The sequence below is a fragment of the Megascapheus bottae genome, chromosome 19 (assembly GCF_031878675.1).
Source record: "Megascapheus bottae isolate mThoBot1 chromosome 19, mThoBot2.hap1, whole genome shotgun sequence".
Lineage (NCBI taxonomy): Eukaryota > Metazoa > Chordata > Mammalia > Rodentia > Geomyidae > Megascapheus > Megascapheus bottae.
In genome coordinates, this window is record NC_143527.1 from 14021647 (window position 1) to 14310004 (window position 288358).

Sequence of the window (288358 nt, forward strand, 5' to 3'; positions counted from 1 at the left end):
TGGACCTCTTCTCATTAACCTCCCCCTCACATCCTAGCACAGAGTTTTGTTGAGCTAGATTGCATCAGCTGGTCTGCCTTCAGAGTCCAGGAGGGCTTGACAGTGGGATGTTGAGAACAGCTTCATCTGCTTGATCTGGGTCAGAGGTCTAGGAAGGAAGGGGCTCTGAGCTACACTGGGTCCAAACAAGACCACAGCATTCCACAAACAAGCAAGGGACAATGAGGTTTCCATAGAGGGAGGGTGGTACTGTACCTCATGCTGTTCAAGGATGACTCCTAATGACAATCAAAGCCATCAGGTCCACTGACTGATTCCTTTTGTGCGAAATGGAGGAATTTCTACAGGTTTATTCTGTCTGCTCCCTCTAATAAGCATGAACTGCAGCATTCATTCCATTGCTGTCAATCTTAATGACTTTAAAGCTATCACCCTAAATTCTCCAAATATCTGTTATGTCTTACAGTTACTGTACACCATCTACCTTATTGTATCTGACTTGTAGGAGTTAAAACTGCTTTCTCCTAAAGGCAAAAGGCACATATTTCTTTTGTTTCCAGTCGATTTGAAGGTACTTTTCTTTTTTAAAAAAATGGGAATATGTTTATTTCTCTAACTTGGGACCCATTTCAGAAGAGCTCTATTGACAGAGAGAGTGAGCGAGAAGAATGAACACTCTGTGGAGCCCAGTGAACAACATCTAGTTGCTTATGTACTGATTAAAATAATCTGTTACTTGGAGGAATAAGGGGTTCCTGTCAGTTCTCCTTTGGTAATTAGTTTTATGCAGGTGTTCAAAACCTCCCATTTCATAGATCCATTGTGATGCCTTTGACTATTTGTGCTCATCTTTAAAGAATAATAGACTATAGAGAAGACTCTGGTGGATGGATTGTGTGTGTGTGTGTGTGTGTGTGTGTGTGTGTGTGTGTGTGTGTGTGTGTGTAATAAAGGATGCTGCATCCCTGAGATTGCTGGATTTCTGTATGAGTAACATTGACCTACCCTGCAACCTTTTGTCTGCCTATCTCTCGAGATTGGTTGTGGAGTGAGTGTTTGTTAGGATGCTAAGCTTCGTTGTGCTTCCTTTTTTGTGATTGTGAGCTTTGAATGATACTGTTTACTAAATTTGTAACAGGTTTTATGATCCCCGGATGCTGTAAATTGCTTGTTATTAACAATAATTGCCTACAGATTTTTCTAAACCATTTATATGAAGAATCTTTGCAATATGAGGTTAAATTATGATATGCTAACATTCAATCAATGTTGAACAGTAGGTTGCTTTGGTATACTGAGCTGCCACACTTTGGTGACTCAAAGCAAGTGCATTCCTCCTCATACTCACATTAATTACTTCTGGTTCAGTCTTGCTGCCAACATTAAGGAACTAAAATCTCCCTAACAGAAGACTTTCTCTAAGCTCCTATCATGCCATATTGATTTGAAAACCACAATATCACCCCTCCCTGAACCAGCAATGGACACATTCCTGTATGAGCTGTGTGCAGCTGTGGGGAGATTGTATCAGAATTCTTGTGAACAAAGAAAGCTCTGTGCTAAAATAAAGCTGAAAGGAATGGCATTCCATGAGGAAAATTGCAGGAATCTATCAAAAAGAACAGTTGTGCAAACTAAATTTTAACCAAGAACAATGTAAATAAACCCAACATGTGTAGGATATAGAAGCCAGAGAAACTGCAGAAACTTAAAATACCAGTGATCCAACCTATATAATAAGTATATTATACATACATATATTATTATTAATATATTAATAATATTATATATACATACTCTTTCTTGAAGTCCATATTTGATAAAAGCAAAATCAAGACAGGTCCCACTGGAAATGTGGCTAACACTAACAAACACTCTTTGTTATAAAATAACCAAATGTAAGAAGAATAAAAAGAAAAAAGTGAAAGAAAAGAAAAAGTGTGATATATAAAATAAGCACAGATCATGAGACATGAGAGAGAAGGAATGAGGAAGAAAGGAAGAAGGAGAAGAGGCATGAAAGAAAAAAGGGAGAGACGGAGGGAGAAAGGGAAGAAAGAAGGAAAGGAAGAAATGGAGGGAGAAAAGAAGGAAGAAAGAAAAAGAAAGAAAGAAAGAAAGAAAGAAAAAAGAAAGAAAGAAAGAAAAGGAGCAAGCAAGCAAGCAAAGAAGAAACTCCCAACTTGGCAGTGTATTAGCTGGTCCAAAGCTGTATCAGTGGTCCTGAGTGTGAGTCAAGAGGTCTGGGAGGTTGAAGGGTTGTAACACACTTTCTGGAAACATATAAGCACTCTGTGAGCTTATCTTACATGTTCTATGTTAGAATGTGTCATGCTAGCCAGGTGTGTTCCTCAGGCTTGGGGTCATGGAATGCCTGATAAATTGCAGCGTTATAAATGCAGGCTCAGGCAGTGTCTTCATTCTGATGACGTGTGAACATTACAGAAAAAATGCATCCCATGCTCAGGACCCAAACAATCTCAGGGCTATACCATGAAAATAAAACCCCATTTCATAACGCAGCATGTTAGCCAAAAATGTAGACTGATGGCATCATAAATAAAAAGATAAGTGATTTCAAACAAATATACACAGACAACTTCTTCACAAGAAAACTGTGGCAAGTAAGCACATTTTTTGAAAACAAGTATGTGGTATTTTATGTACCTTTTTCCAGTATAAACTGAGGAGTGATCATTTAAGAGTATTTAGTAAATATAGGGAAGCAAAAATAAAACTTGAAAGTCACCTGGCGTCTGTTGTTTTAAAGTAACCACTAATATTTTAAACTATATTTTAAATTATTAATTTATAAATTTATTTGTAAATATTTTATATTTTACAAGCAAATATGTTCTATCTTTTGATGGCTTAGTATGATTAGCATAAAAATTTGAACATTTGACTGTTATTAAATATTTTCATCAATTAGATCAACTTATATATAGATGGAATAATAATTAACAATTTAATTCTTAACAATTAAACTAGTTTATTTTTGTACTTGACATACTAGGGAATAGTCATAATTCAAACTTACAAGCACTAAATGTTTCATTTTGAACTTTAATTAGTAAATAGAAATGTCTACCATTCCTGGATATTTGAATTTCTTGAATGGGGTTTTATTTCTATCCTTTTTGATTTATTCCTTGGTCAGCTACATCTTATACCTTTGCTGAAAGGCTCTAATACTTTGTGTATATTCTAGGGTGTGGGGGAATGGAAGCTTTTGTGTTTTAGAAGTTGATAAGACCTCTTTTAGTAAAACAGAAAAATAAACTTACATCTGTCATTGCAATTTTTTTTTCATCAGGTTAATGTCCAGCTTTCTTATGGCCTCGTTTGCTCATGGAAGTTTAATTTTCTTATATATTCAAGTCTCAGGAACTTGGAAAGATTTACAAATGTAGGGCCTAAGTAAATAAATCTTCCTGATCAGGAAATTCTCTGCATAGTTTGGACCTGGGAGTGGTGTGTGTGTGTGTGTGTGTGTGTGTGTGTGTGTGTGTGTGTGTGTGTGCACACTTGAACACATGCACAGGTGGCCTGGATCTGAGGCTCATGGCTGAGAACATGCCTCACCCTCAATCTAGTCTGTCCCCTCTATCAGATGGACAAGGCTGGAAAAGTTCTAAGGAAGGGTGGAAGGCCAGCTTGGCCTCTCTCAACTGCTGAAAACACAGACAACCTTGGGAAGGGCTCAGTTAGAAAGAGTTGCTTAAAAGAAAATGGAAGGAAGAATTTTTAGGAGTCGGAACAGCTGTGAGGAACTCATTTTCTGTGTGAGCACCAATGGAGAGGCTTGCCTGGTCTGCTGAACAACATTTCTATAACAGTGGAAAATTCATTTCATTTCATTATCGGAACTGTTCACGCACCCCGGTTTGGATCAGAGAACAGCTTCTTAAGCCCCCGGGAAGCTCATTTACCCCTGCTGAGGCCCCAGCTCCCTCTCTTATGGGAAGGTAGAGATGGCTCGTTTACAAATCCTAGCAGATACATATGTATAGATACACTATGTGTGTGTGTGCATGTGCGTGCACGTGTGTGCATTTGCCTTTGCATTCCCTGCCCCCCACCCACCGCCTGTGTCTATGTACACATGTGCCTGCGCCTGTGATTTGTACTGGAAAAGAATGAACATGCCCCCAAATCTTTTATCTCCATCCACGTTAACATCCAGCCTCTGTTTTATTTTGGGTCTACTTCCCAGGTTCTCTCCTGGCGAGCACCACTCTCTCTGCATTAGTAAGCAAGCAAGAGCCTGGCAGGTCATGCATATTGATTGGGACAAAGAACAGAGAGCATCCATTCTCTCCACAGCCAGCAATCAGGCAAGTTGGAATATTTTTGAAACCACAAACACTGATTGAGAAGACTTTTAAAGAATCCCAGATGGCATTTACAGGTTCAGAACAAAATTAATGGAGGAGGCAAATCCATACAATTTGCAGCCTTAAAAAAAATAAATAAAAGCTGTAAGATTTGTAGTTGTTCCTCGTCTGTGACATTTCTGGATTTAAAAACTATAATTGCAGAAGAGGAGCTGTGGCTCAAGTGGTAAAGCAATCGCCTTGGTGGATAAAGCTCAGTCCTGAGTTCAAGCCCAGGACTGGCAAGAAAGACAAACATTAAGTATGAATACAATTGAATCTATCAGGTCAAAGCAAGAGTCAAGAGGTCATTAGGCATGAGGAAGAGACTAAGTGACACTGAGACATGGGAAGAGGCTACTTAATTGGAGTAGAGAAATGTGGTAAACGGAGGGACACACAGATACAAGTAATAAAAGACATGGTAAGTTGGAGCAACTGGGCTATCTGGAAATCTCAACTGCATGGAATTATGGCTGACAAAACAGATCGCCTGGCATTCTAAACAGTGAGAGAAATGTAGACAGAGGGATCCCTGGTTACAGTGAGAGAGCGCAGACATAACTTGAGAGAAGATTCAGATCCCTGTCAGGAATGAGCCATAATTCTTCCTTTGATTTGGACACTCAAAGGCAGGTCATCAAGGCATGTGTCTGTGACAGAAAAACCAACCAGCTTCTCATCAGAAGTGTCTCCCAGATTGGGTGACAATCCCGTGGCTGACACAGTGAGGTCTAGGTCTATAGAAGGGTCTGTATGAGACTTGTGGGGGCGGCTCACTATGCTTCTATGACTAAATAGGAAATTAATCGATCTGGGAGTGGTTAAGTCTGCGAAATGAAAGAATGCACTGGGTTAAGGCCAAATCCTCACTATTATGTCATACTCCACTGAAATAATAGTATTTAATTTTTTTAGTCCCTGGCAGATTGTGTGTGTGTGTGTGTGTGTGTGTATATGTGTGTGTGTGTGTGTGTGTGTGTGTGTTTTAAATTAGATTTTTACGTAAGCTGATGGACTAGTCACAGTGGAGCGAAAGGAAGTTAGGAATTTGTAGGCAAGGTAAGAAGTAGCAGGGTCGGGTCCAGCTCAGCAGGTGCTGAAGAATTCTCCCCTGAATACTGTTGCACATTAAGGACCATAGTATGCTGAGGTCGAATTCCTATCTACTCCTACCCGTCATGACTGCAGAGTGACGCTAGGATTCTGGAACAGAGTTATCCCAGGAAAATCAGAGGAACTGCCGACATGGAGGCCAGGAAGGGGTGGATACTTCTTTGTAGGATAAGTGACAAGGTCAGATTGATAGATGGCAACCGCTTGGACAGAATTGTCAGCTTTCATTCTGTGAAATGTTTTGTGTGCATTGTCTTATTACAGAAGTTCTATAAGACAGCAAGTACTTTTCTCATCATCTCTGATAAACGAAGGATCTGTGCCGTCAGGACTGGTGGCTCCTATCTATAATCCTAGCTACTTGGGAGGCTAGGAACAAGAGAGGATTGTGGTTTGGATGCCACTCAGGAAGAAAAGTTTGCAAGACTCATTCGCAGCTTCTAGCTGGCTACAGTGACACAAGCCTGTTCTCCTCAGCTATGCATGGAAGTGGTGGTGCTCCTGTGATTCTCAGAAATGACTGGGAGATGAAAGTAGATGCATTGCAGCTTGGGCACGTGCCTGGTTGGAAAGGGAGTCCTTATTCTAAACTGATATATGCAAAACAGGGTGGATGGTGTGGCTCAGCAAGGTGGATGGTGTCAGCTTAGCCAACATGAGGCTCTGAGTTCAAAGCTCAATAGTGCAAAACCTAACCAAACCCAAATTCAAACCTATGTCAGTATGAAATCTTCCCCAAGGTCACGTGGTTGGATGCTATAACTAGGTACCATGCAGAGCCGTCTGACTTGAAAGTGCACAGGACTAGTGATTGTAGATCACTATTTCTTGCTGGATATGATTTATTCTCTGTGCTTTCATGCTCAGGGGGATTGATTCACTGCTGTATGAAGGGACATTCAATATCTTGCCAATGGTAATGGCATTTGATTTGAATCTTCAACCAATTCACCCTTTGCCCGTGTGAAATTACTAAGATAGCTACATGAACATTTCTTTTAATGTTCTTTTTTTAAAAAGAGTACATTTTTAAGCATGGAAATAATGCATTTAAATGTGCACTATAAGAGGTGCATTTGTTTATAATCGACCAAGAAAATTGCAAATGCAAAAGTACAAATAGTTTTAGACACAGCAATTTTTGCACTTATAGCACTTATTATTGCCTGAAATACACATTTTAGTGTATATGTACCGAGAAACGTGTTTTCAAATGTTGAATGGTAATGGAGACATATAAAAAAATCCTCATTAATTGCAAATATGTCCAGATTACTACCTATTTGTAGAATTTGAATAATTTCTACCAAATTTCAAGGAGTAGCATAGAACAGTTCATACATATGTAGTTTATGTGAGGTGTGGTATAAATATATAATTCATGTAATTTATGCAAGATGAGAAGTATATGGACAAAATAATAGTAAGACAGTCTTCCAAAGATAAACATCTTTATTTTATGTGTTTGAACAATGGAACGTTTTGCTTTTTCTGAATAAAGGTGAAGAGGAAAGAAAGAAATGTAAAATGGCAGGAAGAAAGCAGGAGTAGAATTAATGATGGGAGTTGGGCGAATAACATTTATTTATCCACATGACAAATAAAAATGAATGATTTTTTGGCAGAAATATTTCATTAAGGTAGGACTGTGCCTTTTTTTACTCATTTATATTAGGTTTAAATGCCAGAAAAATATTATTATTTTGCCTACTCTCATTTATTAAAACCATTTCTAAAGTGTAGTTCCCAGACATCCATCTGTCATATCAGGAAATAAGCTAATTTTCTCTTTGTTTTCTTGTGTTTTTTAAATCAAATATGCCAGAAGAAATTAGATAAAACTAATGTAATGCAGTTAATTACATATTTTCTTGTAGACATCTTAGAAAAACATCGAAAAGCAAAGGGGAAATAACTTATATCTCAGCTACCCAAATTAAAATAATTTTATGAATTTGCATCCTTTAATTGTTTCTCCTATCATTTCTTATGGGTTTAAACGAACTTTTTCTTGCAAATTATTAAACTATTCAGAGTTCAACAATTGTTGCGCGCATTTTTCTTCTTCTCCACCCCTAGAATTAAAAAGAAGCAACAAAATGTTTTTAGGAACCCTTGGTTTGTGCATCTTGCTCTGAGTCCAATAGAAATAATGTTTTAGTTTAAACGGAGTTAATTTCAACCTTGCATCCCTCATTGCGTTTGATGTATCCAACCATATGTGCGACAGAGCAGAGACTGCATACACTATTCCCAAGTCTCTCTCCCAAGTGCATTGTAATGATGATGAAACCATGAAAGTATCATCAATGAAGAAATCCCACAATTCAGTGAGTGTCGGTGCAGAATAAATCTAATGAACTGAGTGTCTCAGCAGGTATCCGTTGGTTCCCAAATTCAGACAAGACCTGGGCAGAGTTTCTTCCCTAGAGACAACATTTTAATATGTCTGATTTGATTCTATCAGTTAAGTGTAACTAAGCTCAGCTTAGTTGAGTCTATTAAGTTAGATTAAGGTGCTCTCCTCACTATAATATTTTACCCGAAAAGGATGAGAAAATACAGTCTACATAGTCCAAATGAAGGAGAAAATCTGATCATTCGCTGTGAAATCTGAGTTGTATCCAAACAGTGCAGGCATCTAAACATTCATTTCCACGTTCTACCTCACTTTCAGTTGGAACTATGTGACCCATTGCAAGAGGACTTGAGGTATTAGATGCTATGATGAGAATAGTAGGTCACTAAGTAATAGGTCAGTTCTGATTTCTTTGTCTCCAGCTGAACCATGAGAAAAATTACATTTGGAGATGAGGAGTTTATATTAATTAAGTAATGTAGTTTACAGATTTGAATTTAACACACTTAAATGACTCATCTATGTTTATTTAGATGTTAATATCTGGTACCTTGGTGAAAGGGTTGCCAACTCTAGACAGGAAGAAATGCTGGAAGGTTTAGTAGCTTTGGCAGTTATTCCACAAAGATAACCAATTTTTTCTTAGGAAGCTGGTCTAGCTTGAAATATATACTTAATATATATATACTTAACATACTTAATATATTATATATATTATCTATCTATCTATATCTTGAGAATTTGCTGAAATCTTTATCATCTCAGAGACTATAGAACGAATCATTTTCTCTTGGTAGCTGGACGATGTAATGTAGCGTCTTTGTATGTTTCTCTAGATTCCTTCACCTACTTGCAGATAATGAGATGAGATCAGGTGTGGTCATGTGGCTTGGCTATAGCACTTGTAGCTAATCAGAAAACTAGATTTTGCTGACTTCTACTTTCTTTGCTTTAGTTATCTCATAATGTCAACACTTTAAATGGACACACACACGCACACATACACATTTAGGGATTGCACAGACAGATTAACTTCTTAAGGGCTTTATCATTGCCTTGGAACACAGACACATACAAAAAAATGGATGGTGGTTCTTTCTGTCCTTGGCCAATAGTAAATTATTTGACTTCCTTTTGAGAGGACCCTTCCCTCTGGCCTCAACTAAATTAAGTGCTGTTTATTCTTTGTTATAGTTTTGCTTATATAATCCTTTTTTAGTAAGTATTACTGGTTTCTTGGTAATTAATGAAACAGGATAGTTTCTCAGATAGTTTCTTCCTCTAGTAATTCTCTGTGATTTCACTTCCCTTACATTCATTCCTAGTTCCTTGTACTCACTTTATGGTTTGGACAAGATTCAGTAAAATTTTCCATACTGGAACAGATAATAAATATCTTAGGTTTTACTTGCTAAGTAATTGTAGTGTCTGTTGTAACTCTTCAATTCTTCCATTATGACACAGTTACAGTGTAGCTGATATGTATACAAATGGGAAAATCTGTATTCCAAGAACATTTTATTTGCATAAAGAGGCAGTAGAACAAATGTAGCCTTCAGGATGCAATTTGTTAAACTATGTTCTGGACTGTCCCCTGCCAGAATATACTTACTGATGACATTTTTGGCTCATTAAGAATTGAATAGTATTTATATTGAGTTACTTCAGTGATGAATCATAAGGAAAAACTAACAAGGATAGTATTTCTCAAACACTTGTTTCTGTTAAGTGTAGTACAAGATTTGTCTCATTTAATGCACCGAAAGGCCTTATGAGGTATATGATCGTTAAGCTTGATTGTTAATTGGATTAAGAATTTTTCACTGTATCTTTGAGTGATTGCCTAACATAGACCTTGGGGCCTCTGACATAATCAATACATGAATTCCTTGAATATGATGGCCTTATTGGGAGGTAGTTAAGAAAAAACTAGGAAGCAGAGCCCATTGGAGGTAGTTGGTCACAGGAAGTGTGTTCTTGGGACTGTATTTGCTCTCACTGCCTGTGACTTACTTCCTGTTCTCCATATTATGAACTCCTCTGAGCCACCCTGTCTACAATTACATGATTTCCTGAACCTTCTGAAACAAAGAGCCACAGAAATAACTCTTCTCCTTAAATTGTTTTTTCAGGCACTTTAGATGCATTGACACAAAACAAACATAGGATTCTTACATTATCGTAGCTTATAAATAAGGAAACAGGGATACAGAGAACTTAAAAATCTTTTTCAGGAATGCAGCTGAAAGGAATCCACATAGTGCCCCTCCCTATCACATGCTAGGAAGTACTGCTTAGTTATGACTACATGTGCTGGAGCGTATGACACCAGATGGGACCATCCAGACAGGTCTTTGCATTTATTTTGAATAGCTACAGCTAAAGAAGTGTTGGCAACTCCCACTGTTGGCCAGTCAGTCCTCATTGATGAGAAAGAGTCAAGTGTGACTACCTTAGAAAAGCATTTTAGCCAAGTTGCCTTATGATTATCCACAGAGATGTAAGGAAAACGCATAGCTGCTAGCAGAGAACATACTTTGTTCTCTGTAGTGTTGAACTCACGCCCTTGCCATCCATTGACAGGATAACTCAGGAAGCCTATCATATGACTTCTAGATTTAAGCATACATTTGGGGGTACAGAGCTGTGAATTGTATAATCTTCACTTTGCTTTGCAGGATATAAAGCATCAAGATGATGATGAAGTGTCCATATTAGACCTCAGTGTACCCTTGCCCCTGTCACCACAAATGCATCACTGAGAAAAAAATTTCACCTGTCTAGAAGAGCTTCCTCTTAAGTGAAATAGTTCAAGCACAGCCTGTTTATGGAAATGGCCTCAGACTTTTCAAGTCAATATTTTAATGCAAAAATGAATAAATGAATGAATGTTCCCAGTCATGTATTATTCATATAAAACATTTTTCATTGCTTAATATGTAACAGGCACTGGTTAGTAAGGAATAGACAGTTTATCATATAATTTAAAAACCAACAACCCTTGAAAAAACCTAATTATATATATAAATATATATATTTAAAGTTTATGAAGAAGACATGAAGAGTTAAACGATTGTTGAAAAGTATCTTAAAATCCTATTTAATTCCTCATCGAAGAATCATTGTTACTAATTTGATGTGTTTCTATTTTGTGATGTATACACTGTATATAGTTACTTAAAGGACTTAAAATCTAGCCTACATCCTTCTTGTGCTATTTGCCATTATAAAGTGACTTTTTTTAGTATTTAAATGTCATGAAAAAGTATCATTAGATGGAATTTAAATTTCACTTTATATTCTATTCCTGCCCTTAATATTAATATTTCCTGCCCTTAGGAATTCCTTGTCTGAATTATCTGCTACTCACTTAGCATCTTCATCAAAAAGTTTCTTAAGAAATGAGAACTCTTGAGACTTTTCCATTAAAATTGTTAAAAATAACAATTTCACAGATTTAATTTTGGTTATCTGGAAAAATTCACTTATGCAAAATTTATACTGGTAAAAAAATGAGCTGTTAATGAATGTAGATCAGGTCTTGTCCAAAAATGTCTAGCTACATGACAGACTATAGTCACTATTCCTTTAAATTCATGCAGACAGAGAGGCTGCAGGGTCAATAAAGCTGCCTTTTAAGAAGAAATCCAAAGGGCTATAGGTACAGAGGCCAAATAGAAACAGATTTGATTCTATGTTAGCATTAATTAAAATGAACAATCACAGCAATTAAGTTAACTAGAGACTTTTTTGTCATATTAGCATTCTTAGTCTTGCCATTCCTTTCCACTTAAAAATATATAGATTCACACACCTATATACACACTGCTACAAAATACACACACAACACACATCACAAAGATATACACACTGACAGCCAAACACTTATATTTCTGAGTAAATCACTTCTCCCTTTGTGTACATACAATTTCATCATAAGATTTAGTGACAGCTTTTTCTTTTTTATCTTGTCATATCTAACTTCAAGTATCATGTACATATGGTGAATTTTGGTGCAGAACCACGACCAGATTTTTCAAAAGCACCAATCAAAACATTTTGATCTTACACTTAATATAAGCAGTAAATCCTTTTACTTTACCTTTTTTGTAGCTTTTTTTTAAATGTAATTTTGGGGAAAGAGGTCCTCCCTGTATCAGGAACATCTTGAGTCTCTCTTTTTTCCTGTTTTCTTGAAAGTTTTACTTGAAATTCAGCTTAAATTCTGGGTCCAACTAAAATTAAATTGCATCCCTTAAGGAGATGCGATGGTTGCTACACATTCTGCTAGACTCAAAAAAATCTACAATTTTTTTTTTTTACTTTTAATACTGTTTTCCCAGTCTCTAATTTCCTGTGCAAGAAAACATTCTCTTAGACAATTACCCCTGTAATAGCCTTGTCAGAATCAATTTCAACTTTAGCTGTCTTAGAGAGTTCAGTACCAGTCTGTGATTCTTTTTCCCCCTACATGTTTTATTTTGCTGCAGAAGAAACCTGTCTATTTTTTTTCATTATGATTTCACATGCTCCCACGTATCAGTAAATACACATAGAAGATGCATATGTATTGTAGCACAATATTCAGTCTGTCTCCAACTTACAAGTGGGTTAAGCTCTAAAAATTCATCTTAGCAGTTAGTCATTTGAAGTCTGCTATACATTTCTGCAAAGAAAATTGTGGTATCACTAAAGAGAATATTCAGAAAAAAATTTAAAAAGTAAACCATAATGCATCAGTATAGACAACTTTAAGAAATATTTTAATGGGACCCAGCTCCCAGTGATACAGATAATTTCATCTTGAATTCTAGTAACAGATCATTAATGCATGTTGATAATTCAGTGGCTTCTCTGTGGGGGCCATAGGAAATGGTGGCGGGGTGGGGGTTTGAGTAGAGGGAGAAGTATGTGCACAAATAGTTCTGACTGCCAATCTCTCTCTTTTTTTTTTGCCAGTCCTGGGCTTGAGCTCAAGGCCTAAGCACTGTCCTTGGACTTCCTCAAGGCTAGAGCTTTACCGCTTGAGCCTCAGCACCACTTCCGGCTTTTTTCTGTGTATGTGGTACCGAGGAATCGAACCCAGGTCTTGGTGCATGCAAGGCAAGCACTCTACCACTAGGCCAAACTCTTGGCCTTGACAATATCTCTTCAGCATCTAAAGGAAAAGTATCTCTTCAGATTAGTCACGTCTCAGGGTCTGCAAAATGAGGAATAAAGGATATGAAGAAATGGAAATTGTAATCCTCAGTGTATTTATAAGTTGATAACTGATTGATAGCAGTTTTAGATTCCTTAGTTCTTTTTGTATTTATTTTGCCAGTCCTGGGGCTTGAACTCAGGGCCTGGGCACTGCCCTTGAGTTTTCTAAAGGCTAGCATCCAACCACTTGAGCCATAACACCACTTTCAGCTTTTTCTCTGTTTGTTATACCGAGCAATTGAACCCAAGGCTTCATGCATGCTAGGCAAGCACTCTACCAGTAGGCCACACTCCTGGCCCTAGATTCTATTTTATTTGCTACTGAAAACAAAGAGCAGACTTCATCACAGAAATGATATACAGTATGACCACGGTGATAACAAGGCTTTAGAAGTTGCTTTTGTAGATTTCTGTTGCATTTGTGAGAATTTCCTAAGCAGGAGTGATACAAGCTGGCTGTCCAATGGATAGAAAAAGGAAATATCACTAATCACTTTAGTGAGTACTTTACCACGGAGGGATAAAATGACTTCAGGGTACCCAAGCAATGAGACCTTTCTATTCTTGGGCCAGTATCATTTAATAGTGACCACTATTGGTTGTTGAGCTGTAATGAGGCTTCAGGACCTTTTCCTACAATGGTGCCCATCTTTTCTATTAAAATTATATGTTAAAAAAATCATTGTAATTTACATGGGCCAGAAGTTTGGCCTAGTTGTAGAGTGCTTGCCTAGCATGCACCAAGGCCCGGGTTTGATTCCTTGGTACCACATAAATAAAAAAAAAAAGCCAGAAGTTGTGCTGTGGCTCAAGTGTTAGAGCTCTAGCCTCAAGAAAAATCCAAGGACAGTGCTCAGGCCCTGAGCTCAAGCCCAGGACTGGCAAAAAAATAATCATTGTAATTTAGTGTCAATGTAGACAAGAAAAACTGCGTGATAGGATTAAGACATACAGAGAGAGAAGCACACCATCTATTTACTCATGATAAGAAAGAAGTCAGAAGTCATGAAAGAAGTCAGAAGCTAAAGTGCAAATGTGGTACAATTTCACTTGCATTCACAGGAAAGCAAATATAAAGAGATGGAAAATGGGTAAGTAGTTGTCTGGGACTGAAGGTGGACTAGGTGGCTAATTTTGGAGAAATAATGACCTGATCAAAATCAGTGTTATAAGAGATGCATAGATATTAAATGTCATTGAATTCTACCCTGAGATGTGTTTATGGCATGTAAATTATACCTTCAGCAAGCTGGTGTTTTTATTTAAGGGGAGAACATACAGGATAAAAAATAAATATATTTTGAATACTCTTTCTCTGGAGGTAAATATAATTGTTGGCATATTTTTTCTAATTAAAGGAAAAAGTAATTTAATAAGTAGAATATTTGTCAGATTTAAGATTTTTGTTGATTCTATTCCTTTCTCTCCAAAATTACTGGTATAAAAAACTACAAATTTGATTTTAATTGGTATGCAAATAATAGTTAGCTATTTGAAGTTAAATATTTCAATATTTAATAATATTAAGCCTAAAATATGATTTCTAAACTATTCATATAATCCATTCAAAAATTCAACTGCCAATTAGAACAACACGAAAGTAGTCTTACGATATCCAAATTTGACTATTTAAATCATGCCAGCATTGGTGGTGGGAATGTAAAATTCTTCAACCACCTGGAAAGCAGTATGGAAGTTCTTCAAAAACTCAATATAGAGCTCCTCTATAACCTAGCAATCCAACTCTTGGGAATTTACCCAAAAGACCAGAAACAAGATCACTCACACTAAAGCTACCAACACAACCATTTCATTGCAGTGTTATTTACAATAGCGAAGATATGGAACCAACCCAGATGCCCCTCAGTAGATGAATGAATCGAGAAAATGTGGTGTATAAACACAATAGAATTCTATGCTTCCATGAGAAAGAATGACATTGCCACACTTGTAAGGAAAGACTTACAAAAAATCTTGTATGTACATCTGATTTGGGGAAGGAAAAGGAAGGGGCGTAACAAGATGGTAAAATAGAAGACAGAGGGTGAGTCAATGCAACAGCCATACTCACTAGGTTGGAAATGAACTTTACAACTTGAGGGGAAGACATGGGAAGGGAAAATGGGAGACAAAAAAGGGAGGGGGTAACAATGGAAGACAAAATGTCCTCATTACCTTACTGATAAATCTATAACCCCTTTGACATCATCTTTACAGTAAAAAATATTTAGGAATAGGAAGAAATGTCCTTAATCCAACAGTCATATTCATGAATGTACATTGCAGTTTTACTTGTAATAGGCAATCACTGAAATAATCCAAATTTCCATTAGCAAACAAATGGATAAGCATATTTCAGTACAGCTACACAATGGAGCGATATTCAGTAACAATAACATATAACAGAAGTCAGCCGGCCTGGAGGTTTACACCTGCAATCCTATCTACTCAAGAGGCTGAGATCTGAGGATCTTGGTCCAAAGCCAGCCTGGACACAAAAGAACCCAAGACTCTTATCTCAAATTAATCACTAGAAAAGGGGAAGTGGGGCTGTGTTTAAAGGGGTAGGGTGGTAGCCTTGTGCTAAAGAGCTCAGGGACAATGCCCAGGCCCAGGGGTACGGCAGGAGCCTTGAGCTACAGGGCTCAGGGGACAGTGCCCAGGCCCAGGCCCAGGCCCGTGACCCACAAAAAAAAAAAAAAAAAAAAAGAATTAACTGGGTGTGGGTGACTCAGGCCTGTAATCCTAGCTAGTTAGGAGGCTGAGATCTGAGGATCATAGTTCAAAGCCAGCCCAGGCATGAAAGTCTGTGAGACTTTTATCTCCAATTAACCACCAGAAAACCAGAAGTGGTGCTGTGGCTCATAGTGGTAGAGGGCTAGCTGACTAGTTCAGGGACAGCACCCAGACCCTGAGTTCAAGAACCATGACCAAAAAACCCCCCAAAACCAAAAGAACAAAAAAGAATGAATTACCCGATGAAAAGGAATCAATTATAAAGTGATAGTCCTGAAGGGAAAAAGCCATATTCCAATAGTATATAATGTGTGATTTTCTTAATATAAATTGTAAACGTGTGGACCATTCTAGGGCGACAGAAAGTAGATCTGTTTGCCTGGGGATTGTGAGGTCGGACATGGTAGGAAGAGATGACAGACAGAGAGCTACATGGAAACTTTGGCGCTTTGAAATATGTATTCAAATATCAAGCCTTGTCAAGTCAAACTGCATGTGTTAAATTTTTCCAGTTTATTGTATGTTAGTTATACACCCATAAAACTGTTAAAATGCTAAAATACAATCATGATTATTTAATATCATTTAATATAAGCATCATATACTCATCTCCAAAGGTTTGGAGAAAAAGCCAATCAAACTGGACAGGTAAGTTCCATACAATTAATATTCCAGAAAAGGACCTACAATGGCAGGAGGTTAGACTTTCAAAGTCCTGTCTGATTAATCCACGACTTGTATATGTGTGTGCCAGTCCTAGGGTTTGAACTCATGGCCTAGGCACGATCCCTGAGCTTTTGTGCCCAGGGCTAGCAACTCACCACTTGAGCCATAGTTCCACTTCCAGCGTTTGGGTGGTTAGTTGGAGATAATAGTCTCACAGAGTTTCCTGCCCAGGCTGATTTCCAATCATGATTCTCACATCTCAGCTTCCTCAGGAGCTAGTATTACAAGAGTGAGCCACTGGCACCCAGCTTAACCCACTAAGTTTGAGGAACTATATAGATCATTTTTCTTTAACTAAAATAAAATTAAACAAGCTATTTGTTAGCCATAGTGAAGGAAATAATAAAGGTACAATGATCTCTCCGGGCTCCCTCCCTTCTTCTGCCACAGAGCCTCATCAGATCTTCTCAGATTCACAAGGGATGCCCTGCTTGTGGTGGAAGTTAAGTCCTTGGGGCCATTCAAGGTTCCTAAGCAGGGAACAAGCATCCCATGCCATTTCTTTCCGGAGAAATCACAACATTCTCACCTCCAGAATATTCTAGAGGCATCCTGTAATTTACCCATCTCTCTTTCTGATCTGTCAAATCCCAGTTGTTCCTTCTCATAGCTAGAGCTTCTCTCACCAGCAAAGCTGATGGTATTGAAAGAAATTAATTTGCATTTGTCCCATACTTCCTTGAGAGAATTTAATCAGTGTCCAACCTTTCCTCCATTCAATCCTTGCTAACCAGCACAGAATGAGAACAGGTTAACACTCCCCAAATAATCTAGCTCAAGTCATAGGATTGTCCTTCTTGCCAGTCTTTCCGGTGATAAAAACCCCTAGTCAATCCACTACAAGAAAGCCCCCAGAAAATTCAAGCCATCTCCCATTTCCCAATCCACCAAGGAAAGATGAACACTGAATTTTAACAAGTTTTCGTAAACACAAAATGGCTATACAAACTTGGACATGTCACAACTTGTCAGTCTTTGACTTGCCCAGCTGTAGAAATGAAAAGATTATACAGAGTGATCTCAAAGGTCTCATTCAATCCCATGCAGACACATATGTTCCCAGGCCTTAGTGGGTTTTTACAATCTGGTAGGAGTTGAAGACTAACCATCCTGAAAAAACAGCAAGCATTACTAGAAAAAATATAATTAGGTGTTCAATTATGTGGTGCAGATTCTGAGTGTTCTAAGAATTTAGCCCACAGTAGTTCCTGAGGCTGAGATACACACCAAATCTTCATGGAGCAGTGGTGGTTTGAGCTTGGACATAACATGACTTATCAGCATTGTGATTCCAAAAATCCATTGGGGCAGCAGCTAATTTTCAAGGCAGGAACTGTATCTTCTTAATTCTTGTACTTTCTCTCTCTGGAGCTCTCATCTACACCACTGGATCGAGCTCCAATTCCACTCTATCTTATCCTATTTACTGTGGGCTCATGCATGCTAGTTCAACTCTGCTGGAATTTTCCTTTGTCTGTGTTGAGAGTCACTGAGCCTGTGGTTCAACTCAGGACTCATTCATACTCTTTATGATAGAGCCCTCTCCAAAATCTCTCCAGAGAACTTAATGGAATTTGTACCCCAGCACGAGGAGTTTCAAAGGAGTTATCTAGGAAGCCTAGAGAGGAGAGTGGCAATGATGGCGGTGAGGATATTACATGAGCACCTCACAGGGCTACCTGTGTGAGTTGTGGGCTGACTGTAAGAACTGGATTTCAGGATTTGTGATTGTTTTATCTTTTCTATGTTCTTGTAATTACTCTACCATCTCGGTTGTATTTTTTAGAATTCCCCTTTGATTATATAATTAACACTGTATCATGTATCATGTTATTAGACATTTGTAACCCACTGATAACTGTCTCTACTCTTTCTTCCCCTCTCCCTCCCTTCTTCCTTCTTTCCTCCCTTCCTTCTTGCAGATCATGGGCTTGAACTTAGGGCCTGAACACTGTCTCTGAGCTTTTTTGCTTAAGACCAGCACTGTATCACTTGAGCCACAGACCCACTTCCAGCTGCATTGATGCTTAATTGAGATAAGGGTCTCATGGACCTTTCTGCCTCTGCTGACTTTGAACCATAATTCTTAGATCTCATCCTCTTGAGTAGCTATTACAGGTGTGAGCTACCAGCACCCAGCTTTCTACCCTTTGTTAGCCTTCAACATGAATTTGGCATAGAGTAATGACTTATAAAATTATATTTTTATCCATTTATTTGCCCCCCAAATTCCTTTTTGTTGCACAACTGAAATGTATTAAATCTTAGCTCTGAACCTTACAAGCAAATGGGGTGGGGGTGGGGAAGCTCATTGGGTGCTGAGGGTTACATAGAGCTTAGCTATGCTAAGGGCTTCTCTACAGCCATGGAAAAGTGAGACTCATCTGGATTGATAGTTCCAGTGGTCAACCATTTCTGATATACCAATGCTAGGAGCTATTTGCTCAGACTTTTCAGACTTCTCAGACTCATCTCCCTGCTACCTGGAGTCTTGCTAGCACTTCTGGCCTCTTATCAACTGATGAAGTTTAATAACATCTAGAACAAATGGGATGATCATTGTACATTTCCACCTAAAGGGGGAAGTATGGGGAAAATGATAGGTTTATAGAATTAATTAGAAATGAACTTTCTAAAGACTTTAGTACAATATAAGAATAAAACCTTCTAAATATTTCAGTACCATATAAGAACTTCATTTAGTCCTTGGAGAGAAAATGGGACCCATGGCTAGTTCTGAGCAAGAAGAAGATCATAATCTGTGTGGTATGAAGGACAAAGTGACAATGAGCAGTTTGGAGACAGTTGTAGAGATCCAGGCTCTATGCAGTAGCTCAGCCACCATGCTGTAAAGAGGTATGGGATAGGGAGGAACAGAAGGATTTTGTTGATGCACTTCATGTGGGAGTGGGAGAAAAAGACAGACATCAAGATTGACATTGTGGCTTTGGGACTGAGAGCTGGAGGAATAGAAGATGCCCTGACCTGAGATAGGAAAGCTGAAAGGTTTTGAAGAATGACTAAGAGTTCTATTTTGGATAGCTTAAACTCCTTATGTACCATAAACACATAGAAATGTTCTATATTAAATCATACTAGAACATTATGTAGTAGATGGTTGGGACTCTGTGGCAAAACAAGATTTTCCTTTCAAAGCAGATCATTGCACTCAGAAGAAGTTCACAGATTTCTGGTTTTCGAGGAGGGTGATAATTTACCAATGTCTGTTGGGTTTGGTTGAAAAAACAAGACTAGAGGAAATGAGTATAATCAGGGTACATTGTAAACATGTACAAAAGCATGATGATGAATCCCTATGTACAATTTAATATCCACCAACAGAAGCAAATAAAATAATAAAGGGAAAATTACACCTCTGTTTCATTGAACTAAAGTTTTACACACACAGATAATAGTTTCTCTTGGGACAGAGCCAGTAATCATTTCTGCAGCAGACATCTTGTTTAAAGACATAAATTACAGTAAGAATCATGGAAACTCTCAGAGTAACCAACCTCCTTGCCCCATTTTTCCTTATTTTAACTGCTAAGTGAAAGCAGAACTAGGGAGGCAGTAGTGTCTAATAGTGTACTTATGTTTTAACTTTTATTAATGTCATATAAATACAGGAGTTTTGTTGTTATCAGTTAGGATTTTTTAAATTTTACACATATTGCATTTACTTTTAATCACCTCCCAAATATTTTTCAAATAAATGTTATGAGCTTGGCATTATGCTATTTCCAGAGGCCCTGAGAATTTTTAAATGCTTTCTTCTCATTTTGTCTGGAGGCAGTGGCAAGGGGGCAAGACTGCAATGAATAGTCTGAAATACCCACTTCAAGTTAACTATAACATTGTAAGGCTTAGTGAATTGTTGGGTGATGCAACTGAATGTACCAGCTTTCCTTCTTTTCGAGCACAAATACTATGGACATTTTTTTGTGGACATTTTCTTGAGTTCTTAGAGTCAACTACTCCTCTCTGATATCCTACCAAGAAGTACTGGTCCAAAAATGATGGGAATGCAAATTCATGCAGCCTCTATGGAAATCAGTGTGGAGATTTCTCACCAAACTAAAACCACCTGATCCTGCTCTGCTGCACTGTCGGGCACGCATCCGAAGCAATGTAAGTCTGTAGATAGTAGAGACCTCTGAACACCTGTGTTTATTCACTATTCACAGCACCATTCATAATAACTAAGCAATGAAAGCAGCCAGGTGTCAAACAACTGACATATGGATAAAGAGAATTATATATGCAAATACATTTACATATATGTGCACGTTTAAAGGGGTGCTATTCAAACGTGAAGAAGCATGAGGTCTGTAATTTATAGGAAAATGGATAGAACTAGAGATCATCATGTTAAGTAGAATAACCTAGTCTCAGGTGGGAACTTATGGCTCTTGACTATAATCCTAGTTACTTGGGATACAAAGAGCAGATAGATTATGATTCTATGCTGGCCAAGGCAGAAAAATGCACAAGTTTCAATCTCAGTGGAAGAGGCTGGGTATAGTACCACTCCTTCCATTCCAACTGTAGTGGAATGTGTGAGGTGGGAGGGTGCAGGTCCAGGAATAGGTGTGTGATGTGGCAGGAAGCAAGATTCTATCTCGAGTAGCAACAAGTGTGGAAAAAAGGACTGGAGCCGTGGATCTGCAGTAGAGTGCCTGCCTAGTAAGCATGATGCATTGTACATAGACCCCAAAGCAGAAAGAAAGAGGGGAGAGAACAAAAGAGAGAGAGAAAGAGAGAGAGAGAGAGAGAGAGAGAGAGAGAGAGAGAGAGAGAGAGAGAGAGGAAGGAAGGGAAGGAAAATGGGAAACAAGAAAAAGAGAAGGGAGAAAGAGAGCAAAAGAAAGTAAGTCAAGCTCAGAAAGTTTGATCTCATGTGCAGAATGGAGACGTTTCATATGTTTATTAAGTAACATAGACTATGTTACTATGTTATATATACTTATTAGGACACACACACACACACATATACATATATATAAAACATGAATGCAGAAGGAAACTGTTTAAGGGAGGAGCCAGCATGAGTGGGAAGGGAAAAAGGAGAGGGTGACGACGGAGAATATGATTTAAGTATGTCATATGCTTATATGAAATCAGCATCATGAAAACCATTGAAACTGTATATAAAGGAAAAAGGGGGAGGGAGGAAAGAAAGCATTAGGAGGTAGAGATGATCATGTACATGTACAGAAAAAAATACCACAGTATAAGTAAGTAATATAAGAACACTTTTTAAGAAGGGCAGAGGCGCTGTTCTTTCTCTGAGATGACAGGTGAAAACGTGTGATTGAAATACTCACAGCTTCTGAGGGGTCCCTTCTAGGCACCATTATTTAGCTTTTAAACAGTAACCACTAGTTTGTATTGTGGTGAGGGGTGTTGCTTTGTCAGGCAGGGGTGATGGGGAGAGTGGCTTCTCAGAGACATCACCAGAGTGGCTGCCTTCTTCATTCCAGGAGAGGCAAAATGGGGGAATTGGTCCTCTCACTTGATTTCCTGCAAAAATTGCAAACATTTGGTAAAGGACATGAAATAAACCCACCCCCATACCACATTAGATAAAACGAGGTGTGTCTTCAATGTTCTGTTATGGCTAATTGAAGGATGAGGAGAACTCTGAAGACTATGGTCCCCATTCAGTCCTTAGCCACAAGTAGGGGACCAGGCGGTGGTAGGTTACCCAGCTGTCCTACCTTAGTCCTGCCTTTGTTTCTTTACTTGTAAAAAAAAAAAAAAAAAAGATGTTGCTGACAAAAATCACATAGATGATTAATCCAGGTCAAGAATTCAGCCCTGTGCATGGTGCAGAGCTGTTCAATAGCATTAGACATTTGATCTTCTGGTATTGGGTTTTGGTTTTACAATTCCAAGTCTGACCTGTCTGGAGCCTAGTGTGATCATGTGACAAGTAGAGGGTGACATCGTGAGCCTTATGGTTTCTGCTAAGTACATAAACAGGATCAGAGAACTTCACACGTAGATGTTTGATGAAGTGTCCACTAGGTGGCAACATGTTGTCATAGTTACCATCTTCTCTCAATTCGCGTCCAGGATCCAGAGATCACAGTCACCTCCTTAAGACACTAAAGAATTATTGCATATGAAAAACAAACTAAAAACCTAATCATAATCTGAAAAAAACTCTCCAATTAGTGAGTTCTTGTTTTAAAAAAACATATTTGTTATTCACATGTTAGAATTAATTTAGAACGCTTAAGTTGTGGAAAGCTAGAAACTCAGGGTTTAGCAAGGACAAAAATGTATTATTGTTCATTAAACAAATATTTAATGACTTACTGATTAGACTTCCAAGATTCGGTGATCCAACATGCTCCCACTCTGTACTCACACTCGCTTATAGAGTTCACCAGGCAGGAACACAGAGCCTGAGCAAACCGTTATACCAAGTAAAGCCGAGAGAGAGAGAGGGCAGGTTACTTCTGGAAATTTGAAATAAAAGAAGAAACGTTGGCTCATGTTTGTAATCCTAGCAACTCAAGAGATGTGGGCTCTGAAGATCATGGATTAAAGCTTGCCCTGACAGAGATGTCTGTGAGACTTTTACCTCGGCCTCACTGCCCATAAAGCTGAAAGTGGAGCTGCAGCTCAATTGGCAGAGCAAATAGCCCAGAGCAAAGATGCTAAGGGACAGGACCCAGGCCCTGAGTTCAAACTCCAATCTTGAAACACACAACACACACACACACACACACACACACACAGTTATCAAACAAACCACACATCCCATATGATTTAGTGTAACTAATTAATATTCTTTCAAATAATCATAACCATATTATACTGCTAGTTTTCTAGTACTCTGCTATGTTTCAGGCTAGCAGAGACTTTGCAAAAGGAATTGTCCTCATTTATCTGGAAGCACTGAAAAAGGAACTCAAGAATAGTGCCCAGGCTGAGTTCAAGCCTCAAGACTGGCAAATAAGGAAAAGGAAAAGTAGTTTCTCGTTGGACAGCTTCAGTTACCGATAGGGCCCATATCTTTCTCCTTAGGGGCAGCAGAGAGTTTGGCTCATCTCTGTAAGACCATGGCCCCAAGCATGGTTGTTTGACAGAAACATGACATGAGCCCTATATATAATACTTAAAAATTTTAGCCACTGCTTTAAAATAACTAAGAAAAAGATGAAATGAATTTTAAGTATATATTTTATGTAAGCCAACATATCCAAAGCACCACGAACTTTTTTGTAATCATATTTTTTTTCCATCGTGGGGCTTGAGCTCTAGGCCTGTGCACTGTCTCTAAGCATTTCAGCTCAAGGCTAGTTCTCTACCACTTACCTACAGCACCACTTCAAGTTTTCTGATGGTTAATTGGAGATAGAAGTCTCACAGACTTTGGTGTCTGGGCTGGCTTTGAACCACAATCCTCAGATCTCAGCCTACTGAGTAGCTAGGATTACAGGTGTGAGCCACCGGTACCTACCTTGTAATCATAATTTTAATAAAATTAATGAAAGCATGTGTATTTGGGATCTCATCTAAGTCTCTGGAATCTGGAACCTATTTATTTCACATGAACATCTCATTTTATCACAGCTATGTGGCAGAGTTCTTACATTTTGGAAATATTTCAATTATGAAGGTTGCAAATTGTTCTGTAACTTTATAGATGATAGCAGAGAAGAAATTCTTTATGAAACACATTACTCTATGGGACAGAAAAGAAATATGCACAGGTTGGTATGTCTTCATTATCCAGCAAGGTTCCATTAAGATCAGTGAGACCATTAACCTGTGAGTCCCCTGGGGTTTGGCTATTTTAATGGGGAAGTACTGGGATTTGAAAGCTAAACCCTGTAGTGATCAGATTTATGTTTGAGGTCCTGAGACATGGGTTAAATTTAACTCAGATCATTAAACAGATGAATTTTAGGCTAGGATTTTAGCTGTAAACAATCTGACAGGGTGATTGGCAGCCTCTCATTATAGAGGCGTAGTGATTAATTAACACAGAGCTTAATTAATTTTGTAAGGCAAGGAACAGTATTTCTTTGCAATGAAAATCAATATTTGAATACTTGGAGCCTCTGCTTGATGTTAATTTCACTCGAGGATTTAATTCACTTTAAATTCTCATTTCTTATGTTATATGCCTCTCCACTATTAAGGTAATTGGGAATATTTATGATATTCCAACCTCGAGTTATTTTTGGAATAAGGTGAAATGTAAATGACTGTATTCTTTTATTCTTGTTTTGATGTCAAAGGCCTGTTTATATTATTGTGTGGTTTAAGATACTAAACTCCATAGTAAGGAAAATATATATATATATATATATATATATATATATATATATATAAATGAGTTGCATAGCTCTGCCCCTGCCTCTGGAATTATGTTATTGGTGTAACTCAATGTTCATTTAAATTATCTTACCATGATTGTCACTGGCAAAATTTTCCTTAAATATTGGAGTGTGTTTGTGGGATTCTGAAGGAAATTTATACCCTGGGCATTTTACTTAGTGATAATCTTTACTCTGCACACAAGAATGAGAGGTTTCTTATAACTTGGAAAAGCAGTTTACAGTGAAGACCCAAAGAGAGCACAGATGTTAGAAATAGAGTGGGACTGCTTTCTGTGGCTGACAAGGAGCTCATGTTGCAGACTGAGCAGGATGTCAGTCACTTGAAACATGAAGTCCTGCTCTCAAAGAAGCCGAGGTAGATCGATGCCTTGCTTCTCTGAGGAAGACAGCTGTGAAGGAACAGGTCAGTTGCTTGGCACAGAGACACAGAGGGAGATGAGGCAAGGTGGGAGTGACTCATAAGAAAGCATCTGAGGACTGAATGTCCAGTAAGCACACAGGGGCAGTAGGATATCTTTTTTTTTAAGATTTTCCCTCCAATCAAAGAAAGATTTGCTAGAGCAAATTGCTGGTCCCTAGAAGGACAGAGAATAGAGAGCAGAATGTAAACAGTGCCTGATTGAAGAGTCCAGAAAGGACCTTGGGGCAAGAAATAGCTTCCAAAAGGAGTCAAGCATTTTGCCACACTTAACATTCAAGCATTCATACTCTCCTACTGTGGGAACTGTATTGTACTTGAGCTCTCAGAAAAAAAAATTCTTTCCATTGTAAGGAGTTATTCAGTTTTGAAGTCAGTATTATGCTTTTCTCTTTTGAAGGTAAATACCACTCTTTTCAATTCTCTTCAAGGTAATAGAGTAGTTGTCAATGGCTCTCAGCAATAAAATATCAAAGTATCAGAGAGTCCAAAGCCTAGAAAGAATCTGTGATATGGGAGGGAAAGAAGATGGTGGGGCATGGAGGGAGAGTTCAGGGTAGCAGACCCAGGGGAGCCCTGGCCCACTTCTGCTATCAGAGCCAGCTGAAATGGGATACTTTCCACACCACTAGCATCCAGGATCGCTTGACCCCATGGCACAGGTCTTGTGCATGTAGAAAGGGGCATCTCTTCTTCAGCAAAGTGACTTCTAATTGCCCTCTGTTTTCAGGGACAGGATGGAAACTAGACTTCTTTCCCAATTTGAAACAGATTCACTTGCTCAGATATCCTAAAATCATCCTTTGGAATTTCAGTAAATTATTGGTTTTTTTCTACTTCATCATCATGATAACATACATGCACAAGCTTTCAATAGTTACCCAAGAGTCGTTTTAATCAATGGTTCATAGGACTTCTAATCAAATCTGTCTTTATTCTTGGTATTATGAAAGAGACCAAAGAATAACCTCCATTAATCTGGATTGGAACTATTTTCTGTCTTTTTTTATGTTCTGTTCTAAACATTTCTTATTTATACTCATTCTCTAGATTATGCCATTCATATCCCATCCATTTTGTATTTCCCCATCGATTCAACAAACCTTTCTCTCCCTCCCTCCCCCCCCCCTCTCTCTCTCTCACACACACACACACACACACACACACACACACACACACACACACACACACACCCCATTTGGAGCTCTAGAGTCATATAGTCAACTGCCTAATTACTATCTCTCACCAATTAGACACCTAGAAGATATTTCAGATGTGAAAGTTTCAAAACAAAATGCTGGATTTCCCTCCTAAAATCTGCTCTTCCTTCTGTTATTCCAATTTTACAAATTAATGCATTTGACAAACATTACTTAACATATCTCATATGCCAGATTATTGCTTGTGATACATCAGCAAACACTAAGGGCTGGAGGCATAGATAAAAAGCAATACATTAAACTAAAGAACTGATCTACTAGGTTAGAGGGTAATTGATGAGTGCTTTGTAGAAAAGGAAAAAGAAAAAAGCAAGCTGGATTCTGAGGAGAGGAGAGCTGACAGCACTAAAGTTAGTCTAAAGATAAACTAAGAAGGTGGTGTTTGAACAAAGACTTAGAATTGGTGAAGGAGTTCAGCCTACTGGTAGCTAAAGAAACATTTCTGGAGGTCCTTTCATTTAACATCATACTATATGGCCTTATGTATCTAGGTTTTGTTCTATTGCAAATCTCTGCTAGGAGAGCCCAAGGTTTCTACTGATTATGACAAATGAGGGAAACCATTGAGCCTAAGTTCCTTTGAGCCTGGCTTACTTCACTTAATATGATTTTTTTCTAAGTCTTTCCATTTCCTAACAAATGGGACGATGTCATTCTTTCTGACAGCAGCATAGAATTCCATTGTGTATAAATACCACAACTTGTTGATCCACTCATCAACCGAGGGACATCTGAATTGGTTCCATATCTTCGCCATGGTAAAGAGTGCTACAATGAACATCGTTGCACTAGTGGACTTAGTATGTCCTTGTTTCTGGATGGCTGGGTAAATGCCAAGTAGTGGAATTGCTGGGTCATAGGGGAGTTCTATGTTTACTCTTTTGAGGAACTGCCACACTGCTTGTTATCCTTTATGTACTATGTGATCTCTCATCTCTTTTGCTGTCCCTTGGTTATCTCATATTGTTACAGTATCTCACTTTGTTATTTGATATATTTGATATATTTGTATTTGGTTATTTGAAATTGGATAGGGAAGGGGGTAAAACAAGATGAGTAGTGGGGGCAGAGGGGAGGGAAATGGGGACCAAGACATGAGAAAGGGTATCAATGTATGGGACTTAATGCACCTCCTATCTGGCGAATATAATGTAACCCTTGTATTAATTACAATAAAAATATATAGAAAAAAAGAAACATTTCTGGGCAGAAGAAACAACCAATAAAATTAGTAGAAGGAAAGAAAGCATATTCTGACATGCTCAAGGAATAACCAGGGAATCAGCTAAGTATTTGGAAGGGAGAAAGAGAGTAGATGTAAGATCAGAGAGTGAGTACAAGCCAAGGCTTTGTAGAATATTGCAACATTTTTTTTAAATTGGCACAAAATGGAGAACCATTCTAGAATGATCCTTTTCATACCCTCAGGGCACCACTGAGCTCTTCCAGGATAGGCTTTAAGGAGATGAGAATGACATGAGTGCATTCCTTAATAGTAATCTCCGTTATTAGGGCAAGAACCAATGGTGCAGCATCCCAGAATAATAGTAGAGGCTAGACATATTTTCATGGAGGAGTTTACATTATGGATATAGAGTAAAAAAATAGGAAATTGAATAGAAAGAATAAGAAGATGTCATCAAGATTTGAGGTAATTGCCCATGCTCCTCGATTGGAAGAATTGACATTGTGAAAATGGCAATCTTGCCAAAGGCTATCTACAAATTCAACACAATACCCATCAATATCCCAACATCATTCTTTAAAGAAATAGAAGAGGCAATCCAAAATTTCATATGGAATAATAAAAGACCCCGTATAGCAAAAACACTTCTTAGCAGAAAGAACAGTGCAGGAGGAATTTCAATACCAAACTTTAGACTATATTACAGAGCTATAGTGACCAAAACAGCTTGGTACTGGCACGAGAACAGGCCTAAAGACAAATGGAATAGAACTGGGAACTCAGATATTAACCCACAGACCTATGGCCACCTAATCTTTGATAAGGGAGCCAAAAAATAGAATGGAAGAAAGACAGTCTTTTCAACAAATGGTGCTGGCAGAACTGGTTAAGTACCTGCAGAAAACTGAAGTTGGATCCTTCTTTGTCACCCTGCACTAGAATTAACTCCAAATGGATCAAAGACCTGGAGGTAAAAGCTGACACACTGAAAACTTTACAAGAAGGAATAGGAGATATACTAAGTCTCCTTGGCACAGGTCAAAACTTTCTTAATAAGGACCAAGAAACACAACAAATCAGAGAAAGTCTGGATAAGTGAGTCTGCACTAAACTGCAGAGCTTCTGTATGGCAAAGGACATAGCTAGCAAATTAACTAAAAAGCCTACAGAGTGGGAGAAGATCTTCACTAACCATACAACAGACAAAGACCCCATATCTAAAATATATCAACACCTCAAAAAATTGAATCACTCCAAAACTAATTTCCAAAGAAACAACCATCCCATTAAAAGATGGGCCAAAGACTTAAAGAGCGTCTTCTCTGAAGAAGAAATGAGAATGGCCTATAGACACATGAAGAAATGCTCAATATCTGGCCATAAAAGAAATGGAAATCAAAACCATTCTAAGATCCCACCTCACTCCAGTTAGAATGGCCAGGATCAAGAAATCTAATAACAGCAGATGCTGGAGGGGATGTGGCCAGGAGGGATCACTACTACACTGTTGGTGGGAGTGCAAACTCGTTCAACCACTATGGAAAGCAGTATGGCAGTTCCTCAATAGACTAAATATAGAGCTCCCCTATGACCCAGCAATTCCACTACTTGGCATTTACCCAGTCGTCCAGAAACAAGGACATAATGAATCCACTCGCACAGTGATGTTCATTGCAGCACTATTTACCATAGCAAAGATATGGATCCAACCCAGATGTCCCTCAGTTGATGAGTGGATCAACAAGATGTGGTATTTATACACAATGGAATTCTATGCTGGTGTCAGAAAGAATGACATCGTCCCATTTGTAAGGAAATGGAAAGACTTAGAAAAAATCATATTAAGTGAAGAAAGCCAGACTCAAAGGAACATAGGCTCAGTGGTTTTACTCATTTGTCATAATCAGTAGAAACCTTGAGCTCTCCTGGCAGAGATTTACAATAGAACAAAACCTAAATACATATGGCCATATAGAATGACGCTACATGAAAGGACCTCCAGGATATAGAAACAAAAGCCATATAATGAGTGATTGTTGCCCTTAATGTACTATGTTATCTCTCTTCTCTTTTGCTGTCCCTTGGTTATCTCATATTGTTACAGTATTTCACCTTGTTATCTGATATATTGTATATATGCGTATTTGGTTATTTGAAGTGGGATAGGGAAGGGAGGAAAACAAGATGAGGGGCAGGGGTGGGGGGAGGGAAATGGGGACCAAGACATGAGAAAGGGTATCAATGTATGTGAAGTAATGCACCTTCTACCTGGTGAATATAATGTAACCCTTCTATTAATTACAATAAAAATATATATGAAAAAACCTCTAAATCCTAAACATACATACTCTCTCTCTCTCTCTCTCTCTCTCTCTCTCTCTCTCTCTCTCTCTCTCTCTCTCTCTCTCTCTCTATCTCGCACACACACACACACACACACACACACACATACAAGGCTTAAGGTAATTGGACTATGAAGTTGACACCTACTAACTTGTGGAGATTTCTAGTAGAGCAGATACATATAAAAGACCCAGAGTTCATTTTCAAGTGTAGCATAGAGATATATGAATTTGAGACACTGAACAGAAAATTAGAAATCCATGCCTGATCTCTGAAGAGAGGTCCTAGGTGAGAGATTCCTATGAAAAGTTCAGGACATGGTGAGAATCTGTGGATGGGACTGAGAGAAACTGCCAGTGAAGTAGGAGCAGTAAGAGAATGTGGTGGCGGGGACCCAAACAACATCCAGAGAGTAGAGAGACCACTGGGCCAGCACTGCAGGTTGTCAGGACTGAGATTGGACTGCTGGGCTGAGCCATGTGGCCTAATGGGTGTTTAGCTAGGGCAGCAAAGGTTTTCTTGGTATAATGGGAGAGATCTGATTACATTGTTTTAGGGAAGAGTTAAAAAAAGAGAAAATTAGAGATAAGTCATTTTAGGAAAAAAATATATATAATCAGTCCAGCTCTCATGCTTCCTTTAGCTTTCTTCTTGCTTTCATTCAGGGAATCAGCCCCAAATTACAAAGGAGAACAACATTATGATTCCAGTTCTTGCCAAGGTAGAAAGAACCAAGCTCCACAATAAAGAAACCCTATAAAGCTCAAACTTACTCAGCCCAAAGGACTTACTATCCCACTGCATATTTCGAAAGAGTACTTCTTGAAAGGACATCTAGTTTTGTGAAGAGATTAACAGTGTTTTTAAATAACAATGTTTAGGGTGAACTTACAGCTGGTTTATTTGAATTCATCTGTAACAATGGTTTGTTATGGTTAGCAGTTTTTCTGATTGACTGAGGCCACTACTCAACCAACAGGCATGTATTTTTGAATATCACCCTTGGTTAGGTCTTTGATTTCTATATTGTCATATGAAAGGTGTTTCCCAAAAAGATTTATGTATCTGGATAGACTTGTACATACAAGTAGACATTTCACATTGTTCCAGAATACATGCTGGGTGTTTTAGTCATGAGTAACATAACAGTAACAACTATACAACCACAAAGAGTTTCAGTCCCACAATGACTCTTTCCTTTCTGAGCAGAGATGAATAAGAAAAGGTCTGTTAGTCAAGGTTTCTCACATCTCATCCTTACTTGCATTGTTGTCGTATGGTCCAGCTGTACTGTTTTATTGAATAACTCTTCAGTAAGATGTTTGATAGAATGTATCCAGGCAGTACATAAAACCTCACATTTATCACTGACCTTGTCCACTTTTTCTGGGATATCACTTTAGCCAGCTCTGGTTGCTGTAATGAAATAATGTAGACTGATATTACATTGTTCTCATAGTTTTGGAGGCTGAGAAGTCCAAGGTCAAAGGTATCCACAGGGATGAAGCTTGGTGAAAGCTCCTTGAGGCTTGTAATAGCTGCATTCCCTGTATCCTCCAATGGTGGAGAGAGCCTCTATTGCTTATTAGAGGGACATGAATCCCATCACTGAGGACTCTGATTTAATTACTTTTTTTCAAATTCTACAACATTGTGAATTAGGGCTTCAATAGATAAAATCTGGTGGGAAACACATTTATTCCATGACAGAACAGGCAGCAATGAAATACAAAATATTTGTCCAAAGTAGTTGAGATGAAGCAGATCATTTAGTTCCGTGGACTACCCACTATCCCATCCATTCCATATCCCTGTGCCCCAACTTGTGCTCATGGAGAAATAGATTTTCTGCTCTAAGAAGGATTTTTACTAGAAAGAAAATTGGAAAAAAATCCCTGAAAGACTCAGGCTCAGAGAGAGGAACTGTGGTGAAACATGTCATTTGATATATGATGTAAAAATTAATGTTAATAAATTCTTTAAAGAAAAAAAATGCTCCAGGACAGCGCCTAGGCCCTGAGGTTAAGCTCTAAAATCAGAACAACAGCAAAAAAAAAATGAACTTGCAAATGCAAACATGAGCAATGGAAAGCAAAATAGCAAACAATCCCTCACAGCTGGATTTCTTCAATGTTTAAACCGGTAATGAACATCCACAGCAAACTCGATGCATCTACCAATGAGTAAAAACCACAGGATTAGTTTCCCCCAAATTATTTAAGGACCACCAATGTCACTTGGACAGCTTCATAATCTGCTCACTAATCTGTTGGGGAAAGAAATCACATTTCCTTGTGATAGGGGGGAACCAATATTGGAGATTTCCAGGGAAGATTCGGAAAAGACCATGGAGATAGGGAATTTGATCTGCATTCCCCAAATCTCTTAGAAGTGAAAGGGGTTGGGGGAAGTATTTATTTATTTATTTATTATTTTAAATTAAACAGTCTAAAAGCTTATAATCTTTCAAGAGATTGAAAAAGAATAGGGTGAAATATCCGTAAGTGGGACAATTTGAAAACCAAAAGGGACAGTACAGAATTGCCTAGTATTCATTGCAGAGAATTACATAGAATTCATTGTACATAAACCTGAAAGACACAACTTGAATCAAGCAATCAAGGTCAAAATCATCAGCTCCATAAACCTCCCTACCCCAAAGATGAGAAGGGAACATTTCATTTGTGTCTTCCTGCCCCCCAGCTCCCTAGTAATTTGTGATAATATGAGAAAAATGTCAGACAAATCAAGTGAGGGCTCTCCATAGGACTTCACTAGTGGACTTGACACCCACAATTGTGCAAATCTCCAAATGTCTAAGAGGAGACTAAGAAACAGTCGCAGATCTAGGGAGATAAGAAGATGTGATACTAACATGCCATCTCAACAGGATGCAGAAATAAAAATCACACCAGCTGTAAGATTAGTGAAATGTGCATAAAGTCTGGAGCTTTCTTAGTAGTGACAGCCCATGCTCATTTGCAGTTTCTACAAATACACCATGGGGTATGTAAGGTGTAGACAGAAGGGGATGGCTGGGGGATACTCTAAAGAGAATTCTTCCTACTATTTTTCCCAATTTTTTTCCATCTTGCAAATAATCTCAAAGTAAATTTTTACTAGAAATATCAAGAGGGGAGTCACTCTATCATTCCTGTTTCCTGCGTGGAGGGCAGGGAATGTTTCTACTCTTCTGTTCTCACTACTTTAACCCCGTTCGAGTAAAATAAACCCGTGCTAACACTTAAAAAAGAAAATCAAAAGGAAAACAGAAGTCCCTGAACTAATGGGTTGCAAATAGAACTTTCTTGAATGGCAGCGGCCACCACTCGTCTTTTGCACTCATCTCCACTGTCTGAAGTGTCATCTTGTGTAGCGTCACAGGCATGGCCAGAAGCCAGGCTCCTCCCCGGAGGCGCCCAGCACCCGCTGGACTCTGCCCCGGTCGCGCCCCGTGAGGCGGAGCCCAATCTGAGGACCTTGGCTGAACCTGCACCGCCCCTGAGCCAAGCCTGGCTACCGGGGTGGCCCGAGCACAAAAGGCAACAGCAGGCCTGGACCCCCGCGGTGAGCGCCCTGCAAGGCAAGGTAAGCCCTGAACAGGCCCGGTGCAGCGGACCCCTGGGGCGCGCCAGCCAGGTGGATGGGTATCCAGGGCCCCTTGAATGGGGTTTCCCAAGGGAACACCTCTCACCGAAGAAGACATTTCCTGGAAAGGGATCCTAATAAAGCTTGTATTGCTTCCCTGAAAAGCTCGAATTCCCCAGACTGAAAGTTAGTTTTTTTCCTTTGGGAAGAGTTGTTCCTCATTCCCCACCCCGTAAAGGAACCAATTTCTCCTTAGCACCGGATTCCTGATTATTTATTTAGGCAGTTGTAATCCAATCCCTGGGGATCTCAGACTGTTTATTTCAGGGGCCCTGGAGGGAAATGATGCCACTTTGAACTGTGGCATCCACGTCTCTGAATCCTTTAGCATCTGGCCTTCCTTGGTGTCCACTCAGGTGGGCTGGCAAACTAGGGCCATCTAAGCAGTTGAGTTGAGCATGCTAGGAATTTCAAGATGGGAGTTAGAGAGCCCCGGAGCAATATTGCTTTCACAGGGACTCAAGCATAGGTTTTAGACTGCTGATCACATGGCTGTGACTTTTCAGCTCCCCCCCCCCCCAGAAGGACAGGAAGAAATAAATGATCAAATACAAACATTAGAACATGCCACCAGCACCGAAGCTCTGTCAGTTCTACCTTTCTCTCAGAGCTGTTCTATTTGAGGACCCAAACATTCCCTTCCACGTAGAATATAAAGATTAGGTGAAGGAAAATTCAAATAAAAAAGGGAAAACCTGCATTTGTAACACGAAAAAGATGATCTGCCCTTCTGATTTTACCTCGTGCTATTAAATATTCAGCATGGAAGACTGGTTTTCCAGAAACTTGAGCTGGGCTGGAGTGTCAGGTGCTCGGGTGCACACAATTGGTGCTGTTGTTAAGGTGTCTGGCTGCGCCCTCCCCACTTCCCTGAGTGACAGGCCCCACGTGCACAGGAATCCCTGCTTCAGGCAGGCAAGATGCTTGTGGCTTCTCTACTGCTCGCAGAAGGAATGAGGACAGGTAGGTTATACTTGCTGTGGTAAACCTCATAAGATATTTTTACTTCTTGTAAGAATTACAAAATAACTCCTCCCCCTTTCCCAACTAAAAAGGGACTTAAGAAATTCACACAGACCTTAGTTTTTTAAATTATCAGTAGGCATGTTGTTCGTTGGTGAATTACTAAGAATGTACTTAATAATGTACTTGGGGTACAGTAGAGATTTTAGCCAAAGCTTTAAAAATGTAAGCAAGCTAGACTTCACCGAGAAAGAAAAGGACTGAGGATTCTGCAGAGAATAAGACAAGTCTTTAAAAATTGTGTTTCAGATCTTTTGCACTGAGATATTTTCGCCAACATTATATATCTGTTTAATGACTGAAGAAATGCATAATGGAGATTTATTTTCATTGTGAGCTTGGTAACATGTTTAAATAAATTGACTTTTTGAAAATGACCCCCAAATACAGACATCTTCATGAGTTTGGAAAACAAGTATGTTAGGGGTGATTATAGATGGAAGTTCCAAGTCAAAGACCTAACTCCAAGACTCTATTACGGTCAGGCGTGGACCATGCATTCCCAAATGTCAGATAGACACTAGCAAGTAGGAAGGTGAGTGAAAGGGGATTTATTACACTACTTGCATATGTGTTGGGAAATAGGAAAGGAATAATTTCAGCTTATCTTTGGTATATAGACACGAGCTCCCTGTTCATAGAGGAAGAACTAGAGCATGAGAACAAAGCATATGGTCCCAGGATCAGTGTAGATTGCTTAGTTGATCATAATTTCAGTTCTGGTTCTTTGAGGGGGTCTGGGAAAATTGTTATTGCTGTCATCAACTGAGAGGAACAATCTGGCCATAATAAGAAAGTCGTCGTTGTCTGTGTGGCTGCTTCAATTCTCCTGACAAGAGTCACAAGGTGCATCAGACCTGTTCTTTCTGGATTTCAAGGTGACTTCAAGGTGGCTCTAGGAGAGCACAGCTCAGAGCAAAGACAAAAATGAAGGAATGTAGGCCAAGCTTTTATCTATCCCACCTTTGAGTTACCATTTGTAGGCCCAATTTGGTGCTTTTCAGCAAAAGTAGGGTTTTTTTTTTTTTGTAATATGTGTATGTGCCTACAATTGTAGCCGACATTTGTGGGTTTGTGGGACTATCTAAACCTCCTCCCTTGGGCTAGATGTTGTGGAATGCCTGTTGTACAGAACACTGTGTTCCATGCTGGAGATGCACCGCTGTCTTGTCACACAGCCCTGGAGTCTTTCAGGACATTTCAATACCACAGATTAGAAACTGCATCAGTGATCATCCCCACAATTTTGGCTGTTACTACTAGACTTGTTTCAACTCCCATATTCCCTTATATGGATTTAAATAGTCAAATTTTAAAATGGTAAAAACACTTTTATGTTGTTCTGATTGGTAGTTTTATTTATTTATTTTTTGGTGTAGATTGTGTGAGGAATTTAGAAATTATATTTTAGGTTTTACATTATTAAATATTAAACTCCAAAGAGGTGTTGCTTACACACCAATTAGGTGAAAATGAAATTTGTAGTTGTTGTTATTGGCAATTTGGGGGAGAAAAGAAAAGGAAGAATGAAAATCTTAAGTCTGACAAAAATTTCTACCTATTAAATTATTTTTTTCTTTTAGCTAGAAAAAAATGCCAACAATTATACTTAGCCCCAGAGAAAAACTATCCAAAATATATTTACTTTGTGTACTGTTGGGGTTTTTTCCCTTAAAAATATACCAGCTTCTTGGTAGGCAGAATTTACATACCATACACATCTCAGTGTATAATTCAATGATGTTTAATAAAAATACAAATTTGTGCATTCATTATAATATCCTGATTTTGATCATGTCATTATTTCTCCAAAATTAACCACCAAATCTATATTCAGACCCAGACAAGTACTAATCTACTTTCTGTGTCTTTTTATTTGTTTTTCTGTGCATACAAGTGAAATTGTGCCATGTTTAATCTTTAGCATCTGACTTTACATACACAGAAGGTTTTGAGGTAGATTTAAATGGTAGTATCTCTCCCATTGGATTTTTTTTATTATTATTTTAAGTTCTATTTTCTTATGAAACAAGATACTTTCAAAAGCCCAAGGATCGGCCAGGGTTTGGCCTAGTGAAAGAGTTCTTGCCTAGCATGCATGAAGACCAGGGTTTGATTCCTCAGTACCATATATATAGAAAAAGCCAGAAGCAGTGCAGTGGCTCAAGTGATAGAGATCTAGCCTTGAGAAAGCCCAAGGACAGTGCTCAGGCCGAGTTCAGGCCACAGGACTGGCAAAATAATAAAAAAAAAATAAAAGCCTGAATAGTGCATTAAGCCTACATCTGTATTTGCTTAGTGTTTACTAAAAGCAGAGCTATTGCATGCTGATGAAAAACTAGCTTCTCAAGGCTGTGTTTTTCTTAAAGCATATATTAGTTGTACAAAGAGATTTTATTATGATATTTCTGTATATGCATATAATATTCTCCAATAAAATTCGCCACCTCTCTTATCCCTGTTTTGTGCTCTCTCTCTCCTTCTTAAAATGATTTTAATAGGTCTTATTGTGGTGTCTTCATACATGTGCTTAAAGTAACATAAAATAATGCATTGCACATTGTCTCAGTTAATTTACACATACCTATTTGAGGACTTGCATATCCTCATAGAAACTTTTTAGATGACAAGTTGAAGCCCTGGGAGGTGCCAGAGATGCTCAGCTTAGGTAAGGAGATAGAAAAGCATCTGGTATGCAGTGCCAGATGAATCCAAAACTCTTATTTTAAAGCCCAGGAAGCCATATTATCCACAGATAAGACTCCAGATCTTTCATTAGCAGTTCCTCAACTATTATTTGGTGACTTATTTTGCAATACCTGATTTCTATAGTACCCGAGGTTTCCAGATAACCTCCCAATGTCAGCTAATGGTTGAAACGTGGTTGGAAAGAGCTATACATTCATGGGAAAGAGTCCATTGACGTATGACCAATTTTGTGATTTGTCCCTCTTTGTGGGTTGGCCACGGAATTTGGGATTGACTAACTGTCCCAGCTGCTTTCCACAGTTTCAAATCACATTAGACAGAGTATTTCTTTACAAAGACATCTGGAGTCTGTCTGGATCCAGGGGATCCAGACATTTTATCATTTTTCTGTGCCTTCCTTGCATTGAATGGAGCATCCATCGGCAGGACAGTGTTGTAATGCATTCTGACAATACTATGTAAGGTTCATTGGTACATGTCACAGTGAATTATCAACAGTACATATCTGTACCTTGTGCTTTCACCAATATTTCAACCCTTTCCCTTCAGGAAAGTAGCTTTTGTTTCTTATCTAAGAACGTTCTATAGGGTTAGCCATATTGAGAATTGATGTATACATACAAATGAGTGGCCCATGGTTAAATAAAATTGACACTTCACTGCAAATAGAAGTGGAGTTGGTGTTTACCAGTATGTCTTCGGTGGTCTCTGGATCCTTTTCAGGTAAACTGCAGTCACCTGAGGTTTAGCCAGCTGACACTGGATGTCAGCATTGTGCTGTGCAATGCAGCTGCTGAAGAACAGGTGCATAATCCAATAAGCAGGACACAGCCTTTTTCTCCAAGGGCTTGGACATAGGTTAGATTCCCCTCCTCCACTCTAAACCATCCTTTGGTACTTCTGTTGTGACTTTTACAGTTGCATACTTAAGTCCACAGTATGATAGGAATCATGACAAAGAAACTGTCTTGTGCTCAGAACAGAGGGACTCTACAGTGAAAACTCAGACCTAGTGTTTAATCAAGGATGCTGGTTGAGAGCCAGTATCAATGGCCCAGTGACTTGACAGATAGCTCCTAGAACTGATGGCAGGGGAATAACTTGGTATGGAAATTGCAAAGATTCTTGGTGTCAGTAGTCCAGCAAGATCAGGCTTACAGGAGAGTAAATGAAGGCCCTCCTCTTGATGTCTCTGGCTATCCCCGCTCACCTCGGCACGCTGTGCAAGACTCTCCCTTTTCCTAACTGATAACTTGTTTTCACTTCTCCAGCTTCTCCAACACAGATGGCCAATCCCTAGGACCATTTCTAGAGGGCATCCTCACTTGTTGTAGTCTAGGCTAGTTGTTGTGTCCCAGCTAAAAGGACTGAGAAAGAATGAGCCAGCACTCATGCTGATTTCTCAGATTTGGACCTGGGAAGAAATATCAGAGGTTAGACAGGTAAACCAACCAATCACCATAAAGCTCTCCAGTCAGAACCACAGGAGTGGTTGAGGCTGATACTGGGCCATCTTCCAGGCTTTCTGGCTCCCTCTCTAGACCAATCATGTAGCATCTGACAGATTCTCAGAATTTGCTAGGGGCTTCCTGTCCTTCAACCCCACAGAAACCAGACAAAACTTCTTTTAAGGTGACAAATTGGAAATCTGTAAATATTTCAGTCTACTTTGTAGGGGAGAAAGAAAGGGAGAAGGAAAGAACCTTGTGATATTAAAAAAAAAAAAAAAGACAATGCTGCACTTGAGCCATGATTTTTTTTTTTTTTTTTTGCCAGTCCTGGGCTTTAGCTCAGGGCCTGAGTTCTGTCCTTGGACTTTCCTCAAGGCTAGAGCTCCACCACTTGAGCCTCAGCACCACTTCTGGCTTTTTTCAATGCATGTGGTACTAAGGAATCGAACCCAGGTCTTTGTGCATGCTAGGCAAACACTCAACCACTAGGCCAAATTCCTGGCCCTGACCCATGACATTTTTAAGCACTACTCTAGCAAATTCCAGCCTCTCTTTCACTTCTCTCTCTCCCAGAGCCTACTTCTAGTTAGTCACTATCTAGAATAGCCTTTATCTCACTTCCTTCTGTAGGCTTCCTTTAGTGCTCCCTTCCCAGACCAGCTTCCTTCACTGTTAGTCACTAGCTTTTCTTCTTTTGGTTGTACTGCTCTGATTTGCTTCAGGGATGCAATATAGGATGTCTCTCATTTTTATTTACTCTGCTCCCTTGGTCTTGTCCTATACTGAAGTCCACTGGAAACAAGGTCTTCAGAGGCTCTGCCTATCCAAAACCTAACACAGTGGTATTTGGTAAATATTTACTGTAAGAAAGGAGGCACCGGGGCTAAGAACAGACATGCCTTTGTTGAGATCTCAGGACCATAAACAGTCCTTGGGAAGGTTCCTGGGTTGGTCTAATTACATCTACAATGACCTTATTTTTTCTAGCCCCTTACCATGGTGTTCTTAGAGGACTGCTCTGAACACATTGCAATCTCCTTCTGAGACAGTGGCCTCATTCTCTCCAGTCACATTCAGGGATGAGCTACTGGAGCTTAGAACTCCAGACTATGAATCTGAAGGGAGATGACACAATTCAGCTTCTAACAAAGTGCCACATATGTTTAAGTCTAAAACTATCCTTATGTCATTAAATAGTGGGTTTAGTTATAGTTTCGTGGCTATCTAATGATGTGTTGGTTGATTACTGAGAATATAACTCACGATGTTACATATGCTTCACTTTATAGTTTGTAAATGATTCATTAGATATTCATATCATTGGTTAGGGAGGTTGACACATTATCGATGCATTAGCAATAAAGAAGCATTACTATGGATTTGTTAGTCTTAAAATCCCCTAAAGCAAATTTGCCTTTATGGCCCAGCTCAGATTGCAGACTATTTAAAAATATTACCTGGTTCTCCCCTGCAGGGAAGAAAACCATGCAGACTGCTTGTCAGCGTTAATTATGGATAATGGCCTCATATTTTATTTAATCATTTGACAAACATGTGTGAATCATTTATTATGTATTATATATGCCTAAGTGCTTGGCAAATATTAACTCGCAAACAACCCCATGTTGGTTATTTTTGTTAATAATTGATATTATCTGAATTTTACTGTGAATATAACTGAGACCCAGAGAAATTAAGGAACTTGCAAAGGGTGACACAGTTGATTTCCAACAGAAGGAAGCCATGAAACTAGGCTGGCCCCTTCTAAATCTTTTAGCTGTAGAACCTTCTTTCTTTGAAGAAAGCCTTATGGAATGATTCAGGATGTGGCAGAGCATAGAAGAGCTTTTGGGCTGAAATTAAGGGAAAATGACCCTCTGAAAAACTCCTGACTTAGGAAATACCTTCACTTGGCACAGTGCCACCCATATGTAAGCTGCCTTCAATCCATTCTAGCTTAAAACAAATAAAGTCCTCCTTCACTTTAATTAACCGATCAGTGCTTTATTTTAAAAAGTTTATCTGCCTAATCTATTTCTGGCGGAAGTAAAATGCTCACAGAGATTTTCCCCAGGACAGCCATATGGTGATTTGGACTTCATTGCCTTGGGTTTCTTTCTGCAAATCAGGAGTTTTGGGCACCAAAGTTTTTCTGAACCAGAATGAGATGTGGAATGTAATTTTATAAGGATACAGTTAGATGTAAAACTTTGTAACCAGATAGGTTTGATCTACCTGCTGTGCCTGGGCTGTTGTCTTCTGTGATTAGTAAGAAAATAAAGAATAGCAATATTGTAATCTATGGTCCTTCTGCAATGAGGCTTTAAAAATACCCTTAAAAAAAAACCCAACTCCGTGGTTATTAGCCCTGTCTTAACAGTATGTAAATTAAGACTAAGATTTTATGTAACCTGTTTAACCAGCAAAGGGAAAAAAGGTAAGGTTTTTGAGAGAAAAAAATGTTGGGAATATTTTGGTCGAGATTAAGGAAAACATTTTGGCATTAAGAATAAGTTACACACAAAGGTACAGTTTATTTTAGGATGTATGATACAAAGCCCAAGTGATTATCAAATTATGAAGGATTGTGTGAGTGCAGTGAGAATTTTCCAACGAGTGAGTCACTTCTAGGATGAAAATGCCTTTTCTCATTGTTAATGAATGCAATGCAGTACATACAAAAAGAGAGAGAAAAGAAAAGTAAATTTACCAGATGAGATCCTAGATCTAACAAGTGAAAGAAACACAGATTGATTTCGTCACTAGTCTAATTCCCCATGGCTTGAGCCAGTCATTTGCTAATCTAGTGATCAAAGAACTTTTCCTGGAAAGCACCAGACAGTACATAGCTTTGCTCGCTATGTACTTTCCCTGTCTCAATTGTCCAGCTCTGCTGTTTGTAGGGTCAAGATTGCAGGGGTCATATTACAGACATGGCATATGTGTGTTGGAGTACAACTTCATGAATGAACACTGAACTTGAACTTCATCTTCTTTCCATGGGTCATGGAATGTCATTAGTTTCTGAGCCATTCAAAGAAGCTAAGAGCACTCTAAGCTACAAGATTATCAAACTAGATGGAGGGTAAGCCTACCTGCCCTCCTAGTTTCTCAACATACTACTATTTTCTTGTCTGAAAGGGTGTTTTGTTTGCTTTGGGCATTTAAATGTGGTTTTGGTTCTAGTTTATAATCCTGAAAGAGACATCCAGGAACCAAAGGGGATTATTTCTTTCCACATGTTCGGCACAAGAGAACTCATGGAGTTGTTCTGCCAAGGCAAAGTCAGTGGAAACAAATCGAAGCTCTAGGTACCAAAAAGAGGATTTATAATGAAATGGAAAATTCTTGGCCTGCTGTGTCATTTTTGTTGAAGATTAAAGGATAAGTGTGAGATTCTGCCATGTCCCTAGAGGCTCTCTGAGTCTGGTGAATGTAAAAAGTATCTGTGTCTTTAGCATGGCTAGATTCTCTCTCTGCACACACACACACGCGCGCACACACACACACACACACACACACACACATGCAGGTTGATCCTTCCTTCCTTCCTTCCTTCCTGCCTGCCTGCCTTTCTTTTTTCATATATTTTATTGCAATTAATAGAAGGGTTACATTATATTCACCAGATAGAAGGTGCATTACTTCACAAACATTGATACCCTTTCTCATGTCTTGATCCCCATTTCCCTCCCCCCACCACCACCCCTCATCTTGTTTTCCCTCTTTCCCTATCTCAAATAACCAAATAAACATATATACAATAGATCAGATAACAAGGTAAAATACTGTAACAATATGAGATAACCATGGGACAGCAAAAGAGATGAGAGATAACAGTACTTTAAGGTCAACAATCACTCATTATATGGCTTTTGTCTCTATGTCCTGGAGGTCCTTTCATTTAGCTGGTATATTACATGGCCTTATGTATCTAGGTTTTGCTCTACTGTAAATCTCTGCTAGGAGAGCCCAAGGTTTCTACTTATTATGACAAATGAGTCCTTCCTGCCTCTCTTTCTCTCTCTCCCTCTCTTTCTCTCTTTCTCTCTCTCCCTCTCTTTCTCTCTTTCTTTCTCTCTCTCTCTCTTTCTTTCATTTTCTTTCTTTCTTTCTTTCTTTCTTTCTTTCTTTCTTTCTTTCTTTCATTCTTTCTTTCTCTCTTTCTTTCTGTGAAAGCCAACTTCAATGGGAAGGAAACAATCTTGAACTTGGTGTCAGAAAAGTCCAGGATTTGAATTTGGGCTCTTGTTAGCTTTGCTCTAATCTGGGTAAGTTAATATCATTATGGGAATTTTACCTTTCTCATCAATAAAGTGGGTTTAATACTTCTACTTTGTATGCCCTTTGCATTACAGTTTATTGCTTTTCAATTGTAAGATTTTCAAAAAATACCCCCCCAAAACAAAAAAGAGTATGGGCCCATTTGCTTACCATCCCACATCAAGTACCTGTATTTTGCTGAACTTAATTTTATCTTTATTCTCACTCTAATTTTTCTACCTACCATTTTAAAACAGCTCCTGATGTTCTATCATTTAATCTACAAGTACTGTAGTGTGAAAAATTAATCAGTCAATAGTCTTTCCTAACAGAAATTTGGAATTCCATTATCATAGCAAGCAAAATCACAGCAATTCTACACTATCAGCTTTTTAAAATGTCTTTATGTAATTGGTCTACTGAAGGCAGGATCTAGGAAGATTTGTGTAGTACATTGGACATAAGAGTCTTAAGACTGTTATGACAGTTTTTAGTTACACTAAGATCAACTAGTAAGGTCTTTCTGACTAATATGTTTGTCATGAAACTTTCACCTAATGTTTTTAACTTTTGGAGATGGTTGTTTCCTAGACCTATTCTTTCATAAAGGATTAAAATGTTACATTTTTGAAGTTTATCAATACATTTTAATTTAACTTTAGCAAATTTGCTCTTATTGGTTGAAATACAGTTCATATAGAAAGACAAACTTTTTTTTTAACCATTTATCGCTTTCCTTCTTCCCTCTCTCTTCCTTCCTTCCCTTCATTTTCTTATTTGCTATTTTTCTTGTAAAAATAGGACATTATGTATTATTCACCATGCTTTTTAAAATTGAATAATATAAACTAAAGACTCCACACATTAATTTATTCAACCAATCCCATTTTTGTGAGCATTTGTGTGTAAATGTGTATGTTTGTGTGTGTGTGTGTGTGTGTGTGTGTGTGTGTGTGTGTATGCCACCACTGGCACACATACACTGGCTTTAACTCATTGTGTGGGACTGTCCATGAACTTTAGTGTGCAAGGCTTGCACTTTACAACTTGAGCCACAGCTCTATATCCAGCTTTCTTTCTTTTGGTAGTTAATTGAAGTTAAGAATCTCACGGTCTTTTCTGCTTGGGCTGGCTTTGAACCATGATTCTTAGATTTCAGCCTCCTGAATAGCTAGGATTATAGGCATGAGACACTGGTGCCTGGTTTTAGACACCTGGAGTTTTCCAGTTTTTGGCTATTATGACAGTTCTTCAGTAGATAGCCTTAACCTTTATATACTATGTGTATATATATATATGTATATATACACACACATATGTGTATATATGCATATACACACATGTTTATGTATATGTGTATATGTATAGCATGTATATATTTATGTGCTATGTGTTTATATTGTATAATATATAGTCATATTATATTTATATACTATGCATACTACATGTATGTACACAAACAACATACAGTTTTATTATCATTGTATTTTAGTTCCACCCACATTTATCCAGTGTGTTAGAACATGAATTCACAATTCTGATACTTGAAATTTAATAATACTGAATAAAGAGAAATTTCACATTTTATCTTTTGGGTTATTTAATTTTATTTTTTTCTGTATTGAAATTTGAAATCAAGGCCTGTGCTTTCTGGGTTTGCTTGTTTGTTTGATACTGTATCACTCAATCAAAGCTACCATCTAATTTACAACTTTTAAGTAAGAATAGTTTTAGGTGGTATTGCTTTCACGCTAAATTGACTTATGAGTATAAACTGATACTGGTGATTCATAGCATGTTTCACAGTCATGGAATTTGAACTGGAAGCGTCTGTGCGGTATGTATCCTAACATTTCAGTCATGCCCCATTCCTTTGTGTCTCATTGGTTTTGAATGGAGTCTTGCATTTTTACCCCGATCAGCTTGGCTCCCCCTCTTTATCTTCCCACCTAACGAGGATGACAGGTGCATGCTTCCACATCCAACATTTTATTGGCAAGGAAGAGGTATTGAAAACCTTTTGCTGGGATCTGGCCTTCCAATCTCTGCCTCTTGTTAATGACTTAAATTTTTGTCCTGTATTTTTACAGTAATTATACCTGTATGTGATTATGCAATAAGCTGTTTTGCTTATTTTTCTAAAGCCAGAATTCACAATGACAACAGTAAAGGTGACCACAGAAGTTCCCCCAAGAAATATAATAGAAGATCATTCTGCTGTGTATGAGGCTACATCAGCACACATTACTGAAGAAACTGAATACGTGCGAAAGGTATGTATGAGTAATCATTTGCATGATATCAATGTTGGAGATAAATTCTGATATGAATTAATGGGTTTGTTTCCTTCTCTATGGTCACATTTTTCTTTTTAAACTGGATCTGAAACTTAAACACATGCTTGGCTATTGTTCTCCAAGGTCTGAAATTGACCCTGCACTTGAAATACAATGATGTCATTTAATGACTCTGTAAAGACTGGAGAATGGGCCAGGAGTGTTAGGAGCCACCTATCCCAGTACTTAATTTGTCCCCCACCATTTCTGGCTGGAACTCCCACTGGTTTGTAACCTTTCCAGTGGTTTCATGGGGGAAGATGCTGCATTCCCTACACGATATTTACATACCTCTTCCTTACTTTATCCCATGTCATTGTTCAGGGCAGCTATTGCCAATGGATGCAGGTTGGCACATTACCTCATTAAGCATCTGAATCTTTGGAGGGTAATAAGGGATAACAAAAGAAGGCATCCATAGTAACTATTCTTTAGAACAGATGGAGGAATTCTGTTATTGCTAATTCATAATTTGGTCAACTAATTAAATTATTTTTGTGTGTTTTTCAAATTCCATAGGTCATTAAGCCAGGGGCTTTATATATCATGCATAAATTTATATGATCTTTTCTAGTAATTATTCTGTGGTAAATTACTTAATAGTAATTATTTTCTAGTAATTAGTAGATAGTAATTATTTTGCAGTAATTACTAAATAGTAATTATTTTGTAGTGATTACTAGATAGTAATTGTTTTATAGTAATTACTAAACAGTAAATTGGTACTAAATTACTATATAGACAAAATTGAACTAAACGCATAGTATTAAGTACTAATTACTGAATAATAATTACATGGCATAATGATATTAATTTAAGTTATTGTATTTTAGGTTTGTCTGAAAAGAGATTGGACCAAATATTTATTTTTAGTGATCAAAACAATGTTAACATAAATATAATTTATGTTGGTGGAAGTTAGTTTAATCTGACATTAAATTATATGTATTGCTTTCTAGATAAATAGCATAATCTATAGATAATACTGACAAAAACAAAAACATTAACTATATTACCAAAAAAATTTTTTTTTCTCCTATAGATTCGAACTACTCTGGAAAAGATCCGAAATCAAATGTTTAAAGATGAAGTAGGACATAACAATACAAATCACAAACTAGAGGCAAAGGTAATGAGGCCAGCAACAAAAGTAGCATAAAACCTTGTTACTGTTCTTTAAATGATTTTTCTGGAAATTGTCATTCTTCGAAGGTTTGAAGGACAAGTGATAGAACCGTTGTGTGTAACTAAAGATGTTAACATCCCTATGTGTGAAATCATTAATGTGATTAGGCCGTAATGGATAGAACTCGCTTGGACAACAGAACTTAATTATCTGAAGCGCATGGGAAGATGACAGACCAGCCAGAACACGTTGCAGCCACACTTGTCAGTGACAGACAAGGCCGTGAACTTGCTAGGTTCTCTGGGCTATTGTAGTGGATAAGGGTTGAGGCTTTCTAGCTTGGTGTCACACAGTCCACGGGCACAATTATGAGCAGCTTCCCAGCTCTCCAGGGCAGGTTTGTACATACCTAAGGCTGAGCAAACTCCACTTTTCCTGTTCTGGATTGTGCCAGCCTCAGTCTCATCTGAGCCAAGTGTATCTTGTCAGAGTTTCTGTCTGGCTAGCCTCAGTGTACACTGGGACAAGGCCACAATACATAGAATACAGTCCTCTGTCGTTCTCAGCCCTTCCAATCTAACAATCTGGTATTTTTCTCAAATTTAGTCCTCTGGACCTAAAGAAAGTGTGTTAGGGAATGATAGAGAAGACAAACATGCAGTTACAGCCATGTTGAATTCTCTGCTGGGCCTCAGAGGAATGGAGGATGGAACACATCCTGGTTGGATGAGTGGACTCCATGGCTCTATCCCAGACCTCTTGATTCAGATTTCACCTCAGATCCATTACCCAGTAACTCCTGCATTCATTCATGTTTGAGAAGCACCAGATCTACCTTCTTTGTGGCCACAAACCACTGCCAATAATCTAACTTACCCAAGAGTCTTTCTATCCAATATTCCTCATTAAAATACAGCAGAAAACAATCTCTAGGCTGTATATGAGGAGAGAGAGTATGACCTGAGATGTGGAGCATAAAGTGAAAATGGGGTAGAGTTCTCATGAGGGAGCAGATCACCCAGCTGTACTGTATTCTGCAGCTTAGTTATGTGAAAGTAATATGTTGTAGTGGAAAGAATATAGGCATTGTTATAAAGTGATCTTGGATTCTAATTTGTGTACTAGCAGTTATACAGATCAACTTGGACTTGCTCAACTCTTTTTTTTGTGGGGGGGGGGCCTTGAACTCGGCCTGGGCACTGTCCCTGAGTGCTTCAGCTCAAGGCTACCACCTTACCCTTGAGCCACGTCACACTTCCCATTTTCTAGAGCTTAATTGGAGGTAAGAGTCTCAGGTCCTTTTAGCCCGGGCTGGCTTTGAACCTTGATCCTCAGATCTCAGCCTCCTGAGTAGCTAAGATTACAGGCGTGAGCCACTGCGCCCGGCTTGGACTTGTTCAACTCTTGTCTCCAATTTTGTCCTCTGTATAAAGGGTAGAATGTTACCCAATACTTTATAGAATTTAACAAAAAAAGACTTTTCTTCTAATTGCTACACATGCATAATAGAATAACTTTTCCATGATCTATACTCTGTCATGACTGTTCATGAGCTCCTACACTTACTTGATTCATTAGTTCAGGTCTGGTCCTTAGTTTCTGCATTCTTAAAATTGACGAGTGAAGCTGGACACTTGCTGATTTTGATTCCTGATGAGATGTATGCTCCAGGAATATTTTCAGTGAGCATGAGTTTACAAAGAGTCAATGGCATCAATAGGAAACATCATAGATAGAACTTGGGATATAATGTACTCTGCTCTTAGGTCAAGTCATACATTAGTCTCTAATACAAAAGTGCCAAAAAGTACTTATGGGCATGCTTTTAGGTAATTAAAAAAAACCCTCATCCCATGGCTATTATTTATCTCCTCAGGTATTCCTAATGATAAGTCTGTGAGTAACACAAATGTAAGGATCTTCATATTTTAATATAAGAATCTTCAAATTTGAGCAAATGTAGAGGGCAGCTGCTTCATCTAAAATTTCCATTGATATTTGAGATTTCAAAGATGTGTGTGTGTGTGTGTGTGTGTGTGTGTGCACGCACAAACATGAATTCTCTTTGGCATAGATAATATAGCATGCTTTGTTGACAAATTTCATAGAACAAAAGACTGATCATTCTGAGATGTTCATGTTGGTCCTTTTCAGCTCTGTGAAAACACTCAAAATGGACCCGATTCCAAAACAGACCCTTCTTGTGGCAGCTTGGACTTGCTCATGCAAAAAATGAGAGGGAAAGACCTGCAGCTCGTAGAGATGAACAAGGAGAACGAAGTCTTGAAAATCAAGGTACAGTCACTAGATAAAAGTTCCAACTTCATATTTCTGCTTAATGAGACAACAAATAGATGGTTAGCAGTTATGAATGCACACAAGCGGATATCTACACACAGTTGTAGGCCAACCTATATGCTCACACATGTCTGGATACATTTTCATATTTCAAAATATAAGCCTCACTGTTACATTTTGGAGACAATGTTCAGAACTGAAGAAATCCCACAGAAGTTCGCCGGGTTTGAAGTCTCAGTTTTGTATGATGAGTAAATTCTAGAGGGCCTGGATCACATTATGTCTCTAGTTAACAATGTTACATTAAATACTTACAAGCTTCTTTATAATAATAAAGATTTAAAGTCATTTGCATGTTTCATTAATATTAATTGCAGCCTTTAGAGTCAAACTTTCCTCATCTATTGTTGAATGCGTCCTATCTTCCTTGTATGACATTATTTTCTATTCATTTCTGCAATGACAGTTTTGGTAAGTCTTTTTCAGTCATTCTTGATTATTTCCTCAGGTTAATCCTTACATTTCTTAATGACAAATATTATTTCGCTTACATCTCTAAACTTGTCTACATTCACTACCCTACAAAATAAAGGCTTTCTCATTTTTTCACTTTCCTCCTAACAAATAACAAATTGTACCAAACTAGACTGTTTATGTTTTTAATTGAACATCAATTGTTCTGCTTTACGTGCTCTTTATTGGAAATATCAAACAGAAAGAATAACCTTTTTTTCCCTAGCTGGAAGCCTCCAGAGAGGCAGGAGCGGCGGCCTTGAGAAACATGGCACAGAAATTATTTGAGAACTACCAGATACAATCTGAAGATTCGAGGAAACAGCACCAGGACAGCAAACATTTCCTTCAGGTACCAGCTAGCCGTTTACCACTGAAGAACTGACCGCGCCCCTCACCAGCCCTGTCTCTTTGCTGGAGGACTTAGATGAGCAACAAGTCATGTCCAGTGGTTTCTCAAGCTTGGGCACAAGGCAGGGACCTGCTTTGCCAGCTCTACAGGTCACTGTGCTACTGTGTTGTCTGTCTGTCTTGCCCACAGTACTGTACCGCACAGGTGGGGGTAAGGGACCTGGCTGGTGTGGATGGCAGGAGACTGCGCTGGGCATCATGGGACCTGCAGGGAGAGACCAGGTGTTCATGTTTCTGCGGGCACGTTAGCCCTGGCCTGAATGGCCCAGCAGGACGGCTCATGTGTTATGAAGGCAGACATTCACATTTACTCTTTACCAAGGCATCTCGGGTTGTGTTGAATATATACTGTCATGCATGTGTCAGACAGAAGTCTGATGAGACACTCACTTCCAAGTGACACTTTTGTGCTGTCAGAGGGACCCTTCTCTCCTGTGGCCTTTCACCTTCCACTGTGAGCCTGGGAAGACATATCTAAACACTGTGTTTATGATACTTTCTGATTTAGTAAGGAAATATTTTTCTAATTGAACATAAGATCACATTTTATTGGCCTAGATTTTTTTTTGTTGTGAAACAGTGAAATCTTTCACTTTTCTTAAATGAATACCCCTATTCTCCCCTGGTTAAGAAAGTATGGTTATTGTAACCAGTGCATGCTTTCTTACTATTTATATATTATCAAGTCTCCATTGAATTCGTGTTGAGCTCATCATATTTAGTTTGAAGAAAACAGTACAATTAAGAGCAATTCTAAAGTGGGAAATGTGGAGACATGACACTGGGAGAGAGGTCAGGTAAGACAGCGAGGCTGGAGGAGCACATGAGGCTAATCAAGAAGCAGTGAACATAAAAGATGCACTAAGTTGTCACCTCCTTGTACAACCACTTGAAGATTCAAAATACTGAAAGACATATGAACAGCAAAAAAAAAAAAGAGAGGGGTCATTCTAGACAAACATGAGTTCCTTTCTTGGCTGGTTAGCAAATTCTATTGGGAGATAATCTGTGTCCATTTTAATAAAAATAAGACATTATTTGCCTTCCCCCCTGCCCCCAACCAAAGGTTAACAAGCTTGAGAAAGAACAGAAATGGAAACAACATGTTGAAGGTCTGAATCAAGTTGCTGAAAAACTTGAAGTAAAACACAATCAGATTACAGAACTGGAGAACCTCGTACAGAGGATGGAAAAGGTAAGCACCCCTAGAGAATGAGCTAGATTCTTCCTGATAGGAAAATGTTAGAAATGAACAGAAATCACACAGAAACAAATGGGCTGTGAAATCAAATAAACGACATGGAGTGAATGCACTCTGCATGATTCCCGTTCCCACGGGCATGCATCATGCCAGCTTCATTCTCAAACATTTGGTATGATCTGTGCTATGGTTACTAATGAATTTTTGTGATAGAAGTTGATTAGTTCTCTTGGTCATTATTTTTCTGTGAGCACTGTGGTGCTATTCTGGGTGTCACTTTCCATTTCTACTATGTCTTGGGTGAGGGCATACATGAGAGTAAAGCCGGGGGAACTAAACCTGTCTTCCAAGTGCAATAGTAGAGTGGATTCCTTTACTTGAACATTTGCCTATGGTAGAATCAATGGAGAATCTCTTTATTTTGGGTCATACTAGATACTTGGGTTTCAGAACAACCAATGGCTACAGTCTGAAAGGGCTCACAATTAAGAGAGACATTCAATGGACTAGAACTCGTAAAACATATTTAGAAAAGAATAATAGCAGAGGGGCCGGGAGTTTGGCTTAATGGTAGAGTGCTTACCTAGCATGCACAACGACCCGGGTTCGATTCCTCGGTACCCCACATACATAGCAAAAAGCCGGAAGTGGTGCTGAGGCTCAGGTGGTAGAGTGCTAGCCTTGAGAAAGTCCAAGGACAGTGCTCAAACCCTGAGCTCAAGCCCAGGACTGGCAAAAAAAAAAAGAATAATAGCAAAATAAAAAAAATTATTAAAAATTGCAGTCACCCTTTAAGTTACTCTATTCAGAATACATAAAGAAGGTGAAAAAATAAATTCACCCATGCTTGACTTACAATTTAGAATTCAAACAAAATAAGCAAAATGAATACGAAATGAATATCTTTGGAACTGAACAGAGAGTGGGTAAAATAGGAGCTTGTGGTAAATTTTGCCTGATATATTTTGATACTTATTGCATTAATTCTCCCAATTTACCTCTTTTCTTCTCAACCTTCGTTTATTTTTTTAGACTGTCTGCCTACTTTTAAGCCACTTAAGAAATATAATTTCAGGAGCATCATGTGCAGATATCCAAGCTTATTACCAAAAGAGAACATTGAATAGATACAAAATATTTTCTAAAAATATGATTTTTTTCTGGGGATTTATTGGGAATTGAACCCAAGGCCTTGTTTGATTGCTAGTCAAGTGCTCTTCTGCTGAGTTACAGCCCCAGCCTTATCTCTACTGTCAATTTGAAGCCATTTTTAACCTTAATACAATTCTTTGAGGAAATAAAAAATTAAAAAAGTACAAACTTAACAAGCTCAAATAGTGGCAATGGAAACCATATCTCTGTCTTGCCATGGGTCACCAAGCATTTCTCTCTAGCAAAATCACTGACCTATAATGCCCCAGGGCTGTTGGTTTCTCCCAGAATGCTACTTGATAATTATGCTGATATGGAAAAGCTGAACTATTTGGGTGGGGGCTTGCCAGTGCTCATCTTATCCTAAATAAACCATATTTAGGAGATGAAGACAGTCCCAGAATGAAAACAAAGTTGTTTAACCTAATGAGTAGATTAGACAGCTGGGAATTTAATTTATAATCGACATATCTTACTCCCAACAACACCAAGTCAGGTGAATGCTCACCTGTGAGTTCCTACACAGCACCAAAACCCAGTGGAAGAGAGTTCTCACTGCCTGGCAATGCTAGACAATTTCTACCAGACACAAGCTCCTCTTAGAGCTCTGGGATATGCTCATTTGACTGCTCGTTCAACTTATTTGAGGACCTACCATGTGCTGGAGAGAGATGGACAGAGTGTTTGTGAGCAAACGTGACACAGTCATTCTCTATGGAGATTATAATGCACATATCTGGATTATGTGGGGCCCAAGGAACTTCCCAGACCTCTTGTTTGGAGCTGTCTTAGACGTCCCTTGAGCAGGCTGGGTTCAGGGCAGAGAGACTGGCAGGCCATTTTTAGGGAGTGATAAGCATGGCAGGGCAACCCCTTAGCTTAAGCCTGTTGAGAAGCCTCTTGGGTAGACAGGATGTATCAAGTGAATGGATGGGCCCTAAGCTTTTGGCATCAGCAGGAGAAAGAAGTACAAACAGGAAGTGAAACTGAAAAACACCCATTGTCACAAAGGCTGACAAATACTTCCCTGAAGAAGGAGGGCCCTGGGAGAAGGATTCCTTTGAACAAGACTCTTTTCTAAGTAGCCATTAGTGGTCTGAGGTCTGGTAATGAACACATTACTTAAAACCTCCACCATCTGTCCCACTTTAATCAAGAATGCCGTGAGAACCAGTTCCGTGCACATGGTGCTCAGTTAGCAAAAACGTCCAGTAAGAGCATGTTCATATGGCATATGGTCCTTTTGCTAGCAGTGCAGTTCTGTGGCATCGTACTTTGTTTCCCACTGACACTGATTTAGCTCCATTAGAAGTTTAGAGTTCAAAGACACTTTGGAGACAAACTCCTTTCAGACAAGGATGGCATGAATAGGACATCATTCCATAATCCTCCAGCTGCTAGTTCATGGCATTTTCCCTCTGCTCTTCTCCTCTGTGAGACTGGATCATCTTCTCCTCTGTGAGAACTGTCTGTTCTCTTTGTAAGCTTATTACAAAAACTCATTCACCAAGAGTACATTCATTAGAAAGGATATCTATTAAATACAATTTCTCTATCCAGACAGATTCAAAATATATCATATAGGATGTGCTTCTTTGGTAATCCAGGTATCATCATAAGGTGCATCTGTGAGCTCCTCAGAAATTGTTTGCACATAACTAGTTTCAAGGAGTCAAGAAAAGTATATGATAAATATTGAGTAAGTCAACACAGTTTAAATAAATGCCAGATCAAATAGGATATGAAGCAATTGGTTATCTTAAATTATTACCAATTGTGGTCCAACTCTAGCCCAAAGAAGTAGTTTGGCCCCTATACACTATCTCTGATCACCTCAATGTTTCATTTTAATGATGTATAGTTAATAACAAGACTCTACAAGTATAGAATGAATATACATCAAATGCTTTGTCCAACCCATTCACTAAAACAGGAAACAAGACTGTGATGATGGATTAAATAAAGTACTGGAAGGAAACTGGTTACTTATTGTCATTTTGGAAAGAAGAAAGTATACAGACTAATATTGCCAAATTAAATGTAAAAAGTAGTTACTATTCTAAAGAGTAGTTCTTATTAATAATTGTACCATATCCTAACTATACCAGCCAGAAACCTATAAATGAGAATGGAGCTTCAGACACTCAGAGCTCTAATCAAATACTAACAGTAGTCAAACTAGGTCAAGTTGCAGTGGTTCACTCCTGAAACTTCTTAGAATGGGGAGATCTTGAAGACTCAGGTTCAAGGGAAGCCCAGACAAAAATTAGAGAGAACCCTACCCCCATCCTACTTTCTCAACCAACAGGTAATATGCCTACAATTCCAGCTCCCGGAGAGGTTCAACTAGAAGGAGTGTACCTTAAACCAGCCTTAAGCAAAAAGGCAAGACCCTGCCTGAAAAGTAGCTAAATAGCTGAACAAGAGATTGGTTTCAGATGATTCAGATGGTGCATGCACTAGTTTAAACCCCAAATTCAAACCCTAGTCTTAACAACGACAACAACAGAAGAGTAAAACTGAGGAAAACTCTCTGAAAGAATTAAATAATGTTCGGGTTAGATGATTAATGTGACTCAGTTTAGTGTGAAAATCACATACTACAGATGACTTTTAAGTTCAGTGAGTTTAAAACCCCAACTAGAATTTCTAAGTCAGATCAATGCATACTTAAAGTAGTGTATCTTCTGTTTCTGTTACATGGAACTGCTGATGTAATACCCATATTTGCCAGAGGAAATGATTCTAAGCAGCATTGTAAATGTTTTCAAAACAGTGAGTTCCATCCACAGTGCCAACACCAAACCCTGCTTATTTAGAGTCTGGTTCCTGTAAATTAGCTGTAGCCCTAACTCCAAATCCCTTCTGTGTCAGTCATGGGATTTGAACTCAGGGCCTGAGTACTATCTCTGAGGTTTTTTTTTTGCTTAGAACTAGTCCTCTACCACTTTTATCTACAGCTCCACTTCCAGTTTTCTGGTGGTTAATCGGAGACAAATGTCCCATGGACTTTCCAGCCTTGGCTGTCTTTGAACCATGATCCTCAGCTCTCAGCCTCCAGAGTAGCTAGGATTATAAGCATGAGCCACCGTATCCTGTTCACATCCCTTATTTTTTAGCTTGCCATCATGAAACACACAAGGAACATAGCCATCCATATGTGGGTTTTCATGAGCTTGTCTGTTTTTCCTTTGGGAGGAAAAGTTTGTTTTAATAATTAAAATCATGACATTTGAATGCTAATCGTTAGTGTCACAGTTCCACCCAGATCTTAATTAGGAAGTCATCGTGGCCTCATCCTTTATTAAAAATGCATGTACTACTTTCTGCCAGATGCCATGAGAGCAGGTAGAGGTGTCAAGATACATACAGTGGTGTCCCTGGGTATTAATAACTCTGTTACTATAGGAGCGGTAGGTGCCTCGGGACAGCTTGTGCTGAGGGGAGGGGGCTGGACTAATATTCATTTGGGGTAGACTGGAGGAGGTAGGTGGGAGAATCTGGGCTATGCTTACTCTTTCTCCCTTTCAGCGTGCATCTGAAACAGGCTGTCCAGGTAAGGGAAACATGAAGATGCTCTGGCCCTACCGTTGACTTATTTGTAAAGTACATAGGTTAAAATCTGACCAAGACTGATCGGGGAACATTGTAACAGCTGGTATGCCATGAGCTCTGTAGCTCAATTTGTATTTCTAAGATTGTAAAGAGCATCTTTATTTTTGGTGAACGCAAGTTTGCAAGAACGCCTTACTAAACACGTGTGTGCACTCATAAAAAAAACCCACAAAAGTAGTAAGCAGAAATCACACCTTATTTTCTCCTAGGAAAAGAGGACGTTACTAGAAAGAAAACTGTCACTGGAGAACAAGCTTCTGCAACTCAAATCCAATGCTTCCTATGCTAACAGGTTTGCAATCAACCTCTCTACCTTGCCTAGCGTTCCATCCTGGGTGAAAGCATGTTGACTACAAGGAGGGGGAGGGAGTATTTAAGAGTAATAGTCATGCACCTCCCATTCCTCACAAGACAGAAACCTACACATTAACATACAGCTTCAGAGAGGAAAGGTTCCAATCAAATGATCAGAGTTAGGAATTGGGGCTCGGTGGTGGTGGTGGTGAGGAGAGTTCACCCGAGTTCCCAGAGACTCAGTGGAAAGTTAATTCTGAACCACAAGTAAATCTGACACTGCTGTCGTGTGAACTTGATATCAAAGATGTTGGAGTTGCCTTCATCTTCATGGTGTATTTTTGTCAATGAGTTATTTCTAGAACCTTCCCCAAGTGAAATTGAGATAGTTCATGTTGCTCCTAACTCTACTGTTTCTCTGTGATGAAATTTATTTTAAATTTTTATTTATGTATAGTGAACTTGATGGGGTGGGGTCTTTGGAAGGATCATGTTAGGAAAAAATATGAAAAGGATTGTCACGCTTGAGCTGGTAGTTTTTCTTTTGGTTTGAGTTGGTGATCTATATTTTCTTCCCATAACTTTTTCATCTGATAGTCGCTTAATCCAGTCAGGCTGGGCAATGTGGGGTTTAGCTGTGAGACTTAGTTATTTAGGTATGAGAACTGTTTGTGAGGATGTGCATACATAATGTATGCTCTTGTGCCTTTATGGTTTTCACCTTCTTTTCCTCATCTCTTGATTTTCCTGAACCTTTCATTTATTTTCTTCCTTCTCCAAGGCCTTAGGAATCTTACCTTCCTCATATCTCTCCTTCTCCTCCTCCAGTGTATTACTGAGATAAGATAAACCTAAAGGCTGGAGTTTTTGAATGTTCAAGCCAGGGTCTAGTAGCTTATAATTCTAGCTAGATGTGAAGGACTGCAGTTCAAAGCCAGCCTAAGCAGAAATCTTCTCAAAACTCTATTTTCAGTTAGTCATCAAAAAAACCAAACAAACAAAAAAAAACAATGTTGGACTGGAAGCATGGCTCCAATGGTAGAAAGCCAGGCATGAATAAGAAAGGTGATGAATATGAGAACCTAAGTTCAAGCCTTAGTGCCAGCACAAAATAGGAAAACTACAAATCCATTGAATAAAAGTATAGAATAGTACCGGGTGTGGTGGCTCATGCCTGTAATCCTAGCTCCTCAGGAGGCTGAGATCTGAGAACCAAGGTTCAGCCAGCAGGGGTGTAAAAGAACCTGAGACTCTTATCTCCAATTAGCCTCTAGAAAAATGAGAAGTGGGGCTTCGCTCAAGGGTAGGGTGGTAGCCTTGAGCTGAAGAGCTCAGGGACAATGCCCAGGACAAATTCAATCTCCATGACCCCCCACCTACAAAAAAATGTATAGAACAGTAACCTTCAAAGGCAATGAGGAATTCTCCTAAATTCATGCCAAAATATGTGCCATAAGTTGTTTGGCCTGCATCTCCCGTATGTTTTTTTCTATTTAAAAATATTGGAAAAACCTGTAAAGTATGTCAAATATGAGGTATGCATAGAACATAGATACTACATATGGTTTAATGGATTCTTTTGAAGTATGTTGGTATCAGTAAATCAGAGGTCACTTCATGGGGTGACCTTGCATCTTGCAGTACCAAGTTTCTCCCAAGCATAAAGGACCCGCTACTCAGACCTGTATTGTTCAGATTTCCTGCTTTTCTTTATGTGCCCCTTACCATACCAGCCCCCCGTCTCATGTGCGTGCGTGCGTGCATGCGTGTGTGTGTGTGTGTGTGTGTGTGTGTGTGTGCGCGCGTGCGAGAGAGAGAGAGAGAGAGAGAGAGAGAGAGAGAGAGAGAGAGAGAGAGTGTCTTTCCATTCTGTCACGGGTGGATATTAATTGGTCTCCAGGTTTTGGCATGCACAGAGCCTCCATGAGTTTTTTTAATCTGTCTCCTAATGCACATTTTGGATATATACTTAGGGATGGGATTACAGCCCATCTGTTGATTTTAGTTGGAAATGCCAGGGATTCTTTTTCTTTCCTTCTTTATTTATTTTAAGGAAAGAACAATAGAGAAAGTCAATCAAATTTTAGTAAAACATGTGCAGCATGAACTATGGTTATATCTCACTTTGTTATCTTATATATTGGATATATTTGTATTTGGTTATTTGAAATTGGATAGGGAAGGGGGGAAAACAAGATGAGGGGTGGGAGTGGGGGGGAGGGAAATGGGGACCAAGACATGAGAAAGGGTATCAATGTATATGAATTAATGCACCTTCTATCTGGCAAATATAATGTAACCCTTCTATTAATTACAATAAAAATATATGAAAAAAACCAACAGGAAAGTTGCACAGGTTTTGTTGAGGGTAAGAAACAAAAGTAAGAAAAGTCTGTCCCCTTTATGTCCTCAGGTTAACAGACTGATCTCAAAAAGTAGCCAAGTCAGGAATTAAATCTCTGAAGATGCAGCTAGGAATTGCGAGTAACTTTGTAAGGTCATAGGACTTCCCATGCTTGATGATCCCTCATGCACCCGATTTCATCATTAATGGCAAAAAGAGAGAAATAAGCCAGAGCCGTATCATCAATTCACATTACACGAAGTTATCATTGGGAAAGTATGAATAATCCTCACTTAAACTTGGTTTATCTTTTCTCATTATAATTTATGCAACTAAAAATAATACACATATAATATGTATGAGATCCCTGGGTGCTATCTACATGAAATTAACGTGAATTTTGGTGGGTTCCAGGTCTGCCCACTGGCTAGAGGGTTTAGATGAGTGATTCCCCTTGACTCAGCTACTTGCTGAAGGAAGTCATGGATAGGTAGAAAGGAGCAATTTGGACTTGAACTGTTATCCATGCTAGCTCCTCTCAGAGTGGATCATAGGCTGTTCCTCACCCATGTTTCCACAGTAGTATAAGTGGGGGTCTAGGGTCTTAGCACCCAGGGCTCTGCAGCACAGGGTGTGTGAGGCTGGTCTGGCAGCACAGACAGGAGAAAGAGCTGTGGAATGCATGAATAAACATCTCTTTTCCTTTGCATGCTCAGTTGCCAGGATCTTCAGATGGAGATTTCCGTCCTCCAGGAACAGATCTCTCATTTGCAGTGTTTGATTCATTCCCAGCATCACAATCTACGCAGCATCATCCAGGAGGTCAGACTAAACCAATCGGTTTGCTCGGATAAATGATGTGTTTGTTCGAGGTGTGAAGACCAAGTGTGAATGATGGTGGCTTGTCTGGATCTCCAAAGCCTGCACTTCTTTCCCTGCAGATTTGACTTCTCGGTTCTTAGGCAACACGGCTTGGTTTTTATGCCTTCACTAGGTTATCACCCCAACACCATCAGGTTCTCACGAAGATTTTTGGGAAGCTGTACCTAATAACTTTTTTAGATATTTCAGTGAACATACATGGTTCATTGCTATTTAGCATATTTTGTAGCCCAGAAGATTTTATCTTTTCTAGTTTGGGTATGAAATTGTCCAGTTATCTGTTTTTAATGCCCTTATAAATAATACATTTCTGTAGGAGATGTTTAAGAATAGGAAAATTTTGATTTTTCACTAGGAACATTCCAGCAGGTGAAAAGGAAGAAATAAAATAGTGGAAACCAGACATTATATATGCCTCAAGGTGTGTGTGTGTGTGTGTGTGTGTGTGTGTGTGTGTGTGTAGGATGTGAACTTAAGACCTTGCACATGTTAGACAAGGAATCTACATACCCCAAGTGAGCCACACCTCACTTCTTTTTTAACCTTAGCATGTTAGTTTGTTTTCAAGATAGGGTCTCCTGTGTTTTGCTAATATGCACCCTCAGACTGATGTTTCTTCTGATCTCTACTTCCCAAGTATCTAGGATTATAGATGTGTAACATGGTGCATAGCTCAAGATATGGAATTAAAAATCAGACCTAATGATTTCACTACCTAATATTTGTTCCAAAAGGAGAATCCCCCAATAATTCCAATGTCTTCCTGGTATGAATGTACCACTTGTACTTGACCCACCATGGCTTCCCCAAAGGTCCAGAAAAGTTCAGTAGAAGGATTAAAAGACTAGGCAGAACCTTGGTGCTTCCCACGGCCTCATTTTACAAATGAGGAAAGGGAAACAGAGTATAGTTCACGACAGAGCTGCTGGTGGCAGAGTTGGCTTTCAAATCAAATCCACAGATGCCTTCTCTTCCCACACCTTCTGCCCCTCATCACCTGCCCTCTCTATTTCCTGTGGCTTTTGGTCATCTGCTTCTGAGTGAGCACGCTTTCAGCTCAGTGAACCTCAGCAATCTGGGCAGGGCCTTGTCCTACATCCCCAGAAGGTACAAGACAGGCAAGAGATAGCCAGGCCTCTTTCCATACCAGGTATTCCTGCAGAATCTGGTGTAAACAGGTTCTCTAGAGATTATAATGTGCAATTGCACTGCCTGAGTGCTTTTTGCCCAGGTGCCAATTTGTCCTGTGATTTTTCTGTAGCCTGCTGAGTTGGCTGTGGGGTTTCATGTTTTTATTTGATAAACATCTGACCTCAGAAATCCCTGCGATTTCTGAGTAAAAGTAACCATTCCCTGTGGCCTGACCAGAGTTTTCCAACTGTGTTTCTTAATTCTTAGATGGAAGGATTAAAGAACAATATAAAGGAACAAGATAAAAGAATTGAAAGTCTGAAAGAAAAAGTCAGTGTACTTGAAGCCCAGGTAAGAAGATAATCTGGTGAGTGTGTGTGTATGTTGTATGTGTGTGTGTGTGTGTGTGTATCTATGAGGCTGTATATGAATACATGCTTATGATTGTGCATGTGTGTTCATGTAACACTATGCCACACGTGTTTGTGTGAGTTTATGCATGCATATGTTCATACGTAGGTGTTTTGGAGAATGTATGCATCTAAGAAATTATAGATGTGAGATAATATAATAGTTATAAAATTGTAATAAGTGTGAAATTATTGTTAATTTACTATTAATCATATTGTATTACTAAGTTACTTATGGTAACATTATCTATTAAATAAATGCAAAGAAATTGTTAGAATTCTTTCATATTTTTCAGAATACTTGCCATATTAGTATCACAGACAATGACTAAAACTGTAATTACAGCCTGGTTAGGGCTACCACTGTGTAAACTCCATCCTCTCCAGATGGCCAGGCTTCTCCCCTTCCTGCCTGAAATAGCCTCATGTCTCCCCTTTCTTCAACCACATAGCTCCTGGCTTCCAAGCTTTGCCACATACATCACCTACTTCCAGAAGCCTGTTCTAAATACCTTGATTTTCCATGTGTTAAACCTTATACTTTTCAGTTTCCTGTGAGGAGAGTGCTAAGACATACTTCCACTGGTCCAGTCCATTTCTGGTTTCAGAGGCCCTCCAGCCCTATCTCACAAGAAGAACAACAAAGCTGCTGCTAGGATTGGAGCCTCTCAGAGGATGCCCAAGGGCTTTAGTTCTGCTTTTTGCTGTGCACCCATTTGTCTTTGTCACCTGGCTCATCTCTAACTGCCAGAAGCTGGACTCTGTTCCTGCTTTATCTCTTACTATCTTCATTTCCTGCCAGTGGGAGGTGAAGATGCTCTGATTCTCTGGGGAAACCTGCTCATCTTTCAGAACTTTCCTCAGAATAGACCAGAAAAGAACATCATAGTTGTGCCCTCAGGGCACAGTCACCATTTTGTCTCTGCTTGCCCAATCAGAACAACAAAAATCAAAGTATCTTAGAAGTGGATGTAAACATTTTTACATCTCAAGGTTCGTAGCTCCATTTCCCACTTCTGTCTTCATGAGGACCACTGTTCTCTTCTTATTCTGGAGAACTCACTGGATATCTCCTTTAGGTGCCCCATCTCCAGGGCAGCTGAGGCTGTTTGATTATAATAGATTACCCATAGCTCTGTACAACCCAAAATGCACTGGGACTCTTGGCTGAAAACTAGAGCTCCCTCATCTGCCAACGGATGGTCGATTCATTTCTGTCAGGAACCTCGGGTTCACAGCATCTTCAAGTCTCTTCCACCTCAGCAATGTTCTCCAAAGGTTCTCTTCACCTTCTTTTTTGCTTGGGGGACCTTTGACAAGTGTTATTTGATTTTAAAAATTGCTTATATATATTGCTATGTAATCTATCTACTTTATAATCTAGCTAGTTGATATATCTATTACATTTACATTGTTACATTTCTTTTGGATTATTTAATAGACCATAGATTATTCATTCATTCCATCACAGTTATGACAGAGAGATAAATAATTAGAAAATCACTTTTAAAATTACCCTCCAGAAGTGGTGCTGTGGCTCAAAGTGGTAAAGTGCTAACCTTGGAACGAAAGAACCCAGGGACAGCATCCAGGCTCTGAGTTCAAGTCCCATGACTGACCCGCCCCCCCCCCCAATAAAAGTAAAATTACCACCCATAAAGCATGGTTATACAATCTGTGTCGGGGGGGTGGGGAGTGTGTGTGTATACCTGTGTCTGTGTGTCTGTATGTCTGTGTATCTGTGTATGTGTGTGCTAGTACTGGGCATTGAATTTAGGGCCTTGTGCCCTTGCTTTGCTTTTTCACTCTGTGCTGGCATTCTACCACTTGAGCCACAGATCCACTTCTAGCTATTTGCTGGATCACTGGAAATTGGAGTCTCTTGGTTTCGTCTGCCAGACTAGCTTCAAACCTTGTTCTTCAGATCTCAGCTACCTGTGTAGCTAGGATTACAGATGCAAGTCTGTAATTGATATAAAAGTATATTTCTGTCAGGATTTGTTCCTGCTTTTATTAATTTGATTTTTGTACAAATCGCATAATTAATTCTTCAAGTGTTTATTGAGTGCATACTACTATTCAAACCCTAAATACAGACTAAAATGAGCCCCAAATTCTAGAATTTACTGATTAATTGATATATTTTGGGCACTCATATATTCTAGACTCAATTCTTGCTTAGAGACTATCACAATGATGTATTGATCTATTTTGGCTCCAAAATGTACTTAAATTATTATGCATTTATAATTCAATTTAATTGAGGAGATTATTTTTGATTTAACTTCTTTTTATAGTATTTCATTTTATTGTTATTCTGGGCTTTTAAACATATCAGCTTTTTAAAATTATGCAGACTGTATCCTTTTCTCATCCATACTAAAAACCATTTGCCTCATTTTTAGGCAAGTTACATACTTCCTTTTTATAATCTTCAAACCTACTCAAGAAATAGTTATTACTGATTGCATTTTGCAATGGATAAATGAGAAGTGAAGAAACGCATTTGAAATCACTCAGCTGGTAGGTCACAGACCCTTGAGTCAAGATTGCCTGGGGCCAATGGCTCACCTCTGTCATCCTAGCTACTGAGAAGACTGTGACCTGAGGATTGTGGTTCAAAGCCAGCACTGGAAAGAAATTCCTTGAGACTTTTATCTCCTATTAATCGCCAAAAAGCCAGACCTTCTTTTATGGCCTCAAGTGTTAGAGTATCACCCTTGAAAGGAAAAGCTAAAGGAATGCACCCAGGCCCTGAGTTCAGTCCCCAGTCTGGCAAATGCATACATACATACATACGTACATACACACATACATGCATGCTTGCATCCATCCGTACATACATACCTAAATGTCTTAATCTGCCGAATGAAACAATAGCATGGAAGTTGAAATAGATACAAGCAACCAAACATAATGATTATTTGAGAACTTGAGAAAGAGTTTATTCAACTAGTGTATTTGATATACAAAGAAACTAGGCACAGAGAGTTTTTAAAGAAATCCAAATCAAATCACTTAGCTAATGAGTGATTATTATGCTGAGATTGTTTTTAAACTGAGAACATATTCTCTGAACTGTTATTATTGTCCATTTCACTATCTCCTACAATTACAGCATCCTTACAGATGGTGCTTATTTCTTCCTTAACAAACAGACAAATTGTGCATGTATCATTTGCCTTTAGTACACAAATAGATAATATAAAACCTAGGGAGAAAAACCAAGGCTATGAGCTACAAAGAAGAGGTTATGTTATTTTTATGGGGTTTGTAATTGAGAGATTGTGCAAAAATGACAATTTTGTTCATATTAAGTGAAGTAAGCCAGACTCAAAGGAACATAGGCTTGACGGTTTCCCTCATTTGTCATAATTAGTATAAACCTTGGACTCTCCTAGCAGAGGTTTACAATAGGGAGAAACCTAGATATATATGGCCATATATAAAGCTAAATGATAGGACCTCCAAGATACAGAGACAAGAGCCATATAAGGTGTGACTGCTGTTCTGAATGTACTGTGTTATTTCTCATCTTACCTTGTTATCTGATATATTGTATATATGTTTATTTGAAGTAGGATAGGGAAGGGGGGAAAACAAGATGAGGGGAGGGATTGGGAGGAGGAAAATGGGGACAAAAACATGAGAAGGGGTAGCAATGATTGTTAAGACATGTACCTTTGACTGGCAAATATAATGTAACCTTTCTATTAATTACAATAAAAATGACCATTTTGTAATGAATGTAGTAGGTATCCTGATGAGATCCTTTAATATTAATTTATTTCCATATATTCATTATATATAAGTGTATATATAGAATATATATATATTTCTGTAAAATCAAACATAGAATGATCAGAATAGCAAGTTTTTGTTCTATGTGCCAATACTGGGGCTTGAAACCAGAGCCTGCGCATTGTCCCTTAGCTTTTTCACTGGCGTATGATATGCTGTCACGTGAGCACAGCCTCATTTCTCTCGTATTGATGGTTAACTGAAGATAAATCTCACAGACTGTCCTTCTCAGCCTGACTTGAACTGCATTCCTCAGATCTCAGTCTCCTGAGTAGCCAGGAGGACAGCCATGAACCACATATACATATTTAATCCTTTGCTGTATTTCATATGTTCAACTATGTGTTTCTTTGGGGATATTTAGTGACTCTTAACTGGATTTTCCTCATTTTCTAACAGAATTGTTTCAGCAAATTTTGTACAAAGGCATGAGACAGTGGTGTGTGCAGCAGAAATATGAATCTCTGTGTTAATCTGCTAACAATTTGTGTGTTAGCTACCTGAGCTTACACTTTCTTCTTGTTAATTTTAGAACAAAGAGCTAAAAAGCAAGGTGGCACTTTGGCCTGAAACTGCTAGGAGAAAAGCGTCTAAAGCTGTCTCTACAAGGTAAAGTGTCTTTTCCCCATAAGCTCTGTGAACAAGGTTGATGTGAAATCCACTTGAAAAAACTCCAATGTTTGTATTCATCGGCTTATTACCTGTCTATTGGTTCCTGTTCAAAACTGGATTCATCTCTCTTTAAAACTCTTTACACCAATATTTCACTTTGATAATAATATATATAATTACAGACCAGACATGAAACCACTCATAATAGTTTCAAGTCCTTTAAAATCTCTTTGGGCCTCCAGATGCTGAGTTTTCAACTTCTTGGCCACTAGCATTACAACTTCTAAATAAGAAAAAGGAGATTTAGTTTGGTTCTGGCTCATGCCTGCAATCCTAGCTGCCCCAAATGCTAAGATCTGAGGATCTTAGTTCAAAGCCAGCCCAAGCAGGAAAGTCTTGAGACTTTCAAGTGATTTTATTGACCAGTTTTCTAAGCTGCCCTTAACAGTTTAAGTTATAGTCCAGGGCTTTAAAAATCATTTTTCTTGTCCCTATGACTTGCAAAAAAAAAAAAGCCAGATGGAGGGCATTTCAGGCTGACTTTATCCCTACTTGTGTGATCTTTTATAAAATCCCCGTGTTAAGGATATAAAGACAAACAGGTCAGATATTTGCAAATTTAAACATGGCTCACTGGCTGCCTGAAGAATATAATTGGCGGGCCAGGAGTTTGGCCTAGTGGTAGAGTGCTTGCCTAGCATGCACGAAGACCTGGGTTCAATTCCTTGGTACCACATACTTAGAAAAAAGCCAGAAGTGGTGCTGAGGCTCAAGTGGTAGAGCTCTAGCCTTGAGAAAAATCCAAGGACAATGCTCAGGCTCTGAGCTTAAGCCCAGGACTGGCAAAAAAAAAAAAAAAAGAATATAATTGGCAATAGGAGGCAGAGACAAGAGAATCTCAAGTTGGAGGTCAAGCCAGTCAAAGTTATTGAGAATTTATCTCAAAACAATATACAAATAAAATGGCTCAGGTCATGGAAGAGAGTCAAATACTTGCCTAGCCTCTATAAAGCTCTGGGTTCAATCCTCAGTAAAAGCAGTGATTAAAATGTCCCCCAAATATAGCTTTGTGCTATAGAACAGGTTTTTTTTTTTCATTTTTCTTTTTGCTGAAATGCTTTATTTTGACCGGGTGTGGTAGCTCACACCTGTAATCCTAGCTACTCAGGAGGCTGAGATCTGAGGATCAAGGTTCAAAGCCAGCCTGGGCAGAAAAGAACCTGAGACTCTTATCTCCAATTAACCTCTAGAAAACAAGAAGTGAGGCTTGGCTCAAAGGTAGGGCAGTAGCCTTGTGCTGAAGAGCTCAGGGACAACCCCCAGGCCCAGGGTAGGGGGGTAGGATGGTAGCCTTGAGCTGAAGAGCTCAGGGACAATGCACAGGCCGAGTTAAAACCCCATGACCCACAAAAAACACATGAGATGCTTGATTTTGTATTGAATACTGGGAGTGGTTAAGATTAGAACCTATATATTTATATAAATACATTTGTGCAGATAAAGATATATATGCCTATAAGTTTGTATATGTAGATACATGTATAGTTTGGATTTTAACTGTGTCAGAATAAAAGTTCAACCTATGAGAAACCCATAGAGTTAAAGCATCATGAGAAAACAAGTGTTTTCTCAACTCCAGTTTACTCTGGTGTATTTCTTCACTGAGTGAACAGGCAAACAGAAGTTCTGACTCTCTCTCTGCCCCTACCCCAACTCTTTGCCTTGCTAACCTAGCTGCATTTTCATAGGTTAAAAGCTACTTCCAACCTGGTTCTACTATATTTTATGGCAAAACTGACCTAGGTATATCCATTAATGTCCATCTCTTAGATCAAAGCATTTGGTTCAGGCATGGCAATATGGTAGATGTGGAGGTGGTTTGGGTGGTGGAACAGTCATTGAATCACTAAAATCTGATGGGCTGAAGTTTGATACTTATGTTTCCTGCAGTGAATTGAAGAACGAAGGCACTTCTCCCTATTTGATGTTGATTAGGCTACGGAAATGAACTGGCTGGATAACCATCGGATTGAGAGAGACTATATGGATCTTATTTATTCCTTTCATGTTAAAATGGCAACATGCCAGTGTTCATATGGACTATATTATACATCAAAACTCAGCAGGAAGACAACATTCCAGAATATCAAACAAATGTGTATTTGAGCGAAAGAATGCTTTCTTCAGAACTTACTAAACACGCGAAGAAGCCAGGTGCTTTCCCATAAGGAAAAGGCAATTCCATCTTTCACTTAAATAAAGAAAATCTGTATCTTATTTTTTGTTTTGTGATCAAGAAACATAAGGTTTTCATCTTCACTCTTTTGATATTGGTGTTTATGTGTATTAGAAACAATGTATTAGAAACATATATGAATATTCATATATATAAATAAGTGGCATATTGTAAGGTTAAATTTTAGATAACAAACAGTTGTTACCATATGTAAGTTCATCTTCCCTTAACCTGTCTGTTGTTAGTGGGAGGGTTGTTGTCTACTAAATTATGGGGATACACGCAGGAGATCCGTGAAACCTAATTTCCCACCCCAGAGTGTCTTCCGTATTTGAAAATCAGGATCTCCTTCCCCACTGTAAAATGCCATTGTTCATCAGTTGTTTGGTGGTAAAAATGAAAATTTTTGTTGGAGGCCAACATCACACATGTAAGGCAATCCTGAGTATGCTCTATCTTTGCAACAAATATTTTCTTGATGTTCATTAGTATAATCTAAGTAAAATTAATGTAGGCAAAAGATTGAATGTAATGGCTGTCAGTATGTACTTCCATAAAATAATGGCTTCTGTACGATTGAAAGGAACAGAATCTACTGTCCACATCCATGAAGAACCTCAGTTTCTGAGTTCAAATGGCATGTTCAGGGTTTGGTTTGGGGAAAACTGTGCCTAGAATTGGGAGCCTGTTTTCATTACAAATAGAATGTGTGATTACTACAAGTAAAACCAAACTCTGACTGGTAGAAATGCGATCAAACAGAAAGGACTCCACTTCATTGAAGTGAGACCTGAGTCACCCCAAGGAAGGATTTCCTTTATGCCTTCGGGCATCACATTTTCTAAGGAAAGAGGATTTTCAATTCAGAATGTGAAATCTCAGTATTACCTAGAAAATATGTGAAGGTCTATACAATGAGGTAAAATAATGTATTTATAATCAGGCACAGTGGCTCATACCTGTAATCCTAGCTACTTAGGAGGCTGAGATCTAAGGATCAAGGTTCAAAGCCAGCCTGGGCACAAAAGAACCTGAGAGTCTTATCTCCAATTAACCTCTAGAAAAGTGGGAAGTGGGGCTTGGCTCAACGGTAGGATGGTAGCCTTGAGCTGAAGAGTTCAGGGATAGCACCCAGCCCCAGGGGTAGGGTAGTCTTGAGCTGAACAGTTCAGGGACAATCCCCAGGCCCAGGGGTAGGGTGGTAGCCTTGAGCTGAAGAGCTCAGGGACAGTGCCCAGGCCAAGTTCAAGCCCCATGACCCACCAAAAAAAATGTATTTGTACATTTATCCAAGCACTTTAACTCAAACTTGGTGTGTTTTGGGTGGTTCATAGTGTCTGACAAAATTCTTTTTTGTTGTTGTTGTTGTTGTTGTTGTTGTTCTTTGATGGTGGGACTGGGGTTTAAACTCTGGGTGTATTCACATTTTTTTTTTGCCAGTCCTGGGCTTGGGCTCAGGGCTTGTGCACTGTCCTTGGGCTAGAGCTCTACCACTTGAGCCTCAGCACCACTTCTGGCTTTTTGCTATGTATGTGGGGTACCGAGGAATTGAACCCGGGTCTTCGTGCATGCTAGGCAAGCACTCTACCACTAGGCCAAATTCCGGGCCCCTGTATTCACATTTTTGCTTTGGCTTTTTCTCTCAAGGATGCTGTTCAACTACTTGAGCTACTCCTGCAGTGGTTCCAACTTTTTGCTGGTTAATTAGAGATAAGAATCTTAGAGACTTTTCTGCCTGGTTTTGAATCTTTCTGCCTGGATTTGCTTTGAATCAGGACCTTCAGATCTCAGCTTTCCTTTATTATTTTTAAATATTTTATTATCATTAAGTAGCCATCCAAATACATTCTTATGTTTTTTTTTCTGAATATTGGTTGAGAAAGGTCTTGTTAAGTATTTTGCACTGGCTGGCCTACTATCCTACCAATCTCTAGTTCCCAAGTAACCTCGATTGCTGTCAAAACGCGCCGCACCTTACCCAGCCACTTGGTGTATTTTCGTTGTAGTTGTTTGTTTATTCCTAATTTTATTTTTTTGTTTTTTCCATATATTTTTTATTGTAATTAATATAAGGCTTACATTATATTCACCAGATCTGATATATTGTATATATGTTTATTTGGTTATTTGAAATAGGACAGGGAAAGGGGGAAAACAAGGTGAGGGAGGGTGAGGGTGGGGGGAGAGAAATGGGGACCAAAACATGAGAAAGGGTATCAATGTATGTGAAGTAATGCACCTTCTGTCTGGTGAATATGTTACTCAGCTTCCTTACTGGCTAGGATCATATATGGGAGACAGCAGCTCCAGCATTGCTTGCTAGTTTTTAAGGTATGGTTATTTAATAATGTCTAGGGCCTAATTATCCTATGCTGGAACTATTTTAAGCACTTTATTGATTTCTTTTATTTTCCCCTCACAGGGATGAGGAATATCCATCCTTCAGGCCATAGAAAACTTGAGAAATGCTTTGGTACGTGAAGGCACAGCCATAAAATTCTTTGTCATCTGCCCACATATGTCATCTGCTTGTACTGATGGGTTCGTATGGCCTGTAATAGTGTTCTGAATGTCTTAATAGTCCTTAGCAGAAGAAAGGGTCCCCACCCCCGAAAGCAGGTCACATTGTTATTTGGGTGTTACACTGGAAGAGATACTGAACTAGCTAAGGATTTTTCTCAGCTTCTCATGGTGAACAATGATCTGAACCTTTTGAGTTGGCTCATATTCATTCTGCCTGCTCACTTGGTGTTCTAAGATTTTTCCCCAGTTGTAAAAATGCTGCACTTTCTTGATAGCTCTCTGGATTATCCTGCAGCTGCTAGTCAGAAATACAATTTGTTGACGAAAATAAAAAAATTCTGAAATGAGTTCATGTGTCACCTGTTAGCTTACCACCACTAGAACTCTAAATACAGACTTCTCTGCTAATAATCTACTTGTTTTACTTTGTGTTTTTTTCATGACTTCATGCTGTATTGAGGCTTTCTTTGTAATATATTTTTAGGTTCATTTGTAAGGATGCTGGGATTATGAGTTTTGCTTGAAGCCTTTGCAGTATAGCAAGAAAATCCATCTTTCATTTGGGGATCATGTAATATCTTCTTCTTTGTTTCTTTTTCTTTTTTTTTTCAGTCTTGGGGTTTGAACTCTGGGCCTGGGCATTGTCATGAGCTCTTCAGCTCAGTGCTAGTGCTCTACTACCTTAAGCCACAGTGCCACTTCTGGTTTTCTGGCAGTTAATTGGAGATAAGAGTCTCAGGGACCTTTTGTGCCCCGGCTGACTTTGAATCGCCATTATCAGATCTCAGCTTCCTGAGTAGCTAGAATTATAGGTGTGAGCCACCGGTACCCGGTGATGTAACATTTTCTTATACCTCATTAATTACACTGGATTGTAATAAATCTAAGATTTGGGGATGCTTTTGCTTAGCTGGTGTTAATCATTTAAAGTCTTCCTATGAGGCTGAAAAAGCATCAGTACTTATTAAAAGAAATACATATACACTTTTCATATTTTCCCCTTTGAAATCCTTGCTTCATCTCTGACCCACAACTAAACACAAAATTCTCATTACTACCAAAGTAATTCCAGTGGATCCAGAACTGAAAAAAGTGCCACATTAAAGACTAATCTAACAATAACAAGCTCCTTCTTCTCTTCTTCCTAAACCTAAATTTGTACAATATCATTTTATTTAAATAAAGTCATGTGAAAAGAAGGGAAAGACAATACCAGGCTATATGTTATACGAGGACACCTCTGAGCTGCAAAGTCAGTTCTGGATGTCCGGGTTCCAGCCAGGGTTGTAGAGATAAAGAAGCAGGGGAAAATGAAAAGGTACCTCTACCATCATGTAGTATGAATTCTTGTAGGGATGGAATAAGGGGTGTGTCTCAATGGTGGATTGCTTGCTATCACACATGAGGCACTGGGTTTGATCCTTAGCACTAAAAACAAAAACAGAAACCATCAAACACCCCAAAACACTTTTACAGCAAAAATATACATTTCAGTGTTCTGAGGATTAGATAGTAACATCAGAGCAATTATCTGAATGGTTATGAAGAAAAATAAACTGACTACAAGGAGAGTTACGAAGGGTGACAGGGGTTTGGTTGCAAATTTAAATGGAATGCTAATTTAACAACTAGTAAGCTGAGCAGGTGTGGCTCAGGCCTATAATCCTAGTTACTCAGGAGGATGAGACCTGAAGATTGTGACTCAAAGCCAGTCCAGGCCGGAAAGTCTATGAGACTCTTTCTCCAATTAACCACCAGAAACCGGAAGTGTTCCAGAGTGGTAGTATACTAGCCTTGAGCAAAACAGCTCAGTGACACCAGTCAGACCCTGAGTTCAAGCCCCATAACTGACTTCCCCCCCAAAATTACAGATTGGTAATTGCTATACAAAATTAACTTAAAAGAAGACTTTCTTCTTCTAAAGTGACATTCAAATGAAAAGAAGGAAGGAAGGAGGATGGGGAGGAGATGAAGAAAGTGACAGAAAGAGTCACTGTTACTAGGTAAAAGAAAAAGCGAGGCAGATGGCAAATCATGCAGACACACAAACCCTAGGTGGGCAGACTGGAGAAGTTGTTCATCACAGCGTCTCAGGCATGGAGTTCCAATGAGTTCCAGTGTCATCTATGTCTTCTTGAATGCAATCATATTTCCCTTGCAGAAGTCATCTCTTTGATTTGCAAGTTTTTCTTCCCGTTTTTTCATTGTTAATTTCTCTAGGAGATGTAAAAATCAGTTTTTCCTGGAAAGGGAAAATGAGTGAAACTGCCCTCAAGTGGTCCATTTGACCTACCTGGTTACCCAAGGAGCCACTTAATGAACAGCTCTTGGACGTCAAGTGCTCCTTAGTCTGAGTAGGGAATTTGACATCTATAGGTAATGTGCCACTTGACTAGTGGGATTCCCAGTGGTAACTCTGGGTAACTTTTTCACCCACGAACAGCCCATAGAAGACTCTCCCTGGAGGATCAGTCACCCTGATTCCTGTCGGTATCTTGCAGCTTTTCTCATCTTCCCCCTCCTCTTCTTTCCTCTCCTCCTCCTTTCTTCTTTTGCTTTTCAGCCGTTTGATAAAAAACAGAATGTCTCATCTCAGGGACTAACGTTATCTTAGGATCCTTCTAAATGTCGAATTGCTATCTCAAAACCTTCCTAGAACCTACAAAGTGTCTGGCAGATCATTTTGCCTACTAAGCCACAATGCAAGTCACTTACACGAATTTCTAATAGAACAGAAACACTTGCATTCTTAGAGTAGCTCTTTCCCCCTCCACAAGCAACCATCCATATTAGAAGTGGAATTCTGCTTGATGAAATGATGATTAGCAAAGCACGCCTCAAAGCCAGCCTGGGCAGGAAAATCCATGAGACTCTTATCTCCAATTAATCACAGAAAAAAACCAAAGTGGAGGAGCACTAGCGTTGAGTGAAAGCAGCTCAAGGACAGAAAGAAAGAAATCTTGTCATTGAAGACAGTGAATGTCGAGATCCTTTCTGTCAGTGTCTGTCTGTCTGTCTGTCTGTCTGTCTGTCTGTCTGTCTGTCTGTCTCTCTGTCTGTCTGTCTGTGTCTCCCCAATATGAGACTATGCTGTGACTTTTAAAACTCCCATAAAGGCATTATAGTCATAGTCAAGCCCCTAGGACAATCCCGATGGCAAAAGATTGTGTGTGTGTGTGTGTGTGTGTGTGTGTGTGTGTGTGTGTGTGTGTGTAATAGCACTGCAGATATCGGGGAGGAACGTTGAAAAAAATGGAGCCAAGAATTTATTTGCATCTGCTGGAAGAGTTGTTTATCTTTAAATGAAAAGCTCATCATTATCTTGGCAGATCCCATCTAAGCAGCATATGGAAGAAGATCCACTCTGGAAACCAGGCAGCCTTTGCAAATGAACATTCCTAGAGGAAGCTCTGTGGCTGTGGTTTGGAATTGGTCTTAATTACCAGGCTTTTACCAATCTGTGACCCACAGAGAGCCTGCCACCTGTGCAGTGATTTGTTACGATGAATGCTTACAATATGTGGTAGTGCTCACATCCTGTAGAAAATCCCTAATTTTAATAAATGTACCATTCAAATTATTAGAAGATTTCACTAGCAAAGCTGTCTTTAAATAATTAATGAAAAACCTTAGGGACTAAAGTAAAAAATCACTTGACTTGAGTCCATAGCTATTCTTTTTTCTAGATCTGAATGGACTCTATTTTTATTGGGGTGCAAGTTCTTGTTACACCTACCACCCATTTGAATTCAGCACAGACATAAAGTTGCTTTTACAAGACCATTGATAAAAATTCACTTTTATTTGAAAATGTACAGAAACGGTGACTGAACTCAGCCATAGTATTTGCACCCAGACACCACAAAAAATAATTGAATACTATGATTTATGAAGCCACTAGAACTTTGGTAGAGAAAATAATGCCTGAGCAGTGTGTGTCAGGGGAACATAGAGTAAATTCTACATGTTCAATGTTTTAAGTTACACTCAGATCATTAGGCAAAATAGACATCCATATGGAAGACAGACAGAACAAGCATGCTTAGATTAAAAATGAGAATAATATTACTTAATGCTAAATTGTGGAGGTACAATGAAGCACTTCTGAGCTCTTATTAGAACTTTTTCTACTTGTGGCCTAGTAACCAAAGCAGGGTATTTTATTTTCCTTTATTTCAAATACAGCTAGACTCTTTAACAAAAAGGCCATAGACACAAAAGCAGAAGTTGGACCATGTGGTAATATATATTATACAGAATTCAATTTGTTTCCTTAAAAGAAATACAAGTTGATGTACAGATAGAAACAGAGCTCATATTTTTTAACAATGAGATACATTAAGCATCTGTAATCAAATATACTGATCCATTGGTAGTTTCCAAAATGTTTACTAAAACCACTAGTTTGATACTTTTGAACTTCTTTTTTTTTTTGCCAGTCCTGGGCTTGAGCTCAGGGCTTGAGCACTGTCCTTGGACTTTCTCAAGGCTAGAGCTCTACCACTTGAGCCTCAGCACCACTTCTGGCTTTTTTCTATGTATGTGGTACCAAGGAATCGAACCCGGGTCTTCGTGCATGCTAGGCAAGCACTTTAACCACTAGGCCAAACTCCCGGCCCACTTTTGAACTTCTTAATGTAACAAGTGGTTTAAATTCTGTGTATGTTCTACTCATGGTTAGCCTATGGTAATGACATATGTTTAGTAAAAGGAATATACATTGGAAGCCATGTTCTGTTACATATCCTCCTTTTAGTCTCACAGGAGCCCCATGAGGTACTCAAGGGTTATAAGTCTTGTGTAAGGATTTATAGAAGCTGCTAAGACAGTTAATAATATATTTCAGATGCCCAAGTGGTTCTTTCTAGATACTCTCTTTTCTAGAATATCAGGATTTCTATCAAAGAGCATTTGGAGCCAAAAACTATCTAGAAACTAAAACAAGGGTATATTTATATATGTGTATTTATAAATGATTCCCTCTCCAGACAGACAGGGCTTTGATGTGTCAACAGACATAAAGATAGCAATCACTGTTAACTGCAGGATCCATTTGGTTGAGGGTAGATGAGATGGCTTCTGCAGACTTTACTAATGAGGCTTACAGAGTGTCCATTGAAGGATAATAGTCATAACTCTCATAGCATCATGGAAAGGAAAAGAAGCAGTAAACTAAATGTAAGCAACTCAATCCAAAGATGAGTCCTTTGTATATAGTTTCTTTAACCAAATGATGGTACCCTTTTAAAAATAGACTGTCTGTATTGGTATGAATATTTGTATCTTTTATTAATGATCTTCTCTTCATATATGAGATTAGCAAATATCTCAGCCACAGACTGCTGGTATAAATGAATCTAAAGAAATGCTACCCCTCGAAAAATCATCAAGTGCAATTCTTGAGAGTATCATACTCATTATACAGAAAGTAGTCAAATATTTAGAACTATCCCAAATTTAGAGCCGGGAGTTTGGCCTAGTGATAGAGTGCTTGCCTAGCATGCATGAAGACCCGGGTTTGATTCCTTGGTACCACATACATAGAAAAACAGCTGGAAGTGGTGCTGAGGCTCAAGTGGTAGAGTGTTAAGCCTTGAGAAAGTCCAAGGACAGTGCTCAGGCCCTGAGCCCAAGCCCAGGACTGGCAAAAAAAAAAAAGAGCTATCCCAAATTTAAAGGACAAAAATGAATACTTGTTATTTAAAGTTTTATTAGCTTTGAAGCATTTGGGGCTTAACTGTTTTATTAGCACAATTCTGAGGGAATAAAATCTACTTGATACATACAAATGATGAAGACATACCTTCTGTAGGTGGAGTTATAAGAACTTGAAGCATTTTTTTCCTAGCTGAAGATCAAGCTTTGGCTTTCATTCCTGCTCTATGATTTAGTCAGTTTTTAACTCTTCTCTCCATGAATCCTGTTCATCAGTACCATTTTGGTAAGGCTGTATTAGAAATCTGTGTCTCCAACAGCAATTTTTATCAGTTCTATATTATAAGACAAGCAGCTTCATGGCTTTATAAGGCATTACGACACCTGAAATTATATTCTACATCCTTTTTCATGTTTAATATTTCAACACTCTCCCCAGAGATAACCTTGATTAAAGATCAAGGAGAAAAAAAAAGCTCATGGTGAATGTTTAGGCAATCTTTGGAAATATATATATATATATATGTATATATCATCATTAAAAATGATAAAAATAACTTTCCCCCAAATATGCAAACACACCAGACTTCTCTACAATATAAAACTTGGTAGTACAAACTGAAGGACAGACTCTCACTTTAGTTAATGTCAGCTCTCAGACTTTTTTTTAAATGTATTTAAACAAAACAGAGACTTGGAATATTATTTTGTTTGTAGTTTGAGTTTTAGAATGTAACTCTGAAACTGTTTCAATGGCTGACAATCTTTGCTCAAATGTTTGGTGAGACACACAAGGAAGAAATCATACAGATATCCTTTCTCAAGTGAGTGGAGATAGAGAGCAGTGTTTTGTGGGAACAAGCTTCTGAGTGATCTCCTTACACTGGTGATACACAGCAGTCAGTGCATGAATCTGCTTCACAACTTTGGTGACTCCCAGAAGATTCAATTTACAGCTAAACAATTTTGTATTTGTGACTGTTATTATTTTTTTTAATGTTGTTATGCCTTGTTTTCTGGTGAAGCTTCTCTTTCTTACACAGGGGAAAAGAATGGGCTGGTTAAAACCTGCAGAGTTCTTTTTTTTTTTCTATACAGATAGGGGACAGAAAACTCATGGTAGAGCCATTACACTGATATTACTATATAGAATGATCCATCTGGTTAAAAGTATCAGGTACAATTCTTATTTTAGATAACACTGTCTTTGACTTTTTTTGCAGCATGATAGCAAATATTTTGAAGCTCCTAGCAAATTGGCTAGAGTGGTAACTTAGTAACTTACAAGTTTAAAAAAAGTAAACTTCCAGAGAGACTCACAAGTTCAAATCCTAGGATCCAGAATTTTCACTGTGATTCATGACGTATGGCCAACATTGGACCCAAACAATTCTCCATTGTCTTGACTACTTTTAAAAATATGTTTTCAAAGGATCATTCTTTACTTCCACTAGAAGATAGCCTTATCACAGTTACAGCAGTCAAGTGAGGCCTCCACTGGGAGGGAAGGATCTCCCTATCCCAATCAGGCTTGTCCTCCTTTGCTGAAGATATCAGAAGAAGATTTCCTGTGATGGTGTCTGTTCAAGACCTTAACTTTAAGATGGAAGGAAATGAGCTTTGTTGCTAGAGACAAATTTGGTCAAAGACATGTGTGAGGCACTGCAGCAGGACGAAGTGCACATCTAATCTGTGTGAACCCTCCAGGAACGAATTCTATATCAGAAAAGAGTTCATGTAAAATTTAAATATTCCTTCTGAATATGAATGTATTTGGGACATTATCAGCCACAGGACACATCCTGGCTAAAACTCCGTGCTGTGGTGGAGAGAAAGAGACATGGAACTCTTAGATTGGTGTTTGCCGCAGCACCTCATCAGTTTGGAATTGTAAAGAGATTTATCGGGAGCTACTTCTCTAGAAGAATCACAGAAGGGATTTTTAACCATGGTTACACAGAATAGGAGACCAGATGTCAAATTGTACAGCCACAACATTTTTAGATCAAGTATTTATTTACAAGTAGAATAATATTTTAAGCTTCTTGTCAGTTATAAATTCCATTCCTCTTCAGATTCTAGTAACTGGTATTCTTACAGGCATAGTTCTGTAATTGTGCTGTCATCAACTTTTGCTATGTTCTACAACTATCAAATAACGATCTCAAAATAGATCCTGAAAATCACTCATTAGATAATTGGCAACGACAGGATCTTGTTACGTGTAAATCAATGCCATCACTGGAAAAATGAATAGAAAAATATATCCAAACAAATTACCTTTAACATTCAATATAGGCCAGGCATGCCTTATTAAGCACAGATAGGGAGCATCACAATTTGGAGCCAAAGAAATTGATAAAAAAAAAAACCCACATACACACACACAGCAGATCATCAAATTTTGACACAGTAATGGTGACAGCATTTCACCCACTTTCCTTCCAGTAGAAATACCTTAAATATGATCCAATGGGTTTCCATCTTTGTGGTACAACATTAAAATAGTGAAAAGTATTTGGGAAAAAAAAAACATAATTGAAGAGATTATCCAACTGTGACCAATCTAGGAAGCTGGCATGGTTGGTGCTCCACAAATGGGAGGGGCTGAGAGTTTACACTGAGAAGTACACTGGGGGCCAATCCCAGAAACGCTTCCAAATGTTTTCATTCCTGGCATATTTCTGGGACTAGCTTACCCTAAGAATGTTATAAACACTATTCCCCTTTGATTGGTGTTTTCCTGAAACTGGTTCAATACCAGATGGATGTTGGTAGAGAGAGAAAGAGGGCACTGGGCTTTTGGAGTTTCCATTGTTGTAATTAATATATACACCACATATGTAATGTATATACAAAATGTATGGAAAATTAGATATAAATGAAAATTTTATAGAAAGAGGAATCATTGTGTTAAAAAATGAAATGCTTACCATCAGCAGAGAAAACCTGAAGTACATTACCATTGTTACTTTGAAGTAGATGGGGACCATTGACTCGTGCCTGTAATCCTAGCTACTCAGAAGGTTATGTTTCCAAGCTAGCCCGGGTAGTAATTATCTCCAATTAATTATAGAAAAGACTGGAAGTGGCACTGTGACTCAAAAGGTAGAGCACTAGCTCTACCTGAACAAAGCTCAGGAGCTCAGGGACTATGCTTAAGCCCAGAGTTTAAGCTCCAGGAACAGCAAATATAAAATAAAAAAGGTATTTCAAGATGAATGGCTTGTGTATCTCAGAAACCAATACTAAAATCATTCATGAAATGACAGTTGTCACAATGATAACATTGTCCAATGAAGATATGTTCATGATAATTTTTAGAAAGAAAAAGGAAGGCAGCTTTATAAGAAAAAAAAATAAATAGATCACTTGTTATGTTGACATAAAATAAAGCTCTATCTTTGCCCAACCATCAAATATAGCTCAACAAGAGGCATTTCCCTTTGACAAAAATAAAAATATATTGTAGTAAAGAATGAGGTATTACCAATCTTTATAATGTTAAGATTCACAGTGACCACAAAATCCATAGATCATTATTCTAAAGCTGTTGGTTTGCAAAGTGATACACTGCATTTCTATAATTGGTTTAATAGCCAGAGATAAGTGTGAGTGGGGGAAAAATATGATTTAGACATTCCAGTACTTTTATAAAACAGAAGAAGGCCCATAACTACTAGCTACTTTTTTTTGTTTCAAGTCACTAGGAAGTTTACCTTTAAAACTTTTGAGGCTGTGCAAATTTTCTTGAATATCTTTTAAAGAGACATTTAAAAAGCATGGACGGTTTATTTTTCCTTGTGACTACTAATCAACATTTGCTAAGGAAAAACAAAATGTGAATCTGAATGCCCCCCAGATCAATTCCTAAATTTTGTTTGAAATGGGAATCTCTTAATAATGGAAACTCCCTTGACCCCAAATGCTGTTAGCTTTTAATTGGCTGGGGTGAAATTTGACCAAGTAACGCTTGCAAACATCTGTAAACTATCCAAATGTCATGTTCCCATGTTTTATTTTCCTTCCAGGCTATTTCTGTTATATTTTGTTATACACAGTCCTGTTCCTACCAATATGCCAATTATCAAAAATAAAAAATTGCATCATTACACAATCTTCCACATCCTTGTAAGAGCTTGACACTCACTCATTTATAACCTTATCAATAACTTAATCATTCCACTATAGTTTATTGTGTGGGCATTGTATTATTCTTAATGAATCACGTGGAATTCTTTATTGTGTATCCATTTTTAGCTAACATGTTTTCCCCAATGAATCATACACCGTGTAAGTAAGTCCAATAGTTTTTTAAAATGCTGTGTTCTCCCCTTAGTGACCCATATAAACTCACTGCTATTTCTTCTTGTGTCCTTTCATACAAACTTGGATTCTTTATTTAAAAAAAATAAACCTGAGAATCACCTTGAGAAATCTTTGATTTTTTTTTTGTTTCTGAATGGATTCAGAGGATCTGATCAATTTGTTTGACTCTTCTAGTTTCTTAAAATAAATGGCCTGTCAAGGAAAAAAAGACATACCCTTATGTATAGACTACTCCACAAAGATCTTGGGGGTTGCAATTGTTTGGGGGCAGTAAAATCTGGAAAAGGTTCTTGATTATCAGTCCCTAAATAGTCTAGCAGGCACATTTCCTTTCCACTGACTTTTCCCCATCCAGCTTTCCAGAATTTCCACCATTGACAGCGTCTGGGACTTGAGTTTTCTCCACACACTGCTCCATTCGCTTCATTATTAAGTCTAGAAGAGTTTCGACTGATTTCTCTACGTTCTGTCCAGTCGCTGCACTTGTTTCAAAATATGGTATGCTAGCATAGAAGAGGAAAAAAACGCATGTTTTCAAAAATGTACTTTTTCAATTTGGCAGATAAAATTGTATATATGTATCAAATATAGCCTGTTTGAAGATGCACATGCATCATGGAATGGATATATTTAGCTAATTAATAAATGCATTGCATCATCAGGTTATCCATTTTTGTTAATAGCAATCTATTTTCTTTGAGTTCTGCAGGAATTATAGTTTAGCATCTCTAAGCATAGTTATCATATTGTACATCAGAGTGCCTGAGTTTATTCTTGACAAATGCTGAACATGGATGCTAAGAGTTATTACATAAAATTTTACAGACCTGTAACAGGAAGAAATTAGAAAAAGATAAACAAGATGTATCAATGAATGACATAAAAAGCACACAGCAGGTGAGGACATGGTAAAGTCATGGTTTTTGTTGTTGTTTTGGTTAACAAATTAGAAGCAACCTTAATTTTTTCTCAGTGAATGAAAAATGGGTGGGTGACTCCCTAATAGTTGTAAATGGCTTTGGGGGACAAGGAGATTACTATAGGAAATCGGAAGTTGAAGGTTTGAATCTTATTAAAAAGAAAAAAGATAAAATGACAGGAAGAAAAAATATCTCTCAGTCAATGATTATTCATGTTTATTTCCCTTCTAATAAGTCATTTATAATAAGATTTAGAAACTGGACATGCATCAAAGAGAATATTGATATACATGTAAGCTGTATATATTTGGGATGTAAAATTCCAAGAAGACATAAAATTTGAAGCTCTGAATGAGAAATCTTTAGTAAAAAAAAAACCTGGCATATATAAATGTAGCTGCTTAAAAATAAAATTTAAAGTGATAAAGACAAATCATATACTGAAAATCAATTTACAATAAGCCCAGGCTGGTTTTCTCATAACCCTCAGTCCAGCTACATTGAGGGTACATTATGCATGAACAGCTTTATTCTTTAGACTCCCTTACAGAGACTATGAAGGCAGAAGCCCTATAGAGTTTAAGAACATAAGCATGGTCGTAGACTCCCTGGACTGAATTTACACTTGGTTTAAATATGGCCTTCTGGGAATTTAACATCTGGGTGGATGAGGCTTCATAAAAATAATTGGAGTATCTGGTGTCCGATACAAAGCTATGCAGTCTACGAGGTCAGAGTTCGCAGTGGACCCACTTACCTGTATTTCTCAGCCAGTTCCCGTGCTTGCCGCTCATTGACTTCCCTCTGGTCTAGCAGGTCTGCCTTGTTGCCGATTAATACTATATCTGGATTTTCACAGTAGGCATTTGCTTGCAGTTGGCCTTGGAGAGAAAACAGATGGAATCAGCAAGCCAGTGACAAACAAGGGATGGCAAATGACTGCTCATACTCCTGATTCCGAAAAGAATTGTTCGTGTGCAGTCTACTTGCTTGCTAGTAAAAATCAGCTAGTTTGCTTACTCTCCTCAGTCATAGCTTCTTCATTTATTAACTGAAGATGATGCATAACGAGCTATGGAATATGATGATGGCAAATAATAAGATACTTGAAAGACCTGAGTCAACACCTGTTTACCTGGGTCAGGAAATGCCCTCTGAGCTCCCCTACTACATCCTACTGTTGCTCAGATAGATAGAACTGGAGATAATAGACTTCAAAGTATGTAAGTTCTGCTTGTTCCATTAGGAGGCAGCTAGGTCTGTTAATTAAATTAATCAGTTAATTAATTGAGACAAGGTCTCACTATGTAGTCTAGGCTGGCCTCAAACTGGATCCTCCTAAGTTTTGAAATTCTAGGTGTGTGCCAACTCACTGGGAACCTAGACTTCTGGAATTGAGAGAGATGGTCTATGCGATCTATGGAAAGGAACATTTTTGAATAATTGCTTCTCATAGAAACAATGTCAAGGTAGGCATTTTGTTTCTATAGGAAATACTGTGTGTGTGTGTGTGTGTGTGTGTGTGTGTGTGTGTGTGAGAGAGAGAGAGAGAGAGAGAGAGAGAGAGAGAGAGAGAGAGAGAGAGAGAGAGAGAGAGATCGAGGCTGAATATCTTTCCATTCAAAATATCTGCACATTTAAACCATTTCTGATGGAAGTAAAATCCCTTGTGAACTGACTGACTCACATCCTGGGCCATCTGGTCCTATAGCTATGCTGTCTGGAGGGGGTTGATCCTCTGGTCTACTTAATCCATCTGTCCTCGTTATCAAGCACATCTCAGGTGTGTGCCCCCTGTGGGAAGATGTATTGGACAAGTAGACTTAATGACTATTCATTACAGAAATGAAGACTTTAAGTGTAGTTGCTATGGAAGGGACATAGCCATCTTCTCAAGAGGAGTGCCAGAGAAAGAATTAATTCCAAGTGGCCATAGGTAATCTATACAATGACCACCACTCTGAAGGTAACATAAGAAACAGCAAACTCTTGATTTTCCAGAGTTTACTATGTGCTGTATCTCACAAAGCAAACAAGCTGAGGGCTATTGAGTCCCCAGGCAGGCGATATACATTACTCGGCCCACTTACTCATCCAGTTTCTGACATTTAAGAAGCTCTGTTGATTGGTGAGGTCAAACATTAATAAGAAGCCCATGGCATCTCTGAAGAACGCGGTGGTGAGACTCCGGAACCTGCCAAGGAAGCACAGAGGGCCGTGCTGAGAATTAGTACGCTCACTAGGCTCACAATACAAACAATGCCATCGCTCACGTACAAGTATGGCCGGCCAATTTGGCTCATCCCACAATAGGAGAGCGAGAGGGAAGTCAACTGGTGAGGCAAGGAAGGTGACTTAGACAAAGAAATTTTGTTGTTGCTTTTTGAAATGACCACCTCCTGGTCATAGCATTGCCACACTGTATGTTTGTAACATCTGATCACAGACTTCAGTACATAGCCTCATGGGAGCTTCTTTTTCTTTTGCAGTCACAAGCATCCTGAGGTCCACAATTAAAATATAAGCTATTTTAAGGTCGGGTGCCCATGGCGCACGCCTGTAATCCTAGCTACCCAGGAGACTGAGATCTGAAGATCACAGTTTGAAGCTAGGGTAGGAAAGTCCTTGAGATTCTTTATCTCCAATTAAATACCAACAAAGTTGAAGTGGAACTGGGACTCACGTGGGCAAAAAAAGACCAATGACAAATACACACACACACACACACACACACACACACACACACACAGTTCGAACCCTAGGACAAACACACACACAGGAAGGAAGGAAGGAAGGAAAAAAGGAAGGAAGGAAAGAAGGAAGGAAGGAAGGGAGGGAGGGAGGGAGGGAGGGAGGGAGGGAGGGAGGAAGGAAGGGAGGAAGGGAGGAAGGGAGGAAGGAAGGAAGCAAGGAAGGAAGGAGAAGTCATTTTTAGAGCAGAGGTTTTAACTTCTACTTTTCAGCATTTCTTGTCTGTACCCAGAAGAAAACTTGGCACAAAGTAGCCTGAAAAATGAATGTGTGTGATCACATGAGGAAAACCACATCTTGGGATTCTCTTGATGGGAAAGACTTTGGTGAGCAAATTCTTTTCAAGACATTCTTTTGGAGAAAATTGAGCTTCAGTCTGGCCTGCAGGAAAAGGATGATATGTGAGTGTTTGGAGGAAGAGTAAGACAAAAGAGTGACTTGGTGACTGCAGAAACAAAGTGAGAATATGTGTGTCTATTGGAAGATAGTGAAGAAGTGAGATATTTCCTATGCAACGTGAAGACATTCCTTCCTGGACCGCTTCCTGCTTCCCTTCCCATCATCAGGGAGGCTGAAGAAATGCTAAGATCCCCTGGAACATGAGACACGTACACAGAGACCACAGAAGGCTTGGCAGTTGCCTGGGAGTTTTCCCAAGGGCACACATTTGAAATAGGACGGTATAGCACTTTCTATCCTGAATATCCTAATTTTTAGAACTCTGCTTATTTTGTAGCCCTTTATTTTGGTTTTCTCAGGGTTCTATTCCTGACCTCTCCTTTTATATGACGTATTACAGATCTTCACCTGCTTCCTTGGCTCAGTGATAATTTGCCTGTTGAGTAGCCCCACATTTGTAGATGTACACCTTTATGCTTTGTTTTGTTTTGCACTAGTGTGCCTAATTACTTGTCTGTTTCTACCTGGAAGAAACTCAGAAGCCTCCAAAGTCATACATCCAAATACAAAGTAGCCCCTCCTTCTTCTTCCCCTCTCCCCCATCCTTTGCTCCAACCAGACCTTTTCTCCCTTTACCAGCTGTGCACTAGCAACCTTCACATCTCGGCTCATTTCTATCCATCTACCCTATTTCTGTGTTAGTTGCAGACCCATTATCTCTTGCCTAGATGACTTCAATAGCTTTCTTACTGAGCTTCTTTCCTATGTCCAAGTGTGTTTGCCTCACCCAGCCTTCCTGTGGGGGGGAAATATATATATATATATATATATTGACCCCTAATAACATTCTAAGTATTATCATGGCTCTTAAAATAATACCTGCATTTCGTAGGAAGGATTCTAACCTCTGTAGGAATGGATCCTTGCTCAGCTGTCTATTCACCTTCCTCTCTTCACTGCCTACAGGCACACTGCTCCTCTGTTAGTTCTTAGGAGGGGAGAGGGGATCGTGGGGGGGACGAGAGTCTCACAAGCTGTGCTTCTGTGGACCTCTTCATATTAATGTGCCTTCTTCCTCCAACTCCTCCTCTAGATTTGACATCACTCGTAGTCCTCACTCCGGCGTCTCAGTGTGAACAGAATCACAGCAGAGGAAATTCTGCTTCCCCGAGGCATCCTCCTTACCGTCTCACTTCCTGACTTTTGTTCCCTTGTTAGTAATGTTTTAAGGCTACACTGCAGTTAATTATTGGTTCATCTTCCATCCTAGCCTCCAAGAGGAAAAGTGATGTGTGTTGAATTTGCTATCCGTTATATTTTCAAAGCACAGGACATGTCATGTACTTAAAAAGTACTTTTTGAAATGGAAGACAGTAAAACATAGAGACTAGTGAAAACTAGTTTTATAAATATTGATGATTTGAAGTACTTCAGGGAGAAATACAGTTTGGATACCAAAGACAGTGAAAAACAGATAATTTAACTATTATTCCCAAAGTAGAATTTCTTTTGTAGGGCATTAATTACTATTTAAGTAATCAAGACCAAGGAATTTCTTCCTTTTTTTTCTGGATATGCTTTTGTCATTGCCAGGAGTGCACAGAAATTACAGCTATTTTTATGGAATAGTTCTCTCTTTGGAAACTAGCTGTAGCCACAAAATTGTCTCTTAATTGTAACAGTGATATGGCTACAAAAATTATTTTGTTTTCTCTCTGTGTCCTCCCCCCTCTCTCTTTCTCTCTGTGTCGCAGTCTTTCTCTCTCTCGCTTCCTCCCTCCTCCTTTCTCCTTCCCTTGACCCCCATTTCCTCCCCCATCTTTCTGATTTGAGGACAATAATACATTATTTCCTTATTATTTCCAACAACACATCAGAAAATCAGTCACAAATGTTCTGTTGAAGTTATCTGATAGGGGCAATCACATTTCACATGGCTTGGATATTTATTTGTGGAGTGCACTTATTCCCTGTATCCATCAGCTGGGTATGCTTGTTTCCCCCCATGCCTCTCAAGGGGAAGAGAGATTGATCCCCCGGTCCTCCCACCCCTCCCCATCACATTCTGTCCAGTGAACAAGCAAGGGTGAGAAAAAGCTGGGAGCACAAAAAGAAAGCAGCCACCACACTGTTCTTTCTTGCCTACTTGGCACTAAGGCCCTGCCATGTATCTTTTAGGTTTATGGAAGGATTGTATGTTTCACTGATTGCCCCATATTACCTTACATGATCTGCACTGCCAGATGTCCTGAGGCCTAGGGCTGAGGTGTAAACCACTGTTTATCTTGTTGCTTAGCTACACCATGTACATATATCTAGATCTATCATAGATAGATCTAGATACATGGATGTATACATTATATAGATATAGATATGAAGAATTACAAATTCTGTATGCATATAGATGTATGTATATGCATGCAGAATTTCTAATTCTTCAGAGATAAATAACTCACATGTTACTCAGTCCTCCCCGTTCCCTCCAGTATCACAGCTGTCTTAAGGGGATAAATGAGAGAAGTCTGCCATCGTGCTAGGCTGACATAGCATGTGTGAGGACATATGGGAGCCACGTTTTCTTCTATTACTACTTCAAAAATGTATTAACTGGGTCTCTAAAACACACATCTTTGTGACAACAAAACTGACACATGAACAGAGACTCTTGTGTGGAAAGACTTAGAAGATCCAGCAGTGTTGAAGGGTGTGTGCAAATGGAATTCACAGTCAAAAGAGCTCACAGAGAGGGCGCCGCGCCTCTCCTGGCATTTACACTCACTGACAGTGAGAACATTTTGGATGCATTTCAAAACCAGAAGTGTTTACAAGCATAAGCATTTTCTGACATATGATATAGAACATGGAGGTATGTGCCTACTAAATGGCATCGCTGTTGATCTATTGTGGGTTTTTAACATTCAATTTAATATCAAAAAGCTTTATTAGCTTTGAGTCTTTAGCAATTAAAAAATCATAGACACCCAAGAAATACATCTTTGGAGAGCGATGGATTAAAACCCTGGCTTTAAGTAACTCATACTACTGCATACTAAGTATCTGTTACTTCAGACACGGCAGTAGAGATGAGCCAAGGGCTCTCCTAAATGCAGCCTACGGTTTTGTTAGGAGAAGATTACAAGTGAATGAATGCAGAGTAATTTGAGATTAAAAACAGACGTGCATTACTGCAAGTAATATACAAATGATTGTGTGACTTTAGGCTGATAGAATAAAGGGTCACAAGTACCCAGAATTTGTTTCAACTGGGGTGCTCAGACAGAGATCCTCAGGAGGGAGCACTGGAGCCCAGAGCAGTGAAGGCAATGTTGGGGAATCAAGATGGAAAAGGATGGCAGAGTGTGGGGGAGAGGGGGGCTTGCGAGTGAGCAAACCACCTAGCAGAAAAGGGCTGAGCACCCCTTCTTCAGCCTCCTCTTTAAATGTCACTTGTCATGACTAATTTCTCATCTTCAATCAAGAAAATCTGAAGCTATTTCTTACTAGATCTAGGATGTACCGAGGCAGATTTGCTTGAATACTGATTTCAGTTATCTGCCTCAGCCTCACAATATTAGATATGGTTAACAAGAAATCATTTATATATATTTTTATATGCTAGTCCCGGCACTTGAACTCTTACGCTCCTGTTCACTCTTGTTCTGCTTAACTGTTCAAGGCTGGTGCTCAGTTACTTGAGCCATGCCTCAATTTCTGGCATGGTTACTTGGAGGTAAGCGTCTTTCCGATTTGTCTGCCTGGGTTGTCTTTTGAATTGGAGCCCTTAGATCTCAGCCTTCTGAAGAGCTAGGATTGTAAGTGTGGGTCACCAGTGCATGCTTTACTTTTCATTTCTGATACAAATGTCTATTTCAAAATCAGGAATAGAGTTGCTTATCATTTTTTGAAGCTCATCGGTTAACACGCATTTCAAATAAGTTTTTCTAAACCATTTGTAGCTAGTAACAAAGGAAAGTCCAATTACCGCTCTTGTCCTGCTGTGTCCCATAGCTGAAGATGTACCTTAAATGCTTTCCCTGAAGAGCCATTTGGACTGTGTGCATTGTAAACCTGAAGACAAATGAACAAACAAATAAATAAAAAAAAACCACACGATCCTCTTCAGTTAATATTGCTCTGGATTTTGTCAACATTTGAATTCCTCGGGTTCACGCAGTATGTTTTTTTTCTTGATTACTATAATCAAAGTTCATAGTGCAGAATAAATATTTGCTCTATTTTTTTCCCACAAGCATCACACATATCTCACTTTTAAATGTCAAGCACAAGTATGGTTTTCAACACAAGCTAGGCATGCTGCAAACTTAAATTAGACACCTTCTGTCACTTCCTCACGGTGGTACAAACATCCGATTTATGATACAAGTTCTAAGTTCAAATACCAACTCCTCATTTAACCTCTCTGAGTCTGTTTCTTATCTGCAAATTGAAATTCATGATTCTTTCCTACCTCCCAGAGGTATTGAAAACTTCATTGAAATAACAGGTGGGAAATAAGTTTTTAAAAACCAAAATATGATTTACAAATACATGCATTTCTTTTCCTATGAAATGGACTTTCAAAATTACTTAGCTATAAACCCACAATTCTGAATGTTCCATAAAAATCAAATGAATAAAATGTACCCACGTAAGTTGACTCTTGCCATTTCAAGCCTTCCTTGCTTAGCTATTTCTTCGTTGTCTTTTTTAGATAAGTTTAGTGAAAATATTTTACAGGGACATTTTTGCAATGGCTTATACTTAGATTAGTAGGGACCTTGCAGAGTACAGAAGTCAGGACAATTCTGGAGTTGTTAGCAGCAAGTTTGCTAAAATGATTTTATAATGTCTTGGCTCTCTTAAATGGTATAGAGAAGACCTATAGTTTCCTAGGCAATGGCAATCTAGTGAAAAAATTTTCCCCCAAATCCTCAAAGAATGAGTAGATTTATGTCATCAACTGGAAGCTAAAGCCATCTTGGCAGTCAAGAAAACCTTGGTAGCATGAAATCTGGCCAAGCTTCTGTGCCTATGTTACCCATCTCACATGTCATAATATCCTCCTTCCTGTCATTAATGTCTAGCATGGGAGAAGGAAGTGGCTGTGATTCTCACTTAGACTCCTTCATCCTGGGAAATAGCATGGGTTAGTCTCACATTCTGTTCATACTAAGCCAGTGATTGATGGCTGAGGCTACACATAAATAAGACGGCAGCAAGAACTCACAAATCTCTTGTTCCAGCAATCTGCCAATCATACATTTTTTTAACCCCTTTGTCAAGAGTAAGGAAACGAACACTGGGCATTCTTGAGGAGTTTAACCCAAATCAAAGAGTTAATATTTCTGGATTCTGAGACACTCAAACTTTGAAAGATTCCCTAAGAATTCATGCAGTGGGGGAGTCAAATAGATCCTGAAATCATTTGTTTCAGTTGTCATGCATATTTTTGAAGACATGAATTCATGTCACTCAACATTTTTTTAATCAAAATGTTACTGATAGTGTAAACAGTAGTAAATAAGATTCCAAAGTTAGGTAAGTTCTATGTGACAAATGACAGACACTTTCCCAGCATAATAAACACAATTCTTAATTCTTATTTTACACTAGGGTATTTATAATAAGATTAAAAGTATGGTTAAAAACTTACCACACGTTTTTCCCGGAAATCTATCCCTACTGTAGTGATGAATTTGGGATTGAATTTATTATCCGTGTATCTGTAAAGAAATGTTGTCTTTCCCACCCCCGAATCTCCAAGAGCCAGCAGTTTGATCAGATAATCATAGTCCCCGTCTGTCATAGTGGTGGTCTTGGTAGGCCTGAGTGGGAGAGAAAGGATAAGCATATCAAGATTAAGGCTGATTTCCTTTGCCACTTCCAGTATAACATCTATTGAAGTTACAGAGTTTAGAAAAAAAATCAAATGTCTCTACTGTGCCAAATTTTGAATTAAGTTGATCAAAGCAGCTTCAGGGGTGTGGTTACATCTATCATTCCACTCACTGCAAATCTTTTGACATCGTGTCACTTGCTATGCAAAAATATGCAAAAATATCTATTGCCGCAGCAACTGTAGAACTTAAATGACAATGTCAGAGACTTTTGTTTTACCCTTGGTTTTGCTCCTTGGATTAGGACGACGTTGCTGAGAAGAGGAGGGGGTTCCACGAATAAAAACCCCAGTACAAGAAGTATAGAGAGTTGGGAGACACTAAAATCATGTGACTCATGGAGATGGAAGGACTTTTTGGTTTAAAATTTTAACAATTAGCATGACAACCATTAGAAACACTGATTTGAAATCAATTCAAAAACAATGCTAAGAAACAACAGAACCTCCATTCTCTGTAGTCAGATCTGTGTGACTGCATAGTAGTTCATTTTCTAAGCACAGAGAGAAAGGCAAAGCTGTTGGGAAGTAAGTTACAATTATTCTGCTAATATTTCTCCTTTCTGCAGAAACAGCACTTATCCTTTCTTCCAATGCACTGATCCTTCCTGATACAGATATATTTACTCTGTAAGCTTACAGTGACTATAAGAGGTCAGGATAAGCTTAGAGCTGATGCCCAGTACACTTTTAAGAATAGCAAAAGATGCATTTGAAAGACACTGAATGTTTTCACTGTTCAGTTTAGGAAAGCCATTTTCTGTTTGTTACAACTGTTTGTTTCACAGGTTGCAGAAATGAGTTTGTTTTATCCAATGTAGAATAAGGCCTGTGAAGATTTTTTTCTAGAATAGGAAACTTTATTCTCATTATTAGATAAAATAAGATTATTTCCACAACTTTGAAGATCCAGAAAAGGTTTCCTTCTTCATGATTTTTTCACTGATTCAAAGTAAACTTCAACTGTAGCCTATTCATATATAAGGACATCAGATGTGTCTGATAATATTCTACGAATAAGAAAATGATATAATGTTCATGAACATAAAGTGAAATTGAAACACTTTGACCTTATCAATTTAGGTAATGAAGCAGGGATGCTGACTCTAACAGGCGTCCTCTTGGCCACATGGTGGGTGATAGGGTATTGGGTTTCACTGGTGCCATCTTGTCTTCATGGTGGAGGCAGGAAAGTCCCACCTCAGGCATGAAGGATGTGCCTGAATTCTTAGACACACAGGTGGAGACTTGGACAAGGGGTTGCTGGACCTGCCTGTTTTGGGTCTCAACTCTCAAGCTCCCTGTGACCCAGCCCCCTGACATGTTATTTAGGCCCTAACCAGCTAAGGCACTGGGACACCATTCCCTGTGTCCTGTGTCTTGTGTCCTGTGTTGTATTTCCCCTTCTGTCACCATGGCATCCCACTGCATCTCTCCATCTGGTTTGTCTGGTTTTTCTTTCCTTTACAGTTTTCACAGCTCAGTTTCCTGACAGTGTTGAGTGTGTTTGCTGGGCTGCAGGTCTTTGTGACAGAGTCTGCCTGCATCGGCCAGCTTTGCAATAAAGACTCCCAATTAGATCTGTCAAAATGTGGCTTCTCGGTTTTCTTACCATACAATAATAGTAAGAGCCAAAGCTTTGAAGCTTTTAAGGTTTTATATCTTTGAGTAAAAAGAAATTGATCAAGGAGATTATGTTGTATTTCAAATTCTGTATAATTATTAATTAGTTGAGAGTTGCAACACATAAAAATTCTTAGATTTAGGGAGGAAAATGGGGATCAAGACATGTGAAAGGGTATCAATGTATGTGAATTAATGCACCCTCTGTCTGGCAAATATCATGTAACCCTTTTATTAATTACAATAAAAATATATTAAAAATAAAAAATAAAAAATTCTTAGATTTGAACCACATTCCTGCTAAATTCTAGCAGGACTGCTAACAAATGTCTCCTTCATTAGTGAATGTTTTTGGAGGTAGGGTATTCTAAGAACTGCCACTACATACTTCTTACCCTTAACTTTACCTCCCCAAGAATTCATTTTTACACTGAGAAGGAATTTCAGAGTGGGGTTTTGCTGACTGTGAATGTTCTCTTTTTCTTGCTAAATATTTAGTCAAAAGTATGATCATTGCTCAGGAATCAATGTGTAGCAGATAACTAGACTTTCTTAAGGAAAGTATACTTAATGACTGATTTGGAAATCTTGGAAAATATCTCCATTTTGTGACTGCCTAGTGTCTAGTGTCTAGTTCTAAGTCTGGCTGTCCTCTGAATATCTCACAGAGACTCTGTAGTTGAAGATTTTTCTTTTTCCAGTCCTTTGCCAAATGACTTGCCAGAAGAGATTGTTGACAAAGTGTATGATGCCCGCCTACAAGGACAGCCTATCATTGTTATCGCTTTGCCATCTCTCTTCCCCAACAAATTTGCTCATATGAAATTGTTCTTAAGGGTGGAAAATAAGATGATTAGGATGGGTGGGGGAGGGAAATGGAGACAAAAACATAAGAAGGGATATCAGTGTGGAAGAAGTAATGCACCTATATGAATGCACCTGTATGAATGTAACTGTAACCCCTCTATACATTATCCCAACAATAAAAAAGGATGGCAAACACTTATACGTTCATAACAAAATGTAATAAAATTGTTAATTCTCTCAGAAAAAAAGGAAGAGTTCACATTTATTCTAACCCAAATGAGAGTAACTAAAGCCAAATTCTTCCCTAGGCACATGCCTTCCTGGTGCAGGTAAAACGGAAGCCACTTGCTGTCCAAAGAGAAGATAAAGTTGGAGGATAATGTGGTTCCGTAAGGGGAAAAATGAAAAGGATGCATCAGATATTAAAGTTTTACTTAAAGTTAAGTAATATGTTTATAACAATATTGAGGAAGGTCTTGTCTTGAGACAGCCCAGTAAAATACCTTCCGTTCATGCCATTTAATGCAAAGATAAAAATAAAAACTCATGCCTTGTCATCCTAGTTACTTGAAAGATGGAGAACTGCAGGATCATAGTTTAAGGCCAGCCATGGCAAAACTATTTCCGAGAACCCTTCCCACATCAGAGCTAGGCATAATGATATGTCATCCAAGCTACAGAGAGGTTGAAAGCAGAACTGCACACAGGTTCAAGCTAAATAGTCCATGACAATCATCTCAGGGGAGGGAAACTGGATGTGATGGTGTGCATTCGGTAATGATGAAAGCCTAAAGCAGACTGACTGCAGCTTACACAGGTGCCAGAGCTCAGGAAAGGAGATCATATCTTAAAAATAACCAGTAAAAGAAAAAAAAGAACCAGGGAAGCAGGAGTGACTCAGAGGTAGAGGACCAGCCTAGCAAATGCAAGGCCTCACATTCAAACCTGAGTACCACCAAAGGAAAAGAAAGAAAGAAAGAAAATGAAAAAGATGCAATTGCTAATCAAGCTCCTGACAAGCATGAGTGTACTTAAAAGTTAAGCATGAACACAACACAATACAATATAATTTTGCAAGACAGAACATGACTGATAAATGAGTCAAATCATTACTCTGTTTTAAATTCAAACAACTGGCTTTTCTGAACAAAATAGTCAAAGAAGACTAAGAAGACCAACCAGTATATAATATATTATATATATATTTTACATATAAGACATATTATATATATTATGTCGCAAGGAGAAATCAGATAGGAAGGGAGAGATGTAGGAGGACTGTACTAGAGATTATTCCTACGTGTAGAATGAGACTATTAAATACTTGCCAATTATATGACCTGCCATGTATTCCTGACTGGCAGCCAATTATCCTCTGGTATTCATGAATAAGTCTGCCTAGGGCTGCCTCCTAGGCTAATATCTAATCAGGAATGAGCAATGCAAGCTACTGGGGATCAGTTTCACTGTGGTCTATACTACTTCTTTCTATAGACGTTGGGATGTGATACTCTGTGTCACCTGGCACTGTGGCAACCCTTTATTTAATGTCTTTAGTATTTTTTAACTTGATAGATTAAGTTGAGTGTGAAACAGTTCACCTTTAAGTTCCTTTTGAAAACTTAGCAGCTCTCCTCCCCCATCATCTCTGTCTGTCTGTCTGTCTGTCTGTCTGTCTGCTTTCTCTCTGTGTGTCTCTGTCTCTGTCTCGTCTCTGTCTCTCTCTCTGTCTCTCTTTCTCTCTGTCTCTCTTTCTGTCTCTCTCTCTCTCTCTCTCTCTCTCTCTCTCTCTCTCTCTCTCTCTCTCTTTCTCTCTCTCTCTCTCTCTCACACACACACACACACACACGTTTTGTATATTGTTTTAGTATTGTTTTAGTACTATGTGATTTTCTGAGCTCTAAAATCGTATGACCCAGATACTTTATCTTGAAAACAAGAGCACCACAAAGAAAAATAAAACATCAGCCAGAGTTCTTTTTTAAGCACTGGACTACCAAATGATCTGCGTACAAGTGCAATAGCTTTGCCTCTTCCTGACCCAAAGTCTGTGGCTTCATACATTCTCAGTTGTATGGATTTAAAAAGGAAGCACAGAAAATAAAAATGAGATCAACAAAGAAAATAAAAAAGAAGCAAAAAAAGATGTGATCACAATATTTCCCAAATATCCAGAGTCAGCTCTTACCACTGTTACAGAGCCACAAAGACTGAGAGATATGGTAACAACAATGCCAATCCCAGAACCCTTTGTGGAATGGAAAGACCTGGGAAAAGTAAGGACAAGGATTGAAACACATTGCACTCAGGAGGCTCTGCTAAAAAAAAGTCTTAAAGGTAGAAGAAATCCCCAGTCATCATGGGATTCATGGTTCAGATGAAGAGTCAGATGCAGAGAATACATAGGAACTTCAGGAATGACAATTTGTTTCTAATTAAGGAAAATTCAGTTTTGTTCACTATTACTAAGAAATCAGAAATGTGTCAGATAGGTACGATGGTAAAATAATTTTTATTTTGTGGGGAAAGAGAAGTTTCTTCATTACAGTGTCAGGAAGATATTCTAGAATATCTTAACTGATTCTTGCCCATAATTTCTTTCCAGAGTCCAGTCTACACTCTGCTCATTCACCATAAATATCATTAATGAAGAGACTTCATTTCTTTTTTCCTCTGCTGGAATCACAGAGTCTAGCTCAGTGGCCCACTACATATTTTTTGAAGTAATAAATATATTTAAGCCCTTTGAAGGCAATGTAAAATGTCGTGATGATTGAAATTAATCTCCAGAACAATTAATAGACATGATGTCCCTCCAAATTCATTCTTGATGAGTGACCTCTGTCGATTAAATAGTTACCCTGGTACTTTTCCAGACCTGGCTCTCATTTCTATTCTAAGCTGTACAAGAGGCTAGAAATATTCTCAGAATAAAATATTTATGTCTTCAGTAGAGCTATTTCAAATAATTGGAAAAATCAAAGCACTAAAGGACTCTATTTTTTTTGAAGATGACATGTTTCAGCAGAAAGACTATACAGAGTATTGGATTAGGTCAGGACTCAGAGAACAGGGCCCTTGCAGGAGAGGATTACTTTTCTAACAAACATGTCTTCTCTGTATGGCTCTGAGGAGCCATGATTTGCACTCAAGCAGAGACGCTATCAAGAGCTCAGAGATGCATCAATGACTTCTGGTCAGATGGGATTACCCAGGAAGACTTGTGATTTTTCATAATCCTCAGAGTAACAAACAAAATGCCATGCAAGCTAGGACCTTGTGACTTCAAATAATGAAGTTAACAGAACCAACTTGACATGCTTAATGCAGTTTGAAAAGTTTAGGCGGGGGAGGGAAATGGGGACCAAGACATGAGAAAGGGTATCAATGTTTGCAAAGTAATGCACCTTCTATCTGGTAAATATAATGTAACCCTTCTATTAATAACAATAAAATATATGGAAAAAATCATAAGCAAATAAATATTAGTGATATTGCTTTGTATTTGATGCCAATCATTTCAATAGAATAAAGGTATCAAGTGCAAGATAGACAGATGTTTGCTATTTCTGCCACAGTCTTTATTTAATTGGCTATGTAAGGGTACAGTAAGTATATTTTTAACTGTGAGATTCTCCTAGCAATTCCTTGACTGAATGATAGCTCTAGGGTGATTCCCATTCAGGGACCCTGAAATATTGCTTTTCTTAGCCACAGCTAGGTGCAGAAAGTTAAATAAAATTATGGATGGCAGAATGATCAGACCTTTGTACCCACGGAATAAAAGATATGGTTCTGGCCAGAGATAATATCATTATGTTTTTTATTTAATATATCTTATTATTTTTGTTATTCTTATTAGCAGCACTGGGTTTGAAGTTAGAGTCTCACTTGCTCAGTTTGTTAGTTTCAGCTGACACTTTACCATTTATGACACACTTCCAGCCCTTCTTTTTTCTAGTGAATTTGAAGCCTTGTAGAATTTTTGGCCCAAGCTTGCTTTGAACCATGTTCCTCTAGCTCTCAGAATCCTGAGTAGCTAAGGACATAGGATACAAAGAAAATTTAAAGACAGGTGACCTATACAGCAAGACACTTTGAAGACAAAAATAAATGAAAGAATCGGCTGGGAGTTTGGCCTAGTGGTAGAGTGCTTGTCTAGCATGCACAAAGACCCGGGTTCGATCCCTTGGTACCACATACATAGAAAAAGGTCTTGTACATAGAGGTGGTCCTGTGGCTCAAGTGGTAGATCAATAGCCTTGAGAAAAAAAAAAAACCAAGGACAGTGCTCAGGCCCTGAGCCCAAGCACAGGACTGGCAAAAAAAAAATTTAATCAATATTAAAAAAAATCAACACTATAGATTTGACTCCATCACTATACAAATCTAGCATTTTTATATAAATGATAGTTTGAGCATAAAGTTTAGTTTTAAATGTAAGGAGTACAGAATAATTGAAAGTAATGATTTAAAAAGAAAAACGCTGGAGGGTTTATAATTTCCAATTTCAACATATATAATATACAGTAAATGAATCAGTTCAAATCTAAATAAAGACATATAATAATCAAATAGAATTTATTCATAAATGCTTGGTTCTAATATTTATGATAAGGGTGGGTGATAAGTTACTTCAATAAGAAAAGAATAGCCTTTTAAACATAGATGTTAAAATATCATATAGAATATTTAACTCAAAATGGAACATGAAATAAAACGTGGAGCCAAGAATATGGAACTCAGAAGAAAACACTAGTTTTTCTGACTTTAGTTAGGGTGTGATTTTTCAGGTATAACATAAAAGTGACAAAAGAAACATGGAACTGACAAAAAAAGTGCAAGACAATCTTTATAGTTGAAAAGACACCATACAAATGATAATGCAGCCCTAAGACTTAGCAAAAAATATTCATGTTTTATGTATCTAATAAAGAACTTATATTCAGACTATACAAAGAACTCTGAGTACTCGGTAATAAAAAAGACAACATTTTTAAATGAGCAAAGAGTTTGAATAGATATTTCATCAAAGACTACCTATGAGTGTCCCAGAAACCAATGAAAAGATGCTCAAAGGGCAATAGAAAAGTACAGATCCAAGCCACAATGACGAACAACCTCACATCCGTGAGGAAGCTTCTAAAACAAGCACTAAAATGGCACTTTCCTATGCTGTTGGTGCAAATGAAATATGATGCATTCATTTTGAAAGTCAGTCTGGCAACCGCTTGAAAATCTAAGTGCAGACTTAATGTACAACCCAACCATTTCACCGTCAAGTCTGCACCCAAGTGAAATTGAAACACAGTCAGAGAAAGCTCATAGTAGCATGCTCCGAAAGTGGAATATTATCCAGCTAGAGAAATGAAAAAGTACATATACATCCTAGAGTGTAGCTAAATCTAGAAAACTATTGTCAAGTGAAAAAAAGCCAGAAACAAAAGCCTTATAGCTTATGAAATATCCAGAATGCATAAATCCACGGAGACAGAATATAAATTAGCATAGGCATGTTGGATACCTGGAAGCTATCAAACAGCATTGGAATGAAACTTGAGTTGCCTACATAATCCAGTGGGTCTCAGACCCGGCGGTCCATCCAGGTCCCCTGTGGACTTAGAAAATACAAACATCAGAGCTCCTCTAGAGCAGCAGAATCAGAATCTCTGCAGGCAGCCTCTTCTGGTGAGTTAACTCTTTCCCAAAAGTAGGACAAAACAGCAGCCAAGATGGAGCCATTTGCCTCCATCATCATTGTTCCCCTTGAGCCCCATCTCAAAACTATCTTAGAAGACTGAGATTCTGTAGTAATTTTCAGCAATCCATGAAAAGTAGAAACCAATTTAGAAAGCCCATTGTTTAAGGAAGGACTTCACTGATCTCCTGTGGTTCACTGTAGAGCAATTTCCTCTAATTGATTGTGATCCATCCGTAAGCCTGGGCACACAGGGAATGATGGATTCTTCTTATGCTGAAAATGACTACTACTCTCTAAATATGATGCTGAGCTAGAAAGAATTTTGCATTGTTCAATGTTCTGCTTTGTCTCACTAAAAACTGAGAGCAGCCTCTAGAACATTGTAATTTCACTCACTCAACTACAGATATTAAGCACATGTTTTAATTTAATAAACCAAGCTTCAAGAATTTCTTTTTGAAACCTTTTTCTATTTCACTTCAATTGCTTTCTGGTTTGTCTTTGGTAGCTGATGCCATGAGCTATTTTTTCTTTTAATAAAATCAAAGATTTTTGTTTGGTTTTGTTTTACTTTAATGCTTTCCTAGATCCTTTCAGGCAGGACGTTAGCTAAGGAGCCAGAAAAAATGTTGGGGGATAAAACCTCCTTAAAATTCTGTAAAGCCTACAGAGTGGGAGAAGATCTTCACTAACCATACAACGGACAAAGTCCTCATATCATAAAATATATGAATGGGGGCCAGGAGTTTGGCCTAGTGGTAGAGTGCTTGCCTAGCATGCACGAAGACCCGGGTTCGATTCCTCGGTACCACATACATAGAAAAAAGCTGGAAGTGATGCTGAGGCTCAAGTGGTAGAGTTCTAACCTTGAGAAAGTCCAAGGACAGTGCTCAGGCCCTGAGCTCAAGCCCAGGACTGGCAAAAAAAAGTAAAATATATGAACAGCTCAAAAAATTGAATCACTCCAAAACTAATCTCCAAAGAAACAACCATCCCATTAAAAGATGGGCCAAAGACCTAAAGAGAGTCTTCACTGAAGAGGAAATAAGAATGGCTTATGGACACATGAAGAAATGCTCGACATCTCTGGCGATAAAAGAAATGCAAATCCAAACTCTAAGATTCCATCTCACTCCAGTTAAAATGTCCAGGATCAAAAAATCTAATAACAGACGCTGGAGGGGATGTGGCCAGGAGGGATCACTACAATACTGTTGGTGGGGGTGCAAACTCATTCAACCACTATGGAAAGCAGTGTGGCAGTGCCTCAAAAGACTAAACATGGAGCTCCCCTATGACCCAGCAATTCCACTACTTGGCATTTACCCAATAGTACAGAAACAAGGACATACTAAATCCACTAGCACAGCAATGTTCATTGCAGCACTATTTACCATAGCAAAGATATGGAACCAACCCAGATGCCCCTCAGTTGATGAGTGGATCAACAAGATGTGGTATTTATACACAATGGAATTCTATACAATTCACTGGTTCTCCAACTTGGATGCTTTTAGAACTTACCTGTGTCCAGGCTATACTTTACCCCCAAGCCAAGTAAATGCTAAATCTAGATGGCAAGACAAAAGCATTTGTATTTATTTGTATTTCTAATGCATCCTCCCCCCAAATAATTCCATCATTGAGCAAGGGCTGGGAAACACCAGTCTAAGTCCTATCTCTAGTTTCAATCTAAGAGAGAGGACAGGATCACATTCCTGAAGATGCATTTTTTTTGTTAAGACAAACGCCCAAAGGAAGATGCTTCCTTACTCACCTGCTTTGATGGGCTAAACATCACCAGTCAAGAACTAATTTTTTGCCCTTCTCTTGTGAGGAAATTTCATATGATGCAGACAATTCCAACTTTCCTCAAGGAGCCATATGTGGTATATGAAAAGGTGTTCAGTTTATGTTTGCTTCTACACCTAAGCAATGCTTTCGTATAAAAGACATTAAAAGCGTATGTTTGGTTGTTTTTTTTTTTAAGTGTTAATTCATTTTGCTGTTCTTGAACTCAGACTTACATTAATGGACAAGCCATCTACTACTAAGTCATATCCCTAGGCCCAAACATTTTATTTTAAAATTAACAAAATAATTGTATATGTTGATTATAGATAACAGGTCATTTTGAAGTGATATATAATATTTAAAATAAGTATACAGGAGGAAGAAGAAATAGGGCTAATTAATGCATGGATACCCATCTCTTTCTGATGAGACTATTTTAAATCTACTCTCTTCATAGTTGTGGAGACTTGGTGACCTTGCTAGCTCTGGCAGCCTTCTTGTCCACAGATTTGATGACACCCACGGCAACAGTCTGCTGCATATCACGAACAGCAAAACGACCCAGAGGAGGATAGTCAGAGAAGCTCTCCACACACATGGGCTTGCCTCACAGTTGTGAAGGCTATGACACATTGTTATTAACCACAGACATTGGGCTAACCACTAATTCACTGTTTTCCTAACATTTAAAAAATCTGCCCTTTGTGTTTTGGAAAAAAATTAGGTTCATTGTGACATTTACAGCATTCATATAATGTACTTTAATCAAATTCATCTAGTCTGTATTACTCTTTCCTTATCCCTCCCTTTCCTCTCCCCTCCTATAAATCAGGCTTTGATGCATTTCACTATTTTATTTTCTTCTCTCTTTATCTCCCCCGCCCTCTCTCTCTCTGTCTCTCTCTCTGTCTCTCTCTCTGTCTCTCTCTCTGTCTCTCTCTCTCTCTCTGTCTCTCTCTCTCTCTCTCTCTCTCTCTCTCTCTCTCTCTCTCTCTCTCTCTCTCTCTCTCTCTCTCTCTTTCTCTCTCTTTCTTTCTTTTTTGTCAGTCATGGGGATTGAACTCAGGGCCTGGACACTGTCCCTTAGCTCTTTTGCTCAAGGCTAATGCTCTACCACTTTGGCCACAGCTCCACAGCTGGTTAATTGGAAATCAGTCTCATAGGGACTATTATGCCTTGAACCCCAATCCTCGGATCTCAGCCTCCTGATTACCTGTGATTACAGGTGTGAGCCACTGGCACCAGCTTCATCATATAATTTTCATATACACATAGAACACACTTCCATAGCAATCATCTCTTGTGATCTTCTCTTCTTCCTCTGTCCTCTCTCATATTTCCACCACCCACCTATCCTTCCCTATAGTCTAAATTTTGTAATAATCTTAAGATTATTTGTCAGAAATAAATTATTCTACTCTGCGACCAATATCGACTTAAGCATTCCCCCATATTTTTTGTCAGTTGTGGGGCTTGAACTCTGGGCCTAGGCACTGTCTCTGAGCTGACGGCTAGCACTCTATCGCTTGAGCCACAGTACCACTTCCAGTTTTCTGGGGGTTCATTGGAGATAAAGAGTCTCATGGACTTTCCTGCCCAGGTTAGAACTTCAATCCTCAGATCTCAGCCTCTGAGTAGTAGAATTACAGGCACTCCATATTCTTTAATAAGGTGATTTGTTAGGTTTTCATACATTTTTTCTAACAACTTTGCAAATTAGGTTCACTCTTAGCTGACAGTGCTCTGAGGAAGTCATATAAAGTTGTTATGCTTTGCTTCATTATCTGAAAAAAGGCACTATAATCACAGGAACTGAGATGTAAAGATGGCAAAATTAGAAAGAATTTATGAACTCAGGGGCATATATAAATGAAAACAAGCACTGCATCATTAATATTTCCTCATTTAGACACAATTCACTCATAGAGCTATGAAATTCCCAGAATAAAGAAAAAAATAAATCTTAACCTCTTTAGGAAGAAAATGTTTACTGGTCATTATTTTAGCTGAGTTCACTAGAATTTTATGCGTAATAACCTCTGGAAATGAAATTAGATCTACAGATAATGAAGTTAGTACAAAGAAAATACTTATTTGTCTCATAAGTGTTCTTTTTACCTTATGTGCACTCTTACTCTTACATTCATGGAAAATCTGTTTTGCGTGTTGTTCTGAAATATAGAGAGAGTGATATATTTATATATAAATAATTTGAAGTGGAATAGACACTAAAGAAGACTACTTTTGCACACATTCTGAACATTTACTTGCACAAGAAAGAAATTGTTTAATCTGACATGTCATTTTGAATGAAGTCTGGCTCAAAAAATCTGAGACTCCATGCCGAATAGGAGTTCTGAGGAGACAGAAAACATAAAAAGGAATGGACAGGGGTGGAGGAGCTGGGGGAGGCAGGCACAGTGGCTCATACTGTAATTCCAGTGACTTGGAATTAGGTAGACGAATTACGGTCAAGTCTAGCCCAGGGAAAATGTTAGAGAGACCCACCTATTTTGTCAAAGGAGAAGCAGGCATAGTGGTAAAAGTGTTTAATCCAAGTTATGTGGGAGGTAGAGATGGAAGGATCCAAGTCTGAAGCTGGCATCAAGAGGAAAGCTTTGAGACTCTACATGGAAAATCACTGAAGCAAAAGGGGTAGAGGTCTAGCTCCAGTAATGGAGGTGATCTAAGAGATGCAGTTTGATGGGCAAAGGAGAAAAGAGAGGTCTGGAATGAGGAGGTTCTCTCTGCCTGGTATCCACTGTGCATCCAGGGTCACCAGCTGTGGAAGAATTGGCAAAAGTATTCAGAGGATTTGGCTCATGAGGTCAGTTCCTCAGAGTTAACTGTGGAGCAATGAAAAGAGGAAGACATTACAGTTCGTATCCCTGGGCTCGGGGTATAATGCGACAGTTATTACCCACATGGTAAATCAAAAGCCCCAAACCCTTGATTTGGGATTTTTATTTGTAGTTGAGTGTGTCATATACCTGGCTGAATGTATGCACTCTATTCTTGTATTCCCAATAAATCAGTAGCCATACAAAAATACCTTGTTTGAGTCTGGTGCAGACAATGGCTCATGACTGTAACACAGCTCCTCTAAAGGCTGAGATCTAAGGATGGTGGTTTGAAGTCAGCCTGGACAGGAAAGTCTGTGAGAGGAAGAGGCTTGAGCTAAAACCTTAGAGATAGTGCTCGGGCCCTGAATGCAAGCCTGGACAAGCACACACGCTTACATGTGTAAACATCTTTTGAGCATGAGTCCAATATAACAAAGACACAGAATCATTTAATCAATGAATAATCCATCAACAAAAGCCACTTTGTGACCTAGAAAAAATGTCACTACTTTTCAACATCAAACAATGGTGCAGAAATCCCAAAGAACCACTGGTTTTATTTCTATTAACAAAGCACTAGATTATTTTAGCCACTTCAGGCCCTGTTGGAGCTCTGCTTATAAAATACAATACTCGACAGTGAGTAATTACAGTATTAAAGAAACGATTGTTTACTTCTTGGCAGTAACCTAATCAGTCTTAAACTCACCTAACATTTCCCAATATAAAACATTTATAATATGGCTTTTGTCAGCTTTTACCCCACAGATGTTCTGGTGGGAACTACCATCATTAACAGAAAGACAGTTACAGCTCTCACTAACTTCCATGCTGGTGGGTGTATTTTAAAGTTTAATCAGAATAGAGTTAAAAGGCAGCTTGTTTTTTCCTAACTCAGAGCCTGTTAAGGTTTTGACAACAAAGGGTTCTTAGCAAAGTAATGTGGTTTTTAGCTCTATCATACTCTGAACCTTTGGAGTTGGTAAGTATCTTGTTTTGGCTAATATTTTTTTAATTTCTTTTTTTAGTTTTTTCATATATTTTATAGTAATTAATAGAAGGGTTACATTATATTCACCAGATAGAAGGTGCATTACTTCACATACCTTGATACCCTTTCTCATGCCTTGGTCCCCATTTCCCTCCCCCCACCTCCGCCCCTCATCTTGCTTTCCTCCCTTCCCAATCTGACTTCAAATAACCAAATATGGATATATACAATATATCAGAGAACCAGGTGAAATACTGTAACAATATGAGATAACCAAGGGACAGCAAAAGAGATGAGAGGTAACATAGTACATTAAGGACAACAATCACTCATTACATGGCTTTTGTTTCTATATCCTGGAGGTCCTTACATATAGTGTCATACTATATGACCTTATGTATCTAGGTTTTGCTCTATTGTAAATCTCTGCTAGGAGAGACCAAGGTTTCTACTGATTATGACAAATGAGGGAAACCATTGAGCCTATGTTCCTTTGAGTCTGGCTTACTTCAATTAATATGATTTTTTTTCCTAAGTCTTTCCATTTCCTTACAAATGGGCGATGTTGTTCTTTCTGACAGCAGCATAGAATTCCACTGTGTATAAATACCACATCTTGTTGATCCACTCATCAACTGAGGGTCATCTGGGTTGATTCCATATCTTTGCTATGGTAAATAGTGCTGCAATGAACATCGTTGTGCTAGTGGATTTAGCATGTCCTTGTTTCTGGATGATTGGGTAAATGCCAAGTAGTGGAATTGCTGGGTCATAGGGGAGTTCCATGTTTAGTCTTTTGAGGAACTGCCATACTGCTTTCCATGGTTGAACGAGTTTGCACTTCCACAAACAGTGTAGTAGTGATCCCTCCTGGCCACATCCCCTCCAGCATCTGTTGTTATTAGATTTCTTGATCCTGGCCATTTTAACTGGAATGAGGTGGACTCTTAGAGTTGTTTTGATTTTTGACTAATAATTTTTGCCTTATAAAAATAATGAAGTACTCGAAAGCATCAGTAGTGTGATAGCAATGATGACAAAGTCTTACACCATTGGTGCTGGTTTAGTTATGCTTTGTAAATTGTCCTCACAAAGTAGCTTTGTCCTTTCTTATTGCCCAGTGTTGTAATGTCTAAGAAAAAAAAGTGCCTTTAAAATATCTGAGAAAATAACTTCTAGAGTCAGCTATTATAGGAAAAAAAGAAACACTAGATAAAAACTGGTCACCAAAACCCTGATTAGCCGTCATTTTTCAGATTTTCGGAACCCAGAGATCTATCTGGTCATCTTCAGGTACCACTGAAGTTTAAAGTATAGGTCAAGGCATCATTCATCTTGCTATCCCATTAAAAGTGAAATACCATTTAACTTTCAGGGAAAGAATGTGTTTGCCTGAAGAATTATAAGGGCTGATGTAGACATGAAAATCAGTTACTGTTCTAGCAGAGGAGAAAGGAAAATATAGCCATGTGAAGGATAAAGATTTCACTTAGCACTCAACCTTCTCTTCCATTGCCTCTGCCTTTCTGCTCCCCAACAAAGCCCCAACGGTCGTCCTTGTGTTGTGGTCTATAATCCCCCCTCCTCCCATTTTTCATGATGCCAAGTTCTTGAATAAACCTGATTTCCATCTCTCATCTCTCAGTACTGGCTTTCCAAGTGGCAGGACATAGAATCGGTGCTGCTAACACAAGTGTGCTAAAATTACACATTAAAAAACTTTCTTTCCTAGAATTTTCTTCAAATGGTCAAAGAGACCATTAAACAGAAATATGATGTCCTAATTTGATGGCTCATATGAGTGATAACAGCATCTTTATGACCGCATTCATTCTTCATAATCAATACCTATGTAGCTCACTCTTCTTAGTCAATAGAAAAATTAAACAAGATTAACAACAAAGACCAAAAAAAAGCAAGAAGCAAACATAAATCATAAGGGCTTACATTCTCATAAATGGAGGTTTGGTATGACAAACAGTTCTGAGAGCCACAGGATGATCTCAGTAGATGCAGAAAAGGCATTTGATAAGGTCCAATACCTCCTTATTATAAAAGCTCTGGAGAACTAGGATCCATAGAATATTCCTCAATAAAATAAAGGCTGTGCATAAAAATGTACAGCTAGGATTATACTTAATGGCAAAAAGTTAAAGCTATTTTCTTTAAAAATTAGGAACAATATAGTAATATTGTTCAATATAGTAATATAATTCCTAGCCAGAGCAATAAGGCAAGAAGCAAATATAAAGGGGATCCAAATACATGGAGTAGAACTTTTCCTCTTTGCAGATGACATGATTCTGTATTTTAAAAACTTGTGGATTCCACACCCAAGTTACTTGATCTGACTTGAGACTTTGGCAAAGTAACAGAGTATAAAATTAGCCCTCAAATATCAATGGCTTTCTTGCCTGCCAACAATGAAAAGACCAAGGCAGAACTCAAGAAAGCAACTCCTTTAGCAATTGCCTCAAAAAATAAACCCTTAGGAATTAATTTAACAAAGGAAGTAAAGGACCTCTACAACGAAAACTTTAAAAACCTGAAGAAGGAAATTAAAGCAGGAGCCAAGGAAGTGGAAAAACCTCCCATGCTCCTGGATTGGGAAGATTAACATCATGAAAATGGCAATCCTGCCAAGGGCTATCTACAAATTCACTGCAGTACCCATCAACATCCCAATATCACTCTTTAATGAAATAGAGGAAGCAATAAAAAAATTCATATGGAATAATATAAGACAGCATGTAGCAAAAAACAATCCTTATCACAAAAAATACAGCACTCAAGTAATATAAATATCAAACTTCAGGCTCTACTATAAAGCAATAGTAATAAAAACAGCTTGGTACTGGCACAAAAACAGGCCTGAGGACCAACAGAATAGAAGTGAAGTCACAGAAATTAACAAACCTATGTCCACCTAATCTTTGATAAGGGAGCAAAAAAAATAGCATGGAAGAAAGATATACTCTTCAACAAATGCGGCTGGCAGAATTGGTTAAGCACCTGTGGAAAACTAAAGTTGGATCCTTACATGTCACCCTGCACCAGAATTAATTCCAAATGGATCAAAGACTTTGAGGTAAAAGAGACACCCTGCAAACTTTACAGGAAGGAATGGGAGATACACTAGGGCTTTTGGCACAGGCCAAAACTTCCTTAATAAAGACCCAGAAACACAAAAATTTAAAGAAAGTTTGACAAATGGGACTACATTAAACTGCAGAGCTTTATATGGCAAAGGACATAGCTAGCAAGTTAAATAGAAAGCCCACAGAGTGGGAGAAGATCTTCGCTAACCATACATCAGAAAGGGACTCACATCTAAAATATATCTACAAGCTAAAAAAATTGAATCTTTCAAAGACAAGTCCTATTAAAAGGTGGATTAAAGACTTAAAGAGAGACTTCTGTGAAGAAGAAATAAGAATGGCCAATAGACACATGAAGAAATGCTCGACATCTCTGGCCATAAAAGAAATGCAAATCAAAACATCTTTGGAATTCACCTCACTCCAGTTAGAATGGCCATCATCAAGAAATCTAATAACAACAGATGCTGGTTGGGATACACAGCCAGAAGAGAATGCTACTACACTGTTGGTGGGAGTGTAAACTTGTTCAACCACTCTGGAAAGCAGTATGGTGATTCCTCAAAAGACTGAACGTAGAGCTCCCCTATGACCCAGCAATTCCACTCCTGGGAACCCAGATATTCATAAACAAGGACAAAGTAACAGTGATATTGCTTCTCATTTGTCCTGTTTATATCTACTGGATATATATATATACATATATACATACATATACGAGAAAGGTTATAACGAGTGTAGGTGTACAAACACCTGCACAGTCAGATATGTACTTGTGAATGCACACAGAGGAATACATGAACAGATGTGTGTACATGCACAAATGCACATGGCCATATCCAACTCTAGAAGAATGAATGCGTTTTCTGAAAGTCCGTTGTCTATCTACTTGGTCTTAGTAACATATACAATTATATTCAGTTCGCAACATGAATTTTATGAAACGTACATATTGAGAATTGCCCTGTCTATAACTTGAAGCAGGAATGTGATGTGTGCTTTTAATTCATCCCAAATGGAAAAGCTACTCTACATGTAAAGGTTGGGGCAGGGACTCTAGGAATCATTCCTAGGCTTCCTTACCTGGTAGTAAGAAGTATCATTTGCCATTGGGAAAGGACACAGGAAAGAGTTATCTGTACACAGAGTGAGAGGGAAGGTAGGGTACCATATTCTGCTGACCAAGTGGATGAACCTTGAAAAATTGCCCAAGTGGAGGCCTATTGAGGGTCAGCATGAAATGTGTCACTGGGGGCTTTAAAGAATCTGAAGACTCTGCCCTGCCAAAGTCCACTCTAATCCCTTCCTTTGATGAAAACTAGTGCAGAAAGCACATTAATGAAGACCGTCTACAGAAAAGAAACCTTGAGGAATGAGAAATATAATGGAGACTGGCAACAGATCAGGGCCTGTCTGAAAAACCCTTACAAAGCAACTATAAGATATCGGGTAGGAAACCAAATTAAAGACAAGAAAGTGAAGAGTGTATGTGTGCTCACACTCCAGTCCTAAGACATGACTTTAGGGTCCTTTCCCCGAGGTTTCTGCTCAAGGCTCATAGCTCCACTTCCAGGTCTTTTGGGTGGTTAATGGGAGATATGAATCCCAAGGACTTTCCTACTCAGGCTGGTTTTGAACTGTGATCCTCCTGAATAGCTAGGATTAAAGGCATAGCAACCCATGTCTGTGGGTCTTTATCATCATAATTCCACTTGACAACATGGCATAGCTTAGCTCCATTTAAAAAGCAAGCACATTGAACTCCCAGATTCACTCACCTACTTATCCACTTGCCCATCAGTCATCCAGCACCTAAGCTTCATTTAGCATTCAGATTTTACTGCACTCTCCTTATTTTCTTTCTATCAAGACAACTGTAAAATCCACAGGGCCCAGATCGCTTACCATTACAAGCCCAAATTGCATCTCCAAAGTCTGCCGCTGGTACTCACTTTCAATGCTGAAAGGGTTCTTATTTGGACCATTGCCTTGTCACTGCAACTGATAAGAGCCTATCCATTTGTCCTCAAGCCTCCAACTTTCTGTACTTCTCCCTTCCTCCCCACTTCACTGTCGCCATAACAAGCAGGGTGATCTTTGTAAGTATGTCAGAACACACTGCTTTCATGCTTGTTATTTCCCAATACAATCCCATCAAACTGAGAATAGGAGCTAAAGTTCTTTGTCAGCCTCACAAAGTGGCATGTGATCTGGCTCTGACAAATTCCCTGCTAATTTGTTCTTTTCTTTCTCTTTGTCTTTCTTTGCTTTTACAATGTTGTATTTGTATTACATATTTATTTATTAATTACTATTATTAATCATCCTTAAGTATTGGTATGAGGGGTTTCAATTCAACCTATCAGTTTGTCAGTATGCCACATCTCAATCCATGTCAACCTTTTCATCATTCTCTCCCATTTCTCCCAGCCCTACTTGTTCCCTCAGGTTACCTAATTTTTATTTTCATATATTTACATTGAGTATGAAGACTCCATTTACCTTCCCTTCCTTTCTTCTTCATTTATCTGCCTCTTTTGACTTCCTTCCCTGCTCATTTTGATACCTGCTATCCTCAAACTCCTTGAAAGATTCAAGGACTCCTTGACTCCTATCTTAGGACTTTTGTTCTTGCAGCACACCCCTCCCAAAAGCCCCCAGCCACATTCCTAGAGCTTTTTTTTTGTTGGTCAGTTGTGGAGCTTGAATTCAGGACCTCGGTACTGTCTCTGAGCTCTTCTCAAGGCTAACCCACTAACACTTGAACCACAGCTCTGTTTATAGCTGTTGTTAGTTGGAAATAAGAGTCTCAGATTTTCCTGCCTGACTTGGCTTCATATCACGATCCTCAGATCTCAGCCTCCTGAGTAGCTAGAATTATAGGTGTGAGCCACTGGCTTCCAGCACTGTCCTCTGTAGAACTGTTTATCTGTAGCTTTTCCTCTTCTCCCATTTTCCCAAGCTCTCTCCCTGTTAGGTTTTAGTTCTCAGCTAGAATGTTGCTTCTTCAGAGAGATCTTGGCAGGAATACATATCCACAAAAGGCTCCAGTTCACCATATTTCCATACTTCTATAGCCCCGCTCTTTAGCTGATAGCTCTCTAGCTGATAGCCCTGCTTTTTAGCTGATAGTTCACTCTTGTATAAAAAGGTAAACTCTTGGAAGGCAAAATCCCGTCTACCTTGCTCCTGTTGGAGTCTAGATCAAAATAGGCTTCAGAAAGGTTTAGAGAACACAGAGCTTGTGCTGTCAAATCTTATTGGAAGTGGCTGTGTCATTTAGATTATTGGTCCTAGACAATGTCAGGTTATGAAGAACACAAAACTTACGTGAGAAGAAGAAACATCTTTAACCTCAAAATTGCTTGTCTTATTGAATCCAAAGAAGAAACCCTCATTCTAAGAGTGCCAAGTATAAACTCCAACACAGTAAACATCTGTGTATAAAAGACTGATGAATGAGGATACAGTATGCAATCCCATCAACCGATGTTTTAAAAACAGCATAGTACTCAATACCCACTTTTGCATCCTTGCATTTCAGAACATTATCTACTGGGTTTGGAGGTGTGGCTCATTGGTAGAGTACTAGTCAATGAGTGAAAGAGCCAGGTATCAAGATTGGGTCCCTGTCTTATACCAAGAAAAAAAAAGAAAGAAGGAAGGAAGGAAGAGAAGGAGGGAGGGAGGGAGGGAGTAAAAAGGAAAAACAAGAAAAGATCATTGTCTAGTAAAAAATGCAAGCATGGATGGGTTGTAAAGATTTGGGGAAAAATATTAAATGTCCAGGATAATGTTATTTAAAAGGAATCCCACTTGCTCAAATCCTTGCTTTTGCTGTGTGTGAGGCTCTGAATGCAACAGCCCATCATATTGGGTAGCAAAGTTTGGAGACATAATACAACAACCTGTACTTCAAACAAGAGCCATGTTTGTTTAAAATGCCTTATAAAATTGGTTAGAATTTCAGAAGAATTTCAAGACAACATTACCAAACAAATCCAATTTCCACACTAGGCAAAAGACTAAGTTCATGTTACATTATCATTTTCACTTTGTACTTGTTCTTTTGACAGCTGATCAATTCATTTTTCAGTAAGGCTCTGAACTCGTCAGGTCTACCTGTGGACAGGTTGAATTCTAGAGGACTTAGGATGAGTTGGATAATTAATTCATCTAATTTACCATTCAACTCAACATATATAAAAACAAAGGTTATATTGACTTCCCCACATAATACAAAGTCAAAGTTACTTTCATAGGTAGATGAACAGACAGGTATCGATATAGATACAGAAATAGTGATGGCTGATTTCTAAGGCACCAGTTTCGGTAGACAGCTTTTCAGGGTATATTGTAAGAGCATCTGGAGCAGATAACAAGGCATATATGGTTTTCATGAAACAGACATTCCCAGGAGACCCAAAGGAATATGCAATAACTATATTACAGGGAGATGTCACCAAAGAGGGGATATATTTACCACTTCCTCTCCTTTGTGCTGATTAATAAAGCTTGTGAAACTCAATCAACTCCTACACAATCATCTAAAATAAGTCTTCCAATGCAAATTTGAAGGAGTAATGTTCCTGTGAATGGAGGCACAATACCTCTGTTGAATGCATAAGAAAGGAGTCAAAGAATGGGTTCAGCTGGGCGTATATCCACCCATGAAACCCCTGTGTGGGGAAGCAAAGGAGAAATTAGCATAACAGAGTAAAATCAATGGGGAGATGAAAAGAAATTTTTAAAAAGTATGTAGGTGGCATATGTGTGAGGGGCTGAGGTGAAGGTGGGAGAGGGAGTTCACAGGGAAGCTGTCTCTCCTTTCCCTTGACACTAAAGTTTCCCTTGTCATACATCGTAATCATTTGCATTGGAACTGGTCTCGACTCACATTTTTCTGAAGTCTTAGGTTCTAAAGCAACTGTAAATTCCTAACCTGGGAAAATCCTCTTATCAGTGTTATTTAATAGAGCCCATAACAATCAGTGCTTCAATTCATACACTGGAGTCCAAAGCTAGGTGCAGAAACATTTTAATAAAATAGAGCAAAGAGGGAACTATTAAAACATTCATACCATTATTATCATTAAAATATCCATAGTATGTTCATCACTGGATTCTGCATAAAAAAGCCTAAGGCAAAAAGCTATAGATATTGGGCCAGGAATTTGGCCTAGTGGTAGACTACTTGCCTAGCATGCGCAAAGACCCAGGTTCAATTCCTCAGTACCACATACATAGAAAAAAGCTAGAAGTGGTACTGTGGCTCAAGTGGTAGAGTTCTAGCCCTAAAAAGCCCAAGGACAGTGCTCAGGCCCTGAGTTCAGTCCCCATGACTGGAAAAAAAAGAGCTACAGATATTTAGCATATATTTGTATCGATATATACATAGATATTTATGTAAGTTACACATTAAGTGTTTATATATCATATGTAGCTCATATGATATATAAACCTATATATAAAGAATAAATACATAAATTTATGGATATATAAGTCTAATGTACTTTGTATCATATATGCCTGTAATATATCATATTGTATTTATTATGTATTATTTTAATATATTTTTCTTTGTAAAATGTTTATACATGTTTATATGTAAGTATGTTTATATTATGAGAGCAATCTAAAGACAAAAAAAATACAAGATGAAACTATTAGAATTGAGCTACCCACAGGCCTGATTCTGAAAAATATCACATGTCATTATAAGTTTATAAGATCAGTTGATCTTTCTACCAAAAGAGAACAGACCAGCAACATATCCAAGGAATCTCAGATGGTAAAGCACAGGAGATCAAGACACTTGTGGAAAATACTAAGCATCTTCAAATAATGAACAAAATTAACAAAACCTCAAGAAGTCAACCCTCTTTCTTTGTTTATCCTTGCAGCAAACTACCCTTACCACTTAACTTGTTGTGATCACAGCATTATCCTGTGGATTCTGGGCCTATTTCCAATTCCAAACTACTTTACTCACTGACATTGTGGTTTCATGGATTTTTTGGTTGCTGTTGTTTTTTTAAGCAAGTTCACAACTCTCCATAGACCATCAGACATCAAGACCTCTCTGTTCTCTGAAATTCCTGGAACTTAAAGTGTTTCTCTTGTCCTTATTGCTCATGTTGTGTTTAGTTCATGTCAGGATGTTTCTAGGTGAATTGAGATGGTCCATATGCAAAGAGTTTAAGATCCCACAGTAGTTCTGTACTCACTGATATTCAGTGCCCACAGTGAGAGTTCTGAACTTCCAACCCATCCAGACTACAGCCAAAGGTTAGTTTTCAAGGAGAACACCAACAATAGTCTCAAGAAACATGTACTGAACATAAACTCTATGCAAGAAATTTACAAAATTGCTGTAAATATACAAATTGGCCAAGCCAGTTTCTTCTCTCCTCCCCACATCTACACCTCAAGTTTACTGGGCAACATCACTGTCAGGCAAATAACCTTGAAACAGAAACTCCAGTGGTTTTGTGGTCTGTCTATATCATGCATGCCAAAACAAGTCCAAAATAAGTCTTTTCTTCTTCCTTTCCTCCCGTCCTTTTTAGCTTTCCTCCATTTCTCCTTCCTTCATTCTTTTCTTTGTTCCTTTCTTCCTAATAAATGCACAAGTACAAGTTACACTGTGTCAGAGAGCTATATTTATGAACTATAAGTATATATTCAAAATAAAACTGGGAGTCTGCTTTATAAAGGAATTCTATGTCAAATGCTTCTTTAGATGAGGAGCTATTTTTGTACTATGACTGACCCGAAATCATTACTTTTAGATTGAATACAAAATGAAATAATCTACAAGTTTTTTAATTGTTCAGAGATAAAGGTCTTAATTCAAAACATGACTGGTGGTTTATGTGTAGAGCGGGTGTCTTGCTAAATTACAAAGTATTTAACATGTTATATTCAGTTTCTAATGTGGGCCTGGCAGTAGTTAATTATTATTTGAAAAAATATGAGCAAATATTTGCCAGGGAGAAACAAAATGTCACTTAACTTACCAAACCAGTGCTTTTTTCATAGCTTCCTAGAGAAAGGAAGGTTTCTGTTGGAAATGGTTTGGGTCTATACATTCTAAATATACCCAACTGTTTTGGTCTTCTTCTAGGGCAGATAGCATGGGCAGAAAGTGAAGAAAGGTTTATTAATTGGACATCACTATTGAAAATTCGCACTGAGTGGAGGTCTTCAAAGCTAATCATCTTTAAAAAAATTGACAGCTATTATTACATTGAAACTTGATCCTCAGGCTCCTTAAATAACTGCTTGTCAGGAATTCTGACCAAGGTGGGTATAACATGATCATCAGTCCAGTCTCTATCCTGTCACAATCTCTCCAGCTGTGTGAAAACAAAAGCCCTGCAAGGCAAAGGCCTCTCCAGGGTTTTCTAGGGCTTTCTCCCATTACCCCTAGCGCCTTCTTCCCTGCAACTTTGTCATGGGGCAGTTGCATGAGTCAGACTTTTAAAAGTACAAAATAGAAATAACCTTTTGAAACTAGGCCTACCTGTGCTGCATTGCTCACAACCACTGCATTTGTTAGGGCAACCATCTTGGCATTGTATTGTCTATACTGTCACATGTCCTACTCACTCTCCTCCTGATCCTTATCAACGGGATCATCACCTTCAAAATCATATTCAGGACTACACGTAACAGTCCAAATCCATTTTGTCAAAGAACATGTCTGCAGTTGTGGAGTTTCCATAACTTTTAGCCATCCCTCGCCTGCATGGTATAGTTGAGCATCTTCATATATTTAATTTATTAGGTATTTTCTATAGTGAATTATATTCTGTAAAGTTCAGAATACAATGCAATCAGTCTGCAGAAAACTCATATTTCCAGTAAATTGCACCTCCATTTAATCATATTTGTTGCATCTAATTGAATCTACTTTTCCTAATTTAAAAAAATAGCAAATTACATTGTTAATATCTATTATAAACTATGATTGCTTAGATTGATTTTTTTCCCTTAGTCTTCAGAAGCCTTTATTTTATTTCCTTTCAGGCCTGTATCTTATTTTACCTTTTCTCCAGGTTATATATATTACATATATGTGTGTGTGTGTGTGTGTGTGTGTATGTCTAAGTTTGTAGTACATATGTATATACACACATAAACATATATGAATATATTGATATATATGATTGTATATATTTATGTAACATGTGATTAAATCTCATTAATTTCCCCTATTTTGATATTTTATTGACATGAAGACTAAGATTCAATATTTTAAAACTTGAAATGTTAATAATGAAGATTTATAATACAACCATAATATTATTTTTATAAATTCTTATAAGAGTTGGCTTAATAACCATACTTGCAGAAGCATGACAAGGTGAGCTCAAAAACTTGGGTGACAAAGCCATGTGGTTTCCAAGCCTGTACACCATCTGGTTTTCTCTCTACCTTTCTTTTCTTGAAATTTGAGCAACTGTTTGGTACCTTCTTCCCCATCTTCTCAGGAAATACTTTCCATCAGTGCTAGAATTAAGTCATACGTATAAATGGACATTGATATTTAAAAGAGGCAAGGACGTGGAGGGCAAGGTTCCGATTTATCTAACTTCATAATTCAAAAGCTATTTCTAATTAATGAAAGGTTCTTCACTGCTAGGGTAGAGGCTTCAGCCTTTCTTGTTTTTTTTTTTTTCAGGGTGGTTTAGGGACAGTAGCAAAGTTTGAACTCAGAGCCATATCCCATCCCTACTTGATTTAGTTTGTGTTCATGTAGGGTCTATCCCTTTTGCCCTAGGCCAGAGTCAGTCTGCAGTCCTTTTATTTCTGACAACTGGGCAGCTGGAATTAGAGGCCACCACGTTTGTCCCCAAGTTTTGTCACTTTTCTAGGCTCCACATGGGAGTTGCTAGTCCATGGATTAGTACAAATGCCCTCCCACAATGATTTTCGAATTTCCACATAGCAGCCTTTTTCAAACACAACTTCCACTCCCACGTGCCAGAGAATGGACTGTTCTGAACATCACAGTAATTTTATCTGGAGCTCTTTAGAATGTAAATCATAGCATAACATGCACCAGTACTGCTTCTTATGTCAGAGTCCCAGACATGCAGAGATTTTAGATTCCTACAGAAACAGCTTCACAGAAGGGGAAACAGCAGACATGTCTTGGGCTTTGCTACCACGGATTGAAAAGTGTGTTACAGACCCAATCCCATATGAATTACAAAACTATGATTACACTCATCGTTATTCTCTGCTCTGGGTTATAGATTATTCTTAGGATATAATGATGGAAGGCCTGTGGTACTTTCTTTAATCTGATAAGAAAAAAAAATGAAGATATGGTATTCAATTTTATGTCTTTCCTTCTATCATCTGAAAGCTCAAATCCAGGCCAGTTCAACTGAAGTAGCTATTAAAAGTTCTCTGGCTAAACTATTTTTAATCTCTCTGCTTCTGTACTATTCAGATCAGTGCTTTCTGGTTTTCACTCTTTCCTTAGGTATATGCCTGCATTGTTATTTCTAATTCTAAGCTGTGGCATGGGAGAAAGTACAGAAAATGTATTTGATTTGCAGTAGTTATGGTACTTAAAACAGCTATGCTCTATAAAGTTGCTCCAAACATGAAATTAACCAAGACTAGCCCCTGCTGTAAAAGAAATCTAAGGTCAGATCCTACATATCTGGTCATGATATTTTTGTCATGATTACAACATAAATTTGCTTTAGGCATTGTTGCTTAGAGACACTTGGTCTCACACATGGTTTATCCTTTTATCACTGAAATCAAAGAGTGAAGAGCATTCGAAAAGAAATTCACTCAAAATGAAGTTCATCTAACTCAAGTACTTCCTCTGCCAGGCTTGTCTCGGCCCTCTTGAGCAATGGAGAGTTACTTTTGTTTGTTTTAGTACTTCAGCTTGTCCACTGTAACACTTGGTTCATGCCTGCAGCCTGACTTTTTGCTGGTTATTTTGCTGGGATTTTCTGACCCTGATGGCTTCAAACAACACTCCTCCGGATCTCAGGTTTCTTGAGTACCTAAGATTTACAGGTACAGCTCACCAACACCACACTAAGTTTGGGCTCAATTGTTGGTAAAAACCTGAACCATCTCTCTTACCAACACCCCCTATGTAGACATGAGTGTAATGGTAAATGAAACAAAAACTGGTAAAAGAGAATATGGGGATTTGTAGGAAAGCAATCCACCTATTCAGGTTGTTGTGCCAACACACCAAAATGGATGTAAATGAAGACTAAGTTGATCATAACACAAATACTCAATTGAATTCAATCTAGCCTTCAGCTTCTGCCCTAATGAAACATCCTGAATCTTTCACTCAGGAAATTGTGATAATGATTACCTGGATCTCCAGAATATTTTAACTCCCAGCCATTTGTCATGGTGGATAGAGAATTCAATATCATGCAGGACAATTTGCCAATCAACATACAGTATGCAAAATGATTGTTCCAATCTTTACGCTCTTTTTTAAAATTAACTGCTTTAATCTTGGTTCACTGAAAGGAAGGGAAAATAAAAAAGATAGCTCCAATCCAAGCAAACATTACAGAATTTGATGAATTGTTTGGAAAAGGTTGTGCATTCACATCTTATGTCTAGAAGCACTTGATGTTTTAAAGTGTGAGAATCGAGTAAATGGAGCTGAAAAGTGACTGTGTCTGGTTTCTAAATAAGCCATTTTGAGCTAGCTGTGTTCCTTCATACAAGTTTGACATTGATCTTTTGACCCTGCTGACATGCAGCAGATATGCGCTCGTGGGCTTTCAAATGTCCCCTTTACTCTGAATGACCAGCAGGCTCCAGGGTAGCTGTTCAATGAGTGTAAAATCACCCCAGTGCCTGGAGAATTGGGGAAGGAAACAGAATGCCATATTTATCCCTGATTCTATTTTACAAACATTATGTATATTATTTCTATAATGAGTTAGGAATAGCTTCTTACTATAGCCTACTTTACTATTGCTAACACATTTTTTTAAAAAACAACCTTTGAGAACCTTTAACAATTGTCAACTCTACAGGATACACCTTTATTTTGATACCTTCCTGAATTTCATATATCACCATCAGCTAAACCCAGTCAAATTATATCTATTCCTATTATGTCTCCTCTTACTATTACTATTATGTCATTAGCACAGTTGTTTCAATACCCAGAGACAATATTACAAATGAATTTGAAGGTTATTTCTGCCGTTTTAGAAGTATGCATGTCTGGCCACCAAAAAGAAAAATAAGTGCATGAATTCAAAAACTTACAAACATTGGTAAATCCAATTCTTCTGTTAGAAACCTGGCAAAATTATTCATTGTGACAACCTTTTACTTAAGGATGTATGTATGTATGTATGTATGCATGCATGCATGCATTTATTTATTATCTGTTTGTGTGTTTATGTGTTGTATTTGGTAGTACTGGAGATGGAATTGAGGACCCTGGCCATATATTTGAATTATGCTTCCCGTTCTTTTTGCCTATGGCTAATTTTTCAGTTTTTTTAATCATTTCTGCTCTGATTGATGAACTTCTACCTATGCTTCCAAAGTAGCATGCCTGTGCTTCTGCTAGACATGTGCCTCTATGCCTGGCTTGTTTGTTGAGAATAGGGTCTCTAACTTTTTGTGGCCTCATGCCATAATCTTCCCAAACTCCATTTCATTCATACTTTGAATTGGAATTGGGAGCAACAATGACTGAACCCCAGATAAATATTCAATAGGCAGTACTGGGGTTTGAGCTTAATATCTTTTTCTTGACAGGCTCTGTATCATTACATGTCTCCAGCCCTTTTGTTTACTGATTGCATTTTAGATACACTCTCGCTTGCTGTTCAGGTATATGACTAGATTTCCTTTAGTCTATTTTCAGATTGCTATCACAGCTTGGATGGTAGGATGTAGGCTACCACACTGAGCTTAATAGATTCTCATCTGTGCTGGTTTGGAACCATAATCTTAGCCTCCCATATAGTTTAGGATGATAGGTACATTCCATTGAATCTTGCTATTGGTTAAGAAAGAGTCTCATAGACTTTTCTCTCTGGGCTGGTCTTGAATTATGACCCTCCTGCTCTCAGTCTCCCAAGTAGATAGGATTACAAGATCTGAGCCACAGGTTCCCAGGTCAAGAAAACTTTAAATAAGTAGTTTGTTCTTGAGAATGAAGGAAGACAGATGTAACCGAGCAGTAATGGGCATTTTAAAACATATTTTGGTGCCAGGCTCTGGTGGCTCATGTCTGTAATCCAAGCCACTTAAGGAGACTGAGTTCTGAGGATTGCTGGTTGAAAACTACTCCTGGTAGGAAAGTCACAAGACTCTTATCTCCAATTAACCATCAGAAAATGGGAAACGGATCTGTGGCTCAACATGATCATGTGCTAGCCTTGAGCACAAAGGTCAGGGACACATCTAGGACCTGAGTTCACCCCAAAGAAATAAAACCCAAATACTAAAACAACAACAACAACTAAGATATAGATACAGACATAGATATAGATGTATAGTTATATATTGCGGAGTCATTTTTATTTGGGGGGGTCATTTTTAGTAATTTCTAATTTGATACATACTTTTTATCCCATAACTTCTTATTGCATTTCTTTCTTTCCTTTTTTTTTGCCAGTCCTGGGGCTTAAACTCAAGGCCAGAGCACTATCCTTGGGCTTTCTCAAAGCTAGAGCTCTACCACTTGAGCCACAGCACCACTTTCAGGTTTTTCTATGCATGTGATACCAAGGAATTGAATCTGGCTCTTCATGCATACTAGACAAGCACTCTTATCACTAGGCCAAACTCCTGACCCTTGTCTTTCTTGAGATTGTCATTTCAGTTCTGATAGACTGGACAATTTTCTGACAATCAGTTTATGCTTAAAAATGAGATGAAATGAATTCTTATGTTCTTGCATGCATGCATATTTGCAGATATCTTTTCTGAAAATATATTTAATATCTCATGACCTTGAAATGAGATGTGAAATTATGCCAGCCCAATTGGATTAATTGCCCTAAAACTTTTCCAAACAAAACCCATGAAATCTCTCAGAATCCAGTTATGGTAGACGAGGCAAGAACCTGCTTCAGGATCCTGCCATGCATACGAGGCAGGCACTTTCACATCACGTCACTAAACAGTATGGTCTTGAAACTGATTAGCATTTGGAAATAAGTCAAGTAAGTCAAACACACATGGAAAACCAAGATGTGTGTGTGTGTATATGTGTGTATAATATATACAATGAATTGATAAAATGATAGTTACAGTATATAACATATCTATAACATAATAGAAATATATAATATATAACATTTTGTGTGTGTGTGTATGTGTGTATGTGTGTGTGTGTGTGTGTGTGTGTGTGTGTGTGTGTGCTCACGCACGCGCGTCAGTGCTGAGCTTGAGCTGAAGGCTTTGCATACTTACTTGTTTTTTTCTGCTCATAGCTGGTACCTTAACAATTGAGCCATGTCTCCAGCGGGCATTATGAGGAAGGTCAATTGGCATAATGAAGAAGGTAAGACTTGCAGGACTTTTCTGCCCAGGATGGCTTCCAAACAAGATTCTTAGATCTCAGCTTTCCAAGTAGCTGGGATCACAGACCTAAGCCACTAATTGAGCTAAAGTTTTGAAATGATAAAAAGTACTAGACAAACGCTCCCCACCAGGAACTAGACATTTACATAACTGGATATATCACAGATTGCCAGGCTAAGCATGTTATAAGATAGATGTGAGACATATCTTGCTCACTATGCCTGATAATTTATCCATTGGTTTTTAAGGGAAATTAAGTTATTATCTCTCTGTGATGTCTCTGTTTTGAAGACTTTGATTCTACATAATAAGTTGGTTTTCGCAGGCCTCCAGTTAAGAAATTGGACTGAAAATTATATTAATGTCAGTTTCTAAAGGTAACGCAGGACCAAAATTACACTCAAATTACTCAAAAATGACCAAAATACTACCAAGTAATCTTTTGCGAGTGTATAATCTGTGAAGTTTGTTATTGAGGATTCACAGTGGACACATATAGAGAATCTGCAATTAAATAATTGCATATAAATATTAGCCTCTTATGTTAGTCATTGGCTGGGTTGGTTTAGGGGGGGAAATGTCTAGCATGTTTGATAGAAAAATACACATAATCAGGTGCTACTGCATTCTGCAGAAGCACTAGAGAATCTGCCAGCTCACTGACCACGTCTGACCTATACACACCATGATTACCCAATAGATGGGAAACTGAGAACTCACTGCTTACTTGTTGTAGACAGTAATGGAAAATAAGGTTGAAATTCTATGTAAGGGTTACTTTTCATAGGATGGACTTCTGAGAGTTGACGAAATGAGACCAAAGACTTTTTCTACAAGAATGAGTATGCATTCAGAATTAGCACTCTTCATTTGTCTGGCCTTAGGTCTCTTGACACAGTGGAAATTTGAAGTGTAGGTTGATCTGGAAATTCCTGAACATTGTGGTGGAACCTGCTTTAGCTTTGACTGATGGAATTCTTTCTGTAGCATATCATTCCTTACCACTGTGTTTTGAAGCCTGGAACCTTTCAGATTTCAAATTAGGCATGCCTTTGGATTTTTGCTAAAGTAAACAAGAAAATACATTTATTGGGAAGAGTAATCTATGATCTGTTATGATTAATTACTATTGCAATCAATTAATTAGTTGCCAAAACTAATTTAAAAAGCTATTGATTTCCTAGCTTAGGAGCTATAAAATGACAGTAAGCAATACAGAAAAAATGACCAAAGAAAGCAAGCTAGCTTGAAGGTGAAGCTCCAAGAGAGATCATTTTGCTTGTATCTTGTATTAAAAAGAAAGTTCTTTGCTTCACCCTCCATGGATATGAAAGAGACTCAATGTGACAAGCTCACCTCAATGAAAAAACAAACCTGTAATAAGATTATCTGCCCAGACAGGCATTCGTGCGCTGCAGGGAATGAGTGGCCTTCAAAAATGTTTCATTATTTCCAATTAAGTAGAAGAAAGTGAGGATAAATCATTTCCCTAAACAGTCTGCAAAAAAAAAATCATCGTTGTTTCTCTCAACAAAGTTTGATGATAACAGCAGCTATTCCTCAGAACCTTCTGGATTTATTCATAAACGCTAGTGTAAATGTAGTTTTGGAAAGTCATTACTAGAATGCTTATCATACAATTATTCACTCCCTGATTTAATTCCTGTATTAGTTCAGTTCAGATCCAAGTAAACAGGGTAATCTTAAGGACATGTGAATTAAGGTTATGTTAGTTGCTGTTAAAGAGAGAGCAAAAATGAGAGAGAGAGCGAGAGAGAGAGCGAGAGAGAGAGCGAGAGAGCGAGAGAGCGAGAGAGCGAGAGAGCGAGAGAGAGAGAGAGAGAGCGAGAGAGCGAGAGAGCGAGAGAGAGAGAGAGAGAGAGAGAGAGAGAGAGAGAGAGAGAGAGAGAGAGAACTGGATGCCAATGACTCATGCTTGTAATCCTAGCTACTCAGGAGGCTGAGATCTGAGTAGCCCAGTTTAAAGTCAGCACAGGCAGAAAAGTCCATGAGACTCTTAGCTACAATTAATCACTAACATGCCAAAAGTGGAGCTGTGGCTCTAGTGGCAGACCACTAGACTGAGTACACAAAGTCAGGAACAGTGCCAAGGCTCTGAGTTCAAGCCCTATGACAGGCACACACACACACACACACACACACACACACACACACACACACACACAGAGGCACAGACACAGGATATTATTAAGCATTATTATTATTAATAATAATAATTAATAATAAGCATTATAATCAATCATTATTAATATTATTTCTGGAAGATGGCCAACAACCCCTTGCTCGCTGCTCAGTCAGTCTAGGAGGCTCGTCCTCTCTGTATCCACAGGACTTCTCCCTCCCTTCTCTCAGCTGACATGGATGTATCAAGACAAATCAGTCTGCCCTATAAAGGCAACCCTGGCAGCCCCTTGCCACCGGCACGCATGCAAGCTTTCACTTCTCCTTAGCATCTTGTTCATCTCTTGCCTACCAGCTCTGTAGGTAAACTCCAGAATTTTGGTCTGTTCTGTCCACATAGAATCCTGTGATTGACACTATTAAGAAATAATAGTTGAACTCACATATTTAATTTTTTTTTACTTTAAAGATGGAACTTATTAAAGATTTCTTTTGAGCATAATAGTGCATTCTCATTAAGGGTAGTATAGACAGATGTCCTTCATTTTAGTTAGAAAGTATGAATAATGAACTTGAAGGACCTGGAATAAAGTGGGTAATGCCCTCTAGCCCATGTGCAGGATTCATAGCCATGTTTGCTGTTATGCTTACGGCTAATGCTGCTTCCCATTTCCATTAATTAAATTGTATATATACCTAATCATGAATTAAAGTATCACTCCCTTTTGGGAGTGACAGACTCTTCACGGGAATATCTGGTTTGTCCTGTCTGTTTTTATTGCAACTGTTGTCATGCATCTCAACATTACCAGTGATTGCCCCAATGCTGAATCTGTGACTAGCCAGTCTTGACAAATCAACACAAGAAACTTACTATAACAAGAATATATTATAACAAGATAACATATTTCATAATGTGTAATGGAATATATAATAACATATTATAACAAGAAATAATTGGAAGGCAAATTTTATATGCCTATCAATCTTTCATATTGTTTTGTTGGTCATGGGCCTTGAACTCTGGGCATTGTCCCTGGGCTCTACAGCTCAAAGCTACCACCCTACCATTTACACTTCATATATTTTTGATCAGAGAAACCAATCCCTAATCAAAATATTCCAAAATAAAGGTGGAAAAGAGATGACATCTATGTTTCCAGAAGGATGATTAAATAAATGAACAACAATTCTGAAACTAAAAGACAGATTTAAATTCTAGGTGGAGAAATGTCACTTTTGTAGGGTTCACTTCCCGATCAGGTCAAATATACCTGTTCTAGAAGTGACCTATGACAAGGTAGAGCAGTGGCTGGCTCACATTTGATAGATTCCCTTTAATCCTGTTTGGCATGAGAACAGGCTCATCCAGTTTCCACTGAAATGTCTTGTTTTCCTTTCGAATGCAACGATGGTAACATCCTATGTGTGGCTACAGTCAGACCATAAGCAAGAAAGCCTGCTCACTATGAAATAACAGTAGCCGTCCTTCTGCCCATCGTAGGAATTATCTGTCACCTTCAGGAATGGCTAATCCCAAGGAGACAGAGGCTACCGTTAGCAAAGTGGAAACAAACCTTGTGGGGAGAGGTTACCAGCAGGTCTGATTCTCACTTGGAAGCACAGAATTGGACTTTGTAGTAGCTTGAATGTTCAGTAAGCTTGAGTTTGCATTATGGTAATGACACATCTTTTCTCATTGCCACATGAGAACTTCATAGCTAAACGCCATGAATATTCTATCTAAAATACCATGGAACGAGGGTGCATGCCACCAAAGACTGAGAACAAGACACTTCTCTGCAACAGAACTAACCCAAAAGTCACAGCTTCTATTGCAGAAAATATTGAACAATAATTTCCGTGGCTAATAACCCTGAAACTCCCTGTTTCTCCCTGAGAAAGAATCAGCCACACAATGGGCGTCTTAGAGGCTTAGAGCTAAGTCCTGACATAGGAAGTCTCTACACACATGATAGACAGGTCACAGGTGTGTCTGCTTTAACCAAACAGCTTTTTCCTTGGAAGGCGGGCTGTGCTTGCACTTCACCTGCCTCAATGGTTCCGGGAGGCTTTATTAGATAATATTGTATTGAGGAGGACAATCTTGCAAGGTGGCTTATTGGGAACACACACACACACACACACACACACACACACACGAAGAGGCAACACATCAGAATTCAAGGGTATCTGGGCAAAACCTCAGAGAAGTGAAATGCTTCTTAAGTCTCTGAACACCGCCTCCCCCCCTTCTCCCACCCCCAAGAAGCCCAGACTTGACCTGTCATTTTCCCCCCAGCCAGCTACGTTGTTCAGTCACTTCTCCCCTAGTGAAACTCCGCGCGCACTACCATCCTGCCTCTTCTTATGAATCCTTTTGCCTTCCGAGACACAGATGGAAGGAAGCTGGCATGGCTGTGCCCAGTTTTTGTTTTGTTTTGCTTTTTTATTTCAATCCCCCCCTTCCAGCTGTTGCATAGGCAAACACCAAAAGGAAGAGAACCGTCAGGAGTTTGGGGAGGGGGTGCAGGGGTCCTCCCCACGGGTTCCCGGGGGCCAGGGCTCTGCGGGGCGCTGCGCCTCCGGGCCTGCGCTCACCACCCGTCCCCCCCGCGCCCGGTCTTCCCCGACTCACCAGCCTGCAGCGGGGTTCCCTCGCCAGAAAGCTGGTGTCGGGTTTCAGAGACTTTCCTTCCCTTTCCTGCCTTTCCTTCCTCCCGCTTCCCGCCCGAGCCCAGGGATTCCGAGGCCCCTGCGCGCCCAGATCAGCTCGGCCAAGGGACCGTGCCTGGGCCGGGCCCCCTCCGATTCCAACCTGTGGCTCCGGATCGCCCCCGACGCCGCGCGGGTCCCCGGGCCGGGTCCTTGGGAATTGCGAGCGGCTGGGCGGGCAGCACCACCCGGGAGTCCGGCGAGACCCGGAGGCTGGCTCGGGAAGGTTTGTGTGAGAAGAAGGCGTGTCTGAGTCCCGACGCGGATGTGCCCGGCTCGCCCCGGGCCGGTCTCCCGGTGACTCACGGCTGCGGGGAGGAACTGCGCCCGGCTCCGGGACCTTCTCCACGCTGGGGCGCCCAGCCTGCGCCGCCCTCACTGCTTCCAGAGTTATCTACGTGCTATCTCTGTGTCTGTTATGCATCTATTGGTTCCTGCTTGTGGGTGGCACTGGGGCTTGAACTCAGAACCTGCATTCTATCCCTTCGCTTTGAACCACAGTTCCACGATTGGCTTTCTCTCTCTCTCTCTCTCTCTCTCTCTCTCTCTCTCTCTCTCTCTCTCTCTCTCTCTCTCTCTCTCTCTCTCTCTCTCTCTCTCTCTCTCTCTCTCTCTCTCTCTCTTTTGGCTAACTTGAGATAAAAGTTTCATATCACATTTATTCCTGCTCCACTGGCTTCCAACCTTGATCGTCATCTCTCCACCTCCCGATAACAACTGGGAGCCATTAGGGCTCAGCTTTCATTCTCCCGTCCACCCCATGCTTTCTATCATATCTCATTCAAAGAGCCCAGGGCAGGGATGCAGAGGCCACTTTCCAGGCATTGCTTGTCTGGGGGTGGGGGATTATGGACATATGGGGAAAGGGGGATCTTTGTAATTGCAAAGAGCAGGGAGTTGGAGTTGCAGGTGGAGAGCAGAGAAAGGTCAGTCAGAAAGAGACTGCATTTCCAAAGTGAGCGATGTGTTCATGAGAGTCACATTCTGCATATGACCAACCCCAGGGCCTTGTATTGTAGTAAGTGTTAAACAAAGTAATGAGCAAGTCATGGGACAAATATTTATTAAATACCTACTATATGACTGGCTCTAAACACTTCGGGGTGACCCACAAAGCACAGACCCTGGCTGGATCTAAAACCTGGGTACTGTGGTTTTAGGTGTCTTCTGATAGCCCTTCTCTGGACTCAGGTGAGAAGCCAAGTGGAATTGTAGCATTGCAATGGACCTTTCTTCTCTCTCTTTGTAAAATGATTGCTAACTAGTTGTACAAAGGGGTTTCATTTCAATATCAGTTTAGGAGTAGAATGTATCTTCTTGATCAATGTCACCCTTTCCCAAAGGGACATCTGTCCCAAACCCATCCAGCCCCTTCAGCTACCTAGTAGGAGAACTACTTTAAAATACCTGTGCTTGTGTTCATATTCTGAATGCACTGAAAAAGTTCAGTGACTCAATTTTGATGATCCCCAGGCTTACTGTGGGAGATACCATTGTCGCAAGGCAGTGGGGAAATCTGCCAGAGTTTCTTCAGGAAGAGGCAGAGAGACAGCAAAAACAAAAACACATACATGCATACATACATACACACACATACCTACACACATACATATATTCATACATAACAGAAAACACACAGAAACAATGTCAAAGTAATGAAGAGGAGTTTTAGGTAAAAAGCATTCATCCTCATTGATGTCTTTCCATGTTCTTGGGAAACCATAAAAGAGGGTTTATTTCTTGTGCCTCGGTGTTGTTATCAGGAAAATGGGCATAATAATAGTAACTCATAGGTTTATTGTGAGCAGTGACAATTTGTGTCAGTAAAATGTCTGGTAAAATATGGACACAGTTGGTCCTATAGATAGGCTGGCTGTAGTTACTGTTTTAACCATGTCTAATGCATTCCATTCTCTCAAACGATGTGTCCTGAATGTCATGTGTGTGGTGTCTTCCTTGTATTTATTGATGCTGTCTATGTATGCAAAACTTCTGGGTTCTGGGCCCAAACTGCAATAAAAGAAACCTTACCATCTCGATTCCATTCTGCATGAACACATTGATTTTAAATAATTCCTTCTGTTATATGATATTTCATTTGCTTTACCTACTTAATATGCAAGCTATACTTTAATCCTAATAGCCATTATGTCCTATGTGCAATTACGTTTATAAAAGCCCTACGTCTTCTCACTTGACATGTATAACACTGCTTTGAAATAGCCAAGACCTCTCTTATATTCATCCCTGTTTTGAGAAGGAGAAAACAGGATGAGAACACCCAATAGTTTCTCCAGAATCATGGAAGCCTGTCAAGTTGGAACTCAAATCTACTACTTCTGAACACAGAGGAAATCATTGTCATACCCTTTGCTGCCTCCCTAGTATTTCAGGGGAGGGGAAAGTGAGGGAAGGGGGGAACGATTGCTTCCAAAAAAACTTGGACACTCATATTCACTATTGTCTCTCCTTCTTCCTTCCTGAAGTAAGGGTGTCACTGACAGGGAAGGACCAGACCTTCAGAAACAACTCTGCTGGAGTGGCTTGCCACATGCAATCCTGTCCTTCCGGTTCTGAGGTTCAGAGCCATTAGTGGCTAACCTGACAGTGCTCCAGAGTGGTGGGTTCCCAGAAGGAGGTGGGAGTGAAGGACCAAGAGAAATGTGTTTCCCTTTCATGAAGGCCACGTGACCCAGGTAGAGTCAACTCAGAGGAAACTCAGTGAAATCAAGGCACAACATCATCTGATATGTACCTGGAGTTCACAAAGCCCGCATGAAATAGCTGTCATTTCTGTCTAATTCAGCCAAACAGCTCTGAAGTAAACGTATACATAAATGTACTTGGGAGACTTCTAGTTAATATGACAAATTGATCACGTCTTTCACCTCTCATTAAACTTCTTTCACACAAGAAAAACTGAACTTTAAAAGTCTTTGAAGCCAAGGAGGCAAATAAAAGGGAGAAGAAACACCAACAGATAATAAGTGAATTTACAATGAATCTTTTGAAGGACATAAATCAGCTGGAGGCTGGTACTCGACTGGAAAAAGCAGAGTTTACAGTACGCATCTACAGATGAACTGCAGTCAAGAAGTAAGCCAGTCATCTCTACAAAACCCCAAAAGCTCAAGCTTAGGAGGTGAAAATGCCTGCATAGAGTGTGAGGGCAAACACAGGGTTCTGCTAGACTCCTGAGCCAAACACTTCCTTCAGCCCTGCCAGATCTTCAACCAGCCACAAGTTCTTCCCTCTGCTCACATAGCCTCCAGGAGACTACAGCTTTATTTTCTGGTGAATTAAAAGCTAGAATAATTTGTGGTGGTGCAAGCACATGAACCAATATATACCATTTTACTGCTCTCAGAGAAAAGTGAAAGAAAAAAGTATATACAAGACCCCAAAATGTGGGGGGGGGGGAAGAAAATACTTTGAGATTGAAAATGTACTCAAAAATTTAAATAAAAAGATACATGAGAAAATTAAAGTCAGAGGATTTTGGACTATAACAAAAATCCATACAAAAGTTGATGGAAAAAAATATAATTATCAACAATCCTATTTGGAAAAAGATTAAAAAATAAAGAATACTTAAACATTTCCATAAGTGAAGATGAGAAGTTCTACTTGTTAAAAACAAGAGAATAAATTTTAATTAACTGATCAAATAGCTGAATAACTTAAAAACAAAGTAACATGCAAAGTTAATAAAAATATAAAAACTGCATTGGACTTCTCAAGACCAATAATAATGCAGGAGTTGTAGGCATGGCGCAGGTGGTAGAGCCCCAGTCAAGCAACAGAAAGTCTGAGTCTTGGTCTCAGAACAAAATTAATAATGATGATGATAATAATAATAACAGATCCAGATATTTGTTTGCATGCCTTTCTATTTCTAAGATAAATTCTTTTTGAACCTGGAATTTTATACCCAGATACACGTCAGCTACATGAATAAAAAACATTTTTATACTTTCAAGGACTCAAAACAACATTCTTCCTGTGTACTATTTCTAAGAAAAAGCTCTTCTGCCCCAAACAAGCTTACACTTCAAGAAAGAAAACGTGATGAAACTTAGAATACTCAAGTATCTTTTTCTTTCTTTCTTTCTTTCTTTCTTTTTTTTTTTTTTTGCCAGTCCTGGGCTTGGCGTCAGGGCATGAGCACTGTCCTTGGGTTCTTCTTCTCAAGTGTAGAGCTCCACCACTTGAGCCTCAGCACCATTTCTGGCTTTTTTCTATGTATGTGGTACTGAGGAATCAAACCCGGGTCTTCCTGCATGCCAGGCAAGCACTTTACCACTAGGCTAAACTCCCAGCCCTCAAGTATCTTTTTTTTTAATTTGCATTCAGGAGCAAAAAAACCCAAATAACAAAAAACAGCAAAAAGCACTGAGACTCCAGAATACATGAAGGTGCTGAGCAAAAGAAGCCTGCGATCCTCAGTGATTATCTACAAAGAAACCCATTTGAATGTGACAAGAGGAAGAAACAAACTTTTGTAAAACCACTGACACTATTCTGACATAGTTTTCAAGATCATCTGGAAGCAATTTTGGAAAATTTGCTGTTGGCATAACATGCACTATATACAATCTCAAAGAACTTTCTAACTCCTGGGGGAAAAATTTGTGAAAGAAAAGTATAAGATAGAGTGCTACTTCATTTGGATGTGGATATGAATAATGAGAATACTCATAACTGTAAATGGTAACAAAAGTATATATAGATAGATACATATGGAAGATGGAGACTGGAAAGACTTTGTGTATATATATATATATACATATATATATACATATATTTGTCAGCTAAGTCCTGAACATTGATAATAATATGACAAACAGCTAGACTTATGAAAACACAACAGAGTAAGGCATGATGGCTCATGCCTAGCTACTTAGGAGGCTGAGATCTGAGGATCAAGGTTCAAAGCCAGCCCACGCACAAAAGGACCTGAGACTCTTATCTCCACTTAACCTCTAAAAACTGGGAATTGGGGCTTGGCTCAAGGGGTAGGCAGTAGCCTTGAGCTGAAGAGCTCAGGGACAGCACCCTGGCTGAGGATCAAGCCCCATGACCCACAAAAAAAAAAAATACAACAAAGCTGGGCATGGTGGTACAATCTTGTAATCTTTCTTCCTCTAGGGGCAGAGGTAAAAAGATCTTGATTGGAAGCTGTCTAGGTAAAAATGTGAGATCCTATCTGAAAAACAAACTAAAAGCAAAAGGATTAGGGGATAACTTTTGTGTTTTACTTAGTAGACATGAGGCCCTTAATACAATGTCCAGTACCACCAAGCAAAGAAAAAACATATAAGAAAAAAAAGAACAGGATAAACTATTTAGAACAACAAGAAACAACTACATGATTCAAAGGTTTTTCTGTGAGGATTGGAGGGAATTGAAACTAGGGCTTAAGAAAAGGTTTTGGGTACTTGAATATTCTTTTATTCCATTATAAACTAGGAAATGTATTTTCTTAAGAAAATTACAGTTCATTTTGAAGTGCCTTCAACTGGGCATACAGAATCAAAAAGTTTTTTCAATGTCATTATACTTTAATAACAAGAGTTTTTACATAGCATAACCAATACACACCTGGGAAGGTAAATTTGGGATGTGAAATCAAGTCAGACTTAGGGATTTTACTTGATTTCTTTATTCAGCTACTTGTTAAGCAAATGTGCCTGGCACTCTGCTTGATGTGGATGCTAGGATGAGGGAAAGAAAAGCAGAAGAAAAACACTCGAAGAAAAAAAAGTAATTTCAAGCTTTGCTTTCCTCTGTCTCACCCTTGGTGGCCTAAGTTGCTTCCTGTGGTCACAGTCCTGCCTTTCAAACTGGGAAATCCTTCTTACAAGTTCCCTTGACTACACACTGTTCTGCCTTGAGATTCCCAGCTAACCTGTTCTGTGATGTCTAGGAAGGGTGGCTGAGCCTGCCAGGCCTGTATGGTGTGGGACCCCTGCCCCCCAGCCTGTGAAGCATCAGCTCATTTGGAGTCCATGCCATCACAAATGAAAATCAGCCACTCACCCATCACAGGCAACCCCACACAGCATGACTAACAAGTCACAGGACCAGACTCCAGCGCCATGCTAGGTTCTCCTGCTATCAAGGATGTGACTTCAAGAGATCACTTTGAAGGCATGCAGAGCTAGTTGAGCTGTAGGTACTAAACAAAACTGCTTCTGCAATTGTTGTCTACAGCATCTTCTCAAATCCCAGGACATAACCTTCCCACTTCAATCTCACTTTGCCTCAGTCTCTCAGAATGTGATATAAAGCTGCGTGGGGACTTTATATGGACATTCTTGTGATGTAGTTGAATTCTCCCTTTCCATGTTAAAGGAGCCTGCTGGGTTTATTAATATCTACCTTGTAGTGTTTACATGTGCTGTGACTTCTCAGGTCACAAAACCATTTGGGCATGCCAGGGTGTTCTACCTGTGAATGAAAGTATACTCTGTCTACAGACAGAATGTTGTAGCTGTACACATAATTACCATCACAATATTGTTTCATAGATTTCAACAGTAAATGTCAGATAAATAATTAAAGAACTATTGTACTAATAAACACTAAGCCTAATGCAATTTTTTCCAAGTCTTTCCATTTCCATATGAATGTGGTGATGTCATTCTTTCTGAAGCCAGAACCAAAGAAATATAGACTCCATGTTTTCCCTCATTTGTAATAATTAGCATATATCTAGAATTTTCCTAGCAGAGGACCACAATAACTCAATAGCTGCATATATTTGGCCACATAATATGATGCTAAGTGAAATGAACTCCAGGATATGGAAACAAGAGGTTTTTCTTTGTGATTGTTGTTTTTAATGTAGTCTGTGAAGTTGTTTCTGTTTTTCTTTCACTTATTTCCCCTATTGTTTAATCCTCTGTTGTCACTGTATCTGATTTTGGTACCTGATGTTTTATATATACATTTATTTCATTAAGGGAAGGGAAATGACAAAATGGTGAGACAAAGGACAAAGGGTGAAGCAATGTAACCGATACTCTCAAGACAATATGTTGGAAATGAACTTTACAACTTGGGGAGGGGTTTGGGCATAGCTAAAGAGAGAAAAATGTGGGATGGGGTAACAATGTTACCCCATGTTCTGTATGTAACTGCATCCCTTCTGTATACCACCCTGACAATGAAATTAGACCAAAAAAACTAAGCCTATTAGAATAAACAATCTATTTTCTGTCTAATGACTGCATCATCCATAACAATAAATGTAGTCATGTATCAGCATGTACAATTGTTAAGTATGAGTACAGACATGTACAGATTCTTATCTATTCTGTTTCATATATTTCATAGCCGAGATAGTACTATTTGGGAATAAAAAGCTTGTGAAAAATGTTTCAAAACACTGTCAGACTTTCAAAATAAATGTGATTTGCAATAAAAGGAATGTTTGTTTATTTTGCCAGTACTGGGGCTTGAACTAAGGGCCTGAGCACTGTCCTTGAGCTTTCTCAAGGCGAGCGCTCTACCACTTGAGCCACAGCCCCACTTTCAGTTTTTTCTGAGTTTATGATATTGAAAAATGGAACCCAGGGCTTCGTGCATGCTAGGCGAGCACTCTATCATTAGGTCACACTTCTGGCCACAAAAGGAATGTTTTTGAGGCACAATGGAATAAAGGTGAATATATTATTTTTTCCCAGTGAAAATTAGAGGAACTTCAGCCCCTCACAGTAGTCTGTGTGAAATTGTTATAATTAGGGGAAAGCACACTGACAATTCTCGGTCCCAGGATTTAATGTAAGAGAAGCAAAGCACAGAGTACCCTCAGCTCATTAGTGGCCAAACAGGACTTGTAGTAACCATTAAACATACACACACACACACACACACACACACACACACACACACATTATTGTTACCCTGTCTGCACTTTTTAAAGCACAGAAATAAGCTGGAGTGAATATATCCCTTGATTTTAATGGTTGGGTGTATTTTTGAAATGTGAAATGATTGCGTTGCTACTTTCTTGAGTTATTAATAATGTTTTGGTCATTCTTCTGACATTTCCCTGCCAAATTCTATTCTGTAAATCAGTTACATTGGTTTACCCATTAGCTATGCCTATTTTGGGTTTGTTTGTTTGTTTGTTTTTGGTCGTGGGTCTTGAATTCAGCCTGAGAACTGTCCCTGAGCTCTTCAGCTCAAGGCTACCACCCTACCCTTGAGCCAAGCCCCACTTCCTGTTTTCTAGCCGTTAACTGGAGATAAGAGTCACAGGTCCTTTTGTGCAGGGCTGGCTTTGAACCATGATCCTTAGATCCCAGCCTTCTGAGTAGCTAAGATTATAGGCCTGAGCCACTGCACCCAGCGGCTATGCCTATTTTTTAAGTAAAAGTTTTCTGGGGCTGGGAGTTTGGCCTAGTGGCAGAGTGCTTTGCCTAGCATGCACAAAGACCCGGATTCAATTCCTCGGTACCACATACATAGAAAAAAGCTGGAAGTGGTGCTGAGGCTCAAGTGGTACAGCTCTAACCTTGAGAAATATCCAAGGACATGCTCAGGTGCTGAGCTCAAGCCCAGAACTGGCAAAAAAAATTTTTTTTCTAATTCTCAATTGACACTATTTTTTTCCATTTGTTATATTAAAAGTGTAGTAAGAAAATAGATCATTTACAAATAAGATGTCTAAATATCCAGTAAAGATAAAAAGGTGATCACTTTCACTCCTCCAACAATGAAAATCAAACAAAAATAAGATTAATTCTAACACCATTATTTAGAATAAATTTATGATTTGTGACTGATATATTATCAAAAATTTATTCTACATTTTCAACAAGTTGCAAAACAAACAGAAGAAAGAATAACTATCATGGATTTCAACTTTAACACAAAAATAATTCTGAAAGAAAACCTAAATTGGTATTTCAGGATGCACTGAATATGTGTGATATGAGTTATTTCTCTTCATCTTCATACAAGACGAAGATGTTCTAATGTTATTCAGAATATATTTCATGGCATTTTTTTTCAGTGACTACCTAAATCTTGAACAGCATAAATGATGGCTGAGAAGTCATATTAACATAAGATTTAGGAAAGATTTGGTGCATCCCTTTTAAATAAAAAACACTGCTGATAACATTAAAATTTTAGCCCTCCTCCAGGATATAGAAACAAGAGCTTTATATTCTTGTTCTTAATGTACTATGTTATTTCTCTTCTCTTTTGTTGCCCTTTGGCTAAACTCATATTGTTATAGTATCTGACTTTTTTCCTGGCATATCTTCTCTTATTTGTTTACTTGAAATAAAAAAGGGAAGGGGGGAAAGCAAGATGAATGGGAGGGGGTGGAGGGAGGAAAATGGGGACAAAAACAAGAAGGGGTATCAGTGTGTGAGAAGTAATGCACCTACTACCTGGAAAAATATAACTGTAACATTACAATAAAAAATTCTCAACTACAGTTTATTAGGAATAAATAATCAAAAGCCTTCTATCCAAAATGTTTAGTTCATAGCTAGCATGGGATTTGGTACCTATTTTTTCATTTATTTGAGTCTTCTTAGAGCCCACTTTGCTATTGACAGCAGTCAATTTTTTTCTACAATGAAAACACAAGAATCATAGTAACAATTGAATACCCAGACTTTGAATAGATTCTTTACAAAAGATGCTATCTAAATGCCCAATCAAATGTAAACATGCTTATCCTTTCTACTCATCAGGAAATTAAAACTAAAGTAAGAAATAACTATGCATTTGCTGGAAAGGTTATAACAAAAAAAAGAATTAATGAATATCAAGCATTGTTGAAAACTTGGAGGAACTGAAACATTTACTCACTAATCCTAAGATTGGAATAGGCTTGACTATTTCAGAAGACAAATCCAGCAAAGATTTATCCAAGTTAGATGTACAGGCAGGTGAAATTTTTCAGTATGCTTACTAGAAATCTTTTGTAGGGATTATTTGTAATAAATGCAAGCTGAAAATACCTATGTTTATTAACATTATCTCATTCAATATTTTCCACTATAACCTATTCATGGTGTATAGTTTCAGGTAACTGAAAGAACTAGTTCAGTTAGTTCAGTATAGAAGTGTATCTTCTAAGAAGATGAATTTAGTTCCAGAATGTTAATATTTTCCCTTGGTGGTGGTTTTATTCTTGTCACACCTGTCTTTTGAAAATACACAATGCATTTTATTATATGCTTAACAATCCTTGTTATTTTACAATCTTCAGTAGGAGATGAAGAAGATACATCCTGTTGATTGTTAAATATTTATTTAAAAATTCCAAGTTATAGTTGGTCTGTTCTGAAGTATGGAGCTGAAACAAATGAAGTAGGGTCACTGTTTTGGATTGAACTAATTTGAATTTGTTACCATGTTGTGACTGCTAAAACCATGCACGCCTTCTCCTCTTCTATTTAATCTTCTTCCTCTATGTTAAATAAATAGTATTTCCATAATCTTCTTAGTGTTCAAACATGTACTAATGGAGGGTTTGAAAAAAAGAAGAGTTTTACTAAATAAATATGGATTACAAATCTATACCTCTTGCTGCTTTTTCACCTCAGTGAGAAAGTTGAATTAATGAGACAAAATAATTGACATATACCTTGCATGCTTTCAATATTTACTATCTGGCTCTTTGCAAGGAACTTTGCTAACCTACAATAGAAGATTTGGTTAGTGAAATAATTTCTCATTTATGAGTGTGGTCCCAACCCATTAAAATTTCTCTATTAAAGAACATTGAACTACATGAAAATATACTCATGGTATATATGAAATAGGCAGAGCATGGAACAGAGTCTATTTTTGACCATAAACGCATGGCACTACATTGTTTGTACAGAGTTGAACTAGCTCAGCTGTCAAAGCTGAGAAGCCCAAATTCCATTTCTGACCCTATCAATATTCCACTGTGGAGAAACAGAAATTCCTCTATCTTCTTCTTCCATTTCCTTTTTCATGACCTGAGTTTTTAAAACACAAATATATATCATCTCGTACCCGAAATACTGATTTCAGATAAATTGTCATAGTAACGGCTATCACTGATAGAGATTTAATGGAGAAAGGAAACACAGAGTTTTAACTGGATATACAGTACTTAGAAAGGCCTACTCTACTTTGATTTTCTCTTTTTACATCTGCTTCGTGTAGGCAGCAGAAGGTAAGAAACTTCTATATTATTATTTAATTTTCAGGAAGCAGATGGATTACAGAAAGGCATAAAGAAAACCCCTTCAATGGAAGCCATTTCCTAGCCATAGTTATAAACAGCAACCACAGAAAGAACCTCAGAAAAAAAAGGATAATAAAAGAAGGACAAGAACAAGGAATGAGCATATTCCTGTCATGACCACTGGTTTCTTCTCTGAACAATGCCACCGAAGGAGAAAACTACAGAGAATATCAATGATGCTTCTTTACTCACTCTAATTTCTATGCTGAGATAATCATTGGCACCACAAAGGTGGCAAATAGTTCTTAAATCATTAGTTTTATGTGTCACCATTACTTGGTGTAGATTGTATGCATGCATGTATATGTAAATACATATATGCATGTGTTTATTTTGTATTCCTTATATCAAAGTATAAATTTTTCTTTATTTTGTCATTAAAATATTAAGAATAGGAATGTTAATGCCCTTGTTATCTAATTTGGAGTCACAGAATTTCAAAATTCAAAAGCAGTTACTTAGGCTAGTGTTTCCAAACTCTCTTCCAAGGAACACAATACCTGTGAGGGCTTAATAATTCTGTGGGTATGGAAAGGTTCCATGGTGAGAATACTTTGAGAAATGTTGTGGCAGCTAGTGTATTTTAAAATTCATGATGCTGCTAACAAACCAAAGTTTGTTAATAGTAAACCCCTTAGTGTCATTAATCCTATCTCATTTACAGGAATTTGGCAATAAATTACCTTATTCACGGAATTCACAGAATTTTATTTCCCCTAAAATTATTTTCCCTGAATATCTGTAAATTTTCACCTACTTTAACTCACTCATTATAGAGAAGAGAAAAATATAATCACAAATTAAAGGAAGTAAAATTGGTGACTCATATCCTTGGCTCCTATTTTTGCCATTGATGTAGATATTCTAGATTCTGGAATCCTGTCAGATACCTGCTTATCTCTGTATCACTATCTATGCATACATGGAAATGATCTTTGCTAGCAACAAAGTAAAGATAGTTGAAATTTTCAAAAAATGAATCTTAATTAATGATCACCTTTAAGTGGGATCTTATATTATCTATTCATTTAAGCATATGCTCAATAAATGTGCAATCATTTTTATGTAAACAATGTATAATCGATTGCATCTATTTAACTGTTTTTAAGTAGCTTGACCTCCAACTACTTGGTCTTGCCAAAGGCATCAGCTCAGCTTTTCCTGCAATAATGCATAGTAATAAATCACTCCTAAATTCAATGGCTTAATCCAATATCTATTCTCTTGCTAACTTGTCTATCTATTGGCTGAACTTGGCTGGCTTATGCTGTGGTCTGGACTCTGGACTCTAGGCTTCAGGCCAAGTTCAAGTCTGTTTAATAATTTTTCATCCTGCTTATACCAGCTGTTCCCTCAAGCATGTGAACTGTTCATAACTCATTCTGGGACATGGCTAAAAAAGACAATAGCTCTTCAGTGTACACTTTAATGGTGTACTTCAGAATCAAACCACAGGATAAAATGAACAATGTCACTAAGGCTAATGCTCAATAATGTTATGGTTACTGAACATCACATACCACTGGCCAAAGCAGGCTTTACAAAATAGGAAATAATATCAAAGGTATAATTCTCCCTGGAAAGCAATAGGAACTGTCTTCTAAATAATCATATATTGCTTTCTACTAAAAGTTGGAATATTGGAAATTCATAATACTAATTTTAAGAAGCCTCTTTATAACTGGGAAAACTCCCCATCCCCCAAAAACTTACCATGGACTAATTACACAATTAACTGTCTTTTGATAAGGCTTTCTCATTTCTGAGCACAGCCAGGTATTTATTGACTATGACTACTTCTACATTTTCTCCTGTTATATAGATTAGTATTCATGTTAGTCCTGCTGCTATAGTAAGAAAGAGTCTTGAACTGTGCAAATCAACTTGAGAACTACAAGCTTTGTAAAGTATATGTGTGAAGCTGTGTACACAAGATAGTCATTTTACATTTTTGACTAGACATTGGAAATAGTAAGTTGATTTAAGTTGATTTAATATTGGTCAACAAAAACTGTCATCAATCAAACTCATTTCTTCTCATGTATTTGCTGATATGTTGGCTTTGTTTTAAAAGGTTGGTATATGACACCTTAGTTGTGGATGGATAATAAGAGATTTCTAATATTCTTCAGGGTCTCATACTATTTTTTTACTTCTATAGAAGTTAATATTTACACCTTCCTGCTCTTTAAAGTCTGCTTTGACTCTATGAATGGTTTGGGTTAAGGAAGCATGAGGGAGAGCAATGGAAGTCACTTTCAGGAAGAAACATTTACAATATGGGCCAGCTTGTATCTCAGCAGTCATGGATTCCTGGGTCATACTGAACCACAGCCACCTGGAATATTGCCTGGGTCCCTGGATGCTTCATGAATTGGAGAGAAACTACTCAGATCTCAGGGTTTCTTGCTACCACAGCATTCCTGAGTCTCCCCAGATGCTTACAAATAATACATAAAGGGCTAAGCAGTAAACAATCAATAAAAAGTAAATGTTTCAATTTCTGTGATGCCTAGCTAATGCTGTTTATATTTATACACTATCTTTACTTCTATTAGTATGGAAACATCTAGTTTCGGGCTAGTCTTTAAAAAATAAGTGGGGATAAAATTAAATAAGTGGGTATAAAATTAAAACTCCTGTTTTGTAAAAATAAAAGCAAGAATGGGGATAAGATAAAGATCTGCAACACCAAGACCAAATACAAACTCCTGTATTGCGAGACAGATAATAGCCCATAAAGTAATAAAGTAATGCCATAAGGTGTTGTCTGGATTCTTCCTTCCCTTCCCTCCATTATGATAGTTTCCAGATAGTCCTTTTGGTGGTACAGAAATATTCCATTTCAGAATTCCCCTGGAGTACATGTAAACACCAGCACCATGAGTATCCTGGTATGGACCCCAACGGAGGCTCAAGACGAAAGCCCCAGAACATGACCCCCAAGAAATGACACAAAGGTGTCATTGTTCACACATATTCAGCATCAACAAAATAGACTTGTTTCCAGAACTGACCGTCAACCGATACGTATACTGACAGCATAAAGAAATGGGCTGGATTTGTCTCAGCCTAAGGACTTGGTGATGGGGTTAAATTGCCATAGTCAGTCATGTGTAGCTTCAGATTCCTGAAGAGGTTTAGTTCTCAGGGAGAAATGGTGCAAACTTCTACAAAGCTTGTCCAACACTTCTGTCCCCTCCTAAGAGAATCATTTAGAGTGGGCATACTTTACATATCCTTAAAAATACATAGAACTGGCAGAAACAGCCTTGGAATCACAGTAGGCCTTGCCAGACACAGTACAATCCCTTCAACCTTTTCTTTTTTGACAGGAATCTTATAAATTCTGTTTTCTTTAAGTTCACACAGGCGAAGATAATCATATTCCTAACATGTTTCACAGGACCAAGTTGCAAGGGAGAAGCAATCCAAGTCTGAATGGTAAAATCATGATACCTTTCATTCCAGTAAACTCCTATAATAATAATAATAATTTCAGAATCATACACGCAACCATTCAAAAACATTAAGTGAAAAAGAAATAACAGTATGTGCGAATGTTATGAATATGTTTTTCATTTTTCCTTGGGGTAGCTGAAATCAAAGTGAACAGAAAATACCAGGAGATAAAGAGAAAGATCTGCTCTGTAATCAGACTTTTGGGCTGTCTATCCCCCAATAATGGCATACACAAAAGAGGACCCGGCTTCACCTCCATAAGGTAGGGGAACTGTGTAAAATAGACTCAAATACCTCTCTCGGCTTCTAGCCCTTGACCTAAGGCCCAGTACATTGTTTATCTGTCATCATATCTGAACAACTGACTCTCCACAGAACACAGGAAGTGGGCCAAAGAACAGAAAAGGGAAGCAGCGGCAAAGTATCTCATCTCTGAAGAAGTCCCCCACAGCCTGCAAGCAAACCAAGTGTACTGAACATATCACTCCCTGCTATCACAACAGTTAATGATGGGGCAGTTCAATCAGATGTGTAACGACATGGCTTCATATGCACATTGGCACAGCACCCCCAGCCCCACCCCCGCCTTATCTGTGTTGAGATTCTGGCCATTCTCTTCCCACCCCCTCTCTGCTGCAGGGACCCCTAAATCTACAGCTATACACACTGTTTCTCCTGCACAAGCTCATCTAAACATACATTTATGTCAAAATAATTAAGTAGGGTATCTTTGGCTGATTGTTTAAGAGAAAAGGGGTCCTCACGACAAATTATTTTATGAGTGTCTCAAACAAGCTGAAATACAGGATGCTCTTCTGGTGCCTAAAAAATGTACTCTATCTTCCTGAAATCATGCTGAATTTAGCCAGAGTTACTGATATGGGCAAGTTAACTTTACTTCTGCTGGATTTATGCTTGTGCATAAAGGAAAAGGGGGAAAGAAAATGTAAAAATATTATGTAACTTGGATGTTTGACTTTATACTTTCATATTCCAAGATGTACAGTAATCTGTGGTTTAAAAAATAGCTTTCTGGGAGAACTTTGAATTGAATACTGTTTGTCCTTTTATCATTTCTCTTTTTCATATAAACACAACTGTGGCTAGAAAAGGTGTTTTCAGAATTTGTTTATGCCATTGTTTTCCTCAAACATTATGTTCATAAAATTGAATTGATCATTTGAACTAAAAATTATATGAGAAACTACAAAGATGTAAAAAATCTGACAAGAAATTAGTAGCAGTAAGCAGTAAGATAGAATAAGTATAACAATGTCTTATAAAGAAGTACTTAAACCTTATGAATTTTTCCCTGAATTTTCCATTGGCTTTTCAAACTAAAGTTGAATAAGGGTAACTAAAACCATAAAAGTGAAATGAGATATAAGCATGTCTAATATGTCTGACTCAATTTATAAATAATAGTTTTGATACATTTAGTATGCTAAGTTATAATTTCTAAACAATCAAAAGAAGTGCTTTTCTGAAATGTTTTTATTTTCCAGTGTAAGATTCAACTTTTTGAAATCCCATCTGAAATTTTCATACTTTTATTTCATACAGTTAAAAATATTTGGTGAAATAGCAAAGATGTGGAACAAACCCAGATGTCCCTCAACTGATGAGTGGATCAACAAGATGTGGTATTTATACACAATGGAATTCTATGCTGCTGTCAGAAAGAACATCGCCCCATTTGTAAGGAAATGGAAAGTCTTAGAAAAAAATCATATTAATTGAAGTAAGCCAGACTCAAAGGAACATAGGCCCAATAGTCTCCCTCATTTGTCATAATCAGTAGAAACCTTGGGCTCTCCTAGCAGAGATTTACAATCGAACAAAACCTAGATGCATAAGGCCATATAGTATGACACTATATGTAAGGACCTCCAGGATATAGAAACAAAAGCCATATAATGAGTGATTGTAGTGCTTAATGTACTATGTTATCTCTCATCTCTTTTGCTGTCCCTTGGTTATCTCATATTGTTACAGTATTTCACCTGGTTCTCTGATATATTGTATATATCCATATTGGGTTATTTGAAGTCAGATTGGGAAGGGAGGAAATCAAGATAAGGGGCGGACGTGGGGGGAGGGAAATGGGGACCAAGGCATGTGAAAGGGTATCAAGGTATGTGAAGTAATGCACCTTCTATCAGGTGAATATAATGTAACCCTTCTATTAATTACAATAAAAAATATATGGAAAAAATATCTGGTGAAGGTCAACTTAACCTTCAGATGACCTTCAACCTTATTAGTGATTCATAACAATAATCTGCTCTCTGTTTTCAGAGCATGATAACACAGAATACCTTAAACTCACAAATCACCTATGCTAGGATGTTCAGGTCAATACCACAGAACTGAAATTTTTACAGTGAAGTCTTAAGCATACGAAGATCAAGACAAAAATATTCATGAATTCTTCAACTAAATAAGGCAAATCACCAGGATTTATGATTGTGAAAATGGTTTTTGTGCTTCAGAGTATGAAATATCTAGATGTTAAAATTTTTAGCTAATGTGATGACAATTTTCACTGGAAAGATCTACATTCTGTAAAGCACAGCAAAAGGAAATTATAAGGTTTTTTAAACACTGTATAATACTCTATGCAAAATAAATTAACTGGAAAGAAAAAAATAACTCAGAGCTATAAAAGCTTCCATAGTTAGAGCGCTTCTACCACTTAAGCCATATCTCTGCATGTCACTTTAGTTTATTGTGATCTAGAACTATTCTGAAGTAGTCCTTTGACCCTTACAGTCTTGACATTTTGGGAGACCTTCCCTTCTGTTTATTTTGTAGAGTGCCCTGATCCTCAATTTCATCGTATAATTCTTTATGATTAGATTCAACTACCTCTTCCTCGTAGTCCAACTTTTCTATCCATGGAAATCTCCTGGGCGAAATGTGGATTTCAATTTATTTGGGGTAGGATGAGCTCCATGGTTCTGTGTTTCCAATAATACCCCCTGATGATGTTAGTGCAACCTTATTTGTGTATATTAATTATGCAATTCAAGATATGAACACACAGGCCTATGATAAACACTGATCAATCTTACCACCTCTGTAACTGTCTTACACAATCCTTTTTTCTTTTATAATGTAAATGGTATTCCTTATTCAAATAAAGCAGTGTTATCATATTCACCTTCCCTCATTATCTTTTTCTTCCAGTTATCCCACCTTATTTACTCCCTGCCTGGAAATACATCCCTTTTTCTTCCCTGCCTTTCCCTTCACTTTCACTAACCCCACAGTCTCATGTAACTGTTTAGTATGGTCACTTCTACAAGTCCCAGTCCTTTTGAGGTTTTGATTTTGTGACCAAGAGCCCAAACTCCTGAGGTCTGGGACCCAGCAGCCCCCAACCCTGTCCTGATTAAATCTCACCTAAGTAAATGGTTGTATCATCTACTCAAGGGCCCAATCCAAAACCAACTCACACCCTCCCATTTACTTCTCTTGCTCAGCCACCACAGCCAGTGCAATGGCTCTAAGACATACCCCACATCCATTATTTCTGCTTGTCTCCACTGCTCATGATGTAGTTGTATACCATATGCCCAGCCAACCTTGCCACTACTACTTCAGTCATTTCCTAACTAGTTTACTTGCTTCCATTCTTGTCTTCCTATACCTAACAGCCCAAACCCACTAATGCTGACTGCACTGCAAACTTCCATGTCCTTTGTTCACAAGGACCTTTGGATTTGTTGCTTGCTGCTTTCCCCTCACTCTGACTATAGTGACCTGTTTTTCCTCTGGTCAGCCAAGATTTCCATACCTTCTGTCTTGGTTATGCTCATTCTTGAACCATATATCACTCATTTCTTCCCAGTGACTGAGACCTCTGATTCAAATCTGTCTCTTACGAGAACCTCCTGATAGTCTAGTTTGAAAGAGCACTTTCCCAAATTTCTCTACTGTCCACACTTCCTATGAGACATTGCTCTTACGCAGCACTGATGCTGTATAAGAGTATGTTATTTACTTTCTGGAATATGTGGTTTCTCTTTCTTCTTTATATTTACATTTAAATTGAAAGAGGATTGTTCTTTTCTTTCCTTTCTGGTATTGTAGCTCTGGTTCCAGAAACAAATACAAACACTCAATAAGTACTACCTGAGTAAGAGATTCAAAATAAATGAACACTGTTCCAAATCTAAATGCTATGCAAGCGAAGGACTATGTACAAGGAATTGGTAAAGCTATAATGCTGTACTGCCGACAATGTATTTTCACCACTGACATACAATTTTCAAACCAGCACCTACATTGTCGATATAGATTATGGGCTGTAGTGACACTGTGTGAAGCCTAGAACTTTACCCAATCTCTTGTAGATTTTATTGTTCACAAAAGCCTACTTCAAATTTCAGAAAATTATGCTAGTCCTGTTACACCTCATAATTTCTCCACATAAAGCATCCCAAAGTTCTACATGCCACCCAAGGAATAAAGTTTTCTTGGTTTCCAGGTGGCAGGTTGAGTCCACAGTCAAATTCTCATTAGTCTCATACTCCATTGAATGCCATAAGGAATTTAGAAACAATAAGATATCCACAGCAGTACAGTAAAACAGAGAAGATGGAAATCACCTAGCAAGAATATATATATATATATATATATATATATATATATATATTTGTAGGTTGTGGGCCTTGAACTCTGGGCCTAGACATTTTCCCTGAGCTCTTCAGCTCAAGGCTACCACCCTACCCCATGAGCCACAGAGCCTACTTCCAAGAATACTTTTTAATTGTTCAAGATGTACTTGCACAGAGAGACCTAATTTCACAGTAGTTGAGAGTCTATACATCCAACCAAGACAAAAAGGACACATCTTGAACATAAATGAAGAGAATTCTTGAACATCTCACAAAATATTGCATCTTGAACCATCACCCACCAGACAGAGTGCACACTGAACCAGCAGGAAAGGCCAACAGAATAATGGAAGGTATAGCAACAGCATCCCAAATATCAGCAAATATCTTCTTGAGCAAAGGCACAAAGGAAAGAAGACAATTCAGCACAGAAACAAAGCCCCAGTGTTCTCATTCAGTGAGAATTCTTTTCTTCCTCTGTAGGCAACAGTGGCTAGAAAGGAAAATGCCTTTCCTGTGATACTGTTAAAAAGAGGAGTGGGGAGCACAATGATTATTCAAAAACACTGAAGACAATCCTGAGAACTTAGCCACATCCCTGGTTTATTCTGGTGGCCAGCCTCCAGATAAAAATGAAGTTTGTAGTTTGGAAAACTGTGTAGTCATGCAACGTTGCAACAAGAAGGTTTGGGGTTGTCTGTGTTGCTCCCTTCTGGCCCTTGTATTCTGAGCACAGGCCATTGTTCTTTCTCCTTGTATTCCGACCCCCAAATCGGACCCATCCTCACATCTCCGCAGCTGTACACCACACTCAAAATCGCTGAGCTACTGGGAGGATGCCTTGAAGAGTGCAAAGGTAAGTCCCACCATTGTGAACTTGTCCAGGAGACACTGTGCTGGCTGAGAACATGTGTGGTTGTCACAGTACGTGGGAGAGGATATACTATTGCTGTCTACTGCGTAAAAGTCAGAGAGATGCTGACCAGCATCTAAAACTGCACGAGGCAGCCTTCCAATCCCCCCAAAATCAATGAGGTGAATCAAAGGTAAGTAGTTTGGGCCTTGAAAAATCCATGTTTCCAAGTCAAGAGACTATGCAATCATCAGTGAAGCACTGCCTGTGATAGGCTAGGCATTAGAGGACCTTAGGGGAAACCTGGGTACCTGCATGGCAAGTGCCCTGGTTTTTGACGACAAGGAAGGACTCTAGGCTGTCAATAGTCATTTGTGATGCTGTAAAGTCAGCTTTGCAATCATTTGTAAAAATGTTGAAAATCACTTTTATGAGGCTGAAAACCTAGTCAAATTCAAACACAAAACAAATGAAAAACTGAAGCCACCCCATGAGCCAAATAAAAAGGGTCAGTGGCTTGGCCACGCTACATAGACCATGGCTCACCATGGCAGATTTATTGTCTTATTTATAATATATGAGCTGATAGTAGACACAGGATAAAGAGAAGAGGCAGCCATTAGAAAGTGGACATTAAGCTAAATGAGAACCACAGAAAATGACTCCAACTGAGAAATGAATGCTCTTATTTAGAGCTGTACTTTGCATGGCATTGTTGGATGAGATGTGAGATGATGCGAGGATGATAATCAAGGCCCAAGGTTTTTATAATATCTCCAGTATATAATATTATTACAAAGAGCCATTGCACAAAATACTCCAGCAGAAGAGTGAACAAAAACACACAGCAGATTAATCTCAAAAAAGAAAAGTGCAAAATGCTGCATACAGAAATCAGAAGGATAGTCAAATAGAACCAAAATAAAATAAGATGGTCTTTTTTCATGAAATGATAAATAAAACAATGCCCAATACTGACCATCAGTGTAAATGCAAACTTTACAATCTAGAATTGGCATAAAATTCACATATACACATTCTTTCCCACATGAATTCCACATCTAAGGGATTATCTTAAAGAAAGAGTTGACTAAGTGAATACAGATAAACTATGATCTTGTTCATCATAATTTAGTTTATAATGGCAAATCACTGAAAATAACCCTAATATCCACTGATAAGAAATAACCCAAATATCCACTTGAATAAATTGTATTAAAATTTAGTGTAATGTTTTATAACTACCAAAGAGAATGAAGGAAGGACTATAAAGGAAGGTAGATCATTATCTTTTCATAAGTAAAGGAAAAGCCAAAGGACTGGAGCTATAGCTTAGTAGTAAATTGTGTTATTAACAATTGTGAGGGCCTAAGATTGCTCTCTAGCACTACATGAAAGAAAGACACAAATAAAGGGGGAGGAAATAGAGAGAAAGAGAGAAACAAGAGAAAAGGGTAGAAGGAAGGGAAAGAGGGGAAAAAGGAAGGAAGGAGGAAGGAAAGAAGGAAAGAAGGAAAGGAAAGATTTAATAGTTTATATTATAATTGGATTTGTTCAATTGTCTTTGGGGATAACAGTTATTCCACTTAAAATAATTTTTGTTACCTTTTGTAATATATATAACAAGTATACCTTTATTTTCTTATGAGAAAAAAATACTAACTACTCACTAAGTATTACTTTTGAAGTGAAATATTACTTTCCAGTTTGGTATAGTGGCCTATAATCCTAGACCTACTGGCTGAAGCAGGCAGATCCTAAGTTCAAGGACAGCCTGAATGCTTAATGAATTCAAGGAGAGCCTGGACTATATAGAAAGACCCTGTCTCAAAAAATGCATATTAGATTTTCAACCTTAAACACAGCACATATCGAACGTATGATTTTTACATATTAAACAAACTCTAGGGGGAAATTCATGTAGCATTTTCATACAAAGTTGTAGCTTGTTACCTACAAACCCAGTAAAACCAAACTTGTCATTATTATTTCCAGAATCTAGACAATTCCAGTAGACTTATTTGTCTATTTGCAGACATTTGTAGGGCTGCCAATATGTTTTGATGTTAAAAAATAGAAATATTAGCTATATTGCAACCAACAGGTGCTATGTTCACCTCCCTCTGTGACAAAAAAATTGTCTCCTGTGTTTCAGAATTTTCAGAAAGCAAGAAAGTAATGAATTGTGAGCCAGCTAGTCGGAGGAATGAGCTTTCACTAGAAACAGAAATGAGAAAGAGGGACAGAAAGAACAAAAAGAAAGAAACGATTACAGAATGGACCCGTGGTTCTCACATTAGAATTCACATAGGTATTTATGAAAGAAATCAATGTTCAGCTTCATCCTCGTCATAAAATTAGATTCTTTATGAAGCAGAAACAAAAATATTCAATCTTCAATACAACCAGTAGTCATTGAAAGGATAAGACATGATGACAGTGAGTTTATCATTGGAGGAAGAGAAGGAAATAAGTTGATTCAGAAATATCATTATGCAAGTAAAGGTAATTTTTAACAAATCTACAGAAATTAATAATGTGAACTCTTTTAGCTTTCCAGAGAAACCACAAATTATTCCTTAGCTGAGTCTATAGAGCAATCTGGGTTGAAAATGCCTAGACCACAAGGCTTTCTCTATTCAGTGCTTGCTTCTTATTAGATTCTAGACATAAGTTGCTAAAAAATAAAGATCGCTATTTGTATAGTCTGTTTCCATAAATAAGAAAAGGCTAATGTCTAATTAAATATTATGAATAAAAGGGAATATTTCCATGGTTTAAAAAAAAGCTGTGAATCTTTCTATAAGCAATTCCAAATTCTTTTTTTAATTGTTGGGGTAATGTATAAAAGGGTTACAGTTACATTCACCATTGATACTTCTTCTCATGTTTTTGTCCCCATTTCTCTCCCCCTACTCCCTCCCAATCATCTTGTTTTCCCCCTTCCCTTTCCTATTTCAAATAAATAAACATATATACAATGTACCAAGTAACAAAGTCAGATACAGTAACAATACGTGATTAACCAAAGAGCAAAAAAGAGAAGAGTAATCACATAGTACATTAAGATCACCAGTCACACAAGATAAAGCTCTTGTTTCCATATCCTAGAGATCCTTTCATTTAGTCTCATCCTATATGACTTTCTGTACCTAGGTTTTGAGCTGTTGTAATCCTCTGCTCTCAGTTCCCAATTCTTTAAAACCCGAATTCATGTAATGAATCACTGCTCACCTTTCTCTATCCATGACTCATTGCCCACAGTCTTTCTTTGTTTGCAAATTTAAATTCTTTTAATTCTTGCAGAGGTTTGATTCCCATTCCAGCTTGCCCAATTGAAGCACATTAATTTTTTTTTTTGCCAGTCCTGGGCTTGAGCTCAGGGCCTGAGCACTGTCCTTGGACTTTCTCAAGGCTAGAGCTCTACCACTTGAGCCCCAGCACCACTTCCAGCTTTTTCTATGTATGTGGTACCAAGGAATCGAACCCGGATCTTCGTGCATGCTAGGCAAGCACTTTAACCACTAGGCCAAGTTCCTGGCCCATGAAGCACATTAATTTCCAAAATGTTGTATTTCATAAATCACGTTGATAGATAAATAATAAAGCTCATAATTCGTGTATTTATAAACCCGAATCACCACCACACACCCATATGCGTAAGCACTACAAATATGCTCACTAAAAATCTGATATATGATATTTTACAGCTCCACACACACATGTAATCAGAGATCATAGTCATGTATCTACTTTATTCTCAGCTGTAAACTGGTTTCTCATATTCACTTTCAATTGCATTTAAGAATTCAAAATGTTCAATGTTCTTATCTAATGCACAGGAAAAAATGATTCTTCAGATTTTCATTGCTTACAGGAGCTATAACTGTATGCTCTCCATGTGAAAGAATCAGAGACATTAAGTCACATTGCAGATCCACAGTGTAGATAAAAGGCAACATACATGTTTCTGAAACATAGCAAAATTGCTTCACCTTCTCTTGGACTTTCCTGTACTTGCAAATCATGCTGTTGTCCATCTCTTCCAAGACCAACACCTTGTAGCACAGTTGTTATTAAAGCTACCACATGACTATGGACATCCACTGGGAGAACTTAGATGTTTCTGGCAATACTTCATCTGAATAGTAGATATGGTTTGAGAAGATACGAGTGAGAAAGATGGTTTCAAAAGTTTCCAGTTGTTTAAACTCTCTGGAAAAAATGTTTAGACTACAACTTATTATATTATTTCATTTATCCATTCAGTACTTTTATGAAGTTGGCATGACTAGAATCATAAAGCTAAGAATTCAATTAATAGTTCTGAATTTTAGGAATGCTAGTTAGACACCAGTTAGATTTGCATTTGTAAACATTAGAGAGGCATTAATAAACATAAAATTAGTAAAGGCTAGGCAGAACTTATTATACTGGAAATAAATTTGAGGATTAATATAAGCTCACATTCAACTATAGCTAAATATATATCTATATGAATGTGCATAAAAGCTTTAGTCATAACAAAAACTATGAATAACTAAAATGTCCACTAACAAATAAATGGAACAATTAATTGGGCAGGGTGGTTCATGCCAAGAGGCAGAGACCTTGAGGATTTTGATTCCAAGCTAGCCAGGCTTGGAATCTCCGAAATATCTCCAAAATAATCAGCAAAGATCTAGGCTGTAGTGCAAGCCAAGCAAGTGTGAGGTCTGGAGTTAAATCTCCCTAATGGCAAAGAAAGGGTAACAAATGGCATCCTCTCTATGAAGAAGCATTATTCAGCAAAAAGAAGAAACTAATCATCAAATACACATTACAATACAACCCAAATGTGGAGTATAAGGATACAACTGCCCTTATAGGGAAGCCCATCCTGTATTCTTCCTCCCGGGGATACAAGCCATTCTTTACAGATAGAAAACAAATCAGGATTTTCTTGGGAACATAGGCACAAGGGAACTTTTAGGGGTGAGGATTATGGCATTATCTTGATTGTGGTGATTGTTTCATGTGTGTAGATGTATTTCAAGGCTTACCAAATGGAGCGTTTCAAATTTTTGCTGTGTGATGTATGTATGATGATTATATAGCAAACAGCTCTGCTGCTGCAATTCACATGTAATTCCAATGTAAAACTAAATTGTACTTGGGGACTCCATGCACAATGAAATTATATATATGTATATATATGTCAGCCTCATAGTTATAGGATTTATTTTAGAGTGAAAGGTGAAATATTTTTCATTACTGCTGGGGGGGATATACATCCCATTGAGGAGCGCCAAGAAATACTTGAATCTTGATTCAGGCTTGTGACAGAGTGGCATCATGGCTCATCCCAAATCCTATAATGTTCACAGGAGGTGGGAGAACTAACCTTATTCTAATGCTCGGTTCTCACTCTAAAACGAGCATGGGGAATCTTGGAAACCTGCAACAAGAAACAGACTTGACTAGCACATTGAAGAACGGAAGACTTCTTGTTAAGAAATAATTTTTATATAGTCTCGATGATATTTAGGAACAGCAATTATTATGTGTACTAGCTAGCCACATAATTCAGAAAAGTCACCATTTGTGTGACATGGGTCGGGATTACTGGCCATTTCTATCACTGGACATGTTTCATTATTTCACACACAGTGAGCCACAGACACAAATATATGTGGGTGACTAGTCCAGAAACTGGATGTAAGATCGTAGCAAACAGACGACTATGATGTTCTCAACACTCTTTCCTGTATTTAAAGAAATCCACCATTATCCATACACAGCTGATCATTGTTACCCGAATATTTTTAATCCTTTTCTTTTTTTCCAAAACAAGTGAGGAATCAATATGTTTATGGGAGCTCTCATTAACACATAGAACTATTTGAACATTATTTTCTAATATCATGCCAAGCAAATACACATGTTAGTACACGACATCTGTCAAAACCATTTTCCTATCTTCAGAATAATAGTTCTCTACAGATAGGGCTCAAATCCCATTTCTTGAAAATGTCTAAAACTTTTCTATTTTTTTTACTCTTTAGGAGCTCATAGCAAAGTTGGATGGCATTTCATTTTTTTCTGCTTAATCATGTGCAAAAGTCATGCCTTTTAATAAAGTTACCAGAATTCATTTTGATGATTCTCAACTTTCTGTTTAATGAAAACACAGTCTTACTGAAATGTCATTGATAATGGCACAGAGAAAAATATGCAAATGTGTTCATTTAGCACCAAAAGTTTATAGAGAAGTTTTCTTAGGGTACAATGTGCAACAGTTAACATTAATGTAATATTTTCTGGATTCCAACTGTAACAATCCTTCTATATATGTTAACTAATTTAACTTTCATTATTACCTAAAGTACATGGTAATTTTATCACTGAATCAACCGAAAAATGATGTGTACAAAGTATGCGTTCAAGTATTTGGTCTAACTTCTCATATAGCTAATAAGTTAGTAAGGGTTTGAAGCCAAACAGGTTAGCCCCAAAGTCCTAACTCAATCCCATAGCCACCCTGCCTTTTAAGCAAAAAAGTTAATCAGTACCCAAACAACTACACATTTTTAGATGCACAATGGCAACATGGTAGACTTTTAGACTGTAGGTATTTCTGGTATACAGTATCCAGGATAAATCTGTAACTATTTCTTAATCTGTGTCATTACAGCTGCATGATCCTTTGAATCTATTACAACTCACTAATAGTATTGTTTTGTCCAAAAGACAACATAAGAACGTGATCTCTTCATATAAGACTTGATTTTTCTCACTCATTGGTATGTTTTAGATGTTTTGATATATTTGAAATTTCTCATAAGTGGAAAGTTGGGGGGAAAACAAGTGAAAAATAAATCACCGACTTCCTAACTCCACCAACACATGTCGTCAGTGGATGCTGGAACATTTTCCCTTGCTGACTCCCTTATAATCATTTGTTGAGTTTAAATACAAAGCATTAATGTTTATTGGAAAACAAGAAAATCTGTTTGAAGATAAGACAAACTTGTCTTTGAACAATAATGGATTCAAAGGAACATATATACACAGAAGGAAATGTTTTATCTTTTAGAAATTAGTGTGAGATGCCATGAGAGATAGAAGGAGTGCAGTCAATCCTAGCCAGGATCAAATTAACCTACAAAGATCCTATCTCAAAAACAAGGTGGCTAAGGTGGTGCATGCCTGGGGTTCATACTCTGAGGTACTAGATCCTGGTATGAAGCCAGTTTGGGTAAAAGGATAAGACACTATTGAAAAATAATCTAAAAACAGAGGACTGGAATGTACCTCAATTATTAGAGGGCTTGCCTAGCAAGTGGGAAGCACAGATTCACCTCTGGTACTGTTTTCAGCAAAGTTATTGGTTCAATAATACTCAAATTCCTTTTCAAATTCTTTCTATAATTTAAAATTAAGTAATTATCATTTAAACAGTATTTTATATACAACTTAATCAATATTGAACACTTTGCTTGAAAATATAGTGTGGTTTTCCTCCTTTTATGATTTTGATAGATTAAAAATTAGCATAGTTATGAAAGACCAGATAGATTTCGATTTCTCTTCCTTACGTTTTAAGTTCATTGTGTCTAGAGATTATTAATATGTAATTTAACATAGTTTGAATAAAACTAGTTTAATTGGTCTTGAAAAATAGCATAGTGTAAATTAAAGACACTAAGGAAATATAAAAATGAAAAGTTTAGGGGCCAGGAGTCTAGTCTAGCTCTAGAGTGCCTGCTTAGCATGCACGAAGACCCAGGTTCAATTCCCTGGCACCAAATACCTAGAAAAAGCTAGAAGTGGTGCTGAGGCTCAAGAGCTCTAGCCTTGAGAAAGCCCAGTGACAGTGCTCAGGTCCTGAATTCAAGCCAGGACTGGCAAAAAAAAAAAAGAGAAATGTTTACAAGTTTACATGACTTTTAGTCCACAGGAATGTGAAAGGTATTAGAAGATACTATCATAAATATGAATTCAATTTTTTTCATACCCTTTAACTAGTTAAGATAGATTTCTTCAATGGCAATGCTGGAATAAAAACAAGCTTTGCTTGCCAAGCAGATAAAATATCAGTCAGTCAAAAAAAAAAAAAGTCAGTCCCGTCCAATACCTAGAATAAACAGGTAGTAGTGGGAGGACCAATTCTATAGAAAATAGGATGTGTGGACCTCACAGGTCACAGCTTTGATAATGCTTGATGCACTGTGGAAAGGAGTACACATTCTATCCTACCTTGTTCCTTGAGATGTAACTGTGCAGCAACACAGATAGATGATGGTCAATTCTATAGCTTAATTCCAGATATAAAGTTGGCAAATGCTAACAGACTCAGAATCAAAACTTGTTCCTTCTCAAGCAGCAGTACTGGGCTCAATCCTTGACTTACTGGATCTTTAAATATAAATCATCTTGTGAAGTCTATTCCTTTTGCTTCCTTCTCATTTAATGTTCCCTCTAAACACATAACAAATTTGATTGGGTTAGATTTTTTGGTTTAATTACAGAGGATTAAAATTCAGAACTAAGAGAAAAAGGAAACTGTAGATAGAATTATAAGAAACATTTGAGAGTCCAAGTAGGAGGTTAAAATAAAATAAATAAATTATTCTGTCTGCTCTTCCCTAAATTTATCTTAAGAATTAGAAAGAGTGTCAGGGGTAATATTTGGTTTCCAGGGGTTTTATAGTCTCAGTGCTTTTAAATATATTAGATGATTTTGCCACACTTAATACTATGTACAATCATCAACTGCTCACAAAGTATTAAAATCCTGGGAGAGTTTAGATATCTCCACAACTATTCCTCTTTCTATGAAATTTGTCTAGTTCAAGCTTGTTGACTTCGAGTTTTTACATTCCAAGAAATGTGCCATTTCTTGCCATTGAATTGTTTTCTGGTCTCCTTGAGAAAAATCAAAGAACAAAAAAAATCCAAGAATAAGGAATACACACGTCAAACATATAGTAGGGTTAGATTTACACTCAAATTTCGCACTTTACCAGGATCCTACCGAGTAAAGTTCTGAGTAACAATGGGGCTCACAATGAGTCAAATATCATTGGGTCAACATTGTTTGAGTGGAAATGTTAACTAGAACTTTAACCAATTCCACAAATGTGGTAAGAATTGGCACTGCTGGAGACAAAGAAAACTGGACTCAAGTAGTGCATTGTATTTTAGTCTGTGGGTACTCGCCTTCACATCCATATGCAACAAAATAAAATATATTATTTACAAAATGAAAGAAGAAAGAACTGGTGTGAACAAATCCTTAGATACTACACAAAGAAATAAAAGTATTTAGTCTACAAAAATTTTCTACTACAATAATACTCAGATCTCTGAAAACGTTTTATTGCATAATATTTGTTGCTCTCATTGTAAATTTTCTTTCTTTATTTCATATCATTCCTCTATTTCTATGTGTATGAAATGTGCATGCACACACACACATGCCCGTGCGTGCACACACACACATACACACACAAGCAAGTCAAAATTTCTGTCTGCTAAGCAAGAAATAAGGTCTTATCGCCAAATAAAAAGCAAGCTAACAATGTGATCTTTTGCCTCTCTTCTTATTAAGGAAGTCTTAGGTGGACAGTGAGGTAGATGCCTTCCTTTTGCTTACCAAGAACTTATTTTCCTTTTGAAAATAAAAATATAACAGTTACACTCGGGAAGTTACTCTATCCATAGATGGATGATTCAGTGCAAAAGTCTCAAAGGCAATGAGATACAATTCCACAATATGGTTGTGCGAGCAGAAGATAAACCTGGAAGAGCTGACGCATATTTTGTACCTGTACAATACCAGCTGACTATCAATGAAGGCAATTTAGGAGAGCTGAGCTAAGACATGGAATGAGATGAGCCACCAGAACCAATGCGGCCTTACATGCAGGAAAGTCTACTTCTCTGCCTACCTAGCATCCTGCTTTTTGAGAACAGAAAACTTTCCCTGCAACAAGTTGATACCATCTAAAGAATACATTTGCTTTCTCATGAATTTTTTACTTAACGTAACTTTTCCAGTTCCATCCATTTCTCTGCAAATGTTATGACAGATGAGTAGAATTTAGTTGTATGAATAGACCACATTTCCTTGATCTATTCACCCAATGAATAGCAGAGAAAGACAAAGGAACTATTTTATTTCTCTCTTGTGAGGAAATTAGATCTAAATTATAACTATATAAGAAAAATATATAATTTCATCTGCATATATACACATATTAACTAAAGTATGGTACATGTAGGGGAGGTTTCTAATGATCTAACTTCTTTGAACAACTAACTTACAGTTTCCCAAAATGAATAACAAAAAACTGGAACATGCATTGTTGGGACAGTGGGGTAAGATCAAGGGGAAAGTAGCAGATGAGTAGAGAGGAATGGTGGGCAAATGCAGCTTTAATAGTCCATGTATATATGTGAAACCAAAACCAGATAACTGGAGGAATAGATGGGATTGGGGGAGATGGGGGAGAATGACAAAAGGGGTGGCACAGACACATTGAGTACAGGGAACATTATTCATTTCTGTTGATGTAGATAAATCTACTCAAATGGTGTTATTTAGTATCCAAACATTCTGTGATACATAACAAGGCCATCTCATTTTAGCTCAACAGCTTATTTCATTTCGTAGGAACAAATTTTCTTCAGTTGTAGTTAATATTCCTCAAATTCTTCATCTCTAGGTCGAGATGCTTTAGCAATGATCAAAACAATGAATTGAAGGCTTCATAGCCTTATTTAATTTCCTCAAACTCTTGTTATAGAGACATCTCATATAACATCAGTTCATACAATAGAGTTGACCATGGTTATAAAGTTTGTTAACTATGGAAAGACATGGTAGTTTATGGCATTTCTCATTGTACATTCCTTACAGTGTTCACTAGAAATTGAAAGTTGGGTCTGTGTTGTTCTGGGGGACGTGATTCCAGTTAAAGAGTTTCACCGACAAAGAAGGGGACCAAGACTGAGGAAAGAAAACATAGGTAGAGGATATGGCTGCTGCTGCTCTCCACAACTAAAGAATAGCAAAAAAATAGTTCAAAAAAAAAATCTTGGGAATGGAGTTTGTTTGAGGGGGGTAGAGTGAAGTGGGAAGAAAAGACTTCATCAAATCAGAATGAAGAAACTCTAGAACAGGAGGACAGGCAAAGGTGGTTACAGAGGGTTACAGTTACATAAGTAAGGTCATGAGTACATTTCTTTTTGAACAGTGTCACCCCACCTTCATTTTCTCCTGTTTTCCCCACCTCCACTTCCTACTCTATTCTATTCTGTTGTGGATATATACCTATTTTCATGATCCATTCATCTACTGAGAGGCATCTGGGTTGATTCCGTATCTTCACTATGGTGCATAATGCTGCGATGAATATGGTTGTGCTGGTCGCTTTGGTGTGGCCTTGTCTGTGGTTATGTTCATAAATACCCAGGAATAGAACTGCGGAGTCATAGGGAAGCTCTTTGTTTAGTCTTTTGTGGGCCTCAATATTTGTAATGACAAGATAAAAGTATTTTAGATTCCTTAATCTCATCTTAGTTATCTGCTGAAGAAGACACTTGAAACAATAGTTGCAGTAACTGGACCATAATGGAGCATACACATGCATTCACCATTCCCCATGCAATTAAGCAACACACACAGAACACTATTCACACCTCTAAATGACACAAATTTATTGAATATCTACCATGTCTTCAGCAGTGTTCTAAACCCATAGCCTACATCAGAGAATGAAACAAGTAAAACTCTAAATCTTCATGGCACAGATGATTACAAACAACATCCATATGCTATATACAAAATGGTGTGTAAGGCAAAGTTGCCAGAGAAACCACGAGAGGATAGTTATTTGGGGTGAATTTTTTTTTTATCATGCAGTGCTAGGAATCAAATACTGGGGACAATTACTCTAGCCCTGAGTGCATTCTTGTATAGAGTGCACAAACATTTAGATGTGACTATCTCTGTAGTCATAAAAAATTGGTTCAGGCTGGACATCAGTGGCTCATGCCTATAATCCTAACTACTTAGGAGGAGGAGATCTGAGGATCACAATTCAAAGCCAGCCTGGACAGATAAATCTGAGTTATTCCATCTCAAATTAAATAGCAAAAAGCCAGAAGTAGAGTTGTGGCTCAAGTAGCAGAACATCAGCATTTAGTGAAAAAGCTAAGGGATACCACCCAGGCCCTGAGTTTAAGCCCCAGGATCAGAACACACAAATGCCCGCACACACACACATGAGCGTGTACGTGTGCGCATGCACGCACACATGTACACACACACACACACACACACACACACACACACACAGTTGGTTCTGAGTCAGCATGACCAGGCTGATCCTGAGCTCCTGTCCATGTCTGTTTGTAACTGTGAGAGCCTGAACAGTCTGCCTGTTCTGAAGAGAGGGATCGATTGTTGACTCTTGGCACATACTTTGGTATCCCTTCTGTATCATGATGCCTGAAGTAGAAAAAATGGGGCCTGTGTCCAGAGAAAAGCATGGCTGGATGAGAAAGAGAAAAAATGGACTTTTCCCATCTGCCTGGCCTGACTTTCTTTGTTTCCATTAGGCAGCCTGATATCCCACAATAAGCTGCCATTCTGTTTACTGTCAGCTACTGTTAGAATGCCATACAATCATACAGCTTGACTGTAAGTCCTTGGCATGACCACTTGAGATCTAAAGTAGGATAATCACTATGCATGCTTCTACATAATTATACAAATAGATCCACAGGCTCTATGAGTAACATTTTATAGCTAATAGCAAAACTAATGCTTACCACATTCAAACTTCTCTTAAGAAAGGGCAAATGAGCTGCAAAAATAAAAAATCACAGTAAGAGAAGTACTAAAACACATCCTTCAAACTCTGGAGGAACTGAGATAATGCTAATCATCAGCTCAATGTGTTCCCAAAAGCATTTAAAAAGTTATCGTAAGAACCTATCAATATTATCTTGAACGATTCTTGTATACTCTGCTATCCAGTCAGCTGTACATTCTGTTCTCACACAAGGTCCCAAGGTGTTGTGTCTAGTTTAGATGTAGAGTAGGACTGAATCCTGCACAGTCTTTCTACTTTAAAATGCTGCCTTTACTATTATTTACCTGTTTAATAATGGTGATTTTCCAAAGCTGTACAAGTCAACATGACTCCTATACAGAACATGGGAGATGGATGCATAGCAGGGTTTCATAACCACACTGAAGGGTTTCTTAGAATTTGTCACACTTCATGATCATCAATAAATTTTTAAAAATCTTACTGAAATACCATACAGTTGAATGCCTTCTGATGTTGACACCAGAAGAAAAATAATAAGGGAAAGGGGGAGAAAGAGAAGGCTCCCAACCTATTGAAAACATATTGAATTGTTGCAATGAATAGTATCTTCTCTTGATAGTGACCTCTCTAAAGAGTCATGTAAGTTTCTTATAAAGCTTGCTTAACTCCTCTTCCTAGTATTATTTATAGCCAAATTATTTGGCTATACTACTAAACATTATCCTCATGGATTATAACATGTTCAGCACCTTTCCAAAATCAAATTTCAAATGCATTGCTAGACAAAAGCATTAAATGGAATGCCAGGCTGTCTCTAGACCTTTTTATATTCTCATAAACTTTATGGACTTCAGCATAACATCCTGTGCCTGCCATTTTTTTAAATAATGAATTTCAACTATTGGAATATTTATCTTGAAGATAATGAAAACTTAACAATTGCTGAGTCTAAGATTCAAGTGAAAATTTTTTTCTCATTAACTTGCTGAAATACTACTCTTTGTATCTGAGAATGAAATTTCACTATAATTGAATGCATTCAGGGTCTCTTAACTCCTTAAAATCTTAGAAGCCATACTATTCTAAAGAATTTATTGAATTTGTGCAAGTACTTTAATAGAAATAATTAAAACAGAAAAAGATGAATGCCTATTTTAGTTTCTTAAGTGCCATGAGTATGTAACATTTTAAACTTTTTTCTGAAAATCAATTTCCCTGTGAAGATGTACTATTTCAGAGATGTGTGAGTAACTTCTTTGTGTTCCTAAATAAACAAGTATATCCAAAAAAAAATCTTGATTGTAGTGTTTGCCTATTGTCTATGTAACTACCAACTAACTAATAAGGAAGTTTACCAACTGCAATGTGTTGTGTGTAATGCTTAGAGCATGTGTCCTTGGTGTGTGTGGATAGCAGAGTACAAACTCTTTCAGGGCAAGAAAAAGCAGATAGGCCAGAACCCAAATGGATCAGAATTGCAGAAGGAAAGTGTCTATATTTGGTATTCAAAGTTCAAGACTTAAGAATCAAATTCAATTTAATCTGTGTCAGCATCAATTGGTGAGGCAAGACTGGGTGCAGTGCAAAGACACCTATGAAGAAAGGCTGTGTGTGTGTGTGTGTGTGTGTGTGTGTGTGTGTGTTGTTGTTGTTGTTGTTGTTGTTGTTGTTGTTGTTAGGAAAGATAGACCGTAACTTATTAGCCACAAAGAATAATAGAAAGGATCATCAAAATGAGGGTCCTGCTAAGAATGAAAGTTGGCTGAGGTAGGCATGAAGATCAGGAATGGTTCCATTCTCTCTCATTGCCCTCTGTCCTTTTCCAGAAGTCAGGGAAACAGAAGAAAGGCCAGTGAACAGGTAACTTGCCCTTAAATGCAAATGGTAAATACAAAGCTTGCATTGTAATGTTTTCAACCAGGAAACAGCAGGGGGTAATTTAAGTATTTCAACTTCCTGTTTAATGGCTTGGTGGGCTCCCTGGACAGTTGAGCTCTCACTGGACCTTGAAGGTCAGATATAATGACTCGAATAACTTGAGAACTTTCCCCAGGTCATGTAGCTAGTGCTATAAGACTAAATAGGACACGGTTACCAAGCTGTTACCACAGCTACTCCCAATACACAGCTGTCTTCTTAGGAAGCCACATTGTTTATCTGGAGGTTTTCAAAGTCCAATGCTCATCTAGAAGGAGAATTGGCTGAACCATCGATTTCTGGCTTTCACCCCTAGTTTCTGATTCATTTGGTATTTCAAGCTTGTACCTCCTGCCCCTATCTTCATATATTAAAATATACCTTGGCATATGAGATATATGAGATAGAACCTTTAAAGAGGGGAATTAAAGTAAAATGAACACCTATAGATGGACCCTAGTTCAACATAAGTGGCTCCTTACTCCAACAGCAGATTGAGACACAGGAGTGCAGAAACAGGATGACAGGACATCCATCTGCAACCAGGGTGAGAGGTCTCAGAACATACCAGTTCAACTGGCTAACACTTTGATCTTGAACTTCCAGCCTCCACAACTGGGAGAAAATGAATTTCCCATTGTCTTGCTTCCCCAGCCTGTGGCCTGGAAGCCCCAGCAGAACAATTTGATCTGAGCTAGGCCTTGTGGGTGGTGAAGCTGTTGATTTTCCGAACTACACTCTGAGTGTGGAGGTTTCTACCCCTCAGTGCTAGGGTTCTCTCTGTGGTGTCAGGCTCTCCTCCTCCTCTCCTCTCCCCCCTCTCCACACTGAGAAACTCTCAGAAATCCTTTCTGCCATGGATGAAAGGTATTTCCTATTTTCCCCAAATCAATAATTTTTAATTCAGTTCAGTGCAGCAAGGAATAGAAAGAGGTATGTGGGAATAAGGCCTGGAAATCTCCCAGCAACATGACTTCTATCTTAAGGAAATATTATCACAAATTTTTAGAGAAAGGAGAAGGAATTGCTATATGAAATAATCTAGAAATACTTCAAGGGAGTCAAATGATACAAAGGAGAAACATGCACCCAAAGTAAAGAGAAAGGCATTGTAGATTAGTGGAAATCTTATGAAGAAAATAGAGAGGCAAAAATGTATAGACTAGCCTCACTGGCTACAGAAAGGTCAGGAGTGGAATAGGGTAAGAAGCTGAGAGATAGCCTGGGACATAAGTACTAATCATTTATGACTAGTAGCTTCCATCTGGGGACATTTACACACTACACTATGAACTCATGGAAGATGTAATCTTACCCCAGAACCAAGCACATTGTCTGGCACAAAGTGTGTACTCAATAAAATTTGGGTAGAGTGGAAGAAGGTAAAGCCCATGCTAGTTGGTTTATTGTGATGTTGCTTAAATTTGTTATCTTCATTATAGGTCCACAGAATTAATTAACTCATCTGAGAGGCAGAATTGGATCTAGAATTGTTTAATTCAAAGACCAGTTGCCTTCATCCCCACACCCAATGGCCTTTGGGCTAAGGAGTCTGCTTCCTCTATGGCTGGAAGTGGAGGAACAGTGGCAGGTCTGAGAGGAGACATTGGTGATCAGCAGAAGTTGGTGGTCATGCCAGAGAAAAGATGGTGAATGTGACTTTAAGGGCCTCAACAGGGGGTGTTGGCAGGTTGCCTAAGCACTACCCCTGGAAGCATGCCAGAGAAAGGAACACCACCAGAATACTTTTGAGGTAGAGGGAGGACAGGTTTTCAACAAGGTAGAATTTGTCAGGCTCAGTACCATTAAACTGAAGACTGTGCTAGAAAATTTACACATAAATGTATAGTTCTAAAAGGCTGTAAACTGTCATAGCTGATATTGGCAGCTGTGAGGACTTCTTTACTTGTGCACTGTGTTCTGTTTAAAGTTGACTGTAAATATGTTCCTTGTCTGACAGCATTGTCATTTCACATTTTTACAACAGTCAGTAAGTGAAAGTAAGAGCTAGACTGAGAACAAAAAAAAAAGAGAGAGGAGAGGGGAGAGATGGGGAGAGGAGCAGAGAGGAAAGGGAGGAGGAGAAGGAAAAAGAGGAGGAGGAGGAGGAGGAGGAAGAGGAGGAGGAGGAGGAGGAGGAGGAGAATGAGAAAAAGGGAGGAGAAGAAAGGAAGGGAGGGGTGGGGTAAGGGAAAAGAGAGCTCTCCAAAGAAATAGAGTCCAAAACCAAATAGCTCTTAATTAAATTTGTGCTGCAGCTTATTTTTAATTACATAGTAAACAGAATTTTTAAGTTTTCAATTTAAATTTATGCCTAAGAAGGTAAAACAAAAGTTAACATAATTCTCAACTTAGTCATCCTTAAGAACTTCAGCCAAGAGAATATGTAACCCCAGTTTGAGTTCAGGAACTTCATTTGCATTTCTTTTCTCCATTTACTTAAAATGAATGGTAACTTATCTCCACTTGTCTCTATGCATGCCTCCGCCCCAAAATTCCAGGTTTTATTTTTAAAATGTTCTGCACATGGGCAGAAAACACAGGCATACTGGGCTGCAGAAATACTGCTCTCTTATCTTATAAGAACCAGTTTTCCTTTCAGGTTATTCCTAGTAATGTGGCCTCCTTTGTAGGATCTGACTTATCTATGAGCTCATAGTTCTGTGTTTTGAACAAGTGTCTTTCTCTCCATTGACCATTTATCACTTGTGACCCTTTTCACTTGTCCAGGCTAAAGCCAAAATTCTCCAATGCTGTAATAATTTAATGTGTAAAAGTCATTCAACAGTGAGAGATTTCTCTTACCTTTTCCCCCAAATACAGAGAAATCCAGGATGCTTCCAAACACTGTTTTGGGATCCAACCAAGGATATTATGATCAGATTCATTTTTACACAAATCAATATGGTGAGTAATTATCAGGCAGTTGGAGGTAACCTGGCACTGGGGACACAAAGATGAATAAGACACTGCCATCTTTCCCTATCCAAGGGGCAGACACCTCCACTGATGAACACAGAACACTAGTGACGCAGACCACCAAGAAATCCTCACAGCCTCATGTAACACCCACCAGACTCTCTTATGCAACCACAAGGAGGCCATCTTTTTAGTTCATTGCTGGTTTTACAAACTGCCCCAAAGAATTATGATACCTCCCTTCTGGACTGCTCCACTACGATTCCTTCAACCACAGGGATGGAAGTTTCAGCAGACAGGATGAAGACCAGCCAAGATGGGCTTCACTGAGCTCTTTTGCCACCAAAACCCAATGTTCAAAAATTCTCTCACATTGCCCAGGACCCTACTGCTCACTAGGCTTCAGTGGTTGAATTTCACGATGTATGTGGAAGTACAGGACCTCTGCCTGAAGTCATCACTTGCCTGACTGTGTGCAACCATTATAAGGACTCAATGCCTTCTTTCCCAGGAGCCAACACCACAAGGGGATTTCTTTCTTGCTCAGAAATGGCCAGTTTTCTCTATTTCCTCTTGGTTTGCTAAAATATGACAGGCTAATTCAATTTGCAAACAAACATGATTTCTAGCAAGGAATTTACAGACATTCCGTGTTCTTTTTGGGCCACATATGGACACATACTTTTTCTAATTGAGCAGCATATAAATCTTGGACTCATTTCCTTAAGAAATATAATTACAGAAATTTAACTTTGGTATCTTTGATAGGAGAGCTCACTTGTGGAAATGACCACGAATCCCTCACACAATGACTTTTCATTCCAGGTCTGTCTGTAGGCATGTGATGTGGGATGCTGGCTCAGGCAGATAAATTGGACCATGCGTCAGGATCACATGAAGAAAGAGGATGAGGAAGACTAGGAGCTGGATGGAGGACTAAGATGGGTTTTCATGAGCCTTTTAGGAAGAAGAGACTATATGGCAAAGGACTGAGAATTAAGAAGGTGTAGATAGTATGGAGGAGATTTCAAGAAGTCCATTGATGGTGAGGAAGATGAAGATGAAGGGTTAGATAGTAGAAGTTCACTACCAAACATTTATTCTGGAGCCAAACTGTATCTGTGGATCCTGGCTCAAGGGCCAGAATGCCATCCTTGTTAATTGGAGAAAAATAATCACAAGTTTTTTCTGCACAGGTGTCCTTGAACCACAGTCCTCTGATCTCAGCCTTCTTAGTCCCTAGAATCATAGATATGAGCCACTGACGCTTGCTAACAGAGCCCTTTTCATATTTATTCAGTCAGCCAGTTTGAGCAAACATTTATTTCAAATCAAGCATGTAAGGTGACGTTCTGGATTCAGAATGCAGCACTGCACTAAACAGGAGGAGCCCTGAATCAAGTGAGAAGAAGCTGACAATATACAGATCACCAATGGCCATCCAAGTTATTGAAAATGTTATAAACAAGATGAGGAGATAGAGAGTGATGAAGGACACAAAGGGTACTATGTTAGTGTGTTGAGCAATTAAACAATGTTCCTTCATTGTAGAGCAGAGCTAGAAAAAAAAGAGAAGAAAATGAAGGAATGGTAATAGTTCTACAATTTAAAACATATCTGAAACTAGATTTGACATTGTATGTAAGAGAAGAAGCTGAGTATAAAATTCTATAATAACTTAAAAGATCTGGAGAGATTCTGTTCAGGAAGTTTTTACCTGTACCTATGAGTTCCAGTGTCTCTTCAACTCTATCGTGTAGAAGTTTCAAGGTTTCTTGTCTGACATTGAGGTCTTTGATCCATTTTGAGTTCATTCTTATGTATGGTGAAAGGCTAGAGTCAATTTTTAGTTTTCTGCATGTGGCTGCCCAGTTTTGCCAGCACCAATAATTGAATAGGCTATGTTTTTGGTTTATTTTAATAATTTTTATTGGAATTAATAGAAGGGTTACATTATATTCACCAGATAGAAGGTGCATAACTTCACAAACATTGATACCCTTTCTCATGTCATGGTCCTCATTTCCCTCCCACCCTGCCTCCACTTATCTTGATTCCCCCCTTCCCTATCCAATTTCAAATAATCAATTAAGCACATATAAAATATATCAGATAACAAGGTAAAATATTGTAACAATATGAGATAACCAAGGGATGGCAAAAGAGATGAGAGATAGCATAATACATTAAGGACAACAATCACTCATTATATGGCTTTTGTTTCCTTATCCTGGATGTCCTTTCCTTTAGTGTCATACTATTTGGCCTAATGTCTCTAAATTTTGTTCTATTGTAAATCTGTGCTAGGAGAGCCCAAGGTTTCTACTGATTATGACAAATGAGGGAGACTATTGGGCCTATGTTCATTTGAATCTGGCTTACTTCACTCAATATGATTTTTTCTAAGTTTCTCCATTGTATATTTTTGGCTCCTTTGTCAAATACAAATTGACTATAGGTATGTGGTTTTATTTCTGGATCTTCTATTCTGTTCCATTGATCTTCTGGTCTATTTTTGTGCCAATACCATGCTGTTTTTGTTATAATGGCTCTATAGTAGAGTTTGAAGTCTGGTAATACCACCTGCATTGTTCTATTTGCCTAGTATTGTTTTGGCTATTCTAGGTCTTTTCTTGTTCCATATGAGCCTTTGGATTATGTCTTCTATTTCAGTAAAGAATATCTTTGGGATTTTCATGGGGACTGTATTGAATTTGTATATCAATTTTGGCAGTATGGCTGTTTTCACTATATTGGTTCTCCCTACCCATGAGCATGGGATGTCTTTCCATTTCCTGGGGTCCTCTTTAATTTCTTTCATTAGGCTTTTATAGTTTTCATTAAATAATTCCTTTACATCTTTGCTTAAGTTAATTCCTAAGTATTTTATTCTGTTGGGTCCCAGGTCACAACAGATTGGAGAGACTCAATAAATGGGACTACCTAAAAATAAAAAGTTTCTGCACAGATGAAAGCATAGCTACTAAAATAGAAAGACAGCAACCATCTGGGAACAGATATCTACCAATAATACAACAGGCTTAATATCCAGCATCTATAGGGAACTCAAGAAACTAATCCCCCCAAACTCAACAAACCAATCACTAAATGGGCAAGAGAGCTAAAGAGAGACTTATCAAAAGAAGAGGTTAAAATGGCAGAAAAACATATGAGAAAATGCTCATCATCCATGGTCATAAAAGAAATGCAAGTAAAAACAACCCTAAGATACTACCTTACCCCAAGAAGAATGGCCAAGATTTTGAACTCAGACAATGACACATGCTGGCAGAATTGTGGGAAAAAAGGAACCCTACTGCACTGCTGGTGGGATTGTAAGCTAGTTCAGCCACTCTGGAAAGCAGTGTGGAGGTTCCTTAAAGAACTGAAAATTGACCTTCCCTACGATCAAGCCATACTACTCCTGAGCATTTATCCTGAACATCATAACCCAGGATATGATAAGGACACCTGCTCAGCTATGTTCATCTCTGCACTATTAACAATAGCCAGGGGATGGAAACAATCCAGATGCCCACTGCAGAGGAATGGATACAGAAAATGTGGTATATATACACAATAGAATTCTACATAGCCAACAGACAAGATAAAATAATGGCATTCACAGGGAAGTGGATGAATCTAGAGTGAATCATGTTAAATGAGACACGTCAAGACCAAAGGAACAAAAGGCACATGGTAACCTTAATATATGGCTATTAGATCCAAACAGTACAAGAGCAAGGACTCAATATTTGCGTACCCAATGCTATAGACAAAGTATTGGAAATATAAACACAACTATATAGACATAAAAATTTATGACTCTAGTGCTCGCTTCGGCAGCACATATACTAAAATTGGAACGATACAGAGTAGATTAGCATGGCCCCTGTGCAAGGATGACACACAAATTCATGAAGCATTCTATATTTTTTTAGAAACCTTGGGCTCTCCTAGCAGAGATTTGCAATAGAGCAAAACCTTGATACAAAAGGCCAAATAGTAGGACGCTAAATGAAAGGATCTCTAGGATAGAGAAACAAAAGCCATATAATGAATGATTATTGTCCTTAATGTACTATGTTGTCTCTCATCTCCTTTGCTGTCCCTTGGTTATCTCATATTGTTACAGTATCTCACTTTGTTACCTGATATATTGGATATATTTGTATTTGGTTATTTGAAATTGGATAGGGAAGGGGGGAAAACAAGATGAGGGGTGGGGGCGGGGGGGGAGGGAAATGGGGACCAAGACAGGTGGAAGGGAATCAATGTATGGGAATTAATGCACCTTCTATCTGGCAAATATCATGTAACCCTTCTATTAATTACAATAAAAATATATGGAAAAAAGAGCAATAAAAAATTTATGACTCTATAGACATAATGTTTTATTACATAGATTAACATGTATCTATGACATACAAACCCTCAGCCTAATTTTAATTATGTTCTAAAATCTAAGTGCCAGTGATTGTATATAGAGATTCCCTTCTTGAAAATTTGTTTGTTAAATACGTCATTTGAAATATGATGTAAAAATCAACAATAAATTCTTTAATTAAAAAAGTAATCTTCAACAAAAGATCTGGAGGGGAAGGATTTTAGCTTTTTAAATTCAGTGTAGGTAGTTTAATGCAAAGCTTCTCAATTCCAGAGAGAGAGGGGGGGGGAGAGAATTTGGATCCTAGAACCATTAAGATGAAAGGTCTCATCTTTTTTCAAATAGCTGTATGGAAATGTGGAATCAATCAATATGGATAAGCCTAGAGGGCAATACAGAACTAAGGATGAGTCACCAGGGCATTCTCTCTTCTCCAACAGAGGAGGAGAGCTCTTATTCCCAGGCTTCATTGCACATGCTGGGATGAATCAAGCATGCCACTTCGTTAGTCCCTCTTGGGTCTACCACAGTAAGGGAGGAAATGGTCCAAGAACCATTGGCATCTCACCCATAATACATTATGTTACTAAATATCTGGCATGACAGTTGGCTAAACCTCATCAATCGGTTGCCAAGTGTCATTTCACAAAACAGTCCCTATCCAGGACCTCTGTGTGACTACACTGATAATATTATCACTGGAGGTGAAGAGACACAGTCCTTAAAGAAACTCATCATTAGAAACAAACATGGCAGCTCACCAGAAAGCAGAGGATACTGAAGAAACCAAAGGGGAGCCTTTAGTATGTGTGTGTGTGTGTGTGTGTGTGTGTGTGTGTGTGTGTGTGTGTGTGAATACACAGGTGTGAATGAGAGTGAATACAAAAGGCTTTTACCCTGTGGAGGCACACAGATGATAATAGCTTTTTCTCTTAATGCCAAAATTAGTGGCTGGTTTTCCCAGCATCATAAATAAAACAAGTGTTTGTTCTTAACAATGATGTCTAAGACTGCTTTGGTTCAGCCTTTTCCTTTACATTGGGGGAGGGTAGAATGAGTGAAGTTTTTTTTTTGTTGTTGTTTTTTAGCCTGGCTTTATTACAAGTAGAAATGTCCATTGTTGCCTTGCCAAGTCTGAGATGAAATGTGATGCCTTGAAAAGAATGTGCATGACCTTTATCTTCCATCTTTGCAAGACTTTATTAGAACAATCTCAAATACAGCACACACACACACACACACACACACACACACCTGTCCGCTCTGCCTCCATGATGTCCACTTTACACTTCTAACCTAGATTTTTTGGCCTCAGCTCCAATTCATATCTATTATTAGGGACTTCAAAATGAAACATGGGCAAGGTTGGACTCCTGTCTTTCTTTTCATGAAAACATTTCCTGTACCCTGACTTCTTTATAAATGGCACAGACATGAATTTAGTTTTTATCTAGCTAAGATTGTGAGTCATTAGATTCCTCAATTTCCAAATAGGCATCACTGAACCCCATGGTAGTCCAAGCCGTCAGGTTGTATGCATGTGACAGGAGCGGCATGAGCAGAGATTTCTTCTGCTTTCTTTTATATGTAATGGTTACCTATCAATAATGACATGTTTAGACAATATTAATTTATTAATTTTATTTGCCAACTAACTGTCTTTTTAGTTTCCTATAAGCCACTGTCACTACCTTAGACTGGGCCTTGCACGTGGCATCGGAGAGTAGCAATCTCCACACACTGTCTTCCTCATTGAGTCTTACTGCTGTACTGGGTCACACACACACACACACACACACACACACACCTGATCCTGACTAACCAGTGTTGGAGATGATTAGTGACACAGGACATGGAACCTGAGCTACACTATGGGCTCATGTCTTCCAGACTTCATATGTAAAGTGATGCACTCCTAACCAGAACTCAAATCCAATTTTTCAGTTGGGTCAACTGATCCAATTTACATAAACTAATAAGAGCTAGAAACATTTTTCAAGGCATGATAAGGGATATAAATTATCTGATAGAAGAAAATCCTGCAAGGCTGCTACTAAATTGCAACATGACGGTTTTAGAAATGTTAAGTGATATAAAACAAACATCACTGAAAATCCAAAAAGAGATGCTGGTATATAATCAACAATATGAGGCCTAGGAGTTTTATAATTAGCAAGCAATGAGACTAGATCCTTGACCTATTTTATATACAAAAATAAATAAAGCATGGATTGGGAATGTAATTGTAACATATAAAGCCACACCAGATTATAAAAATGTTTAAACCGTCACAAAAGGAAAACAATCTTTTTAGTCACAACCTGATATTATAATCAAAAAGATACTATATAAAAATGAAATCTTGGGCCAGGAGTTTGGCCTAGTGGTAGAGTGCTTGCCTTTCCTACACAAAGACCTGGATTTGATTCCTTGGTATCAAATACATAGAAAAAAGCCGGAAGTAGTGCTGAGGCTCAAGTGGTAGAGCTCTAGCCTTGAGAAAGTCCAAGGACTTGAGCTCAGACCCTGAGCTCAAGCCCAGGACTGGCCAAAAAAGAAAAAAAGAAAGAAAGAAATCTTGCCAGGCGTAGGGCTCACACCGGTAATCCTAGCTACTTGGGAGGCTGAGATATGTAAGACTGCTGTTTGAGGCCAACCAGGAAAAAGCTTTGTAAGACACTCCCTGCCTCCATATCAAGTAATGGAAAAAAAAAGCTGAACAGAGTGGCCTGTACATTTGATCTCATCTACACAATGAGTACCAATAGGAGAATCACATTTAAAGCAACCACATCAGTACACAGAAGGGATGAGTAAATCAAATGTCCTACATTCACATTTTATAAGCATACAAAAATAAAAGTATGTCTGGAGAAACTGCCAAGACACAGGAGGCAAGGGAAACAAGACTCAAGAAATACCTGTAATTGCGAATTTTTGTGCAATGTCAATATCATCCTTGTCCATGTTCTTAGGTATTTGTTCTTATGACTGTGTGAGTCCTGAGAAGACATGAAAGTCAGATTAGATCGCTAAACTTGGTGATCTCAGGGAAGTAGTTTAGAGATAGAAGTAACAGAGGAAAAGTGCAAGAGTGCAATGGAACAGGGAAAACCTTCTTATAATTACTTTTGATTTATAGGAGAAGGTGCTTTATGCTATAGAGTAGAGTACATTTCCCCCTATTCCAATAAAATGCTGGTTTCTAATTCTACTTTTTTTTGGATTTACTATCATATCTACAAATCGTCACTTGAGGATGAACTCTCATTTGGCCTCCTCTAGGTCTTCACCCATCCAAAACAAGGACCCTTTCTTTCCTTGTATCTAGAATAGAAGTCTACCAGAAATTACTGTGAATGACTCTTGCTTTGCTGTCTTTCTTTAAGTCTCTTTCTTCAAAAAATCTTGGAGCCTACCTTTTAGTTGACCTTTTATCCCCAATTATCATTCTCTCTTCCTACTCACACCCGTAGTATATCCAGTCTCTGAAGTGGCTCGAGGTACAGTCTGATCACTTCTTCGAGGTTAAACCCATCCCATTGCATCCACAGGATAGGCAAAATTCAGCCATACGCTATACTACTACCAACATTCCCTCATCAGTGGCGACACTTCATGTACTTTTGAATGTATTATGGGAAACAGGAACAAAGTCTGAATTCACCTTGCCATCAGTTGTAGACCAAATAGATGGCATAAAACAAGTGTGTATTAAATAAGATACAAATTGAAGTTACTCTACATTGACTTTCTATGATTCAGTTATCCTCTAAACTACAAAAGTGATTGTCAAGATCTGTTCATGAATGTCTTGATACTAAGAGTACCTTCTTCTATTATTTTAGTTTCATTTGTATTGTATTTTTAAAGGGGCCATTAATCTGTCACTACTTACTAGTGGTTCTCTTGAAATACAAATGGCTAAATAACTCTAACAATGAAAATTCCCTTACAGATAATCTATTACCAGAGTACTGCCTGTGACCTCTGACCACTTTAGTTAGAGCAGCTGGGTAACTTGTAAAAAATCAATACAGTCCACCACACACAGGTATGAGCCACTGGGTAAACCTTGGGGGTGTGGAGTTATTTGCCCTTTCAGGTTATTTACCCAAGCAAAAACCTGCTTGGATGGAGCAAACATTTCATAGAGGAAATGGGGAAAATGGCTCATGGTTTCATTTCTTTTACTTAATATGTTAAAGGTGTTCATGGGGAGGGGTGGAATCTTTTGTTTCCTGGGTGGGAAAAATCTATAATAGATCAAAGTTTTCCTATCTTGGTCTGTTAGGGAGCTCAAATTTGGGTTAATTCACCAATTGAATAGTCTTCAAAATGTTCTGATCAGCCTCAGTCAAATGTCTACATGATTTGTCATTTGGCACAGTGACAGGAAGGGCCAAAAATGAACCCTTAGAAATTGTGTGTACTAGGTTATTAGAAAAGACATATTATGATACATTCATGAAGACTGAGATCTGTGCTTCACATGAAAAAGCAAATCCCCCAGGAGCATGGCTTTGTGGTAGAGTGCTCGCCTAGCATGTATGAAGCCCTAGGTTCCATTCCTCGGTACCACATACACAGAAAAAGCCAGAAGTGGTGCTGTGGTTCAAGTGGTAGAGCACTAGCCCTGAGAAAGCCCACAGACAGTGCCATGGCCTTGAATACAAGCCCCAGGACTGGAGAAAACAAAAAAGAAAAAGAAAAATATCCCCTAAACCTCTTTTTCTCCAATTTAGAATGAGTAACTGAAATGATATTCCAGAACTAACAAGTTGATTTACCATCTCTGGGGAACCAGCACACAAACTGACTGAAGAGAATGAAGCGTAAACTAGTATATATATATACATATACATATATACATATACACACAACACATCTATATATAATACACAACATATTGTGAATATATACTATATATTGTATATATGTTGAATATATGCATATATATACACACAATTACCATATATACTTCTACTAGTCTATGGACTGTGCCTGCATCTTCAGCCATATTTCATGGATTTCTTTGCAGATATAAAGAACAACCAAGTAAAGAATCTACATATGAAAATATAGACCTTAGCTGTAAAAGCCACTTAAGCATCATTTTATATATAGAAGTGGGGATACTCTCTTGACATTTTGGTATAACATTTTTGTGAAAACCTAGGAATATTAATGGCAAAACTAGAAATGGAACCAGACTAGATCTCCTAAATTCTTGGCTGGTTCTCATTGTTTCTGCCTTCCAGTTCCTACAGTGCCAGATAACCTCCATGGTCTAAATTTACAGCCATCTCTCTCCTTTCAAATATCAGTAGCAATCTCATTCTCAGGCCCATACTTACTTTGCTGTGTATTTTTTATTCCTATACATTCTTGCTTTTGATGATACTTGAATGTTCTATTATGCAGATAACAAGGTGTTAGATAAGACAAAGCCATGCTACCACTCCACACAACTTAAAAATCTGAAACTAACTAAATCTCAAGATTGCAGAGGTCTGCAATGAACAATTTTGGAGGTGTAACTTTGAAGTCATAAAGGACAAAATATTTGAGTGTTGAAATTAAATGAGTTTCCCCCTAGAAAAGAAATAGTGTTTACTAGTACATTAAATACAAAAGATCCAAGAAGTCCTGCTGTAAATAAATTGGTGTAACTCACATTATCCTTTCCCAAATATATTTGAAAATGGGAACTCTCTCCACATGTGTCTAAGAAAAGTTTCTGACAAAACTAATCATCCTCAGAGCACATGTTGCTGTATCGTGGTGAACAGGGGATGTGGGCAAGTATCTCACCATTCAAGACTTCCTTTTATTTAAAACTTTCCACAAAGAGTTTCTTGGCCTCATCTGACTGTGTGGTGAAATACTAAAGAAAGAATACCAAAGTAGTTGAAATAGTTGTGTCTGAGTTTGTGGATAGCTTGTGATGGATAGGCAGGATCTACAGAGTAAGTTAGGCAACCTGAAAACTCACAAGAAGCAGATGAAGGCATTAGGATTTAGATTCAAGCTCAACTGAGGCAATGTTTGATTTAAATTAGATGCTGGAGGATATATAGAAAGAAAAGTGCCTTACCCCTGGTGATCAATACATGTTTTGTTTTTTTAACAGATGAAGGACCTTCTGGATGGGAACCAACAGCAGTAATATGTTGCAGTTAAACAAAGCATAATATGTTGTTCAAGGAATGCAGAAAAATCCAGAGTACCTGGAGCATGGCCAAAGATGGCACTATGATGCAAGATGACAAAAAAAATAAGGATGAAGAGGCAGTGTACATACAGAACTTAAAATTCTTTGTTCTGATGACAACCACAGTATCATCTTGATGGTGTAGCTCTTTCCTTATGTATCTCTACAACCTTTCCCACAACCTGACTATGAACAAGCCATTTAAAAATAATGACCAATTACAAGAACAAGTCATTGAGCATGCCTGCAAGAAACACAGCAGAGAGCAACAGGGGATATCTGTTTGGAAAAAAATATGACATAGCAGTCATTTTCAAAATACATATGATTGGTGATGCTTGAGGAAGGTTGGGGTTAGGAGGTATTCCCCCAAATAGCGGACACTACTTAGAAAATGAAAGGTAGAGTTTACTGTAGTCCCCACTCTGAGACAGACAAGTAATGATGCATTTCAAGGAAGAGTCAATAAGTCTGAAGATGACTAATGAAGAAAACAATTTTAAAAAGATATTTAAAATTAAAATCAAATGAAAATCTGAAGAAAGCACCTTTAGTAGAACAAAGAGAAAATGGAATGTTGGGGATTGACTAGGGGATTAAGTATTGGGGTCTGATTGCAAATCCTCAGAGGGGCATATTCTGCCCCCAAGTGGTGGCACAGGAAGATAGAGAGGTTGCAAAGCACACATAGACCTGGCATTGTCTGAGTGAGATGTGCCTGTGGACATTATCACCCCCATTTGCAGATGGGAGAAGTGAGCAACATAAATGACAGGTGCTTGCTTCAACTGCACAAGTACAGCCAGAAGTCTGAAAGAGTTTGGTTATTATCATTTGATTTCAGGTTCCATGTTGTTTTTACAAAGTTACACTTGAGGAACTATAGGAGTCAATGAGGAAATCTGGCTAGGGACGGAGATAGGAAGTTTTCCTACAATGTTGGGAGAGGTGAAATAGCCAAATATTTATTCCAGAAGAGCTGAGCTCAGAGGGATGATTGACATCTGGATGTCTGGCTGGTACTCTGCTGTGTGAGTCAGAGAGGCTGTGAGAAGGGCAAGCTCTGACATCTACAGGAAGGAAGCCAAAGGATCCAGTAATCAAGCTTACTGGTAATTAGGCTACGAACATTGATGGTAGTGTACATATGGTAAATGCAGGGGAGGTTTGCAGTGGTATAACTCCTTCAAAGACTTTTATGGATGCCAGGAAGCTAAAAAGTATGTTGTAGGGAAGAGTAGTCGAGGGTGGGAGATAAATGGAGAGAAAGAGTGGGCAAATGCAGTCCTTATATTTAATGTATAGAAAAGACAACAGAATCAGGTAACTTCAGAGGATGGGAGGATTGGTGAGGTTGGAAGAATGGAGAAGAAAGTGGAAGGAGTGCTGTTGATCGGGTTGTGTGGTACTTACCCCTTTGGAAAACTACTTAAGATAATTTTCCAAAAAGTTAATCTTCATAAAAAATAAAATTTAAAAAACCTCCTATTTTTGTGAGTGCCTATTACATGAAAAAGAGAAGATGAAAGGGGGAGAGAGAGAGATTGAGAGACAGATCAACAGACATAAAGAGAGAAACAAAGTTTGATGGAAAGGAATATACATGTGACAGTGTGAAACTTCTGATGTCAGATGTAGCAAAGAAGGATGGCTTGATTGGAAATGACAAATGCCACAACAAGAAAATGACAGTCTGGAATGTTTTCCTTTCTTCCTCCAGACATCCCTCAGTCATGGTAGACTGGCTCTGGGATCCAGAGCAAACCCCTCAGGTGCTCAAATCCCTCACACAAAGTGGTATGGTATCTGCACAAAAACTACATGCATCTTTCCTTAGCCTTCAAATTATCTCTGGATCACTTATGTCTAACAAAATGTAAACACAATTTGCATAGTTGTTATATTCTTCTGGGACTAAAGACAAAGGAAGAATGGTCTGTACCTGACCAGTTCATCTATAACTTCTTCAGATCCTTTCAAACTCCAGTTGTCCGATTATCTCTGGATGCAGAACCCAAATGAGGGATCTGACTGTATACCATTGGAATGTGCTCATATGTTAATTATCAGAGAGGGCTGGAGTTATGGCTAAAGAGGTAGTGTCTGCCCTCTAGTACAGCCAAAGGAAGACATAGACCACAGAACTATGGGATGCATTGTGTGACTCAAATTATGTATAACGAGAAATACAGCCAGTGGGAATTCTTGACACTTTGAGTTCTCAGGGGTTTTGTCCCCACTCCCCCAATGGTTTGGAAATTAAAAAAAACATTGATTTTGAAAGAGAAGGAAGGGACTTTGTGGCAGCCTGAATCTGCTATGGACAGAAGATAATCTCACATCACAGTTTACAACCACACATAAACAGGGGCAGTCAATTTATTATTTTCTTTCCTTTCTAGATTTATTAAATCTAGAGCTAGATGTTTCCTTTATAAATTTATTTTCTGTTTCATATAGAGATATCTATGGTATCGGGTTTTGTTGCAATTCCAGCACAGTAAAAACCACATGCATAAGACAAGGACGGGTAAATATTCTGAATTTCTCATGCAAAACCACAGGACCCAAACAACTCTGTGTTCTGATTCATTCCTTCTCTTTAGGGAATGAAATTAATCTTCACCATCTAAGAGGACTTGCATCAAAAGAACTTAGGTATCAAACTCAGCTGGAAAAAGAAAATGAGTCTCAGAATAATATGGTAATGGTTGAAGGTACAATCTTTATTTACATCCCAAGTGATAGCCTCCAGGAGAGAGCATGTGTAAGGGGAATGTAGGAAGAAAAGTGCCATAAATTATCCCCATTATGATGTCAGATTCATAGGCAAATTTCTTGGTATTCAGTACAAAATAATGAATAAGAACACCTCATTTAAAACTATCTGTTAGGCTCAAAATGAGAGGAGAAAAGGCTGGAGAAAATAGACAAAGAAATGGCTCAACACTAGCACAGATTTAAAAGAGAAAAAGGACCTTTGGTCACAATCTGACATATTTATAATGGGTCTGAAACAATGCTAGAATTGTCTAGTGGGGTGGTTTGAAAGAAATTCATGGTGGAAACAAGGCCATGGCTGGAGGGAAGAGGGGAGCAGAGCCAGGATATCTGCTCGAGGTCCGAAATGGGAGTCAGTGTTGGTCTAGTGCCTCCTGCCTGTGTTCTAGGAGAGAGGAGAGGGAGTTTCTGTCAACAGTGTCAAAACACTGTTGCGAGATCTCAGGATAAGGACACCTAGCCAGCGTGGACTGAGTGAGTGACTTATATTTCTCATGAAGGTAGACATGCAGCTTACAGTGCGGGCTAAGAATTTCACTCTGAGTGTGAAGAAAAGCCATTGGAGGAGAGTGAGCAAGGAGCAATATGGATTACCATGTTGTTTGAGAATAGCACTTCGACTAAGAAGAATGGTCCTCAAAGCTCAAGGACAGGAAGGGAGAAGCCAATCAAAGCATTTCAGTAAAGGAGGTTGATGCAGGGTAGCATAGGGAGAAAGTGAGATTTGCACTAAAAATGAGGGGCTGGGGGGCGATGCTCTCGGGGGAGGACAGGCAGAGTCTGAGGGATGTCACCATGGGGATCCCATGTCTGAAAGGAGGTTTGAACGGAAACCCTGAGTTCATCTTGGAAGAAAGATGAAGGCAATAGTATTTGATTATTGGGAGAATATTCCACAGAAAATACACACCAAGATCCATTGCTGAGTCCATTGGAAAGGACTGGGCAAAGACAGTCCATAAACTATGGTAATAGAACTGGCCTTGTGTTGATGGGGCGCTATCATAGTGAAGCTATATGGAAACTGTTGAGTCTTCTGCCTCTTCAGCCTCATTTGAAATGAGGCCCCAAGGCCTTAAGTAGGTTACAGTGAGATGCAAAGCCATTAGTGGCCACTCAGGGACAGAACAGCCCATCTATTGCTGCTCTGGCATTTCATTCTACTCAGCTCTTTCCACTCACTAGGGTATTCCTACCTTTCTTTTCAGGAGGAGATGTTATGAGAGGAAATTGTTTGTCCATAGTGAAGCCAACAACTCATTGGTATCCAAAGGTGCTTCCTCAGCTCCACTCCTGTCCCTCTATGTTGGTTTGTGTTGGAGGCAAGTGAAGAGAGGAACCTCTGTCTATGGCTTTTATCACTTGAAACTCATGGAGCTCTGATGGCTGAGCCACTGTAAGGGCATTTTGTGTCTTTGACTTTTCCTCCCATAACATCAGAGTGAAAATTAGATGGGACCAGTGCCACCTGAGGCATCTGCATAATAAAAATACCAGAGTGGTGATCTCAAGAGGGCATTTGCCTCACAGTAGCTTAGAAAAGGGTTAAATATCAAAGAGCCCAACCAGGGAAACTGTCCACTTGTCATTTAACAGTGTCAGCAAATGTGTGGGTTCCACTGCGACAAAGGGGAAGAAACCTAGAAACTCATAAACCAATAACAAAACAAGCCCTGCTGCAGGAGGGTGTTTATAAATACAAGCAAGTGCTTCTTCCAGAGAGCAGAGCACAGGATGCTCAGTCAAGATGTGCAACCTTTTCTCTCAAACAATAATTTACAATAAAAATAATACATAATGATATCTTAATGCAGTTTGCAAAACAGATTTTTTTGAGCATGAGCACGCATCCAAAGAGAATGATTCTGTAAACAAGGAAACATGTCTTTGATCAAATCCCCTCAATAATGATAGAAAACTTTCCAAAAAAAGCAGTTGAGTGGGCAGGTATAAATATTTATTCTAAATACCAAGTGTGTGAGAGTGTGTATGGATGCTATGGGGATTAACTTTAGTGCTTTACAAAATACAAAATCTGTTGGATGTGAATATGTGACATGAATTTGCAGTGAAATAAATAATACTCCAATTCTCAAACATTGATGACCTACCCCAGGTATATTATTGTCCTTTCCATATTTCTCTTGTTTATTACTTTGAAAGTCGAAAGCTTGTGTGAACTTGCTTTTGTTAGAGAAAAGAATCTGAGTGGAGGAAAAGCTAAATAATAAAACAAATTATAAATAATGTATAAAACTGCAGCACTGTGGTTGACTCAAGGGCTAGCAACTACATTGCTGCTGCCATTAAAAAACAATCACCATTTTCCCAGGGATTTATAATCTGTTTAGCACTGGTATAAATACTTTAGATGCATTTACCTAATTTAATCCTCACAACAAACTTATGTACAGATGAAGAAATGGGAGAGTAGAGGAACTGTAAAAACTTACTCAGAGTGAAGCAATTACTAAGTAGCCAAGCCAACAAGTTAGAATAGATCTTAGAAAGTACTGCCTGGAGGAATGTACAGAGGACATCCAACTAAATGCTTATAAAACAGCAAGAAGAGGAGAAACCCCAGCTTGGCACTGAGCGTGCCTGGTGAGGCTGGCAAGATGCTAACAGTCTGCTCCATCCAGTCTCCACTCGGCTCTGTGATTCACAGAGCTCCTGGCTGCCTGACAACAGCATAGAAACTTCTAGACTGTCCACTGCCTTACTCAGCTGCGTATCTTGTCATGGGTAATGTTCAAGGTTAAAAACAAATGAAAACAAACAAACAAACAAACACTAGCACGATACCACTTGAGCCACAGCTCCACTTGTGGCTTCCTCCCCCCCCCCCAGTTAATTGGAGATAAGTGCTTCATGAACTGTCCTGCTGAGGCTGGCTTTGAACTATGATCCTCAGATCTCAGTCTCCAAATTAGCTAGGATTATAGGTCTGAACCACCAGTGTTAAGGGTTTTTTTTTCCTGCTTTTTTTGGAGATACATATTCCATTCCTCCACCACCAATCATCCTATTGGATCTGGTTTGATATTTTTGTAACTACTTTGATGAGGCAAAGCTGGCATTTCCTTTGTTATAACAATGATTCTCAATATCTCTTTATTATTTTATATTGATTGTACACAGGGTTTGCATTGCGATATTTCCATACATGAATATGACATACTTTTTTAAATTAAATTTGCCCTATTAATTTTCCCAATTCTTTCCATTCTTTTTCTTACAATTTTAGTGAATTTCCCTATCCTATTTTTTCACATATTTTTATTGTAATTAATAGAAGGGTTACATTATATTCACCAGATAGAAGGTGCATTAATCCACATACATTGATACCCTTTCTCATGTCTTGGTCCCCATTTCCCTCCCCCCCCCACTCCTACCCCTCATCTTGTTTCCTCCCCTTCCCTATCCAATTTCAAATAACCAAATACAAATATATCCAATATATCAGATAACAAAGTGAGATATTGTAACAATATGAGATAACCAAGGTACAGCAAAAGAGATGAGAGATAACATAGTAATTAAGGACAACAATCACTCATTATATGGCTTTTGTTTCTATATCCTAGAGGTCCTTAGAATGGAAGAAAGACAGCCTCTTCAACAAGTGGTGCTGGCAGAACTGGTTAAGCACATGCCGAAAACTAAATTTGGATCCTTCTTTGTCACCCTGCACTAGAATTAACTCCAAATGGATCAAAGACCTGGAGGTAAAAGCCAACACACTGAAAACTTTACAAAAAGAAATAGGAGATACACTAGGCCTCCTTGGCACAGGTCGAAACTTTCTTAATAAAGACCAAGAATCACAACAAATCCGAGAAAAGCTGGATAAGTGGGGCTGCATTAGACTGCAGAGCTTCTGTATGGCAAAGGACATAGCTAGTAAATTAATTGGGAAGCCTACAGAGTGGGAGAAGATCTTCACTAACCATATAACGGACAAAGGCCTCATATCTAAAATATATCAACACCTCAAAAAATTGAATCACTCCAAAACTAATCTCCAAAGAAACAACCATCCCATTAAAAGATGGGCCAAAGACTTAAAGAGAGTCTTCTCTGAAGAAGAAATAAAAATGGCCTATAGACACATGAAGAAATGCTCCACATCTCTGGTCATAAAAGAAATGTAAATCAAAACAACTCTAAGATTCCACCTCATTCCAGTTAGAATGGCCAGGATCAGGAAAACGAATAACAGATGCTGGAGCGGATGTGGCCAGGAGGGATCACTACTACACTGTTGGTGGGAGTGCAAACTCGTTCAACCACTATGGAAAGCAGTGTGGCAGTTCCTCAAAAGACTAAACATAGAGCTCCCCTATGACCCAGCAATTCCACTACTTGGCATTTACCCAACCATCCAGAAACAAGGACATACTAAATCCACTAGCACAGCAATGTTCATTGCAGCACTATTTACCATAGCAAAGATATGGAACCAACCCAGATGCCCCTTAGTTGATGAGTGGATCAACAAGATGTGGTATTTGTACACAATGGAATTCTATGCTGCTGTCAGAAAGAATGACATCACCCTATTTGCTAGGAAATGGAAAGAGTTAGAAAAAAATCATATTAAGTGAAGTAAGCCAGACTCAAAGGAACTTAGGCTCAATGGTTTCCCTCAGTTGTCACAATCAGTAGAAACCTTGGGCTCCCCTAGCAGAGAGTTGCAATAGAGCAAAACCTATCCTATTTTTTATACACATATACAAAATACGTGATCATATTGCCTTCAACCTTCTCCTTTTGTCCTCCCTGCTCCTGCTAATCCTTGCAAACAGCCCCATTTTATATTCATGGCATTTAAAAAATATTTAGATTCTACATAGGAGAGAAAATGTGCTATATATCTTTCTGAGTCTGACTTGTTTTGCCTAGCATAATGATCTCTGTAATGTCTACACAGTAGAATAGCCTGGGGAAGGGAAATGTTTAAAATGCATACAAGCCTGGATCCCAAGCACCAGCAATTAAATTGTAATCTCTAGAGGAAGGAAAATGCTTTCTATGTTCTTTTTTTTTTTAATTCCCAGGAGATTCTAGTGAGTAGCCAGAGCTCAGAGCCTAAGTTCTAAAGCTCAAATGAACTGAGATTCATGGTATAACAAGTTATGGCTAGGGATAGTAAAACACACACACACACACATACACACACAGTGTACTCTTTCTGTCTCAAAGGAGCCAGAAGTGGATATAGAAGAAGACATACTGGTACTATGTGAAGGACCAGATTGAATGATCACCTCTATGACTGGAACAATCACGACCTTATCCCAATCTAACAGTTTCAATTCAAGGATACGAGCCAGTGGAGGCCACCGTAGAGACATGCTTACTGCTACAGTTGTTACTTTGCAGCTTCTCCCAAGAAGGGATAGCTAGAATAAAGTTTTCATTTGAGGAACCATTTCCCTGGCTCAGCTCTCTCCAACTACTTTTCCCACACACTCAAACAGGTTCATTTCTTAATAGATCATCATTATATTATGCTTTGGGTATTTTCCTCCAATTCTCACATCTTCTTCTAGATTTACACACCAATTCAACCATAACGTGTAATCTGAGAAAGATACAGTCTGCATGTATCTTGCTGCTCTCAAGCTACGTCTCCTTTTCAACTTCACTTGTGAATTGTGGAGAGGTATTTCCATATTCTAGTGGGTTTGCACATTCATTGTGTCCCAAACTAAATGCACAACATTTTCCCCCAAGTCCTATATTCTTGGGACCTTCTTACTCCAATCTTTATTAATTTTCCATATTTATTTTCATACCTAAATCTCTGTTTACATGTCAAAGATGACACAAGCATCTCAAAATTAGTAAGACCAGACCAGTTTGATCTTCATACTAATTTTTCACCACAGTTTCTCAGTTAGCATCACCATCCACCACCCAGGCCACAACCCTGGGTTTCTTCCTTCATGTTTCTCCTCCACATGCTCTTCCATTTCAGCCAGTCTCTGTGTTTCTGATTTTCCACCTCCTTTATATTTCTCAGCCACTGTCATTGTCACTATTCTACCCTCCATCACAAACATCAAGATAGCCAGCCTTATAGAATGATAGTTCCCAAACCAATCAGATGCATAACAGACATAAAGAAAAATAAACCTGATTGGCCAGTTGATAGCCTTGTCACCAGTGAGGCAGGCAAAGACCTCCCTTTAGCTGCTCTTGATGCCCTTGTCGTCTGGTTGCTGCCATCCCTTCTGCTCACAACTTCTCCCAATCCAATGTTCAGGTTTCAGAAATAATCTGTCACTTTTTGTTTCTCTACAACCTGCTCTGTATTTTATGCCTTTGGCCCTCTAGCTTTTTTGTTACTGTTGTGGTTCACCTCCGGGCCTCACTATGACTCATATTTGTTTGGATCATGACAGAGAATTCTGTGGGTTCTGTTGAAAGTTCCGGGGAACTGAATCTTGTCTCTTCACCTCTTTGCTTTCAAAATAATCCACAGAATTTTCTATGCTAACAGTATTGTATTATAATTAGTCTTCATCGCTATTTATATGTTTTGGGTTCTTTGAATTCAATGAATGTACACGCATCCTTAGTACTAGACAGAGCCTGGCACTCAATGAAACATTATTGAATTACAAATGGATTCCTACAAGGTACTAAGTGCACATTGCATCTACCATATTTATTACTTTGTATTGTGTTTTCTTTGTCCTTCTCCCATATCTCCAACTACATAATTAACTCCAAAGAACTCATTAAAGTAAGGCTGGGTCTTAGTCATTTCTATTTCTGTGATATTCCTAACCATGAAAGATTATCAGTGATGACTGAAGGAAAGGAGGAAAAGGAAGTGAAAGACTCAATTCCTATATAATCATTCATTCAGTGCAACCCGAAAACCATAATTGTGAAAATATTGTTATGTTGTCCTTCACTTTTGTGTTCAAATATATGAAACAATGCCTAAAGATTTTGAGTCATATCTTTTCATAGTTGAATGTAGAAAAATGGTTTGTCCTATAATATTCCAGCATTGGATTATTATAAGATTCTAAATGTGATCATCATTTCCTTGGCTAAAAATTAAAGGAAATAGTCCTCTCCGGGTGTATAAATGGACAGAGACATAGGACAGAAACAATAAGGAAGATGGAATTCCCATTGTGCATAAATACACTAGGTATTATTTCTTGTTCTACCTCAATCACATTTCTACTGAAAGAATGGCACTAATTCATGCAAAATATCAAACATCAGTACATAGAGAACAGTAGGCATTTTAAAATGCATAAACGTGTAATTTGAAAGAGTAGATACTTTAAAAGCTCAATGCAAACAACCTGCACAATAAGAATTCAGTGGTAATGAGTGTAATAATCAATTATCGTTACTAACACTGTTATTGCTGAGGTGGAAAAAGAATACTGATATTTTTGTGGTATTATTGCAAAAGATTATGAATATTGGGACACTTGATTCTTCCTTCTGAATCACCTTTCCTCCCAACTGGATAAGTCACCGCAAATTTTAGGTGCATTTGGACTCTGACACACCCACTTAGGAGCTGGTTTGGGTCTTTTCTTGTGTATGATTTGCTTTTTTCATATAATCCACACTGTCTTTCTTCCCTCATTGCTGTTATGTGTAGTTGAAAGAGCCTCTCCCCAGAGCAACAAATCCTTATCCTGCCTGTCTCCTCAAAGGACTCTTATTCACAGTGTATACTCTTAGGCTAAAATAGCCACAAATACTGCCCTCTTTTCTCATCTTCAAGAAGAACAAACATAGAGACTTTAACTTCAATTTCATTTAGGAAATTAATTTGGAAATGTGTACATTTTTATTAATCAGAAATTACTTGTGATATATGCCACAAGGAAGCCCAAAGTGGTCTAAGGTGTGAAGGTGAGAACGATGGATCAGTTCTGGGAACTCCTGGCTCAGTGATTTCACACAGGAATCATTCTGCCTCTCCTATAGAGCATTCTACGTGTTAGCCCCTGGACCTGTATTTGTATGACACATCTCTTGCAGAAAAATATGTGAATTCTTATACTCAGATGAATTAATGTGGATAAATAATATAATTTTAAGTGGTACTGGATCAATCACAGACAAAGTCATAGAGACAGTCTTAACTGCTCAAGCCAGAAATCATAATTTCACAATCTAATGACCAACACTGGCTCTGAGATTCATGCGTATTTTGGAACATCATAATTATTTGGCAGGCGAGGTAGGAAAAGCAAAAAGGGGAGGTAGGTCATAAAAATCACCAAAGTACAAGAGCACAAAACTGAAATATGTGCTGACGATAGCATGGAACTAAGGGGCAGACATGCAATCACTGGCATAGACAATAAACATAGTATACTGGCTTCTTGGAGCTACTGCTATACAGAACCAGTTTCCCTTAGTCTAGACTGTAAAGTCCCATTTCAACCTGTAAGACTTGTTTTTCCTACTGTCTTCCCTAAACAAAACAAGGTCTAATCATTCTGTCTTAAGTTGTCTCCTTCGTAGGATGTGATCTGGATGCAAAATTTATGAGACTGTCCTACACTCTTTTGAGGACATAAGACCAATCATTGGTGTCCTGGGCCATGTCCAGTGTCTACAGAAAGAAATCAGAATGTTACTCATTCAAGCTGACAGCCTGCTCCTTGTGGCTGAACCCGGAGGACTTGATGTGTTCCCTGTCAGCCTCCAGCAACACTTAAAAGTGGAAGCCAGGCTGCCTCACACCCACCACTCAGCTGTCTTTGGGGTAACTGTTCCTAGAATTGCTTACTTCAAACTCTGAAAATGCAAATAAATTTAGTTGCAAAAGCAAAAACACAAATGAAGGTAAATCTATTGTGCAAACATCAAAGGAATTCTCAGTAAATACAGGAATGATCTGATGAATGATTTTACTTTCTAATATTTGTATCACTGGCCTTAACTTCTTCCTGTCTGTCCATTCTTGAAAATCCTTTGAAAGTGTTATCATAATGGTGATGTACAATGGGGATACAGTTACATAAGTCAGATAAAGAGTACATTTCCTCATGAACAATGTTAGCCTTTCCCTTGCTCTCTCTCCCAATCTCTCCCTATCTCCATCCACAAGTTGTATATAGTTCATCTACAACATTGCGTCTACGGAGTACCGCTGCTTCTTTTGTTTACCCTTTGACCCTCCATTTCTGTGCCTCCTTACCCTCCCAAAGCCAGGTAAAGAAGCAAACAAGACAAAATGAAAAGAAAAGCAGCAAAAAAGGAAAAAGAACCTCTTGTTTCCATTTCCTGGAGTGCATTATGATAAATATTATTTTATATGGTCAGATGCACATAGGTATTGAGCTTTTGTGTTCATCTCCTAAGAATATTCTCCTTTGGTCTCACTGTGTAGGGATGCTTAGAAAATTGGTTATGTTGGTTTTTAAAAAGCAGGCTAGGAAACTTATAAAGTAAGGAAGATGAAACTACTTACATACTTCATCTCTTTCAGCAGAGATAAATTGCATGCACAATAGAAGGTTCAACACTGTGTTCTACTTACCGTTATGCCTGGCAGAAAGGCACCTCACGTAGACTTTGGAGACAATATTCCAAGAGAGAGAGCCAATGTTCCTCCAGGGTTACAATTAATTTAGCTTTCTCAGCAATTGTTCTCCCAGCCATTTGTTCAAGTCATAACACTAAGGCTGCTCTCAATTTTGTTCAGGTTTTAGAGGAGAAAGACTTCACTCTCAAGGAAAGCCTACTGTGACTTGTATACTGAAATATACTTTCATTTAAGGCAATTCTTCAGGCAAATTCCAACTTCTCAAGATTGATTTTGTCCGAAGGAAGAATGTCAAAATTCCCAGAGCTTGTTTCCACAAGTCCTTAAACTCTAAATTATGTCTTCAAAAATGGCAAGAGCTTTGAGTTCTTACCTGCTGGAACATGCCTCTCAGAAAGAGAAAAGCCAAACTGTCAAGCCAGGGAGGGAGACAGTCTGTTATTTACTGTAGAACTTGCCCTAGGCAAGGATCTTATATGAGGCTGGAGAAATATTTAGATACTTATTGTGGATATTATGTAGTGCCCACAATACTCATCTGTACACATATTTTCAAAAGCTAAATGCACAATAATGTGTGTAATATACTCTTTTGTTATGCTTATGTGTAACTTTGTGTGAAACCTAATCACAAAGTTAGTATGCACAAACCTCAGTCTAAAGAGAGAAGGCTATTAGCTCTTATGGGTTGCTAATTGACCTGTTAAGCTGTCAGGAACAGGCCAGTGGGGAAATGGTGGCTGGGTAGTGGGTGGGTAGTGGGTAGTTGAATCTTCTAGGTATAGCCTTATTGCGACATCCCAGCCTTCCTTATTTGAATATTGAGATGTTCAACTGCTTTAAATATCCCATAGAAAGATGTGGAATCCTTTAGTAATGTTTAGCGCTTGGTCTTGCCTTTGGAAGTAATTGTGATTCCATTCAGCTCTTAGATTTTGTATACCAGAAACATTATTCCACATCCATGATCTCCAAAATACTTCTGAAGTAAGTGAGCCATGATTACATTATTATTATGACCCAGTCTAAATCTGGTTTGTTAATTATAAAGACCAAGACAGTTTTAATGTTTACTGCTCAAACCTGTTTTCTCCTGTTAATAGAATTGCAGCCAGGAAATGCATATATATGCATATGAATATATATGCATGTGTATACATTCATATATATATATTGCCTTCCATCCTATATATCACCAATTAAATATCATTTACTGAAATCCTATTATATTCAGATGTATCGGTAACCTTATGCCTTATAAAAGAGCTCACTCAAGTTGTGTGCCCAGCATGCATGCCTACAGCTGCCTGATTAGTAAGCTCTCAGTCTGCCCCACAGACCCTTATGCCCATGTCAGGGTCTGAGAGAAATGGAAGCACTAGTGATGTTCAAGCTATAGAAACATAAGTGGCTCCAGTAACTGAAAAAAAATCAAGACAGGAGCTTCTCATTTTCTTTCCTGTTCTCACATCCAGATGAATTATGCTGTATGACTGCCAAGAATAAAAGCAGGTCTAGAAGTGTAAAATAGAAAAATGACCTGGCTATTGAAATGTTTACCCAACAGAAGAATGAGAAGAACATCTTATATTTCCTTCCTACTACTGAGGCTGTGTAATTCTTTATATTTAGGTATCTGAGGGGTTATGAGGGCAATGTCAATAGTGTCAATATCCAGATGGCCAGGTAATAAAAGCGTAAGATGCAGTCACTGTGGTCGGAAGATTCGCACTGCCTCTGACTAGCAGAGTCATTCGAGTGGATCGAACATTAACAGTAGTAGCTGCAGTATGAATTCATCCGATTAGTTAATTTGGACCTTGTGCAAGCCATAAAAGATGAAAATGAGTAGATGGGACTATATCAAATGAAGACATTTTACTCCTAGAAAGACACATAAAAGATGAAAAGGCTAGCCACAGGATGAGAGAATATATTTGCAGTACATTTACCTGGCAAAGCATTTATGTCCAGAATATGTAGAATACTCTCAAACATTTATGTGAGCAAATGAAATGAACACACATTTCTCAAGATGTCATTTGTCTAATGAGTCCGTGGAAAGAAGATGGACATGATTTCCTTATCAGAGAGATGCCAATTGAAGTCCCCATGCAGCCCTCCCTCCAGGGGACCGATTTCAATAGCAAGTGCAACGTGGGTGAGGAGAACCAGCTCCACGCCACATGTGGTTCTCCAGAAGGAGATGAAATGCAAGAGCACTTTGGAAAGCCACGCCGCAGCCTCAGAGAGAGTGAAACGGACATTTAGGTTCCTTTACCATTTTGTTCATAGGGGGTCACTAAGATAAATAAATACATCAACATCAAGAGTTCAAGTGTGATCACATGAGCCAAGGACAGAGGAACGTACACACACCTCAGCAGGAGAATGGACGGATGAAGGATGGTTAATCTACACAATGGAATATTACTCATTGAAACAAATCCAAATAAAATTTCAGCTCTGGCTACCTGCAAGGCTTTGGGTGGATTGCAAAAACACAACACCAAATGAAAGCAGCCACAGATTAAAAACAAACGGTGTGACTCTAAGCATGTGCAATTCCATCGAAGGCGAATTAGCCTAGTAACATGTCCAAGGAAACCTGAAGTCAAGACTGACTGCAGAGGAACATTAAGGAATTCTGGGAGTGTGAAAATAAAATATGGTACCTTGATTGTGGCTGGGGTTACACAGAAGTATACATTTTATACTTCCCTTTTCCCTCTTGCTTGGCTTTTTTAAAAAAAAATACTGTTTTTGTGATCTAACACAGGATGGCCTTGAACTAACTTCTCAAGTGCCAGGACTGCGGGTATGAACCACTACACCAGTGAGCGAGGTGCTAGGATTACAGGCATACACTACCACAGCCAGTGATCAACATTTGAGCATTCACCGAGGCGTGCACTTAAAAACAGGTGAATTTTATTAGCATAAGCTGTACCTTCACAAAATTGTCTTTCAAAAGCATTCTCATCCAGATCAAAGTCCTACACTAGAATTAGACCAATAAAAGAATAAAATTAAAAATCTTATGTAGGGTTATGCTATAAAAAGTGGGTTAAAGTAGAGGTATGTACCATAAAATGTTTGATATTTCCAGTGCTTGGCTATGTAGGTGAGCAAACTATATTAAATGCATCTTCTTCTTCCTAGTTCTTGTATATAAAATATAAAGGATATCCTCAAAGTCTGTCTGCTATAAAATAAATAATTAGGTAATATGTGCAGAAAGACAAGATTGAGGGGCCGGGAGTTTGGCCTAGTGGTATAGTGCTTGCCTATATATAGTGCTTGCACGAAGACCCAAGTTTGATTTCTCAGTACCACATACATTGAAAAAGCTGGAAGTGGTGCTGTGGCTCAACTGGTTCTAGCCTTGAGAAGGCTCAAGGACAGTACTCAGGCTCTGAATTCAAGGCCCACGACTGGCAAAAAAAAAAAAAAGGACAAGACTGACTCACTAGAAAGGCATCTAAACTCAACCAAAGAAATCCAGCACCATAACAAAGCCCAGTCTCCATGGTACTTGCTATTTATTTTGCAGACTCTGTTATCTCTTTCTTTGACATTTGACACACATTTCTGCTACTGGCCCTACAATTCAAGTATGTATTTTCATTTTTCAACTTGGTCATATATTTCTAGAAGGTGAGAATTGGGTCTGAGATTGATTTGTAATGAATGAATTACTTGTACCAGTAATGTTCAATAAAAGACATATATATATATATATTACTGATGACCATATATTGAGATTCTCATCTTCAAAATTCTTACCACTCAATATTGGCCAAATTGCTTAGATGTAGATACATCTAAGTGAAATGAAAATGAAAGTTTCATTTCTTTAGGAGAATCATTCAGAGAATTCAATGTCTTTTTTTCTCTTTCCTTTAATACATTCATAAATTTAGGGCCATTCATTGACTCACTTGTTTAATCTCTTAAGAAATCTGCACTGAACATATTTTTGATGGACACCATGCTAAATTCTGGAAACAAAGAGATGGTTACATGCTCACATTCTAGAAAATATGTTACATTCAGAAACACATATTTGTGGTAGAGAAATATACACATCTTTAGAGATGGATGGAAAAGAAGATGATGGCGAGACAACGTGCCACATAATAAGACTCCTTAATAAGACTCTCCTTAATAAGACCGTGATCAGTCTCATTCATTAGATAATATAAAAGCCTGCAGTCAAACTTAATGTCATTTAGACATATGAATGTAAATGGACTATATCAGATGCTCTATATAAATAAAATGTTGTGGTTATTTTTCCAGGCCAAGGGATTAACTCTGTTTATTTGTTTAGGCACCAGAAGCTATGGCAAATGTCAATAAACCCATTCAAGGCTCGGCCATTATTTGCAGGAAAGAAATCTTTGTTTGTGTAAGAAAGCCCAAGTCATCAATGGTGAAGTAGTAAGTTATGACGTGGAAGATAACCTTAGTGGAAAGCCAAGGTGATGCTCGGCTTCCCTCAGACAGAAACATCGGTGTACTTATACATAACGTCTAGTTACTCAGCAATGTAACTGCCATTCTTGCTTGCCACTTGGAGTGAGTTTCTGTTCCACTCTGCTCTTTCTTTTCCATTTTTTCAAGAAACCCTGTGCTTTCAAGTCAACAACGTCTCCAATTGCTGGTGATTTCATTTCTACAGGTGACTGCCAGCCTATTACTGCCAAAATGAACTTGTTAGTCTACATGTTGTCATTATGTACGACTGTATACTGGCATTGCCCAATTGAAATCTCCCTTTTCACGCCACCTGATACACCAGGGCAGCTGTGTACATGAAGTTTCCTTCCTCAAGCTTCCTACCCCACTCACTCTAGCTCTCCTCCCCAATGTAGAAAATCCCAGGTTCTGCCCCAGCTCCCAATTTAAGTATCATTTTCTTAGAGATAAGTTTCTCAACTGCATCCCTCTGCACACGTATCCAAGTCTTATTCAACAGATTAAATTTATGAGTTCTCATAATACTTCTTCATTAAACTCAAAATATTTTTACTGCATTAGTTATGTGCATATTTTCTGGAGTTTTTTTACCAGTATGCCCTGCCCATATGGCCAAATCATCTTGTTTATGTAACAGACATGCAGTAACTAGTAATGGCCACATGTTTATTGAAATGATGGCCTTCCCAGCAGTAATAGAATTCAGGGAAATATTGCTTGCATTTTGGTAATAAGCTTTCCATGCAAACATAATTCTGTATTAAAAAATTAACTCAATTTTAATAACATCGTATTGAATAATATTCCATGTCTTATTTCATCAGGGTATGCTCTAGTTAACATACCACTCTACTACATCATAATTAAGATTAAAGAGTCTATCTGAACCAGAAACAGTACAAATTTTCTTAGGTGTGGTAGTTTCTTTGCCTCTTATTTTCTATTTTCTTTTCTTCAGTTTAATCAGACCATTCACAGGGTATCAATCAATATTCACATTTTGGTGTGTGTAAGAGAAAAATTGACAATAGATATTGAGCCCACTCACAGCAAACACTATTTGATACATAGTGGAACATACTTGTAATCCCAGAACTCAGGAGGCTAAGGCAAGATGATACAAAATCAAATCTAATCTGAGCTATAAAACATGACCCTATTTCAACTTCTCCTCAAAATAAGCAAGAAATAAAAGCAGAAGGCATGACTGAGTAACATTTTTTAGTATTTCAAATTTAAGTTCATATTTAAACAGGTAGCTATAAATAGCTAATATCTACCTTAAGGAACTGTGTCAATCTGAATTTTTTATTTTTAATTAAAAAGCCAAGAAAAGTACTTGTTAATACACAGAATTTTGTCCATATGATTTTGTTCCTAATGAAACAAATAACCTCAGAGGTATGTGACATGATAGATACTAAGAAGTTTTTAAATCTAACTCAGCAGTTTTACCCCAACATAACTATGCTTGATTGTCAACATACCTAATCATATCTGCTCCCCTAAATTATGTGACATTCTTTTCATAAGTATGCCTTTTAATTTGTCTGAGAAGTATGATCTGAAATATTTTAAGAAGATTTGATAGCCTACAATATATCTAAAATTAATATTGAGATTTTTTTCAGAAAGCACATAAGAGATTATAAACATTAGTCTTACAAAAGGAAAGCTAACCAAAATAATGAAGTTTCTTTTGTGGCTACATTTTATTAAATAGTCTTGTAAGGAAAAAACTTATAAAAACTGGAGGAAACAGGGCTAAGAATATGGCTTAGTGGTAGAGTGCTTGCCTCGCATGCATGAAGCCCTGAGTTCAATTTCTCAGTTTCACATACACAGAAAAAGCCAAAGTGATTCTGTGACTCAAGTGGTAGAGTGCTAGTTTTGAGAAAGCTCAAGGACAGTGCCCAGGTCCTGAGTTCAAGGCCCAGGATTGGCAAAAAAAACTGGATGAAATGCTCAGTCTTCTTTATACTATATTTGTAAGATACAATAGTAATGCAAATGTTTATTATATATATACACATATATAAAATATAATTACATATATATGCTATGTGTCAGTGACTCACACTTTTAATACTAGCTATTCAGGAGTCTAAGAACTAGAAGACTTGGGTTCAAAGGAACCTGAGCAGAAAAATTCAAAAGACTTCATCTCCAAAAACCCAGCAAATAGCATGGCTGAACATATGGTCAGGAGGTAGACAACCAGCTTAGCAATCAAGCTAAGCAAGCAAAGGGCTCTAAGATTAAACTCCAGTATCATAATATATACACTACATTATATATACACCTATATAATGCATATATGCTCCATATGTATGTATTCTATATAATATATATAGTATAGTACATATACACTATAATAAGTATAGTATATGTGTTACACACACATACGTATTATACACAGTATAAAACTGAGTAGCCCTATAGCAAAAGAGTAAGAGTTTAAAACTAAGATTTCTTATGGAAATAATTTTTTAGGCGAAATAAACTCAAAAACAAGAGAAATCTGATCTGTGATCTACACATTACACTAAAGATCTGTTGCTTTTTCCCCCTTCCTGTGTTGGAATTACCAGGTATTCTGCATAATCAGAATTATGTATGAATCATTAGGATTTGCTTTCTAACGTATCCTCTGAACCAAAATTTCACTTCTAGTAAACTTGGAAATACATCTTTTCCAAAAAAGAAAGAAACTAAATGATCACTTGTTACTACTTATTTAATTAGTGTATTGAACCACAGAGAGATTTGTTTATGAGCCAATATGGCAAAAGCTTAAACTGAAAGCCATTACATGAGTGTTGATTTAAAAATGACCCTCCTACATTTACATCACACCACTGAAATTATAGTTTGACAGTCAAATTTGAATTTTTGGAAGGTATGAAACCTAAGAATTCATATTTCAGCTATTGCACTGAAGTTCTGTTACCAACCAACCGTGGAGTTATATAGCTTCCTCTTTGTAGAGAGGTATTTGTGTGAGCATACATCTGGATATTTCATGACATTTTGCTCTTATGGTAAGGGGAAAAACTAAGAGAATCATAGTTGATATAATGTGATTGCAACAAAGTATAATTTGTTGGTATTTGAAACAGTCCTCAATTGACTATGAATTAAAATGTAGAGGAAAAGTCATAGAAGATGACACCTATATGTCCTTGATGATTACCTTTAAAATCTGATCTGCTATAAAGAATTTTTCCTATTTATTGACCTGTCTATTTATCTTCTGTCTAAGCATTATGTACTTTGCTTTTTGTTTTTGGGGTGTGTGTGTGTGTGTGTGTGTGTGTGTGTGTGTGTGTGTGTGCCTGTACTGTGACTTGATCTCAGACTCTGGGCACTGTCTCTTAGCTTTTTCTGCTCAAGGAGAGTGCTTTATTTGAACTATAGCTCCACTTCCGGCCTTTTGGTGGTTAATGAGAGAAGAGTCTCCTGGACTTTCTTGCCCAGACTGGCTTCTGATTGTGATCTCCAGATCTGTCTCCTGAGCGGCTTTCAAGTAGGACTCCATTCTGAGTCTTAAATTCTAGAAGAAACTTCATGTTCTTCAGTGCATATCCTATTCAACGAGGAAAACTGAGGGGGCTAGTGGGATTGGGATGGATGGGGAAGAACAGTGGATGCTTTGTACCCCAAACTCACGCACTGAACAGCCTCACCTCTTTGTACAACTACTTGAAGATAATAAACGGTATAATTTGAAAGAATCAAAGTTCTAAATAAAACCTACTCTTAAGAACATTTTCCACATTTTCATTGATTCCACTGAGTCTTTAGTTCAGCACATAATGAAGCTATTTGATACTTGGTTATAAGACCTGTGTAGTGATCTATATGGCATCAAATGGAAACGTAAAGCTAATATCATTCTATGTTGGATGAAATCAACAGGAATTTGGTTTTAATTTGAGAGCTGAGTCATTTTTCTGGACTTTAAATAAAAAGAGAGTGAGGGGAAGGTGTCACAATGTTCAAGAAGTAATGTACTCAATATCTTACAAAAAATGTAACTGTTACACCTCTGACAATAAAATAGAGACAGAGACAGAGAGAAGCTACACAACATTCATAGAGTTACATAGTTATATGGAACACTATATGAACACTGACTTGGAAACTGGTTTAATGATTACTTTTGCATTGGAAAATAATGAAAATTAATTACTGCTTCCAATCTGATTTCCCTATCTACTTGCAGAAGTGAGATGTTGTTTTCCAAAAAGAAAAAAAAATTCCAGCCTGAGGAATATTATATGGCAATACATTATTTTATGTATCTTCATTTGCATAGTAATGAATAATTAAAAGCATTGGTAATTTTAGTTACACTTAACACAGAATTAGGACTGTATTTATATAATAAATGCTACAGTGGAAAATTTCACACATCAAAAGTATAGCATAATGAAATGAACCTTAACTCTTTTTTTTAGCAGAGCTATAGGTATATGTTCAGAGGTTTGATTTCATTATAGCAGATATGAGGTATTTGAAAAATACAAAATTTTGAGCATTTAAAATATTTTCAGCTGGGCACAAGGTACTCTTACCTGTAATCCTAGCTACTTAGAGTCTAGGTTTGGGAAGACAACAGAAGATTCATGAAATGCCTGGATTAAGTGTGGTGGCATACACCACTATTCTAGTAGATAGATTGGGCCCTAGCAACTCACCTGGCAGGAAGCAAGACCTTGTCAAAAATGATCAGGGAAGCGGCTTAGCCATCAAGCATCAGGACCTGAGTTCAATCAAACCCCAGCATTGCCAACATTTAAACACAAAAAGGTTGATAAAATCCATCCATTAACGTTACTTGCAGGATTGTTGCCTTGCATGTGTCTTAGTTAACTTCTTTCCTTAACTGAATCTCCACGGTAGCATTTGCCTTAAAATTCCCCATGAATGGAGCCCCAATAAATCATCAGACCTGAGGTAATCATTAGACCTAACAATATGACAAACTCGCAAAGTTTTCAAAGGTGTTTTAATAACCAAAATTGATATTAACACCCTGAAAAAACCCTTCATGACTGATTGAATGTGTTTAAGGAAAATGTCCACTTTGCTCCATGATATCCTGTTCAAATTCATTGTTGAACAGGAGAATGAAATCTTAGCTTGCAAAATTGGGGGGGGGCGGATTAATGTTTCCACAGCAATTGACTCATGCTGTATTTACTGAATGTCATATTGTAAGAGAAAGTGGCTTTACACGGAGAGACAGAGCAGCTTAGAGCTCTCTGGCAGTCCACGTTTATGACAAGACTTCCACTGCAGCACAGCAATGATTAGGAGACTGGCTTAGGAGCTGAGAGAACAGAAAGCAGGCACCAAGCAAGCTGTCTACAGCGCCTGAGCAAAACCTCTTTGCCAGCCAAACTCTGTCTCTTGCAAACCCACAGGCTGGGAAAGAAAACACAGGCACTCAAGATGAGTTCTCCAGGCCCATCCTCAGAGGCTCCTGTCACTCTGGGGTTGCTCTTCCTTCCTTCGTGAATGAACCATGCAGGTGACATCTCACGTTGACCCTTCAGGTCCAAGGGACACAACACCCAGCAACAGTGCATTGCAGATCTGGGGACCCAGGTACTCACACCTCCAAATGGATCCAGACTGCAGCCTCTGGGAATATCTAGCCCATCTCTTTATGGTACTGTTGCTTCCATCAGCTGTGGAAATTAACATCAGATAACAGAGTAGCTTGGTTAAGTGCTGGACAAGCATCACGGAGCATTCGATTATGTGAACATGAACGGCACATTGATGGTGGAGAAAGCCTGAGTGATAATGGCTAGAAAATACCTGCTCAGGGGGGCCAGAAGGGGGACGTTGCTGCCCGCCGGTGCCCCTGCCTCTCTCTTCTTGTGTAACAGCAAAGGCGGCTCAGTCCCTTTGACAGGCTATGAAGCTCCGCTGCCTGTCGGCGTCGGGCGGTCCTAGTGCCTGCCCCAGGTTAGTGAGCCAGCTAGGTAACTCCAGACGCCCTCCCTGGCCCTTCCTGCGGCTGTCCTGGCTTGAAGCTGCCACCTGGGCTCACAGGGAGACCACCTGGGGAAGCCCAGGCCAGACTTGTTCTGGGAATAGGAGCATTACATACTTTTTCCACTGCCACCTAGAAGATGGTTGAAGACAAAAATGACACCTTGACTGTAAAATTAAATTAAAAATAAACATGAAAAAATAAAATAGAAATAAAACAATAATTACAGATGATCTTATCTCTTAAATCGGGCCAAGGCACAGGTCAGTGTTAGAGGCACAATGCTGACAGGGGAAAAAAAAGAAAAGAAAGAAAGAAACCTCATATACACACACACCATATTTACTGAAACTTGTTCATTTTGTTTCATTCTGGCCCCACACTGAATGTGAATGGGAAAGAGGGGGAGAAACAAAGAAGAGAAACTCTGATATATCTCTTTTTTTTTTAGTTATTTGAAAACAAGTTACTCAGAGTTTGAAATAGCTGCATGAAACCTATTCTTAAAGAATCCTTAAAAAATAATTTTTGGTTCTAAACAAAATATATACTACTGTACATTATTGTCGAGAAACCCTTAATTAAAAATATACAAAACAGATCTTCAGAAGGTTGTTCTCTTATAAAAAGGCCAAAGGTGGAAAATAATTAATTAATTAATTAATTAATTGAAGGCCAAAGGTGCAAGTCCAACTCACATAAGTGGCACTTTCCTATTTTCCTATTTTCTGTTTTTTTTTTAAAAAACCTTATGACATCACCTTTTGCACATGGCATTTATATTTTTTTAATTTACTTACCATCCAACTGCAATGTGAAAGAATCTGCTCTTTTAATTTTGGCAGGGTAATCCTGAGAAAAATCACACAGCACATAGTAGGTCTATGATTAACATCCATGAACACACTGAACTGCACAGTGAGTTGGGAAAATACAACATAGACTACTGGTGCAAACATTAATCTTTTGGCCAATTAATTTTGTGTACCTCTCTATTTTCATAAAGGATACATTTGCCTTTCAAAGAGCTCCTCAGGTTAGCCTGAGGTAAAGATATTAATGTGTGCATATAAAATTATTCATATATATGAACAAGTAACTTAAGTGAGGATTTTCTATGTTCTAGGCTCATCTGTATCTTGATGCTTGGGGCATGGCATGGACATGGATGATTAGATATCTTTTGCCCAGTGTATGCAGTGAAGACTTGGGTGGCAGGTGGCAGGATGATACAGAAACAACAGTCTGGAAAGGTGCTGGTCAGTTAGCATAGTACACGTAGGCAGAAGGACAGAAGGGGGACGGGGTCGAGAGGCAGGTACTGAAGACCGTGGTATCGGTGAGTAGTCACCAGGAAAGCATTCTCACCCACCAAGAGATGAGAGATGGCTGCTTTCCAGCAGGAAGCAAAGCTCCTCATGAGTCAGGCAATCAATGTCATTGGCAGCCAGTAACAAGGTATACAGGGAGGCTGAGGTCAGCAGTTCAGCAAGCGTACATAACAGTAAGGCAAACCATGGAGAAGACAAGGTGGGGTAGGCTCATAGGAAGAGCACTGACTCCAGGCCCAGGGTCAGACTGAGCCCTACAGAGTGATGCATCTGCTGACAGGAGGGCTTGAAATCCATCTCCAGCACTGATGGCACACACAGGTTAAAAAACCTGGGGGAAAGAAATGCAAGGACAGGGGACTCTGCTGCTTGGTAGAACCAGCTTGGCCCAGTGTAATTCTGCCTCTACTACAAATTTCTTGACTGAGCCTGGAGGATTAAGATTTAATTATCTATCTCTTGCCACTTCTTCCCAATGTAGCATGTTTCTGAAATAAGACCTTGTCTAAAAAAAATGTTTAAGCTGAATATTTAAAGTTATTGAAAAGAATTTACCCAGTATTCTAATAGGGAGAATATAATACATCTTAAGAAGTCTTGTGATTTACACTTGTTTGTTACTTTAGACACATCTCTAGACTGAATCAAATGAAGCACGTTTACAATGGCACAAGAAAAGGCCCTATCAGCTTCCTTCTATATAACAGACACTGATGCTGTGCCATCTGATAACAAGTGCTTTTCATCACAGAACCCAGAGAGCCCCTGGTAACAAAATGAATGGAATCCAGGAAATATGCCCAGGAAGGACAGATCCACAATACACTAACTGGACTGCAGGAGGTGACACACAGCTTGTCTGTGTACTGCCACACATCAGCCCACCTTGAGGGTCTTTTAGAAAGATGTTCTTTAAAAATCTATGAAATTGAAAATAAGAGAAGGCAAACATTGCCGGATTAGCCACTGTCAGTGGGTTTTTCACAATTCACATCGTAGCAAAGTTAGTCCTATCAGATGTAGAATTCTAAGAGAACTCCATTATTTATGAAAATAAATTATTAGCTGTCATAGAAAGAGGATACACAAGTAAACTTGGTGTGGTTATAGAGAAGCACTAATTAGTGTAGATACTTTCTGAATCACTTCTTCCTCCTCATTAGACTTCCTGTTAAAAGTGTTGATTTGTTCTGAATTCTTCAGAGTTTCATGATTGCAAAGCTACTACTGCATTACTCTCTGTTGATGGGGAAGCCTACTTTTGCCTTTGCAAGACATTGGAGCAGATGCTTAGATTCCCCCAAAATTATATTTCTGTTGTGCTGTGGTATATGGTATTCATACAGTGAAGGTTGATTAATTCTCACAGTTTAACTCAGGCTGGACAGTTTCAAAGGTTTCAAAGTTATTTTAAATTGTTGACAAATTGTCAATAATTTCTCTCCCATCTGTATTCAACATTGTTCCTGTCGCCAAGGACTTTGGCAGTTTAAAGAGATCATTTGCCGAAGAGTAGAGCATTGGGTGAGACAAGATGCTCTCGAATCATACATTCTGTCAGGGTGTTCCACTCCTGCATTCTGACAGAAGTAAGTGAGCTCACTTTGTCTCTCATTGTAAGAACCGTGAAAGGATGGATTCTACACTTGGTGACAAGAGGCGTGGGGAGTCACACCCAGCCCTCACCTGTGGCAGCCCATGCCACACCCAGAAAGCAGCTCAGTGGATTTCTCCCGTGGCCTTGCAGACAGAAGCAACCCTTCAACCTCTTAAAAGGTATTCTCCATCATGACATTGGACCACCAAGCATTGTTTTTACCTACTTGGTATATACACTGGCACTTTGGAGAGTTGGCACCTTTGCTCAAAACTATGATTCTGGGTCACTTTTTATAGTTTCAGATTTTTTATCTCATCTCTCTGCACTGAGTGAACATCTCAGGATTCAATCCTTCGGAACACTTGGGTGTTACCAACCTCCTTGTGATTGACACAGTCTTCACAGTCTTCTCCTTTCCTTTACTGCAGGTAGCATTTCCACAGGTTACACCCACAATGGAGCCTCTGACTGAAGGCTTTGTAATGTTGTCCTTAATGTACTATGTTATCTCTCATCTCCTTTGCTGTCCCTTGGGTATCTCATATTGTTATAGTATCTCACTTTGTTTTCTGATATATTGAATTTATTTGTATTTGGTTATTTGAAATTTGATAGGGAAGGGGGGAAAACAAAGTGGGGGGATAGGGGGGAGGGTAATGGGGACCAAGACATGTGAAAGGGTATCAATGTATGTGAATTAATGCACCTTCTATCTGGCAAATATCATGTAACCCTTTTATTAATTACAATAAAAAAAGAAAAAATGTTGCCAAATGTCCTTTAAAAGCAGTTTTCTGAATTTTCATTCCTATCTGTAATATGTGACAATTTAGTTCTTCTTCTGCCTATTGCTTGTTTAGATAAATGATTCCAGCAACAGGAAAAAAATCAGTCTTTTTCATTTGATCATTTTGGTGAATGTTTTATGATTATTTAAAGGACTTAACTTGAATGTTAAATGCAGATACGATGGCTCACGCATGGAATCCTCGCTACTCAGGAGGCTGAGATCTGAGGATCACAGTTCAGAGCCAGCCTGGGCACTAAAGTCTGTGAGACTCTTATCTCCAAATAACTACCAGAAAACCAGAAGTGGTGCTGTACCTCAAGACATAGGGCAGTAGCCTTGAACTGAAGAGCTCAGGCACAATACCTAGGCCCAGAGTCCAAGTCTCATGACTGACCTAAAACAAACAAAAAAGCAGATGTAACTGAACTCTTTACATAAGTTTAAAATCCTTTAAATATCCTCTTTTGTGAAGTATCTATTTAAACTGTTTAATAGCAAAATGAGGTTTCTGGCTGGGAGTTTGGCCTAGTGGTAGAATGCTTGTCTAGCATGCACGAAGACTTGGGTTTGATTCCTCACTACCACATACATAGAAAAAGCTGGAGGTGGTACTGTGGCTCAATTGGTAGAGCACTACCCTTGAGAAAACCCAAGGACAGCCAGTGTTCTGACAAACAAAAAAAAAAAGAAAAAGAAAAATGAGATTTCTATCATTTAAAATTGTTTCTATTTGTTTAAGTGTGCATGCATTAGATCTGTTATCATTCTGTGGGTTGGTTTTGAACATTCTGCTTAATTACTTTGTACCCAACCTGGAGGCCCATCTTTAATTTGTAAAACATATTACTTGAATATTATTTTTACTATTATTCATTTTTATCTGTTTTTCTTTTAGATTTAGTACTTTTAGTGCCTTCACTGAGAAATCTGCTTATTAATTCCAAGTTGATAAAGATGCTCTAGGGTTTTTGAAAGAGCAATAAAAATATGAATAATGTCTAAAAAGTCAGATGCAGTAAGAGTAATAAAAAAAACAACATCAGACTACTAGAAATGCCATTTTTAACTTTTTTAATTACCTTTAACTAGTTGTACAAAGGAGTTACAATTCAACGAGTACAATACATGTCGACCAGTGTCACCTCTACTGTCCTTCTCCCCTATCACATTGATCAGCTCACATTTCCTGGCTTCATTTTTGCACATATACATTAACCAGAAGAAATTTTCAGTGAAAACTTTCTTGGGACATGATATTGCTGAAAGTGGTCATTTCAGTCTCGTGATAATGAACTGCACACCATGTATAAATGACATGCTTTACTGCTTATTCATAACCACAGTGAATATGCATATGTAGAAAGCATAGGTGAGTTCACAAAATGAATAATTCCTTAAAGTCTCTTCAGGCTAATGCATATTGTCCTGAAAACTGAGAAGACAGGCTCGCCGTTACATAGAACACAAAAGAAGCCTCCAAAGAGAAGACACAACCTCAGGATCGAGCTGAAAGCAGTTCCTAGACTTGGCTGGTGTCAGGGCAAAGCTCCTTTTTTAAAATCTCATTTCTTTCCATCATAAACTTCCTCCTCATTTTCTTAGCTTACAAGCAGTAATATGAGAAAAGATGAACTTCAACAAAACAATCTTGCCTTGTTTATATTTTTTCCTTTTCTTCTTAATGTTTGCTGACATTTTATCTAGAATTTTACAGATTTATAAAGCTGAAGAAATTTTAAAGTTTTATCCTCTCCATCTTTCAAAAACACCCACATTATGTGAAATGCAGTCCTGTTTAAATGACAATTTGCCAAGCCATCAGCTATAGGGACCTGATCATCTGGCTCTCAATTTATTTTGATTAAATAAAATGTGAAGACTATAAACAGTACTTTGAAATCACTGTTGCAAGCTAGCAAAATTGTTTGATTTGATGTCAGTTTTATTTTCTAAAATTTCTTTTATTACTCCAACCTATTACATGATGATTATAAAGTGTCATAAAATTAAATATGTTCACTGTCTTATGGAAGAAAATGGCCATTATTCTCCTAAGGGTTTGGAAAGAAGTTATACTGACTTGCTTGATTTCTGTCTATAAATTTTTTGCATTTATTCCTCTTTAAAAAATATTTCAGCCTTCCTATTTGAGTGTTTGTCATTGAGACAGCTGCAGACATTCCTCATCTCTTTAGTATCTATACCTCTCTCCTGTATATTTTCAATTACCTCTTAATAAATCTATTTTTTCATGCTGCTTCTCATTAACCACCAGTGGATTCCCCTTTGGAAAATATTTTTATTAAAGAATTTATTAAAATTTATTTTTACATCATATTTCAAATGACACGTTTAACAAACAAGTATTCAAGAAGGGAATCTCTATACATAATCACTGGCAGTTAGATTTTAGAACATAATCAAAATTAGGCTAAGGGTTTATATGTCATAGATACATATTAATCTATGTAATAAAACATTATGTCTGTAGAGTCATAAGTTTTTATGTCTATGTAGTTGTGCTTATATTTCCAGTACCATGTCCATAGCATTGGGTACACAAATGTTGAGTCCTCACTTTTGTACTGTTTGGATCTAATAGCCACATATTAAGGATACCATGTGCCTTTTTTTAATTAAAGAATTTATTGTTGATTTTTACATCATATTTCAAATGACGTATTTAACAAACAAGTGTTCAAGAAGGGAATCTCTATATACAATCACTGGAACTTAGTTTTTAGAACTTAATCAAAATTAGGCTAAGGGTTTGTATGTCATAGATACATACTAGTTTATGAAATAAAACATTATGTCTATAGAGTCATAGGTTTTTATGTCTATATAGTTACGTTTATAGTTCCATTACCATGTCCATAGCATTGGCTATGCAAATATTGAGTCCTAGCTCTTGTACTGTTTGGATCTAATAGCCACATATTAAGGATACCATGTGCCATTTGTTCCTTTAGTCTTGACTTGTCTCGCTCAACATGATTAGCTCTAGATTCATCCACTTCCCTGCAAATGCCATTATTTTATCTTGTCTGTTGGCTGTGTAGAATTCCATTGAATATATATATATATGTATATATATACCACATTTTCTGTATCCATTCATCTGCAGTAGGGCATCTAGATTGTTTCCATCACCTGGCTATTGTGAGCAGTGCAGAGATATACATATCTTGGGTTATGATGTTCAGGGTAGTTGCCCAGAGGTGGTATGGCGGGATCGTAGGGAAGGCCGATTTTTGTTCTTTAAGAAAAGATATTTATCAATAATACGTCTGACAAATGCTTAATATCCAGTATCTACAGGGAACTCAAGAAACTAATCCCCCCAAAACCCAATAAACCATTCACTAAATGGGAAAGGGAACTAAAGAGAGACTTATCAAAAAAAGAGATGAAAATGGCAGAAAAGCATATGAGAAAATGTTCATCATCCATGGTCATAAAGGAAATGCAAATAAAAACAACCCTAAGATACCACCTTACCCCAAGAAGAATGGCCAAGATTTTGAACTCAGACAATGACAGATGCTGGAGAAAAAGGAACCCTTTTGCACTGCTAGTGGGATTGTAAACTAGTTCAGCCACTCGGGAAATAAAATTTTAAATGTTCTAATTTAGCATCTTAGGTCTGTAAAAAGACAACTCCTAAGATGTATAACATTTTTACCCAATCCCCGATGATGCTTCATACATCTAATCAGAAATGTCCTGATTATCTGCATCTTTAAAAACCAACCTCCTCTATCTACTGTGCCATTTATTAACCACTCTTGCTCATAGACAACAGTCTCAATGGCATAGTTTGTGTTTTTGAACTGTACCAAATTCTACCATCAATCCATTTGTCCACTCATTTAATGAATAGTATTTAAGAACCTACTATTACAAAGCATTAATCTGAGTCATAAATAAACCAAGACTGCACTCACAAATAGTTTTGTGTGGAGTTTACATTTTACTACTCTGGAAAAATAGAGAAGAAATATTTGTAAACATATATATATATTTCAGATGGCAGTGAGTAGTGTGGAAAATAAAGCAAAGTAAGAAGTAACAGCAAGCTGGGTGCCAGAGGCTCATGCCCATAATTCTACTCAAGAGGCTGAGATCTGAGATTTGCAGTTTGAAGCCAGCCTTGGCAGGAAAGTCCATGAAACTCTTACCTCAATAAGCCAGCAAAAAGCCAAAAGTGGAGCTGTGGCTGACGTGGTGAAGCACTAGCTTTGAGAACAGAAGCTCAGGGACAGCACCCAGACCTTGCATTCAAGACCCAGGAGCAGAACAACAACAAAAAGTAACTGCAAAGAAATGTGAGTTATTTTATAAATATTGACCCAGAGAAGACTTCCCTGGTGAAGTAATAATTGAAAAACAAATGCATTGGCTGCCTCTGAAAAGTATCACTGTATTTCCACAAAAGAGGAAGAAATGCTACACAAATATGTAGTATCATTTAAAAATACATATCTGTATACCTGTAAGGGAGAACATTTCCTACTAAATAAAGTAATACATAAAATAGAAGTTCATGTAAATGAAAGTCAAAATCCTGGGATAAATAACAATAGACCTGAGGCCCTGTTGGATTGATGTAAAAGTAGGATAAACCCTGGGATTTAGTTTTAGGGAAGAGGATAAACTGTTGGTGTTCCCCTGAACTCCAGTGGAAAGGGAAGTGGAAGGAGGGGTGGGGGAGCATGTGGAAAGGGTTGACATCCATCAAGACCCATGATATTCAAAACCTGCTTTGTTAAATGGCAACTCCTTTACACAACTTTTTAAAGATATAATAAATGACTTTAAAAAATCTCTTTCAGTTCTCAAGCCCAAAATGATCTAAGTGCATGAAGCTTTGAACTTTTAAGCCCCTCCCCCCAAAACAACTGGAGGAAGTATCTAAACATTTTTGCCCTATGCTCTTGAACAAATAGATGTACTGGATTTGGGAGGTTATCTACCTTCTGTTGCTACAGTTCTTTTCTCACTGTGATGAAAAGAACAAAGGCCAGGACATTTTTTACAAATCTAATTTTGGCAGAAATTTGATCTTAGGAAATGTAATCCATTATTTAATGCATAATGAGTAAATGAATGACATATTCCATCATGCTCACAAGGATTAAATATTGAAAAGGAGATAATACATATATGGATATTTTCAACTCAATTTATAGTCAAAGAAATAAGTAAGAAAACTCAGGAATGGAGCCAATCAACAAGGGAGTTTTGTGTTCTGAGCACAATGTTTTTCACTTGAGTATAGCATAAACGTTCCAAAATGAATGGCATTTATTTTTATATTTAAAATCAGTCTTTTATTTTTCTAGGATGCTTCTCCATTGGCAGATCTGTATGTCAAGTATCTAAAATGACCTGATTTAGACTTTGAAAGGAATTCTCAATATGATTCTTTTTGAAACTTGAGACTACTTTCTATTGGACCAGAATGTCTGAAAGTTAACCGTTTCTGAAATTGCATCATTAGCCATCATTGAAATGAGATTCTGAAGTAATTTGAGGGAATTTTTAGAAATCAGAGAATTAGAGGCATTTTTTAGTATCTCCTATGTATCTTCTTGCTTCTTTCATATTGGTACTGAGTCACTAGGCTTGCTCACATCCTGAATTAATTTCTTTTCATCTCTCTTCTATGCTGAAGCTATCCGTATAATTGTTAGGACGTCATTACTTCATCTCTATTTTTTTCAACTGACTGAACAGAGGGTGAATGACTGGGTTTGGAACCAAGTTTTTAGCCTGAATGTACTTTGAGCTCACAGTTGGAAAAGTACTAACTGATATGCCATGTTGTGATTGTAATTTTGCAGCCCCTGTCTCTGCAGCACGTTGCTTAGCTACTAAGTCATTCTCCTGGCATGATGATCTATACTCCTTTCAGGTTATTTCTCTTCTCATAAATCCTGTCATGCAGATCCATAGTATTGTAAAACTCTTGGTGAAGGTAATACATGGAGAAAGTTGTCCAATCATTTTTAGAACTGTTTGCTTTTAAAATTATATGCATGCTTCTTGTTTAATAGTTGTGTACTGCTACAAAATTTTTATTTGGATAAAATATAAGATGTCTAGGGGTCATTAGTGATGAGAGTGATGTTTTTAATATCACAGTAAAATCGAGAAATAAATCAACAATGACCAGTGATGGCAAGAAAGTGGTCTATGTGATTTGAAAGCTAGAGACAATACATACAAGAGGTGAAGGATTTCATTGTTGATAAATTTCATTTACCAGATAGATTTAAAATTTGGATTTGTTTAGCCAAATAAGAAGATACAGTTCAAAGTAAACTGATAGAAAAATTAGAGTCACTACACATTTCAATGAGCTGCAAACAAGGACAATTTCTAATAGAGTAATGTACATACAGTTAAGATCCTGTCAGTTTTAGGTGTAGTAATAAAATTAAACACAAATTATACTACTCAATATTTGAAGAAATGAAAATTAAGCCAATCTTAAATGTTAGTTAAGTTTAATATACTACATCTGTATTCTTTAGCTTATGCAGTAACATTCTTTAGGAGAACATTTTTTTGAGTTTCTGTGTTCATCCAAACAAATAGTAACGCAAAATTGAAATATATTTGGTTAATTAATCAACGATAAATAATTGTCTTGCATTAATTTGATTTTGTGGTAAAGATGAATTTAGTACCCAACATACATCTCATCTGCTTACATATTATTACTGTCTGTCTACTACTGCACTTCCCGAGGGATTAGGTTAATATCAAATGACCAGTTCTGACCAATAGACTAGGATCAATCATGTGTGATGTATATTACTTGTTGGACAGGACAGTTAATAACATTTCTGGGCCTTTCTATTCCTCCATTCTCCTTTCTATGCAAGATGAGGAAATTTCCAGGCGATCAGATTTTTTAAAAAAGCTTTTCAAAGGGACTTGGAGTTTGCCTAGTGATAGAGTGCATGAAGAACTGGGTTCAATTACTTGGTACCACATACATAGAAATAAAAGCCAAAAGTGATGATGTGGCTCACTTGGTAGAGCTCTAGCCTTGAGGAAGCCCAAGGACAGTGCTCAGGCCCTGAGTTCAAGACCCAGGACTGGCAAAGATAAACAACAACAACAAAAAAGCTTGTCTTCAAAAACATTAAAAAGAAGTCAGCTCTTGTATGATTATGACCGGTAGACCAAAACCAGCTGGCCTCTGTGTGACTTGAAACCTAAGACTATTTTTTCTAGTTTCATAATAGCTCACAAACGAAAAGCAACAGAACAGTATGACACGATGCATGACATGGAATGAAATTCAACATCCCTGTCAACGAATAGTTTCACTGAAAAACAGACGCTCCCATTTGTTTATGTATTGAGTATGACTGCTTTTGTGCAACCATGAAAACTGAGTCTTGTAACAAACTCCACCTGGTGAGCAACATCTGAAATGTTTGCCATGTGGCCCTTCATTGAACCTGTTGGAATCAATGCCTCTGTCTACCAGAACTACAAGAGATAGATCCCCACTCTCCACACCCTGTTTCACAAACTGATTCCTGCTCTCCTAACAATTACAGATAGGGCAAGCATTGAAGGTTAACCAATAATGAACAAATGACTTTTTCAAGGGAATTGGAGTTCAATTTTTAAATTAAGAGATTTGAGAAGATACAGACCAGGTGTTCCTAATTGCTGGAAATGAGCAACAAGATGAGTTGGGAGAAAATTTTGGCCATGGTACAACATATGCTAAAAAAGCAAGAATGAGGCTAAGAGTGTTGGCACGTGTGTATAATCCCAGCAGCTGGCACTTTGGAAAGCTGAGATATTAGGAGCAAAGTGTGAGACCATCCAGGAGGATAACAAAATCAGATGTCAATGTGAGAGCCAAGGAATTCCAAGAAGGATGAGAGTGAAAGCAGAACCCTTAGTTTGTTCCATATTCTTCCTTTGTTTCAGATGAGACATCCATATTTCTCCTTTCTCATAGTCTAAAAAATTCCTTTTCCTCTTTGTTGTCAAAACTCTTTTAGTAATTGATCGTTCTGCTGGCTTGGGCTAATGTGAATGGATTTCTATTGCTTGGAATAAAAAAGGCATTCACAAACACTGACCTCAAGAAACTTTAATTAAAATTTCCAGAAGTCTTCCATAAATATTTAATAGGGGAATGCTCCAGCAAAATGATTCAATCTGTCATGGAGGCAGAAACAATGTCCTATCTCAGTCTAGAGAACACTTGCAATGTCTTTCCATACATTCTACAAGGTGATTTTGTAAGTATATACCTTACTTTCTTTTAAGGCATATTAATTAGAGATCTCTTGGATATAATTCTGAAGGGCTTTGACAGAAGACTTTGTAAAGTAACTTGAGCAGAAAAACACCCAATTCTCAACCTCTTCCTTAATTAAAGGGAAGAATTTCTCATACATAACAGCAGAATTACTTAGCTTAAAGTTTATGAGTAACAAAATAACTCTAAGATTCCACCTCACTCCAGTTAGAATGGTCAGGATCAAGAAATCTAATAACAGATGCAGGGATGTGGCCAGGAGGGATCATTACTACACTGTTGGTGGGTGTGTAAACTCATTCAACCACTATGGAAAGCAGTATGCAGTTCCTCAAAAGACTAAACATAGAGCTGCCCTACGACCCAGCAATTCTACTCCTTGGCATTTACCCAAAAGTCCAAAAATAAGGACATGCTAAAGCCACTAGCACAAGGATGTTCATTGCAACACTATTTACCATAGCAAAGATATGGAACCAACCCAGCTGCCCCTCAGTAGATGATTGGATCAACAAGATGTGGTATTTATACACAATGGAATTCTATGCTGCCATCAGAAAGAACGACATCGCCCCATTTGCAAGAAAATGGAAAGACTTGGAAAAAAATCATATTATGAGAAGTAAGCCAGACTCAAACAAACATAGGCTTAATGGTTTCCCTCATTTGTAATAATTCGTACAAACCTTGGACTATCCTAGCAGAGGATTACAATAGTTCAAAACCTAGATACAGAAGAACGTATAGGATGAGGCTAAATGAAAGGACTCCACGATATGGAAATAAGAGCTATATAATGTGTGATTGTTGTTCTTAAGGCACTATGTTATTTCTCATCTCTTTTGTTGTCCCTTGGTTATTCTCATATTGTTACAGAATCTTACCTTGTTATCTGGTATAGTGTATGTATGATTATTTCTTTATTTGAAATAGTAAAGGGAAGTGGGGAACAAGAAGTCAGCTTATTCCTCAAATTTCCTTTACCAGTATAAGCAAAATGAAGATTTCCCTTTTCTTTAGAAGTCATAAGAGATTCCTAAAGGGGTCCACAGCTGAGAAACTTAAGTATAAAGACCATTATCATCAAGATCAATGATAGGGACATATGAAAAACTATTCGTGATATGAAATTACCTTCTGCTATTGTTCTGAATGGGCAGAGCCCATTATGTAGCAGCCTACTAGCTCTGCAGCCATCTGAGGCTGCTAGGATTGTAGCCTGTAGCAGGCAACACCTTCTTAGTGTGGCTCAGCAGCAGATAACGCCTACCAGTGTTGCAGCTTCTCTGCCAAAACTGTCTCTGTAATCTTTTCAAGTCCTTGTCTCAAAAATTCAACCAAGGGCATCCTGGAATAATGGAGAGAGATTGCTAAGAACTTCTCTCTGTACTGACTCCTAAGGGGCTGAGCTGCACTCTGATTGGTCACTCCTATGCAAATGAGGTACAGGAGTGACCAACCAGAGAACAGCAGCTGAGTCACTGTGGGTCTGCAGACCTGAAGCTCTAGTTCCCCAATTAAGTCTGTCTCCTGTATCCAGATCACCCTGTGCTGAAGGGAAGGGAGCACTCCATTCTCTGCTGCTGAGATTTTTGAGACAGTCTTGCATTTTCCATAGTCTGGTCTCCACTCACCAAACTAGCAAGGCCTTCCACTGCAAGAGGTTCTTCAGGGGACCTGGAGCACTACCTTGTCTACCAATTTTGTAACTTTTTAACTAACTTCACCTGTTTATTATTATAATGTATAGAGCACTGGATAAATTTCACTTGTCCTTTCTTGTTTCTTTAGTCTATCTGGGAGAGCCTATCCTTAAATTCCCTGAGGGCAGAGACTCTTCTATTTCTTTACAGGAGTTTCACTGTACTTAACTACGGTGGGAAACTATAAAATATTTATTGAATAAATTGCAAAAACAAGTGAGCTGGGAAATTATTTTCAAAATTCAAATGGTACTTTCTTTTCACCTATTTTTTCAATATTTATTTGTTTACTATTATTATTTTTATGGAGCTGGACATTGAACCGAGGGACTCCAAGTCCCCATCCTTCAGTGTGTCAGACATGGAGTAAGAGAGTCAATTAAAGTTAAAAGCAAAAATCCCCTCAGTGAGTCTATCCATGCTGAATTTGTCCTTATAATACGTCAAAATCAGTTACATTCTAAAAGCAACAGAATTATTTTGCCTAAAGCAAAACTTCTCTGGAAATGTGAAGAGATATTTCAGCAGCTAGATTTCTTTTTATTAGTTTCTGTGATTTTGTTGTTATGATTTGGAGATGGTTGAGTGTGTTAAGTGTGTTGGAATCTGGGTCTCCAACGTAATGGTAGCAAGGTGATAAAGCTTCTTCTAGCCATTCATGAAGCTGAGATCTGAGGGTCAAGGTTCAAAGCCAGCATGAGTAGGAAAGTCCCTGAAATTCTTATTTCCAATTAACTACCGAAAAGTTGAAAGTAGAGCCATGCCTCAAGTAATAGAGCACTACTCTGGATCCCAAAAGTTCAGAGACTGCCCAGGCCCCAAGTTCAAGACCCAAGACTGGCACACACACACAAAAAAGAGGGCTTCTTCACAGAGATTAAAGTAATCATTAGAGGACTGTAGTACCCAGAGGGTATGTAAAAAATAAAAGACTGACCTCTGCCCCTCCGTCTCTGTCAATCTCTCACCCTTGTTTTCCATGCTGTGACACAAAGAGGGGCCTTGGCCAAGGGGCATGATGTGTGGGCTTTCCAGACACCAGGACTGTGATCTAAATAAACCTCTTCTTTTTTTAGTCATACATCAACCAACTTCAGTGATTTTGTTACAGCAACAAGAAGCAGACTAAAACAACTGAATTTTTTCTAGGACCCCAGGGGTCTTCTTGTTGAATTATTTCCCTCAGAAATGCTACTGCTTGCCCCTTCTTGCTGAAATTCCTTTGACACCCCAATGCCTCGGACCTGCTTCCTTCCGAGCTTGGGCCTTTTCTGCTACTTCCCTCCCTATTTGGTTGCTAGGCAACCAGTCCTGGGAGGCAGTTGTACTGTGTGTGTGCTTTCTCTTAGATGGATGATTTATGTGTTTTTATTTAGCCACAATTTGAATTTAATTCTTCTTAATATTTTCAACTCTGGCTTTGAAGCTTAGGTTTTGACAAACTATTGTCATGCTCAAGGTCTGCGACTCTTCCTCTTGATTGTCTGACCACTTCTCTAGGAAACATTTTTATTATTAATATCATTGCTGAGGTGTATTAATTGTGGAAAGGGATTCATTGTGATGTTTCTGTGCATGGAAAGTATTTTAAACACATTTGTCCCTGTACTGCAGCTTTATTCTAGTCACTGCCTTTTGTTTACTTCTCGACATTGTACATCTACTTTCCAATGTCCATCCTCAGGAAACAACTGACGCGTGAACAGGGGCTTCAGTTCCTCAGAGATCATCACGTACTTGTGACAACAGATTTTATCTTCCTAGAGAGTTTTCTTCTCTTCAAATTCCCCTTTGTGTTCCAAGCCTGGGTCCTCAGAATTTCTTTTTCCTATTAATTGTACTTTGGAAACAGGTACAGCACCCCAAGTTTGATTGCGTTGAGGCTTCTGATGACCATGTGCTAGAGAGCAGTCCAGGAAACACCATGTCCATTCCCACAGCTGCTTCGAGTCTCATCTTTCCCAAGACTTCAGCTCTTGCTGCTCTGTTCATCTTATGTTTCTGGTAAGCTACTTCATACTCTTACTTTTACACTGTAGTATGAATTCAATAGAAGTGATTATTTTGACTTAAGGAAAGTGAGTTGCCTGCCAGTGACTCTCCCCTAAAATGAGTAGGATAATAGTTCAAGGCTACCATGAGCAAACACTGGAAACCCCTTCCTAAAGAAGAGGATAACTAGGCATGCTGGCTTCTGCCTCGAATCCCACTTTAAAATGGGGATGTGAACATTAAATTGTGGGCCAGGGTCAAGCCACCACTGGAGGGCAGGAGACTCTTAGTGGCCCTGGAGCATTGGGTCTGTGCTGTAAAGCAGACATCCTTCCTTGATGTCCTGTTGCCATCCAGAGCCCACCCGGGCTGCAGGAAACTCTCATCTCCCTCCCCTTGGCCATGAATGTCTTTCCCCTGAATTCAAATTTATGAACATATGATCATTTTACAAACTGAAAATGTACTACTTGTTCATCATTGCAAGTAAAGTACAGTTTTCAAAAGGCTGGGGTCAATTGTGAAAAGCACAGAACACGGATTGTTGAAGTGTTTGGATATATTTCTCAGGCATCTTGGCTCTTTCCCCTAACCCACCCCCAAAGTTATAAAGTCTGCACCTTCCAGCTGCACAGGCATCTGATCCAACAGAAGCACCACAGAGACACCTACTGGCTGTTTTTTCCTGCTTCTTGCTTGGCTTTCCCAAGATTGTGTCCCAAGGAGTTGTAAGCAAACAGCACCAGCAATAATATAGCCATGCAGACAATTATATAGCCCAATAACCTGGGACCATTAATGGAAAGTCTGAAGGGACTGGTATATCCACAGTCCAATATTCCCATCTCATGCACTCCACTGTTTTTTGTATAGTGTTCTGACAAGCAAGATGGCAAGAGCCAAGCCTGTAAAAATCCAGTAAGCAAAAAGGGGGAGGGCACAAACAAGTAAATTCACAAGTGTTGGCCACTTGACAACTCCACTCCATGGATGCTCACCCCAGCCTTTTGCAGGCATTATTTCATAGAGCTCGATAGTAGGCCTCACTTGTGAAAGAGCTAAGAATTAGAAATATGTCTTTGGACACTTTCCAGTACTCACTTCCAAACTGGAAGCCTACGACTTGTTTATAAGACAAAAAACAAAGTAAGAAGTCTTCAGAGGAATGGGTTGCATGGGCAGGATGGAACAAGGGCTCTCATTTTCCCTTTCTTCATATTAGCTTACATTTCCTAAGCCCACTTCTATTGTTCTAGAGTTTTTCAACTTTCATTCTGTATGTTTATGCCTCACAGACCTCTTTAGTGGCCTGGTTACTTTAGATTTGACTCTACTGTATGTTGAATCTCCAACAAAATTGTAAAAAACAATTAATAGCAAGATTCTGAGCTGGATGATATTTTATTGTATTTTGATTCAATTATAGAATAGATTTGAAACATATAATGTAATTCATGAATCTGAAGTCATGAGAGGTCTAGATGTTTGACACAGAATTAAGATCCATGACCCTTCCCCGCCCACCACACAAGGAAAAAGTTTTATGTGCGAACTAGAACCAGAAGCAAGACATATTATCTGTCTAGTAGAGTTCATTTAAAAATTTTCCCCATTAGATCAAAGACCTCACGGTAAAAGCAGATACACTGAAAACTTTACAAGAAAGAATAAAAGATACACTAGGTCTCCTTGGCACAGTTCAAAACTCTCTTAATAAGGACCAAGAATCACAACAAATCAGAGAAAGTCTGGATAAGTGGAACTGCATTAGACTGCAGAGCTTCTGTATGGCAAAGGACATAGCTAGCAACTTAACTAGAAAGCCTACAGAGTGGGAGAAGATCTTCACTAACCATACAATGGACAAAGGCCTCATATCTGAAATAAATCAACAACTCAAAAAATTGAATCACTCCAAAACTAACCTCCAAAGAAACAACCATCCCATTAAAAGATGGGCCAAAGACTTAAAGAGAGTCTTCTCTGAAGAAGAAATAAGAATGGCCTACAGATACATGAAGAAATGCTCCACATCTCTGGCCATTAAAGAAATGCAAATCAAAACAACTCTAAGATCTCACCTCACTCCAGTTAGAATGGCCATGATCAAGAAATCTAATAACAACAGATGATGGAGGGGATGTGGCCAGGAGGGATCACTACTACACCGTTGGTAGGAGTGCAAGCTCGTTCAACCACTCTGGAAAGCAGTGTGGCAGTGCCTCAAAAAACTAAACATAGAGCTCCCCTATGACCCAGCAATTCCACTACTTGGCATTTACCCAATTGTCCAGAAACAAGGACATACTAAATCCACTAGCACAACGATGTTCATTGCAGCACTATTTACCATAGCAAAGATAGGGAACCAACCCAGATGCCCCTCAGTTGATGAGTGGATCAACAAGATGTGGTATTTGTACACAATGGAATTCTATGCTGTTGTCAGAAAGAATGATATTGCCCCATTAGTAAGGAAATGGAAAGACTTGGAAAAAATGATATTAAGTGAATCAGTAAGTCAGACTCAAAGAACATAGGCTCAATGGTTTCCTTCATTTGTCATAACCAGTAGAAACCTTGGGCTCTCCTAGCAGAGATTTACAATAGAATGAAATCTAGATACATAAGGCCATATAGAATGACACTAAATGAAAGGACCTCCAGGATATAGAAACAAAAGCCATATAATGAGCGATTGTAGTCCTTAATGTACTATGCTATCTCTCATCTCTTTTGCTGTCCCTTGGTTATCTCATATTGTTACAGTATTTCATCTTGTTATCTGATATATTGTATGTATCCTTATTTGGTTATTTGCAATTGGATAGGGAAGGGGGGAAAACAAGATGAGGGGCAAGGGTGGGAGGAGGGAAATGGGGACCAAGACATGAGAAAGTGTATCAATGTTTGTGAAGTAATGCACCTTCTATCTGGTGAATATAATGTAACCCTTCTATTAATTACAATAAAAATATGTGGAAAAAAATTTTCCCCATTAGTACATAACAAAACTCATTAATATTGATTTATAGGTGAGCAACAATGACATAGACCAAAGAGAAGATACATTTCCTTTGGTTTATTGAAATTCATTTGCAAATGAATCACAAGGGAGGATTCCTATTGATCTACTTGATTATAAAACCAGCACATACTCCTTCTTATCATCTTGGAATTTTTTCAGGAAAAATACACCACCAAGAGCCAGGCTTCGGTGGCTCACGCCTGTCATCCTAGCTTCTCAAGAGGTTGAGACCTGAGGATTGTGGTTCAAAGCCAACCCAGGCACAAAAGTTGGAGATTCTTATCTCCAATTAACCACCAGATTACCGGGAGTGGTGCTGTGGCTCAAGAGCTAGAGTGCTAGCCTTGAGCTGAAGATCTCAGGGACACAGTGTCCAGGCCCAGAGTTCAAGCCCCTTGACCAATCCAAAAAAAAAAAAAAACAGAAAAAGAACAGAAAAGGGAAAACCACCACCAAGAGAGGACTGTGTATTGTCTGTGCTTATGTGTATATCTGAATGTACACACAAACACACAAGGGAAGGCACACCTAGCACTCATTGGTCATCCCCTTGAACCTTTTTTTTTCCTGGACTTTGTGCTTTGGATTTATAAGCTTGAGTTTAATTATGTTCTAAAATCTATGTGCCAGTGATTGCATATAGAGATTCCCTTCTTGAATACTTATTTGTTAAACATGACATTTTACTATTGATAAACAGGTGCTTCATTTTTTTCTAAATATGCTGTGTATTGACATAGTGCTTCTTCCTCATTGCCCATTTGAAAGGATGGAATTCTTCCATGCAAGCAAAGGGCAGGGTGCAGGAAGCTCCCTCTCTGGGTCTTTCCCTACTTCTCACTTGCATGTGAACTTCCTTGCTTATCTGTTATGTCTTCCATGTTTTCCCTCCAAGTCCTGCAAGTACCTCCATGTCTTTTGGAGATACCATAATCAATGGAGGGCGACTGGAGGTCAAGACCTCTGCTGAACATTTCATAGTTTTGTCTGCAGAGTTTATATGAGAAACTTTCAACTAATGATGCCTGTATCTCGAGATTCCCTGATGATCTCAGCTCATGCCCAGAGTAGCTCAGAGCTGCTCAAGGGACAGAGATGTTGCTGGCACCACTGTCATCTTCCCATTCAGCTAATTTAAATGTTTCTGTTTAAAATACCTATTCTCGTTTTGGGGAAAAAATGTAGATGGACAGGTATTTCTCCCTGGTTTTCCAAAATGCTCTCAAATAAATATTTTCTTCCAGTCTGTAGGGCCTTGGCCTAATGTTCACTGGATCTGGGCGATGCCTCCAGGAACAGGTGGAAGATGTGGCAAAGAGAAGGTCTCATGTCTAGGTTAAATGAGCAAAGCAGTGGAGGCCTTTGATGTTTTACTTTTTAATATTTTTTTCAAATGTGTTCTAGTAGGAATGCTTCTTTTCACATGAGTGGCTAATATCAAATACAAGTTGTTCTTTTGAAAGTACATTAATTTTCAGAAAGTCAGTCTAAACCTCATGATAAAAACGTTTCACTTTTACTATAGTTTTTATTTAGGTATCAGTGATGTTGTATCTTATCCTGTTTAACTTTACTACTTGGATTTTTTTATTACAATCATCCATTTATATGCATTCATTAAGGATAAAGAATATTTAAAACTTCTCTCACCTGTTAAAAGTAATTTCCCATTTTGTTATTGGTTTCAATTTATGTATTGTTTCTGTGTGAGAAGCAAAAGATGATTAGGCATTTTCATCTCCCATTACTTATAGCTCCAGGTTTTTCTATGAAATATACAATATGTAAGCATGGCACCATATTTTTATTATTATTATAGCATACCCTCTTCCTACATTCAAAAATGTTTGCTAAAAACCAGCATGTTATGTTATACCAGAAACAACTATCTACATATTTAAAATAAATATCTCTGATTCCTTCATCTTCTCTTTTGCTTGATTTTCTCTCATGTTCTTTTGCCCATCACGTCCCTAGAAATGGTAGATTCTGCCATCAATACATGGACTATATTGCCTATGTGTATCATGGGACAGTGAGGAGGCGAAGCATGGCCTTCTTAGTTCAGCTAAGCACACTCGTAGTGTTTATACATTGGTGAAATCATCCAACAACACATTTCTCAGAACATATCCTATTGTAAAGTTTCATGCCACTGGACTTAGTTCTTCCTTTGAATTCAAATGGAGATGTCTCCTAGTGGAGATGAATTCATGATCTAGTCTTAAATATAAAACAATAAAGAGAACCTAGAGTGGTGGGGCATACCTATAATTCGGGTACCCAGAAAGCTAAAGAAAGAGGATTGTGAGTTCAAGACCATAGACTATGTGTATAGAGTAGAATAAAATATTTGCTGTGTTCCAAGAGAAACCAGAAAAAGGGAGAATCGTTCAAAAAAGTGCTTTTTCAGATGGTCCATATACAAAAGCTGCCCCTGTGTGTGACCAATGAATTTTCAGGCCATTTTGGGGGCTGTGTCGTCGCCCATTTTCATGGCCTATTAAGCACACAATTGATTAGATTAAGCATGCAGCTATCCAAATGAGATTTGATGCCATCTGACTGTCCATGGCACAGGCTGGGTGAGGTGGCATCCCTGAGCTGTTGCTGAGGAGTCAAGATGGAAGAGAAAAAAAGGAAGTGCCCTAGAAATGACTCTCTGCCCAGGAGAACACGTGCCAGTGTGGAAGCAAAGGTTATTCAGATGGAAAAGTCACAGAACAAGGATTTTCCCTGATGATCTGTCCCACTTGCTTTTTGAGAAAATAGAAAGGAGGGATCTGCATCACTGAAGATAATTGACTAGTTTAAGTCGAATGTCTCTAGTAGCCCTAGAAGAGAATCAAAGGTGAAGCAGGTCCTTCAAGTCTTCATGAGAAGACCATCCTTCTCATTAAATTGGAAGTCGTGGCTTCTGATGCTATTTCCTGGTTCATCATCGAGAGCCTTGGTTTTACTCTTTTCTCCATGACTAGAGCGCAGCCCTAGTTCATGTAAAACACTGTAGTGAGCTACTCGCGACTGCCTGCAACTACACTCTCACATAGAGCAGGGGAATTGCTCCATAAAGAAATCATACAGGTCATCAGTAGCATCAGTATTTGCTAGGAAATTACTTTTCTTGGGAGGCTTGCTTTTTCCCAGGTACCCTAAGAGCCGCATCCTATTGTTGTTGCCACTTGACAAGTGAGACGGAGTTTAAAGAAAAACATGTTGGAAGTCATATAATATGCTATTGTCTGAGTGAACATTCAAGTTCAGATATGCGTGAATTCAAGCTTATTTATAATCAGGCTCAAGCACTGTGCTGTAAAAAAAGAAAACCCTTGAGGTATAGTACTATTGGAAGGTAGTAAGTGATACAAGAAGGGAGACATGTATGGACATTTAGAAGAAATGATGGCACCACTCTGGTGGATGTATTTTAAAACACGATTATGCATTAGACCATACTCTGCCAAGATGTTTTTTCTCTCTGCAGAAATGCTTTCAAGTGCAACTGGAGGACTATCCAAAGACAACCTAACATGAGTAAAACACACCCTTAAAGTGAAGAACTCAATGCTGCAAAACAAATGTCCTTGTCTTGGGACTCCAAATGCCAAGCCTGGGAAGTGGAAATTTTCCACAGAGGAGCAGAAAACTATTTCACCCTTGGCTAGCCATGGGTGGGGGCCAATCTGCGATCTCTTTTAGCCTTTTCACTGGGAAGATGAACTAGGCTGGAGTGACAGCCTAGCCACTGTGGCTGCAAGCACTGCTCTTCCAACCGTCCAAAATAATCTGTCAGGTTTCAGGCTTGCCCATACAGCACGGAAGTATGTAAAACAAAATTACCTAACCACCTATAGGTGAATGTTTCTGTGAAAAAAAATACATCATGTCATTTTAAGTCGACTTCTAAATGTAATATATTAAAAAATAAATTTTGAATTATTCAGAAAGGAATTACTTTTAAGTTTAGTTTCTGTCTCCCACAAGAGCTGTGGGCTTGTAATGTTGACCAGAGTTCAAGCCTTCCGTTTTCCTGTTCTGGAGATATTTCAGCTTGCATTGCTCGTAATTGACCTTGTACAACATAGAAAACAGATAAAATGGTCTCTAATTGCTTGTTCTACCATTTCTGAAGTCATTAGTCATACTGATTTAAGGTAGGCATTTGTGCCCGACCATCTCTCTCTGGCTTAACCTCTGATCTCTGTCAAGGCCACGTGTACCAGTCTTGCTCTATCTTGCACTGTTATCTTCTTTTGTTTCTTGAATCCATTTGGTGGTCTCAGATTCTCCTATGCCCTTCTGAGGCTCACAGGTTTCTTGCCCCTGCTTCTTTCTGTGTGTCTCCACAACCTGTGCAGGTGGGGCAGTTAGGAATAAAATACTCATCTATCTGCTGTTGGAACCAAATATGACTTCAACATGAATACTATTATTTTCCATTTAAAAGCTGCATTTCTATACAGTATTCACTTGTTGGGTACCATTTTGCAAATACAGACCCAGATGATTGAGCAGTCTTATTCTTTTATTTAACTTCTATAAAATGTATTGACATCAGAGCCCAAGTACTTCTGACACTTGGCTTTTGGAAAATGGAATCATCATCTTTATGACCCCCTGGTCCTTTCCCTTTTCTGTCTTGGCAGTCAAAATCAGAGGGAAAGAAGTGAGAAAAGATGATCATTTATGATTGAAATAAGTCGCTGTAATTGGACATGGGTATCTAAGACCAGTTTCTTGACTGGACAGGGAGCACTAGACTGCAAGGCCCATGGGAGAGGGGGCTATGAAACAGGGATTCATACGTAAGAGGTCTCCAATGTGAGGTGTGACTCTTTAAATCATGAAGGTTTGTGAAGTCCAATGTACTTTCCTGCATGCAGATTGCTAAACCCAGTGTCCAGAGATTTTGGTCCTGTAAATCTGCGGTTCACCCAGGAATGAGCATCATTTACTTGCATGCCAGTGTCCTAGGTGAGTTGTCCACACATGCTGCACAGACCACAGAGTAAGGAGTGGTGCAAAGGCAATGTCAGATTTGGAGCAGAGGACCAAGGTAGAGACAGAGAGGCCAGTAAACTACAATTCAAATAAAGGTGTATAAGGAAAGGAGGATGGAGGACTGAGGCTGGCAGCAAAGTTTCACACTTAGACTAGTGTGACAGGTCTGACTGCCCTATTCTGTGACTGTTAATTTCCAGCTATCCATGATAACTTCTTGGTAAGTTTACAGGCAGAATAGTTCCAGTATCTGAACTCCAATTACATAAGCAAAATTTCCTTTCATGGAACTTTATTTCAAGTCAACATTCTTATTTAGTGTTTCTTTAAAAAGAACACAGCTTTACTTTTCCAAGTCTTTCATTTGTGGCTCCCATTTTGTGCTTAATTTTAGACACAGGAAAGTTGCAAAGATAGTAGAACAGAGAATTTTCAAATACTCCTGACTCAGCTTGAAACAGAAAAAGGACATCAGTGGAAAAAATTAGAGGCTTTCCTTTTGAAATAACTTACCCTCTTTTCCTCCTCTTAATTTTTCAGTGCATGGTGGATTTCAATATACAGTATCATTGTATGTGTGACAGAGCGAGCAAGAGCGAGCGAGAGTGAGCGAGAGAGAGAGAGAGAGAGAGAGAGAGAGAGAGAGAGAGAGAGAGAGAGAGAGAGAGAGCGTGAAAGATGCACTTTGATCCTGCCTGTCCCTCAGTGGTCTTTCTTTCTCTCTTCTCCCACTAATGTTCAAAGACTGCTCCCTTTTACCTTCATGTCCAATTATTACTCTCATCATCATAAAAATTTCTAAGAAAGTCTTCAAGTAAGAATACCATACCAAGGGCCAGGAGTTTAGCCTGGTGGTAGAGTGCTTGCCTAGCATGCACAAAGACCCAGGTTCAATTCCTTGGTACCATATACATAGAAAAAAAAGCCAGAAGTGGTGCTATGGCTCAAGTGGTAGAGCTTTTGCCTTGAGAAAGCCCAAGGACAGTGCTCAGGCCTTGAGTTCAAGGACCAGAACTAGCAACAAAGAACGAAAAAGAATATTGTACCAAAGCCAGGTACCAGTGGCTCACATCTGTAATCCTAACTGCCCAGGAGACTGAGATCTGAGGATCACAGTACAGAGCCACCCTAGGCACAAAAGTCTGTGAGACTCATCTTCAGTTAACCACCAGAAAACCAGAAGAGGTGCTATGGCTCAAGGGGTAGGGTGGTAGCCTTGAGCTGAAGAGCTCAGGGACAGCGCCCAGGCCCAGAGTCCAAGTCCCATGACCCACCAAATATATAAACATATATATATATATACATATATATATAGTACCACTCTTGTTTGATGTCTATACATTTTAAAGTCTATCTAGTACTAACTGATGAAAAGCCACAGACATAACATTGAGGCTGGTTCTTCCCTTATCAGACATCTAATTGGATTTTTGCCTCCATTATAACAAATTTCTTTTCTTTTTATTGTAATTAGTAAAAGGGTTATATGATATTTGCCAGATAGAAGGTGCATTAATTCACATACATTGATATCCTTTCACATGTCTTGGTACCCATTTCCCTCCCCCCCCCACACCCGTCACCCGTCTTGGTTTTCCCCCCTTCCCTATCAAATTTCAAATAACCAAATACAAATAAATTCAATATATCAGATAACAATGTGAGATACTATAACAATATGAGATAACCAAGGGACAGCAAAGAAGATGAGAGACAACATAGTACATTAAGGACAACAATCATTCATTATATGGCTTTTGTTTCAATATCCTGGAGGTCCTTTCAATTAGCTCATATCTCCATTTTCCAAAGTGTTCATGGAAAATTATTAAGGATTTTGGTTCCTTTTGATACTTAGATGTAATCTTTGCATCAAAGCTTACTTTTATTATCATACTTTATTTTTAATTTGTGAGGGTGGTAAGAATTATGGTGAACTACTTTGGGTAGGTACCATGTTGTAACTACCCAAATATGTGGAATCATTCCATATATTTTATGTCTGAAATTATTGTTGAATTGATATATTTATCTCTCTGATTGTTATCATTTTTTAAATTAAAGAGCATGGAGGCAAAGAGAGGGGAAGTAATTGCCAAACACTGGTGCAGACGTGATAGTGATGACAGTAGATTCATCCTATGTAATCTCTCTCTCTCTCTCTCTCTCTCTCTCTCTCTCTCTCTCTCTCTCTCTCTCTCTCTCTCTCTCTCATACATACACACATACACACACACACACACACTAGGGGGGTTCAAAGAACTGATGAGAGAAAGTGAAAACCTGACAGATAAACTATCAGAGAGTGAAGATAAAAAAGCTCAACTCTTAATGGGAACAGTCTGCATGGCCTCCCCTTCTCATATCAATCTCCAAGCGTGACCACCATGACAGGTGGCATTTGAACCTTCTTTTTACTCTTTTTTGCCCATAATCAAAGTCTAAGTTGAATTATTCAATTGACTTAGCATTGGTCATTGGCCAGCAGCTATTTGAGTGATGGAATCCAGACTTACACAGAGTGTGGGGGCAACCCTATCATGACAAAGGAGGGAAGCATTCTGGAACCTCAGACCATGACAGAGTCAACACTTCATGTTATACTAGAGTTTTTTTGTGGGTTTTTTTTTGCCAGTCCTGGGAGCACTGTCCTTGGATTTTCTCGAGGCTAGGTCTCTACCACTTGAGCCATAGCACCACGTCTGGCTTTTTGCTACGTATGTGGTACCGAGGAATCGAACCCGGGTCTTCGTGCATGTTAGGCAAGCACTCTACCTCTAGGCCAAACTCCAGGCCCTATACTAGAGTTTTATGCTCATTCTTACCCACAAGTGTAATTCTGCAGTGTCTTTTTCAGAGATTAATAGTGCATAGTCATAATATTGCTTTTGTCTTTAGATCGTGTCATAGAAAGAAAAATTTAAAATTTCAAGAATTTTTTCAGATTTTTTAAATTTAGTCAGGAACTTCTTTAAATAAAATTGAAACTCATACTGATGTTGCCATTAAGAAAACATTTAAGAGCATGGGCTCTGACTATCAGGAGGTCTGGATTCAATCATTTTGACTCACCCTTTGCTAGCTATGTAATTATTAACAGACTGTATCTCCTTTTTATTCTGCCACATGGGAAAATTTGGGGGCACTAACTCACATGTTTCTGGAATTCATTAAAAACCAGAACATGTGAAATGATAACCCTTCTCCATAACACTTCAGTAATACCAATAAAATTATATTAAACAGGTCTCGATATATAACAAACATTTAATGATCGTTTCCTTCAGTCCTCCTTATCATCATCATCACCACCATCATCACCCAAAACTTGTTGGAGCATGCATAGTGAACTAGACAGCCATGTCTACAAGACGACACCATTTTGCTCTTCCATAGCTCTCATCATTACCATGTTCTTATCAGTTAAAGACAATGACCAGATCTTTCAAGATACAGAGCTCTCCCTTGGTTATCTCATGTTGTTACCTTGTTATCTTATATATTGTATATATGTTTATTTGAAATAGGATAGGGAAGGGGGGAAAACAAGATGAGGGGAGGGGTGGGGGAAGGGAAATGGGAACAAAAACATGAGAAGGGGTAGCAATGATTGTTAAGTAATGCACCTTCTATCTGGCGAATATAATGTAACCCTTCTATTAATTGCAGTAAAATATATATTAAAAGAATTAAAAAAGAAAAAAGAATGAAAAAAAGATAGAGTTCTTCACACTTCTGCATTTTCAATCATTCTCACATATTCCCTTCTTCAGCAAAGATATGTTTCCATCTAATTAAAACTACATGAACACATACTATTCCATAGGTGATGTTAACCAATAATCATGTATATTTTCTATGCCAATCTATAAAAATGACTTTTAAGACCAGGTATGATGGTTTATACCCAGCCAGCTACATGGGAGGCATAAGTAGGATGAACAGAGTCTGAGGATGGCCTCAGACTGAGAAAAAGCATAAGCTTTGATCTGAAAAATGAAACAAACAAGGACTTGGCATGTGGCTAAGATGGTAGAATCCCTGCCTAGCAAGTGCAAGTTCAAAACTCCAGTACCACCAATTAATTAATCAATTAATTAATCATTAACTAAACTAGAATTTTATTTAATGATGACAGATGATAAACTGGTGTTTTCTTGCAGAAAATAAGGAAGGACAATTTTTTAATAGAATTAGCATCATGAATGCTATGCTAAAATACCCTCAGCTATTTTCCTATAATATTTATTTGCAGTAAACCATATGCTCTCCAAGCTAAATAAATTTGTAAGAAATTAATTTTTATTAACTTATATATACTTAATGGTCCCATTAGCTCACTTCTCAGTAGCATCATTTAAATTTTTTGATTAACGAGAAATATGTGTTGTGGAGGAGTTTTTGAGGGCTTCAATTCTTTTCAATAAAAGAGAATGATTTGTAAGCTATGTAGGCAATCTTAAGTATTTCCTAGCAAATTAAAAATTGGTGATTTCATACAATAGTAGGCAATGCTAAATACACACACACACACACACACACACACACACACACACACACACACACACACACTTTGCTCAGGTTCTGGTTTTGTTTAAAGCAAACTAACCACTAGATGGCACTATACAACTGTCAAAATTTTTCGAATAGTGCCTCCATGACAGGTCAAAAGTAATATAAGAATCTTGACCCTGACACTTGTTCTGAACAAAAACATCTATCTCAAAGACTCTCCAGTGCATGCAAGGTGACAGATAAAGCATGACTGAGTAGATGTACTGGGTAAGTAGCTAGTTCTTAACACAGGATAAAATAAATGGGCCTTATGATTATATTGCCCTAATTTTTAGGATTCCAGTAAGATAGAGCTATCTGACAAAGACTCAGATTTTATGTGTTGATGGAATAACAGAGTTTGCCAAGCAAGAATAACAGAAAAATAATAATATAAAAAGAATTCCAGTAACAAATTCCACATCTTTTGAGCCCTCCATTAATGTCATTCATCTCAGTCAAGGGTCAGTGGGTGAAGACGATTAGGAAGCATTTGCCCATCTTTAAAATATCTGTCCTTCAACCCACTGTCTGTGGAAAGAATTGAACTTGTAACTAAATTCACAGGATTCCAGATGTTATCGCAAAACCCACACTTCATGAAGGGCTACAAGTTTCAGGTGATAGGCAGGCTATTTGCGTTTGCCTATAGGAACTGCTACATCATTTGGAAGCTGTTATACATTCAAACACAAACCACACAAACATCAGGGTGTATTGCAGGCAACAACACTTATGCCTTGCCCCTGTTCTCCTGCCCCGATAGGAAAACACAGTGGCAATGACATGAGTGGAACCAGTCATGTGTGCAGAGCGTCCCCAGCTGTAGGCAGGAAGACCCTCCAACACCATCTCTTCTTCCATCACCATATGGCTCTTCACCCTCTTTGGGTCTTTTCTGAGTTAACACCATCATTGCTGGACTCCTAGTGCGTGTGTGTGTGTGTGTGCATCACCCTGGATCTTCCATGACCTTCCCAAGGTATTTTCTGGAAGGCCTTTTACCTGGCTTTGGGCTACAGCAATCTACTCTCCTTTTTCCTACAGGAAGGAGAAGGAAGCCCATTGGGCTTGAATGGGTTTCAGAGTGGGGCAGTCTCCCTTGTGCTACCTGCATTTAGAGCTTTGGTTCCTGTATGGGAAGGAGGGAGATGGGGTAATTGGCTCCTATTGGCTTCTTACTCTGCAGTCTACGTAGAACATTGCCATAAAACCTGGGAAACTGCCTGCAGCTGCTCTGTAATCCGAACGTCTGAGCAGGTAAGAGCTTACATCTACCATATTCATCCTTGGTGCTTTCCTAAAAACCGTGGCTATAGGACAAAGTCCCATTCCATCTGATTTTTTTTTTTTGCCAGTCCCGGGGTTGAGCTCAGGGCCTGAGCACTGTCCTTGGACTTTCTCAAGGCTAGAGCTCTACCACTTGAGCCTCAGCACCACTTCCGGCTTTTTTCTATGTATGTGGTACCGAGGAATCGAACCCGGGTCTTCATGCATGCTAGGCAAGCACTTTAACCACTAGGCCAAACTCCCGGCCCTCCATCTGATTTTTAACCCAAAGTTACCTTTGTGATCCATCTCCCACCGAAGCTCCATACGTTTAGTGCAGATCTGACATTCCCAGCACTTCTCAAGGACAGCTCAAACTCAATATGTAGAAGATGGAATTTTCTCCCAACCTGCTCAGCTCCTTCCCGTCACAAACCCAGCAGCTATCTCTTGTCTTAATCTTGTGGACTTTACCACATCATTCCCCAGTACTGAAAAAAAAGAAATCTCCAAGTCAGTCCACTTCTCAATGTCCACGATTTGTACCACTGTCCATAGGGTCACAACTTATGTTTAGTTAACTCCAAACAGCCTTGATGCTAAAAGCTTCCTCCTAAACCTTCCCTATCTATCCCACTACCCTCAGCGCAATACTCAGATTATCTTGTTATTCTTCTGCCTGAAAATGTTTAATAATCTTTCATGGATTACAATTTAGATTTCAGTTAAAATGGACACTAAAATTGATAGCTTGATTCATGGTATCATTCCGCAATTACTTGTGGCTATCTAATCTTTGTCTACAAGGTCCTCGGTGTTGTTCCATTGGAGACTGACTGTTGACTCTCTTCCCTTGAAACAGAGCCAGAGGTAATGAATGCATCACCAATAATAATGGAGAAATGGTACTTTATGGCTTTTAAGACTAGGTCAGACAAGGCAAACTTTTCTTTGTGACTTGTGGGAATTCTTTGTATGTATCCTGAGCTGTGACAGGTTTGGCTTATCAAACAATGGAGAAACGGTTTTAAGTGAAGTTAGGGAAAAATGCATTTTTATCAGTTCTAGAAACCTGGGCTAAGTTACTCATTAACAGTGACTATGACATTTGATCTACAGTTATCACTTTGCCTCCATTTTATTCATCATTTTAATCTAACACCCATTCATAGAGTGGATATCCAAGCAGATATTTTTGCACCATTTTTTGATTACACAAACAACTTGGCATCTGTGTTGCATAGTCATGTTCCTGTAAATCGGAGCCTAAAGAGATAGCACAGATGTAATTCCATCCATTTTCTGCTTTGTCTGCCAGTGACATCACACGTTGGTTGCAGTCAGTGCTGCTAAATATTTTTGAAGTCATAACTAGATGACTGAATGTGAAAATAAGGCATATTGTAAGCAGTGGTTAGTAAGAATTTTTCTCTTCGCTTTCCACATTGTCATGTTACTGGTAGATAGGCTGTTCCAAATTGCCTTAGTTTGCGAGTGTGGTAAGTAAGGTGAGGATGTTGCTTCAGGTTCAGTGAAGAACTCTGAGCAATAGGAAGATAAAAACAGTGATGGAGGGAGGCAGAACTGCGTGTGTAGAAGTGCAGTGCACTGTGGGTGAGGAGCGCTGCGTGGAAATCATTAGGGTTTTCGCCGGTAGGACACAGTTACTAGGCTGTGAGAAGTCAAATCTTCCCTTTCTGTCCCTCCCCAAGCAAGTTGGCCATCTCTGGGTGTGGAAAGGTAACCACTTATGCATTTGATTTGATCCTCTGCCCTGTTTATTCCATTCTCATTGCCTTTCCCAAGCTAATCTTTATCCTTATGGGCTTCACAAGGATATAGGGTCATTATCTTAATCACTGACTAAGGGTGTCAGTCATGTGAAGATTTGGGGATGGTGACTCCTGACCTGGGGCATTTTCTTGTTTCTGCCATGTCTACATAACTCCTATATTATTATAATAATTATGTGTTCTTCTCTAATATGATTTTGTTCCCAACAATATTCTTTTATGTAGCATACACTAATTTATTTTGTTAAATTATTTGTTCTATTTATTTATTTTGGTGGTGATCTTAGGAATACCTGATTTTTCCCCCTTGACATAGACATTTTTATTCCCTAAGGGTAAAATTCCTAGAAATATAATCATTGCATCATGGAATGTTAGCAGTTTTACGTTGTCAAGATATCCAATGTGACATTTTAAAGTCATTGTGTTTTGCACTTGTCTCCCAAACACAAGACCCTGAGATCAGCACCTAGTACTAAAGTAAATAAGCAAAGAATAAATAAAATGGGTTTTATCCTTAGTAGATAACCTTGATTAAACTTTTTCCTGGTTTACACTGTAATTCCATGGGCTCTTAATGGTGACTTTAGACTCAAGGACAGAATTTCACAGCTTTTTAGGTGAATTTGTGTCACGAAAAACACTGAATTGCTGAGAAGTGATATAAATGAAAGGAGAAATTGTGCTGCTGAAGGTGGCTAGTTTCACACAGAGTAATGTCTTCAAGGTTCACCTGTGATCAAGCACCTTCATTCTTGTAGCCACAAAACACCACCAGGTAATGATATTCCATTGGCTGGGTATACATTTCGACTTCTCTCTACTCATTCGCTGGTGAACATTTGGGTCATTTCCATTCTAGCCCAGTCTGGAAAACATTGCTCTGAGCCATCAGAAGCACATATTTGAGAGGATACACGTTCTCATTTCCCTTGAGGGTTAGGAGTAGACTTTGTGGGTCAGATGATAACTGTTTAACCTTGTTAGGAGTTAGCAATCTCTTTTCCAGGCTATCTGTACCATTCTACAACACCACCAGCAAGTTAAGAGCTTTCTGATCTCAACACTGTCTTCCCATGAAGGTGAAGTGGAATTTTCCCTGCAGATGCATTTAAGAACTCATGGAAACGAGGTAAGTTTTTTTCTACTTGTAATGTAGGAAGATATTGGGATTTTGTCAGCTCATCAAGAAAAAGACTGTGCTTTTCCTAAATGCCTGAATTGCCAGCAGGATGCAGTTTAGATCCTGCAGTTTAGAATGTGGCTCAGATTCAGAAGAAGTAGGAATGCTTTCACCTCCCATTCAGTAACACTGGTTAAATAAATGCACAGGCTATTTTATGCAGTTAGTAGTTATTGTATGAGTTTTCATCATGGTGACAATATCAAACTATTCATCAAAGATGTAACTCTGACATTAAAACAAAAAAAGTCTAAATCTTGGTGCATAAACTATTCCTACACATAGGACCTAAATCCTGATGGGCCCTTGTGCCACTTTGGAAAAAGACTTTAACCAAGTGTCAGTAATGACTTTACAGCCTTTCAAAGGGGAAACTCAAATCGATCATCCTTTGTGCCAAGGCATTATAGGCCAATATAAAAGAAGATAGCTGTGCATTTTATAAATGGATATGAAAGTGATAAATTCATTTATCTAAAAACAATTACCTGTTCATGACTCCTAATGAGAGATCCCATTTGGTGAGCATTTGGCTAATAACTCAGCAGCTGTGGAACGTTAGTACTGATCCTAATTATTTCCAAGGAGATGTGAACTATGAGCTACAAGAACTGTAGGCAAAGAAATCGGTTTCTATATTCCCACCTACTTCAAATTAACCACAGAACGGGGGAGAAAACAATATTTACCTGTGGGCCACCTGTATTCTCAATGCAATGCTAAGTCCAGACCGTCAGTGGCAAACAGCTTAGAGAATGAAGCAATTAGGTGGATAATTAAAGAAAAAGCAATCATTTCCCCCTTTCATTTTTTCACCTCTTCATGTCTTCAATTATCAGAAAATTAACATGACATTTTTTTCTTCTAAAAAGTGAACTATGTGAGTAATTGCTTTAATTTTCTTCTTGCATTTTCTAGACTTTTTTTTTAATCAAGTGAGAATTCAGCTAGGAGGACTCCTTTACTCTTCTGAAGGGTTTGTTTAAGGGTTGGTTAAAAATCCATGATTAGCAGAGCGTATTGGGAATCATTATCTGCCTTGAAATCATTTGGAACTGGCGGTATAAACCTGTAGACACACAAATGTTTATGTATAGATCGTTGCCTACACCAAAAAAATTTTAACTGTGGAAAATAGATGTGTGACAATTAGGAAATTTTTAAGGGTGAATTATATACTAGATGATACTGTAGCAGAGTTTGAAATTTTTCTTTGATGCAATGTGATATTATGGTTACTTTTGAGGAACATGAGTGCTGCAATACTAAGGGCTCAAGGTCTGAGATTAAATTTTTTTAAGTAGAAATAAAGAAAATCAGAAATAAGGAAACCAAAAGATCGAGCAAAATAATGACAACAGGAATCTTGGTCAAAGAAAAAATCCATTTTGTTTCTGAAGGTTTGAATCTTTTCAAAATGAAATGAAATTTAGTGGCAGACTGGGAAAATATGCTTTTGCTACTTGTAAAACTCTAAGTATCCTTTAAATCATGCTTAAAATGTGTGGGAATAACATACCTACATATATACTTCCCTTTATTAATAACTATAGCATTTTGTCACTCTCTATCAAACTAACAATTGGTCAAACCCTATTCCTAATCAATATATTTTAAGTAATACTGGCTGAAAGTTAATATAGGCTTCAAGTTCAAGCAACCTATGTCTAAGGCAATTTTTAAGAAAGCTGATAATAATTTTTAAAAATCATTATAATTACTGTTAACTACATACTTATTGCATTCTGTCATGAGGCAAAATTTTCATATCCAGCACATCATTTTTACCTCACATTGGTGCAAAAAGCTGAACTTTCTGATTGCTTGGGCACTGGAACTCTGGTTGACCTCTGTGAAGTTGTTCTGAGGGCTTACTGGTACTAAATTTGAGCATAACTCCAAGGGTTCCATTTCTTTGGTGAGAGGTTCTATTTGTACAACTGAGAGACATTTGATGGAGCTGTGTGACTTTAACACTCAGGGAGTATGCCATGGACAGAGTATGCCATGGGGAACTAATTTGTTGGAGGGGAATGGAGTGACTCTATTAATGCACAGTGGTTATGTTTTCATGACAAGCAACAACTGAATAACCCTAAGGGAGTCAATCCATTGCTCCATCAGGGTGCTGGGCCAGAAGCACTACAGATCCTGCATTAGCCCCCAAACCTGCTGACTGATTTTTCAAATGGTCATTGTCCATGGGTGAGAGTAATTAACAGAAGTAAGCACAAGGTCCATTTCCCAGGAGGATGCTTATCTTTTCCGTCTACATAAAGCTATTGAAATGGGAAACCATCTAAATATTTGAGACTGTAATGAAGAACTGAATGGTTACACCATGTCTCACTTTCTTAGATGAGTGATAGGAGCTTAAGGTAATAAAATAAGAGTAACCATAAAGTAATTATGAGTAATAATCTTTCAGTCAGTGAATGACAAGAATATATTATGGAATGATCTTACTTATGGAAGGGAAAATATGTTTATTTATAGTTTTGAATGGTGAACTTTAGTTATTAAATTGGTATGACTATGTACCAAATGGAGAAAGAATGGTTTTTCATAGAAAAAAAATTTGTTTGAGAATGCCTTTAGTAATTCAGATAGTCTGTACTATGCACTTTAGGGGGAGGTACAAAATGAATCTAAACAAATCAGTTGATATGGACCATATGCCAAAATGTTTATACTTTTTTCCTCTGTATGAGTGGGTTTCAATAATCTTTCACTTATGAAATGGTAAGCCCTCTGTACAACACCTCAATAATAAAATCCTATAAAAATAAATAAATAAATCTTTTGCTATTTTCCAGTTAGTGATTTGCTTTCAAGACATTTGGGGATGGGATCCCCAATGACTGGGGATTGGCTGGGTGGGACACAGAGGGTGGGGTCAGAATCCCCACCTATGACTCTCTCGTTGCCATCCATGGAGACTGGGGGAGACAGAGCTGCAGCTCTTAATGGTTCTGGCGGCTGGTTGCAGCTGCGATTTCTGCATTTTCTGCATGAGCCCTGGGAATCATAGCAGAACACTCTCTAAGTGGCCCAGGGATACTTCAAATCCAGCATCCCATGCCCTGCGGAGACTTCATACCAGACACTGCTGCCCCAAATCACAGCGAACACAGCAGCAACTGTTCTGAGCACGGTGCCAACCACAACTCTGCTTTAAAAGACTTGCTTTGACCATGACAGCTTCTCATGACTCTGCCTACCCCTCCAGATGAACCTGCCTGTGACTGTTCTCTGTGCGGCCTCTGGGGGCCTTAATCTAATGGAGGAGCAGCTCTTCTTCCACTAGGGACAGCAAGAGCATGCTCCTGAGACTGGATACCTTGGCAGTACTGCTCACTCCCCTCAGGCAGACTGGCCTAGTCCCAAATAAAGCCTCCTCTGAGCTTCCCCTTGTGCAGGTTCATTTTCATCCTGGGTAGATTAGGCTGAGGTGGTAGATGGAAAAAGCAGGAGACTCCAGGCTGCCAGCTGCAGGCATGCCCCACTGGGCAAAGATAGGAGGGAGCTGAAGGGTTTTAGATGGTGATTAGGAGAGCAGATAGTGTGGTGAGCTAAGGCTGGGGAAATAAAGATCTATGGAGAAGCAAGACTGTGGATCAACTGCAAGCCCTGGCCACTGGAAGATGTCTAGAAAGCCATGAGGATTCAGTTCTGGCTATTGAGAAAATAGAACACTTAATGGCTATGAGTCCCAGCATCCCAAGCTTGAAGGCAGGAAATTAGCTGCTGAGTGCTGGACCATAAACTCATCATCACTAACGTTGATCTTTGTCTATCTGTGACTGTCCACCATTTCCATCTGAATAGAGTAAAAAAGAATCCTCCAACTGTTGCTGATACATTCCATTTTATTCTTGCTATTAGGAATATGTTACCAAGGCATAGATGTGTTAAAGATAACCTACAGCCAAAATTATTTATGTTGAGCCCAGATAACTTAATCTGTGCTGAGACTGATCAAGATTAGTTTAAGATTTACTGTCTCCCCAGTCACACAAAAGAGTATTATCTCCAAGGGAGATTATGTCATTTGTAAACTTGTCCTTTTTTTTGCCAGCCCTGTGCCTTGAACTTAGGGCCTGGGCACTGTCCTTGGTCTTTTCTCAAGGCTAGTGCTCTACCACTTGAGCCACAACACCATTTCTGGCTTTTTTTCTATGTATGTGGTACCAAGGAATCAAACCTGGGTCTTAGTGTATGCTAGACAAGTTCTCTCTACCACTGGGCTAAACTCCCAGCCCCTATAAGCTTGTCTTTTACAGAACTGAGCTATCAGTGTTTGCTCCTATGACACAGAGGGTTGGGTGCTGGGATTACAAGTGAATCCTGCTAGCCAGTGGGAGATAAGAGAACAGTTCTTTTTGGTTAAATAACCAAATACAAATAAATTCAATATATCAAATAACAAAGTGAGATACTGTAACAATATGAGATACCCAAGACGGGGCTGGGGGGTGGGGGGGTGAGGAGGTGGGGGGAGGGTAATGGGTACCAAGACATGTGAAAGGGTATCAATGTATGTGAATTAATGCACCTTCGATCTGACAAATATCATGTAACCCTTTTATTAATTACAATAAAAAATATTTTTAAAAAAGAGCACAGTTCTTTTTTCTTCACACAGAAGCACATCTCTGTGGAAGTTTGGGTGAGGATTACTGCTGAGCAAACATGATCATACTGAAGCAGAAACTGCTCGATCAGTAAGTTTTTCCTCTAATTGTCTCTGTGGTAATTGGGGATTACTAAAGATAGAAATGGACATCAAGGTATTACATAATTTGACAAGAGCTGCTTTCTGTTTTCTGGAAGCCCTTGAGTCCCTAGCAATGTTGGAAGGAGGAGATCAGCATATCCCCACGGAGATTATACATCTTCTGGGAAATGCTGAGACATCTCGAGAGGGCCAGCCACCATCCATGACCCATCTGAGAGGTCCCCATTTTTTGAGAGAGGAGCAGTACTAGGGTTCAAACTCAAGGCCTCACGTTTGTTAATCTTCCTTGTTTGGCATGTGCTGTATCACTTGAGCCACACTCTAATGCTGATTTTGCTGGTTCCTTTGTAGATGGAGACTCAAGGACCTTCTGCCTTTGCTATCATTGCAAGTGTGAGGCACTGGCGCCCAACTCTCATTTTCTATGGTTCCATCTCACAGTGGATGCTCTGTCCTTCCTCTGTATCTCCACCAGAGGTGGCTTTAACTTCCCTCGTTGTTTTGATGTTTTTCTGCTGCCATCTCTTAAACTTAACAAAATGATTTTAATGTTGAAAGAATTAATGAAGCAGTTGGTTAGTTTTCTTCTGTCAACTTTATTCTGCCAGAAAAAGGATTAACATCCAGACAAATAGATTACTCAGTCAAGGGGACATGTGGCTTTAGTCAACGTGTAGTCTAAAGTTTTATGACAGCAGTTTTCCATCTTCGGGACATGCTTCATAAAGAAGCCAATATGTTATTCTTTAAGGAAATACAAGAAGCAATCCAAAATTCCATGGAATAATAAAAGACTCCATATAGCAAAAATGATTCTTAGCAGAAAGAACAACGCTGGAGGAATATCAATACCAAACTTTAGACTCTATTACAGAGCTATAATCATAAAAACAACTTGGTACTGGCACAAGAACAGGCCTGAGGGCCAATTGCCAATTGAATAGAACTGAAGACACAGAAATCATCCCACAGACCTTTGGCGACCTAATCTTTAATACGGGAGCAAAAAAGATAGAATGGAAGAAAGACTTCTTCTGTAACAAGTGGTGCTGGCAAAACTGGTTAAGCAGTCACCCTGCACCAGGATTAACTCCAAATGGATCAAAGACCTGGAAGTAAAAGCAGATACCCTGAAAACTTTACAAGGAATAGGAGATACACTAGGTCCCCTTGGTACAGGTCGAAATTTTCTTAATAAAGACCCAGAAACACAACAAATTAAAGAAAATTTGGACAAATGGGACTACATTAAACTGCAGAGCTTCTGTATAACTAGCAAGTTAAATAGAAAGCCCACAGAGTAGAAGAAGATCTTCACTAACACTATAACATACAAAGGCCTCATATCTAAAATATATCTACAGCTAAAAAAATTGAATCTCTCCAAAACAAATCTTCAAAGAAACAAGCAACCCATTAAAATATGAGCCAAAGGCTTAAAAAGAGACTTCTCTGAAGAAGAAATAAAAATGGCCTATAGACACATGAAGAAATGCTCCATATCTCTGGACATGAAATGCAAATCAAAACAACTTTGAGATTCCACCTCACTCCAGTTAGAATGGCCAGGATCAAGAAAACTAATAACAACAGATGCTGGAGGAATGTGACCAGGAGGGATCACTACTACACTGTTGGTGGGAGTGCAAACTCATTCAACCACTATGGAAAGAAGTATGGAGATTCCTCGAAAGACTAAACATAGAGCTCCCCTATGATCCAACAATCCTACTCCTTGGCATTTACCCAAACATCCAGAAACAAGGACATACTAAAGCCACTAGCACAATGATGTTCATTATAGCACTATTTACCATAGCAAAGAAATGGAACCAACCCAGATGCCCCTCAATAGATGATTGGATGAAGAAGATGTGGTACTTGTACACAATGAAATTCTATGCTGCCATCAGAAAGAATGACATTGCCTCATTTGTAAGGAAATGGAAAGACTTGGAAAAAATTATATTAAGTGAAATAAGCCAGACCCAAAGGAACATAGGCTCAATGGTTTCCCTCATTTGTAATAATTAGTACACATCTAGGACTCTCCTAGCAGATTACAATAGCACAAAACCTAGCTACATAAGGTCATATAGGATGATACTAAATGAATGGATCTCTAGGATATGGGATCAAGAGCTTTATCTTGAGTGATTGTTATTTTTAATATACTATGTTATTTCTCTTCTCCTTTGTTGCCCTTTGGCTAATCTCATACTATTACTGTATCTGACTTTGTTTATTTGAAATAGGAAAAGGAAGGGGGAAAACAAGATGATTGGGAGGGGTTGGGGGAAGGGAAATGGGGACAAAAACATAAGAAGGGGTATCAATGTGTGAGAAGTAATGCACCTACTAACTGGTGAATGTAACTGTGACCCCAAATATATTACCTCAATAATAAAAAATAAAATAAAACACACACACACACACACACACACACACATACACAAAAGAAGTCAATGAAGGGTATAGATGAAAGGGAGGACAGAAGAAGAGTTGGAAAAATTAACTAGTAACCACATCTTACTACCACCCACTGATGATGGTTGAAAGACAGGTCCTGGGAAAGTCAGTAAAAAGATTGCCCCAAATTCAATTTCTGCTTTATAGTTGAATAATCACTGTTTACAAATTAGCTTCTCAAATCATATACACAAACATATTCTGGTTTGATCAAATCTTTTCTTTATGAACTCTCAGAAGTATGTTCAATGATCAAATTTAAAAGTTGTGTTGTCACATTAGCTATTCTGTTCATAATTGTGTGATTAGCAATTCTATTCATAATTGTGTTACTCAAAAATCTGATTCTCTTTTTTGTTTCCCTATGGATGTTTACAATTCAATGTGGCTGGCATGTTTATATGGTTTCTGAGTCGTGGGTGAATTCTCTTCTCCAGAGTGATCAGAGGAGCGGGGAATGAAGTCATACACATTAGAAGCTGATGCCTACAGAAACGACTCACCTCCTCACACAACCTTCAAAGCTTTATAACTGCCAACTTTAACACAACTTCTGTGATTTTCTAACCATTTCAACTCCATATAGATCAATAGTTGTAATCTATTCTGTACATAATCACATTCCATGAGAGAGAAAGCTATCCTGCAAAACACCCAAAACTAATGGTGTTGTGATTAACACATACCCCAACCAAGCCAAAGATGTCTTCATACACTGGAATCGATTCCACAATGCAGTTTGGGATTTAGATGATAGTGAGTACCCAAAAGTTTAAATAAAGAACATATGGCCACAAAACGTATAACAATGTACACCCATACTGTTTAATTGGAAAAAAGAACTGTTTGATTTTCACAGTCTAATGAGTAAAAAATGTTAAACCAAGATCATACAAATAAGTATGAAATTACAAGTCACACTAAATATTATGATAATAAAGTTAGGCTATTATAAAAGAATATAACTGACAGGACTTAGAATGGTGAGACCAGGAGAGGGTTTTTGAATAGTAAATAAGAACTATTCCGGTTAAGGTAGAGGGACTTCCTACTAACAGAGTCCCTGGGTAAGAAAGGAACAAAAGCATAGAAAGGAATCACGAAGGGAGGAACTAGAAACACTTGTGTTCAGTAGAGCTTGTTGAACTGCTCTTAATCCATTCAGTTATTAGCTAACTTGGCCCAGCTACTTCTTGGAATTTGGTCAAACAACTTGCATGGTTAGCTGGCCCAAGAAACATAATGAAAGGGTCAAATAGTTTTACCAAAGCTTTGTAAAGCCCAAGTGGTACCAGCATGTTGTGAGTGCAAGGAGCCTCCTTGTCCTTGCTTAATTCTCCAGGTATTTGTCTTAGAAGAGCAAAGACAGTGGATTCTTTTTGATTACAGATTATCCCCATTGCTTGTAGGACAGTCTTCCCTTTGCTCTGTTTACCACAGCCTGATCTATTTGTGTTGAGGGTTTCATGTTCTCTAGAGTAGATCACGAGTAGATGATGAATGAAGATTGTCCTTGAATAAAGTTAAAGCCTTCAGACAATGCGGAGTAAATTATATATTTCAGGGAGATTTTGCAAAGAATAATAAATACTGGCATTCTACATTGGCAGGTCCTGAAGTGTATGTCCCAGTGGATACTCCCCACATTGAAACTTTTTAGTAATCAATGATCCTCCTCTTTACCTGTTTTGATCTTTCCATAAAAACTTTGAAACTCCTCCACCGGCTTCCTGGAATCTAGAGGCTCCTTTACAGCAATAGCAAATTGACAGAAATGGCCTGCACAGAAGGGATGAGGTACATGGCTTCTGGATGCTAAGGAGCACTCCCCTGCCCTTTTGACAAAATTTTCACCAATGACATTTCAGTATTGATCCCCAGGAAAGAAGGTGGGAAGGGTGTGAAATTTCTGTCTACTTCCAAGAAGTCAAGGATGGAAGCTGATGAGTTTTGTTCTTACTATTTCATCTGATCAGAATTGGGGCTTCTTCCCACCCTGGAAGTCCCAGGATCCAGGGATGAGCTTAGTAAAATACATTGCTGGACCACCCCCCACTCCCACCACCGCCATTCCAGTTTAGATGGCCCCTGAGAATATCTATGACATATTTGGGAAGATCTGGACTTCCCAGCTTTGAGAATCACCAGTCAACAAGGACAAATTCCTTGAATTCTTTGCTGTGTAACTGGGCCCCTGATAACCTGCTTGTTTTTTTTTTTCTGGAAATGTCATTATTCATTTCTGACATTCTTGATGTGTGTTTCCTGCTTTGTCCCGCTTTCTTCCCAGACATTTCCTGCTCCTGAATTGTTCATCTTCTTCTTGGAGAACATGCTGAAGAATGTCTGGCTTTTTCCACCTGTAAGCAGTGGCAACTTGATGACTGTCTATCCAACCTGTTTCATTAGCTGCTAATTGTGGTATAGATTTTGGCTATTTAATTTCTGAGTGAATGCAATGACCAGCATAGACCCAGTTTTCATAAATAAGAACTTGATTGAAGTGAGTAGTTTTAGCAGTTAGGGAATATTTTAGAGACTATACGGCTTTTCAAATGACACTATAGAGAAAGCCATATATTCCCCTGTGTGCTCATGGATGCAATATAAAGAAGCAAGTGAATGAAACTGGAATGCATGAATGATGGTGTTTAATGAGATGTGCGATTAATGTCATAAGAGAAGTGACATGCTAGCAGGCATTAGGTAAGCTTGGACAGACTTCTGTAAAAACAATTCCTACTAGGGCTGGGAGCATAGCCTAGCAGTAAAGTGCTCACCTAGCATGCACAAAACCCTAGGTTCTATTTTGTTCTATTTCTTGAAAAATGATCACTCCTCACAGAACATACATTGTTAGTGGCAAGAACACAGACAAAAAGATCTCCTGACTCAGAAAATCCTAGGAGATGAGGAGCCCGTGGATGCAGATCTGTAGATAGCACAGTAATAGAACTTAGTCAATGAAATATGGGTGGGAAGAAAGAGCGGGACATAGGAAGTTGTCTGTGCACAATGCCATGCTCCTTCGGGTTGAGTGTTACGGCCTGAATGTGTATACACAGAAGAGCAGGCATAACCTAGGTTTAGAAGCAAGTGTCTTCCCCCTCTGTGTAGGCAGGAACCTCATAGAGATTCCCCTAGGATTTCCTGGAGGAAATAGGCTGTGGTTGTATTCTCTTAGCTATTCTGGAAGCTTTGCTTAGCTGTATGATACCGAAAACAAAGCCTTCCAATCCAAGTTCCTCCTCTTTCCTCTGAATTCTTACTGTATTGGAAATGGCCAAGAAGTTCCAGCAACCTGTGACTCAGGTGTGGAGTGATGGATAGAGTCCCAGGTGGCTATGCCTGGGGGCTCACCACACCCCAGGAGGAGCGGCCAGCCCCATTCTCTGTACCAGAATCCTTTGACTACTGAGTGACTTGTTTCACTATAGTCTGTGTTTGCTTTTGAGTTGCTACTAATGCCATAATCCAGTCATGGCTTGGTAGACTCTTGCTTTGAATGTTTTTTTTATTCACTCAGATGAATCAGATGGGGATTAATCACATGCCTGTAGATGATAAATGAGAAGGACAAAGACACCCCACCTCCTCAAAAGCAAGGGATGACCTAGTTAGGAGTCATGGGAAAGGGAGCTCAATATGGGGTATGGGCAATGAGAAATAACCATTATCAAACCGAGAGTTTAAGTCACAATGAGTCTGAAGAAGAAATAATTCTTTTAAATGAGCTGTCCTCAAAGAGTCATAGTACACGATGACTTAAGGGAAATTATACCACCTGAGAATGACACAGCAGTGATTTACTGAAAATATATCTCGCTGACATGTTTACTTGCATAAATTACAGCCTCAAGGATTAACGTGTGGTAATAAACCGTTAAAGACCACTTTGGAAGGCAAATGTATGGGCTTGTTCTACTCATAAGGCCAAAACCAAAGAGCCTGATGAGAGATCACCTTGATATTATGGCTACATAATAGGTGGACACAGCCCAGAGAAATAGGTGCTGTACAATGGGAAAATGTAGTCTCTTAGAGATATGTCAGGATAGAAATCAGGTCATTTTGGAATCATGTGCTGATTTTGTAACTAGAGGAAATCAAAACAGAAGGCTTATAGAAGAAGGAGAAGGGTCACTGAAAACAAAACTCAGTCTATGCCAAAGTTTGTCTTGGAGGAGTCCTCAGGCAAACTATGAGTAAGAAGAGATAAAAATTAAAATCATATGACTTTAGCAGTTACTGTCATATGGTAAGTACTAAATTTGTGGCACTATTCATCTCTACACATTTAATCCTTGTAACTACATGAATTAACTATTGATATTATTCCTTTATTACAAATGATTGGCCCAATCTAGATTTCTAGACCCAGGTCTAAAGTCTCAAGTCACATTAAATTAGGTCTGGCCAGTGAACCCAATACACTGAATGAAAAGTGAACAGTGGTGAAGGGCAGAGCAAAAGAGATTATAACATACATGGGCCTGCCATGGGAAGAGGAAAGATAATTTCAAGAGACACATTTTCTACCCAGAGACACATTTTATTTATAGTTAAGTAGGAGGAAGACTTTGGATCAAAGAGAAGAGTTGGATTATTAAATAATCCCTGTCTCCAATATTTTCTTGTGGTCATAGATGGCCTGGTGGCTCATGTTCTCAAGCCTGGTCAAGGGAGCTTTGTTACAAGAAGAGTCATTGATGCTTGGCAGGTAGTCATTGTCTCCTGTCCCATCCTTCCTATGTCCCAGCATGGCTGTAAAGTGACTGCAGGAAAGAATGACTCACATTAGAACTACCCTGTGGTCTGGCAACTCCATTCCTGGGCAATTATCCAAAAGACTGAGAATCAGGATACAGTAAAGACACCAGGTCAACCATGTTTGTTGCTGTACTCTTCAGCACAGCCCAGGTATAGAATCTTCCCAGATGCCCCTAAAAAGCAAATGGATCAAGAAAATTGAGCATATAAAAACAATGGTATTTCCTCAACTATTGTAGCATTTGCAAAAAAAAAATAGAAGTACTGCAGGGTGCAGTTACTCAAGCCTGTAATCCTAGCTACTCAGGAGGCTGAGATCTGAGGATCGAGGTTCAAAGCTAGTTAGGGCACAAAAGGACCTGGGATTCTTTTTTGTTTTGTTTCCTTTTTTCTGTTTTTTCATATATTTTATTGTGATTAATAGAAGGGTTACATTGTATTCACCAGAAAGAAGGTGTATTACTTCATATAGGACCTGAGATTCTTATCTCCAAATAACCACTAGAAAATGGGAAGTGGGGGTTGGCTCAAGGGTAGGGTGGTAGCCTTGAGCTGAAGAGTTCAGGAACAGTGCCCATAGGGTCAAGCCCTATGACCCACAAAAACAAAAAGAAAGAAAGAAAGAAAAAGAAAGAAAGAAGGAAAGAAAGAAAAAGAAGAAAGATAGAAAGAAAGAAAGAAAGAAAGAAAGAAAGAAAGAAAGAAAGAAAGAAAGAAAGAGAAAAGGAAAGAAATAGAAGTACCTGGGGTGGGGGGGGAACTGTGGTAAGAGAAGTAAGTCAGGCCCAGAGAGACAAAAGTTGCATGTTTTCTCTAAAATGTGGAAGCTAAAATTAGTTTATAAATTTGTAAGTAAATACTTTGGATGTATGCAAGTATACACAAATGTATTGACTAAAATATAGTAGATTTAAGGGAGAGCTTAAGCTATGTAATTCCTTAGAAAGACTAAGTCAAAGATCAGAAAAAAAAAACAACCTAGGAAATGGTTCCTTGGAAGAAGTGGATAAGGGACAGAGAGGTGGGGAGAAGGGAATGAAGAATGCAGTACATATCATACAGAGTTAAGAAAAGTGAGGGTTGGCATGGAATTGGGAGGGATTGATGAGAAGGTTGATTGATCAAGTAGTAAATGATCTTCATAACCAGCATGGTGGAATGGCAACTCCTTTGTACAACAAATTACAGATAAAAATATTCTCATCATGGGTAAGTATTCTTTATTTTTGTTACTTTTTTTTTAAAGATACAAAATTGAGGCTGGAATGCCTAGCTCTTTCTTTGCTACTAGTTAATTCAGGGCCTGCCTAAAAAGTTGATTCTTTCCAGCAAAAACAATTTTTTAAGTACTTGTCAATGGAGTATAAATGATGATAAGGTCATCCCTTCATTAGCAGAGTTCTTTACCTCTGTAAAGTAACTCAATACCTGTGATATTTGATTATCTCCAAAACAACTTTAAGTCTTCAATTTATAGATGAAAAATTGATGACCAAGAAGTTAGAAAGAACTTCCTAAATTCATCCACATACAACCCTTTCTATGACTTGTCATAGAAACAAAGCCTAATCCCTTTTTAGAGATTTGATCCACACTGTTGGGTCCATAATTTGTGATTCTTAGAGAGAATATAACAGGTAATGTTCTTTGTGAAATGCTGTCATTTTCTGATGGGAAATCCTGATTTTCAGAGAGAAGAGAATCTTGAACTCATTCTCTTGCTCTGATTCATGCCCACAAGGTAAGCATGTCAAAAGTTAATTCTTTAATGGCACGTGTCATAAAGATGTTTCTGAAGAAAAGCCTTCTGAGAATCTCAAGCATCATAGAAATTAAAATATAGAAAAAATATATATCAAAGCTTTAATTCTTTGTATTAACATGATCCTCGTGATAAAATACAGTGACATGTTTAAAGTTGGTTTTGCTTTGAAGAGAAGCATTTTTGTGTAACTCAGCCAGCTATTAGCATATTTTCTATTTGTTATGTTCCATTGGTGAAAGGAGGTGGGTTCTGTCCTCTCCATGAGACTTTTACCTCCAATCATTTCAAAATTAAATTTCTATGTGCATTTTAGTGGTTTTTTTCCACCTAACTTTGTAAGCTTCATTTGGCTATGAGATAAGCATATAGAGATACTTTCTCAAAAATGTCCACTATCTTGCAACATTTTTCTTAACTGAACATCAGTTATTAGTTATAATTTTCTATATCAACTATTATAATTATATCAATTCTAATTAAAGTAGGAGAACTGGCCATAAATAAGCCAGGTGGCAAGGGAAAACCCAACTTTGAGTTGGAAGTGGTGCTGTGGCTCAGTTTGTAGAGTGCTAGCTTTGAGCCCAAAGGGACTCAGGTACAGCACCCAGGCCCTGTGGTCAAGCCCCATGATTGACCAAAAGAACAAAAAGAATTTACTGTTATGATTGATCAAAAGTACTAAAAGTTACTTAATATTTCAGAAATGCCAGGTCATTATTTTACATGTTTTACAATTAATTATTGTTATCTACAGCCAGCCTGGGAAATTATTTTTACCTCCTTTCTAGATGAGGAAACTCAGGCAAAGAAAGGTGGGAAATTTCCCCAAAGGTCTTACAGTAATTGAAAGAGCTAGCTGCTAAGTCCTGGCTGTCTAGCATTAGTTGCACACTTTTAGTTTCTTCTCCTCCGCATAATACATAGAGAGATCAACATAAAGCCCTTTGGAACTTAGGAAGAAGAAAACCAAAATCTGGATTTCAGGAAAACAAAAGGTAATATTGACACTGTGACAGAGAGAGAGAGAGAGAGAGAGAGAGAGAGAGAGAGAGAGAGAGAGAGAGAGAGAGAGAGAGAGAGAGAGAGAGAGAGAGACCATCCAAGATCCTGACTTTCTTCCTACCAATTAGAAATGCAATGCATCAAACAGGTAACAATAAATAAAGTGGTATGTATTCCAGTCTGTCCAAACACAAGTTTGCACAACGTCAAGTAAAAAGGCTTTGGGTTAGTTCAGAGCCCTAAGATTTAGTTCCAAGCTCGGCTTTGCCTCTAACAAATGGTGGATGAAGTAACAGGATGAAAGTCCTGTTCCCCAAAAGCTGTTCCAGCTTATTCCTACGTAAGGCAGATAGCTGGCTTGGATGACCCCCAAGTGTTCTCTCCCTGCGTGATATTTCCAGTGTCTCTGTACATTGGAACTTCTTTTGTTCTCTCCTAGCACAGGGCTAGGCCTGGCCAAGGCACGCAGAGGAGGAAGGGTGAACCACTCCTTCTGGGAGGGGCTTCTGGCTATCACCTGTGGAGGTGAATCTCCTAAGACACAGCCAATGGGGCTGGCACTTAACACCAGAAATGACTCAGGATGATTAGACACTGGTACCATGTTGCAATTGCCATGATGTTTATTGACCCGTTTTTGAAGATGTAGGGAACAAGAGGGATGAGGAATTTGGAAGAAAATGCTCACCTCTAAAACAAAGAAAACGTTTAATTGTATTAGCCAAGACTCTTGGCTGTGTCTTATATCTGTTCTCTTCTGTCCTCTCAGAACAGAATGCTCACTCTGAGTTGGTCATCTCTGTGGCGCTCCTTGGCTTACTTGGAACTATATGACTAATTTCTGGAAAGTGGGTGTGCAGCTTCTGAAAAGTGTCCTTACATAGGAGGATCAGATCCTTTTGTCTTTTCCCTTTGTGAGGCCTGGATTATAGAGAGAATGGCTAGAGCTTACACAGTCTCTTAGAATGATGAATTGGAAGCCCTGTGCTAAGGCTGTGGCCCATGAGATGAAATCCAGACCTCTGATGCCCACACAGTGACAAGTCCTTACAAACACTGCCCAGCCCCCTTCAGTCTGCAAAAGTGTGTGTGTGGCAGGAATTCTGCATATTTTTTGTGCAACTTTGCTGTTATTTAGGAATATCTAGCAATCACAACTAAATCTAACCCAACGGCAAGTGCCCTTTGGATAGTCACTGGTAAGCAATTTGAGATTTCTTATTTGAAAAGTGTGCCAGTCCTCAGGGTGGAACTTTTTGCTTCCTTTTGCTCCAGGTTAGCATTTTGTCACTTGAGCCCACGGCTTCATTTCTAGCCTTTGTTTTCTTTTTTTAGAGATGGCATCCTCTATCAGTGATAAAATTCTCATGAACTTTTCTGCCCCGGATGGCTTCAAACCACAATCCTAAAGAATCTCCATACTGGCTTATCTCTTGTTCCTTTTTTAAGACAGCTCAAGCCTATCTTTGGGAATAGATATGGATAAAGAAATAAATACAATTGATGTTATATATATATATATATATATCAAGCACCTTATATGTTGCTACCAAGATTTATTTGAAAATAAGAACAAATGATGTGTTTGTAAGATGTTTTAAGTAGAGAACCTTTAAAATTATTCAAAATCTATTAGTGTCATTAAAGTTCAGTGAGTAATCACTTTAAGGAGTATGTATGACCTTAGCATTTGTGAACTAACCTTCCAAACAGGACAATCACTTGCCTACTGAATATGTACATATCGCTTAGTATTTCCATAGACCTTTGGGAAATGTTGCTCATGTACTTTAACATGCGGAGACTTCTTATAAGGAGAGGTTTTCTATCTTGGATGACACAAGAGGTGATACCATTATCTTTAGTTTACTTTGACCTTCTACAGCCAACATTCTAAGATGTATCAGTATGTACAAGTTCTTTCTTTGGTAGCACTAGTATACCAGTATCTGGTATTTATGAGGGGGATCTGGTAACCCTCTAGACTGTCTTTACTGGAATCTTTCACTATCAGTCATTTTCATTTTTCCCTGGACTAGGCAAAAATATTGGAAACAACAAGAGGGCCTGATTTCAAGAAGGTCACAGTCAGTGCCAGTGATGTATTTTTTTTTATCCAAGATCACACAGTGGGTCCCAGGATTGAATGAGCGGAGCAAGATCTACCTCCCCGAGTCAGAGGCGTTCAAACCTCCTGGCACTGCAATAAGCTTCGGAAGAACTTGAGCACGTCTTCTTTAGGGTAAGGGTGGCCACCTGCCTCGCAGAGGATTCAGAGGGCTCAGGAATGCCATGGGTCATCAATTTCAATTTCGGCCTCGTGTTCTGTTGTGGTCATTGCGTTGGCAGACGAGCTCTGGTTGTCCACAGGAGTGGACGACGGTGAGCTCTCAGGGGTTGGTGAGCTCCCAGGGGTTGGTGAGCTCCCAGGGGTTGGTGAGCTCTCAGGTGTAGATGTGGCTGGTATGGCAGGATATGGGGTTGAAGCAGGACGGTCGGTGACCTGACTGGTTTTCCCGTCTACGTGTATGATGACGGTGGTGCTGGTGGTGGGCTTACCAAAATAGCCAAAATAAAAGACGAGGGCTGTGATGGCTGTGGCAACCAGACAGGCCAGCAGACACATCAGAAATGTCTTCCACAGCGAACATGGCTTTGCTGCCACCTGCAGAGGTTTATGAAAAGTGACTGTTCAGCAAATGACATGGCTGTGATGGTTAGCACATTTTAATAAGACTAATGCATTTCAGTATTTCAAATGCCATATTAAAAATATGAATATCTCCTCCCCTTTTCTCTCTCTTTCAAACACCTATACAAAATACACAGACTTATGAGGACAAACTACTTCTAATATTTCTCCCTTTGTGCTAAAGCAATAAGGCTTTGTCTACAAGGTATTGCCTTAGGAATATATTATGCTATTATCAGCTACTAATATCTCAGTACAAATTGAATTATCTAATTAGTTCTAATGGGTAGCAAAGTAATAGACATATTAAAGCATTTAGATTGGGATATCTTGGGGTTGTAAAAAATGGCAGAGATTTCTATTTCTTTTTCTTTCCTTATACGAATTTTACATTACATATTGAATTTAATCATTTAAAATTATTTATTAAGGATGCTTTAATCTGTCAAGTGTGAACAAAAGCAATTTCATTAGATGTATAATACATAAACACAGAGGAAACAACAGAAAAATACGTAAAAATAGAAATGAAATCAGAGCTTCTGTGGAGCCTGATCATACTGGGTATAAAACAGGGAAAGGATACTCTGCAGGGGCACCATAGGCCCCCTGTGTTCTCAGGACCTGGGACTCTCAGGGGTCCTGCAGAGGTGCTAATGGCAAAGGTCTGCCTGGTTAGTTTCCCTTTAATACAGAGAATGACTGACATTTCCATCTTGTTCCCAAACCTTACCATCTGTGGCTGGAATATCACCTTGTGTGATCTACAACAACAGTCAGTTCCTTCTTTTGAACAGTAGCATGGATTCATGGATGGCTGTTCAGAAAGACACATAGAAATAGACAAATGAATAGCCAATTTCCAATTTTTAAGATTAAGGAAAATTTAGCTGGGTTTGATGGTTCACACCTGTAGTCCCAGCACTCGGAGAAGTTTGCGGGCAAGGCTAGGCTATATAATAAGACCTTATGTAAAAGAACTTTTAGCTCATTTTATAAATATGGAGGCATTTCATTGAATGATGAATGAGACCTTTATGATACCGTTCATCTGATTCTTTAAAAATATGTGATTTAACAAACAAGTATCATTTGAAAAATTATGTAAAAATCAATATTAGTAAATTCTTTAATATAAAAATTAAAAAAGTATGATTTGGAGAGGGCAAGGGAAGGGGAGACACTATTTAAAAAGAAATATATTCTTAGCCAGACACTGGTGGCTGTGGCCTGTAACCCTACCTACTCAAAAGTCAGATCTGAGGATCATGATTTGAAGCCAGTCAGGCAGGAAAGTCAGTGAGAATGTATTATCTTCAACAAACTACTCAGAAGGAAAATGTGTGATTTGCACACAAGTAGAGTAATAATATCTTAAGCATAGAAACCACCAGGAAATATTCATTACCGTTATTACTTAAAATATAAGTGGGTCACAATTAGATGGAAGTACTTGCATTGGGAAAAACATACATAGAAACAAGACTAACAAATCATTAATACTTTCTAGGAAAGAGTTGTATGCCTTATTGTAGATTTTCTATTTATATATCAAAATCTGTCTAGTGCTAGGGATATGAAAGTCCTGTCATGTACTAAATGATTCCCTCAATATTGCAACAACTTCTAACATTCCATACTCATTCATCCTGTATAACCACACACACACACACACACACACTTTTCTTGAAAGACTCTTGAATGCTGAAAGCAAAAATAGTAGACATGAGAGCTATTAAAGGTACATGCCATACTTACCAATTCAGGTTCTCTTTGTTCAAAATTCACATTATACTGCTGTTGCTTTCCAACCATTTTTTTGATGGTGCTAGATCTCAGAAGGGACTACAAAAAAATGGCTGCACTGTCCTTGTGAGAAATGAAAAAATGCCAACTAAATCAGTGTGCCTTGGCTCCCTGTGAATTACGTAAATGAATTGTAATTTGTCTTCCAGAGAAAACTTTAAGCTGAGAATGTACAATTTATGTTAGACAGAGAAAAATAAATAAATCGGAATACCTGAACTCTTGCAAGTGATCTCACCTGTGTGAGTGATGCTGCAAATCTGGGAAGATATAAGCAAGCTCTTCCCTTCCTTCTTTCACGCAGCTTGTTTGAAATCACTGAAATTTGTTTTCTCACAGGTTAGGAATTTAGTTTTTGCTCTGAAGAAACCTGTAAGCCACTCCTTGATTATGAATACTGCAGATGTGCATGGCTAAGCAAACAGAAGGATTATAGCATTGGCTAATTTCAAAATTATCCAAAGATAAGGCAATACTGACATTACTGGATCAAGAGAAATTTAGGTGATTAGTGAGTAAATCTATTTTATTACTGAAATTGCTGGATACTGGATCACAAGGAAAATAAGATATTAAAATGGTTTATGTAAAGCAAAAATAAAAGATAAAGTTCAGTTGTTCTTCATTAGATGAATGAAAGAATATCCAAAGTAAATCTTGTCTGCTTCTTAGGATATTATGTTTTTCTGTAGGCCATATTGCATTGTCATTGTCTTTGATGAATCTGTTAGATCACAAATAGCTAAAATTAAAACAATAATTTTGGGTACATTTTCACTTCTCCCAGAGAAAGTATACAGGATACAATATGCAAAACTGCAGTGATGTTTAAAATTAATTTGAGAATGATGTTGACAATTTTTTGGAGCAGAGTTGAAAAAATACATGACTTTAAAAACCCTTCTTTATTCATTTCTTACAGGCCATCCACACATGAGGAGCTACTGATCTGTACCTTCAAATTATCAGTAGATCTGCCCTCATCCCAAGGCAAACATCAGCATGTCTTCTAAACCTTCTAGACACTGTAATAGACTGAATTGAAGTAGCAACTTCAATTCTTTGGGCTCTTACACATAAGTAAAATGGTTGGATTATGTACCAATTCTGTTTTTAGCTTCTTGAAGAACCTCCATACTGTTTTTCAATTTGGCTACATTAATTCTTTAATTTTATTTATTATCAGAGTCATGTATAGAGGAGTTACAGTTATACTGGTAAGGTAGTAAATACATTTGCTCTACATCCTCACCAATCCTTGTTGCTTTTACTCCTTTTTCATAATAATTAATAGGTATTGGGTGATATCTCATTGAAATTTCGGTCTTTTCCTGAGGATTTGTGATGTTGATTTTTTTTCATATACCTGTTGGCTATTTGTCTTTTGAGCATGCTTGTCAGAAGCCTTTGATATTTTTAAGATAGAAAAATTTTATTTTCTTACTATTGACTTGTCTGTACTATTCTTGTATATTTTTAAATATTACTTTCTTATCATATATGTAATTTGCAAATGTTTTCTTCAAGTGCTTGGGATTTTTTTCATTCTGTTAATTGGTTTCCTTGTTGTGAAGAAGTTTGATATTATCCAATTTGTCTATTTTGGCTTTTGTTGTGTGTATTTAGAGTCATATCTAAGAAGTCATGTAGCTTCTCTCACTGTTTTCCTCCAGTAGTTTTATAGTTTTAGATCTCCTGCTTCAGTCTTTAATCCATTTTGTGGTGAACCATATATACTAGGTGTGATAAAGCTGAATTTTCACCATTCTTGTGTCAGTGCCAATTCCTCAAGGTTTTCTTCATCATTGAACAAACTGTCCTTTTTCCATTGGTGCATGGGACCTTTGTCAGTAACCAATTGTTCGCTTTTTTTGGCCAGTCCTGGGCTTGAGCTCAGGGCTTGAGCACTGTCCTTGGACTGTCTCAAGGCTAGAGCTCTACCATTTATTTGAGCCTCAGCATCACTTCTGGCTTTTCTCTATGTATGTGGTACAAGAAATCGAACTTGGGTCTTCGTGCATGCTAGGCAAGCACTCTACCACTAGACCAAACTCCCAGCCACAATTGTTCACATTTTGTGGACAAATTTGTGGGTTTTCTTATTGTCTCATTAATCATTATATCTCTTTTATGCCAGTATCACACTGATCTGACTACTATAACTTTGTCCTCGATTTGAAATCAGGAACGATGGCCCTTTGTGCTGTTTGCCTCCAAATTAGTTTAGATAATTGGAGTCTTTTGGTAGCTCACACAATTTTCCCTCCTTTACCACTTCCATGAAGATTGGCACTGTAATTTGGATAGGGACTTTGTTTCATTAGATCACATTGAGTAACACTGACTTTTCATGACATTTTTTTCCAACCCACAGACACTTGATACATTTCCATGTGTGTGTTCTAGATACCCATTTGCCTCTTAATTAGACTTCATGCAACACCATGCTGGAGCCTTGATGACACACACACACACAAAAAAACTAGTGGACGTGACTGTGGCCTGGCCAAAGTACAAAATATAGGCACCTGGGGACAGTTGTTTCCCCGTCTCTTTCAACCTCAGCCTCAGGATCTGAGGCAGGATTCTAATCCTGGTGTTATAATTGTTCACCTCATGAAAGTTGATGAGATTATTGAACTTCCTTTGTGCCAGTAATCACATCCCTTGTATCAGTCATTGTGTATCCTTGAACTTCTGTCTGTATTTCTAGTTGTCTGCTGAGCGATCAGACAAACTATGTCTGGATCAAAATTGAATTCATGACATGAAAATGTATCTCAATCCTCAAATCTAAATTGGAGCATTAAACTTGACTGTCTTTCCTAAGCTCATGTGTCTTCAGCCATTTAGTTCTGTCCTTAGGTTTTGACTTCCACTTTGACATCAGAACTTGAAGCATTACTCCCTAGGAAAAGGCAAGTGATCAGGGGATTCCTTTGTTGAAAGGACAATTGCCAATTGAAATCTAAAGTGTAGTGGCTAGTCTGTATCTAGATTTCTCCTGACATTTCTTGAGCTTCATGTTCTTTAGTCACAAAGGAGGTAAACAGGTGTCATCGATACATTATATTTATAAACTGCTGTGTTAAATGGCAAGTCCTTTGTACATCTATTTAAAGATAATAAAAGATCTTTTAAAAGAAATTCTAAAGAAGTTCTGTTTCTGAATTATTTAATAAATGTCTCAGAAAAGTCAATGTATGAGTCACAATTGCAGAACCAGTTGTAACTCTGTGAAATGCCAATATTTTGGTGAATTCATAATGGTATAACAAAATGAAACCTGTATCCTTAGTGCATTGATTTTGAAACCATTTACACGTCTTGACCAGAGAAAACCTGAGGGGAAAAAATCAACTTCTGATTTTCTTCATGTGCTATGTTAACTTACTAATGCAATAGGTATTTCCTAATTTCTCCATTAGGGCATATAGAAGAATAGGATTCTTGAGGAAAAAAATTACAAAATATGAGAAAAATAACAATGAACAGAATAATAGAAGGAACACTATTTTTAATAAATGAAGTTTATTATACATATATATATATACTAAAGTATTCAGTCTGGAATGAAACAGAACACCCATGCATACGCATATTTTATATGTATAATATACAGTAGAATAACACATAGATAGTCCCTGATTGACACTGTTCAAGTCATGATTTTTCAACTTGAGAATGATGTGAGAGTAGTGCACCCATTTTAGTCAATATGGATGCTGAGTAGGGATTGAGAGACAGCTTTAGCAGTCATGTGATCATGAGCAAACATGGATGACCCATACAGTGTTCTGAACATGCTTACAGTGAGCTAGTCTAAGCTATGGTCTTCAGTGGGTTGGATATTAGATGCATTTTGGCCTACATTATTTTCAATGTAACATGGGTTTCCCAGGACATAAACCCATTGTAGGTTGAGGATCATCTGTATATATGTCTTTACGTCTGTGGAAACATGTGCTTGTTCAACTAAGAACAGACACTTAATGATCAGAAACTCTCGTAAGTACACAAGCTACTAGAAAATTATTATGTCCATATAAGCGATGGGGAAAACATCTCAAAGGATTTAAGCAATCTTGCTACTTATCTTATGAATTTGTTGCTAAGTTGTGAAGAGTCTGACTTCACATACCTTTTTTTTAATCATAAAAGCAATAAAACCTGATTTATGGGTAATTCAAAAAATGTACTCATTTCTTGCTTTCAATACAATCTAAAGATGTTTTTGTTTGTTTTAGTGTTTTTATAGTTACACAATAGTTAGAATACTTTGCTAGGAGACAGTGCCTCATTCCTGCAATCCTAACTACTCAGAAGGCAGAGATCCTGAGAGTTGTGGTTTAAAATTAGCCTGGGCAGAAAAATCCATAAGACCCCATTTCTAACATAGTGAAAAGCAAGGCTGGAGGTGTGGTGACATGACACCACATGTTCAAACCCAATATTTGCAAATAAACATAAACTAGCATAGTTTATTTACCTAGACTATCAAATGTAAGTATGCAGATTATCTAAAACTATGAATTAGATTTTAAAAACTTAATAAATGTGGTTAAATTGATGAAAATTACATCAGCTAACACTGTCACTAACAACGAAACATTACTGTTATACTTACTGTATTCTTGCTGATAGATTTTTGCTACTCACAGGTCACAGAAAACAATGTGTGTGTGTGTTTATTTCCCTTGTAAGGCTACAAATAAACATACTTAACAATCATGTTTATATTATCTAATATTCACATTTATGAAGTATTTACATAGTTTATTCATATCTATATTTTTAATTTATTGCTATTTGTATTTATGATTATTCATGTTTGTATTTATGCCTTGTAGCAATTTCACTATTGTGGTCCAAATCAAAAACCTATGCTTTTTTTGCTAATAAACATTTTTATGTATCAAGAAATGAGTGGATTATGTTTTAGCTTTTGTATTTTACATATTATGATTTTTCCCCTAGTAGTTTCTCTTTCCTGTATCTTTGTAGTTAAACTTTAATTTTCACCAATTGACTATTCACATATTTAAAATCAAGTTCTGCTTTCCTCTTCTACTTAACCAGCTTTTCTCAGAACCTTCCTTGTATATTGTTTTCATCTCTGTCAGTTCATGATTGTCTTCCCAGAGCGCCTGGTGTTAAGTTTTTGTAATAATTTATCTTAATTATGAGCCAACTTAACCATTTATTCAAGAGCCAAACACAATTAAAAACTGACTTTGGACACTGGCTACTATATATAGGCCATACATATTTTGAAATATTTGGATGTTCAAACTTCTATGCTTATTTGTGCTTTAGGAAATGGGTCTCTGTGTGCTGTATCTTACACATTTGTTAGGTGGTTATCCATCTGATGACATCCAGATATCTTCATGTCTGCTATTGACAATAATTTCCCATATTCCTGTCAAATATGGCCACTTGGCTTTTGACAAATGTCCTTTCTTTTGTTTTTGTTTTTGTTTTTTTTTGCCAGTCCTGGGCTTGAGCTCAGGGCCTGAGCACTGTCCTTGGACTTTCTCAAGGCTAGAGCTCTACCACTTGAGCCTCAGCACCACTTCCGGCTTTTTTCTATGTATGTGGTACCAAGGAATTGAACCCGGGTCTTTGTGCATGCTAGGCAAGCACTTTAACCACTAGGCCAAACTCCCAGCCCCATGTCCTTTCTTTTGATATTGTCTTTCTCTGAAACAGTTCCATGCTTTAATTACCATCTGCCTTTCTGCATTTTTATCCTGTGAATATTAATTTTCCCTTTGAAGGTATTGTATTCCCAGGTTAACTAGGCATAGAAATTATAATTTAAAATATTATAATATTAGTTCCTCAAGGGTGTGGACCAGATGTATCAGTTGAAGCGAATTTCCTGAATGATTAAGTATCCAACTTCAAAATTTACAAGAATTTAACTAATATGAGTTGAGTAACTAGTAAATTACTGGTTTGAGGTTGCCAAGTTCCGTAACTATTTAGTTCATGAAAATTATAAAGAATCTCTCCTTTGAACCTTTATGATCACTGAGAATCTGCAAAGGTACAAATTAATTAGGGCATATAAGTACTGGGTGTCATTTTTGAAGTCTAACAATTCTATCCACCCTACATATTTCCCTGTAGGGAAAGTTCCAGACTTCTCATTTCTGCCAACTCACACCCTCTCTCTTGGTCATGTCTCCCTTCTTCTAATTAAGCATCAAATGAAGTTGTCACATCCCAGTGACAACTGAGCCAAGAACTTTGACTTTGAGGTCATCATCACCTACATCCTAGAACTTTATCCCATCCAATTGACTCACGCAGCCTACTTTCATAATAGTCAGATGAGTTAGGGAAGGTGGAAGAGTAACCACATGAGTTAAACTATTCAATTTTTTCCATAAATTCATAAAAAATACTTCACAATGAAAATATAAAGAATGATAAAAACAATGATGTGTCATATTGTAATTTCTACTTGTTAGGCTCATCAGAACAACAAGAGATTATAAATAAAATTGGACCCTTGGTTTATATCCTTTACTTCTAGAAAGAGCTAACATCCACATTTATCTGCTCACCCTTCCTCTATTTTTCTTTTGTGGTTGTTGTTGGATTGTTTTTTGTTTATTACAGGGCTTGAACTTCAAAGACAGACACATCCTCTGTCTGCCTCTTTTCCTTCTGTTCTTACCCAGTCAGAAAAGTTCTCTCCAGCCATTACTACTGCAGATGGGTGTAATGTTGTATTAGTTGCAACAGCCACTGTAACAAGTGACCACAAATTTGATAGCTTAAAATAAATGCATTGGGCATCTGTTCTGAAGATGCGCCTTGCTGAGATAAAGTCAATTGTGTGTACATCTTCTGCAAGGTCTGGGATACCTAGCCTCAAAGACAACCTGCAAAATCTTGGCTTGTGGATGTTTTCCTCATCCCTCTAACCTTAGTATTGACTAATCTTTACTCTTCTACCTGTCTTTCCTGGGAGCAAATGGATAATGGTATATTCTAAACTTATCTTTGCATGTCAAGAATCATTGATTCTTAATTAGCAGAGAATAGCTGTACAAAAATAGGGCCTTCATTGTGATATTTGATAATGCATGTAAAATGGACTTGTATCATGTTAAACCCCTCTGTGACTGGCTTTATTCCTTTTCCTTTTTTCTCCTCCCATGCTCCCCTCCAAATCTCTTTTATTCCATTACCTTTCATTACCATTACCTTAATACTTGACAGCATTAAAGGCTGAACTCAGGACCTCATGCTTGCTAGGCAAACATTCAACTACCCCTTTTGGATTTAGTTATTTTTTGTGTAGGAGCTCATGTGTTTACTTGGACAGATTTTAACACAGGCCTCCTACCGACTCCTTCTGTGTAGGTAGGATTATAGATACAAACCACCATGCCCAGCTTGTTTGTTGAGATGATGTCTCACTGCCATTTTTGCCCGAACTGTCTGAAATTCATGATCTTCCTGATCTCTACTCCCCAAGTAGCTTGATTACAGATAAGGCCCACCACACTCAGTCTTATTTTCTTTTTTTTTTTTAATTTTTTTATTGTAATTTGTAAAAGGGTTACATGATATTTGCCACATAGAAGGTGCATTAATTCACATACATTGATACCCTTTCACATGTCTTGGTACCCATTTCCCTCCCCCCCGACACTCCCCACCCATCTTAGTTTTCCCCCCTTCCCTATCAAATTTCAAATATCCAAATACAAATTAATTCAATGTATCAGATAACAAAGTGAGATACTATACCAATATGAGATAACCAAGGGACAGCAAAGGAGATGAGAGACAACATAGTACATTAAGGACAACAATCATTCATTATATGGCTTTTGTTTCAATATCCTGGAGGTCCTTTCAATTAGCTTCACATTATATGGCCTTATGTATCAAGATTTTGCTCTATTGCAGATCTCTGCTAGTAGAGCCCAAGGTTTCTACTGATTATGACAAATGAGGGAAACCATTGAGCCTAAGTTCCTTTGAGTCTGGCTTACTTCACTTAATATGATTTTTTCTAAGTCTTTCCATTTCCTAACAAATGGGGCGATGTCATTCTTTCTGACAGCAGCATAGAATTCCATTGTGTACAAATACCACAACTTGTTGATCATCTCATCAACTGAGGGACATCTAGGTTGGTTCCATATCTTTGCTATGGTGAATAGTGCTGCAAAGAACATTGTTGTGCTAGTGGGTTTAGTATGTCCTTGTTTCTGGATGGTTGGGTAAATGCCAAGTAGTGGAATTGCTGGTTCATAGGGGAGTTCTATGTTTAGTCTTTTGAGCCACTACCACACTGCTTTCCATAGTGGTTGAATGAGTTTGCACTCCCACCAACAGTGTAGTAGTGATCCCTCCTGGCCACAACCCCTCCAGCATCTGTTGTCATTCGTTTTCCTGATCCTGGCCATTCTAACTGGAGTGAGGTGGAATCTTAGAGTTGTTTTGATTTGCATTTCTTTTATGACCAGAGATGTTTAGCATTTCTTCGTGTGTCTATAGGCCATTTTTGTTTCTTCTTCACAAAAGACTCTCTAAGTATTTGGCCCATCTTTTAATAGGATGGTTGTTACTTTGGAGATTAGTTTTGTAGTGATTCAATTTTTTGAGCTGTTGATATATTTTAGATATGAGGCCTTTGTCCGTTGTTTGGTTGGTGAAGATCTTCTCCCACTTTGTAGGCTTCCTGATTAGTTTACTAGCTATGTCCTTTGCCATACAAAAGCTCTGCAGTTTAATGCAGTTCCACTTATCCAGCCTTTCTCTGATTTGTTGTGATTCTTGGTCCTTATTAAGAAAGTTTCGACCTGTGCCAAGGAGGCCTAGGGTATCTCCTATTTCTTCCTGTAAAGTTTTCAGTGTGTCAGCTTTTACCTCCAGGTCTTTCATCCATTTGGAGTTAATTCTAGTGCAAGGTGACAAAGAAGGATCCAGCTTTAGTTTTCTGCAGGTGCTTAACCAGTTCTGCCAGCACAACTTGTTGAAGAGGCTGTCTTTCTTCCATTCTATTTTTTTGGCTCCCTTGTCAAAGATTAGGTGGCCATCGGTCTGTGGTTTAATATCTGGGTCCTCAGTTCTATTCCATTGGTCTTCAGGCCTGTTCCTGTGCCAGTACCAAGCTGTTTTGAGAATTATAGCTCTGTAATAGAGTCTAAAGTTTGGAATTGAAATTCCTCCAGCACTGTTCTTTCTGCTAAGAAGTGTTTTTGCTATACGGGGTCTTTTATTATTCCATATGAAATTTTGGATTGCCTCTTCTATTTCTTTAAAGAATGACATTGGGATGTTGATGGGTATTGCATTGAATTTGTAGATAGCTCTTGGCAAGATTGTCATTTTCACAATGTTGATTCTTCCAATCCAGGAGCATGGGAGGTTTTTCCATTTCCTTAGTTCTGCTTTAATTTCCTTTTTTAGGGTGTTAAAGTTTTCGTCAAAAAGGTCCTTTACATTCTTAGTTAAGCTAATTCCTAGGTACTTTATTTTTTTGAGGCTATTGTGAAAGGAGTTTCTTTCCTGATTATTGCCTCGTTCCTCTCACTGTTGGCATAAAGGAAGGCAGTTGATTTTTGAGGGTTGATTTTATAGCCTGCTACTCTTCCAAAGCTTTGGATCAGCTCAAGGAGCTTGGGAGTAGAGTCTATAGGATTCTTTAAATACAGAATCATGTCATCTGCAAAGAGGGATAGTTTTATTTCCTCTTTCCCTACTTGGATCCCCTTTATGCTTGCTTCTTGCCTTATTGCACTGGCTAGGAATTCTAGTACTATGTTAAAGAGTAGTGGAGAGAGTGGGCATCCTTGTCTCATTCCTGATTTTAGAGGGAATGGCTTTAGATTTTCACCATTAAGTGTAATACTAGCAGTAGGTTTCTCATACACAGCCTTTATTACATTGAGGAATGTTCCATGGATTCCTAGTTTCTCCAGAGCTTTTAACATAAAGGGGTGTTGGATCTTCTCAAATGCCTTTTCCGCATCTATTGAGACAATCATGTGATTTTTGTCCTTGCTCCTGTTGATGTGTTGAATTATATTAATTGATTTGCGTATGTTGAACCAGCTTTGCCTCCGTGTGATGAATCCAGTTTGATCATAGTGTATAATTTTTTTTGATGAATTGTTGTAGACGGTTGGCCAGTATTTTGTTGAGAAGTTTTGCATCAATGTTCATCAAAGATTTAGGTCTATAGTTCTCTTTCTTTGATGAATCTCTGTCTGGTTTGGGGATGAGGGTTATGCTGGCTTCATAGAATGAGTTTGGTAAGGAACCTTCATTTTCAATTTCATTGAAGAGCTTGAGGAGTATTGGTGTGAGCTCTGCTTTGAAGACCTTATAGAATTCAGCTGTGAATCCACCTGGCCCTGGGCTTTTCTTAGGTGGAAGTTCTCTAATTGTCATTTCTATTTCAGAGCTTGAAATAGGCCTGTTGAGTTGGCTTAGTTCTTCTTGGTTCAGTGTGGGTATGTTAATATTGGCTAGGAATTCATCCATTTCATCTAGATTCTCAAATTTGTTGGCATAAAGGTTTGAGAAGTATTCCCTCATGATATTCTGGATCTTGGTGATTTCTGTCGTGATATTACCATTTTCATCTGCGATTTTGTTTATTTCGATATGCTCTCTTCTTTTTTGGTAAGATTTGCTAAGGGCTTGTCAATTTTGTTAATTCTTTCAAAGAACCAACTCCTTGTTTTGTTGATTCTTTCTATAGTTTTTTTGGATTCCAAATCATTTAATTCTGCTTTGATTTTAATTATTTGCTTTCTTCTACTGGGATTAGGGTTGGTTTGTTGCTCTTTTTCCAGGAGCTTAAGGTGACATTAACTTGTTGGTTTGCAATTTTTCCAACTTGTTGTTGTAGGCACTCAGCGCTATAAATTTTCCTCTGAGTACTGCCTTTGCTGTGTCCCAAAGGAGTTGGTATTTTGTGTGCTCCTTACTGTTAAATTTCATAAACTGTTGGATTTCTGTTCTGATCTCTTCGATGACCCATTGGTGATTCAACAATGTGTTGTTCAATCTCCATGAGTTACAGGGTTTTCGTTGGTGGAGATGTGTGTTCAGTTCCAGTTTGATGCCTTTGTGGTCTGAGAGTGTGCATGGAATAACGTCAGTGTTTCTGAATCTCTCCAGGTTTGTTTTATGGCCTAAGATATGATCTATTTTGGAAAATGTTCCATGTGCTCCTGAGAAAAACATATATTGTGTTGTTGCTGGGTGGAATATTCTGCAGATGTCTGTCAGATCTGGTTGGTCTATATAGTTGTTCAGTTCTAAGGTTTCTCTGTTGAGTTTTTGCCTTGTTGATCTATCCATAGGTGAGAGTGGTGTGTTAAAGTCACCGACAATCACTGTATTTCGATCTATGTATGGTTTCAGTGTAAGTAAAGTTTGCTTGATGAAGTTTGGAGGTCTGGGATTGGGTGTGTAAATATTTAGGATCGTTATGTCTTCCTGGAGGAAAGATCCCTTTAGTAGTATGTAGTAACCTTCTTTGTCTTTTCTTACTAATTTTAGTTTGAAGTCTATTTTATCTGATATGAGGATGGCAACTCCAGCCTGTTTATGGGGGCCGTTAGCTTGATAGCACTTTCAAAAGATGATTGTTTTTTTGGGTAAGATGTGTTTCTTGAAGACAGCAGAACGATGGCTCTTGGTTTTTGATCCAACTAGACAGCCTATGCCGTTTAATTGGAGAGTTAAGTCCATTGATGTTGAGAGTTAGGATTGAGAGATATTTATTAGGTCCTACCATTTTTAAAAGCTTTTATTTGGGCCTGTGTCTTGACAGTTCTTGTGGTCCTTAGGTGGTATGCTGTTTAGGTGCATTTCTTTCCCTATATTGCATTTATTTTGGTTTTCTATGTGTAGAACATCTTTCAGAATTCTCTGTAGTGTTGGTTTTGTTGCGACATATTGTTGCAGCTTTTCCCTGGAATGGAATGTTTTTATTGTTCCCTCAGTTATGAATGAGAGCTTAGCTGGGTACAGGATTCTTAGTTGGTAGTTATTTGACTTAAGGGCATGACATATATGCTTCCAGTCACTTCTTGCTTGCATGGTCTCTGGTGAGAAGTCTGGGGTTATTCTGATTGGTTTTCCTTTATAGGTTACTGAACCCTTTTCCCTGGTTGCCTTTAGGATCCTTTTTTTGGTTTCTATTGATCCAGTTCGGATTACGATGTGGTGGTGGGATGTTCTTTTCTGGTCAGGTCTGTTTGGGGTTCTAAAAGCTTCTTGTATCTGGATGGGTCTGCCCTTCTGGATATTTGGGAAATTCTCTGAGATGATTCCCTGAAGTATATTTCCAATACCATTGACCTCTTTCTCCACGCCCTGCTCAATACCAATTAGCCTTAAATTAGGCTTCCTAATTGTATCTTGGACCTCCTGATGTGCTCTCTCATTTTTCCTAGATTTGGATTGACTCATTTTCTGTTCTTTCTCTATAATAACTAAATTATCTTCAGCCCCGGAAATTCTCTCCTCTGCATTGTCTAACCTGCTATCAAAGCTATCTACTTTATTTTTCATCTCCCTTGCTACTAATTGCTCATTTTTGATGCCTTGCATCTCTTCTTTTAGATCATGTATGGATTTCTTTAGCTCCTTGATTTCCATTTGAGTGGTTAGCTCAGTAGCTTTATTTTCTTTGAACATTTGCTGGAGTTCGGTCACCTTTTTATTTGTGGATTCTATGAATTCATCCATCTTTCTTTGAAAAACCTTTATTATGCCCTCCTTTATGGCTTCTTCTTTTTCACTTATCACCTTGTTTATGGTTTCCTTTTGTTCAGCTATGGCTTCCTCCCTTATCTCTTTCTTTATATGTTCACATTTTTCATTAATGATGTTTATCAATTGCATTTGTATAGCACTTGGAAGACTCTCCTCTAGGTTTGCCAGTGACTGTTCCATTGGCTGTTTACATTGGGTGGGGGGGTGGGGATGTTGTTTCTTGATTTGACATTTTTCTTGAGTTTCTTGTTCTGCCCATTTGAAAATGGGAGCAAGATTAATACTAAACACGATTATAGTTTTTCAGATATAACCAACCTAGACCTCTGTAGCTGGCTGACTCTCGATGTTCACAAATTTTGATTGGTGTTATCACTCTTTCTTTTTGTGCAGTTACCGACTAGTCTAATAATTCACTGATAAGCGATTTATATCCAAAACAATAAGCCTGTCAATCCAATCTCTATTGTCTTTAAGTCCCTCTGAGCCTAGAGAATAATTAAACACCTAGATATACATTGTTGCTCAACAGCCATCAAGTGTAGATCCATGCAGTATAAGGGTTGAAAGAGGAGTAGAGGTCCAGAGATAGAAAAATAGAATGAGAGAGGTCAGGGGGTAAGTAGGTAGCGTATTTGAGTACAAAGTTTGGAACGTATTAGAATAAAACTTATGTGTTGCTGCGCGACTAGCTCTTAGCCCAACCAGTGGCCTCACAGTGGACCATGGGATGGATCTGCGAGCTTCCGTCTGAGCGCGGTTGGCGGACGTTTTCCTGTGCTGCATCCAGGGGCGGCCCCAAGCCAAGGGTCTGGGGATTGAGAGTTTCAGGGGCTCTCAGCAGGACCAGCAGGAGGACCCTCTGTTCCCAGGGGCGGGGCCCAGCTGGGGAGGTGGGCTCCAAGGGCAGAGCCGCGCCTTTTTGGATCTCAGAAAGGGAGCTTGGCTGCTGGTCGGCCCTTCAGATCCCTGCTGTGTTTCCACTGCTTTGTCAGAGTCTGTGACTGTGGGGGGGGGGGGCGCTCGGTGGTGTCTTTCTCAGGATTCCCAGCTGGAGGATGCCCTGCTCAAGAATTGAGGAGGGTCAGATGCAGGCTCCTATTTACCGGCACACCCTACCCACTGTTGTAAGGCAGGGTCCCAACGCCCTCCACTCTCCACATCCAGTGGCCTGGGAGAGGAGCCTGGTGGGCGGGTGGGAGCTGGGACAGCTCCGCCTCCCCTGGTGGGGTGCTGAGTCTTAGGGTCCGCCCGCTTGTCAGTCTCCAGTCAGAGGGCTGGGGGTTGAGCCCATTGGGTGGGTGGGAGTTGGGACAGCCCCGCCTCCCTTGGTGGGGTGCTGGGTCTTATGGGTAGCCCGCCTGTCAATCTCCAGTCAATGGCCTGAGGGAGGGGGCTGTTGAGGGGAGGGACAGGATTCTAAATTCCTTGCCCCCCTGCTCCCGCCAGTCTTTCTCGGGCGGGGTGTTGGGGTCTGAGTTAAGTTCTATTGCTTGGCACCCACTCCACTTTCCCGATGTGTTTGGGGATGCGCTGTATTACTCACGCCTCTGCGTCGGTCTGCGGGTGCTCCACGGTGGTGGGGAGTCTTTCACTCCCCTCGGGTCTCCGCCGCCGCCTGTGTTCTGCGTCTGGGTTCCGCTGCTTGCTGTTCTGGTTCCGTGTCTGGGTTCCGCTGCTTCCGCCGTTCGCTGGCCCGGTTCTGTGGTGGTTTCTGCAGCCGTTGGGCTCCCAGCCTGGCACCCTCCACTGCCGCCGCTTTTCGTGGATTAGAGCCGGTGCCCGTCCCCGCTTTCCCCGCGTGGAGCCGGTGCCCGCTCAAGCCGCTTTTCGTGGCTTGGTCCAGCGCGGCTTTCCGCGGCTTTGGGCGAGAGGTGGGGGAGGGGTCCTCGCGTTCCGAATTCTTTGAGAAAGTTGGATGTGAGCTTTATCTGGATTTCTTTTCCGGTTTGAGTCCTTCTCCGTTGCTTTTTGAGTTTGTTGTTGTGGATTTCTTTAGGCAGTTGGCTCGTGGGACTCCCTGGTTCTCTCTTTTTGTCAGAGAAAGCTAGGCAGTGTCCCTATTATCTCGGCGCCATCTTCCTTCTCCCCATTGCCTCACTCAGTCTTATTTTCATGAATATTTCCTCCAAAATTCTGCATAGGAGAGAGAACATGATCACTTATCTTTATACATTGCCTTATTTCATTGAATATACTGATCTCCAGTTCCACCCATTTTCTGAGAAATGACATGAATTTATTCTTTCTCGTTGAATAAACACCATTATGTATATATACCACATTTTCTTTACCTGCTCCCTCACTAGTAGACACCTACTCAGAGTCCATAACTGGATACCATTTTTCTTGGTCACAAAATATACACTCTTTCTGGGATGGCTTTGCTGGTTCCAGATCATTTCTCACCTCTAACTGCTGGCGATCCAGGGCTCAGGAGATGGACGATCTCCTGATTCTACTCAGGCCCTAAGTGAACTTAGTCACCCACACTATTAAACTCCGTCCATATTCTGACAACTCCCAAATGTCTATCTTAAAATCCAGGATTATCTCCTAAACCTCTGACAACTATAACTTCATACCAACAACTTTACTCTCATGTCTGACAAATAAGTCGCACTTCTATGTCTATAAGTATGCATTCTATACATAAGTATGCTATTATATGCATTTCCTCTCCACCCAACAAAAGCACTCGGTTTCTGCTTTAGTGTCCTGCATAAGAGAGATGGGCCTTCAAACCCAGAATTCAGTGTGAATGCTGTAATTAATGACCCCACACACACACATGCTCACATACACATACACATAAACTACACACACACACACCAACCATAAAAACATACACACACACAGAGGCACTGAAACAGTATGAAGGGGATTATTATTTAAAGGATCAGACTTTCCATAGTTCACAGAGCAAGTTTGCAATGAGATCTGAAAGTGATCTCAGAGAGAAGGGGAAAAAGAGAAAGTGGTTGTTGTTGTGAGTAAAGAGTTGGGTTGACAAAATATGGTATCTTCAAGGGAATAGTCCAATGCGGTAATTCCTCAGGAAAACTAACACTGAGCCCAACAAAATGAATTACAAGAAACCAGAGCTTGAGGATATGAGACGAGTCATGCAAAGGAGGGGTCCTACAATTAACGAGAGAAAGCGAGGAGAATAATACCATACTTTTCCATTGATATCCTATGAAAATCAGAAAATGGAGGAGCAGGACTGGGCTGGAAGGGATGAGGAGAATGAGGAAAGGGGTGACATTATTCAACATGCATCACGTTTATAAACTGATTTGTTAAATAGTAAGTCCTTCATACAGCTGCTTACAGATCAGAAACATATAATTAAATGAAATGGTTGGAGGGAGGTTTTCTGTACAAAGGACTGGAATGTCTCAAACTTCCTACTGGTGCCAACAGAGTCTATCTCATTCTCTTAGTCTATCTCATTCACTTACCCAAATAAGGAAAAGGTTGTCATTCAAGTTCAGAAAACCATTTTCTTTTCCATTTGACTATCATCTCAAAGTTGGCACTGGTTTTACTAAATGAAAACTCTATCCTTTCTACTTGAGTAACAATAGATCATATGACATTATTCATTGTTTTATCATATCCCTCCATCCATAGGACTATAAATTTCATAGCTGTGTAGGCAAATAAACCCTGAATCCTTGAGTTCTGGCCAATGTGATATGGTGATATGGGCAGAAATAATGCTAAGACTGGTCCCTAAGTCTCCTTGTCATCCTCCATGATTTAACCCTCTCCCCATTTATCAGCCTAACTCAGAGAAGAACAAATGCCCAACCATGGCAGAGTTATCCTACAGAAAGATTTTGGTTCCCCAGTAACTGTATCATGAGGAAAAATACCATCTCTACCTCTTTCTCTTTCTCCCCCTAGTAGACAGTGATTTTAGCAGGAAACTGACTCCTATTAACTCGAATTTCCTTGAAATATCAGTGACTCATTACAACAACAATCCTGACAAACAAATGTACTTCTTTTGTGTGCAGGGAGAGTCCCAGAGTGATAGTAAGATAATAGCTTAGCTAGTTAGGATACAAATCTTACAAAGGAAAAGTAATAATAAAATAAGGTAAAATAAACAATAATAAAATATGTGAACAGGGTAGTCCTCAGGTGTGTACTCTGTACACACAAATGCACACAAGAATGCAAGCAAATTTTGAGAAGTGATTTCTAGCTTTAGTGCCTTAATTGTGGCAATGCTATTAGGAAGCATACATAAGTCTTTCATAAAGATGTTTACATTAAATCAATATGTTTTGGGTAAAAAAAATGATCATTCCCTGATGCCTACAAAATACTTTTTAAATGTGCAGCCCTAGCACCAATCTCAGCACCACCTCTTGCCACCATCCTCATCCAACCCTCCTCACCGCTTGTTGTGTTGCTTCCCTTTTCTCCTCATTGATCTGCTGGTTTCTATGCTTGGCCCTTCGTGGTGTATGTGGTGCAGTGGAATAATTATCTCTGTGCTATTGCTCTTTTGAAAACTCTCCCCAACAGATTCCCATTTTACTTGGACAGTGTAAAGCCCCCTTAGTGTGCCACCCCATCCCTTTGCTCTTGAATTTCTCCTTGTCTCTCTCCCTCTCACTCTCTCCCCTCATCACTCTCATAGCATACTCCCCACAGTTACCTACATCCTGGAAAATTAGGCCCCTGTTATTCTGAAGCCCCTACATTTATTCTCCATTTCTTCTCCATAGCATTCATCCCCATCCAGAAGTATATAGATTTCTTTTTCTTTTCATTTATTCATTTGATTATTATCTGTCTCATTCATTGTGTGCTCCATGAAGGCAAACTACAATGGTATCTGTCACAAAATAAGCAATCAATGGTTATTTGCTGGGTGAATAAATGGATGAACTAGAGCACAGAATGGATTAACATCGCCTTATAAATATTTCACTGATAGACATATTATAACCAATGCACATTCAGGAAATATTCTAATGAAGTCCCAGCTGTCAGCCACCAAACATATTCAAGTACCTATCATCTGAAAATGAAGAAACAGAACTAGGTTCTACTGGTTTTTGTTTGGAAATATTGAACATGCTGTGCCCGTACTCCTCTCTCCCCATTTTCACCTTGCTCATTCACATAATGTGCATCGGAACTCTCTTATTAGTTTTGAAATTACTTCCTCATTGCTAAGTCCAAGAAGCACTTTTCCCTTTGATGACTGTCAAATGTTGAGGACTTCTTCCTTTTGGTTCTTTCCTCAGTTTCTTTCCATCCTACCACAGTCTCGCACCCACCTCTTTAATTCTGACTGCGGTCCTTTCATGCACAGGCACCTGCCTCATCCATGCTTGGTGCAGAAATACTTCTACCAACACCAATCAGTAGAAGAGGAGAAGTGGAGAGAAGAGACAGAAAGAAGAGGAGAGGCATAGAGAAGAGGAGAGGCAGAGAGAGGAAGGTCTGGTCCAGGAAGAAGACTATTCTGAAAGGGCTGGAGTAGCAACTGATCCTGAGACCTAATCATCATGATTCACAGAAGACACACACACAAACACATGCACACACACACACACACACACACACGCACACACACACGTGCGCACACAGAGAGAAAGAGAGAGAGAGAGAGAGAGAGAGAGAGAGAGAGAGAGAGAGAGAGAGAAATAGGAACCATGGGATCCTAGTATCACTCTAGACTTTAAAAAATACTTGAAGAAGAATCCAAGAGAAAAAATAATCTACAAGCAAAACTGAATCCCCATCACTAAGAGTTCCAAGATGGCCTAGAATGATTAAGGAGGTTCCTCCCTTTGGGGGTACCAAAGGGGGTGGGAAGCAAGAGACTTAGAAGCTCTATGGATGTCCAAGAAGTAAAATGGAAAGCCAGAAACGGATTATCAGTAAACTAGAGAAGTGCTAGTAGTGAGTATAAGCCTGAACTTCATGCGTTCAGTGTACATCCCCCAGTAATGTAGAAAGGGTCTAGGATTGAGCCGTGGGCTGGTGGAAGCTGGACAGCCACTAACTATAAACTATGATACCCACTGACTTTAAAGTCTTAAAGGTTTGGGAAGAAATGGGAAGCCAAGCAGGAGACAGGGATGAGCAGGTGCTGAAGAGAGTGCCAAGAAGCTGAGCCGTGATTGTCACAAGGCAGAAAAGATGGAGGAAGAGCCAATGACAAGTTCTTCAGGTTACCCGCGTTTTCATAAGGAAAGTCGAGGGCTGGTTTGTTGCAACGACAGGGAACTAAAATGTTTGCCTTCTCTTCACCCCCTGCCCCATTGTCACCCTGGTTCTGACCACCAGATGCCACCGGTGAAGCAGAACCACGGGACATCACCACTACCCAGGGGTGTTATCCTGTGGAAACCATAGTATCCAAGGAAAATGAAAAAGATGGTCGAATCCTTCTTTGAGAAGACTGAGAGTAACAGTCATGAGATTCCCTCGGGTATCATGGGAAAGATAAGCAAGAAGGCAGGAGATTGAAGGATGATCTAGGGGAGAGGGGAGGGAGGAGAGTCAGGAAAACAACAGACACCAAGAGAAATTTGCTGAGCTCAAGGTTCCAAAGAACATTCTGCTTAAAGTGGCTCCGACACTTCACAAGCCAAGACCTGATATCTCAGGGCACCAAGTAAGAAGACACGAGTAGGAAGGAATACATCCAAGTCTAATTCAGCACATGTAGGCAATATTTCTTAAGCCTGCACTGTGGGTTTGGCACTGTCTTAAGCACCAGGGATTAACGTTTGTACATCTGGAAAACTATACACACAAGTTACATTATAGTTTCAACAAGCACAGAAAATATAATCACTAATCTCCCGAATGCTGGGTTTTATTGCTAGTTTTAGAGGTTATATAACATGCCCAGAGGTAGAAACTCTCAAAAGCCAATCAGAAGCATTCCATAAAAAGAAACAAATGCTCATAATCTCTTAACCATCTGTTAAGAGATGGACTCTCCCTACCCTTTTAGAAATCTAGTTCTCAAACTTCCACTGATGAGTATACAGAGTGGCCATGAGACTCCCTTGGTCCAGCTCTAGAATCTTTCCCAAGTGCCTTACCTGGAGGCATCAGATCTGTGCATTTCTCATAGAGGAATACCTTCTAGAAAAATGAGAACAATACTTAGTATGTGCCCCACATGGAGCTACTTGTAATATGCTGATGATAAACCATTGTTTTTAATAAATCTTCTGAAACACTGGTCTATTCTGCTCCCTCAGGGCCGCATGCCATCCCTATTTTTTTTTATGAACACTCATGAGAAGATCTTGTATGGGGTTGCAAATCTCTATCTGTGACCCCCAGTATTTCTACGCTTAGGCTAACTCCAGTTTGAGTTCAGCAATTTAATTTTCTCTTAAGTTGGAATTTTTTTCTTTTTCTTTTGCTTGTTTCTGTTTTTGAGACAGGGCCTCATTATAAAGTCCAAGCTGGCCTGGAACTCCCACTCACCCCACCATCTCTTCCCATGTGCTGGTACTAAAGGCTGTGCCACTCCACCTGGCTTTAGATGAATTGAGGATAACTCTTGGTATGGTGAGCCCTTCTTCTGTCCATGTTTCCCTGGGGTCACTTGTCTTTCTGAACTTTGTAGTTCAACTTGCTACTTTAAGAACCACACCAAAACCAATAATAATACACAATTCCACCTTCCAGGTATGGGCTGGTAATTACCCAGTCTTGTGTCTACTCAAAAAAATATTGGTCTATGAGAGGCCAGTCTGTTATCCATGTCAGCCCCCTGGATGGCTGACATGCTAGAGGCCTAGTCGTAACCTGTCAGCCATGGAAGACATGTAGACCACCTCCCTGGAGAAGATAGAGCACAACTTGGAGAACAGCCAGTGGTCCCAAACGAACCTGGACATAGAAGCTTCAGCTAAAGTTGTGCTATCTGTGCGTCTTGGCTTTGGAGGGAGGACCCTTGGTTGGTCAGGGCTGGAAAGCATCGCTATCCTGGCTCTATGCGCCTCAGAGCTAGTGTCAGGGAGCCAGGGAGGACTGAGTGCAATGGGCTAATCCACTGCCCTCCTTTCCAGTGACAACATGGCCCTGAAGGTCATGAAAGCTGGAAGTTTCCAGTCCATACTGCCACATTCTTACAGTCTCCCAGTGTTTGTGTTGGTTAGAAGCGCCATCGGAGGAATATGAGGTTCTGCTTCATGCTCTCCAGAGCTGAGTGTATTTGGTTTTAAATATATGTAGTTTCCACACCCATTAAGAAAAAGAGGTGTGCCTTATTATTTATGATGAAGCTGTATTATTTGCAGATAATTGCTGATTTTCAAATACAAAAATTGTGCATCTTGAACGCAATAGGAATGGGCAAGCAGAATTATTTCTATATGGTTCAAGATTTGTCTGAGAGTTGTACAGAGGAATGGAATCAGTTGAATATGTGTGTGTGTGTGTGTGTGTGTGTCTGTGTGTGTGTGTCTGTGTGTGTGTGTCTGTGTATGTGTATGTGTGTGTGAGGGGGGGGGGATTTGTTAGATTAGTTTGCCCAGTCAGAGCTGATAGCCCCAAGATGGCTCTCTCCTGGCTGGAGAGCAGGAAACCAGTACTGCCCAGTCCAAAGGCCAGAGGCATCAAAACATTTACTGCATGAGAGTGGGAGTCAGCCATGTTTCACGAGAAGCCCATCTTTATTTTAAGGTAAAATGGCACCTAGAACTCAAGACCTGGAGCCAATTGTGTCACTGGAATTCCATCACTTCTGGGACAAAAACTACACATTTTAAATTAATGGTTAGAGAGTTTTATTTTCACCTTTTATGGCTTTATTTCTGAACAGTATTAAGATATTCAGTTGTATTTTCAGAGTTACGAGACTTTCAGAATCTAATTAAAGTTATAGGGGCATTCTTATTGCACCTAAATTACAAATGAAGATGTGCAACATGGAAAATAATATAACTCTCTCAAGTCATGTAAAAACTGGGAAATAATTTGTTCCCTTCTAATTCATCCAACTACATACACTGAAAGAAACTAACTTAGCAGCGTATTGGCACATAGTTTTCTACTTATTTGACTTCAGAGAATCTAAATAATTTTTATTTGACACAGGAACTGTATTATAGATATATGTTTATATGTGTGCCTTATGTTGTACTTTTCATGCACAATGGGAATACTTCTGAAAAAAGTAATTTATTACCAGCAGATTGATTTTTTACACCTTACATCCAGACCACCATTATAGCGTCAGAATAGACTGGGTGTCGGTGAGGAAAAGAGATACTTAATATCAGTAAATATACTTACTCAGTAAGTATCGAAAGACAAAGCAGGCAAGAGCTATTTTATTCTACCCCAGAAGGATTTTGTTAAAAAGTAGATCCATGTAAGTAATTACCAAAAGAGTGAGTCTCCTTCTCAAAGATTTCATCTAAAATTGGGAAAAGTGGTTCAATGAACTGGGAGTCTTATAGTTCAGCTACCTAGTAAAACTCAAAATAAATGGAGCTATTCCCACTTAATCTTAATCAGGATAATAAGACTGTGGACAGAGAGCTCCCCATCTAGGAGTGGATAGGGGTAGGCAGTGGGACTAAAAAGGTTGTTAATGGGAATCATGCTAATACAGGTTGAAGTGGTGACAGGTAACATTGTGACTGTTATGGTTTAAGCTAGAGTTGGAGAGGTGATGGCAGCTATTGTGACAGTAGTTTCCATGGCTATTGCACTGATGTTTTGGATGTTGCTGAACTTGTAGAAGGAGATGAAGTTGTCATCGTCGCTCCTGCAGTTTGGAGCTGAGTTGATGGGATGTTAGTGGATGTTAAGGTTGTCACTGGTGTTGTTGCACTAGTGGTAGATTCTGTTGAAGTGGCTGTAGGTGTGGCAATCGTTGACGTTGTAGTGGTGGCTGTTGTGGTTTGGGGTGGAGTTGAAGGCATGTTGGTGAGTGTGATTGTAGTGGATGTTGCACTGGGTGGAGATTCTGTTGAAGCAGATGCATTTGGGAGTGGAGTTGTGGTGGTGGGTGCTGTGGTTTGGGGTGGAGCTGAGGCGACAGTTGTGGGTGTAGTTGCAGTGTGCACTGCTGTGGTTGTAAAGTCTGTGGTTTGAGCCAGAGCAGAGGTTACTGCAGATGGAGTAACTGTAGGCTGTCCATTTGGGAGCAGCTGGATAATGATGGAAGCATTGGTTGCTTTATTGTTCACCAGAGACAGTGTGAGCACTCCAATTGCTGTTGTAACCATACAAGCGAGGAGGCAGGCCAGGAAGACTTTGCATAGAGACCAGTCACTGCAGCAACTTTCATGCACCTGCAAGGGCATAAGTCAAGATGTCAGTGATAAGAAAAACAGCAATGTGTGCTTCCCATCTCTTTCACATTACTTAGAATTTACCACATTAACACTATTTGAATCTCTGGTTAATGCTGACAGCTTTAAAAAAGAAAAATAGAAACTTCCAAATGGAAGAAGTTTCCTGCTTCTCCTAGCATTGGAAAATGACATATCTTCTCCTGTTTTCTTCCACTTCTTTCTTTTCAATAGCGTGTATACTTTGTAACACTTTTAGATTCACAGCAAAACTGAGGGGAGAATACACAGGTAACTTCAGAGCCCTCCTCTAGATGGCGCCAAAACACCCAGAGTCCATTGTTTATCTGAGAGTCAGGGCAAGCTGTTGTAGACTCTACAGATGGATAATATACCATATATATTATAATGCATAATGATTCATGTCCACCATTATGCATCATTCAGAGAAGTTTCATCATTATGCATCATTCAGATAAGTTTCATCGCCCTAAAACCCCCCTATGTTCTAGCTACTTCTTTTTTTTGTCTTTGCTTTTTGTCATTTTATGTGACCAGAAGAAAATATTTGGGAGGGGAGGGAATTGGGGTTTTTACTTTGTTTTGCTTCATGTTGTGTTGTTTATAATACTAGAGTTGAACAAAGCCCTTGTGACTGCTGGGAAATAGGTCTATCATTTGAGCCATGCCACAGTTCTTTTGGTTCTGTGGATTTTATTTTGAGTAGAGTTTGTACTAACTTTTGCTTGGGATTGGACTCAAACTTTCATCCTCCTGTGTCCATCTTCCAAGTAGCTGGACTTACAGGTGTGAGTCACCATACCTGGATTAAAGACTTAGAGATATAATTATGAAGTAAACTTAATTCAGCCAACCAGACATGAAGCATGGAAAGCTAAGTGAGGTCTCTCTAGCTAATGGAGAAACTACAAAGAACAGTTAGGTTTCTACATCAAGATCATATATGCCAGAGGCTGGAAACCAGAGAATCAAATAAGAGGCAGAGTTTCAGAGTTGCAACACTGCAAGAAAATAAGTAATCACCAACAGATCAGGCTGCGCGCAGCAAAGACGAGCATCAGATTTTAAAGTGTGACAGTCTGCCAGTCTAAATCAACTATATGGTAAGACATTTGTTACTCTGGTCACTTTTCCGCCATGTTTTGGGACTTTATATCTTCCTTTCATTTCCATAAGAAATCCTTTTTATTGATTCTTTCGATATGCTCCTTCTCTTGTGACTATTTGGTTTCCAGATTAAGATATAGTAGTTCTCTGAAAAGAGAGATTACCAAATAATAGCCTTTCCCAGGAATTGCCTTCAATGTACCTGCCACTGTACTAAAAGTAATTCACTGTGTTTTCTAGGAAAGAACAGACCAAGTGCATCTCTTATCAATCATCCGTTAGAACCTGGGAGACATGGGCTACAGTCACAAGCATTACCTGTGGATTGGGTGGTTCTGGGTATGGGCATCCTGTGTGAGCATGGATGGCTGGGGTCATCCAGACCCCAGGCAAGTGGGAAGAGACATCGCGTGGAGGAGGACACCAGTCTGTGGAACTCTGGGCCTCTTGCGCTTTTGGACACGTGCATACCTATAGAGAGGAAGCAAGAGTGAACCGGAGGACATGTGCTGAATTTCTCAAATTAAAATCTCTGTTAAAAATAATTAGCATGAGGGGGGAAACAGGGAGAAATTGAGAGAGGAGGTGACACAGTTCATTACCTGACTTAGGTAATTGTAACCCTTCTGTCCATCACCTTTACAATAAAAATAAGTAAACAGTATGAGTTTAAAGCAATGTTGTCCTCCAATCATCTGAGAATAAAATGCCCAGATGGATTTTCATGTCTTTGCATGACCAATGTTGCAATGAAGATCCACAGTTTGCCTCTTCCTCATCCTATTATGTGACTGGATGAACAACCTCCTGTTGAAGTCACTATCAATGGAATACGTAGAGTCTTCTTTGAGGAATAAAAAGGAACAGCAAGAGGAGTCCTGACAGCCACTCAGTTTCTGCCTGTTCATGTCATGTTGGAGCAGGAGATCTTAAGGCAAAGGGGCGTAGTTGAAGTCATTTGCCATCGTGAGACCTCGGCAGGCATTGCAGCCCACCCCTCCCAATGTTAAATCCAATGTCCTTCCATTAAACTACAATATCTCTAGTGTGTTGTTTTGTGTGCTATGCGGATACACAGTATATGATATCCATAGTGTACATTGTACTTCACTGTATGCATGAAACATTCTCAAAGAGGCTTCTTTATTCAATTTCCACAATGCTTTCTTCAATGAAACGGGTGAACCCTTGTCAGAGACAAATCCTTTAGCTCCTTTATGATCTCCATATTCCATGCTCCTCTTGGGCATATCTTAGTGTAAAAAGTGAAAACAAAATTTCTACTTTGAAGAAATCATTCATTGGTAGGCACAGAGAACTTACATGTACAAACACTGCAAAATATGTTAAAGAAATTTTAAGAGGAAGGAATAAATAAGGAATGAAAATGAGTGAATTTTGTGGGAAAGGCTTCAAGAAAGAGGGGTGTGTGTGTGTGTGTGTGTGTGTGTGTGTGTGTGTGTGTGTGTGCGCGCGCGCATGTGCGCGCCACAGCTCCACTTCTGGCTTTTTTGTGGGAGGGTAGTTTATTGAAGATAAGAGCTCCACGGACTTTCTTGCCCAGGCTAGCTTCAAACTGTGATCCTCATATCTCAGCCTCCTGAGTAGCTAGGGTTTTATACGCATGAGCCTCAGGCACTGAGCTGAGATGTAATTTTTTTAAAGGAAAGTCTGGAAACTAGACAAAGAAAATTACAATATTATATATCCAGAGACCTTGTGCAAATTTTTTATTACATTTCAGATATTGCTGATTCGTGCTGCATCCTCATCTCAAGAGTGGAATGCAATAATTCTACTGCAGATGCATGTGAGGGTGTTCGTGTCTGATAATGTGCACTTTCTCACTATGTGTCAAAGGCATCTTTATCTCTCGGTGCTCTTCTTCAAAAGATTGTCTGCTTGTAGGGTGAGTGATAAGCAGACAAGTATGAAATTCGTGAAGCTGTGCTGGGCACAGGGTGTGTCCTCAGTGAGTACTAACTAGATTGCCTGCTATAATCAGCAACATCAGTATTTTTATTGTTATTACGCCATTACTAATCTTTGCCTTTGGTCATGTTGATTTAACAAACCATTACTAAATAACTATAAGAAGTCCATGGTCAGCCAAAAGTGAGTTCTATTAAGACTTTCAAACTAAAACAAAATTCTTCAAACTAGAATTTACATAGTCATTGATCCATTAAAAACTGCCATTTAAAACTAAAAAAAAGTATAATTTTCATTAAATGCAGAATAGCATATGCCCGGTAGCAAACAATACACAAAGTTGAGTTTTCGCCACAATTGTAATATCAAGAATAAAGATAATAGGTGATTTTAATGAAAAAAAAAGATTTAAAAAATGCATCTGTTAATAACTAAGCACATAAGGAACGTTTGAACCTAACCTAAATTAACACTGTTGCTAATTTACCTAAGTGCTGATTCTGTTCTATTAGTTACATTTACTTTGCCTGTAGCTTACAGACTTACTTAGGCATTGTACTATACTTTATAAACTTAGGAAAACTCATCCATAGGATAGCTTGGTAGGGCTTTTTTAAATCTCTTGTAGAATCCCAGGCCTTTGAAAAAAGATGATGGGTGAATCTATGTTATGGTGAAAATCTGTTCTTGGTTGAGCTTTTTAGTGACATTGTAGCCTGAGTGATAATTTTATTGTTGCAGGGTTTACTAGCAGAGTCTCTAGGCAAAATTTTAACACTTAGCAAAGGTGGATACTGTTTACTCAGATCATTGGCATCACATATTAAAATGCTGAAAGTGTATTAGCAACATTTACCCCCCAAATTCTTTATAAATTTCCTCTGCTAACTTTGTAAGGGTAAATTAAAATATCATAAATTAAGATCCCTAAAACAACAACAACAAAAAAGCCAAAGTCTATTTTGTTTGTTTACAATTTACACAAACCAGTTTGTGTGGTACTACTGAATATAATATTAAAAGAAAAATATTTTAGAACTGTCAAATACATGGAGTCAGCTTTCTAGACACATTCTCCAAAATAACTTTGAGATAATCCTGAGAATAGCTTTAAGTTTAGTATTACTACTAGGTGTTAACGTCCAAGGGGAATTTTTTTTCATTTGAGTGTTGGGATATTCAAAAGATACAAATATAGTGTTATCATTAGAAGTGACAAACAGAACATTCTCAGAATGTCCCTCAATGACCCAAAAGGACAAAGAAATCATTCCAGTGACCCATTTAACTAACACCTATTGTGCAGCAGGACTTTCTTCTCTGGTTTACCTCCTAAGTAATCAGTGCAGTTAATTGCTCTGTGTGGCAAAGGCAAATATATCTTCATCCCTCTTTCATTTAATCCTCAGGCAGTGAATTTTATAAGCCAACAGCATCCTTAAAGCTCTCATATTCACCTGATAGTGAATTCAGAAAGGTAGATGAGTTTATTTCTAGATCACATAGTCATGGAAACGTTTGTGGTAACAAAATACTTTAAAGAATGTATAAAATATAATGTAGTAAAATATAAATATACCAATGAATTTGGTGGTGGTGATGGTGATGTTTGATGTTTGGGATTTGCAGGGTTTTTTTTCTTCTTGGGAGGGGTTGATAAAAGGGGAACACAGAAAGGGAGGGTGGGAGGGAGGAACTGTGGGGAAAGTAAAGAAAGAGGTGACATCAAATTAAAGAAGTGCACTCTATCTATTTACCATAGCAAAGATATGGAACCAACCCAGAAGCCCCTCAATTGATGAGTAGATCAACAAGATGTGGTATTTATATACAAAGGAATTCTATGCTGCTGTCAGAAAGAACAACATCTCACCATTTGTAAGGAAATGGCAAGACTTAGGAAAAATCATATTAAGTGAAGTAAGCCAGACTCAAAGGAACATAGGCTCAATGGTTTCCCTCATTTGTCATAATCAGTAGAAACCTTGGGCTCTCCTAGCAGAGATTTACAGTAGAATAAAACCTAGATACATAAGGCCATGTAGAATGATGCTAAATGAAAGGACCTCCAGGGTATAGGAACAAAAGCCATATAATGAGTGATTATTGTCTTTAATGTACTGTGTTACCTTTCATCTCTTTTGCTTTCCCTTAGTTATCTCATATTGTTAGAGTATTTCACCTTGTTATGTGATATATTGTATGTATGCTTATTTGGTTATTTGAAATAGAATAGGGAAGGGGGGAAATAAGATGAGGGGTGGGGGTGAGGGGAAGGAAATGGGGACCAAGACATGAGAAAGGGTATCAATATTTGTGAAGTAATGCACCTTCTATCTCCTGAATATAATGTAACCCTTCTATTAATTACAATAAAAAATATACGGAGAATAAAAAAGAAGTGCACTAAATAAATTGCGAAATGGTAACTCCTCTGTACAACACCATAATCATAACAATAAAATTATTTTTAAGTTAGGACAGCATATCTAATACAGGGATACTCTTTCTTAGAAGAAGAATGCAAACCTAGGGTCTGGACAACAGAACAGCGAAAGGATTAGATAGTTCTGAAGTGGGCAGAATGAGATGATAATATAAGCGTGCTGTCTTCACTCACCAGCTGGCTTCCTGAGGATTCAGTATTCACTGTGTACTTTCCATGCTTCCTGTCCATTCTCAAGGGACCACCAACACCAACTTAACTTCAAGAATCTTCTTCAACTTCTTCATTGCCCTTTATATCTGCAGCCAACAAGAAGAATTAAAACAACATTCACTATGATGCATCTACACAGGTATGGATTAAATTGAATGATATATTATTATTCACTAAACTAGGCTCCACCTTGAAGGAAGATATTAGGCGATAATTACAGAAAGTCACAGGAAGACCAATACTGCCCCTGAGAGTCTCTCACAACAGCCATCCCGACAGAAACTCTGAATATATTGTATCATTCTTCCTTCTCTTCATGTTGGTCTTCTATTTTAACCAAGTGGAGAAAAAACTTGAATGAACCAGTTTGCCATTGTGTTTTCTCTCCTCAATCATGGACTCTTCTTTCCCTTCCCTGTAGCTATCTCTTGGGTACTACTGCCTTGGGACCCTTCCCTTTCAGTTCCTCTGTTGATGCCTTAAAAATTCCACTATCACAATTGCTCAGGCCATTTACATATGTTAAACTCTCTGGAGTCAATTTCCAGAGCGATAATGCCAAAGTAGTGATAGGATATTAAAACTTTGGGGGATGAGGTTTTGTTGCTGTTATTGTTGTTGCTTAAAAGTCTAATGTATCTTAAACTGAAAAGGAATTCATTCAATCTTCTACTGTATTATTCATTCAACAAGTAAGAACATTGAGTCTGTAGAAAGATGCTATGTATTTTTTCTACTGCAAATACTTTAGTAGCCAAGACAGACCTCACCTTTATCTTCTCTGGATGAGTCTTTCGGATTCTAAACTTGGGTGGGGGGGACTTGTTTGTCTAAGTCAATTTAATTGTCAACATACATAACTGTATGTTGAACATTGTTATTCCCTCCTTCATTTGTTTAAAAATTTGACCTATTGAAAGGTCTCACCTGAATGAATTCAACACTTGCAACTTAAGGAATTTTACGGAATCATCTGATGTGTCATACATAGCCTCTAACCTTAGAACACAAATACTATGAGAACTTTGGGAAGAATTGAGAAGTCAGGTAGGGTTTGTTCTGATGAGCAACTTAAAATCTGATGATTTATGATAATGTGGATGAACCTTGAGGAATTCACACTAAGTGAAATGAGCCAATCACAGGTAAACAAAAAGTGTGCATTTCACAACTCCTATGAGGTCCCTAGAATAGTCAGATCCACAGAGATGAAAAGTGGAATGATAGGAACCAGGGGCCAGGAGAAAGGTAGATGATGGATTGGATGGTAAGGCACTGGGGCAGATGGTGGTGTTACTTACACAACATGAAGGATGTACTTAAATATCATTGACTGAATAATTTTGGATTTCTTGGTATTTGTTCTGGGGCTTGAAGTCAGGACCTGTTTCTTTATCACTTGAGCCACACTTCCAAGTCTGGTTTGTTTTTCTAGTTAATTGGACATAAGAGTTGGCTTTGAACCACAATCCTCAAATCTTAGCCTCCTAAGTAGGATTGCAAGCATGAGCCACCAAAGTGCAGCTTGAACTATACAATTAAGTAAGTTATGATGCTAAAAATTATTACATGTGTATTTTACAACTAAAAAGTAGAAAATTGGAAATATAACCAATAATACCACTAATATGCTTATAGACATAAGGGTTGAAAGTACCAGTAATATGAAACAACCTTCAAATGAAATTGATGTATTTGAAAATCAAAACAGTATCAAAACAATGCCAAGAATGATATGCATGCATACACTGTATATTCTTTAATACTGCTTACAACTTTATTCTTAAAAGACCTTTAATTTGGTTGAATAGCATAAAACCTCTATTTCCAGGGAATCCAAGAGACTTAAAGTTTTAAGAACTATTTTTACTAGCCTTAGTTACAAAACAGACTTTCGTTTTATAAGTGTTTGCAAGTGTTTCCTTCCTCAAACTCACCCCTCCTCACCATGCCCTCATTCCTCTCTTCAGTCTTAAAAGAACTTCACTTGGCTTCATGGTTCGGTTTGCATCCGTGTATGTAAAGCCTGTCACCCATGTTCACTTACGTCTAGTCTCTGCTGTCCCTCAGGACTCCCACTGACACCCACTCCCTAACAGAACCTATCACACATTCCTATCTTCCATTTTCTTTGTATATAAAGTATACACAAGATGTTTCCCCCGTGGTATTTTTCACACAGGAACATGGGAACTATACCATCTTGCATTCATACAGTTTTTTTAAGGTAGGATGAGTTTTGAATTTTAGGGACTTTTGCTTTCTAGGCAAATACTCTAACATTAGAGTAATTCCTTCAGCCTTACCCACCCCCCCCTCGCTATGTACATAGGGCCACATAGGATGAGGCTAAGCAAAATGAACTTCAGGGTATGGAAACAAAAGTTTTATCTTTGTGATGGTTGTTTTTAATGTACTGTGTGAAGCTATTTCTTTTTTCTTCTTTTCCCCTTAAAGTTTATCTCATGTTGTTACTATATCTGACTTTGGTACCTGATATATTGTATATGTATTTGTCTATTTGAAATAGAGAAGAGAAGGGGAAAAACAAGATGATTTTGGGGGGAAGAGAAAGTAGGAGAAAAACATGGGAAGGAGTATCAATGTTCAAGAAGTAATGTACCCACTACCTGATGAATGTAACTGTAACCCCTCTATATATCACCCCAACAATAAAATATAATTTTAAAAGAAACAGGAATAGCTTTAATCATAGTTTAGTTGTAGTAAATAGCTTATTAGACAAAAGATTTGATGAAAAGAGTATTATTTCCACTGCAGAGATGCCCATACGTTGGTCAGTGGGTGTAGCACTGCTTATGGCTAAGCCTTTAAATACCTGCAAGAATTAAGTGTTATTATCTCCACTTTTCTGTTGAGACACGAGGGCTTTCTGTGACCTTTTACATATCCTATGGCCCTTGGCTTCTCCACTGGCTGCCTGTGCATAGTTATTGACTGTCTAATGGGTATCACTTACTGTCAAGGCCATAAAACTGTCCAGACTTCTAGACGTTGGTGATTTTTGCTAAGATTCATGGAGGAAACACAAATGTTTACCAGAAGCAATACTAGGGTGTTGCTGCCTACTCAAATTAGATGCGTTCCCAAGGACAGAGAGTGATGGAATGTAAGCCCCAAAGAACAACAAGGGCTCGTTCACATTAGCCCTGCAAGTTCTGACCAAGCCTCAGACAGATGTTGGGATGTTCACAGAGCAGGGGGATTGGCAATTGGCTGTGCAGTACATAGAACTTTGAGTTCTGTTTCATTTTCTACTGTCTTATACGATTCTATCAACTGGATATATCACAATATGACTCTATTGTCTTGATAATAGACCCTGATCTTAGCACAGTTTTACTACAATAAATAATGGTCCTGTGAATATTCTGTCTCTTCCTTCTTGGGAACGATTATTAACATGTTTCTAAGTAGAGGATTTGTGGCTCATGCCTGTAATCCTAGCTACTTAAGAGGCTGAGAATAAAAGTTCAAAGCCAGCCAAAAGGCCAGAAATGGAGCTGTATGGTTCAGTGGTAGAACACCAGCCTTGAGCAAAAAGCTAAAGGACAGTGCCTGACCCTGAATTCAAGCTCCAATACTGGGACAAAAATAGCAACAATATTGGCCGGGAGTTTGGCCTAGTGGTAGAGTGCTTGCCTAGCATGCACGAATACCCAGGTTCGATTCCTCAGTACCACATACATAGAAAAAAGCTGGAAGTGGTGCTAAGGCTCAAGTGGTAGAGCTCTAGCCTTGAAAAAGTCCAAGGACAGTGCTCAGGCCCTGAGCCTAAGCCCAAGACTGGCAAAAAAAAAAAAAAGAAACAATAAAGTAAGACGTTCTGATGTGCAATTCTATGGTAGAGTGACTTCAGATAATAATTATGTGTTGTATATTTCCAGAAGCTGGAATGAAGGAGTTTGAATAGTTTCATCATAAAGAAATAACGAATGTTTGAGAAGTAACTTGGATAAATTATTCGCATTGTTCATTGTTTTCATGGCCATACCATCACTGAAAATAGAAGCACACTCATGCAATGGAAAAGAGTGTGTTTCTGAGACAATGCTTAGAAAGTAACCATTGCTATGGTATTGCAAAGTTGCTGGCAGCAGGAAGTGGGGAAGGAATCTGGATTTACCTGTATAAACGACTGTGCTTTTTTTTCCCCAATGGGTTGAGACTTATGATTTAGTCTTTACTCATTCTGCAATATGCCTGAGGCCAATGAACTTCAAATATTTAATGCACTTTACAGCCCAAAAGAATTTCTCTGAACTTCCAGCTTTCCTGAATTTTTTTGTTCTGGTAGGAATTCAACCCCTTCAAAGTAAAGTAATGACAAGAAGGTTTCCAAACAGGGGTGAAATCCCTGTGATGCTGGGCTAGACCTAACTGAAGGACTGTTTTTTCCTTATACATACTTCAGCTCAAGTCAGAGTTTTTACTGTTCTTTAATTCTGGCTCTTATCTAGCACGACTTTAAATTTTGTACAGATGGAAAGATGATAATAATGTTTAATTAGGATGTATCAATAACATTTAGCACAACTGAATTACATTGTGTGTATTCATTAAGTTAGACTATAATTCAAAATACACTATTTCTCCAAGAGAAAAAGAACACATATGTTGCATTTTTTGGATATAACTTCTATGTGATATCTTATTCCACTGATCAAAAGTATCTTCACTACCTGAGAAAATAGTTTCCTTAATTTCTCCAAATGAATAGGTGAAAATAAAACTCGTCACAAGCTAGAGTAAAGATCAGTGTAAGTATTCAAAATTCTGAACTATACTTTGAGGTGTTTGGGCTTTTGCCTCCATTGTAGGGCTTTAAAGACAGACACTCTACCATTTGATCCATATTGCAGCAATTTTGGGTCGAGTTATTTTTTTAGATTAAGGCCTCATTTCCCACCCAGTCTGCCTAATCTGCCTAATTTGCTGCAATCTGCGTAATTTAGGCTTTCCCTCATTGCTAGTATCACAGGTACTCAATCTGAGTCCACAGGGGGAGTGGAGTCTCAGAAACTTTTCTGTCCCTGCTGGTCTGGAACTGTGACCCTCCCAATCTCAGCCTTCCATGGAACTTGGAAAGGCTGGCGATCCACTATATCCACCTTTGGGGTGAGAAAGGCTCTCCTCATCTTTTCTGCCCAGGATGTTTTTGAACCATAATCCTCAGTCAATTAGCTATGATTACAGGTATGAGCCACCAGTACCTGCCCAGCTCAAATTTACACGTTTCCTTCTATTAAATTATCAGAATGTGAACATAGTGTTCTCTTGGAAATAGACCCATTTGGGCAAGGTACCAAAGTGGATACTCACAAGCTGGTCTCTGGAGGAATCAGATAAATACTCACTGTGAATTTCTCATGGTTCCTCTCCCTCCTTGAGCTGCCAGGATCACAAATTTCACTGCAGGACTGTATTTCATCTTAATTCTCATCCTTTATAGCTGCAACCTTGAGTAATATTTCCACTTGACTGATGCACCTTGCAAATGACAAATCAGTCAATACATATCCATTCCTCACAGAAGACCCACCTTAAGTCAGAAAGAAGGCATCCATTAATTATGTCAGAAATTAGAAAACCAGTCTGCCTGTAGGAGGTCAGCCTAGACAAGCAAAATGATAAGGTTACTTAATCCTTTCTCCCACCCCCTTTTTACATCATTCCTCACATACTATTCCTCCAGAGTTCAAGACCAGTTTGTGATGGAATTATAAAAGGAATAAAGTCTCCATTGGCTTCTTTCAAATCCAGGTGACCATCCTCTCCCCGCTGGCTGGTCCTAGCCTAGATCATCTATTTCCAGGGCAACCTTGACTCCTGTAGATTCAAATGCTCTAAAATCCTCAGTCCTACAGCTTCTTTCAGGAATAAAAGAGGAGTCATGTAGCTGAGTAATAATAATAATAATAATAATAATAAATCACTAACTTCTAATATAGTTACCAAAGTCTTTTTTCTTACAGAATAATGTAGAATCTTCATCATTTGAGGTTTTGGTGTACTATTAGCAGTTTAGTTATATAGTGAAAGGATTTGGGGAAGAATTTCTTCAAATATTTCCTTTTATCTCAAAAAGAAACTTCCTTATTCTTTTTTGTAGAAGTTTTAAAGCATTTTTAAAATTGAAAAGGTACCCAACTAAATCAAACATATGTCACAGAGGAACCTACCTAAAGTAGCACAAAGTTGTGAGTTATTTTTTCTAAAACTGGTATTAGAATACTTAAAGTTTTCAAACAAATTCATCTCAGTAATCAAAACTAATGTCATGCAAATGAAGCAATCAAGGCAAACAGTTTTGTTCTTTGGAGAAAATGCTTATGTCAGTATCATTAATTGTCTAGACATGTATCAAACCTGTCAGATCAAAATTACTCCTGACAGGATAAAATTAAAATATTGAAGGACTAAGGAGGGAATTCTCATGTATCACTGGTGCTTTGGAAAGCTCCTTCGGCAGTTTTTGTTATTGTAGTGTGTATGCCTGTCCTGTGATTTAGCAACTCTACAGTAAATTGCAAAGAGACTAGTCTATATGCCTTAAAATACATGCACAAGAATATCTCTATGTCTTTATCCATAAACAATACATCATTAAAATGATGATAGGTAAGAATATTTTTGGCATTCAATGCATTCAGTGTATTACTATATAAATAAAACTGCTATATAAAACTAGCTATTATTACATGCAAAATATATTTCATGCTCCTTCATCATGCATATGGAAAGAGATCAGGCACATGTATGATTCCAACATATCAATTTAGGAAGAAACAGAAGTAAGCAGATGATGTTAGATGTCAGAAGAGTTGTTTGCCTGGGCGTGGAGTAGATTACTTGATAGGTGAAGCCTGTGGAGATATTTGAAGTATGAATATGTTCACTTGGGCTGTGGCGTGTGTGTGTGTGTGTGTGTGTGTGATATTTATTAACTTTATGCACATTAGACCTCCATAAAATCTAACCATGAATAATTGAAAATAAATCTGAAATGAGCAACCTGTTGTCTAGAGAAAATAAAAGTAATAGTATTCGATAGTATCCACATACTGTAAATGCCTTCAGAATGTGCCTCTGGTTAGTCTAGTATGTTTCCTACAGGCCTAGCTCCTAAAACTCATGGGGAAAGGTGGGCATCTCAGTTACTGTTAGAAACAGATCTTTCGTAAAGAAGAAATGCTTTGATTGAATTCTTGGCATTAGGGAAGCTCCAGATGGCAGTTGTTCTTCATGGAGACATTTCTGCTCTCATTGCAAACTTAAAGATGTGAGGTTGGAGCTGAGATTTGAGTCTTTGGAAGTAAGTTTAGGTTGGAGGTGTGACATAGGCCAGAGGTGTTGCCCAGTCCCAGAATGCCAGTCTGGAAACTAATTCACATGCAAAAGCTTTGTTTACCCACCTTATACCAATTAGAATGGCCATTAGTAAGAAATCTAATGACAACAGATACTGGCAAATCTGATAACTACAGATAGTGTAGCCAAAAGGGAATGCTATTACACTGTTGGTGAGAGTGCAAACTTGTTCAGCCACTCCCAAAAGCAGTATGGAGCTCCCCTATGGCCCAGCAATCCCACTATTGGACATTTACCCAAATGACCACAAAAAAAGGCCACACTAAAGCTACCAGCACAACTATGTTCATTGCAACATGACTTATCATAGCTAAGATGGAACCAACCCAGATGCCCTCAGTAGATAAATGGACCGAGATGTGGTATACATACACAATGGAGTTCTATGCTTACACCAGAAAGAATGACATTGACCCATTCATACAGAAATTGAAAGATCTGGAAAATATTATGTTAAAGAGAAGTAGGCTGCATGGTTTGCCTCATTTGTAATAACTAGAATATGTCTATGATATTCTTAACTGGGGATCACAATAGACCAGTCGCTAAGTATACAGGACCGTATATAATGTAGCATGTCAACAGAACTTGAAAAATTGGAAACAAGAGGTTTTTATTATGTTCTGTAGGCAGTTGTTTCTCTTTTTTTCCTGTTTTAGTTTTATGTACACTTTGTCTTGTATATAAGTTTATCTGATTGATAGAATATAAGTTTATCTGATTCATGAAAGGAAAGGGGACTTACAGAAACAGCAGGACAAAGGATGAAGTAATTAAACAATGATACTCACTTGATACTATGTTGGAAATGAATTATACAGCTGGGAGGGGGAGGGAACTAGAGATAAGTGGGAGAAAATGAGGGATGGGGTAACAGTGTTTAAAAATAAATGTACTCATTATTTTACATATGTAACTGTAAATCACCTTTACACTGTTCATCAGCTTTACAATAAAGATACTTAGAAAGTTTTTTAAAAGTTTTTAGAATATTCATGAAAATATTTATACCAAGGAGATGGACTCCCTAAACAATCTTTCAAGAGAAATGTTCTATTAACTGTAAATTTCTATGAACATAGAAATGATTTACTTTTTAAATTAACAACTGTTATGTCCCCAATACTATGCTAATTACTGTGCATTCAATGGTAACCACTATGTTAGTAGCAGATATGTGGCAAAAATTTCAATAAATTTATTTACTTTTAATTTAATTTTATTGTAAAGGTGATGTACAGAGGGGTTACAGTCTCATACTAAGGTAATGAGTACATGTCATGTTATTTAATAAATTTGTTTACTGACTGTAGCTTAAGGAATTCTACTATCACAAGAAAGCTCTATAAGAATACATCCTTCTCAAAACAGGAAGAGTTCCCACCCAAGGGATGTTTGGCAATCAGTGTTGTTGTTTAATTTTCACAAGTAGGCGGGAGTGAATGTCACCAGTATTTAGTGAAAAACATTGCTCAACATCCCCCAACAAAGTTCAATATGCTAATAGTGTCCAGATTGAGAAAGTCACATGCTGACATAATAAGCATGGGAAAATATGTGGGAAGAGGAAGAAAGTGAGGGGAGAAATCGAATTTCTCCCAGAAAAAGAATGAAAACCTGATGCTAGCTCAGGAACAAAATGAATCCAATGGAGCCAACATGTGTCCTGAGAGTGAAAGAATAATATGGACCTAAACTGACAGAAAGATTCAGTGATGAGCATGAGATGGAATGCAGCTGGTTCCGCTGTGAATCCTTGTCTTATTGTTAGCCAACAAAGCATACAGAGGGTAAGTAGAATAGAAATTAACATGAACTTTCCCTGAAACATTTGCCAACCCTCTGTGCTTCTGTGATGTTAAGACCAAGTTCTTTGTGAAGTGCTGTTGCCTTAAGTTATGTAGGCAACTTCAAAGCTAGTCACTTTAAAGGAAGGACCTACTGTCTTCTCTTCTTGACAGCTGGAATGAAGATGAGATGGTGTACAATCTCAGAACTTGTGTTTATGGCCAACACCCTCCAACTGATGGAGCAACAGAAGGCAAGTTGAGGTGTCTGCACCAACTGCATGTAGCAAAACCCAAGAACAGTCCACCATAATGTCTATCTATAATGAGACATGCATTAATTTGGCATATGATGTCATAACCATAGAGTAAATAAGCTTCCCTAAACATGTAATTGAATCCTATATCTTCTTCAAGATCTTGGAGAATGGCATATTATTTTCTTACTAGTACAGGAACTTTCAGTTCCTATAATAAGAATCCTTAATTGGCCCAATTACCAAGTATTAAGAAAAACCCAATACTCCACACTTTAAAAAAAAATGTGTCATTGTGGAAAAGCCATGTAATGTGTTATAGAGATATTTTATCTTTTGCAAGTGCATATTTTAAATATTTCTTTTTCCACAAATAAGTCAATTAGCCGATAATGTAAAAAAGTGTATAGTTATATTTTCCTACAAAAACTCTTGTATACTGGCAACTTTTTATCCAAAAATATTATTTGGATATTATATATGATAATGTATTTAAGAGTCATGGAGCCATTTCTGAAGGATCAATTGTAAAGTTGTGTTAGAAGTACAATATTTTAGAATTTACTGACAGCAAATACCACCAGTATCTTAAGTGCTGGGCCAATACTGAATCTTTCTAAAATCATATGACCTAAGTCATTTGTTTCTTTTATAGAGAAATCTATTATTGTCATTGATAATTTAGACATCTGAGTGCCTAAGGTCATATAGGATGAGACTAAATGAAAGGATCTCTAGGATATGGAAACAGGACCTTGATCTTGTGTGATTGTTGTTCTTGTTATTTCTCTTCTCTTTTTTGCCCTCATGGTAAATCTCATACTGTTACTGTATCTGACTTTGTTACCTGGTATATTTTATATACATTTTTTTGTTTCTTTGAAATAGGAAATGGAAGGGGGGGAAACAAAATGATTGGGAAGGGATGGGGGAAGAGGAATGGGGATAAAAACAAGAAGGGATATCAATGTGTGAGAAGTAATGCACCCACTCCCTGACTAATGTAACTGTAACCCATCTATACATTATCCCAACAATTCAAAAAAAGAAAATATGAAAAAAGAACCCGTATAACTTCTTTGCTAATTGGTGGGTTTTCTTCAACAAAGGAATCATTAAATTAATCTCATCCTTTCTCTACTTTAAGCTGACCCTTCCTTCTACATTGCCTCAGCTCTGCTGAAGTTGACTCTGTCAAGAACTGGAGCTCAGACTTCCTAAAGCTATTTCTTAATAGTCTCAGAGAAAGCTGGGGCTCAGAGTTAGGTTAACACAAGCACCTGCCAATGGTGTCACCCATAGCCATATCCACTTTCTTTTAAGGGCTGAGATCTTGGGATCATGATATGAGAAGTGGTAAACACAGAAACATGGCAGGAAGTCAGAAAACTTCAGAAAGTAAATCAGGGCAAATAGACCAAAGTAGAAACCACAGGGATACAAAGCAAGATTTCTAAATTAAGGTAAAATGCTAACATAAAAGCTAGGAGGGCGTTTGTAAGGAAATGGAAAGGCTTAGAAAAAATCATAATAAGTGAAGTAAGCCAGACTCAAAGGAACATAGGCTCAATGGTTTCCCTCATTTGTCATAATCAGTAGAAACCTTGGACTCTCCTAGCAGAAATTTACAGTAGAATAAAACCTAGATACATAAGGCCATGTATAATGATGCTAAATGAAAGGACCTCCAGCATGTAGAAACAAAAGCCATATAATGAGTGATTATTATCCTTAATGTACTATGTTATCTCTCATCTCTTTTGCTGTCCCTTGGTTATCTCATATTGTTACAGTATTTCATCTTGTTATGTGATATATTGTATGTATGCTTATTTGGTTATTTG

General features: G+C 38.4%; 3 protein-coding genes and 1 non-coding gene across 7 annotated transcripts; 2 read left to right on the top strand and 2 right to left on the bottom strand.

Moving 5' to 3' along the window:
- Positions 1–33541: 33541 nt before the first annotated feature.
- On the top strand, positions 33542–67611 carry Ccdc68 (coiled-coil domain containing 68). 2 transcript variants are annotated; one of them, XM_090353566.1, is made up of 11 exons: positions 33542–33630; positions 45281–45409; positions 46515–46601; positions 48753–48893; positions 49636–49761; positions 50887–51015; positions 55998–56080; positions 59143–59248; positions 60707–60790; positions 65183–65259; positions 67213–67611. In XM_090353566.1, the coding sequence occupies exons 2-11, from the start codon at positions 45293–45295 to the stop codon at positions 67268–67270; spliced, it is 1008 nt and encodes a 335-aa protein (XP_090209692.1). In that variant the 5' UTR covers positions 33542–33630; positions 45281–45292; the 3' UTR covers positions 67271–67611. The 2 variants fall into 2 exon arrangements, with proteins under 2 accessions (XP_090209692.1, XP_090209693.1); XM_090353567.1 differs by having other exon boundaries at positions 45285–45409.
- An 11055-nt stretch (positions 67612–78666) lies between these two features.
- Positions 78667–196381, bottom strand: Rab27b (RAB27B, member RAS oncogene family). Of its 3 annotated transcripts, XM_090353058.1 has the most exons (7): positions 196331–196381; positions 196123–196197; positions 89729–89900; positions 88058–88143; positions 83016–83119; positions 81683–81806; positions 78667–80508 (listed from the first exon to the last, which is right to left on the bottom strand). In XM_090353058.1, exons 3-7 carry the CDS (start codon positions 89879–89881, stop codon positions 80319–80321), a joined length of 657 nt encoding a protein of 218 aa, XP_090209184.1. In that variant the 5' UTR covers positions 89882–89900; positions 196123–196197; positions 196331–196381; the 3' UTR covers positions 78667–80318. The 3 variants fall into 3 exon arrangements, with proteins under 3 accessions (XP_090209184.1, XP_090209186.1, XP_090209185.1); XM_090353060.1 differs by lacking the exons at positions 196123–196197; positions 196331–196381 and adding an exon at positions 125349–125585; XM_090353059.1 differs by lacking the exons at positions 196123–196197; positions 196331–196381 and adding an exon at positions 125169–125397.
- Positions 166921–167027, top strand: LOC150049653 (U6 spliceosomal RNA). The gene has a single exon (XR_016538908.1). It is a non-coding gene; the product is annotated as a U6 spliceosomal RNA (small nuclear RNA).
- Positions 196382–270765: 74384 nt separating the features above from the next.
- LOC150049654 (uncharacterized) lies at positions 270766–277096 on the bottom strand. The gene is made up of 3 exons (XM_090353534.1): positions 277040–277096; positions 272806–272958; positions 270766–271359 (listed from the first exon to the last, which is right to left on the bottom strand). The coding sequence occupies exons 1-3, from the start codon at positions 277094–277096 to the stop codon at positions 270766–270768; spliced, it is 804 nt and encodes a 267-aa protein (XP_090209660.1).
- Between the last annotated feature and the right edge of the window lie 11262 nt (positions 277097–288358).

What these genes read in the sequence shown, in the direction of transcription:
- LOC150049654 (XM_090353534.1), bottom strand. Translation starts at nt 277,096, where the DNA reads ATGGACAGGAAGCATGGAAAGTACACAGTGAATACTGAATCCTCAGGA. An exon ending in AATCCTCAGGAAGCCAGCTG is followed by an intron (nt 272,959 to 277,039) that starts GTGAGTGAAGAC and finishes TCCTCTCTATAG; the next exon opens with GTATGCACGTGTCCAAAAGC. An exon ending in CAGAACCACCCAATCCACAG is followed by an intron (nt 271,360 to 272,805) that starts GTAATGCTTGTG and finishes ATGCCCTTGCAG; the next exon opens with GTGCATGAAAGTTGCTGCAG.
- Ccdc68 (XM_090353566.1), top strand. Translation starts at nt 45,293, where the DNA reads ATGACAACAGTAAAGGTGACCACAGAAGTTCCCCCAAGAAATATAATA. An exon ending in AATGCTTCCTATGCTAACAG is followed by an intron (nt 56,081 to 59,142) that starts GTTTGCAATCAA and finishes TTGCATGCTCAG; the next exon opens with TTGCCAGGATCTTCAGATGG. An exon ending in TACGCAGCATCATCCAGGAG is followed by an intron (nt 59,249 to 60,706) that starts GTCAGACTAAAC and finishes CTTAATTCTTAG; the next exon opens with ATGGAAGGATTAAAGAACAA.
- Rab27b (XM_090353058.1), bottom strand. Translation starts at nt 89,881, where the DNA reads ATGACAGACGGGGACTATGATTATCTGATCAAACTGCTGGCTCTTGGA. An exon ending in AAATGTCAGAAACTGGATGA is followed by an intron (nt 81,807 to 83,015) that starts GTAAGTGGGCCG and finishes TTTCTCTCCAAG; the next exon opens with GCCAACTGCAAGCAAATGCC. An exon ending in GAACTGGCTGAGAAATACAG is followed by an intron (nt 80,509 to 81,682) that starts GTAAGTGGGTCC and finishes CTTCTATGCTAG; the next exon opens with CATACCATATTTTGAAACAA.